Genomic DNA, 287,083 nt, shown 5'->3' on the forward strand with positions numbered 1-287,083 from the left:
CTCAAATAAATAAATAAAATCTTAAAAAAAAAAAAAATCCTCTTTGGGGGGTGCCTGGTTGGCTCAGTGGGTTAAAGCCTCTGCCTTCGGCTCAGGTCATGATCTCAGGGTCCTGGGATCAAGCCCCGCATCAGGCTCTCAGCTCACCGGGGAGCCTGCTCCCCCACCCCACTCCCGCCTGCCTCTCTGCCTACTTGTGATCTCTGTCTGTCAAATAAATAAATAAAGTCTAAAAAAATTTTAATTTAATTTTTAAAAAATCCTTCCCTCACCACCACTCCCACAGGCTTCTTTTGGACGCCCCAGAACTCCTCTCCCTTAGTTTGGCTGGCTGCCCTTCTCTCTCATCACCTTTCTTCTGATCTCGATCCCCAAAGTCTAAAAGGTCTGGGAAGGAAAAGGAACAGAGCAAGTTGGCAGCTTCAGTATATCAATAACGTTCTATCCCAGCACTTATGTGGGACATATATTCGTGAGGCGAATGTTGTTCTGACCACCTTGTAGAAGAGGAAGCCAGCCCACCGAGGCTTGCCAGGAAGGTGGTGCAGGCCGGTCTCCACTGACACGTGTGTTCTATCCATTCTGCTGCGGTGGGCCAGAATCAAGGGCACAGACCCCACATCTGCTTCAGCCAGCCATCTCCCGTGAGGAGCCGACTGCCTGTGTCCCGGGACCCACCAGCAGTCCTTGGCCCCCAGCAGAATGTCCACAAAGGATTTGAGGTAAACTGGACAAGCCAGCCGACTCTCTGGGCTGGGTTTCTGTGGTAACAACACATCATTCAGCTTCTCTTCCCAATGCCTGAGTCCAGGGAAGGAACAAGTGAGACTCATTTTCCCACAATATACAAAATATGTATGTAAAATTTGCAATTGTTTGAACTGCATCTTCTCAGATTGTAAAATTTCAGTCACAATTCTATTTGTTTTCACAAAGTTGTTTGTTTGCTTATCAGGGTTTAGGTGTGAGAGAATCTGTTATCTTTTCTTACTGCTTCCAGATAATCTACCTGCAAACATTTTGCTCACAGTCCACCCCCGGCCTGAAAAATAAGAAAATATTACTAGGTTTCAAGGAGACTGAGGAAGCTTTATTTTCTATCTTCAGTCTTACAAAATTCCAGGATGAGGGGCTCACGTTATGTAAAGTGTGACTTGACTTTTGACTAGAATCATATAGTCTCAATACTTCAGCCCTGGTGATCTTGTGCTGACTAGAAGCCCTCATTGTCAAAAACGTGTTTTCTCTTATTATAAATAATAGCTGTCATTTACCAGGTGCATTAATTTACTTAATCCTCACAAAATCCCTTGAGGCCAGTTTTACAGAGGGAAAAACAAAGGATCAGAGAAGAGAGGTAACTTATTTAAGTAAACAGCATAGCGAGGATTCAAATGCTGTCCTGACTGACTGTTAAGCCTGAAATAAAATTGCAGTCTGTTGGAAAACTTCTCCACATGTGGCTCTAAAGGTGGGGACCAGAAGGAACAGACTCTTGGTGGAAGCTCTGAGAGCTGGCTTTGAGAGGAACTGAGGACTTCCTGTACCCTGGTGGGGCCCTAGGGGGCAGAGTTGGCACTCTGGGCCTCCTTCCCAAAAGCCTTTGCAGCATCCTAGTTAGAGGAGCATTTCCCTGGGTGGAGTTAGGACAAGATGCCTCAGCCCTGGTGAGTGCCCCTGGAGGGGGCGGCCAGACTTCCTGGCCCCTGGGCCCTCACCTGTCTCTGTAACTGGACCTGGGCGGGGGGAGCCCCAGGTTGGCTGTGAGAGGTGCTGCTGTTGGGTGGGAGGCTGAGAAGGGTCTCTGGTGTGGAGCTGAGGATCCCAGAGGAGCTGCTGTTCTACCCTTTCTTCCTTCTGTTCCTGCTCTCCTGTCCTCCCCTTCTTGTCCCCCACCCCCACCTGTTCTGGTTGTGTGCCTCCCTCTGAGCTCCTGTGTCTCTCTGCCTCCTCCAGTAGTTCTGTGTCTCCCTCCTCCTCACGGCCTAGTGTCACAGCAAAACTCATCAATGGAGGTGTGGCAGGGCTTGTTGGGGTCACATGTGTGTTCCCCATCGACTTGGCCAAGACACGGCTGCAGAACCAGCATGGAAAAGACATCTACAAAGGAATGTAGGTATTGGTGAGGGGAATGGAGTGAGTAGGGAAAGGGGGCCTCCTGGGGAGGGATATGGGGACTCATTCCTTCCAGTCTCTTTATTTAGGGAGTTCCGTGCATTGTGGAGTGGAGTGGAGTGGGGGTGTGCCCAGCAGGATTAGGGCACCTTATTAGGGGAAGGGGGCTAACAGAGCAGCTTCTAGCTCCCCACTGACTTCCTTTTCTGGCTTCTGCTTCTAGGATAGACTGCCTGATGAAAACTGCCAGGGCTGACGGCTTCTTGGGGATGTACCGAGGTGGGCTTATCATGCACCCCTGGGGGAGGCCTGGCTTGGGCCAAATGAGAACAGAGTGCACAGCCCAGGGCCCCAGACCCTGTGGCTTTAGAGAACATTTCTGCCCAGCGAGCTCTGGAGGGTGGCGGGGTGGGGGTAGGGGTGGCCTGGGCTGCCAGGTGATCCTAAGCCACATTTGCTTTTCACAAATGTTCCTTGGTGGAGACAGAGGCAGTTATGGTAAGGTTTGGGGCAGGGGTGGGGGTTTACCAGTGAGCACACTGAGGAGCCTAGGAGCCCCAGTTTCCCTCCAGGCACCACTGCTGTCTCACTGTGTGATGCTGGAAGCAAGTGGTCTCCCCGACCCCTCCGCCTCCATTCAGGGCTGTCAGGGCATCAGCTACTGAAAGCAGAAGGGGAAAAGGCTGATGGGGAAGAGATGGAAAGGATTTTGAGTTCCTAATAGGGTGTTACTGGGTACCTTTTCCCTGATACAAGCCCTTGCTGCCCCTGTCCGCTGCAGTGACCCTACCTAGGGCCGCATCACCATGATTAGGGCTTGGAAAATGGATGCAGATTTGGTGTTAAGAAGGTGCTGATATTGTAGTACCCCTAAGAAATAAAATTAAAACTGATGTGACTCAACAAAGGGACTGGGCTAGTAAAGCACACTTTATGGAAAGTGACCCTTGTTCCCTAGAACCTTATTACTGGGGCTTGATTTGGGGAGCTGTTCATTTATCATCGAAATGGGCAGCACTCTCAAGGATGAAAACAACTTCCTAATAACTGCACAGATGAGCCCATAAAGGAAACACATGTATCCAAAAGGGAAATGTGGAGGGAAGAGGGTCAAAGTCAGGAGATAAAAAAAACTGTCATGTTTCTATAAAATAGACAGAGGAACCCTCTTCAACATCCTCCCCAACAAAACCCCAATTGTTCCCAGAAACCTGCCTGGCTAGGTGTGATAGTAGGTTGTCTATACGAGTGACAGACTCAGAGGATTATGACTTTTTTTTTTAAGTAATTTATTTTTAAGTAATCTCTACACGCAACATGGGTCTCGAACTCACAACCCTGAGATCAAGCATCACATGCTCCACTGACTGCGCCAGCCAGGCACCCCAAGATGTCTTCCCTTGGAGATGGCCTTAGCTTGTCCTTATTTTTACTTCCAGGAGCTGCAGTGAACTTAACCTTGGTCACTCCAGAGAAGGCCATCAAGCTGGCTGCCAATGACTTCTTCCGGCAGCTGCTAATGGAGGATGGGTATGGCCAGGTGGGGGGCTGTGGGGTGGAAATCCTTCACTGCATGTTTATATTTTGGGGGGACGGTAACGGAAAGGCACATATCAGTTATCTGTTTGCTTGATGCGAGTACGTGCACACAAATGGCGGAAATTTAGTGTATGTTTTGGCAAGTGGGAAAATTAAAGGAGGGCTTGCCTGGGTGGTTCACTCAGTTCAGTTAGCTGAAGTGTCTGCCTTCAGCTCAGGTCATGATCCCAGGGTCCTGGGATCAAGCCCCACATTGGACTCCCTGCTCCATAATTCCTCTGCTTCTGCCTACTGTTCCCCCTGTGTGCGTTCTCTTTCTCTCTCTCTCTCTCTGTCAAGTAAATAAATAAAATCTTAAAAAAAAAAAAAAAGGAAAGTGAAAGGAGAAAATGAGCTAGTGTAATTCGAAAGTTCTAGATGATAGACCATTGTAGACTATACATATATTCATCAGCTAGTTGATGAACATTTTTTCCTTTTTTATTGAGCTATAACTGCAGTACAACTCTGTAAGTTTGCACCCCATACACTGTATAATCATATACTACATTATAATGTGTATACATTAAATACACTGTATAATGCTTTGATAGACATATACTGTGAAATGTTGACTACAGTAAGTTTGGTTACCATCCATTACTTCCTATAGTTACCAAAAAAAGTTGGTTTTTTCCCTGAAGATGAGAACTTTTAGGATGTGTCCCTTAGCCACTGTCAAGCACACCATAGGGCTGGTTAACTACAGGTCGTCTTGCTGCGTCACATCCCTGTACTTCTTAGCTCGTAACTGCAAGTTTGTGCCTATGGCGCGCCTTCACCTTCCTGTCCTCTGATAGCCACAAATCAGATCTCTTTTTTTTCTGAGTTTGAATTTTTAAAAATGTATTTATTTATTGAAAGAGAGAGAGAGAACAAGTGGGGAGAGGGACAGAGGGAGGACAAGCAGCCTCCCTGCTGAATGGGGAGCCCAATGTGGGGCTTGATCCCAGGACCCTGAAGACATGACCTGAGCCAAAGTCAGAGGCTCAACCAACTTTTTTTAGATTCCACACATCAGAGAGACCACTCAGTGTTTTTCTGTGTCTGACTTATTTCATTTAGCATAATGTCCTTGAAGTCCATCCATGTCTCAAATGGCAGCTTTGCCTTTTAATACTGTATTGTATATACAGTAATTGTATATACAATGGAGTATATACAACACAATATAGTAATACAGTAATACTGTATTGTATATACACTACATTTTCTGTATCCATCTGTCCACAAACACACAGGTTTTTTCCAAATTTTGGCTGTTGTGAACGGTAGTGCAGCGGAAGTGGGAGTGCAGCTAGCTCGCCAATGCAGTGATTCATAGTGATGCATCTACCTGCCAGATGTATACCCAGAAATGAAATCACTGAGCAATTCTTTTTGTAATTTTTTGAGGAACCACCATACTGTTTCCCATAGTGGCTCTACCAGCTTGCATTCCCACTGACAGTGCACAGGCTTCCCCTATGCCATATCCTTGCCAGCAGTTATCTTTTTTTTTTTTTTTAAGCCCTGGTCCGGTATTTTAAAAAAAGGCAGCGGGGCGCCTGGGTGGCTCAGATGGTTAAGAGAGTGAAAGTGAATGATCACACAGGCACCCAGGCGCGCCCCCCCCCCTTTTTTTAAAGATGTGTTTGTTTATTTGAGAGAGAGAGACACAGCAGTGTGTAGGGGAGAGACAGAGAGGGAAAGAGATACTCTTCAGCAGACTCCCAAGTGACCTTGAGATCATGAACTGAGCCGAAATCAAGAATCAGGTACTTCAAAAACTGCGCTACCCAGGTGCCCCTTATCATATGTCTTTTTGATGTTAGCTATTCTAACAGGTGTGAGGTGATACCTCATTGTGGTTTTGATGTGCATTTCCCTGACCATTGGTGATGTTGAGCATCTTTTTATATACCTGTTGGACAGTTGAATATTTTTCTAATTTTTTAACGATTATTTATTTTTATTTTTTTATTATCAAGTTGCATGAGTTCTTTATATATTTGGGTATTATCCCCCTGTCCGATATGTGATGTACAAGTATTTTTTTCCCATTCCATAGGCTGTCTTTTCATTTTGTTGATGGTTTCCTTCACTCTGCATGAGCTCCCAAGGGTTGAAATGGCTGCGCTAGTCTGTTTTTGTTCGTGTTCTTGTGCTTTAGGTGACCCACATTAATGAGCTTTCCCCTGTGTTTTCTTCTAGGAGTTTTATGATTTCAGGTCTTACATTAAGCCTTTAATTCATTTTGAGTTAATTTTGGTGAGTGGTGTAAGAGAGAGGTCCAGTTTCATTCTTTTACGTGAGAGTATCTGATTTTTGTCAACACAATCTATTGAGAATGTCATTTCTCACCGAGTACTCTTGGCTTCCTTGGCCACTGGATATGCAAGACTGTATTTCTGGGGTTTCAGTTCTTTTTTTAATTTAATTTAATTTATTCATTTGACAGACGGAGATCACAAGTAGGCAGAGAAGCAGGCAAAGAGAGAGGAGGAAGCAGACTCCCTGACGAACAGAGAGCCTGATGCAGGGCTCGATCCCAGAACCCTGGGATCATGACCTGAGCCGAAGGAAGAGCCTTTAAACCCACTAAGCCACCCAGGCGCCCCTGGGTTTTCAGTTCCGTTCCATTGATCTATGTGTCTGTTATTATGCTGATGAATTTTTTAAAATGAACCCCCTGGGCTTGGGTGGCTCAGTGGGTTAAAGTCTCTGCCCTCAGCTCAGGTCATGGTCCTGGGGTCTTGGGATCGAGCCCTGCGTCGGGCTCTCTGCTCAGCTGGGAGCCTGCTTCCTCCTCTCTCTCTCTCTGCCTGCCTCTCAGCCTGCTTGTGATCTCTGTCCGTCAAATGAATACATTTTTTTAAAATGTTTTAAAAATCTTTAAAAATGAACCCCCAGGGGCACCTGAGTGGCTCAGTGGGTTAAAGCCTCTGCCTTTGGCTCAGGTCATGATCCCGGGGTCCTGGGATCGAGCCCCGCATCGGGCTCTCTGCTCAGCAAGGAGCCTGCTTCCTCCTCTCTCTCTGCCTGCCTCTCTGCCTACTTGTGATCTCTGTCTGTCAAATAAATAAATAAAATCTTTTTTAAAAAATTAAAAAAAAAAATGAACCCCTAAACACTTTCTAGTACTATCTAGTACTTTCTAGTACTATCACCACTACCCTGATGATATTGTTTCAGGGACTGGGGACAATCACATCCATGCAATGGGTAGTTTCAGTGCACTCATTTTAACCTCTGTGCAGGTGCTACCTCCCTGGCAGCCCGTTTTAAATTTAGTTTCATGTTTTAAGGAGACTGTCTTCAAGGGCCAGGTGATGATTTACCCAGCTGGGTGAGTGGCAGCTGATCAGAACAAGGCTGAGTACCACGCACAGAAAATCTCATCTACCGAGGGCCTCGGGCAGATGGGCCAGGATGGGTGGCCGGGCTGGCCTGTCACTGAAGGAGCCTGACTCATGGTCCCACAGGATGCAGCGGAATCTGAAGATGGAGATGCTAGCTGGATGCGGAGCTGGAATATGCCAGGTGGTGGTTACCTGTCCCATGGAAATGCTCAAGATTCAGCTGCAAGATGCTGGGCGCTTGGGTGAGGCCTATCCCGATTCCACATGGGATTAGCAAAGGGCTGTGATCAGAATAGATTTCCCCACATTCTGCACTCACTGGCTAGACTGTGTGATTCAATCAGCTTTCCAGGTCAGTAGAAGTCCTTTTTTTTTTTTTTTAAGATTTAAAAATTTTTTTAAGTAACATGGAGCTCAACTCATAACACTGAGATCATCAAGAGTTGCGTGCTCTACTAACTGTCCTGCCCAGGTGCCCCTAGAAGTCTTTAGTTAATGGCTACCATTCTAGATTTCAACACTTCTAATTCTAAAGATTTTATTTATTTATCTGACAGAGACCACAAGTAGGCAGAGAGGCAGAGAGAGGGGAAAGCAGGCTCCCTGTTGAGCAGAGAGCCCAATGCGGGACTCGATCCCAGGATCCTGAGATCATGACCTGAGCAGAAGGAAGATGCTTAACCCACTAAGCCACCCAGGTGCCCCTCAACACTTCTAATTCTAAAACAAACACTAGAACTGAGAAACTTGGTTCAGAAGGTAACCTAATACCTCTTATCAGATCACCATGACCTTTAGGCTTGACTTCCTAAAGATTTTAAGAAGGATCAACAGCCTGATCATAAACACTTCAGTCAGTAGTCCTCATGTTTTGCTCTATTATATTATGCTATAGAAGCTGCTCTTTGGTGGGAAGGCATCAGAAGGAACAAGAGAACCATTCCTATTCTTTCGTTTTCTTGGAAGTGAATTTTGTCCCTTTCCAAGATCCTGGTCCCCTCAAAAATACCAAGTGGTGTAAGTAAGTACCAAAGCATAGATTAAGAACCAGGGGTCGCTGTCCAGCAGAGGGAAGGCCATGCACAGTGGGGCAGGACGGAGGGCTTCTCCTCGGGGTGAACCCCCGTGCCTGGATTAAAGAAGGGGGCATGTGAGCTGCACAGTGTAGCACCTGGTAAGGCCCTCAATAAATGTGGGTGCCCTTCCCCTCCTCAAACCCACTGTGCACACATGCTGTGCTGGATCCAACCAGCTTTCTAGGTTGGAGCAGAGTAGCCTGAAGCTCATGAAACTGCAGCAAGAATAAAGTTTGGATGCTGGAAAGCCCATGTTTTGATCTACAAAGAGGAAAAGCTCTGAAACTCTCAGTTTTCAACTTGGATGAGAGTGTCAGTTTTCCCAAACCACTTCAAGAGAAGGGAAGGACAGGCTAGGAGTGAACGGACAACAGGGAACATCAGGCTCACCAATGAACCTCCTCCTTCAGGCTCCTTGTCTGAGCCTGCACCCGGCTTGCTGCCCTGGGAGCTGAAGTGCAGAGAGTGGTGCCTCAGTGTGAGGTGTCACCTGCTGGCTGTCAGACGAAGCTAGGGCCGGAAACCGATTCCTTGGAGCAAGGGCGCAGAGTCTAGACAAAGCTGCTCCAACGGTAGAATTAAGAAAACAAACGGTCACACAATTTCAGCGCATTGAATCCTTGTGGTCACTGGTGGGACTCACCCACGGCTGAAATGCTGTACTTGCAATGCTCAGGAGAAAACCATTTCCCTTCTATTTCTTAGATGTTGAGCTCATCCAGTTATGGGCTCTGAATTATTCAACTAAAACGAAGAATCAAATTTTATAAAATGGCGAAGGGTGTACAGGCCGTGTTCACCTGATCTTGGAGTACTCGAGGGGGGAGGCACCTTTGGAGGCCTGAGGGAGATAGATTTTGGACCAAAAGAATTTGCTGCTTTATACATGAGGCAGAAGGAAGTGGGACTCTGAGGTCCCAAAGCGCCAGCAGGATGATACTATGTAAATAGGCTCAGAGATGGTTTAGAAATGGAAGCCAGATCTAAAGCACAGCTTTGGCAGGAGGATAAAGAATTGGGGCTGGAGCACATGCTGCTCTAATTCCCTACGGAGAAGGCTGGGCGGGCCCTGGCTCTTGTGAAGTGCCCTGTGCAGCAAGGACGACACATGAGATGACACCGATCTTAGAAAGATTTCCTTGGAGCCAAAAAATGAATGTTCTAAAATGAAGGTAATCCAGGGCACTTGACTGTCTTGGTGGTGGAGTGTGTGACTCTCGACCTCGGCGTCATGAGCTCGAGCCTCACGTTAGATGTAGATATTTTCATTAAAAATAAAATTCGGACTATCCTCAAAACTCCAGTAGGGAAGTGAGCCTCACCTCTGAGCTGTCCCAGGGTGAGGAGGCAGGAGGCACACTCCCTGCTGGGGCCTGGCTTGTGATGGGGTCTGTCCTCTCCCTTTCAGCAGCTCATCGTCAGGGCTCGGCCTCAGCACCAGCACCTTCCTCCTCCAGATCCTACAGTACGGGTTCGGCTTCCACCCACAAGCGCCCGTCCGCCACCCTTATCGCCTGGGAGCTACTCCGCACCCAGGGCCTGGCTGGTCTCTACAAGGGTCTGGGTGCCACTCTCCTCAGGTGAGGCTTTCTTCCTGAACTTGGGACCCAGAAGGGACCCAGGGAGGAGGGAGAGGGCACGGAAGGCCAGCGGGACTGCAGCCCCAATCTGTTGCTGCATTCTTCCTGGAAATTCAAAGCCCAGAGAGCAAACTACCTCCAGGCTTCCTATTTGGAAGCCTGCTTCCTATTTGGAATTCTGCTCAGTTCTCAGTTTGAGGCCCCTTCTCCAGTAACCAGACCGCATGAGTATGAGATGTTCTGTGGCCCACAGGCACCTAAGAATGTCCTATGGACAAAGGACTTCGGATCGTTAATAAGTAAATGGACGGAGACCCCTCATTTTACCTTGCTGGTTGACCAAAATCTTTAGAGTTGATCAGAAGTGTGCCAGGAAAAGGACTAGTTTTCTACCACTGGGCAACAGATATATGAACTTCACCTTCTTGCCCACCCCATCCCCTTAACACGTAGCTTACAGAGCTCCTCACCAACCACTCTCTCAGCTCATGCTTACCTCAGCCTGTCCACGCATTCTCCCAGAGCGTGCTCCCAGTCCCTGCATTTGCGGCCCGGTCCTCGCGGAGCCCTGCAGGTGCTGGGAGGGTGGGGCAGGCAGGGTGACCCTTCGTTCCCCTTCCACCCGCCATCGCTCCACATCATCATGGGGGTCAGGGAAGGAAGAGGTAACTGCGGGCTGGTTTCTGGCCGTCAGCCAGGCCCTGGGCTTAGGGAAAGGCTTCTGCCTGAGCAGCAGGCAGCTCACTGCTCTTGCTCTCCGGCAGAGACATCCCCTTCTCCATCATCTACTTTCCACTGTTCGCCAACCTTAACAACCTCGGGTTCAACGAGAGCACGGGGAAGGCTTCCTTTGCGCATTCCTTCGTGTCAGGCTGTGTTGCAGGTTCTGTAGCCGCCGTCACAGTAACACCTCTGGACGGTAAGTGTGTTGGAGATGGGGGTCTTCAAGGGCTGCCCCACTTTACAAGTTAGCCGCACATTCGTCTAGAGGAGAAGTGGTCATCTACTTTTCGTATATAAACAGCTTCAACCTGAGAACTCTTGGATCACAACCTATGGCCGCCAGCGGAAACTCAGCAAGGGTCTCCTGAGATAAAGTGGAGCCAAGGAGACCTTCACTCCCTTATCCCTGACAAATGCACTCATCCTCTAGGTGCTGATTTCATCAGCTTTTCATCCCCCAGTCGAGTTTTCAAAGCGGAGGCTAAAGACAGGAGTTTAACGGTGTCAGAACATACTTCTCCTATCTTCAGGGCTACTCCCGGCTGCTCTACCACACAGGTGGACCTTTCTATAGTATGAGTAACCTGAAGGATCGTGTCATTCTAATTATTTTATTTCATGAGGCACAAAGAGCAGAGGATCTTCTACTACAGATACACAATGGCAGCACTGGCCGTAGGATTCAGTATTGTGTATGCTGGCTCACTTATAAATGGGAAACCGCTTCATGTTGGCAGGAGGGGGCCAAGAGCCAAATGTTCACTACTTATTTTCACTTTTAGTTTTGAAAACGCGAATCCAAACCCTCAGAAAAGGCCTGGGCGAGGACAGCTACAGCGGGATCACTGACTGTGCCAGGTGAGAAGCCTGCAGCCCTGCAGAGGCTGGGGCTGGGAATGTTCCCCCCCCCACACACACACCCGCCTTGCAGTCTACCTACACCCCACCTAGAGGACAATTTCATCACTGGACTAGGCTGAGCTCTGGCTTTGATACGTGTTCTTTCCCTTCACCTCTCAACAAAATAGAATGTACTGGGAGCTTTCTCCTCCTTTGTACTACATTTCTCCCAGAGTCTAGTTAGACTGAGCGGATTTCCCATGGCCTGGACCCAGCTGCTTTGTAACCGAACTGTGCTCACATGGTGGCTGGGACCAGGCTGCTACACCCAGGGGAACCCGCTGTGGAAAATGACACCTACTCTCCAGGAGATGTACAAACATCAGAGGGGGACCATTCGCAGTGCACACCTGCCCATCAGTTCATGGGGCTCTTCTCTCTCTGCAGGAAACTCTGGATTCAGGAGGGACCATCTGCCCTCATGAAGGGAGCAGGCTGCCGGGCCCTTGTCATAGCCCCTCTCTTTGGGATTGCCCAAGGGGTCTACTTCATTGGTATTGGGGAGCGGATCTTAAAGTGTTTCGAGTAGAGATAGCTGGAGCCCAAGTCCCCTGCTAGACTTCAGCTAGATGGGGATGAGCAAGATGGCCCATCCAGGTTGTATTTTGTCCTCTAACTTGTAGTGCTACCTCAATCTCTGAAGAAACACTCTTATTCTAATAAGCAAGCTGGGTACAGTCCCTTTCTCCCTTCACATCTGCCGCCTTTTCTTTGGGGCTACAACTACCAGCGAGCTCCAGCAGCCCCTAACCACCTACTTTTCAATAAGAGAAACAGGACTCGTGTGGGTTGATTAACTGCAGACCCTTAACACATAATAAAGATAGGAGGGTCCTTTCTACATTTTCCTTTTCTACTTCATACTCAAACTCCATACACTTGAGTCAGTTTGAGGATTTAGAGTTAATTCTGAATTAAATAACTTATGGTTAGTTCTAGCACTGATTTTGGGCAAGGGGAGGATCAGAAGTTCAATGGGACCATGAAAGCCCTCAAAGTCAGCACAGAGTTGGAAACCAAGCAGATCTTTTCAAATCGTGATGGCTGCAGGATTAGGCTGACTAACCAAGCCACAGGGGCCAAGGCAGGGCAGCTGCCCCACCCTCACCCCCACCCTGGCAGGTCCTCCCTCTGGGGTACAGCTCTCCCACCCTGTCCATGGAACATGGTTTTAAATAAAATGGATTCAGATCTCAACTTGTCAGTAGTGGGAGAAGCAGACGGGCTGCAGTGAATGGCTTGCCCTCTATTGTCCCTGTCCATTTCAGAAGTGGGCTACATCCCAGTGAGTACTACAGCAGTCCCTCCACGGGCTCTTCAGATGACTGCTTCGGAGGCTGGGGGATAGCAGCTGCGTCACACTGGGTTTTCGGTCTTGATTCCATCACTGCATAACTGCATCGCCTTGCGGAATGGGTTCGCTGTGACAGTCCCCATGTGCCTTCTTTCCCCAGAGGGCTGCTGCAGAGAGATGCTAGCAACACAGGGGCTTCAGGTCCTCAGTAAACAATGCCAGGAGTTGGCACTTACATTAGTCCCCACCTTGTCTCAAAAGTCACTGACATTAATGAAAAACGATCAGGCTCAGTAGCCGAGTTCTCTACTGGGAGGACTATGTGTGAGTGCGGACTGCAGAGACAGAGCCCAGTTAGACCCCCACCTTTACCCCATTGCAAGGCCCCAGGCAGTTCTTAGTAGTCACAGGGGGAAACCAGAGGAGGAGAGAAAGAAAAGGACCTTTGTGAAAGAATTTAAGACTGACACAGAGTAACCCTTCTCCCCCAGTAAGCCCACAGATGCTTTTCCGACTCTGCCAAAGCTAATAAAACGATTTCCTCAATAAAGCTGTCAAACCCTCCAGAGGACAGGTAATAGTGAACACCTGTGTGTGTGGTATGTCTGAAAGATTTTAAATGGCTGGAAGGAACGCTTCTGGATAAGAGCCTGGTAAAAATGAGCAGGAAGTGCCAGAGGACAGAGAGGGTTAACGGTTTCAAGTAGTGACAGCTATCAACCAGCGACTATAGGGATTAGGAGAATGCTTCCTTTCCAGATACTTTGGGAAGAACTTTTCCCCGCAAATCATAAAACTTGTAGCACCTTGCATAATGAGTCACAATGAAATCCATGTAAATATTTTGTTTTAATAAATAAGACCTACTCACGGCTTAGATTTTAAATCACATTTACAGATGAGGAGCACTTCTAGGCCCAAACAGTTTTACAGTGAAGCTACTATTGCAGGTAGGAATGCATGCTCCCCACGCATCTGCAGCTTAAAGAGCAGAGACTGAATGTCAAAGAACACCACACACTTCACCCTCTAGGCTAGAGAACTGATAGCAGAAGACGAGAGAAGAGCAGAGACCCGGTGAAGCTCCAGTAACCACCATCTGATACCCTCACCTTCATGCTACAAAAGCAAATATAAGTCAAAGCTAAGGAGGAGGTTTCCTGATCATAGTAAGTGAAACTTTCTCATATTAACAATTAGGCCAAGGGCATTAGCTACAGAGAGGATCCACTGATAAATACATAATATTAGAAGAGTAAAGAGGAAGCCACACAGATATCTTGTTTCTTCAAATATCAGAAACTTCCACATGACAGGAAAGCAGTGCATGAACTCCACCTTGCCCGAAGGTTTAGTCCAAAAACTTCCTGTTGGCATTTGCACCAAATAAGGCGCCCCGTACTTCTGGCATCATCTGTGAAGAAAGAAGATCTTTGTAAATAGGTGCTGTCAACTGGAAAATTTGGAAAGCACAGCACTTTTTTTTTTTTTTAAAGGATTTTACTTAGTTTTGAGAGAGTGTGCGTATGTGGGTGGGGGGAGGGGCAGAGAGAAGAGAGAATATCTAGCAAACTCCCCACTGTGCAGCTGAATCCCACCACCCTGAGATCACGAGTTAGACACTTAACCCACTGAGCCACCCAGGTGCCCCAGAGAGGCACATCTTAACTGCAAGTGGCAGGTCAGCGACCCCTACGTGGCTAGGAAGGAGACCACAAAGCTAAGCAGCAAGTCTGTACCTTTCCTTCAGAACCCTTGGTGGGAAACTTACCCGATCACAAATTTGTGATTATGACTGACTGACTGCTTAAGGGACAAAGAAAAAAAACTAAAGGCATTATTGTTTAAGGCTTCTGTTAGCTGTGCTGCAGGGGGAAGAGATGATCCCTTACCTTATAATATTCTGGATCATCTACTTTCTTTCTTTCAGCGAACAGTCACTGACTGCCTAGTATGTGCCAGGCAGAAAACACACAATTCAAGTTTGTGCTGAGGCACTCATTCATTACAGCAACTGAAAAATCCTCAGGATTTAATCTCAAACTTCACAGGCTATGCTGTCCAAAGAGAGACCACTAGCCACGTGTGGCTACTATGCGTCTGAATTTTGCCCAGTGCAACCATGGGACTCAGTTTTTAATTTTCCTTAATTTTACTTCATTCATGTGTGGATAGCGGCTATTCTAATGGTGAATACAGCTTTAGGGTTTAAGTTATCACAAGATGATACTCAAGGTCAAAGCGCTCTCCCCTAATATGAGCTAGCAGCCACAGCAGCAGACTACCGCTGCTGAAAAGAGGCCTAGTGTTCTGAGACACCTGAATTCTTGCTCCCTACAGATTATCTGTACCAACCCGGAAACACCTGAAGAGCCAGCAGCCCTCTGGCAAAGTCCTTTAAACAACATTTACTTTAGTTCCTGCCATTCTTACTGGAGAAAGGACCCCAGGCAGCAGTAAAATTGTGTACATCAGAATCCTAAATAAACAAAACCCTCATTCAATCCCAAATCCACTCTCATGTAAATAGTGTCACCTCAGTAAACGTCGCCTGCCTACTGCCCACTCAAGAAAATGCCACAAAATGTAGAAAGAATGAAAAAGCCCAAATACCAGTGAACGCACATATGTTCTCTGCATCACTTCAAAGTAACAACAGACCAACTAATAAGATGTATTCCCACACTCACCTGCTGAGCTATGAGATCCAGCCGGCTTTCTAGAGTATTGGAAACTTTTATTTTACGATCCCCATTATAGATCTCAACTCCACCAGCTCTACAAAGAACACAGGAAGTAACAATTTTTATAGATTTGAGGAAAACAGACACATGGTACATTTACTTTCTTTCCTGAGAAGAAAGGTGTTTTGTTGCATGGAGTGTGTCTAAATACTGTAAGGGGCCAAAAGACACATGCAAAGAGCTTAAAATTAATTCAGAAAGCTTCTGAGGATTTAGGGTATGGAGGTGGATAATAATGGTCATTTACCAAGTGACTGCTATGTGCCAATCTGATTCTATGTTCTAGCCACCTAAGTTAATTCTAACAGCCCTCCCCAACAAAATGAAATGGGGAAGGATTTTGTCTCAGCTTGCAAATCAATCGCATCCTCATCCGAATATTTCCTAAGACCCAATCCTGCTAATTACCAGGGGTACTGGTAAGGCCATATTCTAACTGTACTATGTATCAGATGAAAGGTACCACTGTAATCTTGTGCCGAACTGGCTCTTAGGGAGTCCTGCCTCTAGCCAAACCTAACTTCTGTTGTTCCTTTCTCCAAAGTTTCTAGTACCTAGAGGCTTAAGGCAGATAAGTCAAATTCTATTACAAGGAGTCCCCGGGGAATGAAATTCTTTCATACATTAGATTTTTGTCAAATATTTTTCTTCTTCTTCCTTTTTTTTTTTTTTTTTTTTAAGACATGGAGGGTTTTTTTTGTTTTTTGTCTTTGGTGTTGTTTTTTTAATAAAGATTTTATTTAGGGTCCTGGGTGGCTCAGTCAGTTAACCCGCTGCCTTTGGCTCAGGTCATGATCCTAGAGTCCTGGGATCCAGCCCCACATCAGGCTCCCTGCTCAGCGGGGAGCCTGCTTCTCCCTCTGCCTGCCACTCCCCCTGTTTGTACCCTCTCTCTAGCAACTAAGTAAATAAAATCTTTTTCTTTTTTTTTCTTTTTTTTTTTTTTTTAAGATTTTGTTTATTTGACAGAGAGACACAGCGAGAGAGGGAACACAAGCAAGGGGAGTGGGAGAGAGAGAAGCAGGCTTCCCGCTGAGCAGGGAGCAAGATGCCTGGCTCAATCCCAGGACTCTGGAACCATGACCTGAGCCGAAGGGAGCTGCTTAAAGACTGACCCACCCCGGCCTCCTATAAAACATTTTAACATGTACAATCTCCTCTCTTTTCCTCACTTCATGAAACAAAAAAGTACCATTTCCATTTAACTAATGATGGAATTCAGCCTCCAGATCACATAGCTCACAAAAGGACAACTTGGGACTCAAACCCAGGTCTGGTGCTTTTTCAACTAGGTTTGCATGTCCCAAGGACTTTCTGCAGTGTTAGTCAATGCGTGCCTATGTGGCATTAGACCCACAAGCACAATCAAGGAAAGGACATTGGCTCTGACCTCATCAAGAGCTCCTACAGCCTGGCCCAGCTGCACCAAGCTTATCAGGGATGCTGAAGAAATGTCCTGTCATTGCTGCACAGCACAAGTACAATTGGTATTTGCAATTCTGTACCTGAGGAACCTAACTATCGGGTTCTATCTGTCTATATAGCAGTCACTATCCTACATGACGACCTGTCTTATTTCTTAGAAACTTAGAGGTAGCAATTATCATCCTCAGCATCTAACACGGAGATCTGGACCCAGCTTTGAGTCCTGGGCAGAGAATTAGTGCTTCCTCTCTGCAGAATAAACTAAGTGACCACAGGAAGTTAGTTCCTTTTAGATTTTTAGAGCAAGTCTAGTCAGTCAATAAGAGAGAACAACAAAGTACTGAAAGAAAAAAACAGCAAGACTCACAAGTGGCACATGGCCACACCTTTACTCTTGTGGTAAAGGGTGCCTCAGAGAACACTTTGAACAAGACCCAGCACAAAGGCCATTTTCACAGTGAAAGCAGCTTAGACGTTAAGGGCAGGAACACTCCTTACATTTCCTCAGGCAGGTAGGCCTCCTGATCAATTTGGACATCAACATCTTTTTTGGTGGCAATTTTATACATTGGAATCGCTTTCTGCACTGCAGCCTGGAAAAAAAACAGAAAACAGTGCAAGGTTTTAGCAGAAAACTATGGAGAAAGTATACAAAAAATTGGCCAACTATACAAGCAAGGCATATTCCTATCTATTTATCAAGTAAAAGAATAGATGCATTGTTGATGGAAATGTAAAATGGTACAGTTATTGTGGAAGTGGTATGGCAGTTCCTCAAAAAAAATTAAACCCTGAATTACTATATGATCCAGCAATCCAGGTAGAATTCTACCTCTGGGTATATGCCCAAAAGTGAAACCAGAGACTTGAATGGCTAATAGGACAACCATGTTCACGGCAGCATCATTCACAACAGCCAAAAAGCAGGTAGAAACAACCCAAGTGTCTAACAGATAAGCAAAAATATGCACACAATTCATATGCATACAATTCAGCCTTAAAAAGGAGGAAATTCGGACCACTGCTACACCTACACATGAGGAACCTTGAAGACATCAAGCGAGGTGAAAGAAGCCAGTCACAGAAGGACAGATGCTGTAGGATTCCAGCAGTATGAGGTACCCAGTGCAGGCAAATTCAAAGGGAGAGGAGGTAGGGTGGTGGCTGCCAGGGGTCGAGGGAATGGGGAGTTAGTGTTTAATGGGGACAGAATTTCAGTCCAGGAAAGTGAACATATTCTGGAGAGGGATGGGGTCACAACTGCACAATGTGCATCTACTTAATGCCACTCTACACCTAAAATGATCAAGTTTGTACTCTGTACTATATACAGTTTACAATTTTAAAAACAAATGAGCACACTAGAAAAAAAAATGCTATACTATAATCAGTGTGATAAGATATAATTAGTGGAAAGTCCTATCTAAATAATACTCTGCATAAGTACACATGTAAATAACATTCTTGAAGGAACTTTAGTTGGCAACTCAGACCCGCCTCCACAGAATGCTCATCACCTTGGGGAACCTCAAGTATGTCTAGCTCTCTGTTTCACAAGTTCATAAATGAGGCTGTCAGCACACACATGGATCCAGGTTACTGAAATGGTTCATAAACAAATATCACAATTTATGAATTTCCAGTGCAAGGTGAAGGGAATGAGCATTTGTATTTCCCAGCTGGCATGTTTTCTTTCCTAGATGACAAGTTACTTGGGAGAAAAATTATAGTAAGAGTACGAATACATTATGTATTCTAAGTATATTAATTTATAGTAAGAAATGTAATTGCTAAGGGACTAAGCACCCAATCCTTCTCCAAAAGCAAGCTGCATGGAAGAATTTTATTTCATTATTATTTTTTTAAAGTGATTTTTTGTTTGTTTGTTTGTTTTACAGAGAGAGAGAGAGATCACAAGTAGGCAGAGAGGCAGGCAGAGAGAGAGGGGGAAGCAGGCTCCCTGCTGAGCAGAGAGCCCGATGTGGGGCTCGATCCCAGGACCCTGAGAACATGACCTGAGCCAAAAGAAGAGGCTTAACCCACTGAGCCACCCAGGTGCTCCATATTTTTTTAAAGTTTTTTATTTAAGTATTCTCTACAGCCAACATGGAGCTCAAACTCACAACCCCACAATTAAGAGTCGCATGCTCTCCTGACTGAGCCAGTCAGGCACCCTGCAAGGAAGAATTTTAACCTGAAGAGCGACTGGATGACACAGAATCAGAGCCAGGGAGTTCATTCAGATTCCTGGGTCTTTCATTCTAGAGCACCTGTCTAATTCTACAGCCTGTCTGGACTCTCCAGGGAGCCAACGGCTGTTCCCCAGAAGGGGGGCAGCTTCTCCCTTAGCCAGGACATGAAGGAACACCTCGGCATTTGCCTCTGGGACTGCAGCTGTGTTTTCACTGCTGCAACCCTTTTGTCTTGTATCCCTACTCTTCTCCCAACTATAGGAATACATACTCTGGGAGTAGTCTGTCACTTTCAAATGGCATGGCCTAACTTTGCTCCAATACTGTGTGCTGTCTTCAGTATTCAGAAGATTATGGTGTTACAGAGCTCCCAGAAAGGCGGAGGGTACTAACTCAGAAGGGGCAACTTGATCTTCTTTACGAAAAGAAATCAGGGCTTAGGTACACTTAAGTTACTATCTATAATGTGTTAAGATACCTCTAATTTCTGTGACTGAGCTATCCTATATTAAAGCATGCATTTCATCCCTAACATTTTGATTTTTTTTAAAAAATGGGCTTCTTCTTTAAGCTCTTTACCTTTACCAGAGGGAAATCCTGCTTCCTGCAACGAACAATCATTCGGGGCTCCAACAATTGGTACAAACCCTATAAGACAATCAGATGCAACTGTCAAGAAATGCAATTTATAAAATCCGAAGCAAAATAAAATATTTTTATAATTCTTTCATGTAGTTTGTAAATAGACAGAATATTCAGTATGAGAACATGGAAAGAAGATTTCAATATCACAAACCAGATAAACACACCCAAGGCTACAAAATAACAAAATTGATATGGGAATCTTTTCTCACATCAACTAGGTGGAAGCCAAATGTTATTGTAATTAACTTAAGTAAACTAAGAATTCACAAGCAAGCTGCAAACATTTAAAATGTATATCGTCTTTGGTCTGAACCCCAAATCTAAAGCAAGTATTTTAAAGGTGAAATCAAATTAGGGAGGTTTTGTTCTTAAAGAGGAACACAGTGAGACAGAGAAGGGAGGGAGAGATAGAATCTTAAGTAGGTTCCATGCCCAGTGCAGAAACTGATGTGGGCCTTGATCTCACTACTCTGAGATCATGACCTGAGCCAAAAATCAAAAGTTGGACACTTAACCAACTGAGTCACTCAGGCACCCCTCAAATTAGGGAAGTTTATTATTATTATTATTATTTTAAGATTTTATTTATTTATTTGACAGAGAGAGATACAGTGAGAGAGGGAAATCAAGCAGGCAGAGTAGGAGAGGGAGAAGCAGGCTTCCCTCTGAGCAGGGAGCCTGAGGCACACTGATTGATCCCAGGATCCTGGGATCATGACCTGAGCCAAAGGCAAATGCTTAATGACTTAACCTCCTAGGCACCCCAAATCAGGGAAGTTTAAAGCTGGAGGTTGCAAGCAAATTTGACCACTGAGTTCTAAAGGACTTATAAGACTATATAAAAGGGCAGGAAAGTTGGAAAAGTCTGATCCAACCAGTATTACTGTCCCCTCATGCATGAGAAGGAAGAGAGCAAGGAAGAAAGCTAAGATGACAAAAATAGGAAAACAAAACAAAACAACAACAATAACAAAAAACCAGAGCTGGTTTCTAATACATCTTGTCAATTTTGTAAGAACTCTGGCTACTAGTGGTAGGTCGAACCTATAAATTACCTGGAGGACCAGTCCATCCAGCAGCACTTGGTACCTGGTTGTATCTTTTACCACTTTGCTGAGTCTCTGTTTTGCTTCATTTAGTAGGTCCTACAAAGAGTAGAAAAGAAAAAAGTTATCCACAGGTAGTCAGGGAAGTCAGCTCAGAACTCACCGTGAGGATGGTCCTGGCCCATGCCCATTTGCTTCACATTATATTACTGTTTTCATTCAACACACATTCCAAGATAAATGAAAAACCAGATGCTGTGTTACTCACTATACCCTCTTCCAAGGAAGCAGGAAGCCAGCTCCCAGGAAGTTCATGCTCAAACAGAGTAGCCCAGATTATCAATCAGTTCAGAAAACTACAAAACTGACTAACATGGAAAAAGCTACATGATACAGATTTAATTAATTAATAAGCAAGCTATTAATATTAAGACTATTGTGCAGAGACACCTGGATGGCTCAGCTGGTTAAGCGTCTGCCTTAGCTCATATCAATCTCAGTGTCCTGGGATCAAGCCCCACGTCTAGCTCCATGCTCCTCTGCCCCTCCCCTCACTCATTATTTCTCTTTAAAATAGATAAAATATTTAAAAACAAAGACTTGTGCAAGTTGATTCCATTTTTTTATTAGGAAAAAAACAGTATCTGGATAGAGAGCAAAGTATGTAAAAAAAATCCAGCAGCACTTGGTACCTGGTTGTATGTTCTAGATACAAGGCAAGATTATCAATGATTTCAATTTTCCTTTTAAGTTTTATTTATTTATTTATTTGACAGAGAGAGAGAGAGAGAGAGAGAGAGATCACAAGCAGGCAGGGAGGCAGGCAAAGAGAGGAGGAAGCAGGCCCCCCACAGAGCAGAGAGCCCAATGTGGGGCTCGATCCCAGGATGCCGGGATCCTGACCTGAGCCGAAGGCAGAGGCTTCAACCCACTGAGCCACCCAGGTGCCCCCCTTTTAAGTTTTTTTAAAAGATTCTATTTATTTACTATTCGAGAGAGAGAGCAGGGGGAGTAGAAGAGGGAGACGGATCTGTAGCCTCCTTGCTGAGCGTGAACTTGACATGGGGCTCAAGCCCACATCCCTGAGTCATGACCTGAGCTGAAAACAAGAATCAGATGCCTAACTGACTGAGCTACCCAAGTACCCCTAAAATTTTTCTTTAAATTCCAGTCAGTTAACATATATTAGTTTTGGGCACACAATGTGGTAACTCAACGCTTCCATACATCAGTGCTCATCACAAGCGCACTCCTTAACCTATTTACCCCATCCCCCCACCCATCAATGATTTCAACTTTCTTTTTTTTTTATTTATTTGACAGACAGAGATCACAAGTAGACAGAGAGGCAGGTAGAGAGAGAGGAAGGCAGATGCTTAACTGACTGAGCCACCCCGGTGCCCCTGATTTCAATTTTCTTTATGCTAGTTTGTAGTTTCCAATTTTTCTATAATAAACATTGACCGGGCGCCTAGGTGGCTCAGTGAGTTAATCCGCTGCCTTTGGCTCAGGTCATGATCTCAGGGTCCTGGAATCCAGTCCCGCATCGGGCTTTCTGCTCAGCAGGGAGCCTGCTTCCCTCTCTCTCTCTGCCTGCCTCTGTGCCTACTTGTGATCTCTGTCAAATAAATAAATAAAATCTTTAAAAAATAAATAAATAAACATTGACCTTCTATAATAAAAATACTAGGGTCTCCTGGGTGGCTCAGTGGGTTAAAGCCTCTGCCTTCGGCTCAGGTCATGATCCAGGGTCCTGGGATCGAGCCCCACATCAGGCTCTCCGCTCAGCAGGGAGCCGGTTTCCCTCTCTCTTTCTGCCTGCCTCTCTGCCTACTTGTGACCTCTGTCTGTCAAATAAATAAAATCTTTAAAAGAAAAAAAAACTAAAATAAAAATTTAAAGGGATTACAGGAAACAAATCACTTATGATTGAGAGAACACAGTGGAAATTACACATTAAGTAATAAGCACTTATTGGCTTACCCGTGAAAAGAGAAGTCAAGTCTTTAAAAAGGTGAAGAAAATGCCTCAAATTATTCTACATGGTCTATTCTACTTATTATGATCTCCGGAAGCTGTTTCTTGATACTTTAAGGAGGAAAGAGGGACATATGCTCACCTAGAGGTCAGTCAGAGTTTGGGGAGAGAAGGTGCAGAGGAATAAGTAGCTTTCTATGCTGAAAAGCCCTTTATTTGGTTCTGAGAATTACCCTTGATTCCCAGCCCCTCTGAAACCCACTGCCCTGCAAGACACCTGAAGTGAGCTCTCACTTCACAATTTGTGCAGAGGTGAAGGCACCCGGACTCTCACTCACGCATCTAATGACAAGCAAACATTTATTTCATTTGATGTCTACTAAGTGCAATTAGACCAAGATTTTTTTTTTTTAAGTATTTATTTGACTGACCACAAGCAGGCAGAGAGGCAGGCAGAGAGGAAGGGAAGCAGGCTCCCTGCTGAGCATCATGACCTGAGCCGAAGGCAGAGGCTTTAACCCACTGACCCACCCAGGCGCCCTAGACCAAGATTTTTTTTTTTTTAAATCAGAATTATGGGGCGACTGTCTAATAAATAAATAAAATCTTTTAAAAAAATATAAAAAATCAGAATTACTCACTTTAGGGCCAATTAAAAAAAAAACTTCAAAAAAAGAGAGATTTATTTACTTATTTATTTATTTGAGAGAGAAAAAAGAGAGAAAGAGAAATCACAAGTAGACATAGAGACAAGCGGAAGGTTGGGCGGGGGGAGTAAAGGAGGCTTCCCGCTGAGCAGAGAGCCTGATATGGGGCTCGATCCCAGGACCCTGAGATCATGACCTGAGCCAAAGGCAGAGGCTTACCCCACTGAGCCACCCAGGTGCCCCGAAAAAAAATTTTTGTTTAATAAAAAGTGAAATAGATTCCAAGGCTACAATAGCAGGTATATAAGAATGTTGGCCCTCCACCCCTTTCTGTCAATTCTGACAATAAACAACGAATAAAAGTCCAAACACACACATACTTTCAAACAAAAACTGTTTCTAACATACTAACAAATAAGGTAAGAAAAATTTTAAATAGTATGATTATGTTCTACTTTAGAATATTTCTGATCTGTAGCTGGCCACCCCCAAGAATTACAGGAAGGTGTTCTGAGAATCCATGTCATTAGAGACTGTAATGAAACTAGTTAAAATGCTTTTTAAAAGCAAATAAAATGGTTTAAAAAATATTCTACTTCACGTATTATTATATACCTTAAGATTATCTTCACTGAACTCAACATTTGTCCAAAAAAAAAAATTCCTTACGGGGAGCCTGCGTGGCTCAGTCAATTAAGTACCCAGTGCTGGGCTCTCAGTTTCTGCCCAGGTCGAGCCCCGCCCCACCTCAGGCTCCACACACACCAGGTTTCCATTTCGTTTTACTGATGAAAACCAAATACATTTAAAGTTAACAACAAAGACACCTGGCTGGCTCAGTTGGTAGAGCTTCCGACTTTTGATCTTGGGGTTGTGAGTTAAGCCCCACGTTGGGTGTTGAGATTACTTAAAAAATAAAATCTTAAAAAAAAAAAAGTTAACAAAATGTCCAAAAAGGCGTAATTTTTACTCTTTTAAATGTGTATTTATTAGATGATGGTCACTTTTTTTTTTTTTTTAAACATTTTTCCCATTGTGGGATCATCTCAGGTTGGTTTTATTTCCATTTACTGATCCTCAGTCAGTTTCTACTTTAAAGACCGTAGCTGACAGAGGCATTCCTTTTTTTTTTTTTTTTAAATATTTATTTATTTATTTATTTATTTGACAGAGAGAGAGATCACAAGTAGGCATAGAGGCAGGCAGAGAGAGAGAGAAGAGGAAGCAGGCTCCCTGCCGAGCAGAGAGCCCCATGCGGGACTCGATCCCAGGACCCTGAGATCATGACCTGAGCCGAAGGCAGCGGCTTAACCCACTGAGCCACCCAGGCGCCCTGACAGAGACATTCCTATGATAACCCCTAAAAAAGGAATCTGCTAAAGAAACTGTAGGGTGGGGCACCTGGGTGACTCAGTGGGTTAAAGCCTCTGCCTTAGGCTCAGGTCATGATTCCAGGGTCCTGGGATCGAGCCCCGCATCAGGCTCTCTGCTCACCAGGGAGCCTGCTTCCTCCTCTCTCTCTCTCTGCCTGCCTTTCTGCCTACTTGTGATCTCTGTCTGTCAAATAAATAAATAAAATCTTAAAAAAAAAAAGAAAGAAAAAGAAAAGAACATGATGCCGTGAGAGATTTATTTATTTATTTAGACAGAGTGTGGGCACACCCATGTGAGCAAGGGGGTGGGTAGAGAAGAGGGAGGGGGGAGAGAGAATCTCAAACAGGTTCCATGCTGCGCATGGAGCCCAAGGTGGGGCTAGATCTCAGGACTGTGAGATCATGACCTGACCTGAAACCAAGAGTCCGACGCTTAAAAGACTGAGCCACACTGGGGCCCCAACAGAGCATTTTTAGAAATAAAATTTCTGGGGGTGCCTGGGTGGCTCAGTTGTTAAGCGACTGCCTTCAGTTCAGGTCCTGGGATCAAGCCCCGTACGGAGCTCCCTGCTCAGTGGGGAGCCTGCTTCTCCCTCTCCCATTCCCCCACTCTCGCTGTATCTCTCTCTGTTAAATAAATTAATAAAATCTGAAAGAAAGAGTGGGTTAAGAAAAGAAAAAAGAAAAGAAAAGGAGAGAGAGAGGGAGGGAGGAAGGAAGGAGAGAAGAATGGAAGGAAAGGAGAAAATTTATGGGGGCGCCTGGGTGGCTCAACTGGTTAAGCGTCTTCAGTTCAGGTCATGATCCCAGAGTCCTAGGATCGAGTCCTGGATCTGGCTCCCTGCTCAGCGGGGAGTCTGTTTCTCCCTCTATCCCCTCCTCACTCATGCTTTCTCTCTCAAATAAAAAACATCTTAAAAAAAATAAAGAATAGGGGCGCCTGGGTGGCTCAGTGGGTTGGGCTGCTGCCTTTGGCTCGGGTCATGATCTCAGGGTCCTGGGATCGAGCCCTGCATCGGGCTCTCTGCTCCAGGGAGCCTGCTTCCCTCTCTCTCTCTCTGCCTGCCTCTCTGCCTACTTGTGATCTCTGTCTGTCAAATAAATAGATAAAATCTTTAAAAAATAAAGAATAAAAAAAATAAAATTTCTGTATGGACATAGCGAACAATTAAAAGCCAATTAGGGTTGCTTGGGTGGTTCAGCTGATTCAGCACCCAACTCTTGACTTCAGCTGGGGCGGAGAGCCCAGGGTCGTGGAATTGAGCCCTTGGGCTCCCCACTCAGCAGAAGTCTGCTGCAAATTCTCTCCCTCACCCTCTGCCAATCCCCCACTTGCACACACACACTCTCTCTAAAAATAAATAAATCTTTAAAAAAAAAAAAAAAAAAGATGCTCAAAAATCAACCTCTGATTTTAGGTGTCTATCAGAACAACCTAACCCTTAGAAGTGTTTTTAAATCCTAACAGCCTGGTTAAGAAGTCATTTAAGGTTTTATAATCTGGGAAGTTTATGGGCACAAAGAATTAAAGCATATACTGCATGAGATATTTGGCTGAAAGAAATCTCAGCCCCTCCCCACCAAGGAATCCCTCAGCATTTTTCTCTTCGTGGAGGCGGAATGGACTAATCAAAACAATGGTTAAGCAAAGAGGAGTGGACTACGGGGGCTGGTCTGCTCTAAAAGAATGAAACTAAAGAAAGTCAACTTGTAAAGAGCATTACTAGCCATCTGTAAAAGTAACCCATTGTCAAAATCTGGAAACTGGTAAAGGAGTTTTACCACCACCTACAACTCCAATCAAGGATGTAGGGAAGTCGAAATACACCAAACTCCAGCTAAGAAGGCTGAAAACTGATACAAATTGTACTGTCCCTTAAGTATTCCCATCCCCTTAGTAAGTCATCATAGGCAAAAAAGGTAAATTACAATCAACAATGTCATAAACGACTAATATCTTAGATTCTAAGTTCGACCTCTCTGATTACCATCCAGCTCCCCATGCCGCGTTCCCAGGGAGAGATGCGTGTATTACTGCAGTTCTCGGGTCAGCTCACCTATCAGTATCAGGTTTTGGAAGGGCCTATCTGCCCACCTCAACCTAACTGCCTCTAAGGATTCTGAAAATATTAGGATTCTGGTCCTGGAAAGTAGTAAAACCGAAACCTGATTAAGATGTCCACATCGAGCACCCGGGTGGCTCAGTCATTAAGTGTCTGCCTTCCGCTCAGGTCATGATCCCAGAGTCCTGGGATCAACTGGGATCAACTCCCTGCTCCATGGGAAACCTGCTTGTCCCTCCCCCACTCCCCCGGCTTGTGTTCCCTCTCTCACTGTGTCTCTCTCTGTCAAAAAAAGAAATAAATAAATAAAACAAACAAACAGAAATGCATTAAATAAAATTAAAAAACAAAAACAAAAACAAAAAAAAGATGTCAACATCAAAACCCTGTCTCCATAGTCCTGCCTAATTTGAAGAGTCAGCTGGCCTCCCTCGAAGACAAATATTTCATCTCTCTTTAGCCACAACATCAGAACTCTACTTCAGGATCGATGAATCAGAATTTAAATGTTAGTAACTTTTAAATAAATTGTGAAGTTTGGGAAGTGTTAATAAAGATCTGTTCTGTGTTAGGCATTATACTAAGTCACTTGACCTACATTATCTAATTCTGTATAAACTTCAGGTTTTTTTCCATTTTATAGGAAACAGAAGGTTAGAAGGGGCTAAAAAAAAATCCGCCCACCAAGCAGCTCATACCAGGAAACAGAAATTCAAATTTCACAGGGATTCCAAAGCTTGTGCTCTTAAACCTAGAAAACATCAGGGAAGGCAAGGCAAAAAGATGAATAGCAGAAAAAAGGAACTAGGGGCGCCTAGGTGGCTCAGTGGGTTAAGCCGCTGCCTTCGGCTCAGGTCATGATCTCAGGGTCCTGGGATCGAGTCCCACATCGGGCTCTCTGCTCGGCAGGGGGCCTGCTTCCCCTTCCTCTCTCCTACTGTGATCTCTGTCTGTCAAATAAATAAATAAACTCTTAAAAAAAAAAAAAAAAAGGAAAAAGGAACTAAATTTGGTAGCAAAATAGCCCGCCAATTTCATTTTTACCCTGGTTTTCTTTTTTCCCCTTCCTTCTATCGTTTGTCAATATCCCTTTCTATCCAACTGCTTGACAACTTCCCTAACATAATTTCCTACTCTGTGGATAAAACTAGAAATAAAATGGTTTAAAATAGCAAAACCCTTTAAAGTATGTGTGTGGCCCTGATGTATACATAACCCTGTCTGCTGTGTCAGTCGGCTTCCTCACCCCTCCAGACCTCTTACTGTATCTGCTCCGCTGTAAAGTACTTGATGGCAAGGAGTTAGACTTGGCAAAGGCCTAAGGAAATAAGCATCTTGATGATGCTGAGATCACACAATGTTTATTTTCACACAATTCTCATTATAAATTAAAAAAAATAAAAGCTCGGGGCACCTGGGTGGCTCAGTGGGTTAGGCCTCTGCCTTCGGCTCGGGTCATGATCTCAGGGTCCTGGGATCGAGCCCCACGTTGCGCTCTCTGCTCGGCAGGGAGCCTACTTCCCCCCTCTCTCTGCCTGCCTCTCTGCCTACTTGTGATCTCTGTCAAATAAATAAAAAAAATCTTTAAAATAAAATAAAATAAAAAATAAAAGCTCAGCTGTACACTGAACTCAAGCTGCATGCTCCAGAAGACTTGGGACCTCACATGCGTTCCAGAAAGAGATCAGAATGCTAATGGCTCCACTGCTTAAGAGGCCACGCACCCTGCCTTCGGTTCCTCACACCACATTTCTCATCTTTCAGGCCCTTAAAATCTGGGTATCTGCCTTCATTAATCCAATGAAAGTGTTCTGGCAAAGTCAGAAATGACACCCCAATTGCCGAATCTCTTTGCTCTTCTTATGTTGATTCTTAGAAGCTTTAGATGCTATTTTAGATTATCATTTTAAGTTTTCTGTTTCCTTAGCTACTGCTTCTCCTCTGACATGACTACTTTTCCCTCATGTTTCCTTAGCAATTTCTTGTTTCCTGTCTATTAAATATACTGCATTCTCGGGACACCTGGCTGGCTCCACTGGTAGAGCATGCAACTCTTGATCGTGAGGTTGGGAGTTCAAGCCCCATGCTTACTTAATTTAAATTAATTTAATTAATTAAATTTAAATTAAGCATACTTAATTTAAAAGAAATACCTATGTATGTGTGTGTACACATAGAGACATACATGCTTCTCAGTTTGTTTACTTGGCCCTATAATGTGAAATCCACAACCTTGGTGATCTCAGCCATACCCACAGCTCTACCTGTGACCTGTGTGCTGTCCATATAAGAAGTTCCAACCTTTCTGGGGCATTTGACTGGCTCAGCCGGTGGAGCGTGTGACTCCTGATCTCAAGGTTATGCATTTGAATGCCAGACTGGATGCAGAGATTACTTAAAAATAAATTTTTTTAAAGATTATTTATCTATTTGTGTGTGAGAGAGAGCGAGCACAAGCGGGGAAATAGCAGGTAGAGGCTCCCTGCTGAGCAAAAGCCTGATGTCTCCAGTTCATCTTCTGTAACACAAATCTAAGCCTAAAGCAGTATTTCTTAGTGTGGCTCTCAGACCACCAAATCAAAGTTACTCTGAGCTGCGTATATAAGCTGATTCCTGACTGGAACGTAAAATTCTCTGGAAATAGGGTTGGGAATCCCCATTTTAACAAGGTCTTCCAGGTAATTTTTATGCTCATTACAATTACAGAGCCGGCCAAAGGGTAAGTTCCATATTCTTTTTAAGTTCACGCTCAAGAAGCTATAGCACAGGGGCACCTGGGTGGCTCATTGTGTTACAGCCTCTGCCTTCAGCTCAGGTCATGATTCCAGGGTCCTGGGCTCGAGCCCCTCATTGGGCTCTCTGCTCAGCAGGGAGCCTGCTTCCTTCTCTCTCTCTCTGCCTGCCTCTCTACCTACTTGTGCTGTCAAATAAAAAAAAAAAAAAAACTTAAAAAAAAAAAAAAAAAGAAGCTATAGCACAGATACATCCTCTTATCTCCATCCAGTTAACCGCTATGGAGCCCAGCATGATATAAGCCAAGTGTAAGTGTATTTGAAGTGCAAAAACTTATGAAGGCAACCCAGCTAAATTATAAAATTGTAAAATTATAAATTATAAAATTATAAAATGAAAACAGAACAGTGAAAACTAAAAGATGATGCTAGTACTGAAACAGAATTTTGTGACAATTTCAGAAATAAGCAGACAAACTCTCTGGCTACTGAAGGGTCTACAAAATTTGGGGAATATATGCATGATATGACCTGAAACTGCTGCTTTGTGTTTCAAAGTTATAAAATGTAAACCTCTTCCCCTAGCTCATCTCTTAAAGAAAACAGTGGAAAACTGTGTTTTGGGTTTGGGTTTTTTTTTGTGGGGGCGGGGGGTGGGAGGGAGAGAAGGAGAGGGAGCCCAACATGGGGCTCAACCTCACAATCCCGAGATCATGACCTGAGCTGAAATGAAGAGTGAGACACTTAACTGACTGAGCCATCCAGGTACCCCCTGGTATTATAACTATATTTTAAAAAATGATTTGAAGTTGGATCGTTTCCAATTACAAAATGTGCTCATTCCATACAACTGTGCTTTCTCTCTATATCCTCTCGCTCAAAATTTGAAAATCACTGTGTATGATAAGAGGTTATTCAAGTATAAAATAATCATGTGAATATTCTAGAGGGTGAAAAAGTTAGGAAGGACGAGTACTGAAAAGTAGAAAATACAGAGAAGTAGAAAAAAAAAACAAAATAAACACCCAAATTTTTGTTTGTTTTTTTAACCAGAATTCATACTTAGCCTACTAGGATATTAAGTTTCACAAAGGCAAGGACTCCATTTTATTTTATCTCTAGTAATTAGAATCATGCTTGCCATTAAGTAAATAACTGATCTAAATTTTAGATATTAAGTTTTCTATTCATGACACCTAAAATTTCCTTCTAAAAGCCAAACTTGTAGTTCTTTATATTTAAAAGGATTTAGGGCACCTGAGTGGCTCAGCCAGTTAAGCATCTGCCTTCAGCTCGGTCATGATCCCAGGGTCCTGGGACCGAGCTCCTTATGTGGCTCCCTGGTCTGTAGGGAGTCTGCTTCTCCCTCTGCCTTCCTCCCCCATCCCTGCTCTTGTGTTTTCTCCCTCCCTCTCTCTATCTCCCTTGCAAAATTATATAAATAAAATCTTTGAAAAGTAAAATTCTTATAAAATAAAAAAATTTTAGGGGCGCCTGGGTGGCTCAATGGTTAAAGCCTCTGCCTTCAGCTCAGGTCATGATCTCAGGGTCCTGGGATCGAGCCCCGCATCGGGCTCTCTGCTCAGCGGGGAGCCTGCCTCCTCCTCCTGTCTCTCTCTGCCTACTTGTGATCTGTCAAGTATCTTAAAAAAAAAATTTTTTTTATATATTTTAAAAAGATTTTTATTTATTTTTCAAAGAGAGAGAGAGAGTGTGCATGCCCATAAGCAGGGAGAGCTTCAGGCAGAGGGAAAAGCAGGCTCCCTGTTAAGCAGGGAGCCGGATGTGGGACTCTATCCCAGGGCCCTGGGATCGGGCCCTGCATTGGGCTCTCTGCTCAGCGGGGCGCCTACTTCCCATCCTCTCTCTCTGTCTGCCTTTCTGCCTACTTGTGATCTCTGTCAAATAAATAAATAATTTTTTTTTTTTAAAAGGACATAAAGCAGCTTACAAGAGTACATTTAACAAAAAAAAATTTTTTTTTAAAGATTTTATTTATTTATTTGAGAGAGAGTGCATGTGTGGGTGTGCACAAGCTGGGGGATGGGCAAAGGAGAGGGAGAAGCAAACTCCCTGCTAAGCAGGGAGCCCCATGCAGGGCTAGATCCCAGATACCGGGATTATGACCTGAACTGAAGGCAGATGCTTAACTGACTAGCCACACAGATCACCCCAATAAAAATTTTAAATTAATTTTTTTTAAAGATTTTATTTGACAGACAAATCTCAGAAATCTCGGCCCCCCGCCGAGCAGAACAGAGCAGAGCAGAGCAGAGAGCCCGATGAGGGGCTCGATCCCAGGACCCCGAGATCATGACCTGAGCCGAAGGCAGAGGCTTTAACCCACTGAGCCACCAAGGCGCCCCTAAATTAAATTTTTTAAGAGCTAAAAAAAAAAATAGGGCGCCTGGCAGGCTCAGCCAGTATGAGTATGTGACTCTTAATCTTGGTGTCTTAAGTTCAAGTTCCACATTGGGCATAAATCTTACTTTAAAAAAGTTAGAAAAATAATAAAATATAGGGGCGCCTGGATGAGTCAGTTGGTTAAGCATCTGCACAGGTCATGATCCCAGGGGCCTGGGATCGAGTCCCACATTGGGACTCCTTCTCTCTCTGCTCCTCCCCTCTGCTTGTGCATGCATGCTTTCTTAAATAAAATCTTTTAAAATAATAATAGTAAAATATAATAAAATGAAATATAACTATGTAGGTGAAAAAATCAGGTCAAGGGCACCTGAATGGCTCAGCTGGTAGAGCATGCAACTCGATCTCAGGGTTATACGTCTGGGATCAAGTCCCACATCCTCCTCCCAGCTCCATGGGGAGTCTGCTTCTCCCTCTGACCTTCTCCCCTCTCATGCTCTCTCTCACTCTCAAATAAAGAAAATCTTTAAAAAAACAAAACCTTTTGCCATCTGAGACAAGTATACCATTAGAGAATATAATACCAAAAGCATTTCTATAGTACATTAGAGATGACATTTCTCAAGATCTTTTCCACTTTTAAATAATCACTAATCTTCAAAAAAGGCAGCATAGGGGCGCCTGGGTGGCTCAGTAGGTTAAGCCGCTGCCTTCAGCTCGGGTCATGATCTCAGGGTCCTGGGATCGAGTCCCGCATCGGGCTCTCTGCTCAGCAGGGAGCCTGCTTCCTCCTCTCTCTCTCTGCCTGCCTCTCTGCCTACTTGTGATCTCTCTCTGTCAAATAAATAAATAAAATCTTTAAAAAAAAAAAAAAGGCAGCATAAAAATAAAGCAAATGCAAAACCTATTAACTGGTCAAATGATAACTTTAAACAATATGTACTGTAACCGGTGGGGTTTATCTTGAGAAATGCTGAGATGTTTAAGTTATAGGTCTCTAAACTCTTGAATTGTACAAACATCTACCCCGTAGTTGTCACAGTTGTCATTTTTGACTCTGGGCATTTATCAAAAATGCAGTAGCAACTTATGGTCTAGGGACTTTCTGAGCAAAGGCACCAAGAGGCCAGGAGAGTATTTCAACTATCGAGACCTATTAAAAGAAGGGTTACCACCTGGAGGAGATGAGGTGGGGAAAGAGAAGTAACACTTCTTAAATAAACACCATATGCCAGTGTTAAGCTAGAGGAATTAAATGCATTCTCGCATTCAATCCTCCTAAGAGCTGTGTTTCAATTAGGCCAAGAAACTGACATTTGTTGGCATAAACCTTTAAGGATCTGATTCTTAAAACTGTGCGTATAATACTTGTGTAAAAAAAATTTTTTTAAGTAGGCTCCATGCCAAGCATGAAGCCCAAAAATAAATTTGATTTTTAAATAATTATAACACTATAAAAAAAAGAAACAAAAACCCAGCCCCCTGAACCAAGTATCATAATGAATACATACCAAAGAGGAAACTGAGGGTCAGAAACAATAATTTACTCAAACTAACATGGCAAAGCTGAAAGATTACCGCCCCCCTCCCCGAGAGGGAGGGGGAAGGGGCAAAGGAAAAGGAAGAGAGAATCCCAAGCAGGTTCCATGCCCAGTGCAGAGCCCCACACCGGGCTTAATTTCATGATCCTGACTGAGATCATGACCTGACCTGAAGTTAAGAGTCAGATGCTTAACTGACTGAGCCACCCAGGCACCCCAAAGCTGAAACACTCTTAAGCCCAAGCAAGTTCTTCTACCAGAAAGGTGGTTATTATTCTAAGCGCAACTTATAAACTATGTCAATCAATCAGGTTGCTAAAGAAATCTGAATCCCGTGGAAGGAAATCAACCACTGATTACTGAAACTCAACATTTTAGGAAGACCTAGGTAACAGTCCTGGGATATTTTGTAGTCAACATTTCCACAAAAAGCTGTCCAGTCCTCCTTTTGTATTTTATAAAGGATGAACTACTCATTCCGACGTGGGAAGATAACTTATATTTTTAACTTTTTTTTGAAGATTTTTATTTATAGGACACCTGGATGGCTTAGTTGTTTGAGCGTCTGCCTTCTGCTCAGGTCATGATCTCTGGGTCCTGGGATCAAGTCCCGTACTGGGCTCCCTGTTAAGCAGGGAGTCTGCTTCTCCCTCTGCCTGCCGCTCCCCCTGCTTGTGTGCGCGCTCTCTCTCTCTCTCTGACAAATAAATAAATAATATCTTTAAAAAAAAAAAAAAAAAGATTTTTATTTGAGAGACTCTGCATGCATAAACTGGGGGGGAGGGGGTAGAGAGAGAGAGACAGTCTCACCCCTGAGCAAGGAGCCTAACAGGGATCTCAGCCTTCCAGGATCCTGAGATCAAAGCATTCCAATATGAAGTATTATGAATTATGATAAGCAGTGATCTCTGTTGTCCTGAATTTCAGGCCTTTACTCTCCATCCTGACAGACATTTACAACTGTAGGCCTCTTAAAGGATGTCCAAGTTAGGAGTCTGTCCTCCTAACTTCCCATTTTATTAACAGAACCACCATTCTCCTAGTTCGTCAGGTCCAAAATTCAGTATTTAGCACTGGACTTGGAAGAGGAGAAGTCAATCATTAGTCAATGTGTGGAAAGTCTCCCTGCAAAATGTGTCAACACTGACACACCAAGTTCATTCTCGCTGCTGCCACGCCAGATTCATCTCTTAAGAATTGACAGCTTAGGGGCGCCTGGGTGGCTCAGTGGGTTAAAGCCTCTGCCTTCGGCTCAGGTCATGATCCCGAGGTCCTGGGATGGAGCCCCACGACGTACTTTCTGCTCCATGGAGAGCCTGCTTCCTTCCTCCTTTCTGTCTCTGCCTGCCTCTCTGCCTACTTGTGATCTATTTCCTGTGTCAAGTAAATAAATAAAATCTTTAAAAAAAAAAAAAAAGAATTGACAGCTTATAATACTAGTGTTTCTTTAATCTTCTAAGGAAATGGTATGCTTCTCATTTATTAGTTTTATACTTCTAATTTTATAGCTTTTTCATATAGGTCTTATTTACAAATACTTATTCATAATAATTTAATCATTTTGTAAGCATTATAAAAGATCTATTTTTAATTTTACATGCTATTTGGTTATTATTGGTATCCAGAAAAACTTAATTTCTGTATAGTCTCTTTGTTGCCAGTCACCATTTTGGGTTTTTTTTTCAAAGATTTTATTTATGTATTTGACAGAGAGAGAGAGAGAGAGAGAGAGCGCACGCACAAGCAGGGGGAGCAGCAGGCAGAGGGAAAGGGAGAAGTAGGCTTCCCACTGAGCAAGGAGTCCAATGTGGAGCTCAATCCCAGGATCCTGGGATCATGATCTGAGCCAAAGGCAGATATTTAACCAACTGAGCACACACAAGCATAGCACCAGTCACCATTTTGAACTAATTACTAGTTCTGTTTTTCAGATGTTGGTTCTTATGTGTGGGAAATCGTATCTGCAAAAAATCAAAAAATAATTCTTTATTCCTTTGCAATTTGCATATAATTCTTATTTCTCCATCTTAAAGGAATCTAGGGCCTCCACTGTAACAATGAAGAATGGTGAAAACAGCAGGCATCCTGCTTTTCCTAAAATATAATTCAAATGCCTTTATGTTCTATCCACTAAGCCAGCCAGGCTAAAGTGAATACCTTCAAACTTTCTCAACTAAATGGTATGTTTCTGTAGGTTTCTGTCTTCTTCCTTAGAAGACAACACTTCCCAAATGGTTCTTCTGTGTCTAACCTCTTCCCTCTTAAATTCAGCCTACATACTCATACCATGAACCCTATTTATGGTAATTCTTATAAAATAAAAACTTCAATAGTTTTTACTGAAAACAAGTGAAGCTCTTTAGCCTTGCACTCATGGCCCTATCTTAATTCCATCCTACCTTTCTAATTTTATTAGTCCCTATAACCCTCACAATACTATATTGTCCACCCACCATTTGCTGTTTGAGTTAGAAGAGTCTATGCTCTATTGGATCAGAGGGTCCTTGAAGACATGGCAATAACTTATTTACTTTGTTTTTTGTTTTTTTTAAGATTTTTATTTATTTATTTGACAGACAGAGATCACAAGTAGGCAGAGAGGCAGGCAGAGAGAGAGGAAGGGAAGCAGGCTCCCTGCTGAGCAGAGAGCCCAATGTGGGGCTCGATCCCAGGACCCCAGGATCATGACCTGAGCTGAAGGCAGGGGCTTGAGCCCACCCAGGCGCCCTGTTTTCTTTTTTTTTAAGATTTTATTTATTTATTTGACAGAGGCAGACACAGCAAAAGAGGGAACACAGCAAGGGGAGTGGGAGAGGAAGAAGCAGGCTTCCTGCCAAGCAGGGAGCCTATGTGGGGCTCGATCCCAGGACCCCGGGATCGGGACCTGAGCCGAAGGCAGACGCTTAATGACTGAGTACCCAGGAGCCTTTTTTTTTTAACCTTCTGAACAAAGATTACTTATTAGAGAGAAAAAGAGAGCAAGAGAGCACTCGTGCTCATGCGCATGGTGGTAGGGCAGAGGGAGAGACAGAGAATTCCAAGACTTCTTGCTAAGGGCAGAGCCCAACTTAGGACTCAATCTCATGACCCTGAAAACCATGGACTGAGCCAAAATCAAGAGTTGGACGCTCAAACGACTGAGCCACCCAGATGCCCTTCACTTTGTATTTATTACCATACCTACTATAATGATTTGCCGACCAAATGTTTTCTCTCTAAAAATCATTCAACTCCTTAATTAGTTCACGCTAACTAGTGAATTCTCTGTAATAAGTAAGTGAATAAACATTTTATAATCTTATAATGGGGCAAATTACTCACTGTAATAAGGTCATCTCTTGCTCTGAGGACTTTGAGCCTTGCTTGATTCATCAAATTAGACATCTGACTGCAAAAGGTATGGAAAAATAGTTATCAGTAGAGCATAAGAAAAAAAAAACTGCAGAGAAAGAAATATACAGCTTCCTTTGAATGTACAAATACTTCTCTTTGTATATACCCTAGAGAACCCCCCTGAAATACATGTAGTAGATTCTATCAACTTATTTTCGAAATACTTATTGAGAGCTTACCAAGTGGCAAGCACTTTCATATCAGTTATTGCAACTTTCTTTCAATAATCCTGCGATGCTTCCATTTTCATAAATTAAGAAAAAGAAATTACTCAACTTGCTCAACGTCATACAAGTATGTTAAGTGGTCCAATTAAGACTTGAGCCCAGGGCACCTGGGTGGCTCAGTGGGCTAAGCCTCTGCCTTCAGCTCAGGTCATGATCTCAGGGTCCTGGGATTGAGCCCCATATGGGGTTCCCTGCCCAGCAGGGAGCCTGCTTTCCCCCTATCTCTGTCTGCCTCTCTTCCTAACTGTAATCCCTCCCGCTGTCAAATAAATAAATATATTTTTAAAAAAAAGACTTGAGCCCATACCTGCCTGACTCCAAAGCACCTGCTCTGTCCTCTTGTCCCACTGACTTTTTAAAGCTTCCTTACCTAATACTGTGACCAGGATCTACTTACATTTTCTTCTGCTGCTCAATCTGCTTTTCTTTCTTCTCGTAGTATTCCATAATCTTCAGTCTTTGGGTTTGCACAAGACGACCTTTCTCAATGTTGAACTCTTCCTCAGCCTATCAAGGAAACAATTGTTAATTGTTAATTGTTCCAATCATTACACTGGATTTTTGAGTTTTATTTTAAGCAGCTGGTAACCAGCAGCACTGTGTTCCGTATCAAAAAATAGTAAACTTGGGGCACCTGGGTGGCTCAGTGGGTTAAGCCTCTGCCTTCGGCTCAGGTCATGATCTCAAGGTCCTAGGATCGAGCCCCGCATCAGGCTCTCTGCTCCGCAGGGAGTCTGCTTCCCCTCTCTCTCTGCCTGCCTCCCTGCCTACTTGTGATTCTCTCTGTCAAATAAATAAATAAAACCTTAAAAAAAAAAATAGTAAGCTTGGGGTGCCTGGGTGGCTCAGTGGGTTAAAGACTCTGCCTTTGGCTCAGGTCATGATCTCAGGGTCCTGGGATCGAGCCCCCGCATCAGTCTCTCTGCTCAGCAGGGAGTCTGCTTCCCCCCCTCTCTCTGCCTGCCTCTCTGCCTGCTTGTAAATCTCCATCCTTCAAATAAATAAATAAAATCTTTAAAGAAAAGATTAAAAAAATAGTAAGCTTATTTGACTTGTCTTCAAAATTTCTAATTTACTCAAAATGGGTAATCAGTGATTTTCGTCATAAATGATGAACGAGAAAACCAAAAATCTGACCTAGGATAATAGTACCCGGGGCGCCTGGCTGGCTTAGTTGGTAGAGCATACCACTCTTGATCTCAGGGTCATGAGTTTAAGCCCCAAGCTGGGTGCGGAGCTTACTCAAAAAATAAATAAATAAATAAATAAATAAGCTAATAGTACCCACAGAGTTACAAAGGATATATTCAAATAGAAGATTCTGTATGTGAAAAAAATCATTACAAATCCTAGGGACGCCTGAGTGGATCAGTCATTAAGCATCTGCCTTCTGCTCAGGTTAGGATCCCAGGGTCTTGGGATAGAGCCCCAATGGGGCTCCCTGCTCTGTGGGGAGCCTGCTTCCCCCTCTCCCACTCCCCCCGCTTGTGTTCCCTCTCTTGCCATGTCCCTGTCAAATAAATAAAATCTTAAAAAAAAAAAAAAGAAAGAAAAAAATCATTACGTATTCTAAATTTAATCCATGTGACTACAGAATTTAGAGTTTAGAAGATCTGGGTTACTGCCTTTAAAAAAATGGTCAAGTAATCTCGGTCTTACTGCGCCCTTATGAAGTAAAAGAATTACAATAGTATTCTTCGGGTGCCTGGGTTGGCTAAATGTCTCGCTCTTACTTTCAGCTCAGGTCATGATCTCAGGGTTGTAAGACTGAGTCCCATGTTGGGCTCTAGGCTGGGCGTACAATCAGCTTGGGATTCTGTCTCTCCTTCTGCCTCTCCCACCCTACCTCCCTTTAAAAATATATAAATAAATCAGTATTCTTTCCTCATAGGACAAATAAGTAAGATAAATCTAACAGTCCTTTTAAAAACTTAAGTTATATAAATTAAGTTGTTTGTTTTATGTATATTGAACAGTTACTCTAAATTTTTTAATTTTTAATTTTTTTCCTATTTTACTGGGAATAAAAAGCAACATTACAGTTTCAGTGCATTAAATAAACAAATGTGGTGATAGAGTAAGAAAAAAATACTGACCTGAATACTGAGAGTAAGTGGTTTTCCAGTTTTGAGGGTAGGGGAGAACCACATTACTCAGCTACCAGAGGGTTTGGGCTTTAACTCAATGGCTGGAAGGAGTGCCAGTCCTGGTCAACCATCAATGAATCTTTTTTTTTTTTTTTTAAGTAGCTCTATGTTCAACATGAGGCAGAAACTCATGACCCTGAGATCAACAGTCACAAGCTCTACTGACTGAGCCAGCCAGCCAGGCACCCCCAGTTTGCTTTATCACAGCAAACTGGAATCTCCAATTTTTCAAACTAATTGTAGGAAGAAAGAATAACTCAGGCTGACGTATAAATAATCTGGGTGGCTACTGAAGTGTCCTCCATTCATAAGTTGTCAAAATCTTCAGAGTGACTGTTAGAGCAAGGAGCCTTTCATGTGCTCCCAGTTATACAGTGTGCAGAAGCGAGTAAGCATTAGTCCTGCTAGAGCCCCTCACACTACCCCTCGAACACCACCTGCACATACATACAACATGTCTGTCATGGTGCCAGCTGTTACTGTGTTAAAAAGTCATCTTCTGCAACTCTTGTTTTCTCGATGACGGCACCAAATGTGCTACAGAAAAAAGCCAGAAAACCTAGAGCATTAGCCCAAAGTGCCCCCTGACTAGTCACCATGTTCAAAATCCTTAATACTCCGCCAGAATTCAGTAAGGATGGCTTTTACTTTATATAAATATAAATGAAGGTTACCATCCAACATTTTTGGGCACTCAGTAAGAAAAATTCTAATTATTAAATATATTAAAATCTTATTAAATATTATTAAATATACTAAACATAGACTTTGACAACTAAACATAGACTTTGACTGACAACCTAGAATATACTTTACAAAGAAGTTTACATTAAACAAAATACCATTTTAATAGACAAACTAGCTTACAATGAAGTTTGTTTTTTGTTTTTTTTAAGATTTTACTTATTTGACAGAGAGAGGAGACAGCTAGAGAGGAAACACAAGCAGGGGGAGTGGGAGAGGGAGAAACAGGCTTTCCACAGAGCAAGGAGCTTGATGCGGGGCTTGACCCCAGGCCCCTGGGATCATGACCTGAGCTGAAGGCAGACACTTAACGACTGAGCCACCCAGGCACCCCTAAAACTATTTTTTTTTTTAAGATTTTATTTATTTATCTGAGGGAGAAAGTGAGAGAGAGAGAGAGCATGAGAGGGGAGACGGTCAGAGGGAGAAGCAGACTCATGGAGCTGAGAGCCTGATGTGGGACTCGATCCCGGAACTCCAGGATCATGACCTGAACCTAAGGCAGTCACTTAGCCAGCTAAGCCACTAGGTACTCTAAGTTTTTTGGAGGGAGAATATACTTAGGATAGCAAAGTGTGAAATATTGTAGAATTAAAGGGAAATACTCAAAGAGACGGGAAAAGCCATTTAAGTAGAAGGCACAGAGAAAAGCATACTGTGTCTGCTCTCAGACTAGAACTAAGCAGTCAGAGTGAACACTCAGCACACACTCCGTACAGTTCTGCCTTGCACCAGCAGCAGGCACCACCAGAAGAGTGACCAAAGGCCACTGGAGGAAGACAACAGGACAGCCCTCTGCCAGCAGTGTAACACCATCACAGGAATGGTCTATCTGGACAGCTGACTACTGCTGGAAAGAGTGGTTATTTTTTTTTAAAAAGGTGATCCTACCAGTGTATCAGATGTATATGGTTTTTAAGTAGTATGAAATGATTTTGGAAAGTTAGCTAGAAACTTGAATGTTTAATGGCTGGCACTGGTACTCGAGATTTCAAGTTCTGAAAGAAATGCCTGGGGTGCCTGGGTGGCTCAGTCAGTTAAGCGTATGACTGACTTCGGCTCAGGTCCTGATCTTAGGGTCCTGGAATCAAGCCCCACATTGAGCTCTCTATTCGGCAGGGAGTCTGCTTCTCTCTCTCCCTCTGTATATCCCCCTTTGGTGCTCTCTCTCTCAAATAAATAAATGAAAAGAAACACCTAACAGCTTTTTCTATACCTATTATGGGAAATAAAGATGATTGTGTTATACTAGATAAGACTATTTTTTTTTTTTTTAATTTACTTAGTGGCCAAAAGAGTGAGAGAGAATGAGAAGAGCACAAGCAGGGGGAATGGCAGACAGAGGGAGAAGACTCCCCCCTGGGTAGGGAGCCTGTGCAGGGCTCGATTCCAGGACACTGGGATCATGACCTGAGCCCAAAGCAGACGCTTAACTGACTAAGCCATTCAAGTATCCCAAGATAAAACAATACTCTAACAGCTGTTATATAGTAGTGGTAAACAAAATAGTCTTTTCTTCCTTAAATGACACTTTTTTTGAAGATTTTCTTTTTAAATAATCTTTATGCTGGAGCTCAGGAGCACTGTGAATGGGGGCATGCCGTGCCAGCACCCTCAGAGTTCTTGGGGGCAAATGTAGATAGTACTGACGACAGCGCTCATTTCCACAACCCCGGCAGCCTTTGTCTGAGCTGCTAGAATGCCTTTGACCTGTTCCTGGGGGGGCACCGTGTACCTGATGGCTCCTCTGGATACAACACAAAGAGAGGAGCTTGAAAGCAATGTCACTCCTGCAGCACCTGCCAGGACACAGGACCCTACTCCCACACCTCATTAGACACCAACCTCGTTCTGTCCCACTTGGCACCAGCAGCACCACCTGCTTCCCAGGGCACCATCTTCAAGACAACCGTGGCTTGTCAGCACAGGTTTGGTTTTTTTTTTAATTTACGTATATATTTTTAAGATTTTACTCACTTGAGAGAGTGAGCACACAACAAGCAGGGGGAGAGGAAGAAGCAGGCTTCCCTCTGAGCAGGGAACCCGCCGATGTGGGGCTCGATTCCAGGACCCTGAGACCACAACCCGAGCCAAAAGCAGACACTTAGCCACCCAGATGCCCCCTCAGTGTAGTTTTTTTTTTTTTAAGATTTTATTTATTCATTTGATAGGGATCACAAGTAGGCAGAGAGGCAGGCAGAGAGAGAGGAAGGGAAGCAGGCTTCCTGCTGAGCAGAGAGCCAGATGCAGGGCTCGACCCCAGGACCCTGAGATCATGACCTGAGCCAAAGGCAGGGGCTTAATCCACTGAGCCACCCACGCACCCCTCAGTGTAGGTTTTTAAAAATGACTTTTCTCTCTTTTCCTTGTCTTCTAAGGTCATTGAGGGAACTATGAAGTTCTTGCTTCCCTACTCTCACCTGATGGCCTTCATTTTTATTAAAAAAAAAAAAAGTTAAGCTACAAAGGCTTTTGGATGCCATTAATAGATTATAACTCAGGTATCAGCCTAACTAGGAAGTGCTAGGTTAGGGATCTCTGCAAGTACCAGCTGTATGACCCAGGCCAGTCATTTAGCTTCACAGTTCTTTAGTTAGTTTGTTTTAAAAATAAAAATATTGGGGCGCCTGGGTGGCTCAGTGGGTTAAAGCCTCTGCCTTTGGCTCAGATCATGATCTCGGGGTACTGGGATCGAGCCCCGCATCGAGGCCTTCAGCTCAGGTCATGATCTCGGGGTCCTGGGATTGAGCCCCGCATCGGGCTCTCTGCTCAGCAGGGAGCCTGCTTCCTCCTCTCTCTTTGCCTGCTTCTCTGCCTACTTGTGATCTCTGTCAAATTAATCAATCAATTAATTAATTAATTAATTAAAAAAGTATTTTTCTCTTGAAGGAAAGAGAGGAAGAAAGGAAGGAAGGAGAGGGAGGTTAGGGAGAGAGGAAATCTCTACACCAAACATGGGGCTCAAACTTCCAATCCTGAGATCAAAAGTTGCATACTTTTAGGGGCGCCTGGGTGGCTCAGTGGGTTAAGCCGCTGCCTTTGGCTCGGGTCGTGATCTCGGGGTCCTGGGATCGAGTCCCGCATCGGGCTCTCTGCTCAGCGGAAAGCCTGCTTCCCTCTCTCTCTCTGCCTGCCTCTCTATCTATCTGTGATCTCTCTCTGTCGAATAAATAAATAAAATCTTAAAAAAAAAAAAAAAAGTTGCATACTTTTACCGACGGAGCCAGCCAGGCACCCCCTTAAATGATAAATTACTTAAACAGTTCAAAATCTCACAGAATTTTAGTCCTAGAATACCAAGCACACACAAGGCTGTACTGATAAATAAGAAATGTAACTACAGTAGAATGTATAAAATAATAAAGGGGCGCCTAGGGGCACCTGGGTAGCTCAGTCATTAAGCGTCTGCCTTCGGCTCAGGTCATGATGCCAGGATCCTGGGATCGAGGCCCACATCAGGGTCTATGCTCTGCGGGAGGCCTGCTTTCCCTCTCCCACTCCCCCTGCTTATGGTCCCTCTCTCATGGTCTCTGTCAAATAAATGAAATCTTAAAATAAAATAAAATAAAATAAAATAAAATAAAATAAAATAAAATAAAATAAAATAAAATAAAAAAACAAAGGGGTGCCTGGGTAGCTCAGTCAGTCTGCATTCAGCTGAGTCATGATCTCAGGGCCCTGGGATCAAGTCCCGCAGCAGGCTCCCTGCTTAGCAGGGAGTCTGCTTCTCCCTCCCCATCTGCCTCTCCCCTTGCTCACACTTGTTCTCACTCTCTCAAATAAAGAAATGTTGAAAGGAACAAAGAAAGAAAGAGAGAGAGAGGAAGGAAGGAAGGAAGGAAGGAAGGAACAAAGTTGAGTTAAAAAATACAGATAATGAAAATAATGCATTAAACACTATATTCTGGCCCATTATGATTATACCTAGGGAAAAGAACACTTGATATACTCTGTATAAACAAAGTACAACTGGAAATATATATAAAATTTCAAAATGCAGACCAAGTATCACCTTTGTAATGGACAGGGGCTCTCATTTTATACCTCATACACTTCCAAACTTTTTTTTTTTTTTCAACAAATTAATTAAAAAGAAGAATAACAACATAAAAATACTATAACCTGGGGCGCCTGGGTGGCTCAGGGGTTTGGGCTGCCGCCTTCGGCTCCCGTCATGATCTCAGGGTCCTGGGATCGAGCCCCGCATCGGGCTCCCTGCTCCACAGGAAGCCTGCTTCCCTTTCTCTCTCTCTCTGCCTGCCTCTCTGCCTACTTGTGATCTCTGTCTGTCAAATAAATAAATAAAATCTTTAGGAATAAATAAATAAATGAATAAATAAATAAAAAATACTATAACCTCCCCTAATCAACTATGATAATTAGTCACAAATGCTAAATGTCTGGATTCCACATTCCATGAGAAAATCTGTCCATTACTTTCTACTCCCTACCATAAAATTTCAGGACACTTATTGGCAATCAGAATGTTTAGAAAGGAAAATTTATATATTTCTTTAATTTATTTATTTTCTAAGTTTATTGAGCAATAGTACAAAGTTCCCAAAGAGGGAGGGGACCGAAGAAGGTTGCCCAGGAAAATTTATTTTTAACATTAAAGACATGACACATTCTTAGCAGTCCCATGCTATGTGTTGTTAAGCAATTTTACTAATTACCGCTTAGCAAAGCAAAGTGGTAGTGTCGACCACTACCGCTTAGCAAAGCAAGGCTTTGTGGAATTTTGAGAACTTCCTAAACCTAGAAAATGGAATCTTACCTTCGCATCAATTTCCTCTGCTTTCTCATTGGCTTCTTGTTCAATAAAAGCCATCATATGCTTAATCTAGAAGGAAGAAGGAAAGGTTATTTTATTTCTAACTATAACAAAAAAATACATATATCTTTTCTGATTCATTTAACAATCAATTGCTTATTGAATGCATGTTATGTGCCAGGCACTCTGTACAAAGACAAATGAGATATATAAGGTAATATCCTACAGTACGAATTCACTCTAGCAAATGGACCAGACACAATATTCAATATTACAGAACATTATCCTACTCTCGAGGAATGTGGAGTCTATGGGGAAGGGAGGACTGAATATATATCCTCCTTTACCTCATACTCCTTTCAGTCTGCATCTTCTTTTCCTCTTCTCCATCTATAATTAAACGAATCTATATTTACCTTTTAAACTTTCTTTTAAGATTTTTAAGATTTTAATTTTAAGTAATCTCTACACACAACATGGAGCTCAAACTCACAAGTCCAAGATCAAGAGTCGCATGCTCTACTGAGTCAGCCAGGTGCTCCACACTTTTCAACTTTCTTACCTCCTACTCTCAAAATATTTCAATCTGACTTCTACCCCCTCCACTTCCCTTCCCAATTACTCTCATAAAATGGCAATAAACTCCTAGCCCTTAAACCTTGGCCTTAATCAATCTTTCAGCATCTCTTGATATGCTGGTCAACCCTCCCTTCTTGAACAAGAACAATCTCTTCCCTTTGCTTCCAGGACTTCCTTGTCCTCCTTCCAGACCACCCTCTTCTTCCTCTGCCTCCTGGACTGCTCTTTTTTAGACAGCCTACTCACAGCAACCTAAATCCAACACACTCAGTAATGAACCGCTAGGGGAGCCCGGTGGCTCCGTTGTTAGGCGTCTGCCTTGGGCTCAGGTCAAGATCCTAGGGTCCTGGGATAGAGCACCACACCCGGCTCCCTGCTCGGTGGGAAGCCTGTGTCTCCCTCTCCAACTCCCCCTGCTTGTGTTCTCTTTCTCACATTCTGTCAAATAAATAACATCTTTATAAAAAAAATAAGTAATGAACTGCTAATCACTTCCCCTCTGCCCACTTTGATTTCTACCTTGAGGATTAGTACCAATATCTGACTTTGACCCTTCCTTGTACCTCAGTCCTCCCACCCAATCAACATCCAAGTGCTATCAATTCTCTCTCCTGATAGTTCTTTAATTTGTCTACATTTCTCCACCTTCATAACCACTATCCTAGTCCCCTAGTCTTTGCTACCACCATCTCTCAACAAAATTATTACAACAGCTTCCAAATGTGTCTCCCTGCCCTCAGCCTTGTTTCCTTTCTAATCAACTCTACACTACAACCAGAAAGATCCTTTAAAATGCCTGTTTCAGGGGCGCCTGTGTGGCTCAGTGGATTAAGCCTCTGCCTTCGGCTCAGGTCATGATCCCAGGGTCCTGGGATCGAGCCCCACATTGGGCTCTCTGCTTGGTAGGAAGCTGGCTTCCTTCCCTCTCTCTGCCTGCCTCTCTACTTGTGATCTCTCTCTCTGCCAAATAACTAAAATAAATAAAATCTTAAAAAAAAAAAAGGCCCTGTTGCGAGAGGGGGGGGGGTTGCTCAGTCCGTTTAGTATCTGCCTTTTGCCCAAGTCATGATCCCAAAGTCCTGCAATGGAGTCCTGCATTGGGCTTCCTTCTCAGCAGGTAATCTGTTTCCCCCTCTCCCTCTGCCCCTATCTGCGGCTCATGCGTTCTCTCTCTCTCTCATATAAATCAAATCTTCAAAAAAAACAAAAATAAAAATAAAAATGCCTGTTTCATCATGTTTCACACTCCCCCCCCCCCCCGCCACTTTATGATAAAGCACAAAGATTTTAGAAGGTATGTGTTCTGGTCAATGCTCACCTGGCCAACATCATATGAAACATTATCTTCACCATTTGCCACTCTTCAGACTCTTGGTTCCTGTCCTACTAAACTTATTTCAGTTTTTCTGTTCCTTGAGTTCACCACTCTCTTCCTCATTTCCAAGATTTCAAATATACTGCTCCTTCCACTTGGAATACTCTTCTCCCTCCCTTCACCTGGCTAACTTCTTGGGATTCAGCTTGCTTAACTATCACCTCCTTTGGAAAATCTCTTCTGAACTTCTCACCAATGTGCACCTAGGGTATCCTGCACTTCCTCCTACTAAACTTTTTTTTTTTAAGATTTTATTTATTTTATTTGACTATATGGCAAGATAGTTGTTAAAAGGCTTCTCTGGGGACGCCTGGGTGGCTCAGTTGGTTAAGCGGCTGCCTTCGGCTCAGGTCATGATCCCAGCGTCCTGGGATCGAGTCCCACATCGGGCTCCTTGCTCCGCAGGGAGCCTGCTTCTCCCTCTGACTCTGCCTTCCACTCTGTCTGCCTGTGCTCGCTCTCGCTCGCTTTCTCTCTGACAAATAAAATAAATAAAAAAATCTTAAAAAAAATAAAAAATAAAAAAAATAAAAGGCTTCTCTGGGGGCACCTGGGTGGCTCAGTGGGTTAAAGCCTTTGCCTTTGGCTCAGGTCATGATCCCAGGGTCCTGGGATCGAGCCCCACATCAGGCTCTCTCCTCCATGGGGAGCCTGCTTCCTCCTCTCTCTCTTTCTCCCTGCCTCTCTGTCTACTTGTGATCTCTGTCTAATAAATAAATAAAATCTTAAAAAAAAAAAAAAAAGGCTTCTCTGGCTACAATCAGAGAATAAAGTCCACTGAAGTCTTCTGGGGCCTAAGGACAGTGATCCAATTTGGACTCATAAATGAAGTGGGTATTTTTGTTTGTTTGGTTTGGTTTTTAGACCCGCAAATGAAGTACGACCTTTAGTGGAAGATGTAAAATACACCCATGTGAATACAAATACTACAGCTAATCAAACTCTCTGGTTGTTTCATTTCATAAGGGCTCTATCTGAAAGAAATGATGAATAAAAAAAGGAAGATGATTTTTAAAAATACCAATAATCTCTAGGTTATTCATCACTGTTATTTTTTAAAAAAAGACTTTATTTCAGAAGAAAGAGTGCACATGCAGGGGTAGGGGACAGAGGGAAAGAAGAGAATCTCAAGCTGACTCTGAGCTGAGCTTGGAACCCTAAGCTGGGCTCTATCTCATGACCCTGAGATGATGACTTGAGCCAAAATCAAGAGCCAGATGCTTAACTGACTGAACCACCCAGGAGTCCCTAATTCACTGTGTTTATTAATTCTCCCACTTAAGGTAAGCTTCATGAGTACGGAGATCTTTTTTTTTTTTTTTTTTAAGATTTTATTTATTTGACAGAGAGAGATCCCAAGTAGGCAAAGAGGCGGGGGTGGGGGGAGCAGGCTCCCTGCTGAGCAAAGAGCCCGATGTGGGGCTCCATCCCAGAACCCTGAGATCATGACCCGAGCAGAAGGCAGAGAGGCTTAACTTACTGATCTACCTAGACGCCCCTGAGATCTTATTTTTTAAATCACCATAACACCAGAACATGGAACGACTGCCTCTAAAGGGGGTGTTCAATAAACATTTGTGAATGAATGACAACCTGTTGGTATTTTAAGCCTCCTGAGATAGTCCAAGTACTTTCTAGAGTTTAACAATCTGGAAACAATTCCCACTTCTCCACATACCACAAAGATATAATAAATCTAATGTACACACAGGTGTACAAGAGTGAGTTAGGATTTGTTTTAAAATAATGTGAACAGGGGCGCCTGGGTGGCTCAGTGGGTTGGGCCACTGCTTTCGGCTCGGGTCATGATCTCAGGGTCCTGGGATCGAGCCCCGCATCGGGCTCTCTGCTCTGCAGGGAGCCTGCTTCCCTCTCTCTGCCTACTTGTGATCTCTGTCTGTCAAATAAATAAATAAAATCTTAAAAAAAAAGTGTCAGCCTTTGGGTCAGGTGGGATCAACCCTGCATGGGGGGGAGGGTAGTTTCCTGCTCAGCAGGAGTCTGCTTCTCCCTCTTCCACTCCCCTTGTTTCCATAGTATAGTGGTTATCACGTTTGCCTGACACTCCCCTTGCTTGTGCTATCAAATGAATAAATAAAATCTTTTTTTTTTAAGTTTTTATTTATTTATTTGACAGACAGAGATCACAAGTAGGCAGAGAGGCGGGCAGAGATAGAGGAGGAAGCAGGCTCCCTGCGGAGCAGAGAGCCTGATGTGGGGCTCAATCCCAGGACTCTGGGATCATGACGTGAGCCGAAGTCAGAGGCTTTAACCCACTGAGCCACCCAGGCACCCCATAAATAAAATCTTAAATAAAATAAAAAGGGCATTGATGGGGCGCTCAGTTGGTTAAGTGTCTGCCTTCCACTCAGGTCATAATCCCAAGGTCTTGGCAGGAGCTTTGTTTCTGCTCAGCAGGGAGCCTACTTCTCCCTCTCCCTCTGCCCCCACCCCAACTTGTGCTGTCTCACATGCATACACTAATAAATAAAATTTTTAAAAATAAACACATTAATAATAAAACCTCGTGGCATCAAAGTCTTAAAGAAAAAAACAGTATTGTTTGAAAGAGATTTCTTTTAGTCAAAATTCTTAGCAATTACCCTATGTTTGAGGACCCAAAATAATTATGATAATCAAAATCTATTTCATAGGTAATACAATACTTATGAAATCTCAGGCCTTGAAATATTTGGGGTACCTAATCCAGAGGGATCTTGTATAGAAGATCACTGTGACCTTGCTAAAAGGATTAGCCCCCACCCCCATTTGTGTGTGGGTGTTTATGGTAAGGAACGGTATCTCCAGGAGCACCTGGGTGGCTCAGTTAGTTAAGCAACTGCCTTCGGCTCAGGTCATGATCTCGGAGTCCGGAGATCAAGTCCCCCATCTGCCTCCAGCTCCATGGGGAGTCTGGTTCTCCCTCTAACCTTCTCCCCTCTCATGCACGCGCACATGCTCTTTTCTCTCTCCCTCTAATAAATAAAAAAATTTTTTAAAGTATCTTTGGAACGTTGAAAAAAAAAAAAAGGAATGGTATCTCCACAAGTTCAGTGAGAAGCCTTACTGAACTCAGTTTGGAATTTTAAAAGTAAATACAGTAATCAAAACAGGTGTTTATAAATGCTACAAGGCACACTGGGCCTGTACAGGTGAACACTGATTCAAACCTGCATTATCTGCCTTTATCACTCATGCTGGACCCTCTACTACTGGATTTGACTAGATCAGCACAGCCTAAAGCAAAACAGTCACTTTAACCCAGGTCAGACAAGTCTGTTTACAGCCAACATGATCATATTCCGTCTTCAAGAGTTCCAATAAAAAAAATAGTCAACTCTTCAGGACATTTAACTCCAACCCTAAGGCAGAAAAATCTGGCCTTTAAAAGATACTTTTCAGCTTCCTGCTAACCCTACTGGATTTTAAGGTTTTGAAGTCAGATTCCTTCAAATACTGGATAAAGTAAATACCCATACTCCCCAGACAAAAAGGCAAATATACATAAATAATACAATGGGGAAGAAGTCAAGGAATCCACAATTTATAAGCACTTATTATGTGCTTGTACCTTGACATTCACTGCTGAGTATACAGGGAACAAAAACACACTGCCCTTATGGAGCTTATGTGTAGTGTAGATGGGTAGAGACCACAGATTCCTTCATCTTTCAATTTTATAGAAAGAAAAAATGGTTTTGGTTTAGATTCCAAGGAAATACACCACTTTATATTTTTTCCTGGGGAAACCTTATTCAATATATTGTAACAAAGGGGTAAGAGGGATGATGAAGGAACAAGCGGAAAAAGAGAATCAGCATTTTAACTGTGACTACTAGAAGATGTGGAGGACACTGTACTTTTTCCACTGCACCAAGTTTTTCCTATAGTAAAAATCAGAAGCAGCGGTGATAAACATAAAAGCCCCATTGTTTTGTAAGACTACTGTAAGATTTCTTAATCTTCTCCATAGATGCTATTTTTGTCACACAATTTCCCCTCTGTGATTATTATTAGCACAAGACCACCAATGAACAAACACTCCACTTTTCTTATACACATCAGATTAAGAATAAAATGCCAACTCATTTTCTTTTTCTTATTTTTTTACTTTTTTTGAAGATTTTATTTATTTATTTGACACAGAGAGAGATCACAAGTAGGCAGAGAGGCAGGCAGAGAGAGAGAGAGGAAAGCAGGCTTCCTGCCAAGCAGAGAGCCCGATGTGGGGCTCCATCCCAGGACCCTGAGATCATGACCTGAGCCAAAGGCAGAGGTTTAACTCACTGAGCCACCCAGGCACCCCGCCAACTCATTTTCTTGGAAATAGAAATATCCAAGGAAAAAAATATTTCATTGCTCATTTAAGAAGATTCATAAGCCAGTGAGCGAGCTCTAGTCAGAGAATTTTCCTAGTACTTCCTAGGAATTTTCCTGGTACTTCGAAAAGAAAGACTTAGTTCTCTAAACTAAAAAGATTCCTTCTCTGAAAAATCTATTGGCGGGGCACCTGGGTGGCTCAGTGGGTTAAGCCTCTGCCTTCGGCTCAGGTCATGATCCCAAGGTCCTGGGATCAAGCCCCACGTTGGGCCCTCTGCTCAGCAGGGAGCTTGCTTCCTCCTCTTTCTCTGCCTGCTTCTCTGCCTACTTGTGATCTCTGTTTGTCAAATAAGTAAATTAAATCTTTTAAAAAAAGTCTATTGGCAATATGACTACTAAATTCAAGGACCCTAGTTTGAGTATCTGTGGCAGGGCAAATGGAAACCACTTTTGAATTCTAACTTTATTAATGACTACAACTTGAAGGTATGACACATTAAACAAAACAAAACAAACAAACAAAAACTCCAAAGCTGCCCAGGACTGATACACTTGCAAAAATTATGTAGGTCTCCGTTCTCCGTAATTCCTCCCATTATCCTTGACTTTTTTTATGCCAAACACTGGCGCTGCGGTTCATAAATATAAGAAAGATATTCTAATTACTAATAAACATTAACGTACACACTAGTGAGAGACCAACCATTACAATTCCTTCCAAAATGAAGATTAACAATTCAATGAATGACCTCAAAACAACATTGAAAGCAACTCTCTCCCGTCAGCATTCTCTATCGTACTGTAAAACCTTCCCTCAAGGTTAAAAAAACAGGTGAAAACAAGGTCTCCAATCCTAGCACTCGTTTTGCATCTCAACCCTATTTTCAATTCTCAGCTCTAACAACCACAGCTAGTACCCTGAGAAAATAGGGAACGCCGAGGGGCGCCTGGGTGGCTCAGTGGGTTAAGCCGCTGCCTTCGGCTCAGGTCATGATCTCAGGGTCCTGGGATCGAGTCCCGCATCGGGCTCTCTGCTCGGCAGGGAGCCTGCTTCCTCCTCTCTCTCTCTCTCTGCCTACTTGTGATCTCTCTCTGTCAAATAAATAAATAAAATCTTTAAAAAAAAAAAAAATAGGGAACGCCGAGGTGCGAACCAAAAAGCCAGCACATTCATGGCGGCGGCACACAAAACCCCAGTGAAGACAGAGGAGCTGTGGGTCAAATTCCTCTCCTGCAGAGAGCCCACTAAGCCCCCGAGACTTAGGGGACCCTCCTTGGGTATCTGGGCCGCCCTAGGCCTGCGTCGTCCTCCCTGAGCCGCCGGGTTCCAGTTCGCCATCCCCGGACCCGCGCTACGAGTTCGCCAGACCCAACCCCAAGTCCTCACCTGCTTTTGCACGTCAGCATCGCTGAGGGCCATAACGAAAGCTGGGCTAGGCCGGAGGCCCCACTGGCTCTAGCTAACACTGGAAGGCGGCAGCGCAACCAAGAGGAAGAAAGAAAATGCAGTGGGGCTGTCGGCTTCCTTTGCTTTATAGCTCCGACTTCCGGTTCCTGTCAGGTGACTGCGCAGCCCAGCCATGTGAGCTTTCTCAGCCAGTGGGAAGAGCACGAGTCCGGGGAAGTCCAGCCCTGGACCCTCCCTGGCTCCGGGTGCCGGCGCTGGTTGCTTGTTCTCAGCAGAGTTCAAATCCGTTTCGCAGCTGCCTCGTGACTTCTGAGTTGTTTTCCTCAGTAGGAGTGAAGGTTGGGGAATTCAGGCGTCTGAAATTAGCCGAATTCTGTGTATTTTTCTAGCCTTAGCGCTCTTGCATATTTTTTTAAATTTAATTATTTACTCCCAAATCAGAATTTATTTTTTTTGCTTTCCTGGCCTTAAATTCACCAATATTTTATTTATTAAGAGATTGTATTTTTAAACAGTTACAGATTTACAGAAAAACTTAGCCGATAGAGCAGAGAGTTTTCATGTATCTTTCTCCCTGGCACACACAGATTCCCGTATCATTAATATATTTGTATGGCACATTTGTTAAAATTAATTAAATAATATTGATAATTAAATAAACAATTATGGACTCAAGTCCATAATTAGTCAAATTTCCTTAGTTTTAACCTAATGCTCATTTTCTTTTCCAGGATCCCATCTAGGATACTGCATTTTATTTAATTGTTATGTCCCCTAAATTTCCTGGGTGTGACAGTTACTCAACCTTTCCTTTTTTAAAAATTAATTAGTTAATTAATTTGTCAGAGCGCCCACAAGCAGGGAGAGCAGCAGAGAAAGTAGGCAACAGGCACAGGAAGAAGCAGGCTCCCCGCTGAGCAAGGGCGCCCCAAGCCAGACTGGATCCCAGGACTCTGGGATCAGGACCTAAGCTGAAGGCAGACGCTTAATGGACTGAGCAACCCAGGCGTCAGGGTGCATGTATTTTTATTACCAACTTTTTATTTTGAGGAAATTTCAAATATAATAAGCTGTAAGAATAGTGCAATAAACTACATTCACCTAGATTCACCAATTATTAACATTTTGCTATTTGGCTGTATCACTTTTCATTAATCAAATGCAGGAAATTTAACAAGTTTATAATCAGATTTTGCCATATGCCCTACTGAAAACCTTTGTTGAAATTTTTTTCTCATCCTGAACCCAGTACAAGGTCACCTGTTGTAGTTAATTATCATGTCTTTTCTATAGTCTTCCCCCCCTCCCCACCCCGCCCCCAAGACTTACTTGTTTGAGAGAGCAAGAGCAATCTTGAGGGGGGGGGGAAGCAGAGGGAGAGTCTTTTTTTTTTTTTTTTTTTAAAGATTAGACAGATCATGGGGCGCCTGGGTGGCTCAGTGTGATCTTTGTCTGTCAAATAAATAAATAAAAAAAAAAGACTTCATTTAAAAAAAAATATTTTATTTACTTATTTACTTTTTATTTTTTTTTTAAGATTTTATTTATTTATTTGACAGACAGAGATCACAAGTAGGCAGAGAAGCAGGCAGAGAGAGAAGAGGAAGCAGGCTCCCTGCTGAGCAGAGAGCCCAATGTGGGGCTCGATCCCAGGACCCTGGGATCATGACCTGAGCCAAAGGCAGAGGCTTTAATCCACTGAGCCACCCAGGCACCCCTTTATTTACTCATTTTGACAGGCAGAGATCACAAGCAGGCACCACTGAGCCACCCAGGCGCCCCTTAAGACTTCATTTCTAAAGCAAAATAAATGGTGTTACAGATATAATTAACATTACCTTTTGTGCAGCTGTCCCCTCCCCTAAGTTAACGCTCTTTACAACTGGTTTCTGCAGTTATTTTGCTGATTCACCAAGGAATGGGCCAGGTCCTGTCTGATAAGAATATGATAAACTTCATAGAGACAGTCTCTGGAGAGAAAAACTTATAAGTACAATAAAAGATTAACTAGCTAGCAGTTTTCCAAATCCAATTTCCTCCTATGTTATTTTAGGTCTTGTGAAGAAGCTTTATTAAAACAGTTTTTCAGATAAATTCCAAAATCCCACTCCTAGATACGCCTATTTACTTATGGCTTCACAAAATCACTGTCCTAGATTCCTGTCAGGTTAGTCACAAAGACTGTGTAGATTTTTTCACCTGCTCCCAAGCTGACACTTCAGTCTGTGGCTTCAGAAATTGAATCAGCAGAATAAATTAAGGCTTGAACTTCTTTGCCTGAAGAGGGTAAGGTGGGGTGAGGTGGGGAGTGGGTTGTGATTGGGGGTGGGATGTTGCAGCTGCGGGTGGAGGTTCCTTGGGTGGTTCAGTCAGTTAAACAATCTTAGGGTAGGGAGTTCAAGGCCCTCGGGCTTTATTTTACTAAAAATAAATTTTTAAAAATGTAAATCATCTGTGTCTTTGAATGCTGAAGAATTGGGTGGGTTGTTTTTGTTTTTGTTTAAGATTTTAAGTAATTTCTATACCAAATGTGGGGCTCCAACTCACAATGCTGAGTCCAAGAGTCACATGCTCTACTGACTGAGTCAACCAGGCACCCCTTGAAGAATCTCAAGAAGAAAAACAAATGAGACCAGAAAATAGTGAAACTCTGACTTAGGTGCTTGCTTGCACTTCCTACCCTTTTATAACCAATTTTCCACACAACAGAAAGAGTGGTTTAAAACCTAGCTGGCATCTAGCCGCTTCTCAGTTGGCTTCTGTCTGCTTCTGAACACTTCACACCTCACATGGTCTGTGTGAGTGCTGCCCGATCTGGCCTTAGCTTACTTGTCTGACCTCATTACTCTTCTTCCCTTTGCTCACCACCCTATAGCTTTACTTTTCAATTCCTGGAAAACACCAAGCTCTTTGCCTGAATTCTTTTCATATACTATCACTTAGCTTTTCATTCTTTAAGGTCTCAACTTAAAATATCACCTCCTTAGAGAGTGCTTTTCTTTTCTTTTTTTTTTTTTTCTTTTTACAGGTTTTATTTATTTATTTGACAGACAGAGATCACAAGTAGGCAGAAAGGCAGGCAGAGAGAGAGGAGGAAGCAGGCTCCCTGCCTAGCCCTGATGCGGGGCTTGATCCCAGGACCCCAGGATTATGATCTGAGCTGAAGGCAGAGGCTTTAACCCACTGAGCCACCCAGGCACCCAGAGAGTGCTTTTCATAAGCACTCTTTTGCCTTCCTCTCTCTCCCAGCCAGCCCTCAGGACATGCTATAATGTTTTCTTATTTTGTTTTTTTTCTTTTTGTTTTGGGTTTTTGCCTGGTTTTCCAATGAAAATGTTGTTTTCACAACAGAGACCATGTCTGACCTACTTACCACTTTCTTTTGCTGGCATCTAGCACACTGCCTGGTACATAGTAGGGGTTCAGTAACTAACTGATGAAGAATGAATAAAATGACTTGTGTCTAGAGTTTAGATTTTATTTATAATTTTTTTTTGCTTTAGATTTTATAATCACATCAGGCTTCATGCTAGGATTCTGTATAATTTAGAAGATCTGTCAAAAAAAAAAAAAAAGTCCCCAAACCCATAAACTGCTGTGTGATTAAAGTAAAATAATTTCTGTAAAAGGATTATATTATTTTACACCATTTGCTGGAAAGACTATTCCTTTCCCCATTAAATTGTCTTGACACCTCTGTCAAAAATCAATTGTCCATTCTGGACTTCCTATTCTGCTCCATTGACCTCTGTTTTATCCTTATAGTACGCATAGAAAAATAAAATACAAAAGGAAATATTAAAACTGAAAACAATTAGAAAGAAATTAACTTAATCACATACCTGATTTGTTAACATAACCAGAGAATTTTTTTATGTGACTTTTTAAAAAAATTTACATATGGGACACCTGGGTGTCTCAGTCAGTTGAGTCATAATTCCAGGGTCCTGGGATTGAGACCTTCATTGGGCTACACGCTCCGCAGAGAGCCTGCTTCTCCCTCTGCCTGCTCTCTCTTTCTCTCACAAATATATAAAATCTTAAAATTAGAAGTGCCTGGGTGGCTCAGTCTTTAACCATCTGCCCTTGGCTCAGGTCATGATCCCAGGGTCCTATGATCAAGCTCACATCAGGCTCCCTGCTGGAAGCCTGCTTCTCTCTCTCCCACGCTGCTTGTGTTCCCTCTCTGCTTCTTTCTCTTTCTCTCTGTCAAATAAATAAATAAAATCTTTTTTATTTTTTAAACAAACATTTTATTTATTCATTTGACAGAGAGAGATCACAAGTAGGCAGAGAGGCAGGCAGAGAGAGAGGAGGAAGCAGGCTCTCCACAGAGCAGAGAGCCGGAATCGGGGCTCGATCCCAGGACCCTGGGATCATGACCTGAGCCGAAGGCAGAGGCTTTAACCCACTGAGCCACCCAGGCGCCCCAAATCTTTTTTAAAATCTTAAAATTGACAGAGATGACAAGAGGGCAGAGAGGCAGGCAGAGAGAGAGAGAGAGGGGAAAGCAGGCTCCCTGCTGAGCAGAGAGACTGATGCGGGGCTCGATCCCAGGACCCTGAGATCACGACCCCAGCCGAAGTCAGAGGCTTAAACCAGTGAGCCACCCAGGCGCCCCTTATTTTTATTTTTAATAAAATTTTATTTTTTAAGTAATCTCCCATAGCCCACGAGGAAATGGAAATGACAACCTGGATATCAAGAGAGGCAAGCTCCAACGACTGAGCCAGCCATACCTCAGGAGTCCAATCAATCCTCCACCCACTTCCTATTGGATCTGCAGTTGACTTATTGCTAGGGCATGAGAGCTCCCCCTACTGGCTTCTGACTCCATTTTAGCTGCCTATTTATTTTCAGTTTTTTTCGTCTGTTTTTTTTTGCAATTTCTACACCAACCTGGGGCTCCAACTCATAACCCTGAGATTGAGAGCTGCATGCTCTTCCAACCGAGTCAGCCAGGAACCCAGTGACTCTATTTTAAATGATGTTTCCTTTGATTAATTTTCACAATACCAGTTATTCCTTTTTGTTTTATTGCTGAATAATTTCCATTGTATGAACATGTCGCCCTCGGGCCTGCAAGGATGACAATGAACCTGGTATAGTGTTAATGCTTCATTTCCGTTTATTTAATCAACTTCCTTAGCTTATATACAGCAGGGTGACCAATAAGGGGCCAAGCAATGGGGAGAGCCAATGAGAGTCCTGTTACTATGCTGATTAAATTTGATACAGCCAATAACTATGTCCTCCTTTAGGCGGGCTTCTCCAGAAAGTTCATTGTATACTTGCAGAGTACTTTGCTAGCAGTGAGCCAAGCACCTTCTTGTAATGGCGGGGACTTTCCCGGCCGGAGGCAGTCCCCGACATGAACATACTTGAAAAAGTCAACGTTATTAAAAAAACTAGGAGACTAACAAAAGCTGTAACGACCAAATGCATGATCCTGGTTTAAAAAACAGGCTGTTCAGTCAGCGAAGCAAGCAATTCTTGATCTCAGGGTCCTGAGTTCACACCCCATGTTGTGCATAGAACCTACTTAAACACAACAACAACAACAAAAACTATATGTCACTACTTGGTCAATTGAGGAAATTTAACTATCAACTGGTTATTAGGTACTAGTAGGTAATTAATAGGTTTATTAGCTCACTGAGACTTTGTTTGCAAAATTTCTGTCCGATTTCTCTATTAATGGCACCACTGTTCTCTCAGTAGCTCAGGCTTAATGCTCTTGTAACGCTAACTCCAACCTTTTTGCTTCCACTCCCACCCAACCTCATATCAGTTCAGGTTTTCAACACTTTTCCACAGCTTTATTGAGACAGAGCTCACATACCATACAACTCACTTATTTAAAGCATACATTTAAATGGTTTAAAAGCATATTCACAGGGTGTTCGACTTTTATCAAAATCAATTATAACATTTTCATCACCTCCCCCCCAAATTTTTGTACCCATTAGCAGTCACTCCTTATCAGGTTTTTCTCACTTCTGATCTGGCGTCTTCCAACTCATCACCTTCACCACTCTCCTTTCAGTTTATCTCATGTACATTACAGACAATTCAGTTTTTCTAAAGCATGGTTTAGATACAACTTTTTTTTTTAAAAGATTTTATTTATTTATTTCACAGAGAGAGATCACAAGTAGACAGAGAGGCAGGCAGAGAGAGAGAGAGAGAGAGAAGCAGGGTCCCTGCTGAGCAGAGAGCCAGATGCGGGCCTCGATCCCAGGACCCTGAGATCATGACCTGAGCTGAAGGCAGCGGCTTAACCCACTGAGCCACACAGGCGCCATAGATACAACTTCTTAACAAGATACATTTAGTGACTCTCCCAAAGGACGCTTGGATTCAAGTAAACAAACATCCAGTTCTAGGCATTGTGCTAGGCAGGTGCTGTGAACAAAATGGGTACTACTGAAGACTTCCTTTACCGTTCCAGTGCCTGTGCTCGTTCCGCCTAGAACGAGCTCTTAACCCCCACTTCACCCTCAACTGCTAGAAAATGTTCCCAACTTTCAATAACCTTTTCAAGTCGACAAATGACTACGAACTCGGCAGCTTCCTTGAACTCTCCTGATACTTCCCTACCCCGTTCGCTGGCACACACTTAAATCCCAATATTTGTTCAATACGTCCACAGCACATTTTGTGCAAGCAGCCATGCTCCCTTCCGCGGGAACCACCAGCTTCTCTCCCCACAAGCCTGACTCCTCAGAATCCCATCTCCCTTCCTCCAGTAATCAAATACCTCCGCAACCCACTCCCTCCCTGAGAATCATAGATGTGAGCGACTCCTGGTAAGAGAGGATTAAGAGAGGTCAGCTTTTCCGCGTCATGTCTGCGCGAAGAGACCTCCCGGCCTCTATGATCCGTGCTTCCGCTCAGGAGAACAGAACCACCCCTCTTCCGGCGCTTCTAGGCGCCCCAGGCTCGCCCTGACGCTGGCGGTGACGGAAGCGCGCCGGGGGTGACCTCACCTTCCAACATGGCGGCGGCGGTAGATTAGGGCCGCGGGTCGAAGCAGCCACCGCCGCTGGGGGACCCTGTCGGAAACGACTGCCGCCGCCGCCTCCCCTTCCGTCTCTTCTTGGGCAAGGGGCCAGGGCCAGGTGAGGGGAGTGGGGTTCTGGGCAGGCAGAGTTGGGTCCTTATCCAGCTCCTCAGGCGGTTTTCACTGGGCAGGAAGGTGTCCAGAGACTGTGCCGAACCACCGCCTCCCCAGTGGTTCCGACGACGCGTGAGTGCGTGACAGTGAGTGTGTGTGTGTGTGTGTGTGTGTGTGTATGTATGTATACCGGCGCTCCTTTGCCCGAGGGTTCTCAAAGCTTGAAGGGTTCATTTCTTTGTAACGGGACCTGTGCCGCGTGGTCCCCCCGCGGACGCTTGTTGAGCGGGGCTTCCCGAGAGGGCTGCCAGAGGCTCGGAGGAACTCGGCCCTTGCCCTGCACTGCCGGTCTTTCCCACAGAGACCTTCACGTGGAAAACCCGTGTACATTTTTAGGACCAGGCTGGGATCGTGGACTTTTTGGTCGAGGGAAAGGTTTCATGCGATTCGTTTAAAATGATTAGAGTATCTCTGCTAGTCCTAGTTGCTTTTTTCACTTATTGTTAGACATTTGTTATTTTTTATTCACTGCTCTTCTGACACCCATTATTACTATTATTTATTTTTTCAGAAAAGTCTGCTGCCTTATTCTTGGAGGCAATACAGGTCACACTGAGGAGTTTCTTCGTTTGATTTTTATCCTCTCGCTATTCCAGGGAGATTCCAAGTTTCTTTTCTTCATAACTAGCTATGAAGGGAAACTCCTAGACTTTTTGAGTTGAGGTTTTGACCTGAGTTGAAAATCGGGCGGATCTGCCCAGTTGTTCACACGCTCCCGCTGGGATTTTTGTCTTAACCACTCCCCGCACCAGTATTTATTTGTTTATTTAAAATAGCTATCTCACTGTCTCTATTTAGAAGTTTTAAACTGAACCGACGGTAAACCTCCCCCTTTTTTGCTTTATGATGTGAAACAAAACAAACATAAAGTCGTTTGCGAAATTGTTAAGATATTCTCTGGAGGCTTGGTGTAAACCAGAATGTTGATCTCTGCCCTGACTTCTTGTGACCTTGGATGAGTTGCCACACCCTTCTAGTACTTTCTTTTTTTATCTCCCAGAAAATTGAGCAAACGTTTTTGTAGGTGGTAAACTATTTATACCTCATATACATAGTTGGATAAATGCAGAGTGCGCATTTGCACCTGCAAATTGAAACTAAGCCTTTAGGAGATACTCCTCATTTGATAATAGGCCAATAGGTGTTTGAAAATCCTTTTACTTTGATTGGCCAGGTACTATTTTCAGTATATATATTTCTTTTTTTTTCCTTTTTTTTTTTTTTTAAGATTTTATTTATTTATTTGACAGAGATCACAAGTAGGCAGAGAGGCAGGTAGAGAGAGAGAGGAGGAAGCAGGCTCCCCGCTGAGAAAGGAGCCTGAGGTGGGGCTGGATCCCAGGGCCCTGAGATCATGACCTGAGCTGAAGGCAGTGCCACCCAGGCACCCAATTTTCAGTATATATATATATTTTTTTTCTTTTAAAGATTTTATTTATTTGACAGACAGATATCACAAATAGGCAGAGAAACAGAGAGAGAGAGAGAGAAGCAGGCTCCCCGCTGAGCAGAGAGCCGGATGCGGGGCTAGATCCCAGGACCCTGGGACCATGACCTGAGCCGAAAGCAGAGGCTTTAACCCACTGAGCCACCCAGGCGCCCCCAGTATATATATTTCTTAATGATTCATTTTCTTATGGAGGCTTGAACCCCAGTAGTTGAATTTAGCTGAAGGATGTATAAAGTTGAGTCCAACCAGTTTTGTAAAGAAAAGGTGCTTTCTATCACATCAATTAATCAGTACTAAATATCTCATACACTAAACTTTTAGGACAAGTAATTTACAACCGTAATCATTGCTTTAAAATATATTTCTCTTATAAAATGTTTTAGACATAGAGAACAGAAGTTTTAAACAGTCTTGCTGTCCTACTTTTTACCAGTTTTTCAGTGGCATTTTGATTTATATCTTTTTTTTTTTTAAGATTTTATTTATTCATTTGACAGACAGAAATCACAAGTAGACAGAGCGGCTGGCAGAAAGAGGGGGAAGCAGGCTCCCCACTGAGCAGAGAGCCGGATGCGGGGCTTGATCCTAGGACCCTGAGATCATGACCTGAGCCAAAGGCAGAGGCTTAACCCACTGAGCCACACAGGCACCCTGTTTTGAGTTATATCTTATTCCAAATAAATGCTCACCAAAATTTCTTACTTAATGTATATTACAGCATTGAAGCAAGTGGGCTATTTTCAGAGTAGCTGATTTTTTAAGTCTTGAGATATAACTAACATGCAACTCACCAATTGCAGGATTTAATTTTTTTTTTTAATGGTTCTAGTATATTCACAGAATTCCCAACCACCACCACAGTTTTCATCACCCCCAAAAGAAACCCTACCCTCCTCTACCTAGACTTTCAGTCAGACTACTGACTTTCTATCTCTGTAGATTGACCAGTTCTGGATATTTCATATAAACAGAATTATGCAGTATGTAGTCTTTTGTGACTGGCCTCTTTTACTTTGCATGATGTAGCCGGTATCAATCTTTTTTTTTTATTTTTTTTTAAGATTTTATTTATTTGGCAGAGAGAGGGAACACAAGCAGGGGAAGTGGAAGAGGGAGAAGCAGGCTTCCTGCTGAACAGGGAGCCTGATGTGGGGCTTGATCCCAGAACCCTGGGATCAGGATCTGAGTCAAGGCAGCCGCCTAAGGCACTCCCTCAGTCTTTCTTTTTATGTGGCCACAATATGCCATAGTATGGATATACCAGCTTGCTTTATTCATTAGTTGATGGGTAGTTAGTTATTTCTACTATTTGGCTGTTAAATATTACACTGCTATAACTATTAGTGTGCAAATTTTTGTGTAGACATGTGTTTTCATGTCTCTGGCATATACTTGGGAGTGGGACAAAGCAACTGAATTTTATGTTTTCCTTTTTGTAAAGCTATCTACACATTCGTGGGAAGCTCAATTATTGTGAAAGTAAGACACTGCCTATGGGGAGAGGGTGAAGGTGAGGCATTCCTTTATAAGTACATTATCTTTGAATGCTAGCTGCTGAGCGAAAACATTTTGGGGCAGCTCTTAAAACAAGATTGAACTAGAGTATTTCAATTAAGCATGTTTCAGTATGAAAGGGACTGTCTATACTAGAATATTTTGTGTTTGCTGAGTTTTAAAAATGACACTCTTGCCCAGTTGCATTTTGCAGCTGGGTGGGGTGAATTTAAATTTCACAGTTTTGGTTGAGATTACTTAATTTTACTTCTCTTATTTTAGAGAAAGTCCTAGAATTCTATAGGGACTAATAAAGTATGGATCTTAAAAAAAATGTAAATTACTGGACTTAATGGTAATTTGTGGAACTTGAAACATTCCATACTCAAACCACCAGTGAGTGTTAAGAGTAGCAGCCTGGTAACCCCAAAGCTTTGTTAATGTGTTGAAATTCTAGAACTTTGATTTATGATGGAGTTATCTGTGGATTTTTATTTTTCTTTTTGTAAACTGGGATTATAGATCTGTTCATCTTTATTACAGGAGTATATAACAGTTTTATTACTTTATAATTTTTTTTTAAGATTTTATTTATTTATTTGACAGACAGATCACGAGTAGGCAGAGAGGCAGGCAGAGAGAGAGAGGGAAGCAGGCTCCCTCCCCGCTGAGCAAAGAGCCCGATGCGGGACTCGATCCCAGGACTCTGAGATCATGACCTGAGCCGAAGGCAGCGGCTTAACCCACTGAGCCACCCAGGCGCCCATTACTTTATAATTTTAGTGGATGGAAATGGTCTAAAAACAAAGCTTCCTGAATTATTAAAACATGTTACATTGTAATGTTTTTCTGTTTTGGCTCTGTGGGGTTAAGGAATACAGTATTAGTATGGTATTCTAAATAGCATGGCTGAAGTGGGTACTAGAAGTTTCTGTTTTCCACAAGCATCCAGGGTGAGACAGTTTGGGAAAGATCAGACAAGTTTGGGAAACAACTATAAAAAACTCTTAACATTGCTGCAGAGTTGCTTTGCTTTTTCTTTTTTTTTTTTTTTAAGGTTTTATTTATTTATTTGACAGAGAGAGATTACAAGTCGGCAGAGCGGCAGGCAGAGAGAGAGAGGAGGAAGCAGGCTCCCTGCTGAGCAGAGAGCCCGATGTGGGACTCGATCCCAGGACCCTGAGATCATGACCCGAGCCGAAGGCAGCGGCTTAACCCACTGAGCCACCCAGGCGCCCCAGAGTTGCTTTTCATAAGAATTTAAAGTAGAATTTAATGGTGCTGCCTACCTTCTAGTTATTGTTCATAAAATGTGCTTTAATTCCTATAGTACTATCTGTGCTGGCATCCTGGAATTTCCACTGGTATTCATGATAGAATTCTGGTTAAAAAAAAAATAAAGCAATCTATTTATTGCACATTGTGGATGTTACATTTGTTATTGAAGGATCATGGATGTTTTATTTGTGCCTGGTTTTGGAGATGTCACCAAATGCATGTATAAACATAGGATTAAGTTACCCTAAGCTTCCTCAGGCCGTCCATTTGGCTGACAACTACTTGTAACTTAATAGAGGAGCAACGTAAAGGTAATAAGGTAGTGAAAGAAATGACTGGGTAACACAATTGTATTCAGTGGCTTGTTAGATTTGTGCAAAATACAGTTTTTATATTTATTTATTTATTTATTTTCTAAATTTTTATTATTTTAAAATAAGCTCTATGCCTGACACAGTGTTTGAACTCATGACACCACCATGATCAAGAGTTGCATGTATCACTGACTGAGCCAGCCAGGCACCCCAATAGGTTTTTTTGTTTTGTTTTGTTTTGTTTTAAGGCTTTATTGATTGATCGGTGAGAGACAGAGAGGCAGAGGGAGAGGGAGAAACAGGTTCCCCACAGAGCAGGGAGCCCAATATGGGCCTCCATCCCAGGGCCCCGGGATCATGACCTAAGCTATAGTCATGCTTAACGAACTGAGCCACCCAGTTGTCCCATCCCCAGTTGTTTTATATTTAAAACTATATTTAAGTTTCTGGTTACCAAGGGCACTTATACCTAATTTGAATTCCAAAAGAGTCTACTAGACAAAATTTAGAGTAAAAGTAACTATGTCCTTCTTAACATTTAAAAAGAAGCTTGAGGGGCACCTGGGTGGCTCAGTGGGTTAAAGCCTCTGCTTTCAGCTCAGGTCATGGTCCCAGGGTCCTGGGATCGAGCCCCACATTGGGCTTTCTGCTCAGCAGGGGGCCTGCTTCCTCCTCTCTCTCTGCCTACTTGTGATCTGTCAAATAAATAAAATCTTAAAAAAAAAAAAAAAAAGAAGCTTGAGATGCCTTACATATGAAATGCACTCTGTTGATAAGGGGGGACCTGAGTGTTGTGCCCTGCTTACAGGAAAGCTCTGAGTGGTGATCTCAGGTCATATTTACTGTTCATCTGATTTGTCTTTTCCCTGGACCCATTCTTAAAATTGACAGATTTGCTCCTTTCAGTAGTCTGTTTGTTTTTTTTTTTTTTTTTTTTTTTTTAAAGATTTTATTTATTTATTTGACAGAGAGAAATCACAAATAGGCAGAGAGACAGACAGAGAGAGAGATGAGGAGAAGCAGGCTCCCTGCTCCCTGCTGAGCAGAGAGCCCAATGCGGGACTCGATCCCAGGCCCCTGGGATCATGACCTGAGCCGAAGGCAGAGGCTTAACCCTCTGAGCCACCCAGGCGCCCCTCAGTAGTCTGTTTGAAAAAAACACCTTGTTCGTCTACCATTTCTTCCTCCTGTTATTGTTCATTTTTTCGCCTCTGCATTCTTCTCACCCAGCACATTGCCTGACATAAGCAAATATACATCCAGTGTATGCAGTTAAAGGGTAAGAGTTCAGAACTGAAGACGATGTACCTAACCAAGTGATTGCACTGTTAACTAGTTGTGTGATTTTGTGCAAATAAATTGTCTATTCTTGTTTCTCCATCAATAAAATTGAGACTGTTAACCTTTTCCTTCTAGCATAGAGGATTACTATGACAACACATGAAAGAGTGCTTCAGAAATAGAGGCCTCAGGCAGATGTAATTTATTTATATTTGTTCGAAATGCAAGAGCTCATTGTGCAGTACACTGACTCTGCACTACAGAATGTTGCAAAGGAAATGCATGCCCTCTCTTCCCAGAATACCCTTAAGAGTCCATGACCCTGTAGTCATGCTGTGGAGTTTACATTTTGCATATTTTCAATGCTTTTGTTCTATAATTTAACACACACACACACATACACTAATTGTGTAATAGTGTTCCTAGGGTCTGTCTGCCCCACCACCTAATCACGGGTATGAATGAGCTGCTTTGTTGCACTACACCTGGAAGGAAGCTCAAGCTAAATTAGAAGTTGGATAGATATTTAATACTATAAGTCTATCATATTTAGGTCTGGTATTTTTATAACTAGATTATCCAATGCACATTTGAAGCCTAAAAAAATGTATACTGAAGTTAAATGATTGGAGTGTGTATGATCATCTTCTCCATTAGTGTGAATCATTGAAAAATGTTAAAACAATTGAATAGAATAGAATCATCCACCAAATATATGGTTGTATGGATGTTAACATGTATACTAGAGCTGAGGACTTCACTGCAAATAGTTAAAGTGAGTGTGGAGGATGGAAAATTTATGAAATCCATGATTAAGATTGCATTTATGGTTAGGCAATTGGGATTTGTAAGAAAATCTTAAGAGCACTAGGCTAAAAATCAAATTTGGGAGTTCAGTGAACTATGCTTTTTCTATGGCATCTGGGTTGGAGTATGACTAAAATTGTCTTCCAATTCAGATTTTTTTTTTAAGATTTTATTTATTTATCAGAGAGAGAGGGGGAGAGAGCGAGCACAGGCAGACAGAATGGCAGGCAGAGGCAGAGGGAGAAGCAGGCTCCCTGCTGAGTAAGGAGCCTGATGCGGGACTCCATCCCAGGACGCTGGCATCATGACCTGAGCCGAAGGCAGCTGCTTAACCAACTGAGCCACCCAGGCATCCCCCAATTCAGATTTTTGATAAATACAGGAATTTGAATATAACAGATTTGAGAACATCAATTTTTTATTTAAAGCATTAATTCAAAATATGAGTAATTCTTTATTCGTTACCCCAAAATTCTGAGACTTGGTAAAGCTGAAATTTTGTTACTCATTTGCTCTGTTCTCCCCTCTCTCTGAACTTCACTTCATAATTTATCTCTTGCTTTCTGTACTTATTTACACCTCATTGGCTTCTTCTCCACTGAGTGTAAATATGCTTAAGACTCTTGTTGTGCACAAAAACAAAACAAATGAACTCTCAAACTTATCTCTCTGGGAGGGGTGGGGGGGGGGCTATTGTTTCTTCCCATCCAACCAGGCTGTTTTTTGAAAGAATAGACTAAAACCCTAATCTCTCCCTTTTCACTTAAGCATTCAGCCTTCAACTCCCTGCATTTTTGCTATTGCCCCTGGCCAACAAATAGAACTGTCTGGTCAGGGATCCTTACGCTGACATTTTCATTCTTCTTGGTGTGTCACTGTATTTCAATATTTCTTTACTACCTTCTTGTTGAAATTCCTCCCCTGACTTCTGTAAACACACTATTTCCTGTTTTTCTTCCTTTCTGACTGTCCCAATCCGGACTTGGAGGTCACCTCTGCCAGCTTCTCATTTTTGGACAACCCCTGAAATGTTAGTTTTGCCCTGAATTCTGTTGTTGTTTCTCTTTCAGATGAAACTGGTATTTCTTGACAGATGTTTTTAAAAATGTGTCTCCTTTTGATAAATAAAAAATTATCTGGCTCCTGTTCTGGTGGTGGTGCTTGGGGTAGGGAATGATGGGTGCATTATTCTTCCCTCCCATCCATGCACTGAGTTATTGATACAGAGAAGATTGAAGAAAAAACAAAGAAGATTGAAGATCTGCTGAGCTTTATTTTCTATACTTTGAACTGAAAACAGTAGGTAATGTTTCCCTTTCCAGAGTAAAGTTCTCTATTGTTATCCCCTTTCTTACTCCTACCCCAAATTTTGGTACTTCTATCCATTGGAAGTCACTAACTCTCCCCGTTCAGTCTCCTTAGATCATTTCATTGACTTGTATCTGTGCAAAGCACAGTTTTGTATCTCTAGTTGAGAGTTCTCAGTATAAGAATGTCCAATTACTTGCTGTACATCTTCACCTGAACAGCTCCTAGGTACTAAATTCAGTATGTCCCAAAGTGAACCTGTTATTATCTCCTAAAATAGCTCTTCCTATATTATCTGATTTGAGTACTCTTACTGAGTTAGTTAACAAATCTTTGAGGCTCTTAATATTTTACCTTTTCATCCCCTTCTTTCTGGTGTTCTTGCTCTAATTTATGCTTTCATACGTCTCTTGTTTAGATTTTTCCAATATTTCCCTAACTGTGTCCTTGACTCCAGTCTCTATTCTTATTCTTCCATATCACCTCCAGGATGATTTTTCTGGAATATCTGTTGATACACTTTTCTTGCTTGAAATCTTTCAATAGTTCCTGGTAGTGTTCTATAGTAGTTTTTAGCCTGTTTTACATCGTGATCTAATTTGAGGATTAATGAAAGAAATGGAATGATTTTTCTGACCAGAAAAAAATGCTGATGCACAGAGAATTTGCAGATAGTTTTAGGGGGTTCATTTATGAACATGTTTAAAATAATTCCTTGCATATAGGGTAAAACCTAAGCTTCCCAGAATCTCATGGTGTACAAATCACTCCAAGTGCTGACCGCTGTTCGCTCCTGCTGAGCCTCATCACCCTTATGTCTTAGGATTCAGCCATGTCAAATTCCTTAGTATTTATGTTCCATGCTGTTTCAAAAGTGCTTTTGTACTTTTTCCTGGTCTTCATATCTAAAGTGCATCCCTGTCTCATTCCCCTAAGCTGGCTCAGTTAGTAAATACCTCTTCATGTTCCAGGATTGGTTCAGATTTTACTTTATAAAGTTCTGGTTTCTGCTTTTTCCCTTACCCAGAGAGACTTTCCTGCTTCCTGTTTTGGGTTGCCCTCTCCTACTCTGTGAATAATGACTTGTGTCATAGATCTTTATTGTTCTGATTAATTTGCATATTTTTGTTTGTCTCTACTTGGTCAAAAACTCCAGAAGGCGATTTATCTGATTTCTCTGATTTATCTTAATTATCGTCTTTGTGTCTAATGTTTGTAGTACCTTGTATCTTAAGAAATCTGAGTTGAATGAATGCACAAAATTACCAGAAGGCATTGCCTTCTGTTTTTGTTTTTTTTTTTCAATTTTTATTTATTTATTTGACAGAGAGATCACAAGTAGGTGAGAGGCAGGCAGAGAGGGGGAAGCAGGCTCCCTGCTGAGCAGGGAGTCCCATGTGGGGCTCAATCACAGGATGCTGAGACCATGACCTGAGCTGAAGGCAAAGGCTTAACCCACTGAGCCACCTAGGTTGCCCACCTTCTGTTTCAGTAGATACAATTACTAGGTTGATATGAGGTCTTTAAAGATTTATTTAAACTTACAAATTTAATCTAGTAATCTTCATATGAAAGTAGTGTGTTACAGTTGTTGGGGAGCTGCTTCCCAAGTTTTAAGAAAATTAAGTTCCAGTCTTGGCCCTTGTTCCAGTTAGCTCTTGGTTGCCAACAACAGAAAGTCAGTCTAGAGTATTTAAGCAGAAATGGAACTTACGAAAAGGGCATTGGGTAGCTCACAGAATGGATGGGAAGCTGGAAAATTAGGTTTGGGAAACAGGCAGGAACCAAGGGAAACTTGACTGTAGAAGAGTTAGGACACTGCAGTCTGATCTGCATCTCTGCATCTGCTGACCTAGTACCACAAACTTCTCCATGAATTATCTTTTAAGTGTCTTTCCACATTCTAGATCCTAATAGGAGTCTCTCACTTGGCTACATGCCACAGAACAGGAGAAAAGGAAAGAAAAAGTCTAGCTCAAATTTTAGCTTTTTTATAGTGGGGGTTGGGAGATTTCTGTTTCCTATCAAGATTGACACAATGTTGGATGCTCCCTATGAAGGAAATTGGGTTCAGATGGCAGGCAAAAAAAATAAAAAAGCGAAGGTTCATAACAACGCCACTGCTAGCTAGTACCTGACCAGATAGGCCTCAGAAAACTTATTTTTCCTCTGTGGATATCCTTTTTTATATTTGTAAATGTGAAATTCTGTCATTATTAAATGGTGACTGTAAATGTAACAAATATTGACAGGAGAGAGAGAGAGACAGCACAAGGAGGGGGAGCAGCAGGAGAGAGAAAAGGAGCAGGCTCTCTGCTGAGCAGGGAGCCTGATGTGGGGCTCTATCCCAGGATGCTGGGATCACGACCTGAGCCAAAGGCAGACAGACGCCCAATGACTAAGCAACCCAGGCACCCCTAGTTTGAGCTTTTTAAGAGTAAAGCATCCTGTAGTTATACAGTGGGTGTGCCTTTTATTCCTGCGATGTAAGCTGTGACACATTTTAGTATGTATTAATAATTTTGAAATGCTTTTTGAAGTTGATAAACTTTTAACAGGGCAGTCTTAAGGCCTGCTGTTTGACTTAATGTACGTTTTTTTTTTTAAGATTTAAAAAAAAAATTATTTGAGAGAGAGCATGAGAAGGGGGAGGGTCAGAGGGAGAAGCAGACTCCCTGCCAAGCAGGGAGCCCAATGCCGGACTCGATCCTGGGACTCCAGGATAATGACCTGAGCCGAAGGCAGTTGCTTAACCAACTGAGCCACCCAGGCGCCCTTAATATACGTTTTGATATAATCTGGTAGCATTACTCCTTGAAGATAGGAAACAGTAGGGACTTTTAAATATACTAGTATTTCTTTTGATACCTAAGTAAATACTGATGATAGCAACCATAAATGCATTTTTTAAAAAGACAGTGTCTATTCATGCAAAGCATTTTTTTTTTTTTTAAGATTTTACTTATTTATTTGACAGAGAGATCACAGGTAGGTAGAGAGGCTGGTGCAGAGAGAGAGAGAGAGGGAAGCAGGCTCCCCGCCGAGCAGAGAGCCCGATGTGGGACTCGATCCCAGGACCCTGAGATCATGACCGGAGCCGAAGGCAGCGGCTTAACACACTGGGCCACCCAGGCGCCCCGTGCAAAGCATTTTTTAAAAAGATTTTATGACATAGCAAAAGAGGGAACACAAGCACGGGGGGAAGAGGGGACTGGGTGGCAGCTGGAGATTGGAGAAGCGGGCTTATCAGGGAGCCCGATATGGGACTCGATCCCAGGACGCTGGAATCATGACCTGAGCCAAAGGCAGACACTTAACTACTGATCCACCCTGGCACTCCTCAAAGCATAGTTTTATGTTCCTCTTAATTTCTGTCTCTTTGTATAGCCACTGTTTTCTGTTGTGTATTTTAAATTCTACATGTATTTTTTCATCATTTATCACTTTTAGACATTTCTCTTTGTTTGTAGATCTTAAATTTTGTCAACATTTCTTGTCTCCTTTCGTGTTGCTAGTTATCTGAACCTGTTTTTCTCTTCCTGGATATTTCCTGAGATCTTAAAGCTGTTGGTATCATTGTTGAAGTAAAAAAACTCAGTTATTTGGAAACTCTTTAATAAGAATTTTTTATGTGAAACAACTATTAAGGCACATAATAGGTGAAACAGCTACTCGGTCCATGGGAAGAGGTAAAAGTTGTAGTTATATTAATTAGGGTATAAGTTAGGATGCCTAATGAAGAGATTTGAGAATGAAGTGCCATAAATGTTAGTCCAGAGGTCAAGGCTGGTAGGGCAGCTCTGCTGCACGTGGTCATTCAGGGGCGCAGTACCTTCTCTCTTGTTACCTTACCATCCCTTAGAGTGGTCTTCTTTTTTTTTTTTAAGATTTTATTTATTTATTTATTTGAGAGAGAGAGCGAGCATGAGAGGGGAGGTCAGAGGGAGAAGCAGACTTCCCTCTGAGCTGGGAGTCTGATGCAGGACTCGATCCCAGGACTCCGGGATCATGACCTGAGCTGAAGGCAGCGGCTCAACCAACTGAGCCACCTAGGGACCCTTAAAGTGGTCTTCTTGTTTGCATGTCAGAACTGATTGTCTGCCATATTCACATTTCAAACCATAGAAAGGAGGAAAGAGAAGATCTTTAGGGAGAGATCCACAGATTGCACACATAACTTCTGCTCGTATTCCTCTGACTCAGGCTAATCATTTGGCTCATTAAGCTGCTAAGGAACTGGCAGATATGGTTTGCAGTTGTGTGGCTAATGACCTAGCTAGAATTTAGGAGGTTTTATTTATTTATTTATATTTTATTTTTAAGTAATCTACATACCCAGCATGGGGCTTGAACTCAGCCCCAAGATCAAGAGTCGTATGCTCTACTGACTGAGCCAGTCAGGTGACCTAGGAGTCTTTATTATTAAAAGAAATAAGAGAATATATATTGGGGTAGAGGGAAAGGTGGGGGCATAGCCACTGTTTTTGCCACATAGGTGAAAACAGAGAAACTAGGGAGAGCTAGAAAGGGAAATTTGCTTTTGATCTGAAATCTGAATTAATTCTGACTTGTAAGTTAACTAAAGTTACAATTTTTAAAAATTACTGGGAAGAAAATACAAGTATTTATTTTGGTATTTAGTTGAATAATTGTAGTCAGTGGGGAAATGTACTGGCATGTAACGAACTTTAAACTGAAAATATACTTTTGTTTTTAGGTTTTACACATCTGTAAGTAGACTTTGGGAGCTCTGCCAGCCAACTCAATGGCGTCCTCTACTACTGTGCCTCTAGGATTTCACTATGAAACAAAGTATGTTGTTCTCTGCTACTTGGGACTCCTCTCTCAGGAGAAGATACAAGAGCAACATCTTTCCTCACCCCAAGGTATTGTCTTTGGCTCAGGTGATTATATTAAGTAGTAGTAATTACTTCACATGTAAAAATACATATATCTAGATAATTTGTATCTGTGATCATAAGATCATATAATACTAATAATCTTTTAAAGAATAACCCATCATCCCATTCCGTCCCACCCCCTGATCCATTCCCCAAAAAAACTTTTTTTTTTTTTTTAAGATTTTATTTATTTATTTGTCAGAGAGAGAGAGAGAGAGAGCGCGAGAGCAAGCACAGGCAGACAGAGTGCAAGGCAGAGTCAGAGGGAGAAGCAGGCTCCCTGTGGAGCAAGGATCCCGATGTGGGACTCGATCCCAGGACGCTGGGATCATGACCTGAGCCGAAGGCAGCTGCTTAACCAACTGAGCCACCCAGGCATCCCAAAAAACTTTTAATGCTTTTTAAGAGTGTGGTAATTTGGGGCTCCTGGGTGGCTCAGTCGTTTAGTGTCTGTTCGGCCCAGGTCATGATCCCAGGGTCCTGGGATTGAGCCCCACAATGGGCTCCCTGCTCAGCAGGAAACCTGCTTCTCCCACTCCACGTGCTTGTGTTCCCTCTCTCACTGTGTCTCTCTCTGTCAAATAAATAAAATCTTAAGAAAAATTAAAAAATTGTGGCAAGTTGGGTGGGTCAGTTGGTTAAGCACCTGCCTTAAGCTTCTAGGGTCCTAGCTTTGAGTCCCGCATCGGGCTCCTTGCCCAGTGGGGAGCCTGTTTCTCCCTCTGCCTGCTGTTCCCCCTGCTTAAATAAAATCTTAAAAAGAAAAAAAAGAGTGTGGTAATTTAAATGATTGTTGTTGGTACCTGTAAAAATGTATTAAGTACACATAAATAAACAGAATTCTGTCTTTCTTTAGAAATTTCATCCTTGGGGCTCTTGGGTGGCCCAGTCTGTTAAGTATCTGCCTTTGGCTCAGGTCATGATCTGTGGGTCCTGGGATCAAACTCTGCATTGAGCTCCCTGCTCTGAGGGGAGATTGCTTCTCCCTTTCCCCCTCCCTGCCACTTGTGCACAAGCTCTCTATTTCTCTCAAATAAATAAATAAATAAAATCTTTTTTTTTTTTTTAAGATTTTATTTATTTATTTGACAGATAGAGACCACAAGTAGGCAGAGAAGCTGGCAGGGGAGAGAGAGAGAGAGAGAGAGAGAGAGAGAAGGAAGTAGGGTCCCTGCTGAGGAGAGAGCCTGATGCGGGGCTTGATCCCAGGACCCTGAGATCATGACCTGAGCTGAAGGCAGAGGCTTTAACCACTGAGCCACCCACGTGCCCCACAAATAGAATCTTTTTTAAAAATTTCATGCTTAACAAACAGAGATTCAAATTATGTAATTGTTTTATTTTGTTATTATTTTTTAAAGATTTTATTTATTTGTCAGAGCATAAGCAGGGTGAGCATCAGGCAGAGGGAGAGGCAGACTCCCCGCTGAGCAAGGAGCCTGATTTTGGAGTTTGATCCCAGGACCCAGAGATCATGGCCTGAGCCAAAGGCAGATGCTTAACAGACTGAGCCACCAGGTACCTCTGCAAAATAACTTTAAAAACTCATGAGAGATACTAATTTATTATTATTAATTTATTTATTTTTAAAGATTTTATATGTTTATTTGAAAGAGAGCGAGAGTGAACACAGGCAGGGAGAGTGGCAGGGAGAAGGAGAAGCAGGCTCCCTGCTGAGCAAGGAACCCTGGGCTGGGTGGTGGGCTTGAGGTCCGATCATGACCTGAAGCAAAATCAAGTGCTGCCTTTGGCTTAGGTCATGATCCCAGGGGCCTGGGATTGAGCCCCAAGTTAGGCTCTCTGCTCAGTGGGGAGCCTTCTTCTCCCTTTCCCTCTGCCTCAGCTTGCCACTTAGCGTATTTGTGCTTTCTCTCTGTCAAATAAATAAAATCTTAAAAAAAAAGAAGATAGTCAACTTTATTATTATTTTTTTTAGATACTACTTATTTGATAGAGGGAGAGAGAGAGAGAAAAAGAGAGAGCACAAGCACAGAGAATGGCAAGCAGAGGGAGAAACAGTCTCCCAACTGAGCAGGGAGTCCAATGCGGGAGTCCAATGCGGAGTCCAATGATTCCAATGCGGGACTCCATCCTAGGACCCTGGGATCATGACCTGAGCTGAAGGTGGACACTTAACTGACTGACCCACCCAGGCGCCCTCAGCTTCTATTTCTTTCTTTCTTTATAAAATATATTTTATTTGCGGGGCGCCTGGGTGGCTCAGTGGGTTAGGCCACTGCCTTCAGCTCAGGTCATGGTCTCAGGGTCCTGGGATCGAGCCCCGTGTTGGGCTCTCTGCTCAGTGGGGAGCTTGCTTCCTCCTTCTCTCTCTGCCTGCCTCTCTGCCCGCTGTGATCTCTCTGTGTCAAATAAATAAAACCTTTTAAAAATAAATAAATAAATAAATATTTTATTTACTTATTTGACAGACACAGCGAGAAAGGGAACACAAGCAGGGGAAGTGGGAGCGGGAGAAGCAGGCTTTCCTCTGAGCATGCAGGGCTGAAGCCCAGGACCCTGGGATCATGACCTGAGCCAAAGGCAGAAGCTTAACAACTGAGCCACCCAGGTGCCCTCAGCTTCTATTTCTGACAAAAATTCATGGAACTGACAGTAATTAAGTTCATGACAGCAAATGAAGTTCACTTTTAAAACTCCTGGTTCCTGGGGTATGTGGGTGGCTCAGTTGGTTAAGTGTTTGCCTTCAGCTTAGGTCATGATTGATCCCAAGGTCCTGAGATGGAGTTCCGTGTCAGGCTCCCTATTTAGCAGAGGTGTGCTCTCTCTCCCTCTGCCCCTCCTCCCTCTCTCTCTCAAATAAATAAATAAAATATTAAAAACAAAACAAAACCCAAACTCTTGGTTCCTTATCATGAGATAGATTCAGATATTGAGATACCTGGATCTACATGAGATAGATCCAGAGTATGTACTGATGAATACTTCTGTGAATAACCATAAGTCTTGAATACTTTACATTTTCACAGTCTCTGTGAAACTAATTTTGTCAAAAGAAGAAGGCTTTTTATGCTCTACATGTATTTTGCCATTATTGGTAACACATCTTAGCTGATTCCTCTTTGGGTTATAGTGAATTAGTGCTTTCTCAATTTTTTGGAAAATCTTCTCAACCATAATTACTCTGTGTAGGCATCCGGTTCTTTAGTCACTTCACACTCATCATGGACTCCTTGAATAAACAACAGCTGAGCAGTTTCACACAGCTGTCAGTGCATCAAGAGCCAAAGAAAACCACTCAGAATTATTTGCCTTATATTCAGTTGACTACTGATGTTGTTCCCATTGTCCTCAACTCGTTGAGCAACTATTCTCTCCAAAAGACTAATAATCTGAAACTTTTTTTTTTAATGACACATCTCTTTAGTGGCTTTAGCTGAACACAGTTTAATTAACTTGACATCAGTAAATGGCTTTCCTTACTTGACTGACAGCTGAGCCATGTAGAAACTTCAATTGCAACCTCATTTCCATTTTTTATTTTTATGAAGAAATTCTATGATAAGAAGTTCTATTTTAAATTTTCTAATTTTTCTGACTTGCTTTCCCGTGAGTTGGAAGTACTCTGATGAGTCTGGTAGTATCAGTGTATACTGAGTGCTTCTGGCATAGCTATAATGTCATTGCATAGTAAGTACAATACTTTGTCATCTAATTTGTAAGAGAATAATCCTTAAAAACAGGATATTCAGGGCGCCTGGGTGGCTCAGTGGGTTAAGCCGCTGCCTTCGGCTCAGGTCATGATCTCAGGATCCTGGGATCGAGTCCCGCATCGGGCTCTCTGCTCAGCAGGGAGCCTGCTTCCTTCTCTCTCTCTGCCTGCCTCTCAGTGTACTTGTGATTTCTCTCTGTCAAATAAATAAATAAAATCTTAAAAAAAAACCAAAAAACGGGATATTCAAAGTCCGCTTTTCTCTTGTTTTGACATGATGGGTATATGCAGGTAAATAAAGGTTGTGGTATTGCGATATGGGTGGCAGTTGAAATGCCGTGGGGTTATACTTGTGCCACTGCAGTGAAGCTATGAGAACACCACACACAGACTCTGTCGAACTATGGATTCCTGCCATTCTAGCACAAAGCAACCATAGATAATACATAAGTGAGTGTGGCTATATTCCAGTTACATTTTATTTATGGAGACTGAATTTCCTATTATTTTTATGTCACAAAATAGTAATATCTTAATTTTTTTTCAGTCATTTAAAAATGTAAAAATCATTCTTGGCTCATGGGCTATTAGAAAAACATACAGTGGGCCAGATGTGGCCACGGGTTTTAGTTTGCTGACCCCTGCTATCAGTACAGGCTACTTTATTTTTCTCATTACTATCAAGGAGTACAATCTGTTTATGCATAAAACTAAATGCTGTAATTGTTTATATTAAGCCCTTGGTCTATGTCCTTGTCACTTCTACTCTTTAATCATATTTCTTTTTTTATTATAATGCTTTTAATATATACGAAAGTATTTAGAAAAGTAAAAAAAGAAAGAAGAAAAATTCTGTAATCCAGTAATTAAAATGAAGAAATGTTAACCTTTTTTCCATTTATATAGGAATATAAAATTTGAATTTATGGTTTATAAAAATGAGGTGGTACGTATGCCATTTGGTAACATTTTAAAAATTAACAACATATTTAGGGGTGCCTGGGTGACTCAGTTAGTTAAGCATCTGCCTTCAGCTCAGGTCATGATCTCAGGGTCCTGGGATCCAGCCCCATGTCAGGTTCTCTGCTTGGTGGAGATTTTACTTCTCCCTGTCACTCTCCCCCTGTGCTTTCCCTCATTCTCCTTCTTTCCTAAATAAATAAAATCTTAAATAAATAAATAAAAATTAACAACGTATTTGAACATCTGTCCATGTCAGTAAGTAATTTTTTACTTACTGTAAAAAATTTTTTACTACACCTGTAGTCTCCTGTTAGAACATTTAGGGTATTCATCAGCCTTCTTTGGAATGGGCACATGACAGTCCCTCAGTGAGCTTGTAAATTCCTTAAAACTTTTCCTTTTCAGTTTCCAGTTTCATTTACTTTGCCAAAACCTTCTTCTGGTTAGTTATAGTCTGAGGTTTAGAAAAATATTACGTAATAGAACTTGGTGCGGTGATGAACATGTTCTCTATCTGCTCTGTCCAATATTGCAGTCACGAGTCACAGGAGATAGTTGAATACTTGAAGTATGACTAGTGTGAGTAAGGAACTGAATTTTTAACTTTATTTCTATTTAAACTTTAAAAAGCTGATGTGACTATTGACTAGTGCAGTATTAGACACCCAGGTCTAGAAGTCAGGTATTTATTTTCCCTTCTAAGCCAGCCCATATGTTTATTTATTTTTTTTTAAAGATTTTATTTATTTATTTGACAGAGAGAGATCACAAGTAGGCAGAGAGGCAGGCAGAGAGAAAGAGACAGGAGGAAGCAGGCTCCCTGCTGAGTAGAGAGCCCGATGTGGGACTCGATCCCAGGACCCTGAGATCATGACCTGAGCCGAAGGCAGCGGCTTAACCCACTGAGCCACCCAGGCGCCCCATCAGCCCATATGTTTATAATAATTTGTTCACAATACCACCTGCTACCCAGGCTTGAAACATAGAAGTCATTCTTTAGCTCTTTTCTCTGCTTCCTGCCCTCTTTCTTTTTCTTTTTCTTCTTTTAATTATCTCTACACTTCACCTGGGGCTTGAACTCACAACCCCAAAATTAAGAGTCACATGCTCTACTGACTGAGCCAGCAGGGGCCCCTCTTATTTTCTTTGTCAGCTATTACCAACTGTCCCAATTTTGTGAGGATTCTCCCATTATCCTACAGGTCCTGCCTCAAATTACTGCAAGTGTCTCCTAATTTTTCTCCTTCATTTTATGTCTCCTCCATCCTGCATTTTGCATGCTGCAAGCATATTGAGCATCCTAATTGCATCCTACATTGCCTCTTACATTGGAGGCAGTTTTTCCATTCCGCTAAGGTTGCTTTACAAAACTTTCATTGGTTTCTTTGCTCTGGTCCCAGTAGTTATAGCATCTGATGTCTCTTATTGTTTTGTTTTGTTTTTAAGATTTTATTTATTTATTTGACAGAGAGAGAGTGAGAGAGCACAAGCAGTGGGGAGAGCAGAGGCAGAGGGAGTAGCAGGTTCCCCACTGAGCAGGGAGCCCAATGTGGGACATGATCCCAGGACCCCAGGATCATGACCTGAGCTGAAGGCAGACACTCAACCATGCTCTGAAGGCAGAGCTCAACTATGCTCTGAGCCACCCAGGTGCCCAGACGTCTCTTACTGTTTTGTATTTAATTTTTAATTTTTATCTTTATGTTAATTTTTGGAGAGAGCTTGAGAGTGAAGAGGGGAGGGGCAGAGGGGATCTTAAGCAGGAAGAGAGAATCTTAAGCCGGCTCCATTCCCAGAGCAGCACAGAGCTGACAGAGGTCTCGATCTCATGACCCTGAGATCATGACCTGAGCCGAAATCAAGAGTTAGACACTTAAAACAACTGAACTACCCAGACCCCTCTACTGTCTAGTATTTTATTTTTTTTATTTATTTATTTATTTATTTTTTAAAGATTTTATTTATTTATTTGACAGAGAGAAATCACAAGTAGTCGGAGAGGCAGGCAGAGAGAGAGAGAGGGAAGCAGGCTCCCTGCTGAGCAGAGAGCCCGATGCGGGACTCGATCCCAGGACCCTGAGACCATGACCTGAGCCGAAGGCAGCGGCTTAACCCACTGAGCCACCCAGGCGCCCCAACTGTCTAGTATTTTAAACAAGCCATGCTTATTCCTCAAATGGAGGCACTCTAGAATGGTAGACTCCTGTGATACCAATTACTAATGTTCACCCGTGCCTAATTCTTATCTTCTTGCTGGGAGCATGGGAAAATTGCATTTAGACAGGGCCATGTGACTGGTCCTAGCCAATGAAATAGGAGTGGTGTGATTTGTGTCCCTTCTAGGTTGTGGCATTTAAAAAGAAAGACTAACTTCTTACAGGGAAAAATTAGGTTCTTACTGCTGTCTTTGCTGCTTTGCTATCCCACTTGTTATCTAAAATGTGATGTAGAGCTTATTCTCATGCCATGTTATTATTATTATGTTTTTAAGATTTTATTTATTTGAGAGAGAGAGAGAGAATGAGAGAGAGAGAGAGCTTGAGAAGGGGGAGGGTCAGAGGGAGAAGCAGACTCCCTGCTGAGCAGGGAGCCTGATGCGGGACTTGATCCTGGGACTCCAGGATCATGACCTGAGCTGAAGGCAGTCGCTTAACCAACTGAGCCACCCAGGCTTCCCATCATGCCATGTTATTATAAATAGGATCTGTGGTAGCATCCGTTGGTGTAATGTGGGTAGGGTTTTGTTTCAAGTTCATGAAGCAGTAAGCATGAGAAGGAGAGGTTAAGGGAGGTGACCCGATTCATGACATATGATTTTTGTCACCTTGAATGTTTTTCATTTTTTCCCAAATCATGTGCTGATTATAGACTTTTCCATAGATAGTTAACTCTATACTTTTCCAGAACCAGCCAGCTCTTTCAGACAGTGTTAGTTTGTGCTGAATATAGTAAACCCTGTTCTGGATTACATATTATGACTAGTAAGTCTTGCTGACTTGCATATTTGATGTCAAATAATAACTTCTGTTATGCACAATTTTGCACTTACTAACACAGAGCACCTTAACTGCTGAAGTAATTAATATGGATTTGTTAATAAGACATTTTTTTCTGAAGTTAGAAAGGAGAGTAAGTTCATCTCTTAGGAATGTGACTATCAAATACATGTACCTGTGCTACTGGTTTGTTATTCACTCAGCTTTTTGTTTTTTAAAGATTTTTTTTTTAATGTTTATTTATTTATTTGACAGAGATCACAAGTAGGCAGAGAGGCAGGCAGAGAGAGAGGAGGAAGCAGGCACCCCACTGAGCAGAGAGCCCGATGCGGGGCTCGATCCCAGAACCCTGGGATCACGACCTGAGCTGAAGGCAGCGGCTTTAACCCACTGAGCCACCCAGGTGCCCCATGTTTTTTAAAGATTTTATTTATGTATTTATTTGACAGAGAGAGAGATCGAGAGAGAGAGAGAGAGACAGTGAGAGAGGGAACACAAGTAGGGGGAGTGGAAGAGGGAGAAGCAGGCTTTCCGCTGAGCAGGGAGCCTCCATGTGGGGCTCCATCCTAGGACCCTGGGATCATGATCTGAGCCAAAGGCAGATGCTTCATGACTGAGCTACCCCAGGGCACCTGTGCTATTGGTTTGTTATTCACTCAGCCATTAAGCAGTCACTCCCCACGTTTTTCTCTTCCCTTCAGCCTTAGGCAACCACTATTCTACTTTCTGTCTCTATGAATTTAACTCTCCTAGGCATCTCATTTGAGTGAAGCCAAATAATATTTGTTCTTTTGGGTCTGACTTATTTCACTTAGATACCAGGATTCATCCATGCTTTAGGATGGATGGAATTTCATTCTTTTTTTTTTTTTTTAAAGTAATTTCTGTGCCCAATATGGGGCTTGAATTCATGACCCTGAGATTAAGAGTCACATGCTCTACTAAGTGAGTGAGCCAGGTGCCCCTCATTCCTTTTATAAAACTGAATAATAGTCTAATGTATGCATATCACACATTTGGCTTATCCATTCATCTGCTGATGGACATTTGGGTTATTTCTCCCTTTTGGCTATTGTGAATAACGGCTGCTGTAAACATTGGTGTTACATCTGTTTGAGTCTCTGCTTTCAGTTCTTATGGGTATATACTCGGGTGTAGATTTGCTGGATCACATGGTAATTCTACGTTTAAGTTTTTGAAGAACTGCCTTACTGTTTTCCACAGTAGCTGCATCATTTTATATTCCCGTCAGTAATACACAAGGGTTCCAGCTTCTCTGCATCCTCACCAATATGTGTTCTCTGTTTTTTGGTTTTGTTTTTGTTTTGTAATAGCCATCCAGATGGATGTGAAGTGTGATGTCTCATTGTGACAGCTCATTTCTTTCATTGTTGAGTAATATTCCACTTTATGGATGTACCATAGTTTGTTTCTCCATTTGCCTTTTGAAGAACATCTTTTTTTTTTTTTAAAGATATTTATTTATTTATTTGACAGAGACAGATCACAAGTCGGCAGAGAGGCAGGCAGAGAGAAGAGAGGGAAGCAGGCTCCCTGCTGAGCAGAGAGCCCTATGTGGAACTTGATCCCAGGACCCTGGGATCATGACCTGAGCCAAAGGCAGTGGCTTAACTCACTGAGGCACCCAGGTGCCCCTATTGAAGAACATCATCATTGCTTCCGAGTTCGGCAGTCATGAATAAGGTTGTTTAAAGCATTCATGTGCCATTTTCTGTGTAGATAGAAGTTTTCATCTCATTTGGATAACTACTGAGGAGCATGATTGCTAGATCATATGGTAAGAGTATCTTCAGTTTTGTAACAAACTACCAAGCTGTCTTCCACAGTGGTTGTATCATATTGGGTTTCTACCAGCAATGTATAGGGGTTCTAGTTTCTCTATATCTTTGTCCAACTTGCCATCATTGCTATTTTTGATTATAGCTGCTCTCGGGTGTGTGGTGGTATCTTACTATGGTTTTAATTTGCATTTCCCTGATGGCTAATGATGAACTCCTTTTCATGTGCTTATTGGTCATTTGTATATCTTTGGAGAAATGTCTGTTCTTAGCCTTTGCCCTTTTTTGATTGGGTTTTCTGTCTGTTGTTGAGCTATAAGAATTTTTTATTTTTATATATTTTTAAGATTTTGTTTATTTTATTTGACACAGAGAGAGAGAGTACAAGGTAGGTGGGAGCAGGAAGGAGAGAGAGATTCAGGCTCTATGCTCGGAGCCAGACACCGGGCTACATCCCAGGACTCTGGGATCAGGACCTGAGCCAAAGGCAGATGCTTCACTGACTGAGGCACCCAGGCACCCTTAAGCATTTTTTGTATATTTTAGATACGAGACCTTTATCAGACGCATGATTTCAGATCCTCCCTTCCATTCTGTTGTTTGTGTTGGTAGTGTGCTTTGATGTACAAACATTTTTAATTTTTATGAAGTCCAGTTTATCTCTGTTTTCTTTGATTTCTTATGTTTTTGGTGTCCTATCTAAGAAGCCATTACTTACTTAATCCAGAAGTCATGCATATTTTCACCTAAGAAGCCATTACTTTATCCAGAGTCATGCAGATTTTCACCTATGTTTCCTTTTTAAGAGTTTTATAGTTTTAGCTTTTAAACTTAGATCTGTGTTCGGGGTGCCTGACTGTCTTCGTTGGTGAGTGTGCAACTCTTGATCTTGGGTTGTGGGTTCAAGTCTTGTGTTGGGTATAGAGATTATTTTTTAAAAATCTTAGGTCTTTGATCCATTTGAACTAATTTTTATATATGCTCTGAAGTAGACATATAGAGTCATTATTTTGCATGGGAATATGCACCATTTGTTGAAAAGTTTCTTCATTCCCCTGTTGAAGGGTCTTGGTCCCCTTCTCAAAATTCACTTACCTTAGGGGCACCTGGGTGGCTCATTTTGTTAGGCAACTGCCTTTGGAATCCCAGGATCAAGTTCCACATTGGATCCCTGCTCAGCAGGGAGTCTGCTTCTCCCTCTGACTCTCCCCGTCTCATGTTCTTTCTCTCTCTCTCAAATAAATAAAATCTCTTTAAAAAAATCAGTTGACCTTAAATGTATGGATTTATATCTCGCCTCTCAGTTAGATTCCATTGGTTTATTAGTCTGTCTTTATTCCATAATTATGTTATTATAGTTTTGTAGTAAGTCTTGAAATTAGAAAGTTTGAGTCCTTCTACTTTATTCTTCTTTTTTAAAATTGCTTTGACTATTTTGAGTCTCTTGCAGTTCTGTATGAATTTTAGGATTGTTTTATCCATTTCTGAAAAAAGGTAGTTGGAATTTTTTTTTTAAGATATAATTTTTAAGGAGTGCCTACCTAGATGGCTTAGTCGTTACACATCTGCCTTCAGCTCAGGTCATGATCCCACTGTCTCTCTCTCTCTCTCTGTCAAATAAATAAATAATCTTTAAAAAAAACATAATTTTTAAAAAAAGATATTTTATTTATTTATTTGACAGAGAGAGATCAAAAGTAGGCAGAGAGGCAGGCAGAGAGAGAGAGAGAGAGAGAGAGAGGAGGAAGCAGGCTCCCTGCTGAGCAGAGAGCCCAATGCGGGACTTGATCCCAGGACCCTGAGATCATGACCTGAGCCGAAGGCAGCGGCTTAACCCACTGAGCCACCCAGGTGCCCACAAAACATAATTTTTAAGTAATCTTTCCACTCAAAGTGGGGTTTGAACTCAAAGAGTCAAGAGTCTTATGCTCTGTGGCCTGAGCCAGACAGGCACCCTGCAGTTGGAATTGTAATAGGGATTACATTGAATCTGTAGATCAATTTGGAGGGTATTAATATCTCAAATCAACTGTTTTTTTTTTAAGAATTTATTTATTTATTTGACAGAGAGCTCACAAGTGTGCTGAGAGGCAGGCAGAGAGGGGGGGAAGCAGGTTTCCCGCTGAGTGAGAGCGGATGCGGGGCTCGATCCCAGGACCCCGAGATCATGACCTGAGCCAAAGGCAGAGGCTTAACCCACTGAGCCACCCAGGTACCCCTCAACTCAACCTTTTTTTTTTTTTTTGTTAAATATTTTATTTATTTATTTGACAGAGAGAGATCACAATTAGGCAGAGAGTCAGGCAGAGAGAGAGGGGGAAGCAGGGTCCCTGCTGAGCAGAGAGCCCGATGCGGGACTCGATCCCGGGACGCGAGATCATGACCTGAGCCGAAGGCAGCGGCTTAACCCACTGAGCCACCCAGGTGCCCCTCAAATCAACTTTTTAAGACAGATTCTTATAACCCCATCCCAGATTTTGATCCAGAGCTCATTTTTTCTGGAGATGTGTACTGTTTCATTCTTTTCTCAGCTTTTCTATCAGAAACAGATTTTGAGTGGGTGCATGATGAAATTTCCCTGCATTCTTTTCCTTCAAATCTGTCCTTTCTCAAATCTGTCTCTCCATGTACAGGATACCTTGGGGTGTAGGAGCACTGAGTCTGAAAACTACCATCATAATTGGCTATTTTGTACTATTATTTTTTAAACATTCATAATTGAAGTATTTTTTATGTGCAGTGAGTTAGCATGAAGGTACGTATGTTGGATTTCTGCAGTTAAGGTAGGTCTCTTGGATGACCCATTCAAGGAAATTCACTTAATCCAGCTTAATAAAGCCTCTATCCTTCCCCTACTGATGGAAACACTGGGACACATATTAAGGCCAGATTTCCGGATCAGACCGTGCTGGTTTGGACAGATGCAGCAAGAATGAGAACGCTGGCCAAATTTCCTGGGATGGCGCCAGTAGAGCTGCTGATGACCCATCTTGCTCTCTCAGATGCAATGAGGCAAAAGACTATTTTGTACTTTTAAAAATCTGTCGGGGCACCTGGGTGGCTCAGTGGGTTAAAGCCTCTGCCTTCAGCTCAGGTCATGATCCCAGCATCCTGGGATTGAGCCCCGAATCAGGTTCTCTGCTCAGCGGGGAGTCTGCTTCTTCCTCTTTCTCTGCCTGCCTTTCTGCCTACTTGTGATCTCTGTCTGTCAAAATAAATATATTTAAAAATAAAATAAAATAAAATAAAATAAAAATCTGTCTACTATGGTATCATTTGGGGTTTTTGTTTTTGCTATTGAGTAAATGATTGAACAATGTTGTCTGTATGTTCAGTAGAAGTTTTTAATTTGATTATGACTATTTGGGTTTTCTTTTTTTTAAAAGATTTTATTTATGTATTTGAGAGAGAGAGTGAGAGAGCAAGAGAGAGAGAGCATGAATGTGGGGTTGGTCAGAAGGAGAAGCGGACTCCCCACCAGCTGGAGCCTGTTGCTGGTCTGGATTCCAAGATCCTGAGATCATTACCTGAGCTGAAGGCAGATGCTTAATTGACTAAGCCATTCATGTGCCCCTTATTTGGGTTTTCTAGAGTAGTGTTTGTCAAGACTAACTGCCTGAATAAGCAGGCAGTTAAAATAAAGCAGGCTTTAAAATAAGCCTGAATGCTTATTTTAAAAAGATCATGGGAGGCCACTGGGATGGCTCTGTCAACTGGGCGTCTCGCCCTCAGGTCATGCATGATCATGGGGTCCTGAGATCCACTTCCACATCAGGCTCCCTGCTTGGTGGTGAGTCTGCTTCTCTCTCTCTCTCCCTCTGCCCCTCCCCATGCTCGTGCTTTCTCTCTCAAATGCCATCACTCTCTCTCTCTCAAATAAATAAAATCTTGATAATAAAGTTTTTATTTTATTTTATTTATTTATTTGTCAGAGAGATAGAGAGAGTACAGGCAGGCAGAGTGGCAGAAAGAGAGAAAGGGGGAAGCAGGCTCCCCGCAGAGCAAGGAGCCCGATATGGGACTCAATCCCAGGACGCTGGGATCATGACCTGAGCCGAAGGCAGCCGCTTAACAGACTGAGTCACCCAGGCATCCCCAGTAAATAAAATCTTTAAAAAAAGGAAAAAAAGGATCATGGGTGCACCTGGCTGGCTCAGTTGGTAGAGCATGCTCCATGGTTGGGTATAGAGATTACTTAAAAAGAAAAAAAAAACTTTATTTTTATTTATTTATTTTTTTTAATTTTTAAAATTTTTTTAAAGATTTTGTTTATTTATTTGACAGAGAGAAATCACAAGTAGACGGAGAGTCAGGCAGAGAGAGAGAGAGAGGGAAGCAGGATCCCCGCCGAGCAGAGAGCCCGACGCGGGACTCGATCCCAGGACCCCGAGACCATGACCTGAGCCGAAGGCAGCGGCTTAACCTACTGAGCCACCCAGGCGCCCCCAAAACTTTATTTTTTTAATCTTTAAAAAAAATCATGGAACCCTACCCTAGACCTGTTAAACCAGATGTTCTATGATGGGGTTTGGGAATCTGTATTTTTATATATTTGCTCAGTAATTTTAATGTGTGTTCAGTTTGGAGACCCATAGATTTAGAAAGTTTTGCTCTGCCCAGACAGCTGTTCTTTTTTTCTTTTTTTTTTTTTTTAAGATTTTATTTATTTATTTGACAGAGATCACAAGTAGGCAGAGAGGCAGACAGAGAGAAAGGGGGAAGCAGGCTCCCTGCTGAGCAGAGAGCCCGATGCGGGGCTCAATCCCAAGACCCTGGGATCACGACCTGAGCCGAAGGCAGAAACTTTAACCCACTGACCCACCCAGGTACCCCACAGACAGCTGTTCTAAACTTGTTGATCTGATACTCATTTTGAAAGCCCTGAGTGTATTTCAGACTGGAGTATGATGATTGCTGACTCACCTGAATCTTGGTTTGACACTGAAGTGGGTGGGATTTGGTGTGCTAAAGTCTGTTTATCTTTGAAACATTTTTCTCTGGATTTATAGTGGAGGATTTATGCTGCATTGGTCTACTGCGTAGCTCTTTGCTTTTGAAAGTCTGGGTTCAAGGGGTTGATTAAATGAAAATCACTGAATCTGTCTATGTCATTGGTTAGCTAAATAAATAGCCTTTTGTGTCCTGATAGCAGTAGACTTTTTCTGGTTTAGGTTTTCCACATGGCTTATTATCGAGTATGACAACTTGTCCTGTGTAATCAGCGTCACATTAGTCTCATGAGAATAGACACTCCTTTAATCAGCTGCTTTTCTTTAATCTAGTGGGTGAGGCATATGGTAACCAAGACATTATTGTCATTTACTTTGGGGCATGGTGGTAGTATTTGTGGTGGTGTGTGGGTGTGTATATGTTTCAGGTATGTAGATTTTCCAAAAAGAGACAGATGGCAGGTAAGACATTTGTGTATTCCTTATTTTTCACTGTATATCAAAAATTACTGTGTCTTAGAATTTTCAAAACATCTACTTTCTTAAAGATTTTTAAGTAATTTCTTTATCCAGCATACAACCTCAAGATCAAGAGTCACATGCTCTATGGACCGAGCCAGCCAGGAGCCCCCAGAAGATCTACTTTCTAATCTTGTTTTTCTATAATTTATTTGAGCCTGGCTGAATCATTTCAACTTCTAATCATTTCAAAAGTCCCATATTCTTCATATAACAAGGAGGATGGACTAGATGGCCTTTATTTTACAGATCCTCCCAACTCTAAAATTGAGTGATTCAGGCACTGACTAAAACTCCCATAAGCATAGAGATAATAGTTGAAGTCTTATTCTTTCCATTCCTCTTTTATAATATTCTCTATCACAATTCTATCACAATAAATAGTCTAGTTACTATTCTCTATGTTTTTGGTTTGTACTCTTACTCTCTTATGTAAAATGACTTCTCACTTTTTGTCATTTGACTGAGCCTCAAAATAGACTGATAACTTCTTAAAATTCCGTGATGTATGAATAACTTTAATTTTATTGTTTCCCCCACCTTAAGTGTCCTCTCTCACCAGCAATGTTGTCATCTATACATGTATATCTATACATTGTAGTCATTTGAGTCTTTATCATAGTGACAGCGAGAGCTATCATTTGAATACTTTTTTAGTCCATGCTTGACACAAGTCTAGGACAAAGGGAGTAGCTCCAATAGTTAATAGTATGGTCAGAAAGATAATAAATTATAAAATCCTTGAACAGTATAAGACAGGTTATACTTCAGTGTTAAACTCTGTGGCGCAGAAGGAATGATATGAATGTTCAAAGAGCAGTGATACAGTAGTAGTCAGTGAAGAAGATACTGTGTGGAGTAGTAGAGAGACTTAAATTGGTCCTTGAAGGGATGGAAAGGGATGGACAGAATTTGAATAATCAGGAGAAGAAAGGCAGTCCAGGTTCGGTAAAAATGTAGTTGTAATATGTCCTTTTTATTAGTGAAGAAGTTGGCATTGAGTCCATACAGGGCAAGAATACGAATGAATTTTTTTTTTTTTTAAAGATTTTATTTATTTATTTGACAGAGAGAGAAATCACAAGTAGGCAGAGAGTCAGGCAGAGAGAGAGAGAGAAGCAGGCTCCCGCCGAGCAAAGAGCCCGATGCGGGGCTCGATCCCAGGACACCGAGATCATGACCCAAGCCGAAGGCAGCGGCTTAATCCACTGAGCCACCCAGGCGCCCCACGAATGAATTTTTTTAAAATTCCTTGCCACATATAACTTAATGTGGCTTATAATAATACATAATGGAAAAATCTAAATGAACTGATTAAATAAAAATATTCTAGTAAATAAAATCCGAGTAGGAAAACTATACATTTTCAGTGGGAATAATAGATCCTTAGTCCCTAAGATCCCATATGGTAATACTAGCATTGAGCAGTTTATTTGGTTCTGAGGCAAAAGCCAAAAACAAGTGAAGATATACTTAGTTCTGGGTTTTTTTTTTTTCCCCTTATAACTAGAAGCTATACTAGTTTCTTTTAAGTGGAACATTATTCTTTAAAAGATATTTCTTTCACTTGGAGCTTTATTATGTAGGGCACAGAGAAATGTAGAAGAAGATGTTGTGAATATCAAACATGGTATTAGCTTTCAAAACACTATCTCTTAATGTGATTCTGGCTAAAAGCTAAGGAAATGGCACCAAAGAGCAGCCGAGTTAAAACAACTAATTAACACTATATGGGGTCCTAGGTTATATGTATGCTCTTCTCTGATAATCCAGCTTACTATGAGGATAAAGTCTAGAATGTAGAGGAATGGAGGGATTACCTCTCATGTCAGACTAAAAAACAGATCCGGGGCACCTGGGTGGCTGAGTGGTTGAAGGGCTGAATTCATTTTGGCTCATGTTGTGAGATGGAGCCCTGGGTGGGGCTCTGTGCTCAGTGGGGAATCTGCTTGAGATTCTCTTTCTACCTCTGCTCCTTCCTCTCCAAATAAATAAATAAGTCTCTATTAATAAATAGAGATTTAATATATAATAAATAATAAATAGATAAAAATTAATCTCTATCAGAAGAAAAGATTCAAAAGGTTGTATTCTCTAGCAAGAGTCCAAAACGTTTAGGTGCTCTACATTTCCAGTTAAGGGCAAGTGAAGAACAAACTAGCAGATGTTAAGTTTGAAATGGTTTTATGGAACTTAAAAGGCTAACCAAAACTTCCTCAGCATGGTTGTTATCCTACTTCTGTCTTGGAAGTATGATTGAAGGATTACAAGCAGGTAAAAGAAGGATTTCTGGGACGCCTGGGTGGCTCAGTGGATTAAGCCGCTGCCTTCGGCTCAGGTCATGATCTCAGTGTCCTGGGATCGAGCCCCGCATCGGGCTCTCTGCTCAGCGGGGAGCCTGCTTCCCCTTCTCTCTCTGCCTAGCTCTCTGCCTACTTGTGATCTCTCTCTGTCAAATAAATAAATAAAATCTTTAAAAAAAAAAAAAAAGAAGAAGAAGAAGGATTTCTTTCTCTCTCTCTTGCTCTCTCTCTCTCTTTTTTTTTTTTTTTGTCTTTTCACTGACTATAAGTCAAATTTAAGGGGCCTCAGATTGTTGGTTGTTTTATTTATTTTTTAAAAATTTCATTTATTGGGCGCCTGGGTGGCTCAGTGGGTTAGGCCGCTGCCTTCGGCTCAGGTCATGATCTCAGGGTCCTGGGATCGAGTCCCGCATCGGGCTCTCTGCTCAGCAGGGAGCCTGCTTCCTCCTCTCTCTGCCTGCCTCTCTGCTTACTTGTAATTTCTGTCAAATAAATAAATAAAATCTTTATAAAAAAATTTCATTTATTTATTTGACAAATAAGTAGGTGACAGGCAGGCAGAGAGAGAGGAGGAAGCAGGCTCCCCTCCGAGCAGAGAGTGTGATGCGGGGCTCGATCCCCGAACTCTGGGACCATGAACTGAGCCAAAGGCAGAGGCTTTAACCCACTGAGCCACCCAGGCACCCCCAAAAGAAGGATTTCTCTTAAAAAACACTCTCATTCACTTTAATTCATGACAATGATTGATCAAAATTCTTACATTGTTGAATGTAAGAGATTATTTTAGCTTGGGAAAAGTTTGAAGGCAAGAGACCAGTCACACCCGGAAAACAGAAAACCGTGGAATTTCTTGTATTCAGGAGGGTAACTTCTTAGTAAAACTTACCAGATGAATTTATTGTGAATTGTGCCCTCACATTTGAAAAACTTAACCTTCCTTCTGAAATTTTTTTTTAAGATTTTATTTATTCATTTGAGAGAGAGAGAGAGTATAAGCGGGGGAGAGACAGAGGGAGAGGGAGAAGCAGACCCTCCACTAAGCAGGGAGGCCGATGTGGGACTTGATCCCAGGACCCTGGGATCATGACCTCAGCCGAAGGCAGATGCTTAACAATCTGAGCCACCCAGGCATCCCACCTTCCTTCTGAATTTTTGAATGTAAATTAACTTTGTTGGATATGTGTTCAGGGGAAAAAAGATAACTTTTAGATCAATTGATATTAAGCCATATACAATATAATAACCCTGTGTTTCACATTACTTGGCATTATGTAAACTATCACAAGATTGGTTCTGCTGATTCAAACTCTTATACTGAAAACAGATTCTGCATAAGCATCATTGGTTAGAAGTCTATGATGAGGGCGCCTGGGTGGCTCAGTGGTTAAGCCGCTGCCTTCGGCTCAGGTCATGATCTCAGGGTCCTGGGATCGAGTCCCGCATCGGGCTCTCTGCTCAGCAGGGAGCCTGCTTCCTCCTCTCTCTCTCTCTGCCTGCCTCTCTGCCTACTTGTGATTTCTCTCTGTCAAATAAATAAATAAAATCTTAAAAAAAAAAAAAAAGAAGTCTATGATGAATTGATTCTGTTTACAGAGACAAGATTTGGGGAAAGATCACTGTCAAATAGTAACAACATTTTAGGGAACCAAAAGGACTGGTGAGTGGGAGCTACTGTCTATTGAGCATTTTTGATGTAATGGGGCTTATCTTATTAGCCTTGACAGCATTCTTTGAGGTAGGTTTTATTTTCCCATTTACATAAGAGGAAAAGCTCAAGAAGATTATTTTCCTAAAGTCACATGTAGTGATGAACTGGAATGCTTGAATCCAAAGCTTATCTTCCACTTTATAGATCTTCCTTCCAGGAAGCAAGAAGGGAGAGAGATAATTTCATTGAAAGAAATAAGATTGACCTGAAATTAATTTCCCAGTCTGTGTTTGCCTTGTTTTAATAATGTCACAATATATTCTGGGGCTCACTTTACCTAGTATAGTTATATTAATCAGTGCTGTTGCAGAGCTGTCTGAATGTGTGTGTGTGTGTGTGTGTGTGTGTGTGTGTGTGTTTCTTTTTCTTTTTTTTTTTAAATTCTCTCAGAAAGGAAACCATATTAGGGGCGCCTTAGTGGCACAGTTCTTTGAGTGCATGACTCCTGATTTTTTTTTTTTTAAGATTTTATTTATTTATTTGACAGAGAGACACAGTGAGAGAGGGAACACAAGCAGGGGGAGTGGGAGAGGGAGAAGCAGGTTTCCCACTAAGCAAGGAGCCTGGTGTGGGGCTCGATCCCAGGACCCCAGGAAAATGACCTCAACCGAAGGCGGACAGTTAATGACTGACCCACCCAGACACCCTGACTCTTGATTTTGGATCATCAGGTCATGATCTCAGGGTCGTGGGATTGAGCCCTGTGTCGGGCTGTGCACTCAGCTTAGTCTGCTTGTCCTTCTCCCTCTGCTCCTCCCCTCACTTGTGCTGTGTCTCTTTTTCTCTCAAATAAATAAATAAAATCTTAGAAGAAATAAAAGGAAACCCTGTTACAATTACAAACAGTACTTGAGATTTATTAGAAGTCTGTCTGTAAGCAAAATAAGCCAGTCTCCAAAGACAAATACTGTATAATTCCACTTATATAAAGTACTTAAGAGGAGTCAAATTGGAGAAACAGAAAGTAGAATGGTGGTTGCCAGAAGCTGGGGTGGGGCAGAGGGAAGGAAGAAATGGGGAGTTATTGTTTAATGAGTGTAGAGTTTCAGTGTTTTTTTTTTTTCTTTAAAGATTTTATTTATTTGCCAGAGAGAGTACATACAAGCAGGCAGAGAGGCAGGCAGAGGCAGCGAGAGAAGCAGGCTCCCTGCCGAGCAAGGAGCCCGATGCGGGACACCATCCCAGGACCCCAGGATCATGACAGGAGCCGAAGGCAGCAGCTTAACCAACTGAGCCACCCAGGCGTCCCGAGTTTCAGTTTTTTCAAGATGTAGAAAGTTCTTGGGGTCCCTGGGTGGCTCAGTTGATTAAGTGTCCAACTCTTGGTTTCAGCTTAGCTCATGATCTTAGATAGGATCCTGGGATTGAGCCCTGTGTCAGGCTCAGTGTTTAGTGGGGAATCTGCCTGAGAATTCTACTCCTCTCCCTCTGCTCCTCCCCTGAGCTTGTTCTCTCTCTCTCTCTGCCTCTCTCTCCATCTACTTGTGATCTCTCTCTGTCAAATAAATAAATAAAATCTTAAAAAAAAAAAAAAAGAATTCTCTGCTTTAAATAATTATAAAGAATAAATCCTTAAAAAAGGTGGAGAAAATTCTAGGGATGGATGGTGGTGATGGTAGCACATTATGAATATAAGTAATACAGCTGAACTACACACTTAGATAAGGTGGAAAATTTTTGTGGGGCGCCCGGGTGGCTCAGTGGGTTATAGCCTCTGCCTTAGGCTCTGGTCATGATCCCAGGGTCCAGGGATCGAGCCCTGCATTGGGTTCTCTGCTTGGTGGGGAGCCTGCTTCCTCCTCTCTCTCTCTCTTTCTCTGCCTGCCTCTCTGCCTACTTGTGATCTCTGTCTGTCAAATAAATAAATATATTATCTTAAAAAAAAAGATGGAAAATTTATGTTACATGTAATTTGTTACATGCAGAAATGATAAGTGAAATGTCATTAAGCAAATATATTAATCATGACATTGAAGAGATCCTTTGTGTTACACTTCAACCAGAAATACCTAAGAAACTGGGTGCCTGGGTGGCGCAGTGGGTTAAAGCCTCTGCCTTTGGCTCAGGTCATGCATGATTCCAGGGTCCTGGGATTGAGCCCCACATTGGGCTCTCTGCTCAGCAGGGAGCCTGCTTTCTCCTCTCTCTCTCTGCCTGCCTCTCTGCCTACTTGTGATCTCTGTATGTCAAATAAATAAATAAAATCTTAAAAAAAAAAAAGAAATACCTAAGAAACTACTTTTTTCACAAAAAATTATTTTAAGGTTTATTTTGGTTAGTCTCAGCTCAGAAGTAAAGTGTTTTATGTTACCTAAAGGAAAATTGTTTTTGTCAACTTTAAATTTGAAAACTAATAAAAAAATCTGTGAAATGTTGAAATATTCAGCCTTTTGTTTTTCAGAGGTATTTTTAAAGACATAGGGATGCTATAATAACTTTCTTCATCTAGGGGTGCTGGCTGGCTCAGTTGGTAGAACATGGGACTCGATCTTGCAGTTGTGAATTTGAGCCCCATGTCAGGTGTAGAGATTATTTAAAAATAAAGTCTTAAAAAAATCAAGTTACTTGGTCTAAATTAATAAGCTTATCTTTTAATTCAGCATTTATTTGCTTGCAGAAAATGGAAATACGCAAATGGTAAATCAATCTTTTTCTAAAACTTATCAGTGGTAGAAAACAGTGATATAAACCATTGAAAAAGCACTGGAAATGTGTCTGTAAGTAGATTCTGAATGTGAGAGGTGTAGGGTGTCATATTTGGAGTCAGTATTTTAGGTGAAATGTTGAGGCAGGAGAAATTAGTAGATTTTAAAGCATCTTGTCTCATTTTCTCCTTTGGAGCTGTTCTTCCCATTTGTTCTCCATTCTGTGCCACAGACCAATACCTTCCTTTCCTTTTACTGCATGATAATCGCTTGTGGTCAGTATTTTTGGTATACTCATAGCTCTCTTAAGTTGGAAGATATAAATCTTTCGAGGATAATAGGCCTTCTCTTGAGCTGCATTTTGCATGCAGATGTGAAGATAAGGGACCATGAATATCAATTTTTGAAGACATTTATCACTTATTGAGACAACTTTTCAGGTTTCTTTTTCTATTATTATGTCAAAAATGTTTCTGAGATATTTCCTTCTTAGCTTCCCAACTAGAAGATGAGGACGCAACCTGGATTAATGATTTTTTTTTTAAACATTTTGTTTAGTTATTTGAGAGAGAGAGAGAACATGCATGAGTGGAGGAGAGGGGCAGTGGGAGAGGGAGAAGCAGACTCCCTGCTGAGCAGGGAGCCCAGCTCCAGGCTCAATACCAGGACCCTGGGACCACAACCTGAGCTGAAGGCAGACGGCCAACCAACTGAGCCACCCAGGCACCCCTGGATTAATAATTTGATATTCAGACTCTATATTTTATAAAAATTTCAGATTTTATATTCAGAATCTGAGTTCAATTCACCGCTCCTCCACTGTGGTGGTCTAACCTACCCAAGCTTCAACTTCCTCATCTTTAAGTATCTCTGAGCCGAGTAGCCTTGATAATGAGTTTTGATTTGTATTTTCTGAATTAAATAGTTAAAATACTACCTATATTCTAATGGCTTCTCTCTCTCTCATAGCTTCACAACCTCTGGATCAGGAAGTTTTATTAAAAGTTAAAACCGAAATTGAAGAAGAGCTAGAATCCCTGGACAAAGAAATTTCTGAAGGTCTGTTTATTCTTATTTTCCTAGGTAATTAATGGACTCAGTTTGGTGTAGTTTACTCTTGGTTTGATATTTTACAGTAGAGCATTCTTAACATTGCATAGCTTCATTGGTATAGGATTATAAGGGCGAAACAAGAAGGTATCCTTTTTCTTTCCTGGGCGATAGGTTTATAAACATTTCCAAACCATACCTGACAGCCTTTTCCTGGTGTTAAGTAATAGACCAAACAATCATGTGCAGGTACTTTCCATTTAATGTCATTTGATTTGTGTTGGTGTTTTTTTAAAATTAATAACATTAAAGGGGAAATTGTAAGTAAGTTGTTTACATTTTTGCATGTATTATGCTATAGATAGTTGTAAGAGTAATATACATGTAATTTTGTGGTAGGTGGGTGCTAGCTGCTTGCTTTACTGGGATTCTGTGCCCTGTATCCCATTTGTACCTTGGAACAACAATGATTCTGCCTGTTCTCCCAGTTAGAGCATGGCAGTATAATATGGAGTAAGGAAGCAGATGAGAAGTTGGTAGTTTGAGCTGAGAAGACAGAAGCTGTGATTGCTTCTTTCATGTGCAACATTTTATACTCGCATCACCTTCATAGTTTTAAACTTTATCCATGGGGCGCCTGGCGGCTCAGTCGGTTAAGGGTCTGTCTTCAGCTTGGGTCATGGTTTCTGAGTCCTGGGATCAAGCCCTGTATCAGGCTTCCTGCTTGACAGTCTGCTTTTCTCTCTTTCCCTCTGCCCCTCCCCACCACCTGGGTTCTCTCTCTCTCTCAAATAAATAAATAAAATCTTTAAAAAATAAAAATAAAATAAAATATCCATGCGCAGGAATGTTGAGTGCGAAGTTTCATTTAAAAAAGGGAATGAGGGGCACCTGGTTGGCTCAGTGGTTTAAGCCTCTGACTTCGGATCAGGTCATGATCTCAGGGTTCTGGGATCGAGCCCCACATGGGGTTCTCTGCTCAGCAGGGAGCCTGCTTCCCCCGCCTCTCTCTGCCTACCTCTCTGCCTGTTTGTGATCTCTCTCTGTCAAATAAATAAATAAAATCTTTTAAAAAAATAAAAAATAAAAAAGGGAATGAAAATAAAAAATAAAAAAGGGAATGAGTGGCACCTGGGTGGCTTAGTGGATTAAAGCCTCTGCCTTCAGCTCAGGTCATGATCCCAGGGTCCTGAGAATCGAGCCTCGAATTGGGCTCTCTGCTCAGTGAGAAGCCTGCTTCCCCCTCTCTTTCTCTGCCTGCCTTTCTACCTACTTGTGATTTCTGTCTGTCAAATAAACAAATAAAATCTTAAATAAATAAATAAATAAATAAATTTATTTTTAAAAAAGGGAATGAAAGATACAGAATTGTTGAATCACTATATTGTACATGTGGAACTAATATAACACTGTATGTTAACTATACTGGAATCAAAAACTATTTTTAAAAATATCTATTTATTGGGACGCCTGGGTGGCTCAGTTGGTTAAGCAGCTGCCTTCGTCTCAGGTCATGATCCCAGAGTCCTGGGATCGAGTCCCACATCGGGCTCCTTGCTCTGCAGGGAGCCTGCTTCTCCCTCTGACTCTGCCTGCCACTCTGTCTGCCTGTGCTCGCTTTCTCTCCCTCTCTCTCCCTGACAAATAAATAAATAAAATCTTAAAAAAAAATTTTATTTATTTGAGAGAAAGAGAAAGAGTATGTGCTCATGAACTGGGAGGGGATGGGCAGGCAGAGGGAGAGGGAAATGGAGAAGCCAGACTCCCGCTGTGCAGGGAGCCCAGTGCAGGGCTGGGTTCCAGGACCCTGAGATCATGACCTGAGCTGAAGGCAGGTGTTTAACCAACTGAGCCACCAAGGTGCCCCTTAAATAAAAAGCTTTTTTAAAAAAATAATGAGGGGTGCCTTGGTGGCTCAGTGGGTTAAAGCCTGTGCCTTCAGCTCAGGCATGATCCCAGGGTTCTGGGATTGAGCCCCGCTTCAGGCTCTTTGCTCATCAGAGAGCCTGCTTCATCCTCCCTCTCTGCCTACTGTCCGTCAAATAAATAAATAAAATCTTTAAAAAAAAAAATAATGAGGGACGCCTGGGTGGCTCAGTTGGTTAAGCGGCTGCCTTCGGCTCAGGTCATGATCCCAGAGTCCTGGGATCGAGTCCCACATCGGGCTCCTTGCTTGGCGGGGAGCCTGCTTCTCCCTCTGCCTCTGCCTGCCACTCTGTCTGCCTGTGCTTGCTTTCGCTTCTCTCTCTATGACAAAAAAAAAAAAAAATAATGAGAATAATCAACTCATCCCATCAGGTGGAATAAACTGATTAGAATCCGGCTTAAGAAGTGTCATATTTATAGGGGTGCCTGGGTGGTTCACTGGGTTAAGCCTCTGCCTTCGACTCAGGTCATGATCTCAAGGTCCTGGGATCGAGCCCCGAATTGGGCTCTTTGCTCAGCAGGGAGCCTGCTCCCCCCCCACCCCCGTCTCTCTGCCTGCCTCTCTACCTACTTGTGATCTCTGTCTGTCTAATAAATAAATAAAAATCTTTTTTAAAGTGTCATATTGGGACGCCTGGGTGGCTCAGTTGGTTAAGCAGCTGCCTTCGGCTCAGGTCATGATCCCAGGGTCCTGGGATCGAGTTCCACATCTGGCTCCTTGCTCGGCAGGGAGCCTGCTTCTCCTTCTACCTCTGCCTGCCTCTCTGTCTGCCTGTGCTCACTCGCTTTCTCTCCCTCTGTCTCTGCAAATAAATAAATAACATCTTTAAAAAAAAAAAAGTCATATTTATAAAGGTAAAAATGAAATCTTAAAATACTAAAAAACAAACAAACAAAAAAACCCCCCAAAATACTAAGAGAGTGGGATGATAGAGCTAGAAGTTGCTTTCCATTTATCTTTTTTTTTTTTTTTTTTTTTTTTTAAGATTTTAGTTATTTGACAGAGAGATCACAAGTAGGCAGAGAGGCAGGCAGAGAGAGGAGGGAGAAGCAGACTCCCTGCTGAGCAGAGAGCCCGATGCGGGGCTCGATCCCAGGACCCTGAGATCATGACCTGGGCTGAAGGAAGAGAACTACCCTGAACTACCAGAACTACCCAGGTGCCCTGCACTTAACATTCTTGCATGAAACTGGTATGTAATAACATACTAAATTGACTTGTGTAATTTTTAGAAAATTATTTATTTATTTGATAGAGAGTGTGGGGGGAGTGGCAGAGGAAAGGGAGAAGCAGACTCCCCACTGAGCAGGGAGCCTGTATTAGGCTCAACCCCAGGACCCTGGGATCATGAACTGAAGGTAGATGCCCAACCAACTGAGCCACCCAGGTGCTCCTATGTATTTTTTTTTTTTTTAAGATTCAATTTATTTGAGAGGGAGAGAGCATGGGCACACGAAAGTGGGTATTGGGGCAGAGGGAGGCAGAGAGAGAGAGTCTTAAGCATATTCCTCCCTGAGATTAGAGCCTGTCATGGGGCTGGAATTCACACCCCTGAGATTATGACCTGAACTGAAATTAAGAGTTGGACATTTGGGGTGCCTGGGTGGCTCAGTGGGTTAAGCCGCTGCCTTCAGCTCAGGTCATGATCTCAGGGTCCTGGGATCGAGTCCCGCATCGGGCTCTCTGCTCAGCAGGGAGCCTGCTTCCCTCTCTCTCTCTGCCTGCCTCTCTGTCTACTTGTGATCTCTCTCTGTCAAATAAATAAATAAAATCTTAAAAAAAAAAAAAAAAGAGTTGGACATTTAACTGACTGAGCCACCCAGGTGCTCCTTGGCTTCTGTGTTTTAGCAGTCAGTTTAGTCTTTTTTCTTGTAAAACTAAGAATTTCCATAAAAATCTTTCCTTTAAAAAAAATCTCTAAATATTAAGCCTTGTGTTCTGGAATGATTAATATCGCGTAATGATTGACCTTTTTAAGTGGCTTTTAGCCATTAGCTTGTTTCTAGTAGTAGACGTCTTAAAGAGGTTTATTTTTTTTTTTTTTAAGATTTTATTTATTTATTTGACAGAGAGAGAGCTCACTGTAGGCAGAGAGGGGAAAGCAGGCTCCCTGCTGAGTAGAGAGCCCGATATAGGGCTTGAACCTAGGACCTGAGACCATGACCTGAGCTGAAGGCAGAGGCTTTAACCCTGAGCCACACAGGTGCCCCAGTTCCTTGAGTTTTTATAGCACAACGTTTTTTTCCTCAAATTTTAAATTTTGGGGTTTTTAGGTTTTGTTTGTTTGTTTGTTTGTTTAATAGTAATTTCTGCACCCAATGTGGGGCTCGAACTCCTGACCCCAAGCTCTTCCAACTGAGCCAACCAAGCATGCCTGCAGCACAACTTTGGTATTATATATTAAAATAGGGTTTTGTTTTGTTTTTTTGTTTTTTGTTTTTACCCTGTCTTCAGCATTCACCAGCACAGGCTTTGACCGTCATACTTCTCCTGTGTTCAGCCCTGCTAACCCAGAAAGCTCCGTGGAAGACTGCTTGGCTCATCTTGGGGAAAAGGTCTTACAGGAACTGAAAGAGCCTCTACAAAAGGCGTTGCAAATGCTCCTCAGCCAGTGAGTTACCATTGCTGAGGGGAATGTGCTTCTCTAAAGTAGTCTCTGGATCTCTCATGCAGCATTGGATTGGTTAAGGCTTTGTTTTAGGTGAACGGTGTTACTTCTTTTCTCACTTCCCTTTTTCTGTCTTTGCTTTCCTGAGGCATCTGTTTGTGTATTGAGTGACAACTTTTACATCAAAGGGGCGACTTAACTTTTCTGACATGGATTTGATCATTTATGTTTACTTGTTGAACTGTCAGGTTTCAGCAGATGCTTTCACTGCTTTGTAAGTATAAATATGAGCTATTTCACTTGTCCTGACCACTTTTTACTACGATTCTATCTGGGGGCCAACATAAATATAATGGTTAGGGTTTTATGCATTGTAATGTAGGGTTAACATCATATCAGTATTTTAGGTATCCCAAATGTTGCTAAACTTTGCGGTTGTACCTCTGTCCATGACACTGTTGCCACATTCTTATAGTGGGAGCTTCTCTGCTAACTATGGTTTTGACTGTTAAAGCTCAAGGCAAGACGCTTGCAGTGAAAGTACTTTAAAATAGAACCAAGTCATTTGCTGTACATCTTAAACATTTTTTCCTTTAATTCTTTGTTGAGAATCATTAAAGAATTGATACGAATTAGAAAAAAATTGTTCTAATGAAGAATGACACCTGAAACAGGATGAAGACTGTTTCTTCACTAAATGGGTCAAAATTGAGATGCCAGATTACTGATGTAGTAAGGTAATTTCTTACTTTCACATAACCAAAGATTGTATGTTGCCATTTATTAGAAGGAAGCATTTGGGAGTTTAAGCAGAATTCATTTTGTTTCTGCCAATAGCAAATGTAAAAAATCCAAGTTATGTATAAGACACTGAAATGAAATATTTGGACTTTCTTAACTTTATATATAGAAAAATTTAAAAAGAAAATGTGAACAGAAGATTATGGTGTCAGAAAATAAAACTTAAATAGGAAATTTGGTTGTGCAGTGGTGACTTTAAGAGTGTTCTCTCGAGTTCAGGGGCCCTGAGAATGTGAGGGACAGGGTGAGTGGGTGGGGTTTGTTAGGCCTTTGCTAACCCTTCTTAAACCAGAATAGCTATATTTTCATATATTTTTTAAATTGAGGTTTCATGTAAGATTTAAAGAAACCTACTGTTTTGCCAAAACGAAAAAAAGCTTGTAAAAGCTATTGGGATTGGGAGTAAAATAACTGAGAAGTAGAAGACAAAAAATACTGTCTGTAACTTTGATAAAAACTATTTGTGGCTAACCATTTCATTCTATATCGAAATTTCCCCATCTATTAACTTTAACTTTACTAGGGTATTATAAGCTCTCCGAAGAACAGTATCATATAGGTAAAATACTTTTCATAATCTACAGGAAAAATTGATAGCTTCTCACTGTAAAGTAAATTACATTACATTAAATTAATTAATTACACTAAAAAATATATAGTTAGGTGAATACTTGGTGTTTTTAACCCCCCAAACTCTGAATACTGACTATTTATTTTTATTTTTATGTATTAACTTAAAGATTTTATTTTTAAGTAATTTCTACACCCAGGGTGGGGCTCAAACTCACAAACTTGAAATCAAGAGTCACACATGCCACGGACTGAAACAGCCAGGCACTCCTGACATTATTTTTTAAACTGGTACCTCTGGTTGTATGTCAGAGTCAGACCTCTTTATGAATAAATTTTTTTTCAGTAATCTACTTTTGAAAGTTAAGCTTTATTACTAATACCTTAGAAGTATCTAACTGATGATGAACTAGAAGTATTATATACAGGTTAATAGGAATAATTTGTAAGGTGGAAAATACCACTTACTCTTTCAGTTTTGTTCAGGTGGGAAATTAGTCCTGAACTCATTGGAGAGCCAAGCACCAGCAGTGTGAAAAGGTTCCCTCTGCCCCTTTTTCTTCTTTGCTCTGTTCAGATAGCTCATTAGATAGAACCAATTTTTCAGCTAGTTGCTTTTCTATGTTTTAGATTTCCTTTGAATGTTTTATTTTAGTCTGCTGGATCTTTTATGTGCATGTATGTGTGTACATATAATGATTCAAATCATGTTTCATTCTGAAGGATGCTAACGTACTTTAGCCTGATAGACAGACTACCAATAAGGACTACTGTGACCCACAGCAGCATCAAACAGTTCAGGAAAGGAAGTGAAGGGACTGATAGACGCAAGTAAACTTCAGGGAGAATATAGGTAGGTAGATTATATAGTATCTGAAGTTCAAGTTTTATAACTATGTACTACTTAAGCCCAAGGCTTTTAAAAAATTCTAAACTTACTTTAATGGTAATATAATATCAGGAAGGTAGTACACAACATCTTCCTAAAAAGGTCATCCATATATCTTAACCTCCTTTCAGCATCACTGTGGTATTGATTTTATATTGACTTGTGTGAAAGAATGATACCTGTGTCAACAGAACTGGTTTCTGAAGTATGTGGACCAGCACTGTACAACAGATAAAATGCAAGTCATGAAAAGCAATTTAAAATGTCCTAGCAACCATATTTTTAATCTATTTTATTCTACCCAGTATATTCAAAATATTAGTTTTAACAGGTATTCAATATAAAGATATCAATGAGCTATTTTACATTTTTTTCCCTTACTAAGTCTTAGAAATCTAGTGTGTATATTGTGCTTTCAGCATATCACTAGCCACATTTCAGATGACCATTAACCACATGTGGCATTGAGACATTATTGTGACATGTTTCAAATCCTAATTTAAAATAGGACTAGTGTGGCCTTTGGACCCAGATCTAGTTGGGTGTGAATTCCTGCATTGCTGCTTGCCAGCTGTGCGCATTTGGGATAGTTTCTTAGCTTTCCTGAACTTCAGTTTCCTAATGTATAAAATGATAGTATGTAATGTAAAATATAAATATATAATAATATAAAACTGAACAGTAGGCTACTGATAAGTGGTAGCTGTCTTCCATTATTAAATTTCATAGGCTTAGGAAATCACAGACCAGAATCAGATGAGAACATGCCTTTGGAAAGGATTTTAAAATCCTATAAAAGCAAGAATTCTTTCCTTTATTTTGTATATGTGATTAGTTTGCCAACAGAAGTGAGGGGTAAATTTTATTAAATGTGATATGCTACTTGGTACAAAGTATTTTTTTTTGTTGGTGGTTGTTAATTTGTAAATGAAACCAAGTCTTATACATAGTACCTAAAGTCCATCAGTAAATTACTGAGTGTTGTCATCACTGTGATTTCAGTTCTGGTATGACTAGAACTTAACGTGGAAATAATCAGAAAGGCTTATCTCTGCTCTCCAGGATTTCATGTCATAAGACGCCAAGTTAAAAATAGAGCTCTGTTTACTGGCCTTGTTTAGTATAACTCCTTATATCCTCAGTTTGAGAAGTCTTTCAGTGACATGTTTAATTTTGAGGTGTTTGAGGTTTTTTGCCTTTTAAAAAGTTAAAATTGTACTTTCACTAATGAGATCATTTTTGTTACTGTTTTATCTTACTTTAATAACCCAAATGTGTGCTTATCTGCAACATGGATATCCTCTTGGAGAAGTATCAAACAATTATTTTTAAAGTGTTATTATTTATCTTGTTATGTTATTAGCTGTTTTCCCAAGCTGATAGCATGCCTCCTCCAATAGGGAATGCTTAAAGTAAATGCATACCAAATGCTAAAAGCCATGTCTCATACAAAACAGTACACTGAATATTTTTTGGTACTTTAGAGAAAGTTCAACACAGAATAGTGACTGTATATTTATTCATCTGGAAATCTAGAATTTTCCTTCTTTGTGACCCAGACTTTTAAAAAAAAATCTCTACAGGCCAGTGACATATCAGGCATATCGGGAATGTACACTGGAGACCACAGTTCATGCCAGCGGCTGGAATAAGGTATTAACCAAATTATCTTTTCTCTTACAAGATTTTAGTGTGTTGATTAAAGTGTAGGAGAAATTGTTAAAATCATATAAGAGAAAACTGTTAGAGCTCATTATTTAATGCATAAATCCAATTGTGTTAATGGGTGTTTTTGAGTAAAGCGTTTTTTTGATTAACACTGTGAGGCTCTGGTTGGCCCAAAAATATGTGTCCCATAGTATGCTATTCTTCCTTCCTATCTATTCTTGAATTTTCTATCATTTCTTCACTTCTCCATATCAGACATGACACTTATCTCCAGATGGTTTTTTGTTACCCTGTGTGTATGTCTTGGGGTGAAAAAGAATAAGAGCTTCATTTGCGAGACTGCTTCTTCTTGTCCCTCCCCCTTTTTTTTGTTCTTCTAGTTCTTTTAAATGATTAATACCATTTGTGTTTTATAGTTTACAAGGTATCTGAATGTCACATCTCATTGGATCATTACAACCATCCTTTTCAGAAGACAGAATGGATTTTATTAGCTTTTGTTTTGTTATATATTTAGTTATATCAGGTGAATAATCAGAGAAAAAAAAGTTAAGTGATTTCTCCAGGACCCTTTGACTAGGAAATATTGGAACCAACACTAGAGCTGAGATCCCAGATCTTCTGATTCCAGCTTTAGTGTTTTTTTCTACTATACCATACCGCTTAGCCATGATCTCGGACTGTGTTATCCATTTATCACCTTGAAAAGGCAGAAAGTCTAAGGAAATGCAGTATAGTGGGGCTCCCCTCAATATGAGGAAGAAGTGTGGCCCTTAGCGATCTTGTGCTAGAAATGAGAAAAATTCAGTAGAATCATTTTTATAAATAGCCACCTCTACTCTGAATTGATTTTTTTAAAAGTTTTCATTTTATCCAACAATTTCACACATCACTCAGTACTCATCACAAGTGTATTTCCTAATCCGCGTCACCTATTTAAACCATCCCTCCACCCCCTGCCCTCTATTCAGAACTGTTAATAGTGTGAGCCAGACCATGTGATTTACGTACCTAAGTGATGTATATTGTTTTTAGTCACTTTATAATACAGGCCTTGGAAGCATTATAGGATAATAATTAGCATCACAGGTTTTGTAATTGGACTTGTTTCAAGTATCAGCTTTGCTACAGACTAGATGCATATCTTTGGACAGTTTATTAAGCTCTCCAAATCTAAATTTTCTTTTCTTTTCTTTTTTAAGTTTTGTTTAAGTAATCTCTACACCCAACATGGGGCTCTAACTCATGATCCCAAGATCAGAAGTAGCACACTCTTCCAACTGAGCCAGCCAGGTGCCCTTCTAAATCTTCATTTTCACATATATGAAATGGATCTAATACTAACCTAAAAAATTTTACTAGATTTAAATGATATAATGTAGGTTAAATGCTTATTTAGCACATTGCCTGGCATCATAATAAACATTCAGTAAATAGTGGCTATTAAGTTAGATTTAAGGTCTGAGAATTTGTTCCAAAATAGTCACTGTTACGGGGTTTTACTATGTTATTTAGCTGCAAATAACTTATTTTAAAAGTTTGTTTAATTTCCTTTTTTTGGAATTAAAAAAAGCCCTTAGTATTTAAAATACACTTATTTATTTTATAAATAAAAATGAGCGTGGTTATGATATATTTCTTAGTATGTGAAACAACACATGTTTAAGTACCTAATACTGCTCGCCTTCTTCCCATATTTTATGTTTTCTTCCTTTCACTTTGTCCAGTGACTGTTAATAATCAACTTCAACTCTTGTATGTTCTCCTCCCCTCGATCCTAGGGTTGTCCTAAAAAAAATCCGAGTAAACCCCAGACTTCACTATCTCTCTTCACCTATCTGATTTTTCCATTGTCTGCTTCATTTTAGTCCCTCAACTGAACCAAAGGCCAAGGCTGTGGCTTAAGTAAATTCCTCATATAAATGAGGCCTGCCAGTTAGAGTATTACTTGCTCTGTTGAATCCAGTATTACTTTCCTACTGAGTCCTCTAGGGCTGAAAATAATATGGCTGAGTGGTCGGTAAATGAGGCTTAAATGAAACACACATCAGAGAGAAGAGGAAGAAAAATGTCCACAGAGCATGCCATGTTAGGGATAAACTGAGTATCTGTTTATTTGTATAGGGATTCTGAAAGCATCTTGGTAGAATACTCCATATCAAAAGAAGTGGGGGAAAAATCTGGTCACAATCCTGTATTAATAGTATGATCCTTTAAAAAAAGAAGTTAAAAAAAAAAAAGTCCATGTATAAATGTAGGTATGTATATGCCTAGAAAAATAATTGAAATATGTGCCAAAACATATTTCAAATACATATTACAAATACATAGTAATTATCTCTAAATTACAGGGTCTTTTCCTTCTTCCCCCACCCCCACATGGGTATTTTCTTTTCCTATGTAACTCTCTCCGGAGAAGAAAAGTAGAAAATAATGATCAAAGAGAAGAAGCCATGAAATGCTCAACTTTGCCTTTTCTTGGGGATGTAGACCCTACCAGAAATATAATTATGCTTAAATACACGAATAGAAGGCACTGTGCGTGCCGTTGGACTGCTGACTATAACTACATTATCTGCAAAGTTCCATGACTGCTCATGACACATTAATGATCACTGTCTTTTTTTGACCCTGATAGAAACAATTATTTTGATGGTGTCCTGGTACTGTAAATGGTGTGCAGAGACACACCACGCTTACATCTTACTGTCTTCTTTTTCTCACCTTCTTTATATCCTTTTTGTTAAAATAAACACTGTAGGGGTGCCTGGCTGGCTCAGTCAGTAGAACCTGTGACTTGTTCTCAGGGTTGTGGGTTCGGGCCCCATGTTGGGTAGAGACTACCTAAAATAAAATCTTTTTAAAAATAATAATAAAGTAGGGACACCTGGGTGGCTCAGTCGGTTAAGCTGCTGCCTTCGGCTCAGGTCATGATCCTGGGGTCTTGGGATCGAGTCCCGCATCAGGCTCCTTGCTCAGCAGGGAGCCTGCTTCTCTCTCTGCCTCTGCCTGCTTGTGTTCCCTCTCTCTCTCTCTGACAAATAAATAATAAATAAAATCTTTACAAAATAATAATAATAAACATTGTAACTATAAAAAGAGAGCCAGCTGTAGTGTTAATACATGCTGTTCATAGTGTAACAAATAAACTTTAGAAAAATAATAGCAAAAATAAATGAATTATTTGCCTTGGTTAATTTTTAGTGACATACTAAATCACTAATATTTTAAAATCTTTATTGAAATTTCAAGCATACATAAAAGCACAGCGGATAGCATAGCAAATCTCATGTATCTTGTCATTCAGCTTCAGTAATGATCAATATTTGGCTTAGTCTTCTTTCATCTGTTTCCCGCTGTCCCCCAGATTATTTTGAAGTAGGCCCTAGACATCATTTGATTCATAAATGGATTAGTGTGTATTTCCAAGGATGATATAAGCCCTTTTTTTTGAAGTATCCTTTTTAACCAACTGATAATACCACTATTATACCTCAGAATGTTAACAGTAATTCTGTCATCGCATAATCTGTTTAGTATTCAGATTTTTCTCACAAAGGTATTTTGCTAAGATGATTTGTTTAAACCATGATCCAGACAAGGTCTGTGCATTGCATTTGGCTAAGTCTCGTCTTTACTTAAAAAAAAAAAAAAATTGAAATATAATCCATACCATAAAATTTATATTTACTTCCCTAAAGCATACATTTCAGTGGTTTTTTAGTACAGTCACATAGTTATGCAGACATTTCCCTTGTCTAATTCCAGAACATTTTTATCTTCCCATAAAGAAACCCCACAATTTTTAGTAATCACTCTCCATTTCCTGTCCCTCCCAGCCCCTAGTGACATTACTCAGGCTCTTTAAATTTCCCTATTCTGGACATTTCATATAAATGCAATCATGTAATATGTGTCTAAAGCTCTTTTAATATGTAGGCTTTCTTTCTCTCTCTCTTGTTTTTTCCTTGCTTACAAGTTATTTCTTCTGTAAAATTTCCTGCTTTCTGATTTTATTGACTGTATCACTGAGATGTCATATAACATATTCCTCTGTATCTATATTTCCTTTCCATTGGTAGATAAATCCAGAAGCCTAATCATACTCAGGTTTAATCTTTTTGGCAAGAGTACTTATTGGTGATGTTTCTTATTTCCTCTTGCATCACACTGGGTGTTACATAATGCCTGGTTGTCACTTAAATTTTGTTTTGAAGCAGATAAGTCAAACATTCAAACCTAATCAATCAATACAGGTAAAGTTTGTGGGATATGATATTTACTAGAGTTGTTAAGTTATAAATTGGTTGCTAAATAGTAAATTGATGGGTCAAAATATGTTTTTTATCATTAGAAATACCTATTGGAAGAGACCCTTGGAGCTATAAATTAATATACCTCATTTCTGTACCCAATAAGCTATACTTTCTTTAATTATAAGATAATATTGTTAGCATGGTACCTGTGGTGAGACAGTGAATGGTATTCCTTTTTGATGGCCAAAATTACCTTAGCATTCCTTTTTGGAAGTTATTGGAGAGAAAAATAATTTATATGTGTTGTGGAGATTACTATTATCCAGTAAGGAAATGACTTACAGGAATCCAAATAGTAAGATTTGATTCCTTCTTAGCCTTAGAGATATGAATAGTGGAACCTTCTTGGGGATCCAGATTTTTTGTTTTTTGGGGTTTTTTTTTTAGTACTGTGGGAGGGGGAGTGCAAAAAAAAATATCAGGTATAAGGTGATAGTTTCTTGTGGGTAGTACACTACTAAGTTGATGGACTCGGTTGTAGAAATAACTTATGGGGTTTTTTGTGTGATCACAAAAATCAGAGGGCAAGTGGTTTTTTTTTTTTTTAAACTATATTAAGACAGTCTAAATTATACTTAAAAGATAGTGAGCCTGGAAATCATCATCTAGGTCCCTGAAGATAGGATGGCAAGTAGGTAAAAGAGAGCACATATCATCAAGAATATTACAGTTAGAATTTGTTAGTCTTGTACAGTGAAGTTTCTGTACTCTGGTTACTGCATTTCAAGAAAAAAAAAATTAGGATGGAGATCTGGGAAGGGGTAATCTCAATGATCAAAGCAGTGAAGGAATTGCCAGATGAAGAACAGACTAAAAGATTAGTAAATTTCAGCCTAAAGAGTAGAGTGAATGAGAGGGAATATGATTAAGGACTCAAGACAGTAGTGAAAGAGGATTACAGATTTATCTCTAGATGATTATATAGTAAAACTAGGGCATCTACTTTTTTGATACATGAAAGATAAATTTGGAACAAATAAAAATAAGTATTATTTTATATAGCAAGTGTAAAGTGTTTGCAACTCCTTTCCCTAAGACCTTAAACATGAATAATTTTAAAATATTACATATTAGTACATTATTATAGAAAATTAGAATGTTTTGAAGTACAGAATGTTTCAGGCCTTTGAAGTTACTATGATCTGAGTCAGCAGGACTGATCAACAAGCTGTACCTGACTGTTCCTGCTAAGACTCAGTATTGGAGCTAGATGAACAATAGGCTTTGGGGGTGGGGTTTTGTTTTGTTTTGTTTTTAATAGTATGACAGGTTTTCTAATTGAGAAGAAAACCTAATTCTTCTTTATAGCCCTAGACCCTTCCATTAGTGTTAGGAAGGGGGTTTTAAATAAATTTTGGGCTGGAGTTCTTTTACAATATCAAAAAAGGAAGATGTGATTGTTGCATTCTTTCAGACTTTGATGTAGATTCCCTCAGGACTGCTTTAAAAGCCAAAGAATATTAGTAAGACTCTCCATTGTCTTTTCTGTTTGTCCTCTTCTGCAGAAATATTTTGTAATCCCTTTGTTATTACTTTGGCAATTCAGTAACCATTCATTTCCTTTTGCATTCCTTTTCCAGGCATGTGGAGCCCTCTTGATGTTTTAGACTAAAGAGATTGCATGCAGATGGTTAATTGAAAATGCTTAGCTCTTTCCAATGTGCATTTGTTTTTGGAAGGCAAGGGACTCTCATATGCCTGTCATAAATTTTGACAGTTTTTAAATATTAAGCCACAAGATTATTAGGAATGATAATAATACCTCACTAGGGTTTTTGTTTTGTTTTGTTTTTAGATTTTATTTATTTATTTGAGAGAAAGAGCACAAGCAGGGGAGGAACAGAGGGAGAGGGAGAGGGACAAGCAGGCTCCCTGCAGGGAGCCCAAGAGGAGCTCCATCAGAGGACCTGAGATCATGACCTGAGAGGAAGTCAGAAACTTAACAACTGAGCCAGCCAGGTGCTCCCCCCATTTAGGTTTTTGATAAATTTTATAAGATAGCTGATAATTTTGAAAGTTCTTATTTTCAAATAGATAATAAAAGCACATGGTAGGGTGGTTGGGTTATGGACATTGAGGAGGGTATCTGCTATGGTGAGTGCTGTGAAATGTGCAAGCCTGATGATTCACAGACCTGTACCCCTGGGGCAAGTAATATATGTTAATAAAAATAATTAATTAAAAAAATTAAAAAAACATATGGTACAAAATACAGTAAGTACAGAAATGTATACATTGAAAACTGTTTTCCCCACCCTATCACCATTACTTCATTCTCTTCTTAGGCTACCACTATTACCAGTTTCTTGTATGTTTTTCCAGAGATAGTATAGGGATTATACAAATATTTATATATGTATATGTATATGTATATGTGTATTTGAAGCACAATTGTGCCATTATTATATACACTGTCCTGTCACTTTTCTCACTGAAAATAAGTCTTGGTGATTGGGCAATGAACAATCTATTTCTTTTTAACAACTACATGATATTTTGCCAACATTTATTTAACCAGTCCCTGGTGGGTTGTTTGTAGTCTTTTGCTATTATAAATAATACTTCAGTGAATCTTCTCTGCATATTTCATATACACACATACAAATGAGCCTGATTATTTTCATAAAATAATTATTTCTACCACCCCCTGGTATAAAATCTACAGGCATCATTCACAGACATTCTAGTAAGGGGTCAGTGTTTTATTTCTTTATTATAGTAAAAATGAGATTCCATAATGATGCATCTGATTCATAATTTTCTAGTAGTTGAACATAAAAAATGAATTATAAGAATTTCAGTTTGTTTTTTACTCTGTCATCTTTGTATTGAAGATTTTGGTGCCTCTGATTTTGCTACAACAAATGCTTTTGGAGTTGACAAGACGTGGTCAAGAGCCTCTGAGTGCATTGCTACAGTTTGGTGTGACATATCTGGAGGACTATGCAGCAGAGTACATCATTCAGCAAGGTGGCTGGGTATGAGCTGTTACATGGTTTTTTTTTAAATCTTTAAAAAAAAGGTCAGGCTTCTCATTGTGGTTGTTTTTAGTAACATAGGTTTAATGTGAATATTATAATTTAATATTTAACATTGCGTGATGATCAGTGGCAAACTATTCATATGGTTTCGCTATTAAGATGTTACTTATAGTAAATTGATAGGTGATGTTTTAAATAGTTTTTTAAGTACTTATAATTATGAAACATTTTAAACTAACAAATAATATTTAAATAATAAGGGATGAGGAATAATAAAATGAGTGCCTATGTATTTGCCATCCCAGTTGAAGAAAAGAACACATACAATACCTTTTGAATTTTTTATATGCCCCTCCTAGATTCCAGCATGCTCTTTTCTACTTCACAAGGATAACTCCTATTCTGAATTTTTTTAAATCATAGTTAATCATATATACATATGTATCTCTAGACAAGTATATTATTTTGTATGTTTTGAACTTTATGTAAATAATATATTGTATGTATTTTTCTAAACTTGCTTTCTTACACTCAGTGTTGTATTCTTGAGACTGTTCTTAGTCATTGTTTCTCAATTTTTAAAAAAATTATCAGTTCCCTAAGGATCCCTTTTATTTATTTATTTTTTAGGATCCTTTTTAGACATTTTTATCCTAATTATCTCCTTCCTCCCCCATGAAATTTTGATACTACAGATAGAAGTCTGTTTATGTACTGTTGCCTTTTGAAGGGCCACAAGTGATTATAATATCTCAGATTTTCCCCATCTTTCCAAACCCATTTTTACCCTCTAAATCATCCAGTGATTTGGTTTAATGTATGGTTGGTGTTTGATATTCTGTTATATCGATAAATAACAATTTATTTCTCTATAATCTTATCAGTAGACATTTTCAGCTTTTTGCTATTACAAACATTGGTGTTATGAACAGTTTTATACAGATATGTATAAGTTTCTCTGGTTATATACTTGGGAGTAGAATTTCTGGGTCCAAGATAATGCCAAAATATTTTCCAAAGTGGTTTTTTCTGACTTATACTCTTTCAGCAGTATGTAAAAATTTTTGTTGCTCTTCATCTTCTCCAGTACTTAATATTATCAGACTTCTTAATTTTTTTAATCATTTATTAAAATTATTTTTAATAAGTTTAGATTTATAAAAATGTCATAAAGTGTTCCTGCATACTGTTCACCCAGTTTTGCCTGGTGTTAACATCTTACACAACTATGGTACCCTCATCAAATTGACTTCTCCATATTGATTTCATATCCAGCAAATTTGTTAAACCCTCTTATTGTCTGGTTATTTATCTCTGTTTTTTAAATTATTATTTTTTAAATTTTATTTACTGGGGCGCCTGGGTGGCTCAGTGGGTTAAACCTCTGCCTTCGGCTCAGGTCATGATCTCAGGGTCCTAGGATTGAGCCCCACATTGGACTCTCCGCTCAGAGGGGAGCCTGCTTCCTCTTCTCTCTCTCTCTGCTTGCCTTTAAAGATTTAAAGATCTCTACTTGTGATCTCTGTCAAGTGAATAAATTAAATCTTTAAAAAAAAAAGGTTTACTGGGACGCCTGGGTGGCTCAGTTGGTTAAGCAGCTGCCTTCGGCTCAAGTCATGATCCCAGCGTCCTGGGATCGAGTCCCACATTGGGCTCCTTGCTCAGCAGGGAGCCTGCTTCTCCCTCTACCTCTGCCTGCCATTCTGTCTGCCTGTGCTTGCTCTCTCCCCTTCTCTCTCTGATAAATAAATAAAATCTTAAAAAAAAAAAAAAAGGTTTACTAATTTATTTATTTGAGAGAGAGAGAAAGAACGTGATCCCGAAAGAAGGTGGGCCTCAGAGACAGAGACTCTCAAGCAGACTCCGTACCAACGAGGGCCTGGTTGGGGGTTGATCTTACAATCATGACTTGAGCCAAAACCAAGAGTTGGGTGCTTAACTGACTGAGCCACCCAAGTGCTCCCCATCTTTAAAGATTTTTTTTTCTTATGTATTAGAGAGAGAGAAATGCGCACACATATGAGTGAGGGGAGGAGCAGAGGGAGATAATATTCCAGAAGACTACCCCCTGAGTGCTGAGCCTGACAGCACTCAGGGGGTAGTGAGAATTTTAAACATACACAAATATAGATAAGATAGCATAATGACTAACATCACTTAGCCCTAATAATCACTAACTCATGAGATTATGACCTGAGATGAAACCAGGAGTTGGTTGCTCAACCGACTGAGCCATCCAGGTGCCCCTGCTTTGGGTTTTCTACATAGAAAATCATACTGTCTATGAATAATGTAAAATTTTTCCTCAGTAACTACCTTTTCAACACATTTATTCACTAATCAGGATCTTCCGGTACAATATTAGTAGAAGGCATCCATTAGAAGGCATCCTTGTCTTTTTCCTAATGTTAAAATGAATTTCCTTAATTAGAGCATTTAGTTGTATCATTTAGTTGTATCAGTGAGTGAGGTTGGCCTGTAATTTTTCTTGTTTGGTTTCAATTTTAAGGGTATGCTGGCTTCATAAAAGAATCCAGAGTGGGAAGAGTGTTTCCTTTTTTTATACTCTGGAATAATTTATATGAAGTTTAAATTAGTGTGTTTTGCTTTCTATAACATGCATGTAAAATAACCTGGCGTTTTCTCTGAGGGAAGTTTTCTGATTTTCCTGTCAACTTTATTATTATTATTTTAAAGGTTTTTTAAAAGATTTTTTATTTATTTACTTGACAGACAGAGATCACAAGTAGGCAGAGAGGCAGGCAGAGAGAGGGGAAAGCAGGCTTCTTGCTGAGCAGAGAGCCTGATGCGGGAACCTGAGATCATGACCTGAGCTGAAGGCAGAGGCTTTAACCCACTGAGCCACCCAGGCGCCCCTATTATTTTTTTAAGAAGGCTTCATGCCCAGTGTGGGGCCCAACATGGGGCTTCAGCTCACCACCCTAAGTTTGAGACCTGAGCTGAAATCAAGAGTTGGGCACTTAACTAACTGATCTACCCAGTCACCCTTTCCTTGTCAACTTTTGATAATTTTCCTGGATATTATCCCTGAATTTTTGGAGTTGTTGGTATAAGAGATACTCATGATACCCTTTTATTTTTACTCTTTTGGAGGAGAGTGCAATGGATTTTGGTATCTTAATTCTCTCCTACTACTTACTTTTAAACATTTTTATTTATTTATTTGTTTATTTGTTTAAGATTTTATTTATTTGACGGAGAGAGAGAGAGATCACAAGTAGGCAGAGAGGCAGGCAGAGAGCTGGGGTGGGGGAAGAAGCAGGCTCCCTGCGGAGCAGAGAGCCCGATGTAGGGCTCAATCCCCGGGATCATGACCTGAGCTGAAGTCAGAGGCTTTAACCCACTGAGCCACCCACGCGCCCCCGTTTAAACCTTTTTTTACAAAGATTTTATTTATTTATTTGAGAGAGAGAATGAGGAGAAGAGTGTGAGAGGGGAGAGGTCAGAGGGAGAAGCAGACTCCCTGCTGAGTAGGGTGCCCAATATGGGACTCGATCCCGGGACTCCAGGATCATGACCTGACCCAAAGGCAGTTGCTTAACCAGGCATCCATTTTTAAGCATTTTATTTTGGAGAATTTTAAACATACACAAATATAGATAAGATAGCATAATGACTAACATCACTTAGCCCTAATAATCACTAACTCATTACCACTTATGCTTTATTCACACCCTAGTCGTGTCCCTTCTTAATATTATTTTGAAACAAAATCCAGTCATTATTTGATTTTATCTATAAAAATTTTAGTATGGGGGCATCGGGGTGACTCAGTAGTCTGGGTGTCTGCCTTTGGCTCAGATCATGATCCCAGGGTCCTGAGATCAAGTCCCACATTGGGTTCTTGCTCACCAGGGAGCCTGCTTCTCCTTCTGCCCCTCCCCCTGCTCATGCTAGCTCACACTCTCTCTCTTGCTCTCTCACAAATAAATAAAGTCTTTTAAAAAATTTCAGTATGGGGGGAGGGGCGTTAAAAAGGGGAATAGGGGGGCACCTGGGTGGCTCAGTGGGTTAAGCCGCTGCCTTCGGCTCAGGTCATGATCCCAGGGTCCTGGGATCGAGTCCCGCGTCGGGCTCTCTGCTCAGCAGGGATCCTGCTTCCTCCTCTCTCTCTCTCTCTCTCTGCCTGCCTCTCTGCCTACTTGTGATCTCTCTCTGTCAAATAAATTAAAAAAAAAGGGGGGGGGAAGAGGATTAAGAGTACACTTATGAGTACTGAGTACTATATAAAATTAAATCACTATATTGTACATCTTAAACTAATATAACACTATATGTTAAATATACTGGAATTTTAAAAATTTTTCAGGGGCGCCTCGGTGGCTCAGTTGGTTGAATGTCTGACTTGAATTGGGCTTGGGTGTTGATCTTGGGGTTGTGTGTTTAGGCCCTGCATCAGCCTCCATGCTGGACATGAAGCCTACTTAAAAGTTTAAAAAAATTTTTTTCAGTATGTATCTTTAAAAAATAAAGGTTTTCTTTATTTTTATATTTAAGCATTTTTTAAAAGATTTTATTTATTTGTCAGAGAGAGAGAGCACAAGCAGGGGGAGCGCAGGCAGAGGGAGAAGCAGGCTCCCCATTGAGCAAGGAGTCCCATGTTGGACTTCATCCCAGGACCCTGGGATCATGACCTGACCTGAAGGCAGACACTTAACTGACTGAGTTACCCAGGCATACCGGTTTTCTTTATTTTTAATCAAACTGTCGTTACCACATCAAAAAAATTAAAAATGATTTTTTCATATCCTCAAATATGCTGTTAGCATTCAAATTTCTAAATGTCTCAAAAATATCCTCTCTTTTGAATGTGAGGGTAATCTGTCTGTGACAGCTGTCACCCCACTTATCTCTAGGTTTGATTTGACTGATCTGGCTGCCTGGTGGGTATCTCTTCCTCTCTCACCACTCTATGTGTGTCCCTCCTGAGGCTGTTCGCCTGGTGGAAGAGGACAATCTTCCCCAATAGAGGAGGAACATTCTTCTGTGAAGTGTAGAGGAGTATAACTTTGCTCCCCTGCTAAAATCTCGAAACAGGTTCTCAGGGTCCATTTATAGAAGAATGTAGGCTAGTCAAACTTCCAAGACTCCGGACACATCCAAATGAGGCACTGTATGTGACAGTCTTTCTTTCTTCCAGCCTTTCCTTCCTTCCTTCCCTCCATCCTCCCTTCCTTTTCTTCTCCCTCCCTCCTTTCTTTTATTTATTTATTTATTTTATTTGAGAGAGAGAGTACACAGCAGGGGGAGCAGCAGGCAGAGAGAGAAGTGGGCTCTCTGCTGAGCAGGGAGCCTGATGTGGGATCAATCCCAGGACCCTGGGATCATGACCTGAGCTGAAGGCAGAGGCTTAACCAACTGAGCCATCCAGATGCCCCCAGTCTGCCTTGAAAAATACTAACAACAACAACAAAACCTCTTTTAAACTTTACAGGATATGAAGTTGTATCTTTTCATTTTTATTGTTATTTCTTAATTTCTTCTTAGTTATTGGTTTATAATAGTTTTTTATTGCCTGGATATTTGTGTGTCTTGTGTTTTTGTTTTTGATTTTAAAGTAGGCTCTAGGCTCAGTGTGGGGCTTGAACTCATGACCCCAACATCAAGAGTTGTATGCTTGGGGCACCTGTGTGGCTCAGTCAGTTAAGGGCCTACCTTTGGCACAGGTCATGATCATGCCCTGGGTTAGGCTCTCTGCTACTACCCCTCCCGTTCCCAGTGCAGAGTCTGCTTCTCCCTCTACCCTTTCTCCTGTTTGTGATCTCTCTCTATATATAATCAATGAAATCTTTTTTAAAAAAAGAGTCCTATGCTCTACTGACTGAGCCAGCTAGGTTCCTCTCTTTTCTTTTTTAAATAAGTATAAATTCAAACCTAGGGAAGCTTTCCTTTGTTTTGAAGAATAAAACAAAATAACAAAGCTTTTGTATCATTTGCTAACCTGATTCCATTCTCTAAAATTATTTATTTATTTAAATTATTTATTTATATTTTTTTATGAGACAGGGAGAGCAGGGGAGGGGCAAAAGGAAAGGGAGAGAGAGAATCCCAAGCAGGCTCGTAGCTGGGCATGGAGTGGGGCTCAGCCTCCCGATCTGAGATCATGACCTGAATTGAAATCAAGAGTCAGAAGCTTAGCTGAATGAGCCACCCAGGCATCCCTTAGTTTGTTGTGGGTTTTTTTTGTTTTTGTTTTTATTTTTTGTAAGATTTACTTATTTGAGAGAGGGGGAGTTAGAGAGAGAGCATGAGCAGGGGGAGGGGCAGTGGGAAAGGGAGAGAATCTCAAGCAGACTCTGTGCTTAGCTCAGAGCCCTGCTCAGGGCTGGATCCTATGACCCTAGATCATGATCTGAGCCAAACTCAAGAATTGGACGCCTTACCCACTGAGCCTCCCAGGTGCCCCTGATTTCTCTTTAAGGAAGAAGTGGTAGTTATATTGCAAAAGTAAAATTTCTACCATGAATGATGCAGTTCTAAGTCTGGTGGCACTAAAAGGAGACAATAGCATTGTTGCCAACATTATAACTGTTGGTGGCGTTTGTGGGAAAAGAAGCCCTTGCAAGTTCCTACCCAACAGTCAACTGCTAGGAAATTCTGAAGTGTCTTACAGGCCAAAGAGAGAATGAGGTTAGTAAAATGCCTCAAGAGAGCTTGAATAAAGTACTGGATTTGAGAGTTCCTGAAACTTGGATATGTAAAAATAGGGTGGTAAGTTGGGTCATGCTTACAGTGGTCTCAAGTTCAAGTAAACTGCTGTAATAATACACCACTTCACATATCTCATACTTTTTAAGGGGCTTTTCTTTCCCTCAGTAGGTACTGGCAGAGGGTATGCTCAGTCATTTTCAATATAGATGCCTAGGCCCAAAGCCAAGCATAAGAAAGGAGGAGATATAGAATGAAGAGAGTCTGCAGGGGGAAAAAAGCCCCTTTCTTCCTGGTTTCACTTTTCCTCATGCTCAGAGAAACAGAATGAAAACTGAAGTGGAGGGCGCCTGGGTGGCTCAGTGGTTGAGCCGCTGCCTTCGGCTCAGGTCATGATCTCAGGGTCCTGGGATCAAGTCCCGCATCGGGCTCTCTGCTCAGCGGGGAGCCTGCTTCCTCCTCTCTCTCTGCCTGCCTCTCTGCCTACTTGTGATTTCTCTCTGTCAAATAAATAAATAAAATCTTTAAAAAAAAAAAAAAAAAAGACACTGGTCTTAAAAAAAAAAAAAAAAAAAAGAAAAAGAAAACTGAAGTGGAATGCCCTGGGGGATTGGTTTCAGGCCTTATGGACCAGTCAGACATATAGGCTGTACTTTCCTTCAGAGCATCAGCTTTTCTAACTTCTGACTGAGACCTATGGTCTTTGCTGCTGTACATTTCTTCATTAGATATATAATCTCCCCATCTTTCTGTGGGGAAGGACTGTCACGTAAGGACTTCCCCTTGAACTACTACTCTGTCCTGATTCATGTTTGCACTCAAAAGAATCTCTTCATGTCTCCAGTGTAGATAGAGGGCAAGGAAGGCACTTGGGCCAGCCCCCCATTTTCCCTACTGCCATTATCATTGCCATTGCTGCTGTTCTTGGTAGCTCCACCCAGGAATCTTGCTCACCTAAATGGTGCTTTCCAACAAGGGAAGAATTAAATACAGAGAATGTAATTCATTCCTTTCTTGATTTTCAGTTTTATTATGACACAGTATGTTGATGTTTGTTGGTTATTATACTTTGTTACAGAGAAAGTAGTTCTTTTATTCAACTTAAATGTGTTTGCTAAAGAAAAGAGCAGTAATAATGGATAACTAGATAATTGATATTTAAATTTTTTAATGTGTTTTTAATCTCTAATTTTGAATGCCCAATCTGTATTTCACATTGTTAGGTTTAAGCCCTGTGTTTTTTTGTGTGTTTAAAACCAAGAGATTCCTTTTTTGACTAATTGGTGAAAGTGTCTCCTATGATGCAAAGCGTCAACATGAAACATCTTTAAGGCACTTCGTGTTAAACATTCCATTGACAGGTCTTAAAACCATTTTGGTCATTCTTCCAGAGGAGAATGATTGGGCTGCATGATGGTGCATGTCTGTTACATAAAGTCTGTAGTATGACTTCTGGGGTAAAGTGTTTGTCTTCAGCCGCCTGAACACAAGGTCAGGGTGAAGCAAACTGCCTACCTGTCAAAGTGGAGCTAGTTTTGAAAACCTACTGTTAAGGAGGAGGGATGACAATAATAATCTGTTGGAGGAAGAGTTTGGACATATAGATTTGCAGAGACGAAAATAATATTTTGTTCTCTGAATTAGAAAAAGAAATGGCTGGGATAAGTGCCTTTTGGATTTCTGCAGATAGTTTTTTTTGTTTTATTTTGTGATCATTTTTCCCTTACTATATTTGAGATGATTTTTCCACTGTACTGGTATTGAGAAAAGCACTTTATTGAGGCTTATAAGTACTGTGACTGGTGTGGATTTTCTAATAGACTGTAGAGCAGTTTTACGTTCACAGAAATGTTGAAGAAAGGTACAGAGATTTCTCATATACTACCTGCCTGCACACATGCATGGCCTTCCCCATTATCAGCATCTCCCATCAGATCTGTACATTTGTTTTGTTTTGTTTTGTTTTTTTAAGATTTTATTTATTTATTTGACAGACAGAGATCACAAGCAGGCAGAGAGGCAGGCAGAGAGAGAGAGGGAAGCAGGCTCCCTGCTGAGCAGAGAGCCCGATGTGGGACTCGATCCCAGGACCCTGAGATCATGACCTGAGCCGAAGGCAGCAGCTTAACCCACTGAGCCACCCAGGCGCCCAGATCTGTACATTTGTTACAACCAATGAACCTTTGTGGATACATCATTGTCACCCAAAGACCATAGTTGCAGTTTACTTTTGGTGTATATTCTGTAATTTGGGCAAATTTATGATGGCATATATCCATCACTATAGTATTACACAGAGTAGTTTCACTTTCCTAAAAATCTTGTGTTCCACGTGTTTGATCCTCTGTCCTGTCTCACTCCTGGCAATCACTGATCGTTTTACTATCTCCATGGTTTTTCCTTTTCCAGAATGTCATATTTATATGTTGGGATATATACATATATAGTTGGGCAGTGCGATATATAGCCTTTTCATATTGACTTCTTTCTCTTAGTAATATGCATTTAAGTTTCCTCTATGTCTTTTTATGGCTTGATAGCTTATCTCTTTTTTAGCACTAAAATTTTAGCACTCCTTTGTCTGGATGTACCACCGTTTATTTACCCATTCACCTATGGAGGGAGATCTCAGTTACTTCCAAGTTTTGACAATTAGGAGTAAATCTGATACAATCATCCATGTGCAGGTTTTTGTGTGAACATGAGCTTTAAACTTCTTTGTGTAAAAACCAAGGAGTGGGGTCTGGTAAGAGTATGCTTAGTTTTTTAAGACATTTCCAAGCTGTCTTCCAAAGTGGCTGTACCATTTTGCATCCCCACCGGCAATGAATAAGAGTTCCTTTTGCTCCTTAGACTTCCAGCATTTGGTGGTGGTTGTGTTAGATTTTGGCTATTTTACTAGCTGTATAGTGGTAGCTCATTGTTTTAATTTGCATTTCTCTGATGACATATGATGTGGAATATCTTTGTATACTAATTTGCCATCTGTACTTTTTGGTGAGGTATCTTGTTAAGGTGTTTGGTCCATTTTTAAAATCAGATTGATTGTTTTCTTATTTAAGAGTTCTTTGTATATTTTGGATAATAATCCTTTATTAGATGTGTCTTTTGAAATTGTTTTCTCCCAGTCTGCGGCTTGTCTTTGCATTCTTTCAATATTGTCATAGACAGACATTTATAATCTTAAATTCCAGCTAATCAGCCATTTCTTTTATTGACTGTGTCTTTTTTTTTTTTTTTAAGATTTTATTTATTTTATTTGACAAAGATTACAAGTAGGCAGAGAGGCAGGCAGAGAGAGAGGGGAGGAAGCAGGCTCCCTGCTGAGCAAAGAGCTCAATGCGGGGCTCAATCCCAGGACCCTGGGATCATGACCTGAGCAGAAGGCAGAGGCTTTAACCCACTGAGCCACCCAGGTGCCCCTATTGACTGTGTCTTAATGTTATATCTAAAAAGTCATCACCAAGGCCAAGGTCATCTAGGTTTTCTCGTTGGTTATTTTCTAGGAGTTTTATAGTTTGTATTTTACACTCAGGTCTATGATCCATTTTGGGTTAACTTATTTAAGGTGTAAGGTCTATGTCTAGATTTGGTTTTGTGTGTGTGCCTGTCCAGTTGTCCCAGTACCATTGTTTGAAAAAACATTTTATCCATTGTTTGCCTTTGCTCCTTTCTTAAAGATAAATTGACTATATTTATATGCGTCTGTTTCTGGGCTCTCTCTTATATTCCACTGATCTATTTTTTCTTTCACCAAAACCACACTGTCTTGAATACTCTAGCTTTATAGTAAGTCTTGAAGTCAGGTAGTATCAGTCCTCCAGCTTTGTTGTTCAGTATTGTATTGGCTATTTTTGGTCTTTTGCTTCTCCATATAAATTTCAGAATTAGTTTGTTAATATTTGCTGAGATTTTGATTGGGATTTCACTGAATCATAGATGAAGTTGGGAAGAATTTACATCTTAACCTTATTGAGTCTTTATATCCATGAACATGGAATATCTCCATTTATTTAGTTCTTTTTTTTATTTCATCAGAGTTTTATAATTTCCCTCATATAGATCTTGTACCTATTTTGTTATATTCATGCCTAAGCGTTTTATTTTTGGGGATGCTTATGTAAATAATATTAGATCTTTAATTTCAAGCTCCACTTGTTTATTTCTAGTATATAGGAAAACGATTGACTTTGTGTATTAACCTTGTATTCTGCAATCTTGCTATCATTCTTTTAATTTTAGGAGTATTTTTGTGGATTCTTTTCAGATTTTCATAGCGTAGATGATCATGTCATCTGTGAACAAGACAGTTTTATTTCTTAAGTAAAATAACAAAAATTCAACAGAGTAAATTCAAGGATCTATTGGCTTTGTTCAGTGATTCATGAGTCATGCATCATCCCATCTAGCAAATAGAAAGGAGCTCCAAATTGCTGCAGAAAAGAAGTTTTTAAAGGTAGAAAGAAGTGGGACAAGGAAATCATAAACAAAAGAAAGGATTATTTCAGGCAAGGTCACCTCTTTTAGGGGGATGAAAGGAATCTATTGCGTGAATATCCTTACCAGTGTTGACTAGGAAATTCCAGACTAACTGGTTAGGATCACATTCCTGAAGGAGGTTGAAATTGCAGTTAGGTTAGCCAGTAAGTCTTGGTTGGTGACATGGGTTTAGCTCAAGTGAATCCATTTGGGGCCTGTTGCCTTCTTTTTAACAATTCCTTACCAGTCTGTATACATTTTATTTCCTTGTCTGACTGCATTAGCCAGGACTTCCAGGACATTTTTGAAAAGTGGTGATGAGAAATGACATCCTGGCCTTGTTCCTTATCTTAATGGGACCTTATAGTTCTAACCATTAAACTTGTTAGCTGTATTTTTTTTGTAGATAACTCTTTGTCAAGTTGAGTTCCCTTTCAGTCCTAATTTACTGAAAGTTTTTATCATGATTGGATGTTAAATTTTGTCAGAGCTTTTCTGCATCTGTTGATAATGATCTTGTGATTTTTTTTTTTTCTGTAGACTGTTGATGTGGGGGATTACATTAATTGGGGTTTTAAAAAATATTTTATTTATTTATTAGACAGAGAGAGAGATCACAAGTAGGCAGAGAGGCAGGCGGGGGGGGGGGGATGCAGGCCCCCTGCTGAGCAGAGACCCCCCGATGTGGGGCTCGATCCCAGGACCCTGAGAACATGACCTGAGCCAAAGGCAGAGAGGGCTTAACCCACTGAGCCACCCAGGTGCCCCCCCCTTTTTTTCTTTTTTCTTTTTTCTTTTTTTTTACAGACAGCAAGAGAGGGAATGCAAACGGGGAGTGGGAGGGGGAGAACAGCTTACCACCAAGCAGGGAGCCCAATGTGGGGCTCAATCCCAGGACCCTGGGATCATGACCTGAGCAGAAGGCAGACACTTAATAACTGAGCCACCCAGGCCCCTGCCCCTCTTTATTTCTGATAACTTTTCTTGCTCTGAAGTCTGCCCTGTTTGAAATTTATAGAGCTACTCCCACTTTTTTTTTTTTTTAAAGATTTTATTTATTTATTTGACAGAGAGAGATCACAGTAGACAGAGAGGCAGAGAGAGAGAGAGGGAAGCAGGCTCCCTGCTGAGCAGAGAGCCCGACGTGGGACTCAATCCCAGGACCCCGAGATCATGACCTGAGCCGAAGGCAGCGGCCCAATCCACCGAGCCACCCAGGCGCCCCATACTCCCACTTTTTTTTTTAAGATTTTATTTCTTAAGTAATCTCTCCACCCAGTGTGGGGCTCAAATTTAACAACCCTGAGATCAAGAATTGCATACTCTGCCTACTGAGCCAGCCAGGGGTCCTACTTTCTTTTGATTAGTGTTATCGTGGTGTATTTTTCTCCAGCCATTTATTTTAATATGTTTGTGTCTTTGTATTTGGAGTTTCTTATAAACAACATATAGTTGAGTCTTGTTTTTTGATCCAGTCTGCTAAATTCTGTCTTTTAATTGGTGCTTTTAGATTATCAAAGGGATTATTAATAATTGAATTAATATCTACCATATTTGTTAAAACTGTTTTCTGCTTATTGCCCATATTCTTTGTTCCTCTTTTTGTCTTCCACTCTTTTCCTGCCTTTTGTGGTTTTAATTAAGCATGTTGCATTCCATTTTTTCTACTTTCTTAACATATCCATTACATTTCTCTTTTTACTTTTTTTAGTGCTTGCCCCAGAGTTTGCAATATACATTTACAGCTAGTCCAAGTTCACTTTCAAATAACACTGTGCTGCTTCATGAGTAATGTGAGTACCGTATTCTAACAAAATAATCTTAAGTCCTTCTCATCTCTGTATCACTGCTGTCATTTATTTCCCTAATCTAAGCATGCATGTGTGTCTGTATGTATATGCATATATATGCTATATATGTAAGTATACATGATTGAGTTGCTATTTTTTTTGAACAAACTGTTACCAATTGATGATTGATAATTCTTATCAATTAAGAATAAGAAAAATAAACATTTTTACCTTATCTTCACTTACTCTTCTGATGCTCTTCCTCTCCTAATGGAGATCCAAGTTTCTGACTTACATTGTTTTCCTTCTCTCTAATGAGCCTCTTTTAACATTTCAAGCAAAAACAAGTTTACTAACAACATATTTCCTCAGTTTTTGCTTATCTGAGATTTTTACGTGTCCTTCATTTCGGAGGGATAATTTCACATGCACAGAATGCTAAGTTGGTGGGTTTTTTTCTCTTAACACTTGAAATATTTGAGTTCATTCTGTTATTGCTTGTGTGGTTTCTGAGGAAAAGTTCAATATAATTCTTTTCTTTGTATTTCTATAGGGAAAATGTTTTTAACTCTGGCTTGTCTTAAAATTTTCTATCTTTGACTTTCTATAGTTTGAAAATGATATGCCTAGGTGTAGGGTTTTTGTTTTGTTTTGTTTTTACATTTTTTTCTACTTGACATTCTCTGAGCTTCCTGAAACTGTTTTTGGTGTCTGATATTAACTTGAGGAGACCCTCAGTCATTATTGTTTTAAATATTTCTTCTGTTCCTATCTCTTTTCCTTTTTGTATTCCAGTTACGTATATGTTACACTTTCTGTAGTTGTTCCACGGTCCTTGGATATCCTGTTCTTTTTTTTCCTGTCTTTGTTGTCTTTGCTTTTATATACCCAAGCTCAGAGATTCTTCCCTTACCCATGTCTAGTTTAATATTATATAGGCCCATCAAAGGTATTCTTCATTTCTGTTATAGATCTTTTCGATCTTATGGTTCTTTTCCAGTGTTTCTCTCTCTGCTTACATTGCCCATCTGTTCTTGCATGCTTTCTGCTTTATCCATGAGAGTCCTTTGCTTATTAATCATAATTGATTTAAATTCTTGTCATGATAATTTCAACATCTGCAGTGTCTGGTTCTGATGCTTGCTCCATCTCTTCAAATTTGTTTTTTGCCTCTTGGCATGCCTTGTAATTTTTTCTTGATAGCCGGACATGGTGCACTGGGTCAAAGGAACTGCTGTAAAGAAGCCTTGGAGGAAAGGGAGTGATTTTATAGCCCTATGATTAGGTCAGTCTTTTAACTGAACTATGGCCTCTGCACTGTGAAGTGTTTCTCAGTTTTTCCTTTCCCTGTTAGGTGGGATGAGATGGCTTGAGTGGGCTGAGTTGGGTATTTCTCTACCCTTGTGTTGTTAGGCTCTGGTTAGGTAGTTTCTCTTACGGGCAGTCCTTGTTAAGAAAAACGGAGTGGCCTATTATATTTCAAATATAGTTCATCCTCCCCCTGCCAGAAGCATGAGGGGAATTTTCTTTGGTATTTATTAAGAGCACCTGGTTGAGCTCCTAGAGGTAAATCTCACAGAATTGTAGGGGTCTTCTTATGACTGAGTCCCCCTGGAGTTTAACTTTGCATTGGCCATGCTGAGCCTCCAGCTGTCCATCAGTGCTCGTCCCCAGCGTGATTTCCACTCAGGTAAGCTGTGACTTTCCATGTTCACCTGTCTTTCTCTCCAGTCTTGGGGGCAGTAGTTTGCCCTGGGCCATTACCTCTCTATCTTACAGAACCTAGAGTAGTTGTGGATTTTTCAGTTTGTTTAGCTTTTTACTTGTTAGGGTATCGTGGTGACTTCCAAGCTCCGTACGTGTGGCAGTCACTCTCAGGTTTTCTCTTTCAGTTTTGTCCACACTGAGGCTCCAGCAGTTCATCAGTTTCAGTTCCAGTTCTCTCCCTGGGCACGGGTGCCTGGGGAGGTGACTGCTGAGGAGTTTCTGCTCCAGTAAGTAAGTTATGATCCCCTCTATTGCCTGTTGGTCACTTCAGTCTTGGGGGCAGCATTTGGCCCTGTGACCTCAGTTCTCTTAGCGATCTAAGAAGTTACCGATTTTTCAGTTTGTTCAGCCTTATTGCTTGTTGTTAGGATGGAATGGCACCTTCCAACCTTCTTTTTTTTTTTTTTTTTTTTAAGATTTTATTTATTTATTTGACAGAGGGAGCACAAGCAGGGGGTGTGGGAGAAGGAGAAGCAAGCTTCCCTCCGAGCAGAGAGCCTGATTCAGGGCTCAGTCCCAGGACCCTGGGATCATAACCTGAGCTGAAGGCAGACACTTAATGACTGAGCCACCCAGGTGCCCCAGTCTTCCAAGCTTCTTAAGTGCTTCCCAGAAACCAGAAGTTAAAATGACTTCAAGCTGAGACTTTACAAGGATCTCATTTTGGTTTTAGTTACTTTATCCACAGGCATTATTCCCCAGACTTGAATATAAGTCATATGGTTACAATTTCCATACCTTAGACGTGAAGGAGTCTCAGTCTACTTCTGATCATTCCTTCTTACTGACACTCACCATCACGTGAAGGTGAAACGTATTTCTATAATTCCTGTGAAATGTCTGTATGGAATCTATAAGCTGGGGCTCCTTTCCGTGGTGCAGTTCTCAATAGGCATCACCAATTCATGTTCTTTCTCTTGGTTTTTCTTGAAAAGGAGAATGGCCTAGAAATGTTTATTACTGTCTAATTGCATGGCCTTAGATGAATCATTTTCCTGAATATTCTTCAGATTATTTATAAACTCTAGTTTTTTTTTTAATCATTTTCTAAAAGATTTTATTTATTTATTTGACAGACAGAGATTACAAGCAGTCAGAGAGGCAGGCGGGGGGGTGGGAATCAGGCTTCTCACTGAGCAGAGAGCCTGATATGGGGCTCGATTCCAGGACCCCGAGATCATGACCCGAGCCAAAGGCAAAGGCTTAACCCCTGAGCCACCCAGGCGCCCCTAAACTCCAGTTTCTAAGGAAGTCATTAATAGTGTCTGCCCATTTTACAAGGAGTTTGTGAAGATTAATTAATTTCTGTAATGTTTAAGGCCTTCAGGGATTAATTTTTAATGTGCAGTGAACCTTGCTTGTTTGCATATGTTATGGTAGGCACCATGCTAGATTTTAAGTATACAAAAGTTAAATAAAATATAGGCCCTACTTCAGAGCTCAGAACTGGTTGAGGAGATAGAAATGTAAAACATTAATAACCATGTGTAACATGTTATATGTTGTGGGGTAGGCATTTTCAAAGTGTAGTAGGAAGACAAAGGAGGGAGTGATTAATTGGGGTGCAGTTAGAAATAAAAGTTCAATGAGGAACACATCTTTTTTTTTTTTTTTAAGATTTTATTTATTTATTTATTTGACAGAGAGAGAGAGACAGTGAGAGAAGGAATACAAACAAGGGGAGTGGGAGAGGGAGAAGCAGGACTCCCACCAAGCAGGGAGCCCAACTTGGGGCTCCATCCGAAGTCCCTGGAATCATGACCTGAGCTGAAGGCAGACCCTTAACGACTGAGCCACGCGGGTGCCCTGGATTATAATTTTTTATTTTTGTTTATGTGGCATTAGAATTAAAAAATAAGGCTTTTGGATTTTTTCTCTTTTTACCTTATTTTTTTAACCCTGCCAGAGAGAGGCAAGTTAATAAAGATTGGAAATCACAGGGTTAATTTGTGGCCCCCAGCTCTGCCAAATATTAGCCTTGTGTTTGGGAGAAATTCATTTAACTTCTCTGAGCCTTAGTTTTATCAACTACAAAATGGGAAGAATAGTTCTGTCTCACAAAAATAATGATATAAAAGTATTTTGTGAAAATGCTACATTTTTACAAATGTCAGGTTTTTAGATATGTCTTTAAGAGTGTATATTTTTTTCCTCTTCCTGAGTCTGAAGATTCCTTTGTGTTTTGATTCTGATTTTTCATTGCCCTGCAGCACACTTAGGGCACAGACTAGTTGGCATATTATGATTTTCCCTGACTCATCCTTGTTCCCTCTCTCCGCTTTCTCACTGTCTTTCATTTCCTGGGATTGTGTTCCTACATTAGAAGTAAGTCTGTCTCCTGAAAAGGGCAGTAGAAGTCCAGCGTGGTAAGGCTTCTCTTTTATTTTCTCCTATGTCATGTACTAAAAAGATTTAGTTTTAAATTACATAAAAGCTTACTGGTAAAAATGTAATCTGATGTCTACCATAGTATTTAATATTTAAGTAGTTTGAATAAAAGTAATTTTTGCTTTTTTTCTCTTTGACTTAAAGCTCCTTATTTCTATTTTAGGAATAGAAAGACAGAGAAAGTATTTTTGTTTATAATCAAGGATATTTGGAGACTGTTCTAATAGTTTCTTACCTAAAAGTTCCCAAAAGACAGAGTTTTTATACTCTGGGAGGTAACACATAATTTGTGATCTAAAAATCACTAAGTGGGTTTTGTAACTGAAATAATTTTAGTGTAATGAGGTTAAGTACTGTTTCATCAAACCCATGTATTTTACTTGCAGGTGTGAGTATTTACTGCACTGTATTTCCAAAATATATTTTTTGTGGGTCTTGCTCATTAGAATAGATGGAAAATTACTGGGAATATCTTTCCCACTTTGCATTTTCTCATTTTAATTTAATAGTGATCTGAGAGGCATATGGCATACTGCTTGACTGAATGTAAAAGAATAATTACTGTTTCTATTTTTTAAGGGGACTACTTGAGGGATAGATACTGCCAGAAAGTAACCGTTAATGGTTTGTTGGTACATCTTAGGGCAGGTGAGTCCCTAGATGAGTTTACCAGGGAATATGTCTATGGAGTTCTGCCAAAGCCTCTTCAGATGGAAAAGTTAAGTCTGTAGGGAGCTCAGTTTGTCAGCAGCTATGACCCTGTAGGTAAAATACTGCTTGAAGTGGCGGAATAATTTGTAACAATGTGAACCCAAAAAAAGGAAGCAAAATGCAGTCAATACAGGCAGAATAAAGCAGACACTGCACATTTTTGAAATGGTTTTTTATAATGATCTGCAAGCTCTTTTTACTTTGTTCTACCACCAAAACCAATGTTACATTTATATTTTATCTTACATTTATTTAAAAATACTCCCCTTGCCGCCTGGGTGGCTCAGTGGGTTAAGCCGCTGCCTTCGGCTCAGGTCATGATCTCAGGGTCCTGGGATCGAGTCCCACATCGGGCCCTCTGCTCAGCAGGGAGCCTGCTTCCTCCTCTCTCTCTCTTTCTGCCTGCCTCTCTGCCTACTTGTAATCTCTGTCTGTCAAATAAAATAAATAAAATCTTTAAAAAAAAAAAAATACTCCCTGTATCTCCATATTTCAGTTTCTTCTCTCTTTCCCTTTTTATTAGAAAGGTTTCATGCACATATCTTTGTGTACTTGCTTCAAGAAAACACCAAGAATAACCTTTTCTATTTACTTCTTGCTGTAAACTCAGGAGAAAACATCTGTAAGGTAATCAGGACTACAGCCTAAGAGTTAGTTTCATGTAGTTGATAAAAACATGGTCCTGGGAGGTAAACTGCCTGAGCTTAAATCCAGTTCAGTGACTTTGAACGATAATCCTCTTCGGTTGATTCAGTTTCCTGGTCTGTAAAATGGAAATAATAATAAGGCTTACTCCATAGCCTTGTGAGGTTTAAGTAGGTCAGTATCAGTAAAATCTTCAGAAGGACACATGGTAGGAGTGCGTACAAGTTACTGCATGTTACTGACAAGCAGTTCTTTTTTTTTTTTTTTCTTAGTAGTTTATTCTTTTTTGTTGTTGTTTGCATACTTCTCTCTTTTTTTTATAAACTTTTTTTTCTTAAAGTTTTTATTTATTTATTTGACAGACAGAGATCACAAGTAGGCAGAGAGGCAGGCAGATATAGAGGGAAGCAGGCTCCCTGCAGAGCAGAGAGCCTGATGTGGGGCTCGATCCCAGGACTCCGGGATCATGACCTGAGCCGAAGGCAGAGGCTTTAACCCACTGAGCCACCCAGGCGCCCCCCTCTCTCTCTTTTTTTTAAATTGTGTTCAGTTAGCCACTGTTTCTGATATAGTGTTCCGTGATTCTAGTTACGTATAACACCCTGAGCTCATCATACAAGCCAGTTCTCAAAACAGGCTCAGAGACCTTGGGACAAGTTACTTAATCTCTCTGAGCTTTCTCTGGTTTTGTTTTTATTTTTGTTTTCAAAGAAAGATACAGTTCTCTGGTTGTTCATGCATACTTAAACTCTGATAGTTGGTCCAAATTAGTTTTATGTTTTTTTATACTTAAACTCTGATAGTTGGTCCAAATTAGTTTTATGGTTTTTTGAGTCCTGGAAATTACTCCTTTGTGTTTTTTATATCAGTGGGACTACAAAGAAATTTCCAACAACAAATATTTTGTGCTAAAAATGATTTTAGATTGTTGGACCAGCTCTAATACTACTTGTAGATGTTATTCCCAAGGTACTAAATTTTTTTTTTTTTTTAGATTTTATTTATCCATTTGACAAAGAGAGCAAAAGCAGAGGGAGAAGCAGGCAAAGAGAAAGGGAGAAGCAGACTTCTGCTGAGCAAGGAGCCTGATGTGGAACTTGTTTCAGGACCCTGGGACCATGACCTGAGCTGAGGCAAACACCTAACCAACAGAGCTACCCACACACCCCTAATGTGCTAAATCCCAAGATTTAGCACAAATCCCAAATACCCAAGATATTATCTAAAAAAGCTCTTTATCTTTTAGTGAAAGCCTGCTCTTCACTAATAGCAGTAATTGTTGAGAGAGAGACCTCTCTTTTTATATTTTTGCTTTATATGAATTGGTCCCAGGATTAAAAGTCTCAGTGGTCATCTATTCTTTCTTTAATGCTTCTTACATAAGAGCACAAAATTTCTGGTGTATCTTCATTAAAATGTGATGTTCCAAGTAAGAAATAATAAGTTGTAAGGCAGGGAAGGCCATGACAGCAAGGAAAAAAGTAATTAAATCTGAATTGACTTCTGAGCCATTTATTATTCCAAAGTTGTAATTTGGCAAACTTGAGAAAGGGAACAAAGAGTGTTCTTAACCCTTTTGTTAGCTTTAAGCTGTTAAAATTAAAGCAAAATGTCATTTTACGGCTAATTCTATTTCAGTTTGTTAAGTTTTCTCTTATTTCTTCATGATGGAATTTTTGAAATTTCTGTTTCATTTGTTTTGGTTTGCAGCCCTAAAGAAAAAGCAGCAAAGATCTCCTTTCTGAGAATTAAAATTTTTACCTTTTGTTTTATGGTTCTTTTGTTTTGTTGTTGCTTTTTAAAATCAGTTCTTGCTATTAGAGTTTCTGTTTTTAGAAGTGCAGATAAGTAACTTGTTGAGAATTCTTATCAGTGAGCACTTCAGACTGCTCTGACCCTTGGATAACCCTTCTGTTCGAAGAGCTCTGTAGTTGTGAGGTGACTCTGTGAGTCCAGCTGTACTGTACGTTTCTTGAAGTGGCATGGAAACAGATTATAAAACTTGTAGAGTGTGAAAAGAGTGAGAGCAGATGTGATTCTAAGACTAAGAATAAACAGTGTGAGAAGTTAAATTCCTTACCTCTTAATGACTCAGTTGGGAGGTGAGGGTATTTAGGAGCACTGTTTGTTTTTTATATGAAAATTTGACAGTATTGGGGGAAGGCTAACAAAAACACACTGTTTGAAGTTACTTGTAATGCAGTAACTGACGTTCTTTGACTATTTTGCATAACTCTGAAATACACTTTCTTTGAGAAAATAGGTTAGTTTTACTTGCTTCTTGGGGGTCAGAGACCGTGATCGGTTCATTCAATGGCATAATTCTGTTAACACTTTTCCAGCTTCTTCCTCTTCACTTAACAAAAAGAATCTAGTTTTTACATGTTGACTTTCAATGTAATCTTAAGCAGGGCCTCATTACCCTTTTTTCTTTTTTTTAAAGATTTATTTATTTATTTGACACGGAGAGATTACAAGTAGGCAGAGAGGCAGGCAGAGAGAGAGAGGAGGAAGCAGGCTCCCTGCTGAGCAGAGAGCCCGATGCGGGACTCGATCCCAGGACCCTGAGATCATGACCTGAGCCGAAGGCAGAGGCTTAACCCACTGAGCCACCCAGGCGCCCCTCATTACCCTTTTTTTTACCCTTTTTTTTTTTTTAAGCTATTTTGCAAGGTTTGAAGATAGAGGATTATAAAGTTGCTGAGCCATATTTAGTTTCTCATGTGGATATTTTGAGAAAGCAAATAAATGAAACAAGTGTACTAAAGTCCAGTCAGTAAGGGACAATTATGTACATTGTGCTATCTTATACTATCACTACTCTTCTTTCACTGCCTTTTTCCCTCCCTGTAAAATTATTCTGTATATGAGCCACTATTTCTGTCTTCACAATGAAACTCCTTGAAGAGATGCAGATAAACTCTTGAATCTATAAATGACGTGGCAAAGAGAAATCCCTTTATAACAAGGTGTTAGAGGATTTATGTAACTAATTAGAATTGTGTTCTGGCAAAGATCTAGCTAAGTACAACTTCACAGGAAAACTGAGTTTAAGCTGTTGATCTGGCTTTGGTGATTGGTCTTCCTTACTCTTGGACCTCCAGGTATACTCCTCCAAAAAGGTTACAGAAATGGTTCCCTCGGTAGCTATTTTCATCGTGTTAGCTACTGTCACTCTCTGTTATTGGTGGTTCATCAAGAATCAGCAAACTCAGAATGTCCCTATAGTCACTCGGTAGCCTTAATCATCTTACTTCTTCCTTTTCATTGTACTAGAGTATGATTGGGCTTTGGGTAGGATATTGAGGGAGCCAAATTGATTACAGCCATTATACCCATTTATGTTTCACAAGATACAATAACTGGGTCTCGGGGCACCTGGGTGGCTCAGTGGGTTAAGCTCCTCCTTTTGCTCGGGTCATGGTCTCAGGGTTCTGGGATTGAGCCCTGCATCAGGCTCTCTGCTCAGTAGGGAGCCTGCTTCCCCTCTCTCTGCCTGCCTCTCTGCCTACTTACTTGTGATCTCCGTCTGACAAATAAATAAATAAATCTTTTTAAAAAACAACAACAATACCTGGGTCCCACCTTCAAAGATTCTAATTTGATTGTCATGGGTTATAACTTTAGCATAGGTAGACTTAAAATTTTCACAGGTGTCTAATTAGGCAGCAGAGTTTGAGGGCTGCTGTGTTACCTAATCTCCCCAACTAGATTTTAGACCCCTTGAAACAAATTTTAATCTTAAAATTCTTAAACTTTATTAGATAGCTGATTATATGTTTATTAGTTAAACACAACTATAAACATAAAGAAGCCAGTTGTTTAAGTGTTTGAAATAAATATCAAGAAAGCCATGGTGAAATAGAAATTTTTTAGTGAGTAGGGTAGGATACCAAGAAAGGGAATGATGGTTGTAGAGCTCAATCAGGAAATGCTTCTTGAAGGAGTATAGTCACACCTTGAAGAAGTGTGAGAGACTTATGTTGGAAAAGCAGCAGGGCGTTAGTTGGATGTGTCTTGGGATCCGGCTTATGTGATTTGGACTGACCGTGACTAAGAAAGGCAAGACTTTGTTTATTTATTATGTTCCAATCTTTTGCATTTGAGCCATTTGTGATACATCCTTTTTTTTATTTTAAGATTGATTTTTATTTATTTGACAGACAGAGATCACAAGTAGGCAGAGAGGCAGGCAGAGAGAGAGGAAGAAGCAGGCTCCCTGCTGAGCAGAGAGCCCGACACAGGGCTCGATCCCAGGACCCCGAGATCATGACCTGAGCCGAAGGCAGAGGCTTTAACCCACTGAACCACCCAGACGCTCCCATTTGTGATAAATCCTAAACTGAGTTTTGGTTATTTAAAAAACAGTCAAAAAACAGTCCTGGGGCGCCTGGGTGGCTCAGTGGGTTAAGCCGCTGCCTTCGGCTCAGGTCATGATCTCAGGGTCCTGGGATCGAGTCCCACATCGGGCTCTCTGCTTGGCTGGGAGCCTGCTTCCTCCTCTCTCTCTCTGCCTACTTGTGATCTCTCTCTGTCAAATAAATAAAATCTTTAAAAAAAAAAAAAAAAAAAACAGTCCTGAACTTGTTCGATCTTGCTCAGACCTCCACTGGGTGTCTGTTTTCTCTGTCTTTAGTAGAAAAAGTTGGCTAACAGATTTGTTTCCTCTTCAGAGAGGCTTGCAGGTCTAGAACAGTAGGTTATGAGACATGTTATGTTCTGTCTTTGTGATTCCAAGGCAGCAGTCCTGCACAAAGAGAAATGACAGCTGTTCTTCTGTGGAAAAGATCTCAGATTCATGACCTGGATCGGCTTGTCTAAGTTCCCCCCAAATTAATATTAATCTATCAATATAATATATATAATTCTATTAATATAATATGTGTGGGATTCTATAAGGCACTTGGCATAGGGCTGAGAATAAAACCAGTACAATGAAGATGTTTAAAAACATACTTTAATCTCTAGGGACTTAGGGACATAAGACAGATATACACAATTTACTATATACTTTTTTTTTTAAGATTTTATTTATTTATTTCACAGACAGAGATCACAAGTAGGCAGAGAGGGAGGCAGAGAAAGAAAGGGAAGCAGGCTCCCTGCTGAGCAGAGAGCCCTATGCGGGGCTCGATCCCAGAACCCTGGGATCATGACCTGAGCCGAAGGCAGGGGCTTTAACCCACTGAGCCACCCAGGCACCCCTACTATATACTTTTTAAATTTTATTTCATTTTTTAAAAAAGATTTTATTTAATTATTTGACAGAGTGCATGAGTAGGCAGAGCAGCAGACAGAGGGAGAGGGAGAAGCAGGTTCCCCGCTGAGCAGAGAGCCCGATGCAGGACTTGATCCCAGGACCCTGAGATCGTGACCTGAGCCAAAGGCAGATGCTTAACTGTCTTCTGAGCCACCCAGGTGCCTCTACTATATATTTTTAAAGCAAGAGAACAGATAAATCATTTAAGGTTTTAAAGGTAATGAAAAGGATTCAGAAGGGCAGAACTGAGGAGGAGGGCATTCTGGGTAGCTAGAACATGGTAATTTGAGTCAGAGAGAGAACTTTTAATTCTCTTCAGCACCAGCAGTATGTGACCTTGGACAGCAAACACTGAGGTATAGTCCATGTGCATAGAAATCTAGAAATGAATAAAGAACAGTTCCTATCAGTGTCTGAGAAAAATCAAAATAGCTAGTGTTCAGCACTACGTTTGTATCCAAAGATGGGACCAGCTTTCTTGTTAAGCATTTGCTGACCATCACTGTGTAGTCGGCTTATGTTAGGCATTACAAGGGGGATAGCAAAGACGTTTAAAGCATGTTTTCTTCCCTTGAGGTGTTTATAATCTATCTAGTTGGGGAATGACCAATAATTGTGAAAAACTTAGTGAGAAGTATGGTAAAAAATGTATAATTATGGTATTTTGTGTAGCCTAGACTCAGAGCTCTGAATTAGGAGAAATAAGAGAGGGGAATTGGATTCAGTCCAGAGGGGTTAGAATTTAAGCTGGATCTAAATGAGGAGCTAAATGAGGAGTCTTTAGTTGGAAACCATGGATAAGTTTCAGGGACTGTGAATTTTCCCTAAAATGGTGTGTATGCTTTGTATGAATGCATGGTTTTAAAGGAAAAGTCTCACATCTTTTGTTGCATTATGAAATGTTTTCCGCTTATCAAAATGTCCGCGCCACTATCTACATGAGTAAGAAGACAGGGCTTGGGGATGGCTGGATTTATTTATTTATTTATTTTTAGGGCTTGGGAATTTAGTACAGTGTTTGTAGGTAACAGTGAGCAACTTTGCTAAGATAAGTCTTCCCTCTTACATGGTCACCTAATTTGTGATTAACACAAATTTGGGCTAATGGCTCTAGGAATAGAAGAGAGAAAACCCAGTAACTGCACTACTAGGTATTTATCCAAAGGATACAAAGATAGTTATTCAAAGGAACATATGCACCCCAATGTTTATAGCAGCAATGTCTACAGCAGCCAAACTATGGAAAGAGCCCAGGTGTCCATTGACAGATGAATTGATAAAGATGTGGTGTATGTATCTGTATCACACACACACACACACACACACACACACACAGGAATATTAGCCATCAAAAAGAATGAAATCTTGGGACGCCTGGGTGGCTCAGTTGGTTGGACGACTGCCTTCGGCTCAGGTCATGATCCTGGAGTCCCGGGATCGAGTCCCACATCGGGCCCCCAGCTGCATGGGGAGTCTGCTTTTCCCTCTGACCTTCTCCTCGTTCATGCTCTCTCTCACTGTCTCTCTCTCAAGTAAATAAATAAAATCTAAAAAAAAAAAAAAGAATGAAATCTTGCCATTTGAAACTATGTGGATAGTACTAGAGGGTAATACGCTAAGCAAAATAAGTCGGAGAAAGACAAATATATGATTTCACTTGTGTGGAATTTAAGAAATAGAACAGATTAACATCAGGGAAGGGAAGGGAAAATAAAATAAGATGAAAATCAGAGAAGAAGACAAACCATAAGAGACACTTAACCATAGAAAACAAGCTGAGAGTTCCTGGGGGGTAGGTGATGGTGTAACTCACTGATGGACATTAAGGAGGGCACTTGATGCAGTGAACACTGGGCCTTATATGCAATTGATGAATCACTGAATTCTACCTCTGAAACAAATAATACACTATACGTTAATTAAATTGAATTTAAATAAAATTTTTTTAAAAAACAAGAAAGAAAATTTGATCTTACCTTTTCCCTGTACTGTAGCCTTATATTTGGTTTCCTGGGAAGCATTTAATGTGCCCAAGAAGAAATAATATATTATTCTAAATATTGTGTGACGTTGCCCTCTTGCTTTTTATCTGGAGGAGACAGATAATTAGAAATAGATTTGAAATGGACCACTACTTACTCTGTTTTATAAAATTCAAACAGCTTTTATCTAAAGGTTGATGCTACCTTAGGTTCATCTTTTCTGTTCTGAGTTAGTGATGCCATAATAGGGGGTTGGGGGAAGTTGAATTCATTTTTCAGTAAAACGAGGATCTTTGTCAAACTCGGGAAGAGTGCAGGGAAAATACTCCCCTTCTATGACATAGAGACATATACTTATTTTATATTCAGAAAGACAGTGGTAGTTTGCTCTCCATGAATTAACATTTAAGTATCAGCAAGGCCTCATTACCCTTCTTTTTAACTACTTTGCAGAGCTTGAGGGTAGAGGATTGAAAGCTGCTGGGCCGTATTTAATTTCTTATTTGGAGATTTTGAGAAAGCAAATAAATAAAACATGTACCAAAATCAATAAAGGAAAATTATAGACCTCATGCTACCTTATACTATTTCTACTCTACTACCTTTTTCCCTCCTTGTAAAATTATTCCTTATATGAGCCTTTATTTCTGGTTTTCACAGTGGAGCTCCTTGAAGAGGTGATTTAATAAACATATATGTATATCTGTTTATAAATATAAATATATATGTATATATATATATTTTTAAAGATTTTATTTATTTGTCAGAGAGAGAGAGAGCGAGCACAGGCAGACAGAGTGGAAGGCAGAGTCAGAGGGAGAAGCAGGCTCCCCGCGGAGCAAGGAGCCCGATGTGGGACTCGATCTCAGGACACTGGGATCATGACCTGAGCCGAAGGCAGCTGCTTAACCAACTGAGCCACCCAGGCGTCCCAAATATAAATATATATATTATGTGGCAAAGAGAACTCCCTTTGTAACGAGTGTTAGAGGATTTGCATGACTAATTAGAATTATGTTCTGTCAAAGAGGTAGGTAAATACAACTTCATAGGAATTTATTTTTTTTTAATTTTTTTTGTAGTCTCTACATCCAACATGGGATGACCCCAGACTCATAACTCCAAAATCAACAGTTTCTTACTCTTTCAACTGAGCCAGCCAGGAGCCCCAACCTTCATCTTTTTTAATTCCTCCTCATCTCATGCTTTGGAATACTGAAGAGCTAGTATTGGCCTGAATATACAATGATATTTCTCAGTGCTGTGTTTTTGTTTATACTTTTCTGCTTCATGGAGGATCTTTCTCATCTCTTTCATCTTTTAGTTCTAAATCTTTAAGATCCAACTCTTGTTCTCTCTTCTTTTTTTTTTTTTTAAGATTTTAGTTTATCTTTATTTTATTTTATTTTATTTTATTTATTTTAAAGATGTTATTTATTTATTTGACAGAGAGAGACACAGTGAGAAAGGGAACACAGCAGGTGGAATGGGAGAGGGAGAAGTAGGCTTCCCACAGAGCAAGGAGCTTGATCTCAGGACCCTGGGACCATGCCCTGAGCTGAAGGCAGGCGCTTAACAACTAAGCCATCCAGGCGCCCCTAAAGATTTTATTTTTAACTAATCTCTACACCCAGTGTGGGGCTCAAACTTAGAACCCCAAGATCAAGGGTCACATTATCCACTGACCATGTCAACTAGGTACCCCTCCTTCTCTACGTTTTAAACTGTATTTTAAACTCCTGGCAGGAGGCAGAGATTTTAGTGTTTTATCAGCAATAAGAAGCCAACTACTTTCAGGAATAGGAGAAATCCAGTACGACTCCCAGGGTCTTGGCTTAACTGACCGGTGAAATATTTTCTGGTCTCCAAATTGGATTGTAACATCAAGGAGACAGGAGTCTTTGGCATTAGTTTTGGTGAAAGATAATGATTGCTTATTTTAGAGTAATAGCAGAAAATGTTGAGAGGAGGGGAAAACTTTATTTTGCTATATTAAGATATACTAAGAATATTTTGAGATATATTTAGTATTTCCTGATGAAACAGAAGGAGAGGATGATGATGAGGTAGATGCTTAGCTAAAATAAAAACTTAAAATTGGGATAAGAGAGAAATGATGGAGAAGTGCTGTTTGTAGTTTGTATTCTTCAGTAGAATAAGTGTTATCTTCTGGCTATCTGTAATTAATGATTTCAGCCGTTGATGGGTATGCAGTCCTTATACACTGTGTTTGGTTGTGAAGTGACTCTATAATCATGCATTAGTGACCAAGTCCCAGAACTGTTGAGTGGTCTTATATTACCATTGTAACTGATGGAAAGATGAGAGTTTAAGAGATCAAATCCCATAATATTATAGCCGTGAAGGTCTCATTTATGTGCGATTTGAAGCCTGGGAGAGGAGCCCATTTGAGGAAATAATACTAATGGCAGATTTTCTTTTCTTTTCTTTTCTTTTTTTTTTTTTTAAGATTTTATTTATTTATTTGACAGACAGAGATCACAAGTAGGCAGAGAGGCAGGCAGGGAGAGAGGAAGGGAAGCAGGCTCCCTGCTTAGTAGAGAGCCCGATGCGGGGCTCAATCTCAGGACCCTGAGACCATGACCTGAGCTGAAGGCAGAGGCTTAACCCACTGAGCCACCCAGCGCCCCATGGCAGATCTTTTTAAAAACAAAAAATAAGGGGCGCCTGGTGGCTCAGTCAGCTGATGTCTGACTCTTGATTTTGGCTCAGGTCATGATGTCAGGATGGTGAGATCAAGCCCTGCATTGGGTAGGCTGGGCGTGGAGCCTGCTTAAGATTCTCTCTCTCCCTCTTCCCCGTCCGCACTCCACCTACACAAGCTTGCTCTCTCTCCCCGCAAAAAATAAATAAATAAAATCTTAAAAATACAAAATGAAATAAAAAATAAGATTATTAACTGGCATAGACTCTAGCTACTTTAGTACTTTACGCCCTCTGTTTCCTTTAACCTCAGTCTTTTTTACAAGTATCTTTGCCCCCCAAAATTGGTTATTTTAATATCCAACTAAGTAGTAGTCTTGTTTTTTGTTTTTTTAAAGATTAAAAAAAATTTTTTTTAAGATTTATTTATTTATTTTACAGAGATCAAAAGTAGGCAGAGAGGCAGGCAGAGAGAGAGAGAGAGAGGAGGAGACAGGCACCCTGCTGAGCATAGAGCCTGATGCCAGGCTCAATCCCAGGACCCGGGATCATGACCTGAGCTGAAGGGAGAGGCTTTAACCCACTGAGCCACCAGGTGCCCCCCCCTTTTTAAAAGATTTTATTTATTTATTTATTTATTTATTTACTTTTTTCAAAGATTTTATTTATTTATTTGACAGAGATCACAAGTAGGCAGAGAGGCAGGCAGAGAGAGAGAGAGAGAGAGAAGCAGGCTTCCTGCGGAGCAGAGAGCCCGATGCGGGGCTCGATCCCAGGACCCTGAGATCATGACCTGAGCCGAAGGCAGCAGCCCAAACCACTGAGCCACCCAGGCGCCCCAAAAGATTTTATTTATTTATTGACACAGAGAAACACAGCAAGAGAGGGAACAGAAGCAAAGGGAGAAGGGGAAGCAGGCTTCCTGCCAAGCAGGGAGCCTGATGCGGGGCTCGATCCCAGGACCCTGAGATCATGACCTAAGCTGAAGGCAGATGGTTAACGGCAGAAGCCACCCAGGTGCCCCAGTAGTAGTCTTGTTTAAGAATAAAGGTCCTGGGCGCCTGGGTGTCTCAGTGGGTTAAGCCGCTGCCTTCGGCTCAGGTCATGTACTCAGGGTCCTGGGATCGAGTCCCGCATCGGGCTCTCTGCTCAGCAGGGAGTCTGCTTCCCTCTCTCTCTTTCTGCCTGCATCTCCGTCTACTTGTGATTTCTCTCTGTCAAATAAATAAATAAAATCTTAAAAAAAAAAAAGAAGAATAAAGGTCCTGGGGGCGCCAGGCTCTCTGCTCAGCAGGGAGCCTGCTTCCCCTCTCTCTCTGCCTGTCTCTCTCTGCCTACTTGTGATCTCTGTCAAATAAATAAACAAAATCTAAAAAAAAATGCTGAAAAATATTTTTAAAAAAGAATAAAAGTCTTAATAGTCAATAATAAAAAGATAATAGAATTTTTATTTCTAAAAAATTCTTTTAAAGATTTTTATTTTATTTCTTTGATGGACAGAGTTACAAGTAGGCAGAGAGGCAGGCAGGAAGAGAGAGGGAAGCAGGCTCCCTGCTGAGCTGAGAACCTGATGCAGGGCTGGATCCCAGGACCCTGAGATTATGACCTGAGCTGAAGGCAGAGGCTTAACCCACTGAACCTCCCAGGTGCCCCGAATTTTTATTTTTTTTTAAGATTTTATTTATTAATTTAGGTAGAGAGCAAGGAAAGGAGCAAAAGGAGAGGGAAGGGGAGTGGGAAAGAATCTCAAGCCGACTCCACATGAAGCACAGGGGCTGATCCCACAACCCTGAGTTCGTGACCTGAGCCGAAACCAGGAGTCATATGATTAACCAAATGAGCCACCCACGTGCCCCAACAATAAAATTTTTAAATGGGCAAAAGATTTAAATAGACATTGTTCCAAAGAAGATAAATGGCTAATAAGGTCATGAAAAGATGTTCAGTACCATTGATCATTAGTGAAATGCAAATCAATACCAAAATGAGATATCGCTTCCCATCCCCGTTGGATGGTCCTAATAAAAAAATAAAACAGACAGTAACAGGTGTTAGGATGTGGAGAAATTGGAATTCTTCTACATTCCTGGGAGGAACATAAAATGGTACAGTTGCTTTGGGAAATAGTTTGGCAGGTCCTTAATAAATTAAACATAGAATTATGTGACCCAGCAATTTCACTTCTAGCTCTATCCTCAAAAGAACTGAAAGTATATGGTCAAACAAAAACTTTTATGTGGATATTCAGTCACCAGGACATTTGAGAAACAACCCAAATGTCAACCAACTGATGAATTAATAAGCAAAATGTGGTCTATCCCTACAACAAAATACTGCAAAGTCTTAGAAAGAAAGAAGTGCTGATATACACTACCATGTGGACGATCCTTGAAAACATTACCTGCAGAGAAAGAACCGAGACACAAAGGGCCATGTACTGTGTGATTGCATTTATACGAACTTCCCAGGGGAAGGAGGAATTGCTTGGGAGTCGGGGGGCGGGGGCAGAATCTTACTCTTTGAGATGATGGAAATGTTCAGGAATTAAAGAGTGGTGGTGTTCGCATACATTGTGAATTGTGCGCCTAAAAATGGTCAGTGTTAGGTTATATAAGTTTTATGAATGTAAGTATCAATACTAAAAAAAGAGTATAAAATTTTAAAAAAAATAACACCAATTTCTTATTTATTTATTTATTTATTTATTTATTTTATTGTTGTGGTGGTGCCAAAGTGGAAGCCCAAGATGTGGGAGTATCTTTTTAAAAAAAAATTTTTAAAGATTTTATTTATTTATTTGACAGACAGAGGTTCCAAGTAGGCAGGGAGGGAGGTCGAGAGAGAGAAAGAGAGAGAGAGAGAGAAGCAGGCTCCCTGCTGAGCAGAGAGCCCGATGTGGGGCTCAATCCCAGAACCCTGGGACCATGACCTGAGCCGAAGGCAGAGGCTTAACCCACTGAGCCACCAAGGCGCCCCTATGCAAGAAGTTTTTAGTTTTGATTGACTAATGAAATTATTCTACTTCATATGAATAGCAGCTGTAATCGAAATAAAATAGGAATTAACTTGCTTTACATAATCCTATTCAGACTCTCTGTAGCATATCTGTCATCCAGACATTCTGTGAAGCTTTCATCAGGTGTTTATGAAAGTCGAAGTCCATTGGTTCTCTTCCTGCCTTATTTATTTATTTATTTATTTATTTATTTATTTATTTATTTTACTTGTTTTTTTTTAACATAGTTTCCACACCCAGCATGGGGCTTGAACTCATGACCTCAGGATCAAGATTCGCATGCTTTACTGACTCTTCATGCCTTCCTGATCACATTGTAACCTCTGGGTTCCCCTACCATCCTGTGCATATACCTGTCTTAAAGCTTTCTGTATCCTATTGAAATTAGTTATTCATACGTCAGTTTTCAAATCTAGACAGTGAGTTTTTTACGAACAAAAATCGAGTCTCATCTCATTCTTGTAATGCTGGTGCCTAACCTGGTGCCAATAACAGGCAATAAGCACATACTGGGTCCTATTAAACTAAACTGCTAAATGTGAAAACCAGGACTGGCATTATTTATCTTTATTACTTTGGCATGAAGTGTCTTCCTAGAGAGAGAAGGACGAGTCCTGCATTTCTGGCTTCCCTCTGGCCACTGCTCTCACATAATTTTAAAGTGGAGCTGTCCTTGTGGAGCTGAAAGACTCCATCAACTAACCATTTCCTATGAAATCGAGTCCATATTTCTTACCTCTCTGTCAGGTTTCCCAGAATCCCTTTCCCAACTGAACTTTCTATTCTTCATGTGCACTGTGCACTACTCAAACTGGGTTACTTACTGTTCCCCTCTTTTATATTTCTGTGCTTTTGCTGGTGGTGTGTTTTGTACATGGGCTTTCACCATGGAACCTGACCCATCCTTCAGATACCTAAAATGTTCCAGGAAGCTCTGTCATTTCCCTGCCTGCTGCAGTCCTCACCGAAAGAAGTCAGCACCTTTCCATCTCAACTCTTTTTTCCCCTCATCTCAACTCTTATTAGCACTTGTACCGTAGGATAGCATTGCCTAAATGATCAGTTCCTTGAAAGCAAGGTGCTTGCCTTTGTTTTCTCTGCTGTTTTGCATTACCACTTCAAATATAAATACATTGAGTTAAATATAAAAATCAAATTTTGGTTTTTTAGCTTCAAGGAAACTGGTCCAAGGACCGTGTTGTTAAAAATTCTTCCATTCTTCAATGGTCTACAGGTAAATGCTTCAATCAGAAACTTTTTTATTTATTTCTAGAACTTCAGTTTAGGAAAGAATTTTTTTCCAGATTTATATTTGTTTTATTTTTTAAAATGTTTATTTATTTGAGAGAGAGAGAGAGTGCACACACAAGCAGGAGGGCCCAAGGGAGAAGGACAGAATCTCAAGCATACTCTGTGCTGAGTGTGGAGCCTGATGCCCAGTGGGACCAAGCCCACCACCATGAGATCATGACCTGAACTGAAACCAAGAGTCAGACACTTATATATATGCATTTATCAGTCAGAGAGAGAGAGCACAAGCAGGGGGAGCAACAGAGGGAAAAGCAGGCTCCCACTGAGCAGGGAGCCTGACGTGGAACTTGATCACAGAACCCCGGGATCATGACCTTGGCCGAAGGCAGCTGCTTAACGGACTGAGCCACCCAGGCATGTCAGATTTACATTTATTTAAATGTATTTACCATTCTTTATATTGACTCTCCTCCTTCTTTTCTAGGGCACTGTCTTTAACCTTGAATCAGAGGAGGAGGAGTACCCTGGAATTGTTGCAGAAGATAGCAATGACATTTATATCCTTCCCAGTGACAACTCTGGACAAGTCAGTCCTCCAGAGTCTCCTACTGTGACCACTTCCTGGCAGTCAGAGAGCTTACCTGTTTCACTGTCAGCCAGCCAGAGTTGGCACACAGAAAGCCTCCCAGTGTCCCTAGGTCCTGAGTCCTGGCAGCAGATTGCAATGGATCCTGAAGAAGTCAAAAGCTTAGATAGCAACGGAGCTGGAGAGAAGAGTGAGAACAACTCTTCTAATTCTGACATTGTGCATGTGGAGAAAGAAGAAATTCCTGAAGGCGTGGAAGAGGCTGCCGTGGCACCCATCATCTTGCCAACCAAGGAGCTGCGGGAGGTGCTCCCCGAAGCACCAGCTCCCTTGCTTCCACATATCACTGCCACTTCCTTGCTGGAGATGAGGGAGCCTGACACAGAAGGGATGACAGTGGAGAAAGTCAGCCCTGCTACGTCTTTGTTCGTGGAACTTGAAGAAGAGAGCTTAATGAAGACAAAAGCAGCAATGGTTGAATCTGTTGAACGGGAAGCTGAGGTGATCCCCACCCTGGAACCTACAGCAACACTGCTGAGTGAAGAGGAGAAGCGTGTGAGGAGAGAGGGTCTTCAAGAAGGCCCCTCCCCTGCTGAAGAGAAGGCCAGCCCCCTGTTTGAGGGCAAGTCTATACTGCTGTTTGGAGGGGCCGCCGCCATTGCCATCCTGGCTGTAGCAGTGGGGGTAGCACTGGCTCTGAGAAAGAAATAGATTTTTCAGAAAAGAAAGAAGACATAAAAGATGTAAGATTTTTGCTATACTGACTGAATTTGAACCACCAACAGCTGATTTGGACATTTGTGGAACATTCTGGGGTAATGGGGGACTTCTGCTCAACAAGGCAGTGATGGATCCGCACAGTAGGGCTTCAGGTGGAGGGCAATCACGTTTGTCTGACTGTAAGCTCCAAGGGCCTTGACTTCTGCGAAATTCGGCATCTTATGTGTCAAGCACTCCCTCTAGAACAGGGTTTCTCAGCCTTGGCATTAATGACATCGTGATTAATTCCTTGTTGTAGGAGGCTGTCCTGTGCGCTGTAGGATTGTTTAGCAGCCTCCCTAGCCTCTAACCACTAAATGCAAGTAGCACCCTTCCGCCAGTTGTGATAACCAGAAATGTTTCCTGACATTGCCAAATGTCCCCTGGGGGCAAAATTGTTCCCGTGAAGAGCCATAGCTCTACAGGGAAATGGTTAAGTTTGGAGAATCTGGGATAGAAGTTCCCAGGCAAGAGGGCTTGGCTGTGGGCTCTTCAGCTGCTGATTTGTTCCTGCCCTTGGAATTTCATCTTTCCTGATGAACATGCTGTGGTTTTGCAGCCATTCCTTTGTGGCTCTTCTTTTCTTCCCTACCTTCTTAGTCCTGTAGTGGGAGGGTGCTCTCCCCTTATGTCTCAGCTGCCTCTCAGGTACTGCACTGCTCCTCTTCACCCCCAGGTTCTTTATAAGGCCCCATGGGAGAGTGCTTGCTCCGGGCCCACTAAGTCCCTGATGCTTCCTACAGCTCCACCTTGTAAAGATTTTGCCTTTAGTCATCTTAAAAAAACACAAATATAAAAGAGACCTAGGGTTCCCTGCCTGTGAATGCAAGGGCAAGTAACTGGTTAGAGAGCAGTATTTGTCTGATTTACAAGCAGGATGACTTAGATGGCCTATCCGAGGTCTCTTCTGGCCCTTTTATATATGGCCACCCTGTGGAGCTTATGGTTACTTGCTGGCAGCATCTCTGTTGCTAGATGGTTACAGTCTATACTCTGGGCTCTGTGTTTTCCCTTTATCTGGCCTGTCTTCTTACTGGTCAGCTAGCTTCTCTGCGGTCTCTTGCTGTGTGATAAAGATTTTGTACTTGGTCTTACAGACCAATTGAATGATAACTCTTATTAAATACAGAAAGTCTCCCTAAATACTACTGAAATAAAAAGTAGCAAAAGAGAAGCTTGAATTTCTTGAGGCTACTCTTGAGATTCTAGTTTGGCTTTCACAGTTCAAGAATAAGACTTCTTCCCTGAACTCTTTACGGTCCAAATGCCAGAGTGATAAACCAAAATGATTCTAATCAGTATGTGTTAGTTGAGAATCAGCATAACTTTCTTGCATCTGGCCAATCCCATCCCTAAAGGAGGGTGGGACTGTGTCTTTCATGTGGGAGGATCAGTGTCACTATGCAGGACACACACACTTGGTACAGGTCATCTCAGATTTATCTTAGTAAATGTAACAAATTACTTTTTAGATCCTGAAATTTGTAATAAAATTACTTTACTATCCTGATCACCAAAACTTACGTTTTAAATGTGCTTTCTTTTTAAAATTTATATTCTAAAATGAAATCTCCTTAAAGCAATATTATGTCAAAGTTGGTTGAGGAAAGGTCTGAAGTATGTTTGTCTGTTCAGCTTTATTATGCAGTGTGTCTTTTTTTTTTTTTTTTTTTTTTTTAAGATTTTACTGGTTTATTTGACACACAGAAAGAGAGATCACAAGTAGGCAAAGAGGCAGGCAGAGAGAGGGGGGCGGAAGCAGGCTCCCTGCTGAGCAGAGAGCCCGTTGTAGAGCTCTATCCCAGGACCCTGGGATCATGTCCCCAGCCGAAGGCAGAGGCTTTAACCCACTGAGCCACCCAGGCACCCCTGCAGTATGTCTTTATGTTCTGAGTTTTCATGTCTTAGAGAGTGATATTCTTAAGGGTTTTGGTGCACTTTGATTAGAGTAGCTAGAGTGGGGAGGAATGCAATTAATTTAGGAAAAGATGGTTTTCCTTGGACTCTGACAGTTGGCTCTGACATTGGGTTACTCTGTATTCTAATTGCTACTTTTGTGTTTGCATAGGGTAAGAGCAAACTGGTGAGTTACCTTGATTTTTTTTTTTTTCTCTTTCATAATAAAATGTTTTCCTTCCAGTGTTCACACTTTTAAACTCTGGACCCTCAAACCCATCCTCAAACCCTCAGACACATTAAAGTACTAGTAGAAGCCAGGTTTATTTTGGAGCGACTAAAAGGTGATCTGTGGCTAAGGATGTTTGAGTGTGTGTTCTCCACAAAAGGAGCCTAAGATGTGTGACAGGATGCTGCCACGCCCCGATTGTCTCCCCATCTGTTGAATATTAACCCAAAGTGATCTGGCCCATTGTATCTTCCTGACTACTAGTTAATATTCTTTTCCAGTGGCTTTCTCTAGAGTAGATCAATGTCATTTCCTGAGTAAAAGGACACATCAGTGTCCCCATTCCTTCTTCACTTCCTTACCCTCTGCCTCTGGCAGTGTAAGGGAAATACCCTGATAAGGACTGCTTCTTACAGCAGCTCCCATTTTTTGCTATGAAAAAAAAAAAATTCTCAACCTCCCATTTCCCTCTTTTTGGTGGGGTTGGTCGTAGGCCATTTCTTCTCCCCCTCCTAACTTATATTACATCTGAATCTAAGGTAAAAGGCAGATTCAGAATAAATCCAACTTGTTTATTTACAGAGCTCAAAGGTGGAATTAAAAAATCATTTATCATTCCTCATTCTTTTTTTTTTTTAAAGATTTTATTTATCCATTTGACAGAGAGAGAGATCACAAGTAGGCAGAGAGAGAGGGGGAAGCAGGCTCCCCGCCGAGCAGAGAGCCCGATGTGGGGCTCGATCCCAGGACCCTGGGCTCATGACCCGAGCTGAAGGCAGCGGCTTAATCCACTGAGCCACCCAGGCGCCCCTCATTCCTCATTCTTTGAACTATTCAGAAAAAGTTTGTGTAAGTCCTCTAGAATTCTTCTTAATTGCTTTATTGAATGTAATGACTTCTGAATACTTGGCAAAAAGCCAGTGAAGATTTTTTGAGAAAAAATACCAGAATTAAATAATTCTATTTTATTCTCTCTGTATTAAAATAATAATTCTGGGCCCAAAGAAATCAGTATCTACAGTGTGCCTTAGGGGGACTCTTGCAATCATCACTGTTCTCTAGCAAGCTTTCTAGAAACCAAAAAGCAACTGAAATGGAAAAGCCATCTAGTTCATACACTGACCACTTGATACCTTCTGTTGCTTGCATTTCTGTACCATCTCTGCTGTCAAATGCAGCTGCTCCCTGGGTTTGTCCTGGGGGAATTAACAGCCCAGAGATGGGGTTTTTTGAACTACAGCTACCATTAATTTCTTGTGGAAATTAATGTCCACAGCCTTTGTGCTAATTCTCTCTAATAATAATACAAAGTAATGTTCCTTGCTTTTTTTCCCTAAAGGCATGATGTGGACAAGTGTCATACAGCATTTTGAAATTATTTTAAGAGATGCTTTACAGAAATAAAAAGGTATTCTAGGTAACATTTCGTCCTTTCTTTTAATTTCTGAGGTCTTTTTGCACAAATTTATCAAAGAACTTGAGGTGGTGATCATGTTTCATAGGGAGCCTATTGACTGGTTACTTATAGAAACAGTTTCTGGCCTCTGACCCAATTTCTTCACAGGCCTGACAGTAGTCCCCTTGTCTGCAGCTTCATTTCTCGTGGCTCGGTTACGCGCGGGCGCTATGGTCCGGAAGCAAACGATCCTCTTTCTGATGTATCCTCAGGTCAGTAGTAGTATAATGCCTCGTCACAGTGCCTGATCATTCACCTCCCTTCATCTCATTGCATAGGCCCGTTAGCATCTTACGCCAGGACAAGAGTGAGTATCAGTGCAGTAAGATACTGAGGGAGAGACCACATTCGCATAACTCATTACAGTATATTATTATAATTGTTCTATTTTATTGTTGTTTTACTCTCTACTGTGCCTAATTTATAAATTAAACTTTACCACAGGGATGGACATATAGGAAAAATCATATATAGGGCTCAGGACGACCTGCAGTTTCAGGCATCCACCACCGATGATAGCAGGGTGCTACCCTGCTCAGCAACACGGTACGGCAAGTTTTCTTAAAGGAGGAATGAGATCTGCCGTTAGTGATCACCTCCTCCTGCTTTACCATTCATCACTTAGGAGGTTCAACTGTGAGTTGGGTTTGAGTTTAGGATACCTATTTTTTCTGTATTATCCTTTTCCTTAAAAAGTGTGGGTCATTTTAACAAATAGTTGAACACTTAGTTTGCCAGAGATTGCTCTAGAGCGCCCTCACATACCTTAGTCTATCTTCACAGTTGGAATTCTATTCATATTCCTTCTCCCCAGTTTACAGAGTGAGGAAACCTCAGAGTTTAATGACTTTTCAAAGGTCTTCTAGCATAGGAGAGGCAAAGGCGAGGGTATGAATTATTTCTGACTCCAAGTCTAGTGCTTTTCTTGGTTTTTACCATTTTTGTGACCCTGTCAAGCAGGGCTGCTAGGCTTCTAACAAATGGTTGTGCCAGTCATACACTGCACTAGGGCAGCCAACTGCATCAGACTGAAGGGAGACTTTTCTTGATTTGTACAATGGTATGGCATAGTCCTAAGTAGTGAGCATGTTCGAAGTTTATGTCCAGGGTTATACCCAACTTCTGATTATACCAGGTATTTTCCCCTTAAATACTGAAGGAGATGCCTTCTGGCTACAGAATTAGCAGTTACTGCTGATACAGATCTTTTGTTAGCTTTTTCAGCTAACATGTCAGATAGTACATCTTTCTGCTAATCAACAAGGGTAAACCAGTCTGACACGGGAATCTTCCAGTGAATTTGAAGGCAGCACCTTGACACTTTCTCTCCCTTCATCTGTTCCTTCTTTTCCTTTTCTCCTGCCTATGCCAGGAATTGTGAAGTGGGGGATACCTCTGAGCATTGCTTGGCCTATCAAGACCCAAGAGGTCAGCAGCTTGAGAGAGCTGGCCAGGCACATCTTGCTCAGAAGCTGACAGTAGGGGACTTTCCAGTGAAAAATCTTCTGTTCTATTCCACAGCACACTAGGGAATGTAAAGTTAATAATAGCCTTGGCTATAGAACACACATTTCTTAAAATTTAGCCACTATTTCTTAGTTACCTCATATACACAGCTCCATAGAGTGGAAATGGTCAGTCATTTAACTAAAGTAATATAGCGTGTCTTCCTTTTATTTACAGAAGACTATTTAGCCTCTGCCTGGCTTGCCATGTTCCTGTGAATTGAAACCAATAGGGTTCTCTACATGTTTATGTTTACATTGCAATAGCTCTAGCCAGGCAGTTGCTCCAGTCGTAAGCTCAGGTTGGAAATGTTCTCAGGGATATTTGCAAGGCCTTGTAATAAGTTAAAAAGCAACAGCTGGCTTAAGGTGATCCCTGCCCCCTTCTCAGCTTCTTAAGGGAAATTTTGTAGTAATCTTGCTCAGTGAGTGCTCTTTGCACCACTAGGAGAAATTGGCTAATCGGTGTATTATTATAAACAAGTGTTCTGACATTTTCCTATGTTCCAGGAATAAAAGGAAGTTGCAGTACAATCTTTCCTATTTCAGAGTCCAGAATAACCTGGTTCCTGATTTCTAGGTATCCTATTACATAGATTGGTCCTTGGCCAGCACCAAAGGAAAAGATAGAATTTTTTTTTTCCTAGACCTGTGTTTTTCCTGCTATCCTACCTAGTCTTCCATTTCTCTTTTTCTTCATATTAAAAGTGCCTCTTCCTACCTCGTTCCTTGACTGAGTTCAATGTATTATTGGTTCCAATGCTCTCATCTCCTCAAAATTACTGGAATTAAATGGTAATTTTGGTAACTTACCTAAGCATTTCACATAATTGCACGTATTTTCTTTTTCTGTATGAATTTCCATTAGCTCTCCTCATTCACAGCTCTGGTTTGCTCCATTTATGTGGGTTATTCTGGCTCCTTTTCCCTCCTGGCCTTTTGGCCAGTCAACTCTTCATCAGGGGAAAGGAACAAAATTCCTATCTATGAATTGTGCTTTGTTAGGCACAGTGTGTTGGGGAGAACACATTGGAAGTTAAAATAAAGTGAGATCTGAAGATAATTGATGGACTCCTCTTTCTATTCATATGGTAACCTTATGCCCTGACTTCAGAGGGATCATTTCAGAAAATCTTGTGGTCTTCGTAAGTACCCACTTACTTGCTTTGCCCTCGGGTTCTGAAAACATGATCGTAACATCCAAAGGACACTCCCTTTTCAGTTTCCCAGTGAGCAATGAAATTGCGGAAATAATAGCAGGCTTTGGCGCTGTGACCCTTTAAGGCAGCCCTGAGCATCTCCGCAGTTCTGGATCCTGTCTGGTGAGATCAGGAATGATTGGACCTTCTGATCAGATGAATAGTCCCATCTGATTTTCAGATACGCCAAGCATCTCCTGGAGAAGAAAGTTGTTTCTCTTTAACCAAGGAATTTCCATCACTTAATTCAAATATTTAAAAGACAGGATGAAACATCTCAATTAAAATTTTCTATCCAAGAGGATTATTTTCCCAGTGTAAAATCCACCAACTTCCAGGATATGCCTGAGTCATTGTGGCTGAGATGTGCCCAAGACTGGACCACTTGTTTTTGATACAATGGACTCTTCATAATGCCAGCTTGGGGACAAAAGGTGATAATTTTGCTTTATGGGCTGAAAAACTCTAACTTGGCCTGGAAAAAAAAAAAAAAAAGTACACCAAGAAGTGTGTATAAACTGAATTAAAATGGTGGCCTGTTAATTTAAGCAAAAACAATGGCAGGTGAAAGTGTTATGAAAAGTTGTACTACAACAGAGTCTGGGATGATTTGTTTTAGAGCCCTTTTCTCTTAGCATTGACTCTTGGTATTTAAGTTATTTCTTTTGGAAGAAAGTATCTCTCCCTAGTGAGAATCTGAACACTTTGATACATGTATGGATGAGTATGTATGTGTGATTTGATTTGTTTCCCTCATACATCCTTAAAAAATTTTTTTTCACTCCAAAACATTCGTAACAGCGTTATTAGAAGATTGATTTCCAAATGGTGGCCTTCATACTGTGCAGCTTTTAGTATTTGCTACACATTGTAGATAACCAGGTTGCAACCCAGCCCTGGTGTGGTATGCATTTAATGCTGAACAGTGCAGTCATTTTCTTTTCTTTTTTTTTTTTTTCTTTTTTTAAGATTTTATTTATTTGAGAGAACAGAGGGAGAGGGAGGACTTGATCCCAGGACCCCAAGATCATGACCTGAGCCAAAGGCAGCCACTTCACCGACTAAGCCACCCCCGTGCCCCTCATTTTCCCCTCTGATTAAACTCTCAAGGAACAGAAAAGTGTTTTTGGTAACAAGAAAGTTATTTTTCCGTACCTAATTACTCTTGTCCATATGCTTCCCCAAAGGGTCATATGCACGGTAACAACAGTGGTTGGTTTTTAAATGGGAAGATTGTTATTTCCTTAGTATCACAATGTTCCCTACTTTGAGAAGAATTTTTCATTCGTGAGGCTATATGCATCCGTCTCCAGTCCTTGCTCTCCTCAAACCCGATCTTGCCTGCTATAAGACCATGCCGCAAGGTTCCACTTTAACAAACAGTAAAGTTTTTTTTTTTAACAACAACAAAAAAACATTGTGGTTTTTTCTGTCTTACAATCTGTTCTTAAATTTAATTTTCAAGTGAAGAACAGTACAACTGAAATGAGATAAATGCACAATGTGTAGTGGTTTAGAAGATGGTATGAAACTCATTCAACAATGTGCAATATTTTCATTCAAGTATGTTAATGTAAAGATGTCTAAATGGATCACAAGCTTAAAACATCTTTAAAATAGAAATAAATAGCTATTATCTCATGAGTATCTTCTCTAAGAACTTTAAGTGGCTATAGCTCCATCTCGGCTAGAGGCAACTGCTTTGTTGTCATCATATCAAGTTTTAACCAGTCTTGCTTCGGCAGAGGTGTCCACTCAGTCCATCTCCTACAGCAAGAAAGGAAAAAAAGCCGGAATTAAGCAGTCTAATTCACAAACCAAGATTCAGTTCTTAAGGACTCTGGAGCCACAATCAACAGAAGTGAAGCTAAGTTTTGTACACACTCTGGAGTCTCTGGAGTCCTGTCATCCTTTGAGCCCTGTATCCTCCTAGATGGGAGCAACCACAGAAACAGGCTTCCCAGGTGCTGAGATCTAGATCTTCACATCTGTTGAGTCACTTACAGTACCAAGAAGCACCTTAGTGGGTCTGAGGAATGGAGATTCTGTTTCATTCCCTCAGTACTTTTTTTTAATGATTTTATTTATTTTTTTGAGAGAGAACGAGTTGGGGGAGGGGCAGAGGACTCCCCGCTGAGCAGGAAGCCTGATGTGGGGCTCTATCCCAGGACCCCGGGATCATGACCAGAGCTGAAGGCAGGCACTTAACTGACTGAATCACCCAGGGGCCCCTCATCCCTTCAGTATTTAGTAAGCTGTTAATAAAGATTGCCATGACATCTTGCTCACTTTTCCCCCTTTAGATGGTTGTTGTTGAAAGCTGTCCAGGAACATTCTCAGGCTTACCTTCTTCTTAATAACTCAGCTTGACTTAATATACTTGAGTGAAGATTTATATTCATTTTCCTGTTTTAAAATGCTGGCATAGGGGTACCTGGGTGGCTTAGTCCATTGTTCCAACTCTTGATTTTGGCTCAGGTCATGAGATTGAGCCCTGCATCAGGCTCTGCACTGGGTATGGAGCCTACTTACTAGTCTTCTTCTCCCTCCACTCCTCCCCCCAACTTGCGTGCAGTCTCTCTCTCAAGAAAAAAAAAAAAAAAAGCTTAGAAAAATGCTGGCGTGTATGAAGGCCATGGCAGATACAAAAAAGGTGTTGAGACTTACCAGTAAATATTAACAGGGTTAGATGCCTGGGTTATATCTCTGACACACAAAATCCCAAACATTTGCTATTATTTTCAAATTTACAGTAAGATACATCTACTTAATTTCCAGTTAAAGTGAAGCAACAAACTTTAAGAATTGGCCCTTCTTGGGCAGCATCATAAAGAACTTATTTTTAATATCTTGGACAGGTTTTATGGAGAAGATTTTAGTTTTTCTCCCCTTTGACTGTTTTGGTCTCTCCTCAGCATCCTGTTTGGTAATGTAAATTATGGGCACCTGGTGGCTCAGGTCAAAATCCCAGGGTCCTGGGATCAAGCCTCAGGCTCCCTGCTCATCGGGGAGCCTGCTTCTCTCTCTGCCCCTCCCTCCCAGCTTGTGCTCTCTCTCTCTCAAATAAATAAAATCTTTTAAAAAAAAGTAAATTATACTTCATGTTTGTAACAAGGTGAGAGCAGATGGAAGCAGCTCAGCTGAGGATACACCTTCTTTCATGCTCCACTCCCACCTACACCATCCTATTCTGATTCGAGCAATAGTATACTATAGTATAGTATACCTATGAAGTATGTTCTGATAGTAGCTCGTCTTAAAAATAACGTTGATGGAGCTCAAAAGGTCATTAGGTGCTCATTACCACCCTCTACAATACAATTTTCTCACAGAAGCAAAACCAAGCCTTTCTACCTAAGCAAGAAGATCCCAAAGCCTTTCTTGTGGTTTGGTCACTAGAACAGAGGGAGAAAGGATGACAGAAGCCCTGTAGCAGAGTTCTGTTGGGTTTCCAAACCTTAAAGGGAACAGGCAGAAACCAAGAGGATTTAGTGAAATGCCAACGAGCTGACATCATTGGTTCTTACATTTCTGACTAAGTTCCTCACGTAGGTGAACAGGTTCTGGTTAATAAAGTTCACTGTTGTGCGAAAGACTTCACGGAGCAAGGATGGTGTGTGATCGGCCACCTTTTTGGCCAAGAACATGGCCAATATCAGCATGGTCTTCTCATCTTCCATGTCTGTAGGGTAAGTTTGCATGACCCGCTCCAGCGCAGCAGCGAGGCACTGCCTTCTGTCCTGCAGGGGTGAAAACAGGGTCACACAGCACCAAGTTTACTAATATCTGCCTATGAGAGGAAAACAGTCCTCCAATGTTAAGTAGAAGGAAGCATGCTTTCATTTCACAGGAAGGAACGTATTAAGCAGCTGAGGAGGTTGGAGAAGAGAATGAGAAATGATTTAATTTTGAGAGACAATGAAAAAGGGAGACTGGGCACATTCCCCGCAACTGGACACTCATTCACCAAATCCATTTTTGTGGGGCATGTGTGTAAAATTTAGACAATGGAACTGAAGAAGCCCAAGTCCTTCCCTGCCTCTAAGGCACTTACTTGAAGTCAAGAATTAGTTAACTACCCAAGATGTCTTAGACCTATCTTACTGGTGCAGACCTAGCTCCAGGGAAGGGGATGAAGGGGCCTAAATGTGCCATTCTCACCTAGCCTAGGTGGCAGGGGCAGCCCATAGACCATTAGACCCGAAAGGACCTTCAAGCTCATCAACTCAGATGCAAAGTTCAGTTAACACTGTGGGAGAGGGCCTAAGGCAGAACACATTACCAAGTCTATGACAGCTGCTGGAGAACTCCAGAGGAGAGATCCCTGGAGTAAAGACCTGCTTGCAGGTAGAGGCTGACCTGGCTGACTGAAACTTGGAGGACAAATACATTTCTGTGTAGTGAGGAGCATTTGCATTTTCATCTGGTAGTCAAAGGATGGAACCCTTCTCTCCTCTGAACTCCTATAGACATAGATTTAATAGCCTTGGGACAGTTCTCTCTCCCACTATGTTTCTTCAGGAAGGGCAGAGTACCTTATAAGGTACCAGTAAGGGTTGGAAGCTCTGTTAGTATATGGGTATTGATTATAAACATCAAGTTAAGAGTAGCAGGCTAAATAAAATGTCACTTTTCTTGTGTCTTGACATTCTCTACTTACATTGTTATTCAACTCTCTGAAACTGAACAAAGAATAAGTTATTTGTGGAAGAGTCATATACATTTTGTTAATCTGCTTAGATTTGTTAATCTGCTTGACTCTGACTTAAGGTTCAAGTTTCCTAAATGTCAAGTAAGTTGATTCTTCTGAAAGACAATTAACCATGCTATGATTCTATTTCCAGTTGTTTTGTAGGGAGTCATGAATTGAGGCACCTCACTGGACACTGGTCTGTCTGAGAGGAGAGAGAGGACAGACCTCGATGGTTTAATTAACAACTGAACATTAAAAGACAACCTACTGAATGGGAGAAGATATTTGTAAATGAGATATCTGATAAAGGATTATTATCCAAAATATATAAAGAACTTATACAACCCTACAAAACAAAGAATCCAATTCAAAAAGGGCAGAAGACATAAACAGACATTTTTCCAAAGAAGACCTACAGATGGCCAACAGACACATGAAAAGATGCTCAACATCACTTATCATCAGGGAAATGCAAATCAAAACTACAATGAGGGTGCCTGGGTGGCTCAGTGGGTTAAGCCACTGCCTTCAGCTCAGGTCATGATCTCAGGGTCCTGGGATCGAGTCCCGCATCAGGCTCTCTGCTCAGCAGGGAGCCTGCTTCCCTCTCTCTCTCTTTCTGCCTGCCTCTCCATCTACTTGTGATTTCTCTCTGTCAAATAAATAAATAAAATCTTAAAAAAAAAAATCTTAAAAAAAAACTACAATGAGATATCACCTCACACCTGCCAGAATGACTAAAATCAGCAACAAAGGAAACAACAGATGTTGGTGAAGATACAGAGAAAAAGGAACTCTTGTGCACAGCTGGTGGGAACGCAAACTGGTGCAGCCACTCTGGATAATGTATGGAGGTTCCTCAAAAAATTAAAAATAGTGCTACCCTGTGCCCCAGTAATTGCACTACTGGACACTTACCCAAAGAATACAAAAACACTAATTGAAGGGATTTTTATAGCAGCATTATCTACAATAGCCAGATTATGGAAGCAGCCCAAGTGTCGATCAATTGATAAATGGATAAAGAAGATGTGGTATACAGTGAGATACCACCTCACACCAGTCAGAATGGCTAAAATTAACCAGTAAGGAAACAACAGGTATTGGTGAGGATGCGGAGAAAGAGGAACCCTCCTATGCTGTTGGTGGGAATGCAATCTGGTGCAGCCACTCTGGAAAACAGGATGGAGGTTCCTCAAAAAGTTGAAAATAGAGCTACCCTACGGCCCAGCAATTGCACTACTGGGTATTTACCCTAAAAATACAAATGTAGAGATCCGAAGGGACACGTGTACACGAAAGTTTATAGCAGCAATGTCCACAATAGCCAAACTATGGAAAGAACCTAGATGTCCATCAACAGATGAATGGATAAAGAAGATGTGGTATATATATACAGTGGAATACTATGTAGCCATCAAAAAACCCCCAAATCTTGACATGTACAACGATGTGGATGGAACTAGGGGTTATTATGCTAAGCAAAGTAAGTCAACCAGAGAAAGACAATTATATGTTCTCTCCGATATGAGGAATTTGAGAGGCAGGGCAGGGGATCGTGGGGGTAGGGAGAGAAAAAGTAAGACAAGAAGTGATGGGGAAGGGAGACAAACCATGAGACTCAATCTCAGGAGACAAACTGAGGGGTGCTGGGGGGTGGGAAAGTAGGGATAGGGTGGCTGAGTGATGGACATTGCGGAGGGTATGTGCTATGGTGAGTGCTATGAATTGTGTAGACCGATGATTCACAGACCTGTACTCCTGAAGCAAATAATACATTATATGTTAATAAAATTTTTTTAAAAAGATATGGTATATATACCATGGAATATTATTCAGCCATAAAAAAGAATGAATGCTTGTCATTTGCAAAAACATAGATGGAGCTACAGAATATTACGCTGTGAAGTAACCCAGTCAAGAAAAACAAATAAGATACGGCTTATATGTAGAAGCCATAAATCAAACAAGTATGATTTGGCTTATATGTAGAATTGAAGAAACAAAACAAACAAAGGGGAAAAAGAGACAAACTAAAAAACAGATTCTTACTATAGAGAACAAACCACTGGTTACCAGGGGAGGTGGGTGGGGGATGGGTGAAATAGGTGAAGGAGATTAAGAGCACCCTTATCTTGATGTTCACTGAGTCATATATAGAACTATCGAATCACTATATTGTATACCTGAAACTAATAGAAGTCGACGTTAACTACACTGGAATTAAAATTTTAAAAAACCTGACCACTGAAAAAAGTTCTCATACTTCCTGACTAACCCAGAAAAGGCAGTGGTGGATTTTCTCACTTACTTCTTCCGACAGTCTCCTATTCATGAACTGTGTTGCCAGGTTATTCACCAGTCCTGGGTGGATGCTGCGATCCATATCGTCCCCTATTTTGGCGAGCTGCCTGGCGATATCCTGAATGATTTCCTCTTGACCCTGAGAATCTAAATGTTCAGGCAGGGGCACAGAGACACAGCGGATTCAGACAACGGCCCTGTCTGACCCCTCCCACTCCACCCCGTACCAGAAATAGAAAGGGATTCTGCTTTGGAAGACAGTGAGCCCATTCGTACAGCTCACCGCAGTGGGCTTGCTGAGCATGTGGTCTATTCTAGAAGAGCTGCAGTGTGAAGACCTGAAACCTGCAGCTGAGGGCAGCGGGGGCAGGGTACTGGGGCCAGGAAAGGGTATAAGTGAGCAGAAAGACTGGAGAAGCAGGTCCCTCCCTGCACACAGAGTCAACATTTGCTTGTGAAAAGGACAGTGACACCAGGGCATCTGTGACCATGGGCGGCTGAGGCATGAATCTGACGGCACCCTTCCTGGCTGCCAGTTCTCTGCCCCATCACATAACAGGTGTCAGCCTCCATAAGGGCCGAGGCTCTGCCGCCAGGCCGAGTTACAGCCGCTCATCTGCCAGAAAGGGCAGCTCCTTCTCTCTGTCTGAGACCAACCCTGCTTGCCCTGCCATCTGCCCTCCACCCTCTTTTTCCTCCCTCAGCACTCACTACTACACCATTTATCTATGTTCTTGGTCTGAGTCCCTTGCCAGAAGGTAAGCTTCCTAAGAGCTCGGATTCTTTTTTGTTGTTTGTTTTTTAAGATTTTATTTATTTATTTGACAGAGATGACAGGTAGGCAGAGAGGCAGGCAGAGAGAGAGGAAGGGAAGCAGGCTCCCCGCAGAGCAGAGAGCCCCATGCATGGCTCGATCCCAGGACTCTGGGATCATGACTTGAGCCGAAGGCAGAAGCTTTAACCCACTGAGCCACCCAGGCGCCCCAAGAGCTCTGATTCTTAAATGTTTTGTTTACTGAAATACACAGCACTGAAAACAGGCAAGGCACACAGGAGGTGCTCAATAAACTGCACAAATTAATGAGTCAATGATCGTATCCTGTACCAAGCTCCTAGTAAGTTCTCAATAAATGCCAGTTGTGGTTATTTCCCCCATGAAATCTATTTATTTCTGTGTCTGCACCTTCGCTCTGGCTTCTTATTTACCCAGGATTGACATCTCAACCTCTGCAGTGCTTGCAGCTATCACATCATGTGATGCAAGTAGGCATCCCGTCTTATCTCAGAGCACAGACACCCCTGTCCGTCCTACTGTCACCAGCGCCCCCACCCAGGTATGGGTTCTCTGCCAGCTCTCACCTGGGTCATGATGGCAAGCTCCAAGCCTCCTCTCACTGCCTGCCAGGCCCTTGCCCACTCTCCATGATATGCTGTGGCAAGCTGGGCATGGAGGTGCAAGAGTGAAAGAGGCTCTGAGGGGGTCGGGGGCACTAGTTGGGACACTGTGCCCTCAGCATTTCACCTGCCCCTCACTGGTCTTCACCATGACCCGTGGAGCATGGCTAGGATGTCACTTCTCCTCTCCTTCATGGGCTCACAGCTGCTGAAGTGACAAGCTGAAGCCCAGCCTCAAAACACCTTGGACCTTAACTTGTACTATTCCCTCCAAACACACTAGCCAAACCCAACTATTCACACGACCTTTCAACAGTCTTTCCGCCTGCAAGTGTCTGCTGATGCTGTTACCATCGCCTCTTACCAGTTTCCAAAGAACCAAAATGTACCCCTTCCTCCACAAGCCAGCTCAACTGCAGTTCCAGCCAACCAGACTCTCCTGACTCCCCAGAGCTCCCGCTGCACTCATGGCCTCACTGACCTCTCTGGGCCTTTCTGCTTTGTTCCAGCAAACTTCAGGAGTCCTGGCAGATTCAATCAGTATTCAGCTGAGTAAATTAATTCACCAATGGAACTGTGGTAAACAGAGCCTCTATTCTGCCTTTTGCTTCCAAATCTTGTCAGGTACTTAACCCACAGGCCAGTTTTCTACCAGAGGTGAGAGATGGTATACAGCCCCATAATCACTTTTACAAATGCCCTTTGAGTGAAGCCAGGCTTTGCAGTCTAAGGGCAAGGAATGGTACGGAAGAGCAAAGGACAGCTCAGGCGGGAGCCTCTGGTTGCAGTTACCCCTGCAGCCGCTTCTGAGAACCAAGCCATTCCTGCCCCCATGCCCTCCCTAAGCCTTTCCAGAGAGGACCAGTTGCTCTAACTTAAGTCTAGGGCCACCCCTAAACTTGCCTGGGTTCTAAACCACAGAAAGTCTTTGGCACACCCTGGCTCGTGGGTAACTCTGGCCATATTCCATCCACCTAAGTTAAGATAGAGCTGGAGGTCCAAAGGCTGGATCAGCTGTCGGTCTGCCCCATGGCCACCAGAGGGCAGTGCAATATCCAATGCTGGGAGATTGCTGGGCCACAGGAGGAAGGATTTGACTCGGCTCTCTGCTAGGTTGGGAGGCCTGGGTCCAGGTCTTCACGAGTCACCTTAGGCTTTTAGGGCAGTGATTCTCACCAGGGCATATACCTCATAGACACCTGGGAGTCTTACCACCCTAGAGCACACTGGTTCGGGCAGCTGGAGTCGGGCCCAAGGACTACGCATTATGAAAATGTTCCTCATGGAATTCTAATGTGCTCAGAATCCAGGAGAGGCTGATTCTGAACATGCTTCCCAGCCCTGCTCCCTCAGCCTTCACCTCAGGATAGCCTCCATCTGTGGAGGCTGCACCAATGGCAGAGAAGGGTAAAAAGTGCACTTGGAAGGGATAGCACAGGGATGAGGGTGAGGAGAGGTGCAGTCTGGAAATCAACTAAGTGGAAACTCAATCAGGCCTGTGTCACTGGCGTCGTCAGGTCCAGATCAAGCCACCATATGACACAAACATCTATGATGGACTGACACAAGGTGGGAGACAGCCCCAAGCTCCCTTCCAGAACTTGGGTTCTCTACAGGTTTCTGGAGACAGCAAGCCCAGATCTGGGGCAGAGGCTGCTGCACCAGATGCCTACCTCTCTCCTCACTCGCCAGGAAGTGGCCACAGCGGTTGCCGTCTGTCTGCAGCCCATCGTCTTGCTCCTCCTGCAGGTGAGCTGGAACGGGCAGTTCCCGGCCCAGGACCTCCAACTCTTTGTGGAAATTAGAGTCGGAGTAACTTTGGAGGAAGCCAAACACCAGCAAGTTCGTGATGCGCTCATCCTGGAGGCCTGAACCATTGCTGACCTAAGATAAAAAGGGAGTCAGAGAGACATGTAGGAACCCAGGCCAGGCCCAGAGGCCCTGCCTGCAGCTGAGCTTGGCAGGAGCTCTGGGGACAGCTGGGCCTCAAATAGCTTACTGGGCCAAGATGTCCGAATGACCCTGTGGGCCCGACAGACAGTCAGATCCAGTGGGCAGAGGCCAAGTCTGCAGTCAGTGCCTGCTTTAAGCAGTGCCCCCCCGTAGGTGCCAAAGAAAAAGTTCTAAGTCTGCAGACATTTGCATGACATCCTGAAAACACTGACCTGGGGTGAGCTTGCTTTTGGAGGAAGAAGGTCCAAAGGCTGTTTTAGGGAAGTCAGCAAATATCAACTGGATGCCATCCTTACCCTGCATGCTTTGGCTAACTCCCATGTCTCTTTTAGCACCTTCAGCCCACCTGATCAGCTATGCAACCAGCAGTTAGAAGCTCTTTATTCTTCACAGTCTCCTTTGTGGGCTAAGATGCATTGTATGACAGCCCATTTTCCATAAATCCTGGGCAGTAATGACCACAGATAATGCCTCCCTTTGGGCAGGCTTGGTTTGCTTCAGGAGGATATGGACCTTCACCACAATATAGATGTATGGGGATGGCTCCTGCTCTCACACAAGGGGCTCAGCCCCTCATTTGCCAGCACCACTTGCTGTGGGAGCTCAGCTCAGCATCTGCTCTCTGGGAGCCAGGAGGGTTGTTTCTGGGGTACTGACTGTCCTGGGACAGTGTTCTTGGCAAACAAAGGTGAGTGCTTCTACCCCAGCAGCCAGCTGTGCTTGGAGCAAGCAAAGACCTAGGATGAGCGAGGGAATCATCCAGAAGGCTGGGGATACTGAGATCACCCAGGAAAATGTAACAGGCACATACTTGGCTATTAGAGAAGCTCAGCAGAAGAAGATGAAGGTGCTGGTAACATTTATTTGTCTTCTAAGTTCTGAAAATTTTCATTAAAAAATTTCAAAAAACTTTAAGGACAGTTTGTAGAGGGCAGATTGTTTTAAATAAATGAAATGCAAAAACCAAGATGCTTATGTATTGTGATTCAGCCTTTCCTTCTCCAGAATTATTTCTTAAAAGGGGGGAAATACCATATAAAAGCTCTACTATATCAGATTCTTACAATTCGGTATGTTGAGGCCAGGAGGCACAAGACAGCTCAGAAACTCAAGAACACCCTTCATTTCTACCTGAAGGAGATGTCTTGGCCTGGAGAGAAGAAAGGAGGGCTGGGGCTGGATTGTGGATGCTCAGTCCCCCCTGAAAAGCAGCTGGATAGACACTGATAGATAGGCACAAGTCAAGAACAGGCTATACTAAACCTGGTGGGCTTAGAACTAATAGTATTTAATTCCAAAAACAAACAGAGCTTGTGAGAAATCAAGTTTGAAACTGGGACCTTAAAAAAAAAAAGATTTACATATTCATTTAAGAGAGAGAAAGAGAGAATGAATGAACAAATGAGCAGGAGGGCCAGAGGAAGAGAGAATCTCAAGCAGACTCCAAACTGAGACTGGGGCCTGATATGAGGTTGGATCTCCCCACCTGAGCTGAGTCGGACGCTCAACTTACTATGCTACTCAGGTGCCCATCTGTGACTCTTTCTGATCTTCCAGTGATAAAAGTTGAAATGGATGTCTGGAAAGACATATGATTTGACAGCAATCTATCCTACTAAATCACAGGAAAAAGCATATTAAGAGAAATGATAAAGGGACACCGAGGTGGCTCAGTTAAGCAACCGGCTTTTGGTTCCATCTCAAATCATGAACCTCAGGGTCATGGGATGAAGCCCCACGTTGGGCTCCACACTCAGTGGGGAGGTCTGCTTGAGAGTCTCTCCCTCTTCTGCCCATTCCCACTCATGCTCTCAAATAAATAAATTAAAAAAAAAAAAAAGGGAGATATGTAAAAGTAAATCTCATGCTATAAAATCAGTTTCAGAGTAGAGAAAAAAAAAGGAAAGCTATCCAATGTGGTTTTTTTTTTGTTTTTTTTTTTTATTAAAGATTTTTATTTATTTATTTGACAGAGAGAAGTCACAAGTAGATGGAGAGGCAGGCAGAGAGAGAGGGAAGCAGGCTCTCCGCTGAGCAGAGAGCCCGACGTGGGACTCGATCCCAGGACTCTGAGATCATGACCTGAGCCGAAGGCAGCGGCTTAACCCACCGAGCCACCCAGGCGCCCTATCCAATGTGTTTTAATGAACTAGAACAATCCAGGTGCCTAAACCTGGCAAAAACAGCACCATACAGTTAGAAACAACAACAACAACAACAACAAACCTAAACCAATTGCACTTATTTTGTTTCTCTAAATATAAAGAAAAAAAATCAAAGAATGCTAAAATAGGGGCGCCTGGTTGAGTGTCCACCTTCGGCTCAGGTCATGATCCCAGGGTCCTGAGATCGAGCCCCATGTCAGGCTCCCTGCTCAGTAGGGAGCCTATTTCTCCCTCTCCCTCTGCTGCTCCCCCTGCTTGTGCTCTCTCCTCTCTGTCAAATAAATAAATAAAATATTTTCAAAATTTAAAAAAAATTTTTAAAAAGTGCTAAAATGTGCATGAACGGTACAGTAGCAGTTTAAAAAAAAAATGAAAAACCAAAACCAACACAAAGACATGGTGTTCAGTGCAATAAGTCAGACACACAATAGGACAAATATTGCTTGACTCCACTTCTCTGAGGGACCGAGAGTAGTCAGATTCAGAGACAGAGAGTGGAGGGAGCTGCCACAAACGGGAACAGCAGGATGGGAGTTACTATTTAAAAGGGACAGAGTTTCAGCTGAACAGGTGAAAAGTTCTGGAGGTAGATGGTGGTGATGGTGTCACCACAACATGAATGTGCTTCATGCTGGTGAACTGTGTTCTTAAAAAAGGTTAAAATGGTAAAATTTATGCTATGTATTCTGCCACAAATTTTTAAAAACTGGAAAAGCCTCCAAAGAAAAAAAGTTAGAAAAATCTACAACAGGATGAAAACTGTAATGGGGGCCAAACTCTGAAATGTAAGAGGAAATTGTTCAGGGTTTCACTGTGAACCCCAGCTCTATGGGACACTGGGCAACTTGTGCATCTTTGTTTTCTCACCTTGAAAAAGAGAAAACACTGGGAGTAATTCTATCCCCCTTCCTCCACTGGAAGGTTTTCAGGAGATGGACAAGGTGGACAAAAGCACTCGTGGAAGTTCAAGAGCCACACAGCATGACATAGCAATGCTGTTCTAAGGCAGACATCTCCACAATACAGGAAAGGACACAACAGTTGCCAAGTTAAAAGGGACAAGAATGGGGGCACCCAGCTAACTCAGTAGGTTGAGCATGCAGCTCTTTATCTCAGCATCCTGAGTTCGAGCCCCACTTAGGCGTAGGATTTACTTAAAAGAAATAAATAAATAGGGGCACGTGGTGACTGACTCTTGATCTCAGCTCAGGTCTTGATCTCAGGGTTCAAGCCCTGTGAGGCCTACTTACAAAAAATTAAATAAGTAAGATCAACCACAGTACAGCAGTAGACCTGCCCTACAAGCAAAACTAAAGGAAACCTTATACTAATACATACACGGAGAAGACCAGAATGGACAGGAAAGGTGCCGAACGGAAGGGAATTCTGGATACCGAAATAGACCTTTATCCAGACAAAAGGAGCTGCTGAAATCTTTTGGCCAAGCAGCTACCATCTCTGCTGAGCCTGCCATGTCTCGGACACTCTGGATACCCAGCTGAGAAGCCTCACGGTCTCCGCTCTTCAAGAGAGCATCCAACTACACCTCAAGCACCTGCCAGGGGCTAGGCGTTGCTATGAATTCGGAAACGGTGGGCCACCAAGTTTACCATCCTTAGACTTTTTGCAGATACCTCCCCCAATAGCGGGTGAGGACAAAGGCTGCTGCACACAGCGTGGACACAGAGGAGCCTCTGGGGCTGGGGGCCTCTACAGAAGTTGGCAAAGAAGGGAAATAAAAAACTATATAGGAAGTAGATGAATAGAGAGCTTTTGACTGGATAAGCCATGATTTTCTCATCCAGCTAGTTAAAAGGGGAGTACAGAGAACGCATTTAGGTACCATCCTGCTGAAGCCAGGAGAATGGCCAATATGACCTTGGGAGGATTGCTTCCAAGAACTCTAGAGCTTCCAAATGGTCCTGAATCAGAAAGTTGCCTTGCCCTTCCTGTGAGAAACCAGGCACAAGGTAGAGGGAAGAGGACGAGGAGGCAAGGTCTTTCTTCTTTACTGTGCTCCAGTAAGCTGTGAATGTGAGGCTTCTCCCCACAGCACTGTCAGAGAAGGGGTCAGCAGGGTCCACACCGACAGCACACACACGACAAACAAGCTGGCCCCGGTCACATTCGCTCCCACACTCACTTCCCCTCCCAAAGCATTTCTCCAGGAGAAGCCCAAGAGCTGACCTTAGAATCCATAGTACAGGTGGTCTGGCAGGCTCCGACTTGCTTCTGGCTTTGTGGGTGTCCCAAGTCAGCAGCCTGGAAGAGAACACACATACACACAGAGTAGGCAGCTGTTTTCTGCAGGGACACCCCCTCCGGGATCCTCAGGAGAGAATTAAGGGTGCCATCCTGGGCCCTGGCTCTAAGGCGTGCTCCAGCCACAGAAGTCAAGCTCACACCTTGCCCATCCCAGCCACACTCACCCAGGATACTCCTTTCTCAGCATGGAACCTGGGCAGCAACCAAGTGAGCAGACTGTGAAATTTTCCTCAACATGGAGACTTACCAAGGCACTGAGAGCTCCCCAGGGTCAGTCCTCCAACCTCAGAGTTCAGCGTTCCCACTCAGAGCTCAGTGATCACAAGACCTCATTGATCAGGCAAATAGGGCAGTCATTCATGAATTCTTTCTAAGCAAATACTTACACTAGCGCTTTTCCTACAAGAATAAAGTTAGCTGGGGCACCTGGGTGGCATAGTTGTTTAAGTGACTGACTCTTGTTTTCAGCTCAGGTTGTGATTTCAGGGTCGTGAGGTTGAACCCCAAGTTGGCTCTGACTCAGTGCAGCGTCTGCTTAGGTTTCCCTCCGCCCCTCCCTACTGCCCCTCCACTGCACACTTTTGCAAATAAATAAATAAAATCTTTTTAAAAGGAGAGAAGAGGGGGGCCTGGGTGGCTCAGTGGGTTAAAGCCTCTCCCTTCGGTTCAGGTCATGATCCCAGGGTCCTGAGATCAGCCCCAAATCGGGCTCTCTGCTCGGCAGGGAGCCTGCTTCCCCCTCCCTCTCTCTCTGCCTGCCTCTCTGCCTACCTTTGATCTCTATCAAATAAATAAATAAATAAATCTTAAAAAAAATAAAAGGAGAGAAGAAAGTTAGCTAATAAAGTATACCTAGAAGCTTTCAGGGACTCTCTTGTGATTACTATGACCACTGATACAACTACTACACAAGCCTTCCTTCAGCATACAACCATTCTCAGAGCCTTCGCATTATCTCTTCTGTTCCACATAACTATGCTGAGAAGCAGGTAGTGTACTGGGTTGATCCTGGCTTATCTGGATGGAAGAATAAGGTGTGAGGAGTAAGAGACAGCCAGGCAGACCACTTGTAGCCACAGGCCACATGGTTTCAGTGGCATTCATACAGAAAGAACTCTTATAAAATGCAAAGAAAAAGAAGCTTTGAAAATAAAATGTTTTCTTAGCATTTGGTGGCCAAGAAAGAAAGAATGAAAGAGAATATATATTTGACAATTATACAAAAGATTAAATCTCTTCTATGGCATTTATTCCAACCACAATAACCCTCATAAACAACTGACTGGACAAAAGGCAACTGGGGATTGAGTTCAAAGAGATTATGCCCAAGAAGTGGAATATATATAACTTCAGGAGAGATCCTGAACAACGGTTTCTAAAGAACAGTATCAACAATATAATACTACCTTAAAATGTATCTCCCTGTGTATATGTGTGTTTACACATATTAGGTTGAACCAAATCAAACGGTCATTTTGTGCAGTAAAAAACAGCCAAATCTGGCAATTTTATCTTGGTTCTTAAATGTAGAGGAGATTAAAAAAAAAAAAAGGACAGACAACCAACTCCTCTGTAGGAGGCAACGTTGAGGCTCCCACATGCAAGTGAAAAGGAGGCCAAGACCAGCATCGATGGAAGTCATGCCTTTCCATACCAGGTAGCCACACACATTTGTAGAAAACAATTATTCTCAGATGTGCCCATCTCCCAGTCCCAGGTGCTCCTGTCGGCCTTTGGGGGTCAGTCATGCAAAGCTAGAGGCTGCACCCCAACCCTCACACTGTGAAATCTAGAAGAGCCCACCCCCATGGCTGGGTATGGCCTGGGGGTGTCAAGAGCAAAGGACTCACATGTATTTGAACTGGGAACCAACAAGGACGCTACGTTATGGGCCATCTACAGGCCCTCCATAGGGCAAGAGCTGAAGCCATTATCAGAATCAGGACAAAGAATAAAACAGAACACGCCCCCAGGAAAAGGGCCACAGAAGCCAAACCATGTCCACAAGTCACTGCCAATACAAAGGTGCAGTGAACAGAACCCTGGCCTCAAGCTTGTTCTCTCAAGAACTAATTCATACATGGGGCTCCTGGTTGGCTCCGTCAGTTAAGTGTCCAACTCGGGGCTTCTCCTGAGGTCATGATTTCAGGGTTGTGAGATGGAGCCCCTGCAGCTAGCTTCCGGTTCAAAAGGGAATCCGCTTGAAGATTTTCTCCCTTTGCCCTCCTCTCATTCAAGCCCACGCTTGCTCTCTCTAAAATGAATAATCTTTTTTTTTTTAAGAAAAGGGAAATAATTCACATAAACCTTTGATTTCCTCCAGACTTTGATACAATGAGAATAAAAGGAAACTTTGCTTAGAATGGAGTCGTGGCCAGCAGGGGGCGCTCTCCTGCCCTACGCCTGCTCATGAATTTCGGACCCAACAGGAAGAACTATACCCTACAAGCCTGACAGTACTTCACTACCTCATGACCCCAGCAGGAGCAAAAAAGGTTTTCCTCCCGCCCCAGCAACAACCCAGCCAATGACATACTCTTAAAGTCAGCCAATGAGAGGCCACTATACTCAGTTTACTGCAATGGGCTTCTTTTAACCGCCCAGCAGTCCTTGTTCTGTGAACTTCCTACGGTTTTGCCTAACTTCCTTGTCCTGAATTACAATTCTCTGCTATTCGGGAAGAAAAGCCCACTACTGCTGGTGAAATCAGTGGCAGTTTTATTTCTCAGGTTAACAGTATTTGGTGATCAGAAGTGGGACCCCCAACAGCTGCAAGGCTGGGCAGTGAGCAGGTGCTGGGACCCAGAGTCAGTCGGGCTTGCTGGTTTCTGACCCTGTCTTTGGGGGGTAAGTTTCCCCCTTTAAACTGTTAAAGGACTTCCATCCTTTAAACTTTAAACTGTTTTAAGGGACCTGTTTTAAGGTCTTGTCCTTTCTGAGAGTACTTGTTTGGCCTTTTGTCTGACTCCATTTTTAGGAATCTACTGTTCTGTTGGAATTGTGATGGCCTTCAGTCTGACTGCTTTGGGACCAGGCTATTCCTATTGAAACTCTGCTGTTGAGGAACTTTTCTTTTGGCTCTAGAGAAACAAAAAACACCTAAGAAATGAGATTCCAGTCATACAAATGACCTTCCTCTGAGACCCTGGCCAGGTTTTTCTGCTTAAAAACTACATTCCCCTCTAAAAATAAAATAAAAAATAAAAAATACATTCCCTTCTCATGTACATTTCTAACTAAGTGGACCAACTTAACTAACAGTAATTTAGAATGTCAATGACCATGAGGAAGTTTTTCTCCCCAAACTAGTTTTACTCTAAATTAGGAAGCTGTAGCCCCTAAAAAGGGTAAAAAACTGAAGGGGATGTCTATTTTTTTTTTTTAAGATTCTATTTATTTATTTGACAGACAGATCACAGTATGCAGAGAGGCAGGCAGAGAGAGAGAGGAGGAGGAAGCAGGCTCCCAACTGAGCAGAGAGCCTGATGCAGGGCTCTATCCCAGGACCCTGGGATCATGACCTGAGCCGAAGGGAAAGGCTTTAACCCACTGAGCCACCCAGATGCCCCGGATGTCTATTTTTTTTTTTTAAGATTTTATTTATTTATTTGACGGACAGACATTACAAGTAGAGAGGCAGGCAGAGAGAGAAAGAGAGAGAGAGAGAAGCAGGCTCCCTGCTGAGCCAAGAGCCTGATGCGGGGCTCGATCCCAGGACCCTGAGATCACGACCTGAGCCGGAGGCAGAGGCTTTAACCCACTGAGCCACCCAGGCGCCCCTCAGATGTCTATTTTAATTGGTACCTTGAGGCTCCCAAATGTCAGGATTCTAGATTTGCCTCTTTGCAAAATACTACTTTGAAATTAACTGAGGCAAACAGTTGAAAGAAGTCAAAACTGCTTCTGGAGCCCCCACCCACCCCGACCCTTATTTCCAGACAAGAGGCCCCTGTCCTCAGGCCCCAGCTCACATGCCATTTTCCTCTATTCTTTCTGCCAGACTTCACTTACTTTAGCTCCAAACCTCTCCTCTCTTAAGCCTATTAAACCTTGCCCCTTTAAAGATTAATCTTATTAGGATCTCAATAAACCCCAAGTTTCTTATGTTTCTTGGACTAAGGCCAAACTGGCAACCATAGTTAAAGAGTTTCCTAAAGTAACTGAGGGCCCAGTAGGTTGCTAAAGAATTTAACATACTCAAACTTACCAACCTGGTTTCTCAAATTTTTATCAATTAGTCCACATGCTCCTTGGTGAGGGCCAGGCTAAACACTGGAAGAAACTAGCTCAATGGAACATCCTGAAGGGGATTTAGATAACCAAACCCCTAATTTTGGGCAAGGTACTAGAACACTCATTGGGAAATGTTCATGGGCAATTACAGTAACTTTTCCTAATCTTGCTGATTGGAATAAAATTCAGGTTTGCAAACAAAGCCTGATGAACCTGCTCATGACTATTAACAATCAACTCCAAAATGTTTTTAAACAAGGTTCTTGTCTTTCTTTAGCTGTGATCCACCTGGGTAGCATTTATTTCTGTTTGTTAATGGGCTAGTTTTCCTCCTTTAAGTTAAAAGGGACCAGGATGGAATGCGAAACTATGTCCACTCCAGATTTAGTTCATCTGCCACAGCAGCTGGCTCGCATCCAGGTAAGTCACCTAAAAAAAACGCTAAATTCTTAATTTTCAACTTCAGCAAATGAAGGCTCCTAAAGAAACCCAAAACCTCCTAGTCTCTGCTATTATTATTGCACAGAGCCAGGGCACTGGAATAAAGAACGTTACAAACTTGAGCACTTCAGGAGCCTTTAACCCCACAGCCAGCCTTTCCACGATGGCACTTCCCAATGATGAGGCTCCAAGAAAGTATAGGGGCTCTTCCCCATCCTCCCTCTGAATTGACTTGCAGAAACCTCTCTCCAGATCAGGACTTAATCTGTGTGTCCATAATGACACCAGAGCCATACTCTTTGGTGCTCAGCCTCCCTGCTATGATGCGGCCCCCTGCTGCAGAGCACTAAACAGCTCAAATAGTAGGGGTCTCTCATAAACCTCAACACGTTCCTGTCTCTGAACCTAATCCCTTTGTCTAGACCCCTTCAGAGATACACCACCTTTTCTCCGTTCTTACACCACTATTCATTTGCTGGGGTGAGATTTTTTTTTAGAAAAGTATCCAGTATCCAGTAAAAGTTGGAATTTCTTTCTCCCAAAAGGGGTAAATAATTCTAGAATTTCTTAGTAGTAATCAAAACAGCCAACCAGAAAAATCAGATGAGCCTTTGACATCTTTCATTTGTTCCTTCTCTGATGGCACTATAGCTGAGTATGGAGACACTGATCATTTACTCCTGTCGGATCAGTTGCTTTTCTCTTTATAGGCAAAATCTTCAGTTGATCATTGGCAGATTCCACAGTGCACCCCCATCAAGATTCAAAGAGATTCCTCAAAACTTCTCCTTAGCATTAATCAACAACACACAAACAAAGACACCCAAGCTTCCAGGTATTAAGCCCAAAACAGAAGAGTATGTAATGTGAGCCTCATTGCTTCCTACACTAGTCCCTGGAATGCCCCAGTTTTACCTGTGAGAAAACCCAGTGGCCAAGGATGGAAGTTAGTCCAGGACCTCTGAGCAATGAAATAACACTGTTAACCCAGGGCATCCTGCTGTCCCTAACTCCCATATACTACTGACATCCATTTCCACTAAAAGCAGATTTCTTTTCCCACTGGAATTGATTTATCCAGGGCATTCTTAGTATTCCTGTTGATAAAGAGGAAATGGTAAATACCATTCGGGGTATGCTACCGCATGCAACTCCTTCTGAAGGCACCGAGCGGCACTATCATTCCCACCCCCCCTACCATGGCAGCCCCACAGGCTGAGTTACATGCCTTTACTCAAGCGTACCTTAGCCCAGGGGAAAACTGCAAACGTTTATACCAACAGTCTGGATGCTTTTGGTGTAGCTTACGACCTTGGAGGATTATGAAAACAACGATGTGTCTGTCCTTGCCCCCATTTGGGACACAATTTTTTTTTTTAAAGATTTTATTTATTTATTTGACAGAGAGAGATCACAAGTATATGGAGAGTCAGGTAGAGAGAGAGAGGGAAGCAGGCTCCCTGCTGAGCAGAGAGCCCAATGTGGGACTCGATCCCAGGACCCTGAGATCATGACCTGAGCCGAAGGCAGCGGCTTAACCCACTGAGCCACCCAGGTGCCCTGGGACACAATTTTTAAAGGCTCCTATGTCCATAATTTACTGGATGCCCTACTTTGTTACTGGCTCCTCTGGCTATTAAGATTCCGGGGCATTCCAGACTAAACTCCCTAGAATTCAAAGGAAGTCACCCTGCCAACAGTTTCTCTTTCTCTCTCTCTCTCTCACACACACACCATGCTTTCAAGGGAACCAGTAGCCAAACCTCTGTCATGTTCCAAAGGGATATTCTCACCAATGATAACTTGGAAAAACTGACCAGAGATACCCAACTGACCCCAGAGAGGAGAAAACAATATTGGAAATAGAATAATTGTTCAGTGGTTTGATAAAAAGAGAACTCTGGTTTGGACCAAATAACAACCCAGCCTTATTAGAAGTTCTAAAATTCCTGCTGTTTATCCTGTTCATGCATTACACTGTTGATCTACTGACAAAATGACAGCATTCATGAAGCATTACTAGTGCGGAAATATTAATAAGGCCACAAAAACTGTCCACCTCACCTGTCCCACCCATCCAAAGTACAATCCAGGGAAAGCTGTTCAGATAAATGGACTTTATATAGTTTCCCCATAACATGGGTGTTGAGGATAAAAAGTTAGTCATAACTTGGTATGTTTTCTCTCTGACCAAAGCTTTCCCTTTTACAGTGGCAAATGCTTCTCCTGTGGCTAAAATTCTGTTAGAAAAGATTATCCCTGATGCCTCGGCGGTGCAGTCCGTTAAATGTCTGATTTTTGGTTTCTGCTCAGATCGTGATCTCAGGGTCATGGGATTGAGCCCCACAATAGGCTCCACCCTCAGCATGGAGCCTGCTTGAGATTCTCGCCCTCTGCCCGTCCCCCTGCTAGTGCTCTTTCTCTAAAAAAATAAAATAAATCTTAAAAAAAAAAAAAAAAAAAGAACAAGATTATCCCTATCTGAGGAACCCTTTCAAACTTCAGAGTGAACAGGGAACCCATTTATTGATCAAACTTGGACAAGTCTGTGCTGTTTGATTGGTTTTGTTCTTTCATTGTCCATACCTCCCTTAATCCTCAGGGTTAGTCAGATACACTAGCAGCAGTATTAGAACTCAGCTGGCAAAATGCATAAAGACCCTCCAAATACCTTGGCTGAAAGCACTGCCACCAGTCCTTCCAAATCTGACATCTATCTTATGGGAAATCCCAAGACTGGCACCCTTTGAGATACTCACAGGACATCCAGTGCACTTGGCACCTGCCTCCTCTGACCCACAATTGATAAAAGGAGACCTACTTCAAAATTGTTAAGGCCTAATAGTGGCTGGGTGAGGGATATTGGGGAGGGTATGTGTTATGGTGAGGACTGTGAAATGTGTAAGCCTGATGATTCATAGACCTGTACCCCTAGGGCAAATAATACATTATATGTTAATAAATTATAAAGGCCTAATTGCTTCTATTAAAAATAAGCACACTTTGGTAGAGCAGTCTTCTCACAGTGCACTCCCAGGAGACAACAACCTTAAGCATCACATCCTGCAACATGGGAGATTTTGTCTTTTGGAAAAGACACCTCCAGAAAGACTCGACCTTATCAGAGACTGCTAGTCAACTCTTAAGCCATCAAACTCCAGGAAAAGACTCCTGGATTCACATAACACACCTACAGAAAGCACCAGACCCTGGCTGAACCTGCGCACCGCCTGCTGACCTGGACAGAAAGGCCTGGAACTGAAGCAGACACCACTGGGTGAGACAGCTTTCCAGGAGGTCTGGAGCAGGCCTATACAGTCTTTTTCTCACTACTGCTTCTCTCTTTCATGGATAGATGATGTCCTTATCTCCATCTCCCAAGCCCCTGCAAAAGGAGGAAACCTCTTCTTTTGATTATGGCCTTTTGGAAAAAAAACTCCTCATGATTCTGGGACTCATTTCTCACTTGCTTTTTCTGAAGGATTGAGAAGACTCAGAATTCACAAAAGCCTTTTTCTTTTTTTAAGATGTATTTATTTATTTGACAGAGAGAGAGATATCACAAGTATGCTGAGGCAGGCAGAGAGAGAGGGGGAAGCAGTCTCCCTGCTGAGCAGAGAGCCTGATGCAGAGCTCCATCCTAGGACCCTGAGATCAAGACCCAAGCTGAAGGCAGAGGCTTAACCTACTGAGCCACCCAGGCGCCCCACAAAAGCCTTCTTTCATCTAACCTATTAACTGATTCTGGATTCCTATGCAAATTTATGGTCTCTGAACTTGCAACTTCACAGGCTATATCATCAATGAAACATTTGATTACAAACAGCTCTTTGAGATATAACAAGCTATTTTCAGAGTTAGAGTCCTGGCTTAGAACCATCATACAATTTGGAATTCATGTTACTTCTTCAAACAGAAATTAAAATTGAATTATTTTAGGTTTTGTATTTTGTTTTCTGTCAAACTTTCTGAAAACAATGTACCCAATCACACAATGCTGGCTCAGTGCTTCAAGATGATCTCCAATGCTCACATTTTTATAAATAGGCTATAGGTGGGAAGTGCCAGAGAGTTCTCCCTCCTAACCCTCCTTGCTATCAAACGCTGCCTTAAGTGGTTTCCAACTGCTATGCACTTTCCCTCCCAAGAAGGACATGACAACCAGGGAAGGTCCTTCTTGGCACATGAGGAACAAAACCACTACATATGGAAAACCCTGACTCTTGACCAGCAATGCTTTCAAAAAAAGATCTTGATCAAAAGGGGGAAAATGTGAAAATTAATAAAAGGAAACCTTGGTTAGAATGGAGTCGGGGAGGGTGCTTGGGTGGCTCAGTTGGTTAAGCGACTGCCTTCAGCTCAGGTCATGATCCCAGAGACCTGGGATCGAGTCCCACATCGGGCTCCCTGCTCCGTGGAGAGTCTGCTTCTCCCTCTGACTTTCTCCCCTCACACACTCTCTCTCAAATAAATAAAATCTTAAAAAAAAAAAAAAAAAAAAAAAAAAAAGAGTTGGGGAGCCAGCAGGGGGCGCTCTTGCACCTTGCCAGCAGACACTACTTAACTACCGCAGCAGGAGGAAGGTTAGGCTCCCCCCACAGCCCAACCAATGAAAGTAACTATACTTCAAACTCCAAGTTTCATCCAATGAAATTTTGTTTCTAACAGCCCTCCCAGCTTTGCCCTTTCCTCCAGAAGAGTGTTCCTCTGCTTTGCGCTGGGGAGTTGCTTATGGTTTTGGTGTGGCTAGCTTGTCCCAAATTGCAATTCTTTGCTATTGATGAATAAACCTATTTTAAAAAAAAATGTTATTCACTTATTTGACATAGACAAAGCGAGAGAGGGAACACAAGCAGGGGAGTGGGAGAGGGAGAAGCATGAGGCTTCCCATGAGCAGAGAGCTGGATGCCAATGCTGGGCTCGATCCCAGAACCCTGGATCATGACCTGAGCCAAAGGTGGGTGCTTAACGACTGAGCCACCCAGGAGCCCCAATAAACCTATTTTTTTTTTTTTGCCCGTAAAAATAACTGACAGTTTTGTTTTTAAGGGTAAAAATACACACATCCACATCTTCAGGTAGACTGTCTTCTTCGTTCAAATTGTGATTATATTTCCACTTCACTAGTTATTTTTCAAAACGTGTTTTATTTTGCAGAGGTTTATTCTCAACCAGTTATGACTTCGCCTCCCTAAGGAACGTGTGGCAGTGTCTGGAGACATCTCTGGTTGTCTGGGGAGTGTGCTACTGGTATCCAGTGGGATGCCGCTCAATATCCTACAGAGCAATGGGGCAGGCCCCAGAACGAAGAATTCTCTAACCCAAAGTGTCAGCAGTGCTGAGGCTGAAAACCCTGTTCTACTGCACAAACACTCTCAAATACAATTAATGCCTTGTTATTGAACATTTATAGTTTCTAATTTTCACCATTAAAAACAGGATGAGGGGCGCCTGGGTGGCTCAGTGGATTAAGCCACTGCCTTCAGCTCAGGTCATGATCTCAGTGTTCTGGGATCGAGCCCCGCATCGGGCTCTTTGCTCAGCGGGAGCCTGCTTCCTCCTCTCTCTCTGCCTGACTCTCCGCCTACTTGTGATCTTTCTCTCTGTCAAATAAATTAATAAAATCTTAAAAAAAAAAAATAAAAAAATAAAAACAGGATGAATACCCAGATGTAGTGTTTTCCTACTAAGTCCAGAATCAAAGGAGATAGATGTGAAAATTGAGCATGTGCACAGGCACCACAGTGGTCATGAACAACAGGGACTTGTAGCTCAGCTGGGCTGTGACACAGTACCCCAGGGACGTATGGCCCAATGGAGGTCTTTAGGAAAAGGGGTAGCACTCCCACGCCTGGCTAAGCAGAGCTGGGGAGATGCATAAACCTTCAGGGCAGAGTATCCGCCTGCATCTGGTCTACCTCTGGCTTCACTGCTTGGTTTCTCAATGAGTCAACCGCCAGCTGTGAGCAGGATCAGGCATACAGGAGTGAAGACCCAGGGAAAACCTCAATGGCTCCATGGCAACAATGGCTCTATCCACGAACCCCAATTCCTAGCCAAAGTTGCCAGCAAGAAGGAAAACTCAAGCAGACAAGAACCGATGTCCTCGGGATGCCTGGGTGGCTCAGTGGGTTAAGCCGCTGCCTTCGGCTCAGGTCATGATCTCAGGGTCCTGGGATCGAGTCCCGCATCGGGCTCTCTGCTCGGCGGGGAGCCTGCTTCCCTCTCTCTCTCTCTCTCTCTCTGCCTGCCTCTCCATCTACTTGTGACTTCTCTCTGTCAAATAAATAAATAAAATCTTTAAAAAAAAAAAAAAAAAAAAAAAAGAACCGATGTCCTCTCCTTTCTGAGATTCAGTTGGAAAATGGTGAGGTAGATGGGAATGGGAAGCAGTAAGCCACTGGCTTCCCTCTGAACGAGGCTTCCCAGTTACCTAGCATGTTCACAGCCAGGATTTCACCAGTCCCGAGACACCTGTGATGGACGCAGCCTGGGACTTGAGATTCTGCACGGCTGGTTTACCCTCTCCCCCCAACCCTTATCAGTCTAGGATCCTGAGGTGCAGGGAAGGCAGATATTATTCCTCATAACAAGACCCTGACAACCACCATGTATTGACAACATCCAAATAAACCAGCCACAGGGCCAGGCTCACCTCTGCTTGTGGTTTCTCTCTATTCTTCATGACATCCCAGTGGGAAGGCGCCACTTCTACCCTAATTTTCAGAGTCAAGGCTGAGACTGGAGGGTGCCCAGTGAGGGCAGGGAACACCTCAGCACCTGCAGAGCTGCTCAAGCTGGGGATGTGAGGCAAGCTGGTGCCCACCTCTGGGCCTGTGTTCCATGAGTAACATAAGCAGACTGTGGATACCTCGTATGTGTCTACTCAGACTCCAATCTCCTTTCCTGAGGCCCAAGAGCCTCACCCTGGATGCCAAATGTCCCTGTAATAACTGAAAACCCCAAAGTTCACCAAAAACAGCCTAACACCATCCCATAAAGTCAGTCAACTTGGGAGGCCTGGGCCAAAGTGATGCAGGAGCAAGTATACACAAACACCCCGAAAGGACAAAGGTGTTTATGAGCACAAAATCTTGGCAGGGCAGGCCTCTCCTTCCCAACACAGATTCACCTATGTCCGCCCCGCCACACTGAACTCCTCACCAACCACCAAGCAGACGTCAAGGTCACTCAACGTTGCACAGGGGGGATGCTACAATTATGCTGGAAGAACCCAACTCTGCATGACCCCAGCTCATCACATGACCAGCTGTGTGACTGTGAATATGGCTCTCATCGGTCAGCAACCCAGGTTGAGCTCGTTCAGTGGGCAGGCATGGTGCATGCAGCTGGAGGAACAATGGTAAAAATGAACCATGGTGGGGGGCACCTGGATGGCTCAGTCAGTTAAGTGTCTGCCTTTGGTCTCAGGGTCCTGGGACTGAGCCCCACGTTAGGCTCCCTGCTCGATGAGCAGCCTGCTTCTCCCTCTCCACCACTTGTGCTTTCTCTCACACACTCTCTCTCTCAAATAAATAAAATGTTAAAAGAAAAAAAAAAAGATGCATGGGAAAAGATCTCTTTATACTGTAGACCCTTGAAAATGGGTTTAAACTTTGTGGTCCACTTGCACGCAGATTTTTTACAGTACAGTACTGTAAGTGTATTTTCTCTTATTTTCTCAATAACATTTCTCTTTCTCTAGCTTACTTTATTTTTTTTAATATTTTATTTATTTGAGAGACAGAGAGAGAGCACAAGCAGAAGGGAGAGGCAGAGGGAGAAGCAGACTCCCTGCTAAGGCAGGAGCTGACCAACTGACCAACCTACTGACTGACCGGGGGGCTTGATCCCAGGACCTGGAGATCCTGACCTGAGCCGAAGGCAGATGCCTAACCATCTGAGCGAGCCACCCAGGCACCCCATTCTAGCTTACTTTATTATAAGAATACAACGTATAGGAGCGCCTGGGTGGCTCAGTCATTAAGTGTCTGCCTTCAGCTCAGGACATGATCCCAGTGTCCTGGGATCGAGTCCCGTATTGGTTCCCTGCTCAGCAGGAACCTCTCCCTCTTATACTCCACTTCCCCTGCCTGTGTTCTCTCTCACTGTGTCTCTGTCAAATAAATAAAATCTTAAAAATATATATATACAATAAATAATACATAGAATACACAAAGATATCTGTTAATTGACCGTGTTATCAGGAAGGCTTCTTGTCAACAGTAGGCTATTAGCAGTTAAGTTTCTGAGGTGTCAAAAGTGATATGTAGGAGCGCCAGGGTGGTTCAGTGGGTTGAGTATCTGTCTTCAGCTCAGGTCATGATCCCAGAGTCCTGGGATTGAGCCCCATATTGGGCTCCCTGGCTGGCAGGGAGCCTGGTGCTCCCTCTCCCCCTGCTTGTGTTCCTTCTCTCGCTGTATGTCTGCCAAATAAACAATCTTTTTTTAAAAAAGTGGTATGTTGGGGTGCCTGGGTGGCTCAGTCGCTAAGCATCTGCCTTCAGCTCAGGTCATGATCCCAGGTTCCTGGGGTTGAGCCCCGCATCCGGGCTCCCTGCTCCGCAGGGTGCCTGCGTCTCCCTCTCCCACTCCCTCTGCTGTGTTCCTTCTCTAGCTGTGTCTCTCTCTGTCAAATAAATAAATAAAAATAATTCTTTTAAAAGTAGTATGTGGATTTCTGACCATGGGGCTAGAAGTGAGGGAATCAGCGCCTCTAACCCCATGTTGTTCAAAGGTCAACTGTGTGTGTGAGATGGTTACCTTAAAAAAAATTAAACTGCTAAGGCAAAACTATAGGAAAGTCCTTAGCAAGGAAAACACTTGGAGAGGGAAGGGGGAAACCTGGAGGGCTGCTATAAACAAAAAGTCCACTGAGGTAAACTGGGGCTCCAAGTATAGTGGTTTCTCACTGGCTGAATTAGGACAGGCTCTTTGGCTGGGCTCCTTTGTCCTCTCATTGGATTTCCCGCTGGGGCAGTACAGCAGTGGGGGCTCACAAGGTACCGTTCTCTTCCTGCTAGGTCTGTGCTTGAGGAGGAGTGGTAGGGCACGAGAGCGCCCCCTGCTGGCCCCGACTCCATGTTAGTGAGGTTGTCCTTTATTTATATAGATATATTTATATCTATATATATCCATATATATCTTACAGCTTAATATTTAGGAAGATATATTTATATCTATTTTTATAGATAGACCAAGCTCTATATACAGTTGACCCTTGAACAACGTGGGGATTAGGGGCACTGATGCATGTGTAGTCAAAAGTGCATGTGTAACTTTTAACTTCCCTAAAACTCAACTACTAAAGTTGACTGGAAGCCTGATAACATAAACAAGTGATTAACATACACTTTGCATGTTAAATGTAGGATATGTTGTATTCCTATAATAAAGTAAGCTAGAGGTGCGCCTGGGTGGCTCAGTGGATTAAGTGTCCAACTCTTGATTTTCAGCTCAAGTCACGATCTCAGGGTTGAGACTGAGCTCCACATCAGGCTTTGTGCTGAGCATGGAGTCTGCCTGAGATTCTCTCCTCTCCCTCTGCTCCTTGCCCTGCTCTCTCACTCTCTAAAATTAATAAATAAAACCTTTTTAAAAATTTAAACATTAAGCTAGAAAATAAATGTCATTAAGAAAATCATCAGGAAGATACAGTACTGCACTCTATTTATCAATGTCCAAGTTTGTATTTGGAAAAAAAATCTGCATATTTAAGGGAACCTGAATTCAAACCCAAGTTGTTCAAAGGTCAGTTGTATATCTACGAAAATGTTTTTATATTTTCCCCATAAAATATAAATATCTATAAAAATATAGATATTTTTATATTTTCTCCAGACTGGGGATTCAGAAGAGAAAGTGCTATCTGGAAAAGATGGGGGAAGGGAAGGAAGTTCACTTTTCTGGGCCTTGGTGTGTCTTCCTCAGAAAAATGGGTTTAGAGAAGGTGGATTTCCTTTTTCTTTTCTTTCTTAAATGAGCACATATTAAAGATTTTATTTAACTTACTTAATGGGGTAAACAGTAAAATGTTAAAACCACTCAGTGTGCCTGGGTGGCTCAGTTGGTTAAGCGACTGACTTGCCTTCAGCTGGGGTCATGACCCCAGAGTCCCAGGATAGAGTCCCCCTGCCCTGCACCTCCCCCTGCTTCCTTGCTCAGCAGGAAGTCTGCTTCTCACTCTCCCTCTCCCCTTGCTCTTTGTCTCTTCTCCCCCTCCCTCTCTCAAATAAATAAATAAATAAAACCTAAAAAAAAAAAAGAAGTTAAAACCACTCAAAGGAATCAAAGATCCATAGCCACAGGCAATGGGAAAGCTGAGATGAATTTACAAAACACACCCTAAGCTACTCAATATCCAGAAGGTACTCCAGGGGACAGCTCATTTGCATTTCTATGAACAATCATTTGCACTAGTATCAGTTTTCTTTAACTTACAAAGATGTAAAATAACTCAAAGACAATAAAAGGCAAAGAAAATAAAAAGATGTACTAGTCAGAACATCCGGGTTGGGTTTTTTTATTTCGCATTTCAAAGTCCTTCAAAATTTTTCCTGACGGTCTTCCTGACTATGACAATCATCTCAAAGATGATCTCAAAGATCAGCCTAGTAATTTACATCAGTGCAGCAAGAGTGTTCATTAACCAGTTTAAACCTCTAAGTTTCTTTTGCAAATTTAGAGTCATGCAATATTGAACTACTAAGGCCACAAAATCAACTTCGGACTGGAGACTTTCAATAAGGAATAGGGAATCTTGGACTGGACTTTTAAACACATTATTATTTGAGACCTGAGGGCAGGAAACCAAGCCTAAGCAATTGCAGCAGGTTTCATGGCAGTTCCTATTAATGTGAGTGAATTCTTCTAAGGAAATAAAGGAAGCCCAACCACCTGGGAACAAAGGCTTTTCATCCCGACATTTGAATTTGGCAGACTCTCAAAGGCAGGCAGAGGATTGGGAAAGATTTACTGTAAGAAAAGGAGGGGGCTTCAGGTGTGTCCCAACTGGAGGCTGGTGGCACTGTATATGACTGGTTAGGGGTACATATGTGGCTTCTTCTGCATGTCCTAAGCTGGAAGCAGGGACAAAGAATAGGAAACCAGGTTTTTTTTCCCCAAAGATTTTTATCTATTTATTTGATAGAGAGAGATCACAAGTAGGCAGAAGGCAGGCAGAGAGAGAGGGGGAAGCAGGCTCCCCGCTGAGCAGAGAGCCCAATGTGAGGCTCGATTCCAGGACCCTGAGATCATGACCTGAGCTGAAGGCAGAGGCTTAAACCAGTGAGCCACCCAGGTGCCCCAGGAAACCAGTTATTAATGAAGGCCAGCAGGGGCCAATTATTACAGAAGTCATTTTTAGCTTTCTAGACTGTCAGCCAGAGACAGACCTGATTTCTAGCAGGCTGCCTTCCTGAGTTGGTCATTATATAAGGAGGGGTTAGTTTCCCGGGTAGGTTGCTGCAGGTGGTGGATTCTGCTTTTATGTTTGGTCTGGCCACAGTCCATTTGTATAGTCAGTCTCCTGCCTCTTTTATTCAAGTCCACCAAGTATCTTAAATTCCCTGGCCTGTCAAGAAGTGACCTTCCTGGGGCGCCTGGGTGGCTCAGTGGGTTAAAGCCTCTGCTTTCGGCTCGGGTCATGATCCCAGAGTCCTGGGATCGAGCCCCGCGTGGGGCTCTCTGCTCAGCGGGGAGCCTGCTTCCTCCTCTCTCTGAATGCCTCTCTGCCTACTTGTGATCTCTGTCAAATAAATAAATAAAATCTTAAAAAAAAAAAAAGAAGTGACCTTCCTAACAGCCCCCCCTCTCCCCACCACCACCCACCCCCCTCACCCCCATACAGCTAGGGCTGTAAGAGGCAGAGGCCGGGCAGCGTTCCTGGCAAGGCTTTGCGGGCACTGGTTCCATAAAGTGAAAAGTGGTTGGTCATAGCAGACTGCATGCATATCCTGCAGAAATATGACATTCCAAGTAAGGACCTGGTTACACTTATCAGCTTGTCCAATTACATCCTGGTTTTTAAAAAAAGGACAGCATGACAGTTTTGAGGCCAGATGCTTGGTTTCTGGACCTCTTTTTTTTTTTTAAAGATATTTATTGGGATGCCTGGGTGGTTCAGTTGGTTGGACGACTGCCTTTGGCTCAGGTCATGACCCTGGGCTCTCTGCTCAGCGGGGAGCCTGCTTCCCTTCCTCTCTCTCTGCCTGCCTCTCTGACTACTTGTGATCTCTGTCTGTCAAATAAATAAATAAAATCTTTAAAAAAAAAAAAGTCTGATTTGGCTTAGGTCATGACCCCAGGATCCTGGGATTGAGTCTGCGCAAACATGCTCGTGCTCTTTCTGACAAATAAAAGAATAAAATAAAAATAAACCTAATAGGGACCAGATGGTAACATCTGACTTGATGTACCAGGTCCCAAATAGTGCCCCATTGTTCTGAAGAATGCTTACCTCCAGGTTGTTGAGCCCCACCCTCTTATGGTTTCAAGAAATCCCTTCCTTTTCTTTCAAATATATAAGTGGTCCCTAGGCTCAACAGGGTCACTCCACTTTGGAAATGATCCCCTGATTTCTCCTTGGATTGCCTGTCTGATGATAAAACTTTCTTTGCTTCAAATCCAGTATCTCAGACATTAGGAACTGTGTATCCTATCAGAGTTTGGTTAACAGTTTCTCAAGAAATTTATACACAGAGTTACCATAAGGTTTTATTTAAATTATTCTGCTTCTGGCTATATACACCAAAAAAGTGAAAACAGCGATTCAAACAGGTATATGCACCCATGTTCTAGTAGCACTATTCACAAAAGCCATGCAAATGTCCGTAGACGAGTGAATGGACAAACAAAACACGGTTCTACCCATAAAGTAGAATATTAATTCAGCTTCAAAAAGGAAGAACAGGGGCGCCTGGGTGGCTCAGTGGGTTAAAGCCTCTGCCTTCGGCTCAGGTCATGGTCCCAGGGTCCTGGGATCGAGCCCCGCATCGGGCTCTCTGCTCAGCGGGGAGCCTGTTTCCCCTCTCTCTGCCTGTCTCTCTGCCTACTTGTGATCTCTGTCTGTCAAATAAATAAATAAAATCTTAAAATAAATAAATAAATAAATAAAATAAAAAAAGGAAGAACAAGGGGGTGTCTGGGTCCCTTTTGGTTAAGCGTCTGCCTTCAGCTCAGGTCATGATCCCAGAGTGCTGGGATCCAGCCCCACACTGGGCTCCCTGCTCAGTGGAGAGTCTGCTTCTTCCACCTGCTCTGTCCCTCCCTTGTGCTCATGCTCAGTCTCTCTCTGACACATGACATAACATGGATGAACCTTGAGGACATTATGCTAAGTGAAATAAGCCAGATACAAAAGGGTGGATACTGTATAATTTCACTTACATGAGGTGCCTAGAGTAGTCAAATTCACAGACAGAAAGTAGAACGGTGGTTGCCAAGGGCTAGGAGGAGGAAGTAGGGAGTCACTATTTAAGGGCTATAGAATTTCAGCTGGAAAGATGAAAAAATTCTGGACATGGGTGGTAGTGATGTTTGCACAATATAAAAGTACTTAACACCACTGAACTACACATTTGAAAATGGTTAAAATGGGGGATGCCTGGGTGGCTCACTCAGTTGAGCATCTGCCTTCGGCTCAGGTCATGATCCCAGAGTCCTGGGATTGAGTCCCGCACTGGGCTCCTTGCTCAGGGGGGAGCCTGCTTCTCCCTCTCCCTCTGCTTGCCGCTCCCAATGCTTGTGCGTGCGCTCTGACAAATAAATAAATAAAATCTTTAAAAAAAAGAAAATGGTTAAAATTGTAAATTTTTTTTTTTAAGATTTTATTCATTTATTTGACAGACAGAGATCACAAACAGGCAGAGAGGCAGGCAGAGAGAGGAAGGGAAGGCTCCCCGCCAAGCAGAGAGCCCAACGCGGGACTCGATCCCAGGACCCCAGGACCATGACCCGAGCCGAAAGCAGAGGCTTTAACCCACTGAGCCACCCAGGGGCCCCAAAATTGTAAATTTTTTAAAAAAGATTTTATTTATTTATTTGACAGAGAGAGACACGGGGAGAGAGGGAACTGAAACAGGGGGAATGGGAGAGGGAGAAGCAGGCTTCCTGCTAAGCAGGGAGTCCGATGCAGGGTTCCATCCCAGGACTCTGGGATCATGACCTGAGCCCAAGGCAGATGCTTAAGGACTGAGCCACCCAGGCGCCCCTAAAATTGTAAATTTTATGTTATGTGTATTTTACCATGCACCAAAAAAAGAATTAGATTCTGGCACAGGCTCCCACATTGATTAACTCTGAAGACATTACTCGAATAAAATAAACCAGACACAAAAGCCAAATACACTGTACAATTAATTCCACTTACCTGAGGAATTACTCCTGTTGTTTTAGACAATTATTAATTCCTCATCAATGCCACTGAACTGTCTATTTAAAATGGTTCAAATGGTAAATTTTATGAAATATCTATTTTACTATAAATTTTTTTAAAGATTTTAAGTCATCTCTACACCCAGTGTGGGACTTGAACTTATAGTCCCAAGACCAAGAGTTGCATGGTCTACTGACTGAGCCCACCAGACACCCCACCACAGATTTTTAAAAATGGACAGATTCTTCATAGTGAATCTATGCAGATATCATCACATAAAACAGGGAGACTTCACAGGAATTCCCGGGTGGGGGAGAGGGGTAGGTGGGTGAGGTGGGGGGGGGGGGTGATAGGAGGGCAGCAGAGAACTAGGTAACATTTTTAAATGTTTCATGTCAGTTTCCCAAAACAGAGTCTACTAAGTTGTTACAGGTTACAGACTGGTATGGACAGCTTAAGGAGTTTCCTCATGTACCTAGAAAATGGAAATGAAACCTCAGCAGTATTCCAAGCAAATCCCCATAGCACTGTTTCCCGCATGGGTTTGCTATGTCCCATAGACATCATGCTCAGCAGCATCTGAGGTCAGCAGACCACTTCCACAGAGCTGTCACTCAGTATCCAGAGGAAAAAGCGGCCCGAAAATCCTGACTCCATGCACTGGTGTCACCTGGAAGTTGCTGAGGCCGTGCTAGCTCAAAAGCCTGTTTTTTAAAGTATTACTATTTTAAGGTACTTGGTATAATCCTTTTCCACAAGGCTGATTCTGTCCTTTGTTGGAGATACACATACATACACAACACACACAGAAACCCCAGATTATCTATATTACCATTTCTCCGAGTGGTAATATAAGAATGGAGGAGAGAAAGATTCTCTTTTGGGGTATGGCACATAACTATTTTATAACAAACTTCATCACTTTCTCCTGAGAATAAAAAAATATTTTAGGCAGAAAGGCATTTCCCATAAAGCAAACATTTTCTGAAATATCTGCATTCATAACATTTTATCTGTACAAACGTATCCAAGGAAAGCCCGAGCAAGCCCTTACTCTGATCTGACAGCTACTTTTCTCACACAGCCCTCATAGGAGTGATGCTTCAAACAAATCTAATTAATTTTATAGTATTTCTTTTTAGAAGGTGAATGACCTTTGTGGCTTTCCAGGGGCACTCTGAGAAATCTCATTACTGCTGAGAATAACAGATATTCAGAAAAAAAAATTTTGTCTACATTTAGGGTCCAATTTCTGGAGGGCAACACCAAAATGGTTGTCAGAGGCCACCTGGCATTTAAACTAGGATCAGTGGACACTTGAGAAACCAGAGCTGGTTTGTCTATTAGTGAAACTAACAAAATCTTAGTTCTTTCATAAGTCATGAGCCTTTGGTCTTTGTGGGTTTTTTTTCCTTCAAGTAATCAATAAAACCATAAAGTATCAAAAATTATTGTTTTACAGAATCTGTGTAATCAAGTTGGATTACACAGAAAGTAAAGAATAATCTTTCATTTTGGCAGTAAAGCCATAAATGAGTAAACCAAGAAAGCAAAACCATCAAAATAAGCAAACTTTGCCAAAGCTATGACATATTTCATAGCTTCTTTGCAAACTCAGTCATTTAACGGATTTGCAAAACATGAAACAATGTTCTCATGAAAAGTGGGGTTTTATAAACTACAGTATTTTTAATTTTTTTAAACTATAGTATTTTTTAAAAGATTTTATTTATTTATTTGACAGACAGAGATCACAAGTAGGCAGAGAAGCAGGCAGAGAGAGAGGAGGAAGCAGGCCCCCTGCAGAGCAGAGAACCCAATGTGGGGCTCGATCCCAGGACCCTGGGATCATGACCCGAGCCAAAGGCAGAGGCTTTAACCCACTGAGCCACACAGGCGCCCCTAAACTACAGTATTTTTAAAAGTTCATGTTAACAAGCAATAAGCACTGGGATTTTCTTATTTTAAGGTTTTATTTATTTTTATTCATTTTATTTATTTGACAGAGACAAAGCAAGAAAGGGAACACAAGCAGGGGGAGTGGGAGAAGGAGAAGCTGGTTTCCTGATAAGCAGGGAGCCTGATGTGGGACTCAAACCCAGGACCCTGGGACCATGACCTGAGCTGCCCAGTTGCCCCAGACCTGATAAATTTTCAAATGAATAAATACTTTTAAATTTTTTCAGTTTTAATTTCAAACATAGAAAATATAATAGAGAAAACCCACTTAATCAAAAGCTTTTGGGGGTCCTCAATAATTTTTATGTGTAAAAGAGCAAAAGAACAAAAGGTCTGAGAAATGCTGCTTTGAGGGGGGAAAAAAAACACCTTTGCTTAAAAATTAAAAGCATATACACAAAGTGTTCATCTGCCATTCATATTCATGTGCCATTCATATTAAATAGAACTTTTACTTAATACTTCCCAGAGAACTGGGAGGTTGAAAGCTGTCATATACAAATATTTTAGAACATTTTAGCAGATGACAACTGAACACAATACACAACACAACTTTCTATAGCCACACACACACAACTTTATACTTTCTCACACATTCATTAATACTAACCAAAGTAAAGCTTTTCAGTATATTAAAAAAAAACTTAAAATTATAGCTAGTAATCAATGTTTCAGTATTCTATATATATAATTACTACCCACTAACTAAGCCAATTTAATATTATCCCAGGTTTTAGGTTAAGTTTTATCTTTGAATACTGTACTGTTAAAATAAAAACACTGTCAGAATTTAACTGAATTTAGTTGAAAACAAATTTACATTTTTTATAACCTTAAATATTACATAAGAGTAATGGTCTACCTGTAGAAGTTTGGGCATGGGGGGAAGGTAGAATAAAATTTACTGTATTTATTATATTGATTTATTGTATATTGTTACTAAATACAATCAGTATTATATCTAATACTAATAAATCAGAGAAAAGACAGTTTTACACCAAATTATTACTTCATTCTCATTTGTCAAAGACTTATCTTAATATAAATCTGCATTCTTTTTTTTTTTTTTAAAGATTTTATTTATTTGAGAGAGAGACAGTGAGAGCATGAGCGAGGAGAAGGTCAGAGGGAGAAGCAGACTCCCCATGGAGCTGGGAGCCTGATGCGGGACTCGATCCTGGGATTCCGGGATCATGACCTGAGCCGAAGGCAGTCGTCCAACCAACTGAGCCACCCAGGCGTCCCTATAAATCTGCATTCTTAAAAAAACATTTGTTCTCTAAAAAAAAAATTAAAAAAAAAATTTGTTCTGTAAGAATTTTTCTTAAGTCGAGTGCATTTCAATCACTTGGAGTGCAATTTCCTTGGGGCACCTGACTAGCTCAGTCAGTGGAGCACGAGACTCTTGATCTTGGGATTGTAGGGTAGGAGACTGGGGGTAGAGATTACCTAAAAAAATAAAAAAATAAAAAATCTTTTTAAAAAAGTGCAATTTCTGTATTTTCTGGAAATTTTAAGAAATACTTGATTTATGTAGACGTTTACGTCCACAAGTTGATCCAACTTAAGACACTTTACAGCCTAACTCCCCAATAATTAAAGAAATTTGTTTCACAATTACACAATGAGAGGCAAAGGCCTTTCTGAACTATAGACATAGAGAACTTGTGGCATCAATTCTACATCAGCTCCAGGCTGAAAGTAAACATGGAAACACAAAGACATACTGCCTCAGATGTCAGAGTTGTTCTTCCTGGTGGACACAAAATTCTGAACCAAACTGAACACGAGAGACTAAGGACACAGTAAGGTCCAACAACCCAGCCTCTGCGCCATCCCTCATTCAACAGAGAACCCATCTGTCCGTAAAGATCAGCACATGGTGAGACCACAAAGCCAAATTTTTGATCGCTGATGCCACCTGTCAGTGATGGGAATAATTGATCTGCATGTGCAAACCAAAAATCAAAACAAAACATAAAGTCAGGGGAGAGAGAGAGTAAGAGAGACACACACACAGTTGGCAAAGTCAAGAAACAAGTTCTTAGCTAGTGCCTCTGGTAGTTAAGAATAGACCATGTGAATCCACTGGGCATGCTTTTCAGTGGATGACATCCCAAACCACTAATATGTAATTAAAAGAAAAAGAAGTGAAACCATGACTTTCATACAAATATAAAATGGTAGCATGGACACATAACCAAGATTTTATTTAGCTAATTTTTTTTTTTAAGATTTTATTTATTTATTTGACAGAGAGGGAGACAGTGAGAAAGTAAACACAAGCCAGGGAGAGGGAGAAGCAGGCTTCCCACTGAGCAGGGAGCCAGACACAGGGTTCGATCCCAGTGGGATCATGACCTGAGCTGAAGGCAGACACTTAACAACTGAGCCACCCAGGTGCCCCTAGCTTTCTAATTAATGAAGGGACTAGTAAGAGGATACAAACAGTTTCTAGACAATGTGGATTTCTAAGGTGTCTGCCAGTTCTCACATCCAATTTTATGAAAATAAAACCAAGTCTAGAGCTGTAAGGAAAACGTCCTTCCCCTCCAGCGGGGTGAAGTTCAGTTTGCTGGGGTGGATAGGATCAAGGCAGAGCCAGAAAGACAGTCCTGACAACCCTGGGTGGCTCTAGCCACCCAGACTTCCTCCTTTCCACAGTCCCCAACAGGACCTCACCAGCTTCCCTAAGCCACTGACTTTTTTTTTTTTTAAGATTTTATTTATTTGTCAGAGAGAGGGAGAGAGAGCGAGCACAGGCAGACAGAATGGCAGGCAGAGGCAGAGGGAGAAGCAGGCCCCCTGCCAAGCAAGGAGCCCGATGCGGGACTCGATCCCAGGACGCTGGGATCATGACCTGAGCCGAAGGCAGCTGCTCAACCAACTGAGCCACCCAGGCGTCCCAAGCCACTGACTTCTTCCTTTGGGTTTTAACTCTCACCAGTTTTCACACTGCCTCTTTCTGACAACTCACAGCAGGGAGGGTGTTACCACTTACACCAAGGACACATTTCTGTAAAATGCACACTTTCACTCACCCAGCCCAAATGAGCTTACCAGGAATGGAGGAAGCTGGAGTGGAGAAGACTGGTTCCTCTGCCTCTGTGCTTAGGTTGAGTCTAAGCTCCCAGCCCCTCATTCTTTCCACAGGCACAGAGGAAAATTCCTTAGAAATTCAAGTGCTCTGATTCTGTTTCTCAACCTCTCCAATCCAAAGGCATGGGGACCACTGATCTAACCCAATGATTTTCAACCCTGTCACACCAAAATCAACAAAAAGCTTTAAAACACACTGAGCCAACATCCATTAAAACAAAAACAAAACCAAAAAAACCTACTGGGGGACGCCTGGGTGGCTCAGTTGGTTAAGCTGCTGCCTTTGGTTCAGGTCATGATCCCAGGGTCCTGGGATCGAGTCCCACATCGGGCTCCTTGCTCGGCAGGGAGCCTGCTTCTCTTGCTGCTTCTGCCTGCCACTCTGCCTGCTTGTGTGTACTCTCTCTCTCTGACAAATAAATAAATAAAATCTTAAAAAAAAAAAAAAAACTACTGGAACTAATAAGTGAGTTCAGCAAGGCTGCAGGACAGAAGTATTGCAAGATCAATTGCACTTCTACAGATTAGCAATCAAGAATCCAACAATGAGGGACGCCTGGGTGGCTCAGTTGGTTGGACAACTGCCTTCGGCTCAGGTCATGATATCGGAGTCCCGGGATCAAGTCCCGCATTGGGCTCCCAGCTCCACGGGGAGTCTGCTTCTCTCTCTGCCCTTCTCCTCACTCACGCTCTCTCCCCCTGTCTCTCTCTCAAATAAATAAATAAAATCTTTAAAAAAAAAAAAAAAGAATCCAACAATGAAATTAAGAAAACAATTACCTTTATAACAGCATCAAGAAAAAGAGAACACTTAGGAATAGTTAACAAAAGTAGCATAAGATCTGTACGCTGAAAACTACAAATACTGTTGAAAGAAAGTAAAGAGCTAAATAAATGAAAATTCACACAATGCTTACAGATTGGGAGAATTATTAAGGTTAAGATGGCAATACCCACCCCCCCAATTCACCTATAGATTCCTCTCTGACTCCCAGCTGGATTTTTTTGCAGAAAGTTACAGATGGCTCCTATAATACATATGGAAATATAAGGGGCACAGAACAGGCAATCTTGAAGAACAATTTCAAATTGTTACTTCCCAATTTCAAAACTTTCTAAGCTAGAGTAATCAAGACAGTGTCGTAGGATGGGATCATACAAAATGTTTGCAAAGGATAAACATAAGATTAGTGGAACAGCAATGTCAGTTTGCAAAGGATAAACATAAGATTAGTGGAACAGCAATGTCAGTTTGGACCTGTGGTTAATTGACAGTTGACAAAGGGGGCAAGTCCAGGGTAAAAAGTTGTCTTTTCAACAAACGGTGCTAGGCCAACTGAGTATCCACAAGCCCCTACCCTCACGTCATATACAAAAACTAACTCAAAATAGATCATGGAAATAATGCATGAGTTAAACTATAAAATTCTTAGAATACAGGAATAAAACTTCATGACCTTGAGTCAGGCAATGATTTCTAAGACATGACACCAAAAAAAAATAAATAAATAAATAAGTAAAACAAGAAAAAAACAGATAAACTGGACTTCTTGAAAATTAACTCTTAGGAACTGGTTGGCTCAGTCGGTAGAGCATGCAACTCTTGACCCTTGACCTCGGAGTTATATGTCCAAGCCCCATGTTAGGTGTAGAGACTACTTAAAAATAAAATCTTTAAAAAAAAAAAGGAAAAGAAAATGAACTCTTGTGCTTAAAAAGATACCATCAAGAAAGACAGCCCATGGAGTAGGGGAAAATATTTGCAAATGATTAATCTGACAATAAAGAACTCTTAAAATAATGAAAAGACAATCTGATTAAAAATTAGGCAAAAGATTTGAATAGGATCCAGAGAAAATACACAAATGGCCAATGAGCTCATGAAAAAATGCTCAACATGATTAGCCATTACAAAAATACTAATCAAAACCACAATGAGGGGCGACTGGGTGGCTCAGTAGGTTAGAGCCTCTGTCTTTGGCTTGGGTCACCATCCCAGGTTCCTGGGATACGGCCCCGCATCAGACTCTCTGCTCGGCAGGGAGCCTGCTTCCTTCTCTCTCGTTGCCTGCCTCTCTGCCTACTTGTGGTCTCTGTCTGTCAAATAAATAAATAAAAATCTTAAAAAAAAAAAAACCCACAGTGAACCCACTAGAATGGCTAGACCAAAAGAGGGATAAAAGCAAGTGGTAACAAAAATGTGGAGAGAAACTGGAAGCCTCATGCATTGCTGGTGGGAATGTAAAATGAGGCAGCTTCTCTCAGAAAGTTTGGCAGCTCCTCAAACAATTAAAACACAGTTACCAAGCAATTCCACTCCTAGGCATATACCTAAGAGAAATGAAAACATAAGCCCACAGACAAACTTGTACATAAATGTTCATAGCAGCATTATCCATAATTGTTAGAAAGTAGAAATAACCCAAATGATCCATGACTCCATAAACAAAACATGGTACTTGTAAGACAGTGGAATATTATCTGACTGTGAAAAGGAGTGAAGGTCTGATTCATGTTAAAACATGCATGGACTGTGAAAACATGCAAAGTGAAAGAGACGGGCACAAAAGGCCACATTTTGTATGATCCCATTTATGGGAACCTCTCAGAATGCACAGATCCATATAGCCAGAGAGTGAATTAGGTACCAAGAGCATCGGAGACAGTGGGATTTGGGTGGGATTAATAATGTGTAGGGAGCTTCTTTTGGGGCTCTTTAAATGTTCTAAAATTAGATTGTGGGGGCACCTGAGTGGCTCGGTGGTTAAGGCCTCTGCCTTCGGCTCAGGTCATGATCCCGGGGTCCTGGAATCGAGCCCCACATCGGGCTCTCTGCTCGGCAGGGAGCCGGCTTCCCCCTCTATGCCTGCCTCTATGCCTACTTGTGATCTCTGTCTGACTTGTGATCTCGGCTGTGATATAAATACAATCTTTAAAAAATAAAATAAAATTAGATCGTGGGGATGGTTAAAACAACTCTGTGAATATAATAAAAACTACTTTAAATGGGTGACTATGGGGGTGCCTGAGTGGCTCAGTGGGTTAAAGCCTCTGCCTTCGGCTCAGGTCATGATCCCAGAGTCCTGGGATCGAGCTCCGCATCAGGCTCTCTGCTCAACAGGGAGCCTGCTTCCTCCTCTTTCCCCATCTGCCTCTCTGCCTACTTGTGATCTCTCTCTGTGTCAAATAAATAAGTAAAATCTTTAAAAATAAATAAATAAATAAATAAATAGGTGACTATGATAGTATGTGAAATATCTCAATAAAGTGGTTAAAAGAAAAACAAAAAAGGCAGCCTGAGGAAGGATGTTCTAAAAAGGAAGCAGCCTCTTTCCCAGGTACCTGAGGCCATCTCCTCACACAGGTCCACTGCTCTACCCAGGTCTGCAAAAGTCCACCATCCTGCTAAAAGCCTCCATCCTACTGTCTCCTGTAGGAGCTTGCCTTCCTCTGCCTAGGCCCGGGCTTCTGAAAGATCTGTGCACACTCGGTGGGGCAAGACAGGCATCCTAGAAGCTATTCTAAAATGTTTAGCTCAGCCTTTGTCATATACCTGTCCCCTCTACACTCCTAACTGCCTTCTTATGAGAGCTTAGTCTTGGGGAAGAAAAGGGATGTTACCAAGGCCATGTCAGACCCCAAATCATGCAGCCCTTCACAGCCAGAGCTGGCAGGCGGGGCAGCTGAACAGAGCAGGAAGGGACTATGGGCCAGCAAGTATGTGCAGCAGGGACTCACAACAACCCTCCCACCTCCCAAGTTCTAGCAGGTTCTGTTTCCTCATCTAGGCAAAGGGATGATATCCTGTATTTGGAATGGTGCAGGGCGTGAAAATAGTCAATACAATCATTTTACACACAGATAAGCACTACCCCAATGAGATGTCATGACCAGCAATGGCTCTGGACTCAGCTTCCCAGGCAGCCAGGAAAGAGTCTGGGAGGTTGGATGTTACCAAGATTCCTAGGAGATACCCAGGGAGAAACTGGGCTTTTTGAGAAGCGATGGACACCTGGGGGCCAGCTGGTCTAACGGTGGGGAATTTGGGGGACAACGAAAGTATGATGGGCTAGAGAGGCATTCTCCTCAAGGCCTGCTGTCATCCAGACCCAGGGGCCTCCCAGCCCACCAACCCAATGGCCTCACAACCCTAACCCTACCCTCTCTCCAGGACACGGGGCGGGGGGGGGGGGGGACACCTGCTGGAAAGTTTGGAAGAGGTTCCAGTCAAGGGTCCTTTACCCCTCCTCTATAATAGCAGGGCCTGCATTGATTACATGGTCCCTGGGGGGTGCTGAGCCTCACCTTGGTCTTCTGCTCCCTCCCCACCCCCACTACCATACATACAGAGGAGGCTGGGCCCAGAAGGTTGTGAAGAGGCAGTTCCAAACACAGTGCCCACCCTCACCAGAAGTCAGCACCCACAGCTAACGATTCCCCAGAGGTGGCTTCCTCCTTTCTATCTCCAAGGAGCTGCCTTGCAGAAGCCCCTCCCAGCTCTTCCCATCAGGATCGGACTTCCCAGATGGTGACCCATTATAAATAACACCCCCCCTAGTGCTGAGAGGGGCTGCTGGTGCTGTGACTCATTTACCCAGCTGGCCTTCTCCCAAACTGAGGCACACATATGCCTGTGACCTCAGGCCTGGTTTACCGCTCACAGGACCAGAGTTACTGAGCTCCGTGTCACTCTCCAGCACTTACTCCACCCAAGTGGGATACCCACACCATGTTGCACAGGCCTTCCTGACTCAGGCCCTCTCCCCCACCCACCCCCCATCTATTACCTCTTCCTCTGCTCCCTTATTCCTGTCATATCTCCCAAGCCCTAATTGAACACTAGTCCCCCAGACTTCAGCTGGCTCTCCCTGGAAAGACAGATGAAAAGCCCAGAAAAGTCCCAAACTCCCTAAGTCCCTAGGACCCGGCAGCATTTAAGAGGCTCATGCATTCCCAGACCACAGAGGGATCCTCTCTAGTGACCTCTGTGCATGACCCGGGTCACAGCTGGCTTTCAACCTGCCATGTGACCTCACTTTCCCTTTTGTAAAAAGCGCACTCCGAGCCTAGTGACATTCTTACCCTTCACTCTAGCTTGGTGGGGGAGTGGGTGTGTGTTTGGGGGGGTGCTGTTCATGAGGGTGTGGAGATCCAAGCCCAAGCTCCTGGGACATGGCCCAGCCCTAGACCCAGGGCCATGACCACCTGAACATTTGTCTAAATATGAGCATATACGTGAGAAACACCCCATCACTGATGTTTCACGACTGCAGCATTTCCCAGAATTCCGGTGAGAATTGAAATAGTTACGCAAAGGAAACCAACTACAGACACACAGATGCCCACTGACAGAAAAACAGCATCACCATTGCTGGCCTCAGATAAAAGCTCAGACCCCCCCACCCACCACACTAGGCTACATTCACATTCCAAAGACTGGCCCGTACCAGACCAGAACACAGTACTCACTTTCCTAAATCTGAAGAAAGGCACTTTGTTAAGCACAGGAGCATATAAGGCAACTGCTGACCCGCCCTGCTGGTCTTCACAGCCAGCCGCTTGGCGGGAGCTTATTAAGCACGGACTTGGGAGCCCGTTCAGACCAGGCAGAAGCTCAGGCTCGAAGCCTTGCCAGGATCTCCATGGTGATCCTGACACCCTGGACCCAGGAGGCATGCCTCTCTTCACATGGTGGCAGCCCCACATCCTTCCACAAGGGCAGTCTACCAGGCCCCACAGGGCAGTTTCAGTCCCACCACTCTGGGTGTCTGAACGCAACCACCCCCTTTTAAACCTGGTCTATGACTCAGAGGGGCTCAAAAACTCCACCACCTAGCACCTGTCTCCAACATCCAACACCAACAGATAGGATTACCAAGAGGAGAGGTTAGTTTAAAACAAACCACTTCCTCATTTTCTAAATTGGTGGCTTCTAGGACTCTGGACACAAAAAGCCAACTACAATTTCCATTCCATGGTTGCTTTATGGTTCATCCGGATCATGGAGTCAACCTTTCATCTGAAACTCTCCCATTTTGACCTCTGCAGGCAGGAAGAGAAGAGCGAGGGAAGGCGAGGAAAGGACTGGGCCACAGTGTTGGGAGGCTGGGGAACCTGTGGGCCTAAATCCCACCCGGCAGGTCCATGGCCCTGCTCCCTGAAGCTTCATCCTGTCCCACACACATCACTAGCTGCCTGCAGGGGAGGGAAGTCGACAGAAAGGCCACAGCCATTCTCTCTGCTCCTTGCCCCTTCACGTCTAACCAGTGTAGAGGGGCAGAGATGGATGGGCTGAATTTGGAAAATGGGCTAGTGAAAATCCAGGCAGTGCAATGTAACACTTGGAGCTGGGACTCTGGGGTCTGACTTCCTCGGCTGTGACCCTGGGCGAGTTACTTAATCACTTCATGCCTCAGTTTCCCCAAATGAAGAGTAAGGATGATACTCTTGCTTCTGATTACTGTGATGTCCAAATGAGCTAACTAATACACCTGAAGTTATTCATGTGTGTATCAGGCCCACAGTGAGCTCTATCTATATGTTATCACCATCCTCAATTAGCTGTCTTTTTCAGACCCCTCAGTGGCTTTGGGCAAGAACATGGATAACCTAGGGGTGACCAGCCAGGTGTGGCAGCCAAGGTACTGCTAATGGGATCCTATGCATAGGAGTCCCAGTAGGGTGGGTAGCTAGCCTCAGGGGGCATCCAGAGCAGCACTGCCCTCCAAAACCCCAGACTGACAAATGGTCAGCAGAGGTACAAGCACAGAAAGGACTTCCAATAGCCACAGCTCTAGAGTGAGTCTTCTCAGGAGCTGAGAATCCAGAGCCAGCATGCTGGGTACTACCCACCAAGGAACACACAGTCCTTGATCATGATGGCAACATCCTATCACAGTCCCTTACACTAGAGAAGAAGAGAACAGCCCAACTGTCATTCACTGACCTTCTACAGGCCAACACTCCTGCCCTGGAAAGCTCCATCATCCAACGACTTGCTCCTCCATATAGCCTCAGCACTCCTGACAGGCCGTTCTCATTTGCAATGAGTAAAACCGGCAGTTCCTCCAATGAGTCTCCCCAGGTTGGCTAAGGCTGTGAGCTTCCCTGCACAAGGCCTCAGAGGAGGGCATGCAATGCCCCTTCCCACCTAGGCACCTCTACCCCAGCATTCCTGCACTGCCCTGAGTGCACTTTCCCACCTTATTCAACTAGCAAGATCCTATTTATTCTTCAGAGTCCCCTTCAGATGGCCCAACCTCTTCAGACAAAGCTAACAGCAACCCACTCCATGTTACCAAAGCTCTTTGCAACAAATATACCAAAGCCTGCATCCTGATGTAGGACAGTAGCCAGTTTATGTCTCCATTCCCATGAGACAGCACCTTGTCCCTCACGAACCACACCGCCCCCATGCCCAGCACAGCATGGGCACTGGGCACCTCAGTGCTCAAGGAAGCCCGTGAGAAGGCTTCCTTTAAACCCCACCTGTGAAGTCCTCCACCAGGCCTCCTGAGGGTGCCGACCCTGCACCTCTTCTCTCGCTGGGCGGGAGGGACAGAACACACACAATGCCCTGCAGCATACCCTACCCCCTTCCCAACAAGGCCTTCCTAGAGCTCTGTCCACCTAAACTCTTTTTTTTTTTTACAATTTTTTAAATTTATTTATTTGACACACAGAGAAAGCACTAGCAGGGGGAGCAGCAGGCAGAGGGGGAGGGAGAAGCAGGCTCCCAGCTGAGCAAGGAGCCGGATGTGGGACTCGATCCCAGGACTCTGGGATCATGACTCGAGCCGAAGGCAGCAGCTTAACCAACTGAGCCACCCATGCGTCCCCCACCTAAACTTTTAAAACCAGAAGTCCCCCTCCTACTTTCCTTCTAGCTCCAAAACCAGGAACAGTCACTGAAGACTTCTAGTGGCCTCTCAGGGTTCTCTCAGGTTCAAGGTCTGGGTCAAGATGGCACAGACCAGGGGTGCCTAAGTGGCTCAGTCCTTTGAGTGTCTGTTCAGGTCATGGGATTGAGCCCCACATCACTGAGCCCCACATTAGGCTCCCTGCTTTGTGGGGAGCCCGCTTCTCCTTCTCCCTCTGTCGCTCCCCCTGGTTGTGCTTGCACACATGCAGTCACGAGCTCTCTGTCAAATAAATAAATAAAATCTTAAAAAAAAAAAAAAAAGATGGCACAGACTAAGTCCTAGGACAGCCTTCCCCAACTCAGAGCCTGCCACTTGCCCCAGATGGGTGGAGATGGAATGTGGACAAACCACATCCTTCAGCACCTTCCCCCAGCTCCCTTCTATAGAAAGAGACCAGCTGAGATGCCAAGTGAGACTTTGGCAGCCAGATAAGATTTGCAGGAAGGGCAGGCAGGCTTGGCAGTGGAATTAGGCAGTCGCCTGAGAAGTTGGGTGCACTCTGTGCTGGGTTTCCCATCCTGCTCCTCAATCCTTTCCAGACCAATCCAATCCCAAAAGGCGCCTTACCTGTGTTCCTCAAACTCATCCTCACTGTCACCACCACTGTCCCTCCTCGACCCCAGAAAAACCCCTGCCAGACCAGCCACTTGGTAGCTGAGGGCTTTAGGGCTCTCCCAGGGTCCCCTGGGGTTACAAAGTCATTCAACAAACAAACTTCTACCACCAGCCAGTACATGCATGTAATTTCTAACAGTTCTAAGACAGGCTCTTTGGCCACACTGAGGCAGGGGTAAAACAGAGAAAAGTGCCCGAGACCAGAGCCCAAGGTCTGCGTCTGGATTTAGGTTCCGGATCTGGTGCTGAACAAACAGATGTGGGACCTGAACCCGATCGTTCCCGTCGGGTTTCTCATCTCAGAGGTTGGACCTGGCAGCCGCAAATCGCACTGCAAACCGCCCACCCACCCGGGGGCGGGGGATGTCTTCAGTCCTCACCCACCAGCCCCTCCACCGCACCCCGGCCGAGGCCCCACAAGCCGCCGGCCAAACCCGAAGACTCGCTCAGAGAGGGGACGATAAAGCCTTCTCTAGCCTACCCAAGAGAATCCGGGAGCCCTGCGCCGGCCAGCTCCCGCTCCCCGGGGTCCCCAAGTGTCCTTCCTCCGAGGGGGGAGCCCTTCCGGCGGTGTGTGGGCCGCGCGGACCGAAGGAGGGGTCCAGGCGGACGGGGGGGCAGGGTGAAAGGCTGTCTCGACGCCGGGAACCGAGGGACGGCAGGCTCCAAGCGTGGGGTCGCGGGCTGCCGGCCTTGGGGGCCCACGGGGCGCTCCGGGCCGGGTGGCACCTGGCAGCGGCGCCTCCCCGCCCGCCGTCCGGCCCCACAGGAATAGGCGGTCCGGGGCTGTGTTTGGGACGGTGGGGCCGGCAGCGAGCGCTGAGCCAGCCCCGCGCCGGGCAGACAGGGGCTCCTGAACTTGCAGCTCAGCGCAGACGGCCGCGCGGGCAGCTGGGGGCTACTCACCGACCCAGCGGCCGAGGCAGCAAGCCGAGAGACCGGCAGCGAGGGGCGCTGGGCGCCGGGAGCCGGGCGCCGGGAGCTGGCAGCCGGGAACCGAGAGCCGGGCTAGGCGGACTGGAGGCAAAGTCCCCGAGGCGCGCGAAGTACGCAGCCGCCGCGCTCGTACTTCCTTTATTTCCCGCCCGCCGGGGCCGGCCCCGCCCCCGGCCCGTCAGTCGCCGGCGCCTACCGGGAAACTCCCGGCTCAGCACAGCAGGCTGCTCCTGGGGATGGGCCCCGCCCCCAAAAGCAGCCTAGCGGCCGCGACACCCCCACCCCCACCTGCCGGAGCAGCGGAGGATACAGCGGACTTCCACCCACGAACCGTGGTCCCTATCAAGGTGGCCATCTGGGGAGGTTGGTCGCGCATTCCCGCGACGCAGGGAATTGTTCAAAATGTTCCTTGCTTGGAAGGGCTTTCAGAATCCTCACGAGCTGTTCTTGGAACAACCTGGGGTGGTGATTCCCAGGAATAATCTTCCGAAGCCATTCGCCAGTGCATGTGCCCAGAGAGCCCCGCAACTGCACAGCCAGAGGAGAAACACGTGACTCCAACAAAAGAGAAACAATCAGGAAAACAACTTTATGGAAATCAAGAGAAAACAAATAGGACCATGGAAGTTGCTACACCCGAACAGAGTAGTATAAATTGAATTTTATTTTTTAAGATTTAATTATTTGAGAGAGAGAGAGAGAGAGAGAGCATGTGAGAGAAAAAGAAAAGCACGGGGAGGGGGAGGGGAGAGGAAGAAGCAGGTTCTCAGCTGAGCCGGGAGGGAGCCCCATATGGAGCTCAAACCCAGGACCCTGGGATAACGACCAGAACTGAAGCCAGGTGCTTAACCGATTGAGCCACCCACGTGTCCCTAGAAACAATTTTAAAGAAGGAAAAGATTAGAAGTAAATACAACCAAAAATCATCACAAGCTTACATTAAAATAATAAAAATCACAATGGTTTTGGGTTTGTTTTTTTGTTTATTTGACAGACAGAGATCACAAGTAGGCAGAGAGAGAAAGAGAGCGAAGCAGGCTCCCTGCTGAGCAGAGAGTCCAATGCGGGACTCGATCCTAGGACCCTGAGATCATGACCTGAGCCGAAGGCAGCGGCTTAACCCACTGAGCCACCCAGGCACCCCGGGTTTGTTTTTGGTTTTGTTTTACTTTTCATTTTTTTGTATTTTCCAATTTTTCTAGAAGGAAGGCGGCATTAATTTTACAATGACTAAAAACGATTTAATGAAAATCACATCATGGGATGGTTTGTTAAATTTAAGCAACAGTATCTGTATTTCAAGTTTATTTCTTTATCAGAGCTGCATCTCCAAGTGATTAGAGTATAAACAGCAAATATTTTGCAAAGGGGTTGTCTGGGAGGTTTCTGGCAGCCAAAGCAAGATAGGTTAATTTCACAATTCTTCAAAGTAAGGATGAAACATACCAATTCCTACTTCAAGAATGTCCAACCTTAACTTGCACCTACCTGTAAATGAAATTTCTGGGTTTTGTGTGCAGCTTAACCAGACTGTGAGGAGGTGTCAAAGTAGACAATCGAGAAATTTTGAGCAAGAACGGGTTCACTCCAATAAATATATTTCCTCCCACGATGACCTCTTTGAAGAGGGCACAGGATGCCTGAGATCAGAGTACAAAAGACATGAGGTGGTAGATACAGTGCCTTCTGGGGTCAGAAGGGGCAAAGGCTGTGTGCTGCGCCCAGGACAGACACTCTTCATTAAGGCAGCAGAGGCAGGGCAACCCAAGCTATAAGTCACATCTGGCACCAATACATTTCTAGGGCTGTAAATGTGTTTCTGGTACTGTATATGGACCAACCAGGCTAGCTAATGCTCCCCAAGGAACAGTTCCCAGGCTCAAATGTCTTCTTGAGGTACTCAAACAACTCCTAGAGTTGTTTAACTTCTAACAGATGCAAATAACTAGTAATCCTTCCCATCTCAACACTACTCAACACTCTTGATTGCTCAGCACTTCTAAAATAATGGATGACATTATTTTTGAATAATGGATGACACATTTCTCTGTTTCCCTCAACAGACTCTAAACATGATTTCATTTTTTCCATGCCCCCAGTCACCTTCCCAAGCATATGCTGTGAGACCCCCACTCTGGCTCTGGGCAGCACTCCTGTGTTCCCTCTCCAGAAGATGTCTCCTCACTGATCCATGCATCCCCAAATATGGTGGCCATAGCAGTGCTGCTATTGATGAAGTTCTTTGTCCTCAGCCAGCCTCCTGCTCCCTCATCACTATGAACATTCTTCTTCAAATCTTTTTGTGTACATATGTTTTCACTTCTCTTGAGTATAATACTCAGGGGCGGCACTGCTGGGTCACAGGGTGAGGACTCTTCAACTTTACTACCAACAGCCAGTTTTTCGAAGTGGATGTACCATGTTGCACTTCCACCAGCAGCCTGTGAACATCCCCGCAGCTCCACGAACCCCTGTGGCTCACCCCTGCACCACAAGCCCCCTGGTCCGTGCCACCCTCTCCCCCTATTATTGCAATAGCCTCCTAATAGGGGCTCCCTATATTCATCCTCCTCTTATAAAAGGTCAGATGGTGTCCCTCTGCTCTTTAAAGTCCTTGATGGTTTCCCAAAGCCTTTTCAATAGCCTACAAAGTCCTATATGACCTGCACCCTCTTTAAGCTCAAATCCTACCACTGTCCCCTTATTATTCTGCCTCAGCCCCAATGGCCTCTGTGTTTTCCCTGGACCTGGCTTCCTTTCCTCCACAACGCCTATCACGACCTGAAATATTCTATAATTCTTTGTTTGTGTTGGACTGTCTCCCCTCACTGGGAAATAATCTCCACAAGGAGGACAGAGACTTGTTTTATTCATGCTCTTGTCTTGGTCCCTAAAACAGTGCTTGGTACTCATGGGTCCTCAACAATGGAATAACTATGTTGACAAGATAAATCTCAGGTGGTGTTAGGTGTTGTGCAGAAGACTATACAGGACGAGGGCAGGTGAGTGATGGGTGGCTCATGAGCTAGGTCCTCTGATGCCTGAGTGTCAAAAAAAGGGGAGCAGATGTGACAGAAGAAGGCACAGCACTGCGCACATGGGAAGCATCTACAGCAGGTGTGCCACCGTGGGAAGGAGCCCCACGTAGCTGGTGCACGGCAGGGACAGGGTGACAGCAGGGAGACTTGGGAGCAGGCTGGGTGAGGTGTTGGGGGTCTTACCCTAAACACTGTGGGGGTCACTGACTTTGTCCTGCAGGGGAATCTATGCCAATTGGCCCCCAAATTCTTTGTGTCTCCTTTTTAGCTTCTTGCAATCAGGCTTGCTTCTATTTCAATCCCCCAGTTCTAATTTGCTGCTTCTGTTATGTTTTGGGCTTTAAAATCTGTCATCATTGGGGCACCTGGGTGGCTCAGTTGTTCGATGTCTGCCTTCGGTTCTGGTTATGATCCCAAGTTCCTGGGATCGAGCCCCCCTTCTCGGCAGGAAGCCTGCTTCATCCTCTCCCACTCCCCCTGCTTGTGTTCCCTCTCTCGCTGTGTCTCTCTCTGTCAAATAAATAAATAAAGTCTTTTTAAAAAAAATAAAGTCTGTCAGCATTGTTTAGTAATTAAGAGAATATGATGCTTCTCACAAAGATAAGTCTATAGGGTCAGAAAACAGCAGTGGCTGCCAGACACTGGAAGGGGAGGGACTCTAAGGGAAGACAGGAATGATGGACTATTTCTATGTCCTCATTGTGGTGGTTGTTACACGACTGTATACTTTTGTCAAAATTCATAGAATTCCACACTAACAGGTGAATTTCACCATACAAAAAATGATACCTTAATTAAAAATGAAACTGTAAATTCACAAATAAACAAGAGAGAATGATGCTCCCCCTGTTTTTGCCTTTCCTTCCCTCTCTTTGCCCCTCCCCCTGCTTGTGCTCTCTCCTTCGCTCTCAAATAAATAAATAAAACTTAAAACAAACAAAACCCAGTGAGGTTTTGACTGAAAGCGTGTAGGAAGCTAAGCAGTCTGACTTCAGTTTCGTTTTCCCTGAGGTTTCTCACTGTTGCTTCCGGCTGCTGGGCCGTTCCTTCTATGAACCCCCAACCCCCTTCCTAAGTTCCCTTTATTGCACAGAAAGAGGATGACATTTTCAAAGATGTCTTGAAGGAATGCTGTTTGAAATGGTTATTTCTGAAACCCATTGTTATGGGCTAATTGTATCCTCAAATTCCCATGTTGAAGCTCTAATCTCCTAGTCCCTCATAGTATGAGTGTTTTTGGAGACAAGCTCTTTAAAAAGGTAGTTAGGGTTAAACAAGGCCAGTGGTATAGGCCCTAATCCAATATGACTGATATCCTTATGGGAAGAAATTAGGACATGGACGCCCACAGAGGGGGTACCATATGGAGACACAGAGAGACGGCAGCTGTCTACAAACCAAGGAGAGAGGGCTCAGAAGAACCAACCCAGCCAATACCTTGATCTTAGACTTCCGGCCTCCAGAATTGGGAGAAAGCTGGTTTCTGTTAAGCCCCCAGGTCTGCAGAGCCTTGTTATGGCAGCCCCAGTGAACTCATACACCCACTTCCAGCTATGAGTCACTTGTACCAGTCAGAAAGAGCTGGGTTTCTTTCCCTTTCACTGCCTGTGCTCCTTACCGGGTGATCTTCCTCTTCTGGTCCTGGGAAGGTCTTAAACCTGTCTTACTGATGAAGGAACAGAAGGCAAGCTAAGGACAAAGCCCAAGCTGACACCCTGCAACCCTCCCCCACCCCCACAGGCAGGTGGGACAGGTGTGATTCCTCAGGCACCTCTGGCTGCCCTAAAGCGAAGGGAAGGGCAAACAAATGGTTAACTAATAGAGATCACAGTCCTGCAGGACAAAGTCTCCCTCAGTTTATAAATGTCTTAGTTATTTACAAGGAAAAAGCATTCTTATCAATAACCTAACTTCCAGAATTGAATGTAGATCAAATTAAATGTCCTTATAACCCACAGTCCCCTGACAAATACTTGAGGCAGGCAGAGTATAAAGTTCCTCCAGGAAGCCGCCAACCATCTTAATGTCAATGCCTCACTAGAGAGAAAAACAAGGCCTCTGGTATCTTCTATCCTTCATATCCTCTTTAGCATGAAAGTTCTTTTGAAAACCTCCATTTTTCCTTACCCCTACATTCAAAACTACATCATTATCCTGCTCTAAGGTCAAGGGCAAAGCTTACCCTTTTTTAGAAAAATCCAACTCTTTCCCTCCTTCTCAGGCCCGGTTCCCTTCATACCCACCTCACAAGCTGTTTCTGACACGCTGAGGTAATAGCCGCCTAGGGCAGAGCACTGTTGGGCCCTGAACTCCTGCTGTGACCTGACCTTCCCAGACTCTGGCCCTGGCCCAAGTCATATGTCTAGGTCCAGACTCACAGAAAAACACAGGCCTGGACCCCTCCAACTTCAGACACCCGCAGGAGCCTGTGTGCCGCCACAACCCTGGGAGGGAGGGCCTCGGTGACAGCTCCTTTTAGAGCCCGCTTCACACTCTTTCATGCTCAAAGCTGAGTTTGGAAAATAGAGGTTATTGGTTATCTGACATCCTGATGCTTGAGGTATTTGTTGTGTGAAGCCAACTTGGGACTGACAATTGCTTTGGGGAAGATGAACCAAATAACATCTGCTCCATCTCATGTGGAATCAGTAAGGGAGACAAACTACTCTCCCTATGGCACAACTTGGAAAGCCCTGTTGCCTTCCCCTCCCCCAGCCCAGGCCCGCCTGGCCCCCACTACCCCCCAGCTCTGATTAATGCTAAAATCCTGATCTCCAGCAGGGACTGACTGGCTCAGTAGCAAGTGACTCTTGATCTTGGGGTCATGAGTTCAAGCCCCAAGTTCCCTCCTTGGGTGTAGAGATTACTTAAACAAACAAACAAACAAACAAAGCAGATCTCCAGATGATGAAATACCAACTATGTAAGCTTGAAAGACAAATACCATACGCTCTCACTCACGTGTGGAATTTAAGAAAGAAAACAGAAGAGCATAGGGGAAGGGAAGGAAAAATAAAATAAGACAGAGAGGGAGACAAACCATAAGAGACTCTTAACTCTAGAAAACAAATGGAGGGCTGCTGGAAGGGAAGGGAGTGGGGCACAGGGTAACTGGGTGATGGGCAGGAAGGAGGGCACGTGATGGAAGGAGCACTGGATGTCATATGCAACTGATGAGTCACTACATTCTACCTCTGACACTAATAATACAGTACGTGTTAATGACATTGAATTTAAATTTTTAAAAACACTTATTTATAAAGGATATTTTTTATGCTTCTTTTAAGAAAAACCTCCAATGCACTGCCTGGGATGAATCATGCTGCCTCATTCTTAGCACATGGTCATCATCAGTCCCCTCTCCTGTGTTGTTTCTCATTTATTTCTTCTCTCTTTTTTTGCCTTTCCCATCTCTATCACCTGCCTTTCAGAGGCAGCTTTTAGCATATATGTATTATATTATCATCTATTTGTATAAAGTCTCATAAAAAAGAGTATACTGTTATTCTGTACATATTACGGTAGTTCTCATTTTATTTTGTTCCTCACTCAGTACTGTATTTGCAGGATTCTCTGTGTTGCTATGTGTATTACTTCCAAGTGCCATGGAGTACTCCACTGGGGCATCCCTCATATTTTGCCCATCTGTTCCCCCATGTATAAAAACTCCCAAGTTGCTGTCATAACGAATAACACTCCAGTGAACATCCTCACATATGGTCCCTCTGAGACAACTACCTGGGAACAGAGTTACTGGTCATAGGGTGGGTGTACGGGTAAATTGACCAAGTACTAGCAGTCATTCTCCCCAGTGTTTGCTCTTCTCTACATTCCCACCAGGAGGACCCATTGCTGCTGTTTCCCTCCATCCTCACCAACACTTAGCATGATCTAGGTTGCTAACTTTGCCAATCTAATAGATATAAAATTATACCTCATTGTTACCATGTTTTTGCATGTCCATGAGAAACAATGAGTTTGAGCATCCTTGCTCAGGATAGAATTATCAATCTGCCTCCTCTACTGAGCAGACACTGAAATGGGGCAGCAAGAAGGTTTTCTGGGGAGTTCATGTCTGTGAGGATAAGAGGAAGAAGCAAGGTTGAGCAGAGGCAGGTCTGAGCCCTGTAGAAGGAAACAGGAGAGGAAAGAGAACAAGACGGACCATGAAACAGATCTGAGAGAGTTGCGGCCATGCCAGTAGCTACCATCCAGATCAAAGGATGCCTGTTAGAGGAGAAATGGATAGAACCCCCTGTCCCACCATATTCATTCCTGCTTAGGAAGCTCCTGGCCTCCGTGGCAGCATCTAAAGGCCATGCAGCTGGAGGTTGTGAGCTAATGGCTGTCCCCACAGCTAAGGAGCAGCGAGTTCTAGGGTGAGGACTTCTCCATGACAGCCACAGTGTGCAGGAGACCTCAAGAGCTTAAGATCACAAAGGTGTATTTCATGCTCAGTCTGACAGGGGTCAGGTGGCTCTCCTTGGAGACTCTCCTCAGAGGTGATGCTGGGAGCCAAGCAGCTTTCCAGCGAGGGTCTGTGCTTCGCTGTGTAGATGCAGAAGCCCAGTGTGCAGAGCTCACTGCTAATGGACTCAGAGCGGAGGCCACATGGCCTTTCCCCTCACGTCCCCTGTGGGAGTGTCTGTCATGATCTCAACAGAGCTACAGAGGCCGAAGCCAGGAAGCATAGCTGTGGGCCCAGGAAGAGGAGAGGCAATGGGGGCATGGGAACAGACACCACTGTCTCTGCCACACTCCTTGGTCATTTACCTGGTTAGCTCCTTAGCCCATGTAGCCATTGTGGTTCCTGTCCTCTTCTTATTAGTTTGCAGGAGTTCCTCAGATATTCTAGACCTTTACTGGTTTTATTATTTTTATTTTTTAAAAAAGGTTTTGTTTATTTGAGGGACACCTGTGTGGCTCAGTTGGTTGGACATCTGCCTTCGGGTCAGGTCATGATCCCAGGGTCCTGGGATCAATCCCGTGTCTGGCTCTCTGCTCTGCAGGGAGCCTGCTTCTCCCTCTGCCTACTGCTCTGCCTGCTTGTGCTCTCTCTCTCCCTGTTAAATAAATAAATAAAATCTTTAAAAAAATAGTTTAAAAAATATTTTATTTGAGACAGAGAGAGCACAAGCAGGGGAGCAGCAGGCAGAGAGAGGGAGGGAGAAGGCTCCCTGCAGAGCAGAGAGCCCGACATGGGGCTTGATCTCAGGACCCTGGGATCAAAGGCAGATGCCCAAATCACTGAGCAACCCAGGGGCTCTCAGACCTTTATTGGTCTTAGACATTATAAATATTTTCTTCCAATCTGATCTTGGCCTGTTAACTTTGTCTATAGTATCCTGCACTAACTGCACTTCTCAAATTCATCCATTTGTTCCCTTATAATCTGTGCTCTTGAAGTATAATTTAAGAAATCCTTTTCTCCACAGGTCACAAAGACAGTCTCCTATATTTTTTCTATTTTATAAATTTGTAGTTTTGTCTTTTACATTTTGAGAATGTAAAAACATGGGATAAAACACCTAGGAATAAATTTAACCAAGGAGGTAGAAGATTGATATACTGGAAACTACAGAACATTGAAGAAGGCACAAATAAATGAAAAGATAGTCTATGGTCATGGATTAGAAAAATTAGTATTGTAAAAATGGCCGTACTACCCAAAAGCAATCTACAAATTCAATGCAATCTCTATCAAAATTCCAATGGCATTTTTCATAGAAATAGAAAAAACAATTCTAAAATCTGTATGGAACTACAAAAGACCCAATTTAGCCAAAGCAATCTTGAGAAAGAAGAACAAGGCTGGAGGCATCATGTGTAATGATTTCAAACTATATTACAAAGCTACAATAATCAAAACAGTATGGTATTTGTATAAATACAGATACATACATCACTGGAACAGAATAGTGAGCCCAGAAATAAATACACACATAAATGATCAACTAATTTTCAACAAAGGACCTAAAAATACTCAATGTGGAAAAGATAATTAAGAAGTGTGGGGAAAAAGAGCACCTGGGTGGTTCAGTCAGTTGAGCGTCTGCCTTTAGTTCAGATAGTGATCTCAGGGTCCTGGCTTCAAGTCTGGCATCAGGCTCCCTGCTCAATGGGGAGTCTGCTTCTCCCTCTGCCACCCCCCTGCTCATGTTTTCTCTCTCTCTCTCAATAAATAAATAAAATCTTTTTTTAAAAAGTGTAGGGAATAAAAAATATAAGGAAAACTGGATTTCCACGTACAAGAGAATTAAAATGGACCTCTCCCTTCCCCATGCACAAAAATCAACTCAAAATGGATTAAAGACTTGAAGGTAAGACTTGAAACCATAAAATTATTGGAAGAAAACATAGAGAATAAGCTCCTTCACATTGATCCTGGCAATGGCTTTCTGTGTCTGACACCAAAAACAAAGGCAACAAAAGCAAAAAATATGCAACTGGGACTACATCGAACTGAAAAGCTTCTGCGCAGCAAAGGAAATCATCAACACAATGAAAAGGCAACCTACAGAATGAGAGAAAATATTTGCAAATCATATATCTGATAAGGGGTTAATATCCAAATATATAAAGAATTCATACAACTCAATAGCAAAGCAAACAAATAAACAAAAACAAACCTATAAAGAATACATTTTTTAAAAGGATTTTATTTATTTGTCAGAGAGAGAGAGGGAGTGCACAGACAGGCAGAGTGGCAGGCAAAGGCAGAGGGAGAAGCAGGCTCCCTGCCTAGCAAGGAGCCTGATGTGGGACTCGATCTTAGGACACTGGGATCATGACCTGAGCAGAAGGCAGCCACTTAACTGACTGAGCCACCCAGGCGTCCCAAAGAATACAATTTAAAAATAGGCAGAGGAAGTTATTAGCCATTTTCCCAAAGAAGTTATGCAAATGGCCAAGAGATAGATTAAAAGGTGCTCAACATTGCCAATCATCAGGGAAATACAAATAAAAACTACGGTGAAATATCACCTCCCACCTGTTAGAATGGCTATCATCAAAAAAACAAGAGATAAATGTTGTTGAGAACGTGGAAAAAGGGAACCCTTGCGCACTGTTGCTGGGAATATGGAACAGTATGGAGGTTCCTCGAAAAAATTAAAAATAGAGCTATCGTATGATCCAGCAATCCCAATTCTGGGTATTTATTTGAAGGAAATGAAATCACTATCACAAAGAGATATCTGCACCCCTGGTTCACTGCAGCATCATATGCGATAGCCAGGACATGAAAACTCTGAAGCATCCATGGGCATATGAATGGATTAAGAAAATGTCTCTCACACACACACACACACACACACACACACACACACACACACACACACAACTATTAGCCATAAAAAAGAAGAAAATGTTACTGTTTCCAACAACGTGGATGGACCTGGAGGATATTATGCTAAGTGAGATAAGTCAGACAGAGAAAAAGAAATACCATATGATCTCACAAGTGGAATCTTAAAAAACTCCAAAGCTGAATTCACAGAAACAGAGCAGATGGTGGCCTCCAGGGGCAGGGGGTCAGTGTTGGGTCAAGTGGGCAAAGAATATCAAAAGGTACAACTTCTAGTTACAAGATAAATAAGTTCTGGGGATGTCAGGTACAGCATGAGGACTTGAGCTAAGAACATTGTATTGTATATTTTGAAGTTGCTAGGGGAATAAATCTAGTCCTCATCATAACAAAAAAATTGTAACTGGGTGCCTAGGTGGCTCAGTCGCTGAAGTGTCTGCCTTCGGCTCAGGTCATGATCCTGGAGTCCTGGGACTGAGTCCCGCATTGGGCTCCATGCTCAGCGGGGAGTCTGATTCTCCCTCTGACCCTCCCCCTCTCATGCTTGCTCTGTCTCTCAAATAAATAAATAAAATCTTTTTAAAAAGTTGTAACTATGGGGGTGCCTGGGTGCTCAGTGGGTTAAAGCCTCTGCCTTCAGCTCGGGTTATGATCCCAGGATCCTGGGATCAAGCTCCATGTTGGGCTCTTTGCTCAGCAGGGAGCCTGTTTCCCTTCTCTCTCTGCCTGCCTCTCTGACTACTTGTGATCTCTGTCAAATGAATAACAAATAAAATCTTTAAAAAAAAAAGTTGTAACTATGTGAGGTGATGGATGTTAACTAAATTTAGTGTAGTGATCATTGCACAATATATGCATATGTGAATATATTCACATACTTCAAGTGTGAAACCGCCACAATGTTATATTGTGGCACCACAATTATATCTCAATAAAACTGTGGGAAAAAAAGAAGTCCTTTCTCTATAGGTCAAAGATTTCTTCTACATTTTTTTCTAGCTTATAAATTTGCAGTTTTATGTCTTTGATTCATCCCAATTTATATTTATATGTAGTGTTACACAGGAGACTGTTTTCATTTTCTCTATATTGTAAGTCAATTTTCTTTTCAAACACCCTTCGCAAAACATTTCATGTTTCCTATTAATTCAGGGGGCCTCCTTATTCACAACCCAAGTTTCCATGGTCCCTCTGAGTGCTCCTTTTGGGATGCCATCAGTCTTCTGGTCCTTCTAGCCACACTCCATGGTTTTTACTATTATGGCTTCGCATTAGGTCATACTATAGTTAAGGCAATCCTCCATGCTTCTTTCTCAAGATTGTTTTCACTATTCATATTTTTTTATTCTTTTTTTTTAAAGATTTTTTTTCTATTTATTTGACACAGAGAGAGAACAAACAGGGAGCAGCAGGCAGAGGGAGAGGGAGAAGCAGACTACTGATGGAGCAGGGAGCCTTGCTTGGGGCTCAATGCCAGGACCTTGGGACCATGACCCAAGCTGAAGGCAGACGCCCAACAGACAGAGCCCCCCAGGCGCCCTGTTTTTATTCTTTTTTTTTTTTTTAAGAAGATTTTATTTATTTGAGAAAGTACGAGCCAGTGAGAGAGAAACAGCACACAAGCAGAGGGGAGGGGCTGAGGGAGAGGGAGAAGCAGATTTCCAGCTGAGCCAGAGCCAGATTTAGGACTTGACCCCAGGACCCCGAGATCATGACCTGAGCCGAAGGCAGACACTTAACAGACTGAGCCATCCAAGTGCCCGTTTTTTTGTTTTAAAGGTTTTATTTATTTATTTTTAAAGATTTTATTTATTTATTTGACAGACCGAGATCACAAGTAGGCAAAGAGGCAGGCGACGGGTGGGGGGGAAGCAAGCTCCCTGCTCAGCATGCTTAGCGAAATAAGTCTAGCTCAGCAGGGAGCCTGAAGAGGGGCTTGATCCCAGGACCTTGAGATCATGACCTGAACCAAAGGCAGAAGCTTAACCCACTGAGCCCACCCAGGTGCCCCTTATTTTTTTGTTATTTTTTAAAAGATTAATTTATTCATTTGTAAGAGAGAGAGCATGAACGAGTCAGCAAGCTAATTCAGGCGAGGGGCAGAGGGAGAGGGAGAGGGAGAATACTTAAGTAGATTCTCCACTGAGTGTGGGGCCAACTCGGGGCTCAATCTCACAAGCCTGAGATTCATGACCTGAACTAAAACCAAGAGTTAGCTTCTCAACCAACTGAGCCACCCAGGTGCCCCAAATATATTTTTTTTAATTTTTTATTTTTTATAAACATATATTTTTATCCCCAGGGGTACAGGTTTACACACTTCACAGCACTCACCAAAGCACAAACCCTCCCCAATGTCCATAATCCCACCCCCTTCTCCCAACCCCCCTCCCCCCAGCAACCCTCAGTTTGTTTTATGAGATTAAGAGTCACTTATGGTTTGTCTCCCTCCCAATTCCATCTTGTTTCATTGATTCTTCTTCTACCCACTTAAGCCCCCATGTTGCATCACCACTTCCTCATATCAGGGAGATCATATGATAGTTGTCTTTCTCTGCTTGACTTATTTCGCTAAGCATGATACACTCTAGTTCCATCCATGTTGTCGCAAATGGCAAGATTTCATTTCTTTTGATGGCTGCATAGTATTCCATTGTGTATATATACCACATCTTTTTGATCCATTCATCTGTTGATGGACATCTAGGTTCTTTCCATAGTTTGGCTATTGTGGACATTGCTGCTAAAAACATTTGGGTGCACGTGCCCCTTTGGATCACTACATTTGTATCTTTAGGGTAAATACCCAATAGTGCAATTGCTGGGTCATAGGGCAGTTCTATTTTCAATATTTTGAGGAACCTCCATGCTGTTTTCCAGAGTGGCTGCACCAGCTTGCATTCCCACCAACAGTGGAGGAGGGTTCCCCTTTCTCCGCATCCTCACCAGCATCTGTCATTTCCTGACTTGTTGCTTTTAGCCATTCTGACTGGTGTGAGGTGATATCTCATTGTGGTTTTGATTTGTAGTTCCCTGATGTTGAGTGATATGGAGCACTTTTTCATGTGTCTGTTGGCCATCTGGATGTCTTCTTTGCAGAAATGTCTGTTCATGTCCTCTGCCCATTTCTTGATTGGATTATTTGTTCTTTGGGTGTTGAGTTTGCTAAGTTCTTTATAGATTTTGGACACTAGTCCTTTATCTGATATGTCGTTTGCAAATATCTTCTCCCATTCTGTCAGTTGTCTTTTGATTTTGTTAACTGTTTCCTTTGCTGTGCAAAAGCTTTTGATCTTGATGAAATCCCAATCGTTCATTTTTGCCCTTGCTTCCCTTGCCTTTGGCGATGTTCCTAGGAAGATGTTGCTGTGGCTGAGGTCGAAGAGGTTGCTGCCTGTGTTCTCCTCAAGGATTTTGATGGATTCCTTTTGTACATTGAGGTCCTTCATCCATTTTGAGTCTATTTTTATGTGTGGTGTAAGGAAATGGTCCAATTTCATTTTTCTGCATGTGGCTGTCCAATTTTCCCAGCACCATTTATTGAAGAGGCTTTCTTTTTTCCATTGGACATTCTTTCCCGCTTTGTCGAAGATTAGTTGACCATAGAGTTGAGGGTCTATTTCTGGGCTCTCTATTCTGTTCCATTGATCTATGTGTCTGTTTTTGTGCCAGTACCATGCTGTCTTGATGATGACAGCTTTGTAATAGAGCTTGAAGTCCGGAATTGTGATGCCACCAACGTTGGCTTTCTTTTTCAATATCCCTTTGGCTATTAGAGGTCTTTTCTGGTTCCATATAAATTTAGGAATTATTTGTTCCATTTCTTTGAAAAAGATGGATGGTACTTTGATAGGAATTGCATTAAATGTGTAGATTGCTTTAGGTAGCATAGACATTTTCACAATATTTATTCTTCCAATTCAGGAGCATGGAACATTTTCCCATTTCTTTGTGTCTTCCTCAATTTCTTTCATGAGTACTTTATAGTTTTCTGAGTATAGATTCTGTGCCTCTTTGGTTAGGTTTATTCCTAGGTATCTTATGGTTTTGGGTGCACTTGTAAATGGGATTGACTCCTTAATTTCTCTTTCTTCTGTCTTGTTGTTGGTGTAGAGAAATGCAACTGATTTCTGTGCATTGATTTTATATCCTGACACTTTACTGAATTCCTGTACAAGTTCTAGCAGTTTTGGAGTGGAGTCTTTTGGGTTTTCCACATATAGTATCATATCATCTGCGAAGAGTGATAATTTGACTTCTTCTTTGCCGATTTGGATGCCTTTAATTTCCTTTTGTTGTCTGATTGCTGAGGCTAGGACCTCTAGTACTATGTTGAATAGCAGTGGTGATAATGGACATCCCTGCCGTGTTCCTGACCTTAGCGGAAAAGCTTTCAGTTTTTCTCCATTGAGAATGGTATTTGGGGGTGCCTGGGTGGCTAAGTGGGTTAAGCCTCTGCCTTTGGCTCAGGTCATGATCTCAGGGTCCTGGGATCAAGCCCCGCATTGGACTCTCTGCTCAGCAGGGAGCTTCCTCCTCTCTCTCTCTGCCTGCCTCTATGCCTACTTGTGATCTCTGTCAAATAAATAAATAAAAATCTTAAAAAAAAAAAAGAATGGTATTTGCGGTGGGTTTTTCATAGATGGCTTTGATGATATTGAGGTATGTGCCCTCTATCCCTACACTTTGAAGAGTTTTGATCAGGAAGGGATGCTGTACTTTGTCAAATGCTTTTTCAGCATCTATTGAGAGTATCATATGGTTCTTGTTCTTTCTTTTATTGATGTGTTGTATCACATTGACTGATTTGCGGATGTTGAACCAACCTTGCAGCCCTGGAATAAATCCCACGTGGTCGTGGTGAATAATCCTTTTAATGTACTGTTGAATCCTATTGGCTAGTATTTTGGTGAGAATTTTCGCATCTGTGTTCATCAAGGATATTGGTCTATAGCTCTCTTTTTTGATGGGGTCCTTGTCTGGTTTTGGGATCAAGGTGATGCTGGCCTCGTAAAATGAGTTTGGAAGTTTTCCTTCCATTTCTATTTTTTGGAACAGTTTTAGGAGAATAGGAATTAGTTCTTCTTTAAATGTTTGGTAGAATTCCCCCGGGAAGCCGTCTGGCCCTGGGCTTTTGTTTGTTTGGAGATTTTTAATGACTGTTTCAATCTCCTTACTGGTTATGGGTCTGTTCAGGCTTTCTATTTCTTCCTGGTTCAGTTGTGGTAGTTTATATGTTTCTAGGAATGCATCCATTTCTTCCAGATTGTCAAATTTGTTGGCGTAGAGTTGCTCATAGTATGTTCTTATAATAGTTTGTATTTCTTTGGTGTTAGTTGTGATCTCTCCTCTTTCATTCATGATTTTATTTATTTGGGTCCTTTATCTTTTCTTTTTGATAAGTCAGGCCAGGGGTTTATCAATTTTATTAATTCTTTTAAAGAACCAGCTCCTAGTTTCGTTGATTTGTTCTATTGTTTTTTTGGTTTCTATTTCATTGATTTCTGCTCTGATCTTTATGATTTCTCTTCTCCTGCTGGGCTTAGGGTTTCTTTCTTGTTCTTTCTCTAGCTCCTTTAGGTGTAGGGTTAGGTTGTGTACCTGAGACCTTTCTTGTTTCTTGAGAAAGGCTTGTACCGCTATATATTTTCCTCTCAGGACTGCCTTTGTTGTGTCCCACAGATTTTGAACCGTTGTATTTTCATTGTCATTTGTTTCCATGATTTTTTTCAATTCTTCTTTAATTTCCTGGTTGACCCATTCATTCTTTAGAAGGATGCTGTTTAGTCTCCATGTGTTTGGGTTCATTTCAAACTTCCTTGTGGTTGAGTTCTAGCTTTAGAGCATTGTGGTCTGAAAATATGCAGGGAATGATCCCAATCTTTTGATACCAATAGAGTCCTGATTTAGGACCGAGGATGTGATCTATTCTGGAGAATGTTCCATGTGCACTAGAGAAGAATGTGTATTCTGTTGCTTTGGGATGACATGTTCTGAATATATCTGTGATGTCCATCTGGTCCAGTGTGTCGTTTAAGGCCTTTATTTCCTTGCTGATCTTTTGCTTGGATGACCTGTCCATTTTAGTGAGGGGAGTGTTAAATTCCCCTACTATTATTGTATTATTGTTGATGTGTTTCTTTGATTTTGTTATTAATTGGTTTATATAGTTGGCTGCTCCCATGTTGGGGGCATAGATATTTAAAATTGTTAGATCTTCTTGTTGGACAGACCCTTTGAGTATGATATAGTGTCCTTCCTCATCTCTTATTATAGTCTTTGGCTTAAAATCTAATTGATCTGATATAAGGATTGCCACTCCTGCTTTCTTCTGATGTCCATTAGCATAGTAAATTCTTTTCCACCCCCTCACTTTAAATCTGGAGGTGTCTTCGGGCTTAAAATGAGTTTCTTGGAGGCAACATATAGATGGGTTTTGTTTTTTTATCCATTCTGATACCCTGTGTCTTTTGACAGGGGCATTTAGCCCATTAACATTCAGGGTAACTATTGAGAGATATGAATTTAGTGCCATTGTATTGCCTGTAAGGTGACTGTTACTGTATATGGTCTCTGTTCCTTTCTGATCTACCACTTGTAGGCTCTCTCTTTGCTTAGAGGACCCCTTTCAATATTTCCTGTAGAGCTGGTTTGGTGTTTGCAAATTCTTTCAGTTTTTGTTTGTCCTGGAAGCTTTTAATCTCTCCTTCTATTTTCAATGATAGCCTAGCTGGATATAGTATTCTTGGCTGCATGTTTTTCTCGTTTAATGCTTTGAAAATATCATGCCAGCTCTTTCTGGCCTGCCAGGTCTCTGTGGATAAGTCAGCTGCCAATCTAATATTTTTACCATTGTATGTTACAGACTTCTTTTCCAGGGCTGCTTTCAGGATTTTCTCTTTGTCACTGAGACTTGTAAATTTTACTATTAGGTGACGGGGTGTGGGCCTATTCTTATTGATTTTGAGGGGTGTTCTCTGAACCTCCTGAATTTTGATGCTCGTTCCCTTTGCCATATTGGGGAAATTCTCCCCAATAATTCTCTCTTCTTCTGGAATCCCAATTATTCTAATGTTGTTTCATCTTATGGTGTCACTTATCTCTCGAATTCTCCCCTTGTGGTCCAGTAGCTGTTTATCCCTCTTTTGCTTAGCTTCTTTATTCTCTGTCATTTGGTCTTCTATATCACTAATTCTTTCTTCTGCCTCATTTATCCTAGCAGTGAGAGCCTCCATTTTTATTGCACCTCATTAATAGATTTTTTAATTTCAACTTGGTTAGATTTTAGTTCTTTTATTTCTCCAGAAAGGGCTTTTATATCTCTCGAGAGGGTTTCTCTAATATCTTCCATGCCTTTTTCGAGCCCGGCTAGAACCTTGAGAATTGTCATTCTGAACTCTAGATCTGACATATTACCAATGTCTGTATTGATTAGGTCCCTAGCCTTCGGTACTGCCTTTTGTTCTTTTTTTTGTGGTGAATTTTTCCGTCTTGTCATTTTGTCCAGATACGAGTATATGAAGGAGCAAGTAAAATACTAAAAGGGTGGCAACAACCCCAGGAAAATATGCTTTAACCAAATCAGAAGAGATCCCAAATCGTGAGGGGGGAGAAAGGGGATAAAAAGAAGTTTAAAAAGGAAGAAAGAAAAAAGAAGAAAAGTAAAGAAAAGAATTAAAAAAAAGAAAACAAATAAAGAAAAATATAAAAAAGAAAAAATATATATTAGATAAACTAGTTAAAAAACGTTAAAAAAGAAAAGGGTAAAAGTTAAAAAAAATTTTACCACAAGGCGAGAAAAAAAAAACAAAAAATGAAAAAGAAAAAAATTAAATTAACTGCAAGACTAAAAAAAATCACAGGGAGAAAGCCATGAGTTCCGTGCTTTGCTTTCTCCTCCTCTGGAATTCTGCTGCTCTCCTTGGTATTGAAACCGCACTCCTTGGTAGGTGAACTTGGTCTCGGCTGGATTTCTTGTTGATCTTCTTGGGGAGGGGCCTGTTGTAGTGATTCTCAAGTGTCTTTGCCCCAGGCGGAATTGCCCGGCCCTTATCAGGGGCTGGGGTGAGTAATCCGCTTGGGTTTGCTTTCAGGAGCTTTTGTTCCCTGAGCGCTTTCCGTAGAGTTCCGGAGGACAGGAATACAAATGGCGGCCTCCTGGTGGAGCCGAGAGCCCGGGGTCCCACTCCTCAGTGTGCCCTCAGAGAACAGCGCCCAATTACTCCCGTCTGCCTGACCTCCGGCCATGCTCCCAGCTCACCGAGCCTGCGACCGGTTCAAGGTAACACCGAGCTGCGAGCTCACTGTCGGCTCTGTCTCTGTAGCCGGCTTTCCCGTTCCAATACCCGCAAGCTCTGCGACACTCAGACACCCCCGATCCTTCTGTGACCCTGCGGGACCTGAGGCCACGCTGACCCCACGTGGGCTTCGTCCAGGTTTAGTCTCTGTAGCGATGTCCCTCAGCGGAACAGACTTTTAAAAGTCCTGATTTTGTGCGCCGTTGCTCCGCTGCTTGCCGGGAGCCGGCCCCTCCCCCCGGGGTCTGTCTTCCCGTTGCTTTGGATTCACGTCTCCGCCAGTCCTACCTTTCAGAAAGTGGTTGTTTTTCTGTTTCCAGAATTGCTGTTCTTCTCTTCGATCTGCCGATGGATCTGCAGGTGTTTGCAATCTTTAGATAAGCTATCTAGCTGATCTCCGGCTAGCTGAAGTAGTCTCAGCCTGCTACTTCTCCGCCATCTTGACTCCTCCTCCCCCAAATATTTTATTTTTAAGCAACATCTACACCCAATGTGGGGCTCGAACTCATGACCCTAAAATCAAGAGTCGCACACTCTATACCCAGGGAGCCAACTAGGCGCCCGTGTGTTTTTATCCTTTGTAAACATGTGAAAGAGTTTCTGAGCCATCCTAGAGGATAGGTTTAGATGGGGAGGGTGCTGGAGAGAGGAAAGTGAGAAGAGGCAAAGTTGTGAAGTTGGAAGGGACCATAGCTTAGCTTAGTAATCAGCTTAATAATCAGCTTTGCTGGGCAGGGGACAGCAGAGAACTCTGCAAGACACATGGATGCATTGAGGAGTCAGCATGTGGCCCAGACCAGAGGTGTTGGGGCATTTAGAGGGTAGAGGCAGTGTGTGGACTGGAGGGATCTGGGCAGACTGCCCAGGGAGGGTCAGAGGGAGGCTGGCAAGTCTTTTGCATAGTGGTTAAGAGCTCAGCCTTTGGGGCGCCTGGGTGGCTCAGTGGGTTAAGCCACTGCCTTCGGGTCGGGTCATGATCTCAGGGTCCTGGGATCGGGTCCTGCATCAGGCTCTCTGCTCAGTGGGGAGCTTGCTTCCCTCTCTCTCGCTGAGAGCCTCTCTGTTTACTTGTGATCTCTCTCTGTCAAATAAATAAATAAAATCTTAAAAAAAAAAAAAGGAGCTTAGCCTTTGCAGTTTGCTTTCTCAGCTCTGTTCTTTACTAGCTCTGGGGCCCTAGCATGATACCTAATTGCTCTGAGGCTCAACAACAAAATACAGTGACTGGTACTGTGTTTATGCTCTCATTACTGCCTGTCAAATGGCAAGGAAGGGGAAGAGCTATGTGTTAGGCATTAAGTCAGAATGAGCAGGGCAAGGTCTCAGAACACACAGAAATTTGGTGTGAAGTCGTTGGCATTCCTGGGTTTGCAAACAAGGAGGCCAGCAGCTACTCCCAAGAAAGCTGAGGCCCCAGGACAAGTTTCTTGATTTCCTATTTCCTAAGCATCAAAGAAAATGACAGCACATATTTCAAAGTTGCATTTTAAATATATGAAATATGAAAAAGTCTCAGGCATGGTGTCTGGCACAATAGGAAGGTCTCAGTAAATGGCTGCCATTGCCATTATTACTTGGCGTCCATCCATTCAGAGGCTCCGGAGCATGTCTGTGCAGGTGAAGTCTCCTGGCTGGGAGTCCGAGGCCAGGGAGCAGGGATGTGATTCAGGGAGTAGGAGCTCTGTTGCTGGGGTTTCTGAAGGGGCACGAAGAGGAAGGAAGGAGAGTAGAGGGACTGCCTGCTTGTACCCCTGTCCCCTTCCTTCCTCTGTCACCTTCCGAGCTGCCTCCACAGCCTCTCCCTCACTGGTTTGCCCTGTACACACCTGGACTTGATGACAAACTTTTTCTCTAGGTGTCTCTCATTTCCCTCATTTCCCAGCAGGGTTGGTGTCCAGTATTGCCTCTCGGCTCTCAATAGACCTCAGGTGCCTCGCCCTGGAAACTAAAGGGATGAAGGAGGGTAGTAGGCCAGTGCCCCTGGGCCTTGTCAACTGAGATCTGAGAGCACTCGCCCGTGGTTGCCTTGTTGCATTTGATTTCTGGTGTCTGGCATATTGCACGTGCATGTTGACTGAATCATTTCTTGTGCCTGCTTTGATGGGATCTTGTCCCCTCAAACTGCAGGAGGCAGAACCTTTGACATCCCCCAGAGACAAGTCCACATGGGGTTGGGGATCTGGATGGCAAGATGGGCTCATGCTCTACCTTCTGGTGCCTACTTCCCACGAGCAACCCCAAGCCTAGCCTCTCCAGAGGTGCCAATTTTAGGGTCAGGGTTTCCACAAGCCCACAAATACCACTTCCTCCTCTTTTCCCAGTGCTCATGAAAGCCCACAGCTGTGATGCATCCAGCAGACTCTGAAGCCGTGAAGTCAAGGCTCTTCTCATCCCAGACACCCCCATCGCCCTCACCTCAGGAATGGAATCTGACAGTTGAGGTCTGGAGTGGTGAACAAGAGGCGAGGGTGTGACCTCAGGGATGGGGGAGGTGCCCTGGCACTGCTCAGCATACCACGAACACAGTTAGTTGTCCATTAGTCCCCACTCTGGGATAGGACTAGAGGCTGAGTGCACCTGAGCCCTCCGGGGCTTTCTAAACCAACAGTCAGCTAATGGAGGCAAGAAGAACATGACGGGTGGCTTATTTCCTTATTTCTAGACCCAAGTGAGTAAGTAGCTCAGAGCTTCTGCTCTGTGCCCGACTCAGGACTCCACCATAGCTCAGGCCAGGGGCTTACCACCCACGCTGGATCCTGGGCCGACATGTGGGGACAGAGAGTGGGGTTAAGGTGCTGTAAGAGAGGCCAACGTGGGAGGCCCGGGGGAGCTGAAGGAAAGTGCCAGGCGGCAGGGAACAGTGGTTTCCATGGAGGCATGACTCCCCTGTGCTGGGACGTGTGTATACAGGGGGCAGGAGCTGCATACACGTGCCTGGTGGGAAAGTGTCCAAGTGCTTTCTCACCAACACAGAGTCTAGGCTCTAAAGGATATGGGGCTTGGAAGGCAGGAGGGTCTAGAGGGAGGAACACCAAACAACTCCTGCTGGAGGAGAGGGGAAAGGTGACTACCTCCAGGACCCTGGCCTGTGAGGCCAAGTTTGTGTTCATACCCACAGTCTAGTACACGTGGACTGTCAGCACTGGAAAATGTCAGGCGCTTCCTCCACCCACCCCAGCCCTGCCTGGTATATGTTGGCAGAGACGGCCCAGGGGAAGCTGTGAGATGCTGGCTCTGACCCAGCTTCGACTCAGTGCCTGCAATGAGCTTAACAACCAGTCTGGGATTTCCAGTATTACCTTAGCACTCTGGACCTTTCTCTTGAGTCAACAACCAACCGTTGCCACTGAGGCTCCCAGTTAGGGACTCATAGCAGGCTTTCAGGGGGCTGACTTAGGCCCTTAGGCCCAAGGGGCTAGAGAACCCAGAATGTCCCATTCCAGAGTCTGGATTTGGTCAGAATGGGGTCCAGGGGCAGGAAGCAGACAGGAGTTTCCTGGGGAAGGTGGGCTGACTCTGCCAAAGAGCTGGGTCCTCCATTGTTTAACGCCAGGGCTGGCCAGGTCATGTGCTCCTTGCAATCTCCTTTGCCTTGTGGCTGCTCTTCCTGAAGTTAGCTCACTGACTGTTGGCTGAATCCCACCAAGCCAAGGGAAGGGCGTGGGGGCCCCAGAGTGGAGTAGGGGCCTGGCCATGATTGGTCTGAATGTTTTACATGGCAGTTTGTCAGAGGGAGGGATATTGAGGAAGAGGGAAGATCAGTGTTCAGAATTCTGTTCAAAAACGCAGGTGAAGAGTGCCATGTGGCAGAGCGTATATGAAATTGGGTGTTGTCTGAGGGGAGGGCCGTGACTCTCACTGCGATGGATCCAGGTACACCGGAGCTGGAGCTGGGCTTGGAATCACGAAGGCAAGAGATACCTGCCTCACGTCACAAGAAGTTTCTGGTTCTTTGTTCCTACGCTGGCTTTCTGGCATCCAACCCAACCCCGTGATGTCCTTTCCTGCCAATGCCACACTCAGCTTCAGATGTCATCACTCACTTCCGGGACAGCAGACTTAGAGCAGCTGCTGCCGGGCCAGCTCCTGTCACGGGCACAAGGCTAGGAGCACCTCCCCCACCTCCCGGGTCACCAGCACATCTGCTTGTGGGTGGGGGCCCGGGTTACACGTGGAGGGGAGCGCTTCCGTGTGGCTCTGGTGAATGGTGTGCCACTGTGACTCAGCAGCCACAGAGGGACAGGCACAGGGCCCACTAAAACTCTGAGCACTCGGCATCTCCGATTTCTTTGCAGCCCCACAAACACTTCACGGGGCAGAGAGTGAAGGTGACTTTCTCATTTCAAGTGTAGATAATAGGTTTGGGGAGCCACATCCAAGTTCAGCCAGCCAGGCAGTGGCCATGTTCAGCCAGACACCAGAACTGACTCCTGGTCCAGTGCTTGTTTCACACAGCCACGTGGCCTCCAATCAAGAACTTTCTCCTGGTTGGAGGTGGGGGAAAAAAGGGGTTAAGACTCTTGGGATCACCTTTAGAGGAGCGTAAGGGAAAAGGGAGGGGGCTAGGGAAGACCACTGTATTGGCTTGGTGGGAAAAATGGATGGGAAATGTTTTCAACAGCAGACCTCTCCAAATCCAAGGGACCAAGAATATTCATAGCGCTGCTGTAGACACCATTTGCTGTGATGAAAACTACAGCAGACTCTCCCCGGCTGAACTTAGTTATGGGCTCTCAAAGCCAAGATCAGTTCCTAGGCCCGTGAAGGCCCAAACACATTTGTTAATGTTTAAGCCCTTCTCAGTTGCCAGGTCCAGGGGCACAGCCTCACCTCAGCTGAAGGAGACTTGTTAGCATTCTTGTCAGCCACCACCCCCTGGAGACAAGCAGGCAGCTGCTCCTGCTATCATGGCCCAATCCACAGAGAGTCTCTGTTCTCCCCCAGGGTCCTTGGAGAATTCCTCTCCAGGGAAAAGGAAGTACGGAGTTTGGGGTAGGAGGCCTGAAAATCCCGTTGCTTCCACTTGCTTTATACAAGAAGTTCTTCACTGACTTCAACTTTTTTTGGTTTTTTTTTAGTTTAATATTTTATTTTTAAGTAATCCCTATATCCAATGTGGGGCTTGAACTTACAACCTCAGGATCAAGAGCTGCATGCTCCACTGAGTCAGCCAGGTGCCCCTGGCCTAGGTAGGAGCAGAATGTACGTACTCCCCAGGCTGGGTGGGCAAGGGGGCCAGGCTGCCAGGCTGCCCACCCTGGAGAGGCCAATAGGCCCCCCTCCCCATTCAGTGCCATCCAATTCATTCTGCTGATTAAGGCCTCCTCCAGGGTCAACCCACCGATGCCCTTCTCCTTCATCAGGTTCCTAGTTTCCTGATCATGGAGCTAGGTTTTGAAGCCATGTCTTCTTTTTATTGCCCTTAAGACCCCTCCCATCCTACCTTCTCCAACAGCAAAGGTACCCTTTCTCCATTAGGCACCCCCCCACCACTGTGCTGCAGCAAAACTTCCCATGCTCACCCAGAGATGAGAAAGCAGATGTTGGGGGGCGGGGCGGGGCAAGTGCGATCCTCAGCTAGGGCAGAAAGACAATTTTTCTGTTTGCTCTTTTCTTTCAAGATACATAGTAAGATAAAGGGAAAGAGAGGCAGGAATATTCTCCTGTTTTTTTTTTCCAATCCAAACAAAATTGTGGGGGGCAGGTAGAAAGACTGGAGCGGGATGGGGTGGGGTGGAAGGTGGGGATGAGTGGGAGGAGATAGGAGGAACAAGCAGCAACACAGCTCACCGCCCTCCCTCCACCCCACCCCCATAAATACGAGCCCCGCCAAAGGACAGGCTAGGAGGGGGGCACCTCAAGGAGGGAAGAAATGATCCTCTTCCACACAAAAGAAAAAAACAATGACTGACTTTATTTTGGTTGTTGGCCACAGGAGTGCAAATAGCTGGAGGGTAAATGTGCACTCCCCTACACAAAACTGAAGAAAAGTTACTACTTGTTTCCCTCGTTCCTTCCCACTCAAGACTCTAAACTTCATGAACAGGGTGGGCATGGCTCTTCACACACAGAGGCCTGAACTCAGTGTACACATCGACGTCAAGCCCTGCAATCAGCGCGGCGGGCACACCCCTCTCCCCACTTTCCTCCGGCAGGGTGTTGCAGAAGACTTGTCTTTTCTTGATGCTTCTTCCAAGTATCTTCCCATAGGAAAACTTGGCAGGGTCCTGGGTCTGCTCTCTGCATCTTCCAGGAACAGGGGCCCAGGCCATGGTGGGGTGATTCACTCAGAAGAGACACTCACTCTGGGGTGAGTTAAGGCTCTACCAACTCTGATCCCCTGGGCTGTAGATGAGGCATTAGGGAAAAGAGGGTGTCTCCCCAAGTTGAGTGCTGGTTTTTTCCCACGGGTATAAGGCACCAAATGCTGACCCAAGGCCAGCATCCTTCAGCCTCAGGCATGGCCTTCCCCACCCAGATTTTTATAGGTGACCTTAACAGGTGATGAAGACTTGAGACAGAAACAGTATTCTGTCCGAATAGGGAGGATGGCACCAAGTAAGTCTGGCCCTGGTTACATTTTAAAAATGGTACTTAATTCTTTAAATACAGATTTTAAAAAACTGTTAAATAAAATGCAGCTAGGGAAAGGGGACTGTTGGCTGTTAGGTGCTGCTTGTGTTTTTTTCCCACAGGTAAGACCTGGCATTCAAGCTCTTGGGGAGACAACCTGAAGGCCACAGTGCCTAAACTTGAGTATTCTGCCGGGCCTTTTTGCTAAGAAACATTCACTTTCTCATTGCTTGGTGTGCCAGCTGCCTCTGGTCATGTATGAATGAACCCTTGTTCTTTTGGCTTGGCTCTCAATCAACATTGTAACACTAACATAACCTAGCCTTTACCTGGATGAATTCCTTATCCTTGATAATGACTCTGGAAGACCAGGGACCCACGACATGTCCCCTGGAGCCCTTGCGGGAAGAGTAGGTTTGGTGGAGCTACCTTAAGATGAAGGTGGAGGTGGAGGTGGCTGGTGGCTGTAGGAGGCAGGAGGGAAAAGGCAGGGTGTCCCCCTGAGCTGAGAGTGCTGGTTTGTTCCCAGTAAGGCACTGAGTGCTGACTCAGGCTCAGCATTGTCCAGCCTCAGGCGAGCACCCCTCAGTGGCCCAGCTGAAGGTTCTGTGAACATTGCCTGTCTATGGCAACTGTACTGTGTAAGATAAGTTCCTGAGAGCAAACAGAAGGTTCAGCCCAGCATTCTAAGTAACTAAAAATAAACGCACAACTCTGTTGGCTCACCAGATAGATGTGAGATGAACTTGGGTAGGAAGGAGACAGCCCCTAGAGGAGCTGGGACTGCCTTCCTTCAATATTAGTTACTATCAAGAAAGGCGTCTGTCCATCTACAAAAGCCCTGATTCAAGAATCTCAAACCCTTCAATGTTTTGCCCTCCCATGGATCCTGTGGGCTGGTTAACAAGGAGGGAGGACCCACTAGTTAAATGATAAGCCTCAGGCTTCCTCTGAAGTCAGAGAAGAGACAGGAACGAGTCTCATGTCTGAATGCTAACCTTAATCTTGTCTTACTCCCTTTCCTTACCGCGCTTTCACGTGTGGACAGACACCAGCAACCTCCTTCTCATCTCACAAGCTGTGTGAGGCAGCGCCACACCTGCACTGGGGACTCCAAATGCCCCTTCCCCTGGGTCTGGTGGAATGCTCCACCTGCCTACTTCAGAGACTGGCCCATGAAACCGAGGTCTTTCATGCTCCAGGCTAGTCCTTTCTGGGTTCAAAGGCTTAAATCCAGCCTTCTTTAGAGCCAGATGTCCACTCTGGTTCAGAAAGGCCATGCTGACCATGAAAAGGAAGGTGCTCGTGTGTGTGCACGTGCGTGTGAATCGTGCGTGTACTGTGGGACGCGGTCTCCTCTTCCACTTAGGTCTCGGTAACAGGTGGCTTCCCAGGCAGAGGCAGCTGGCACACAGGGCCTACCCACAGAAGTGAGGACTCCAGGCTCCCTGTTTGAGCCCCACCTGCAAGAAGACCTCAGGGCGGGGAACACAAGGAGTGGGACTGTCACAAAATGCTACCTGGTGAAGCTCGGCAGCAACAGGAGATCCATCTGGGAGTGTCCATGAAAGGCCTGTGTGACCCTGGGCACCTGGTTTAACAGGCTCTTTGTTTTAGCATCTGAGGTGCAGCTCTGGCCCCCGGGCTGATGTCTCAGCTAAGAGGATTTTCTTACCCTCTTCACTGAGCAATGCTGGTGGGGGGGGAGGGCGGAGAATCTTCCGAGCAGGTAACCCAACAGGAGAAGGTGATTCTCCGTAAGAGGGCCAGTCTGGCCAGCTCATCAAATAAAATGGCACATTCTCTCCGTTTGCCATTTTTCACTCTGATTCCTAAGAAGGGACCAGGAAGATTCAGGGTTCAGGAGGGATTGCGGAGCAATAAGACCTGGTTGTTTCTTGGAAGAAAAGAGAGGATGTGCTTCTGCGGTGGCACTTGCGTGGAGGCTTGGGCAGTCTCCTTTCTGGTTACCTGCCTAAAACTAGCAATCATCATCTCCTGCCACCTGGGGCTGCTGTGAACTGTGGCCAAATCCTGCCTGTTTCCAGCTCTAATCAAAGCCCCTCTGAGAAACAAAAAGTGACTGAAATCAGCACAGGTGATGACTACTGAACTCCAGCCTTCCCCAAGGCATAGGGCTATGGCATGTACCATAGCCACACAATGTTCACTTGAGCTAGTTCTGTCTTTTCTGCCTGAGATGTCCACGTCTGTGTCAGAGAGAGATAGCTGGCAATAAAGCTGAAAGGCTCTGGGAACCAGCTTCCATGGCAGTTGGCTCTAGGCTGGACAACCCTCACCTCCACCCATTTATTGCCATTTTGTCTCTCCCTGCTGCCGTTACTGCGCCAGAGGGAGACATGTGCCTTTGGGATTAGCTGTTGGGCGATGACAAAGTCATCACACCAAGGGAGGGGAAGAGCTGGAATGTGTCTCCATTTGGAGACAAACCCAAGAGGCTTCTTGTAGCCAAGAGAGAAGAGCTGGCCAGGATTGTTCCCTTTAATCTCTTGGGGATGATTCCAGTCCAAAGAAGGGTGATAGCATCTCTCCAAGACCCTATGCTGAATGTTCTCGTAGACACTGACACATCTAAATGATTAAGGCCCAGAGGCTGCTGACCCCATGCCACTGGGCTCCCTGGTCAGCTGTGTCAAAGGACAGAGGCCAGGGTGGCAGCAGGACTGGCAAGGAATGCTGCCAGGGGCACAGGACCACACCAACTTGAAGACTCTTGCTTTCACAGAACATGCTGCTTCTCTTTTAGAGGGTAACGGGGGCCTGGTTCTGAAGAACAGCGTCTATGACACTAAGTTGTTTTATGCATTTTCTCAAATGACAGCAGTTGATGGCTGAGCCACGATACTATGGAGTTGTGTTCTTTAAACAAGCTTGTACACACACTCATACATGTGCCAGACATCTAAATGACTTGAGTGGATACCATCTACCTGCAAAAGGCAGGTGCTGGAATGTGGAACTACATCCTGGCTCATGGCCAAGTCTGGTAAAATGACTTAAGAAATACACTCTGTATTTCTTTGAAAAACTTTTATTGCGCAGAAAATGGCCCATTCCCCTTTGCAGCTTGGTTATTACCACCTTTCAAATGTTTTCCTTTGAACTCTAACTCCTGCCCCACTGAAAAATTTCTTCTCTTCTGAAATGAAAAAGAATAACCTATCATTGCTGGTCAAAAGCAACTGGAAGATGGTTTCTGGGGGCAAAAGCCCAAAGACATCACTCAAACAGGGTGAGAACCCCACACAGAGGCCCGCAGACTCAGGAATGGAGATGCCTGCTGCTTTCCCTCTGGTGATGGGGAGCTGGTTGCCCATCATATCGGCCTTGTGTTTGGGCTCACTCAAACTCTGGCATTTCATTTCCTGCATCCCCTGCCTTGAAGGGGACTTCAGTCTGGGGAAGAACAGTTGCCTGGAGCTGCATGCGTTTCCAGAGTTGGAAAACATTTCATGCAGCATGTCACCAGGGTTCTAAAATAAACTGCAAACTAGTGGTTATAAAACGGGAGCTTTAAAGGAAAGGTGCGCTGCAAGAGCTGGAAGGAACACTGTGGAGAGCGGAGAACTAGGGCACATGTTGGAGGCTTGTGGATTTTAGAAGCTTATCTGGAAGGTCTTCAGTCCCCTTTCTAGTAATCGCAGGTCACTGGGTGTGCTTCACAGGAATGCAGTAGTGTTAAGAGGCTAACCGGCTGGCAGTGGGGCGCACGGTCCCATGTGGCATTCCCACCACATGAGGCCACTAACAGCATCTCCCTGCGGCCCCATCCTGTAGCCGCCACTTGGCACAGCACTGCCTTGTTCTGGGGTTTGCAAAAGCCTCGAGGGATGGAGGCGGCTCTTTGGGGGGCTGGTCCAGTTCTGGTGGCATTCAGGAGACGAAGAGGGTTAGGGACAAGGCCACACAGGCGATGAAAGTCCTGTCTCAAGTTCAATTTTACCAGAAGGCTGAGGTTTAAAGGAAGAATCTAGAACACCCTCCTCTTGCCTCCTCTTCCTCAAGGCGAGAGGAAGGAACAGGAAGCGAAGGAGTCAGAGCTGTGACGGTTGCTAGCAGCACCCCTCCTGCGTTTCCACAGGAGAGCCATGGCAGCTTTTGGACAAAGTGAAGAGTGAGACAGGTTCTCTGCTCCTTTGTACTAGGAATGAAGGTTCAAGTTGAGGCATGGTGGGGCTCCCATGGAAGTGCCAAGGTTGGTGCAGACACCTGATCTAGGCTGCCCTGAAGAGCTGCCAGGCCTCTGTTCGCCCTCCACCAGCCCCTCTCCACCAGAAGTCCACCAGAGGCCCCTTCCACACTGGCCCCGCCCAGGCAGGAACCCTCCCCGGGCTGACTGCCTGTCAGTCACCAGGTCTTCCCCACTGTGGCTCTGTGAGCTAGCCGGATGATGTCGGTCTCTGGCTCAACTATGAGAAATGAGCAGTTTGACTCAAGGAGCCAGTTCCATGGTGTTCATTATCCCTGGCCTTCCATGAAGATAGGGTTACACAGGAGGTTTGGGGTGGAGTCAACTATGAGAGACCAACCTCAATTCCAACATCTGCATCTCTGTCTGGTTGGCTATGAGGCTGGGCTGAGGGAATTCTCAGCAGCCAGATGGATTACAAGGTCCTGGCACACACTGCCAGCCTGGAAAAGGGCTCACCTTTCATAATAAATGTGCTGAGGGGAGGTGAAACCCTGGCACTAAAACGGAGAAAAAAAAGTGGGTTCTTCAGAGCCAGGGTCAACAGGAAGAGGCGAGTGGCATCTGTGCCCTTTGGCCTGGCCTCCAACAGTGCTGAAATGTACCCTTAGACAAATGAGTGGTGCAGACACGAAGTTTGGTACCACAGTGAGGGTGGGCTGGGTGGAGGAGGAGGGGCGGACACCCAGTACAGGAGGGGACAGGAGAGCTAGGAGCAAGAACCCACGCAGGGGTCTCAGCTGCTCCCTGATGCCAACTGGGTCAGTGACACTCTGAAGAAGGCTAATAAATAGACGGCTGGGACAGTGTTCAGTTAGGTCGGGATGGGACCGTGTAGGTGGACGCGGCACACACACCCGTCACTCCCACACCGGGTGCCAAGTGATCAGTGTCTCTAGTAAAGATATAAAAAGGAAGTTACTTCTTTTCAAGTATTAAAAAAATAAGTTAATTGACAAAAAGGGTCCGAAGCGGCTGAGCATCTTGCTAGGCTGACAGCTTCATCTCAATGTGCAAACACAGGAAAAATGTCAGGGAAAAAGATAATCTCCTACCCCGACGTGAGGCGCTGAACGGTAATGACGCCTGTCTGTCAACTGGGGGCTAGAAATGCAGGGCCTCATCCTGTCCCCCAAAATCAGTATTTTCCAGTGTGAAAATTGTTGTGAATTCAAAGCAGAATGCAGCAGTCCACAGGCCTCTCAGGTCAAAGCCAGAGAGAGGCCTGGGGCGTCTGGCCATGAGGGGTCCAGTGTGCGGTGCAGGGGCCCGGGGGGCAGACCCCTCCTGGGTCCTCCTTACTTGCAACATGAATTCCGGAGCCAGCCCATCTCCAGCTTCCCCTGTGATGCTGGGGTAGGTGGTCACCTGCGGGCCACTGCCCCCCTCGCCGGGCTTGCTTCCCATCTTGTCCCCGTCACCGGGGTGTCCTCTTCATTTCTTTGGTGGTGCTTCAGGAAGCATGAAGAAGATTGCCGTCCCTTCCGCTCCGTGGAGGTGTACTCTGGTGGCTGTGGTTTTGACAGGCAGTGAGCAGATTTCTTCTCTTGTCTCCTCTTGTAGAAGGAGGAGCACCAGCCACTGTGGAGCCTCGGGGAGCAGGCAGGTTTTCTTTATTCCCACTTCACGTGTCAAATATTCCTCTCTCTCACTGGAGCAGGGAGTCAGGGTGGGCCCCTTCCAAGGAGGCTGAGTCACCTCAGATAATCATCTTCAACTGGGGTTCCCCAGAGCATAGACCTTGACCCACTTTTCAAGAGGCACATAGACATTTGCATGTAAACTCCCAGGAGGTGCCAGGCCTTCTGAGAGATCTTTCATCTGGGTGGTTTGGAAGAACCCAGCCTGGGTCAGGTGGATGCCACAGACCAGCCAGCCGGTGCACAGCTGGAGCTCAGGACCAGTTCAGGCTGAAGCCCTTGGACAACATGACGGCCTCCAGGTCCTTGTCCTCTTCTTTTTCCCGGAGTCGCTGCTCCTCGAGCAGGGCCACGAGGGCATCTCTCTGTTCCACCACCTCCAGCATCTCGTTCAAGATCTTCTTCTCCTCTGACAACTCCTCCTCAGTTTTCAGGTGATCTGGGCAGTGGCCAAAGACATTAGGTCTCTAGGGCCAGGAGGCAGCAGGCCCACACCCAGGTTTCCCCGGTGGTCCCGAGTCCTGCTCCCCGCTTACCTTCCACTGCCATCCGCTCCCGTAGTTCCTGCTGCAGTCGGCTCTGCCGGTCTTCCAGTTCCAGCTCCCGGGCACTGGCATTGGGGAAGGGAGGGGGGCGGGAGAGGGGAGGAGGAGAGGAGAGAAGGAGATAAGCACGGTGACTTGGGGGCCATAGCTCCTCATCCCCTAAATTAGGAAGAAGCTGCACTCCTGCTGTGACAGGGGCTGAGCTGATGGCCCCCCGTGGCTGGGTCCCCACCCAAAGGCTACTCACAAGATCATCAACTCCGACTCGTAGCGCACCATGGCATTTTTCTCTTGCACCAACTTGAACCACTCCTGCATCAGCTTGGGGTCATCTTTCTTGCCCATGCCTGCCAAGAGAGAGGGCGCGTCAGGTGCAGCAAGCGTCTGCCATCTTCCCCGGCCGGCAGGAGTCATCACACAGGGGCAAATGTGCAAAGAGAGCCGAGCAGGATGCTGCCGGAACACTCCCAAGCCAGGTCCAAAGTTTGCCTACAGCCATGGAAGGGGGGCGCGGTGCCCCAGAGTCTAATAGAGTCTGTGCTCTCCACCTCTCCTTCCCAGGCCCAGCCCACACCCCCCAGGAACCTGATTCCAGCCTGTCTGGACCCCTCCTGCTCAATGGATTGCTCTTGGTAGGTCTGAAGTGCTTTGTCCTCTCTTTACCCTTTTTCCCCACTCATTTCCTATCTGTATGGTACTAGCTGGGTACTAGATCTGCTTTAAGAAAAGCAGTCTCGTGAAACAGGCAAATGCAAGTTTATAAACTGCACTTACCCCTCCTTTGAAAGTACCCTCACTGACCCAGCTCCTGCCCCTGTCTGGGCCACTGGTACTGATGTCTGCCTGTTTCTTTAGTTCCTGGTCAGGGAGATGGCTTTTCTCAAATTGTGGCTTTATTGGGCTTCCTGACAAACGCTCCCCTGAGGAATCCTGCATGGTAAATGCAGTAGTACCTCCCAGGATGGCTGTCAGGCTTTTCACCAAGGGCAGAGAGAACGGTCACTAGGAAATCAGGCAGTGCCCTCTGCTCTGACCCAGCAGTTTCTGGGGCTAGTGCTCTGCACTAACACATAGCTGAAAACTCCATCTCCATCAGTGGCAGCCTGACCCTGTGGGGCTTAACTGAGGCAGCAGGAAGAACTTTCCAAGGAATCAGACCACCCAAGGAGAGAACAAACTCCTTTTCCTTGGAGCACAAAGAAACTCACGGCAATAGTGTGGTCCTGCCTAAAGCAAAAGACAGACTCTATCAGTGGTCTTCAATATTTTTGGATTTCAAACCATTCTGGGAATCTCAGGAAATCCAGGGATACTCTTCCTAGAAAAATACATGTCTACATGTCCAACAATTTTATACAGAACTTCAGGGTGTTCGTGGGCTCCCTGAAGTTCCCCTGTGGGTCCCAGGTTAAGAGGCACTGGACTGGGAGATCTTTCCAAGTGCCTTCCGTTTTATGACTCACTTGGGTGGATGTCCTATCCTGTTAAGACCAGACCCAGAAACATATGGAATACACCTTCAGGTGGGACAACGCTCCTCTGTCAAGCTCCTTACTCACTGTTTTCCTATATTCTTCCCACCTGACTTCCTTGCACACTGTTCAAAGACAACTCTCTGCTGTGTTGTTTGCTTGACACGCAGGAGGCCCAAGCCAGTTAGTCTTTCAATGGGGCCACACTCTGGAGAGGCAGAAACGAATAGCACTCACACAAGCGGGGGTTAGTGTATGCAGAGCCCAGGTACACGTGCGGCTGTGCTCCCAAGGTGGAGGCCTGTCCCTGAGTCCTACTCTGCAAGGCAGAAACTCCCTCCTGACCAGCCGAGCCTGCCTCTGTGGAGTGCTGGAGTGTCTGGGGACGAAAGTTCTCCTTACCCGACCCAATAGACTTGGTCCTTTGGCTTTCAGAGCAGCCCACAGCTCAGTTCCATGCATTCCTTTCTGAGCGTCTCTGCACAGTGTGCCCACATGGCATGGAAGATGGAGCCCTGAGGCATGCAAGCTGTCCAGTGCGGCAAGCTGGGAATGCACTGGGAAGTCTCTCCCTCCTTCCCGCCTCCCCATGAGCAGGGACAAAAATTCCACTGGGAGACATCTGAACACTGCTCATGAGCTATGGTAGAGACTGTTCACAGCTGATGAGCAAAGGTATATGGCGGGGTGGGTGAAAGTCAAATGTGAGCGCCATGAAGAGCAGGGTTAAGAGGTTAGCAAGGGTTAGTCACGACCACACTCCCCTTTCCCCTTCCCACATGCCTTTTCAACAACAATCTTATCACCACAACAGACTTTAAATCAGACAAACTTAAAAAGAAAATACACACACACACTCAGCAAGACACAGGGTAGAAAAGTTTGCATTTAGTGGTTTTGTTTGTTTGTTTTTGTTGTTTTTGGGAAAAGAACTTGGGGGCATTTGTAGACCAGTCTTTGTAAGGACAGTATTCCTCGACTCCACCGATACAAATCTCTGCCACACAGGTAGGAGGTTCCTCACCCGTGTGTCCCCTCTATCTGCTCGATTTGAGTCTGAGAAGTCCCACCATGAATGGTGGCACAACATCATGGGATGCTTCAGCTATAGCCTGAAAGGCCAGTACCTGGAGGCTCTCTGGTTTCCCTCTGTACCCCAGTCCTCCCCAAGACAGTCAAAGGGATACTGTACCTTGTAAGAAACTGCCACATACTCATGGAATTTTGTAACAAGGCTATCGAGTGTCAGAGAAAAAGAGAAATAGCTGGGTTTTGGGTCCCTGTTTGGCTAGTGTTGCTATGACCGCTGAGAGGCAGTGGGGATGAGGTTGGGGGAGTTACGTTACCTTCCTGGACACAGCAAGGGCAGAAGGAGAGAGGTCTACGCCGTGGAGTCCCGCCACTGGGCTCAACTTCAAAAAGGACCAAACAAGGAAAAGGAGGAGAAGGAGACGAAGAAAGACAAAAAGGAAGAGGAGGAAAAGGAGGAGGAAGAGGAGTTTGGAAGTGGAGAGGGACAGGGAGAAGGTGAAATAAAAAACAAGCAGAGGACAAAAAGCATAAGAAGTGAGAAAGGAACAACAGGAGGAAAAGAAAAAAATACAAGAAATGGAAAAGCAGAAACAAGGGAAACAAAGTCTACAAATGAATTAAGTCCTTTTTTCAGCATGGAAACTGAACAAGGGCAGACCCAGGCATCAGGTGTGTGGCTTAAAAAAAGAATGCATGTGCTTCCTGGCAATGGTGGGAGGCTCTGGGGTTGAGTGGGTTACTCCTTCTTCCTCTGTTCCTTACTGTGAGGGTGGAGACATTGGGATACCATCATATGGTAGCCTTTGGGTTTTGGGTGTTGGGTTCCCTCCTCAAAAATGCCCAAAGCCCCTGGGACTGGTCAGCCTACCTCTGTGGAAGAGTCCATGATTAAATCTGTGCCCAACACTACTCCTAGGTTTGCCGGTGATAATTTCATGTCACCAACCAAACCTGTGTGAAACATTCTACGATGTCACCATAGACGCATGCGCTCCACATACAACTGGCCTTGGAGAATGTAACAGGTGAGGAGGGGTCTGCCACCACTAGATTACCAGGCCCCCAGAAAGCAGCTCTGAGTCTATGGAGGTAGTGCCTCATCTGGGGAAGGCTTCCAGGGCCCACTCTACAGTGCTGTGAATTCTGAGCCAGGACAAATTGAGGGAAACATATCCACACAGAAACGACTTCCCCTGGTCCGCATCATATCCCCCCACCATGTACCAGGGAGAGCCAACCACCCCCTTTTCTTCTGCCCCTCCATCTCCAGAATCTCCAGAAATCTCCAATAGCACAGCTGGGGGAAGGCTGTCACACTTTGGACTGGAAGACCAAAGGGGGTGAGCTGACAGGACATATCGAAAACTCACAGTAACAATGCTGGTAAGAGTCATGGACGGGGCAACTGAGAGAAGACAGGGCGCAGAGAGACATGCCTGGACCGAGGGAGACCTGACAGTTACTCAGGGAGAGGGAGAAGGGGAGGAGCCCAGCAAGGGACCATCACAGAACCACCAGGGCACACAGGAGACACAGGCTCAGAGAAATGGCCTCAGGACTGTAGGGAGCAGGGGTGGTTTTAGGATTGAAGCAGAGTTTAAGAAATAGCTCTGTTTCAGTCAACAGGAAGGCCCAATAGACAACCTACTGGCCAAGGAGCCCTTCTGCTTTGCAAACGCAGGTACCACATTTTCCCTTTCTTTTTAACCCTTCCTCATAGTGCTTTGTGCACAGTGAATCTGGTGTCGGGTAAAACTTCAAAACTAAAGCCAGAGACTTGTTTGTGGGTGTGCATGCGTGTCTACAATGTTGATCACATCCAGGGTTCTAAACAAATGTGGCTAGGGGAAGGGAGAAGGGCTCCTTTCTCTGCTCAGGGCTGATCCATATCCAACCTTCCTTGTTTCAAAGTGTAGACTCTATGGCGCTCAGAACACCTGGACAACTAAGACAATGGCGATAAACAATGTCTGCGGCTTCCCGGTACTAGTGTTATGCAGACAGACCGGTGTGGGGTGGAATGGTGTCCACAGCTGTTAGCAAGGGATGGGGACATGATGCACAGCCAGCATAGTGGAGCCCATGTACTTGCACATATGTACTTTCTGGATATCACAAAATGTAACTTTTAGTTCCTTTTATGTAGACCACATCCTCATACACCCTTTCCAATACAGAAGACAATACGAGATAACAGGATATTCAGAACAGAAATTTGAAAATGAAATTAGTAAGGGGGACATCAGGGAAAGGAAGTGTTAAAAAAAGTATAAAAAAGGAGAAGGCATTGTCATAGTAATAGACAGAACGCAGAATGGGAGTGGGCCACCCCTCTGAGAGGAGCTGGGCTGAGCAGACAGGATGCACGGTTAGGACTATCTTCTCCAGACTTTCCTCTGTGCTCCAAAGTCCAAGTAGTAATGTACACTACTTTTATAATCAGAAAAAAATACCCAATAAATATTGTTTTAAAAATAAGAAATCAAGGAGAAAAAATCATTTAAATGAGGGGAGTTCTGCTAGGACTTGAATCTGAAATGAGCGCACCAGGGAAACACAGAGGTGCTGATTTTGAGTGTATTTTTTTTGCCTTTTTTGGAGATGTGAGAAATAGATGATTTGGTCCACTAGTTCTAAGAACAAAGATGTTGTCAAGCTTGTGGCAAACACAAGTCTTTAAAACTTTTGTTATGATTATTTTAAGATGCCAGGGCAGTAGGTTTCTGTGTCTTTGCAATGGGCACCACAGTGATCACTTCTCCAGATATCCCTGTGTTCCCTGGACCTCAAGTCAGACCATCTGAGCAAACCCAGAATCTGGTCCTGGTTGGAGGCTTCTCACCATCAGTTCTACACTCTCATCCTCGACTGCTCTGCCTGCCCTCTAGATGCTGCAAGCTAGCCTGCCCCACCTTCTATCTTGGCAGCAAACTGAACACCACAGGTTTCCTTTTGGCACGTTCTTTAGTGCCACTCATCTTGACGTGGGGGCAGTGCAGATGGGCCACTGACAGCATAACGTAGAGTCAGTGTGCTGCATGTGATACACATGAATCCTGCTATCATTTCAAAACATGCTCACAAGTGCTACTTTGTCTGAGCCTTACCCTGCTCCCGGGTGGCTACCTGGCCAGGTGTACCAGCTCTATTTCCAAAAGAGGGCTCTGAGGCTCTGAGCAGTTAAATGTGGCACTGCCTGACTAAAGCCCACACCCTCCTTTCCCATTCTGAACCAAGAGTCTGTCTGCCCTCTGGAAATGGCCCACAAAGGCTCGAGGCAAAGCTAACAAATGGTAGCTCCTGGAAGCAACCAGGAGATGGAGGAGTCCCATGTAGACCCTACTCAGAAGGCCAGGCCTGGGAAGGCGGCAGCATCAGCCTTTCCTTCCGTTATTCTGCAGAGGCTCAGAGAGATAAGTGACCTTGCTGGGCACGCGGTGAAGCTAGGACCTGAATCCTAGGTTGGGGGTGTTCCCCATACTATCACTTGGCCCTGACCTGCCAGGACACCTCACTCTAGGCCCTGCCTCTCATGTGGTCCAGGGCTGGTCTGGGAGCAAGCTGGTGGGTCAGTCTCAAGGATTCCTGGACAAAAATAAAGGGGATGTTTAGGTCTGTTCTGGAGCTCAGGAACAGCTGTGGGCATCTGCCTCAACCCAGGTACTTATCTCCTCCTACCATACAGGCTCCCAGTTCCTATTGTTGGACAAAGGAGCCCTCACCCCAGGGTTAAAGCTTGAGTCTCTACTGACAGCACTTGGTAGACGAGGATGAGGGTCTAGACAAATGGGATAGGGACAAATCTACATTCCAGAAGTACCAGCATGGACTGCTGTATTTCCCCATGGGATCATGGTTATAGTCTAGAAAGTGATAGCCTTGTACTGTGCACTAGAGACATTATGAGGAAAATGGGCTTTTTATAAGCTGAGCCATCACTTACAACTGCATTTTCACAGGAAAAGGCAGAATTCCAAACAATTACCTCACAAACACCATAGAAATATCATCCTCTCATAGACTCAAAATAGTCTCCCCATTCCAACACCTTTTGATACACTTTTTGATAGCTTTTTCATGTATGAAAATCTATAAAGTAGCCCTGGGTTAGACTACCTCCTTTCAGCTACATTTTTTGGAAAATCCCACATAAAGGAAGAGATCCTTTTCCACTTCCTTTTGGCCTTTGAACAAGCTCCAAGGTGTCCTGGATAGGACACAGGAATGCTTATTTCTTGGTCCTATTTCGTGGTTCCATTCTCCTGCTATAGTAGCCCTGGGCCTGTCTCTGTGGGCCAGGCTGTGCGGCCGTCATCTTGCCTGGGTGGGGCTCTCATTTCTCAGCCTGGTTTTTGACAGTAATGCCACTCTATCTGTGGATAGCTTCCCTAGCACTGTAGGATAACTTTTTTTTTTTTTATAATTCATGCTTACAGATACAACCAGAATGTTTTTTATCTTTTGGTAAGGATCATCAGGGGCATCATCTTTCATGTCCAAGCTCAATCTACCAGATTAAACTTCTAGAGAGTCCAAGACTGGGAGAATTTCTTGGTGATTCAGGTATAAGGAATGAGGCTTTCATTAATGTTCTTTTCTGTGTAGTTGAGGTTATGTAGCCTGAAGCAAGGTAAGACTGACCAGATGTTTGGTTGCCTGTTCTAACTCCTCAGTATCAATGCCACGCTCCTGACTTGAGGCAGGCAGCTTTTGCACAGCAAGGATGATGCGGCCAATTCCAAACCCAGAGGGAATCAAGTTGGCTAGTTTGCAATGCTGCTGAGTTGTAAGCACGCAACATAATAGGGTGGAAGCCTTCTGGTCTAGTAGCCCCAGTCTACATACATAGCCAGGCCTAAGATGTGCCTTGTGTTATAAAAACTCAGTGTAGAATGAATCTCTAGGTTGGGGAATAACTGAAGCCCCCCACCAAAGAAAAGGAAATGGAGATCTAATATGTACACTTAGAAACACACACACACACACACACACACACACACACACACACACACACACATACACACACACGCGCTAAAATGCTGGATTTGAAATCTTAAGAATTTTAAAGTTCCTAAGCAAAAACAGCAAGGCTAATAATGAGCAGACCAAACATACAAATAAAAAAATGTACCAACATCAAATTAAGGAAAGCAAATAAAACAGGAAGGGAGGGAAGTGAGTAGGCCTGGGCTAGGCCTCCCTGTGCCTCTCATCAGCAACAATGAAAGACCTTCAGGCCTTTCTGTTACATTTCTAAACTGTTCCTATTCTTTCAATTTCCCTTTGACATATACAGGTGGGGAAATCTTCAAAAATGAGAAATTAGGTATACATTTTAAATTGAAAGTTCTTTTGGAGAGAGGCCATTTTTATCTAAGGATTTCCAGTCATCTATCTGTCCTAGTGCAACAAAACGTGGTGGGTGGACCAGTTAGGGAGAGCCTGCTCAGTGTCTGGAGAAGAAAAGGGAAGGGGAGTGAGGTCACTTGGGGTCACCTCTCTGGTCCAGGGTTCACTATGTGTTTTTCTAATGGTGTCTTTTGAAATCACCAAGATTCAACTATGTGAAGAAGATATCTTTATTTTCTATACTCTGTGGCTCAAAAAGTGATTTTTTTTGTTCGTTTGGAAAAGAGAGAGTGCACGTGCATGCGAGGGTAGGAAAGGGCAGAGGGCAAGGGGGAGAAGCTTAAGCAGGCTCTAGGCCTAGCATAGAGCCCAATGTGGGGCTTGACCTCACGACCCTGAGATCATGACCTAAGCTGAAATCAGGAGTTGGACACTTAACTGACTGAGCCACGCACGTGCCCCCAAAAGACTTTTAATATAGGTCTGGAACCTTAAAATAGTTAGCTGAGAGCCACTGAAAGATCCTACTACAGCGACAGAGTTTACTGGGCAGAATGTAGGGCAGGGATCAGTAGTCTGGTCTCCTCTGGGCAGGGTATGGAATTTTCAACACCTGGACACTGCCTGGAGCTTTGTCTCATTCAACTTGAGAACTAAGATTGGTGCTGGGTCCAGCAATAGGTTGCCCTGTGGCCTTGTGGGGATGTAAGAGGAGAGAAGCAATCAGGCTCTACAATTCAGGCACCAGATTTCAAAAGGGCAACCCTCCATCCCCCCAACAACGAATATTACCAAGTATTTTAAGAATAAAGCATCAGCAGAAACCAAAAAGGGACCTAACTCTGGCATCTGTTTTCCTCTTGGAGCTGGGCAGGAACAGGGGCCAGAGGGTCCTTGATCTGTGCCTAGGGTATAAAGGACTACCTTCAGAATGGACGGTTCTTTCCTGCTTCATTGGCTGGATAGTAACAGCCTCTGTGTGGTGAGTGGAACCACAGAGAAGTCTAAATTTAACTCTGAAATCATACTGAGCTGGCAAAAGAGGAAGTACTGAGTTGATGAGAACCAAGTAGCAGGGGCTAGAAGGCATTTGATGGTGACATATTTTATAACTCAGAAGATACCCCAGGGTTTCTTTTTTCTACTTATTTCCTTTTCCCCTGAAATCTGTTGGAATTATAAATCTGAGAGGCTAGTAGCTATCAAGGCAGATAACTGAAAACAGCCAAGTACATTTCCTCCCTCAAGCATGGGGTAAAGAAAACAAAACTTTAGGCACATGAGGTGGTCAGTGTGGCAACAGATCTTGAGCTGGAGGGAAGATGAATATAATTGTAAAGAAATGGGTTTTGAAAGTTTTTTCCAGGAGATTCTGAATTAATGAGACTCTCTTTCAGACACAGGAGATTCCTTTTGGATTGACATGAACACTGCCCCCCAACCCCAGGGCATGTTAGGAGGAGATGGGAAAGGGAGTCAAGGCTATTAGACAGGAAACAGGATTTGTTAAGTGGAATGCAAGCAGCGGCCCTTTTACAACATCAGTGGCCACGAGTATGAAGTCTCTGAACACACCAGAAGCCCTGGGTACTGAGGGGGTTTGCAGAGGGGTGGGAATCTGTGGCAACCTGGGGATGGAAAACAGAGAGCAGAGATGAGCAACCCAACCTACCTGAGGCCAAGAGCCTGTTCCCTTAGTGCTTGAGGTTCTCTAAGAATATGGCACTGTCATACAGTAGGGATCACAGAATTAGGCCCTTTGCTTGTAAATGAAAGTGACTCTTAAAAGGATGGGATTATGGCAAAAAATGGCAGAGAATAATCTTTGCTGGTTCTTCTGTTTTAAGACCACTTCTAGGCAAGGAGCCTGTAAGGGGAGGTGAAGAGGTCGGGCCGCTCATCCCAGGAGCCCGCAGCTCCCCTGGCTAACCTCAGGAGCAGCGGCATGGCTCTCCTCTTGACAAAACTGCCCAAAGTCTAGAAATGAGACTCATGGCTTCATTACCACTCTAATCTAAAACAAGTGGTGAGCTCTGTACAGCCAAGACTTCAAAAATGGTGAATTCCTTTAAGGTAGTGGTTCTCCTGCTTTAGGGGGCATGAGAATCACCTGGAAGGTCTGTTAAAACACAGAGAACCAGGCCTCACCTCTAGAGTTTCTGATTCAGAAGATCTGGGGTAGGGCTGGGGAATTTGCCTTTCTAGTAAGCTACCAAGTAATGTTGCTGATGCTGCTGGCCCAGAGCCCACACTTTGTGTTACTGTCAGATGACTAAACAGTATCAGAGGGACCGGGATGCAGATGAGACACAGAGGGGTAAGGGCAGGTGAACTTCCATGATAAAAAACTAAAATACTGTGGGGAAGCAAAGGCACTCTCAAATCTCCCTCTGGACAATGCGGAAGATCCAGCATGCTGCTCTAAATGAGCTGGAAAAGGGCCTGTGCTTTTGCCAGTTGGTTATCGGGTTGATTTCTTCTTGTTGTTTGTGAGCAGGGACCGGGGACCGCGGGTGGGAAGGGGGTCAGCTGGGTTAGTGCCAGCAACAGACGCCGCTATACATACCACCCAGATGCAAGTCGATGAGGTCACTGTAATAAGACTCTCCCCAATAGTCTACAACAAGGAATTGGTGAAGAGAGAGTTACTGGATCAGATAACCCTCTTGTGCCCCCAGACCCAAAGCAATCAATGACATGAGGCATAGAAAACACGGAGATGCAGCAAGAGGGCGAGGAGAGACAGCTGGAAAGCATGCATCTCTCTGGCAGTGCACTACACACACACACACACACACGTGCTGCGGTTGTAAACTCTCTGGTGGTGGAACAGAGAGCTGGCTAAACCCATAGGTGATATAGTAAACCACCAATTAACCACGTGGCTGCTGTCCGTACCTCTGAGCAGTTAGGACAGGACAGAGGCCTTGGCTTTGCTGGGAGTCCTGGCCTGCTGGAAGTCAACTGTATCTAACGAAGACTTTTTAAAAATTCAAGGGCACATCAGGGGCTACTTACTACTTTTGAATATTAGCAGCCCCAGGCTGAAGGGCCGAAGGCGAGATGTGAACACTGTAGGAAAGCTCTGCAAGGTCACCAAGCCTTAGGTTTAAAAGCAGTCAGAGCTCCCCCAAGAATTCACCAGGGACCCCACGGCTCAGCTGTCAAACTCCTTGCAGAACCGCTTTTATTGGACAGGTTTGAGATGAAGGAGATCCTGTTTCTTCTGAGGTTAGGCTCCAAATTCAGTCAGCTTCTTTTTAAAAGCAGAAGTCACTAGTTGCCCTAAGGCTCTTGGAGGTCTGCCGGCCTCAGGCTCTCCTTGCCTTTCAGCTCCACGGGGCTGCTCAGCAAGGAGGCTGCCTTCTTCACATGCTTGAGATGCAGAGCTTGGGCACTGCTGAGGGGCTGGGCTTGGTTGGGCAGTCCTCGTCCTCCCAGAATCATAAGCAAATGCAGAGTACAACAAAAGGCAGCTGCACCTCATTACCCTTTGCCTCCAGATCTCTCAGTGTGCATGCTGATTCTGACAGCTTTCTGTTCCACATGAGGGATCCCCCTTTAAGAATGGCCATACCACAGAGTAGAATGTAATTCTGGAATGGTTTTTCAACTGGTGCTCAAGGCTGATGCAGTAGATAAAACTTGCAACGTGGTTCCAGAAATAAAAAGGGCTTCTCCGGTACTCTAGCCCAGAAATCCCTGCTGCCCTAGGCTTGCAGGCTCTGAACCTAACCATTATGGTCCAGATACACATGAGCTTTAGACAGATTGAGAGCAATCTCTCAATGGATGGCAGGTCTGCATCAGATCTCTCGTCTGGAAGGGCAGCCTGGCCAAACAGCCTGGCCCCTCAGAGAGCTACGGAAACTGGGGTGCCTTGAGCGAGGCAGGATGGCAGGCTCAGTCAACTGTGCAACCTCAGGAAAGGGGCCAGCCAGCATGGCTGGAGACTCCAAACTGCCATGCTCAGCTGAGATTATCTCCTTAAGGACTCAGCCAGGAGCAACCAGACTAAGAAGAGGAACAGAATGCAGAAGCAGGAGAGAAAGGACAGCCAGTGGTCACAGTTCATCCTCAAAGATGAACTTGGCCAAGTAGGAAAGGGCCACTGGGACTACTGACAAGAGGCAAATCTTACAAGGGAGGTACTTAGAATAAGAAAAGGAAAAAAGTATGTCTGGAAATACATTCTTATGGTAAGAGCTGCTATATCCTGAGAATTTCCCAAATGCCTCATGGGGAAATTTAACGGAGCCAACAAAGTCTGTCTTAAAAACAGGACAAATCTGTATCTGGATGTTTTGTTTTTTTACCCCTGAGGGGATGCACCATTCCTGGAAATATGGCAATACCAGGTCAATGAGTAGAGTGGATGGAGCAAGCTCCTATTCCATCTCCCTGCTCTAAAAATCCATTTAATACATTGTCCTCGGATAGAGGATGTATCAGATACTAAACTGATAAGAACAGATACAACACTTGATCTTAGCCAAAAGGCAGAGAAGCAATGGATGAAGGTGTTTTGATATAGCTTTGCTTATAAGAATTCGGACTAGAACAGTGGTTTTCAAACTGTTCTGCGAGACCTTTGGGCTCTTTGAGTGCTACTCCAGTGATCTCCCAACTACCTGACTTGCAAATACATTGAACTCCTTTAATTCTTACATAAGACACATCACATTCAGAAGTCTGCTATGCCGATGTTAACCCACTAAAGACCATCAACATGTCCATCTGTGCTATCAGGGAAACTCGCTTTTCTGAGGCTCTCAGGACCAAGTTTCCTCTGCCCTGCACATGCAAGGATCTGTACTCCCTGAAAATGTGTTAGGGAAGAGGCTATCGTTATGTATTTATTTAAGTTCTGCCTTGCAAGGAGCAAACAGCTGTACGGGGCAGCACCCTGGGGAACCATTGTGCAGGGAAACCCAGCCTGTCGGAGCAGCTCCTGTCACATTGCGGTCCTGGAGGAGGGTAACATCCAGGCCGTGATAGCACAGCAGAGCTGGCATTTGGGTTTACTGCACGCTTGGGAGACTTTCTCTAGATCTACTCTTTATAAGGAATATGAACTGCTGCTTGATTTAGTAGTGAGTCAACTGTGTAAACAATTCCTACTGCTCCCACCTTCGGCTTCTGAGATGGAGGCGACTTAAACCACATGTATCCTGAGATCTCCGAGTGAACTGTTCAAACACTGTTGCCATTTCCGGCAACTCCCTGTGTCAGGATGTTCTCTACACTGGCCCTGGGGATGGACCAGAGGCTGAGGCCCATTATCACATGCAGTTCTCTACTCTAACCTGTGTTTCCAGATTGGTGCTCATCAACATTCCAGAGTGGTTCTTTTTGATTTAAACTTAAACTCACAATTTGAAACAAGTTGGAAAACCACTGACTTAAATGAAATCCTGGTTGTTTATTTTTATGGCAAGGTAATTATCTAAACAACTAGAAAGGGGAATTTTGGCAAGCTCGCATACCAGTCTTCAAAGGAAGTTTCTATGACCCCCTGGCAGTCAGCAGCTTGAGTAACATGGCCTGTTCTAGACACACTGAAGCAAGGCCACAGTCTCGAACCGCACAGCAGTTCTCCGGCATCAGGTAAGGCACAAAACCAAGAACATCACATCCTCATCTTTCTCCCCATGCCATCTCTTCACCTGAAGGTTATCACTGAGTCAACTGTTCAGCTGCAATACCTAGGCCTTGAAGGGCCCGGAAAGATCTTCTTCTATGCCCGCACCTTTGCTCCCACCCATCCATAGAACTCTACGAATTCATCTGGACATCTGGCACTTCCTGTGAGGTCAGCTCAGTAAGATCCGAGATGGGGCAGCAACTGGCCCCATTCCTGCTGCCTCCTACTGGTTCTTCAGTTTACAGAGAGCCTGCCTGCCAGGAGATGTAGCGCCCTGTCCCTCTGCCACGCTAGGTTAAGGGATAAGGGGTTACTTGCAAAGTCAGGTCACCTCCTTTCTTTACCCCCAGCCTCACAAATTGATTGCTGACCCTGGAGGCCTGTGCTTTCTACAAAGACAGGGAGGTTTCCCCATCCTGAGGTTGGACCAAGACTCATGAACTCTTGAGAAAGCAGAGATCAGTCACTCCGTGCCTGAGTTGGGCCTGTAGTTGGGGTTGGCCCACTGGTTTGAAGGTCCTGAACTAACAGGGCTTCTTCCTGACCCTTGGGACCAGGGATGACTCAGGTACTTCTTGCTTCTGTGGGCCCCACTGTGCTGAACCCACCTCACAGGCTTCTTGGATGAACAGTGCTTCACCACAGAGCACTACATTCGCAGCTCTTCCCTGGGCACGGAAGCCACTGAGTGTGTGACCCTCAAAGCCATTCCCGTGTCTACCTTGTGCTGGCTCTCCACCATCCCCCGAGCCTGTCCCTTGCTCCGAGTGACCAGCTTCTGGGAGATACAGAGCCCGGATTCACACTGGAGGAGGTGGTGAGGGCTCTGCGGGGCATGAGTCCTCCCATTCTCTGAGTCTGAGTGGGAGAGGGAGCCCACAAAGCTAAACACAGGAGGTGGTATGGGAAGCCGGCTGGGGGACCCACTCATGCAGTTCTGTGATGGCTCCTTGTGGTACAGCGTCCCTCATACCCAGCTCTTTTCTTCTAGAGGAAACGAAGGCAGGGAGGGGGAAAGGAGGAAGAAGAGAGGAGGCGGCCCAGTGCTTGCCATCAACATGTGAAGCGGACTGAGAGTTGGTTCTACAGATAAACAGCAAACCCTCCAAGAGGGCAGAAGAACAAGTCCAGGCCTTGGGGCAGTCCCAAACGGAGAGGCTTTCCTTTTCTTTTGCTTAATAGGAAGCCCCAGTCTCAGTGATGAAGGGCCCCAGAGAACCCTGCTGAACCCAGCTGAATTCTACACAGGTGACAAAAGAGTAGCCTACCATGGGTGGGTGGGGGCAGGGCCTTTCCTTTAGGAACAAACCCCCTCACAAAGGAGACCCAGACAATACCTGCTTCACCACGGAGCGCCTTCTCCACGGCAACCCCTCTTTCCTCCAGCTGCCTCTGCTTCTCCTCCACCTGCTCCAGCTGCCGCTGGATAATCTACAGGAAAACAGAACAGTGTGAGCGCCCCACTCTCTCTCATCTCCTAGCTTTCAGGAGGACAACTAAACTGTACAAACACAAACAGGACGAGAAACAAATTAGGTCTGAAAGCTGGAAAGGCTTTGGTCCACAGGCATTAAGCCCGGAGTGGGGAGGGAAGCCCCCCTTCGTCGAATCCCCCAGGGCCTGTCGTTAGTAAGCACACAGCGTGTGGTGTCCGTGTCTCGGCAGGCAGCTCAGACCCTGGAGGTGATGTCAGCCCCTGCAGCAGGGACTGAGGTACTGCATCCTAAGTACTGCCAATAGTGAGGTTGCTAAAGCACTTGTAGGGGTTCCTAGAGCACACTGCAAGATTAAAAAGATTAAAAAAAAAAAAAAAAGGTTAAAAAAATCTAGAAGATTAAAAGAAAAATCCAGAATGGAGCAGTGTGCTAGAATCTGTGGGGAACCATACAGTGAGAAGTTTCCCTGTGCTATGGGGGAACTAATCATGGATACTAGAAGGACATTCAACCCCCAAAGCAGCAGCCCATGACATATATCTGGAAAATGGCACACACAAAATGAAGTAAAATCCAAGGATCCAATCAGTGCAGAGAATGTGGATACAGAAGAATGTTCAAGAAAAGGACTAAAAGACTTGCTAAACATGAAAATTCAGAGAAATACCTTGGTATTTGGGTTTGCTGTTAATGTTTTTCGTTGTTTATAGCTTTTGATTAGTGTACTGATATGAATACAACTATATATACACAAACTTATTACAAAACCTTATTGTAATATTCTTTTTTTTTTTTAAGATTTTATTTATTTATTTGACAGACAGAGATCACAAGTAGTCAGAGAGGAGGAAGCAGGCTCCCTGCTGAGCAGAGAGCCCGATGCGGGGCTCGATCCCAGGACCCTGAGATCATGACCTGAGCTGAAGGCAGAGACTTAGCCCACTGAGCCACCCAGGCACCCCTGTAATGCTCTTTAATACTTTATAAAAGGAATTATTTTTTGTTTCAGAAAGAAAATCTGGAATGGTCTAGGTTCTGTGAGGCCTGAAGACAGAGGCTGAGGCCTGGAGGACAGCTCTGACCTGGAAATCCCAGGCCCAGCAGAGGCTGACAGGTCATAGATGGCCTCTCAAGGACAATCCTCACAACTGAACTAGTTGACTTCACAAGGATGACAACAGAGCAAGGAATTTAGGAAGAAACTCAAAGCCCAGCTCTTCCTTTTCTATCAAGAACTTCATAAAAACAAGGCTTCTGTAGTTTCATCAAGCCAGAGGCTTGTGACCTGACACATTGGGGCTGTCCTCTCAGATATCAGGGACACCCCGTCTATCTCTGTTCTGTCCTCTTTACCCTCCCAAGTCATGGGCAAAGACAAGCATGTTGGAGAGAAGGCTCTTTCCCACTCAGGAGCTGTGGCCCCTCCAGTGATCTTACTTGGGCTCGGTGTAGCCGCTTCAGCTCCTCTTGCTTGGCTTGTCTCCGAGCTGCCTTCTGCACACGCCGGGTCAGCTTGGCGTTCAGTTCCTCCTCTGTGTAAGTTCTTGGCTGGAGAGAATGAGAGAGATTTCCTCAGTGATATGCAGCAGGCCTGGGCATGGAGAGCTTTCTGGAGGTAAAAATATAATTAGTTCCCACAAGCCTCCTGCTTCTTGAAGGCATTCAGGGAAAGGAAAAAGAAAAATCAGGATCCTTTTATTTTCTTGTTTAGCATCAAATGCCAATTCCTTCAGACGAGTGATATTTATAAGGTTCTCTAGGAAGTAACATTTAAAAAAGTAGAGAAAATGGGGATGCTTCTATTTTTAAGTCTGAGTGCACCCCAAGCTAACTAAGGGGTCTGAAGAAGGGATATCCGGAGGTGAACTAGGACGGCCCCCAGGGTCTGCCCAGGGGCAGCAGTCAGCTGCTGAGAGAAGGGAGGAGGTGGTCTGGCAGGGCAATTTCAGCCCCTGCTAATGAGCCCTCAGGAGGCAACAGGCCAAACCCAGGGCCAATTCACGGACACAACCGCCTGAGCAGCTCCACCTGCAAATGTGGGCACTGAGGGTGCAAGGCAGGGTCAGATGCCTTGTGTTAACACTGAGCAACCACCAAGAGGCAAATGCTGAGGGGTTGCCTCTATTCCTAACATCTTCATTTCCTCCGAGGAAAAAAAAGAGAGAGACTTTGATAGATTTGAAAAGAGACTTCCAAATTCAACTCAGGAGTGTAGTCTACTAATCTTTATTTTAAGAGCTCAAGGTCAGTGGAGGGCCAACTGAGCAGCTAAGTCCTCAAGGAACATTGTGCTCTTCTAGTGCCCTAAGCACTTCCCCTTGCAGTTCATGGAGCTGAGGGCTCACGAACTCCCCAACCCTGTGGTTCCCAGTCCCCAAGGGGGCAGCCCTGGAGTGAAATGACCACATGCACTCCAGCCAGTCAAGAGTAGGGCATCTTCCCTTCCTCTGCCATGACACAGCTAAAGAAAGTTCTGCTGCCAGTGTTGGCTACTGCTCCATGCATGTGTGAACAGTTAGTGAGGATGTGGCCGGAGGGCCAGGGCTGGGCGCAGCTCCAGGTGGTTAATCACAGACACGCATGCAACAATGACCAGCCATGGCCATGAGATACTACCTTTGATGCATAGGATCTCCTGAATGCCAAGGCGAGTGGTACATAAATCGACTTTTAAGGGGATGGCAACGGAAAACAAAACAGAATAGTAATAATAACAATTAAAAAATTAAAAATAGAACACAGAAATGGAGCAAAATCAGTTAGAAGTTTAAAACAAACAGGCGAGACTAAAGACTAAAACATGTGATTATTTTTCACAATGTCACACAGGACTGCGTAAGTGAGGGACCTGGGGATACAGATCCTGCAGCAGAGTCTCTGTGAACCCTGGTTTTGAGAAAAGGATTGGGTTCACTTTTCTATTGAGAAGACAGCTTCATCCTCACTATGCCCTAAACTTCTCTTCTCTCTTCCCTCTCCCTTGTACAGCATAAACTAAAGCTGTATAAATGTATGGTTACAGATGCCATTTCTCCTTCAGTAACCCATCTGCCTGTGGAAATTCAGACGACTTCTTTCAGCCCAGTGGGAGGGTGGGGCACTGGTGATGGGAAATTCCGTTGCTGGGCACACAGAGACAAAGATACAAAGCAAACCTGATGTTCTCTTCCAAAAGGCTCTCTCCCGGCAGTGTGGGCCAGGTGGGTTCCTAGTGGGCCCCCCAGAAATCCTGGGTAGGGGTGGGGACCATTTCTTGATTATGCCCAGTGAAAGGGCACTGATAATAGCCAAAAATATCTCAGGCACATATGTCTGCCTCAGACTGACTCATGTCTCCCACAAACAGAGTGAGAGGATGAATCTCATTATTAGAACAAATCAGCTAAATGAACAGAAGACGGATGAGTTCCCCAAACCACATGTGAATCACTCCATAGGAACTATGTAACCATGACCTAAGGAGTAGCACCTGCGGCTGTTGTAAAAAGTAAAGGGAGTGGGGGCAGTCCCTGACTGGCCTCTGGGAGAGGAGGGCAGGTACCAACTCAGCAGAGGCAGCGACTCGAGGAGAAATCATGACACATCTGTGGTGTGCTGAGAGAAGCTGCTGCTTCTGCTGCGACACAGGGACTAGGGCCTGTCCCAGAGCAAAGGCACATGCCTGTGGCTGTGCCACAGATGTTAAGACGCATGCATCACTTATATTTAAAGTTAGCCTCAGGCAAAGAAAAGAGGCAAATGTGAATGATCTTTTGTTGGTAGTGTAACAGGTGATATATAGATTTTGTCTGTATTATCTTAATTTTTCTAAGTTAACATTTTAAATAAAAGTAAGTTATTTTCAATTTTAGGTGTTTTTTTGTTGTTTGTATTTTATTTTATGTTATTATTATTTTTGTTGTTGTGTTATGTTAGTCACCACACGTGTTATAATGAGCATTGGGTGTTACACGGAAATAATGAATCACTGAACACTACATCAGAAACTAATGATGTACTGTGAAACAAAACTCAGGCATTTGTTTCCCAGATGCCTGACTCAGAGATGGGTCTGTGAGGCAAGGGGAACCACTTCCCGCAGATGCTCCCTCCTGACCCCGTGGTCCCTTTAGGGGTCCCCACTCCCTTCACTTCCTGCTCTGAAAATTTTCAAACCTAGGAAAAGTTGGAAGAGAACAATGAACACCTTTGCTTAGATTTGCTAAACTTGACCATTTTGCTACATACTTGATATTATACATATCTTTTTGTATATATTTATATATAATCTTTTTATGGGGGCAGTCATTTGTAGGCATTTTTTGTGCCTACAAATTTTAGCATGTACTTCTTGAGAACAGAGACATTTTCCTACATGACTACAGTACCTTAATGTCTTACAAGCAACTTAGCACGGATGTGGTAACACTGCATATCTACACATACTATACCATCTGTGACCAAATTCACTTAATTATTCCAAAGTGTCCAGCATGGCTATTTTTGTTTTCCTGTTTTAGTGTCCATCCTTGAGAATACAGTGTCCACTCTCCCCCAGGCCGACCCCACACTTTGGTAGGATTCAAGTCAACACGTCCTAGGCTCAGCTTTGTCTTTAGTATTCCTTGCTCAGCCTCCAGCAAAAGGTCCTGTAGGGGCACACACGCAATGTGAAGCCCCCATGCCTCTGATTCTGGGAGTCTAGGAGTGGGGGCCATGACTTGTTGGTCACATAGAAGGGAAGAGCTCCCTGAGTGCCTCAGGTCAGCAGGGCCCCAAGGGGAGGCTGTCCTCAGTGACACATATCACCAGGAAGAAAGCCTGGGCATGGCCAGCTTGGGCAGCCTGCCATTCTGCGTTCTGCTGGGATGTTTCATTTAACTGAGAAACAGTGGAGAAACTGACCACAAAAGCAACCATGGATGGGAGTTTCTGACCAGTAGGTAGCACCAGTCTCCAGTATTGGCACATGTTGGGGGACCCATGTACATATCCAAAAGCAGTTCTTAGTCCCAATGTCATAGTAATGCTGCTGCCTGGGAAAGTACAATGGGGAGCACTTGATAGGAGACCCACGAAGCTAGGCTCCTGGGAGAGAGCCAGCATACAGGGTCCCTACCCTAACTCAGTGCTGGCCTGGCAGGGACAGGTGGGATCGGAGGCCTGACTGTTCAGGTGTCCTAAGGGAGTGGACAGCTAAATAGCTGGCATGGCCAGGGAGGCCAACAGACCAAGTATGAGAGGAGATCTAAAAGATGGGTTTCCTCCAGTGTGCCAAGTTGTTGAAGGTGAAGCGGGATGGGGGGAGGGGACTAGCTAAAGCCATCTTTACTGACCAGACATGTGTGAGGCTCAGATCTGCTGTGGCAACTCCTTGGAAGCCAACAGAGAGGCAGACTCAAATTCAAGTCCTGGAAAGCCTTATAAAGAAGGCTATATAACACTCTGGGGACACCTGTCATTCAGGAAAGGGAGCTGAAGATAGCTGGGCTGTCGCCTGGGACAGGAGGCTGAGTGTCCCAGACTGGACAGTGGAGACGGTGCAGTGTCAACTGCCCCTCTGTGCTGCCCAGGCCTTTCTAGACTGTCCTCCCCACCCCATCACTGCCTCCGTGATGCTGATGCCCTGCTAGAACTTTCTCTAATCCCACTCCCTCCTCCAACTTCATGGATCTACAACAGAGCTACAAGAGCCCTTGGAAATCAGAAGATTGGATAAATATCCAAGAGGCCTCCACCTTGCAGGTTCGCTCTGAGGAGAGCTGAGCAGCCACCTCAGCTCCCATTCCTGGGGCAGTAAGAGGAACCAAGTCAAATCCAGAGTGTCCTATTCAGCACAGAATCCAGGTCAGTTTCCTGGACTGGTTCTTTAATAGCAAAAATTCATCTCTAACCCACAAATGTACAAAGCAGGCAGGATGACAGGGTGCACTCCTTAGTGACTCAGCCTCCATCTACTGCCTAAACCCATCGTCCGTGTCCCAACCTCCACCAGATCTAGGCAGAAAACCCTTCTGCTGTCACTCTGGACACTGGCGGATGCTACTCCCCATGGGAATTCTGAGGACAAAAGAACAAATGGATGACACCAGCAGCTTGCTAAAAATCGAGTGAATCTTTGAGCATGAATGTCTCTGTCTTCTTCCCAAGAAAGAAACACAGGAGCTCTTGCCATTGAAACAAATAAGCCCCAGCTGTTAAAAGAAGCCCAAGAGAAGCACTCCCTTTATGAGCATTCAGCCCGGGGTCCACTGGGCAATCAGAGGAGGCCACTGGGTTCCACCCTGGGCTGGAATGCCCACCAAGACTACCCAGAGGTTTGGGCTGAGCTTGACCCTACATACCTCTCGCCTGGACTTCTGGGAGGACCTCTCGAGGATGTCGTCACTGGAGAGGTCTGAGTCCTCCGAGAAGCTCAGCTGGCGCCGCAGCTGCAGCTCTAAGGGGATGGAGAGAAGAGGCAAACCAAGGACACCACGGTGCTTTCCCAAACTCTGCATGCACATGCGTCGCCCAGAGGAATCAGGGAGAGGGTGGACTTCTTCCCAGTTTGAGGGGCTCTTAACCTAGGCTAGGGAGCCAGGAGCTTGGAAGCTGACCCCTGTGCCGGCAGGGGCAGTGCGACCACTGAATACACAGTGTCTGGAGGACAGCCCACCTGGAGCCTCCCTGCAGTGCCACGCTCCACTGTGCTCAGAATCAGGCCCTGCTCTGGGACCGGGTGACGGGTGCACACACTGCCCAAATCTCCCTTACTCAGTGCCAAGATTCCATCACGTGGAATATGCCCTGTGAGCCCATGGTTCGGCTTCCTTCTTATTTACCCCGTTAGCATCACTCCTAAGAACCCTCAGGCAAGCAGCAGGAGAAATGGATCTTCTGAGAAGAACTGGTGATGGAGGACACACCCCTTACTTCCTGTCCCAGGAGGGGTCCCCTGGTGCTGACATACCTGCTTTCACGATGGGAGACATCCTATGCTTGCCCGAGTCCACAGTGGCACCACTGGAAGGGGTGCTGGAACAGGACTTGTCATCGCCCTTCTTTTTCTTGTCCTTTTTGTACCCAGAAAAGACTGACTTCCACAAGGACCTGGGCTTGGTAGTGGCTTCCTCGAGGAGGTTTGGGCTGGGCTTCTCTGGGGGCCGGCCCTCACCTTTGGACTTCTTCTCTTTCTTGTTTCTGCGGGGGGAGAAGAGTGACGATCTCTTCTTGCTCTTCCCACTGGAGCCCTCGGATGAGGTGACCGAACCATCGGGACCCCCTGAGTCCGATGGCGGGGAGAGGACCTCCTCACAAGTGGCTTCGTGCTTCAGGGTGGGCTCCCTGGGACCTTTGAGAACTGGGCGTTTAGGGGACTCGGGGCGGAGATCTTTTCCTTTGGAGGGAACTGAGGAAGCTTTGCGGGAGGTGCCTCCTGGGGGCCTGGAGGTCCCAGCTGCCATCTCCATCTCCTTCATCCTACTCAGCTGCTTGGCCATAGCGTCTCTCAACGCCTGGCTCTTCACAGACTTCTCCCTGGCTCGCATGCGCTCCTCAGCCAGTTCCTTGGCTTCTGGAGAGACTACGGGCAGGCCCCTCTTCTGTGGTTGGATCCCACTTTCCAGAGTAGGCAACCTACCATTCTCCTTGGCTAAGGGTGGGTGGAGGGGCCTCTCCGTGCGGGGCCAGTAGGAAGGGGGTGTGAAGAACTTCTCCTGTAGACTCGAGTCCTCTGTTTTGTCATCATAGGTATCCTCCACATCATCGGCAAAGGGGATCTCGTCCACACTCTCCACAAACGACTTCCGCACCTCCTCTCGAGGGGGCTGGGCAGGCTCTCGGGGGGTCCGCATAAAGGAGGCAGGTGGTGGGGGTGGGATCACTGAGGCCTTGGGCTTGGTCTCCTTATGCTCATAAGTCTGATATAGCTTCCTTCGAAGAGTTGCAGGCTCCTCATCCTGGGGTGGGGGTGGGGGTGGGCTTGAAGGTGGAGTGAGCATGGTGGAGTCTGAGGTGTTGAAGCTCTGGCTGCCCAAGGTTTTCATGTTGGAGGAGCTCCCATGAAGGCCCAGCCCAGAGCTGCTTGACAGATCTCTTTTCTCTTCATGGGAGCTTTTCAGCTCTCTGTCAGATGGGGACTTGGGGGTTGGTAGGGAGTGCTGGTCACCATCAGGCTTCGGCAGGCCTAGCCTCTTAGGAACAGGTGGAGGTTTTAGAAGCTGGAGCCCCTCACTCTGAGGAGACTTCTCAACTGAATAGGATTTTAGGGACACTGGTTTAAAGGTAGGTGAGGGGAAGCTGGACTCAGACACCTTGCTCCGATCTATAGGGGTAAGCCCGAGGCTGCGGCGGATCTCAGCGCTCTTCATCCAGAACTCTGCCACCAGGTCATTCCGTTTCAGGGCCTCATCCACAGCTAGAGGGCTACCCAGTCTATCTTTGGTGTCCCCTTGGTTCTTCAAGGGGAGGGAAGCCACAGGGATGGCTGTTTTGGCTGGAACAGGCTGGAAACATATGGGGGACTTGGTGGGGGATGGGACAGTGGCCTCAGAGGAAGGCTGAGGCTGGGAGCAAATGGGGAGCTGGGTGGTGGTGGGGGTGGAGGTGGCTAATGGTGACAGGCGCTGTGTGCTAACTGGGGAGGTAGGTGTCCTGGCTTCCGGCAGAGCCACCGGCTGCAATCGGATAGGAGAGCGCATAGCCCTCTGGTCAGTGGGCAATTCCGCTTTGGGCTTCACTTTGGGGAGCAAAGGTTCAGGGAAAAGGCTGTCCTCAGGCAATTTCACCTTGGTAGCAACAGAGACAGGTGGGATTTGGGCCCCCTACAGAAAAGGAAGATAGAAGCTGCTTAGAAGGAAGGGTTCAATGGTCAGAAGAAACCCACTGGCAAGTTCTCTCTCAAAGGGCCTGTGTTTATGAAGTAAATTCCTCTCCCTCTCCTTTAGGCTGTCATTGAAATGGCTCCAGGACACACTCTCTCACTCTCCGCTCTATTTGTTCAATCTTTAAAGCCACTCTACTTTGCTCAACAGACTCAGCTTTCAGGGTTTGGTTCATCTCAAACACATCCTACATTCCTTGTGCACTGAAATGGACACTGCCCAAAGCACACTGAAGGAGCCAGCTCTCCTGACTATGGACCCCAAGAACTCTGATGTATGAAGACAGAGGCCCACATGGTAAGATTTAAAACAGCTATATATATATTTTTTTATAGTCTATACTACAAATTGTCCTTCCCAGGAAACTCAAAGATCCATATATTCCAGTACAAATTCTTCTATCCCACCCGTTAGTCTCAGCAAAGCTCCCCCAATTTCATGAATGAAATCACCAAATTCACCCTGCTTTTTAGAATCTCAAAGACCAAATCAGGCCAACCCAGGTCTTGAGTTTGGCCTCCTTCCCAAATCTGTCCTCCAGATAGCATTTCCCAAAACCTATTCCACAGGACATTGTGGCAATCCTTTTACGTACCATTCTCCACTGTGTGGTTCATGTACCACTGGTAATCTGGGTGGATGTTTTCAATTTTAAAACTCAGTCAGACATTCATTTTATACTAAGAAACAAACACATCTGTCCTATCAAACTGATGATTCCACCCAAATTACTGTGTTAACCTAAAAATAAATTTACTTTTGAAATGGTATGGTATGACAGAAGACTGACACAATGGTGGGATGACTCAGATCTGGGACTGGTATAGGGCTGGGTTAGGGAGATGCTGCCTAGACTGCCTTGTCCTCATGGTGAGAACTAAGCTGGATCCCCAAGGCCACTCCTGTTTTTAGCAGCTCCACTAAGCACAAGAAGCCAAAAAATGGGTTCACAGCAAGGGCCCTAAAACGAAGACTTACTATATCCACTCAGGGTCCCAATCAGTTCTGTCCCCGACAATGAGCCCTGAGCCCTTACCTCTGCCACAGGGCTGTGGCCTGGGGAGAGCAGACCAGCTTGCTCCTCTGGGGACGGGGCAGGGCTGGGGACCTGGGCAGGACCTGAACAGAACAGACAGAGGGTTAAACAGGAAGTACTCCCCGCCTCCCCTGAGGGTTCCTCTCCCAGCCAGCTCTGTGGAGCGGGGGGTGGGGTGGGGGACGACACTGTCTGCCAGCAGCAGGAAAGTGCATTCCCACAGAGTCCCTGGATGCCACCTCTGCTCACGCTGGAAGTGTGGACTTTTGTTCCTGTGTGTGTGATCTGTGTCCAGCTTGGAGGTGTACCTCCTACCCTTTCCCGGCTCCACAGCACACATAGAAAGGCCAAAGCTACATGCAGGGTCCACGCATGGGGCAGGAGGACAGCAAACAGAGCTGTTTGCCATTTGCAGGCTCTGCTCCAGGTCTGCTCTGGCTCTACTCTGGTGACCTGTGTCCTGGGGGCTGTTCTCATCCTTGCAGTGGGAATTCTGGAAGCAGCTTTTCCTGAGACAGGGACTTACTTCTCTCCTGGTACCCTGGTGTGGGGGCAGGTTGTTCGTCCTCGTTTTCTGATACTCTCAGCTCCAGCTCTGCCTCCAAGGCTGCCCGGTGTTGCATGCGAAGCTCCGTTTCAGCATCCGATGGGATCTCATCAGACCAGTGCTGATCTGCCGGAGGGAAGGGAGAGCATAGCCCACCTGAGTGAGGTTCTGCTTCTTTCTGAGTCTCCTATCATCCCCAGAAAGCAGCCAAACCAACATCTCGGCTTAAGGTCTAGTCCTGGCTCTGTGCCCTGGCTGGGCCCTGCCTGCTGGTCCCTGCCAAGCTTCTGAGAGACTCGGCCCAAAGTCTCTGCAACATGGAGCTCTCATCAAAGCCTGCGGTGCTCCATTTTCTTTTTAATTGCCCAAGATGGCATCTGATGGACCAGAACAGAAAGAAACATAGGGCACGTGCCTGTGAAGGGCAGGCCTTGCTTTGTGGACTCACCAATGGTCTGTGTTTCCCCCAACACCACTGCAATGACCATGTTCCTTCACAGTCTTGCCTGGATTCACCTCATTTCTCCCAGGCTAGTCCCTGCCTCTTCTTCCCCAACCAACCAGACTATAATTCTTAAAACACCATCCTCTTGAAGCTACCTTTCAGAGGACATCCACTGAATTGGAGGCCCTTGTCTAAAGCACCTAGTCTGTTCAGCTTCTCAACCACAACTTACTGATGCAGGCTCTGCTGGCTGCTGGCTTAGGGGCGGAATGACACACATCCCAGTTACTGCCAGAACAAAGAACGTGACCAGGAGACTGACTGCCTTGCTATTGCTTTAACGTATATTATCCTTCCTGAGTTGCAATCACACAGTGGGGAAGAGGGTGGTCAGCACAGTGGAGAGGGGAGGCTCTGGGGTCCTCCGTACCATCATCCAGCTCAGCACCAGTGTCCCCTGTGTCCCCATTCTCCGCTGCCTCCCCTTCTATCTCTGCCGGCTCCGAGTCCACATCTTCCTCCAGGTCATTCTCATCAAATGGGACTGTAAAGCAGAAACGTTCAAAGGAAGGAAGAAAAGGACAGACAGATGGACAGAGAAACTGCCTATGCTGGTGTAAATGAGTGCTGGTCTTCCCAGGGCTGCAATGCAAAGACCTCAAGAAGCGAGGAGATGGATTCTCAAGTGTCTGGATTTGAACCCCACAGCAGACATCAGCCAGACTTGGGGGAGCTAAAAGCAGTTTGGGTGCTGGCGAGGCCCCGGAGCCCTTCCTGAACACCTGGGACTAGCACCGCCAGGTCTGGGCATCAATCCTCCTCCCCAGGGCTGCTGTAAGCTCCTCGGTGTGAGGTCAGGGGGGAGACACTGCTTTTCCAGGCCCAGCAGATACCCGGCTGCAGATCCAGCAGCAACAGCACTCTCTGGACTGCATTACATGGCACAAGGCACTGAGTCCTCACACTGATACTCTAGAGGGACTGGGGGAAACGGAGACTACCTGCTCATGGCCACATGGCCCCATCTAACAGCCGCAGTGCTGTCAGGTGAAATCCCGAGTGACCACCAAGTCCTCTGAGGACACCTACTTTCCCTCTCCAACAGCAGAGGTTGCAGCTCTGGGATCATTCAGAGAAATGATTTTTTTTTTTTTAAAGCATGAGGGAGAGGTTGAGGGGATATGTAAAGTTCATTTTCTAGACTCAAGAGTAGCCTTTCGGTGCTGCAGAATGAGGCAAAGCACTCGTTGACTTCATTTTCCTTAGGAGGAACCAGCCCCTAAATACACACACACACACAAACTCTGCACACTTGGAACTCACACTAACAGTCTGGAGTAAGAAAAGCAATTAAGAAAGCAACATGGGCTCCTTTAAAGGGTGCCCTGAGATCCCCATGGTCCCCGAGACTGACACTGCCCATCCAGCAGGGGTCCTAAGGCCTTCTTCTAGGGTCTGAAGCACAGCCACTCTCCAAACAATCCTAATGGTTCTTGCTTCAGAAACAGGGGTTATGCTTAGATCTGCAAATCCAAGAGCTGGAGATCTAATCCCAAGGGGGTTGGGTGGGCAGCAGGGACACTGGCTGTGGCTGGGGAGATTTCTTCAAAGGTGGTGCCACGAGAGGCTGTGCAAGGACCAGGTCCTCTCAAGTCACTGGTCTCCTCACTGTCCAGCCTCATGAATCTGTACCCCTGCTATGGCATGTGCACGGTGAGTGCAGACACCAAGGTCTCAGTGTGATAAAAATCAAGAGACTATCTGGAGGTGGCATGGGGAAGACAAGGAAAGGGGCACTCTAAAGATGATGCTGACTTGCCCTAGTCATAGGAGTTTTTGTTAAAGATATTATATACATAATTCTTTGGGGCACCTGGGTGGCTTAGTCAGTTGAATGTCTGACTCTTGATTTCGGCTCAGGTATGATCTCAGGGTGGTGAGATCGAGCCCCACATTTTGCTCCACACTGGGCATGGAGCCTGTTCAAGATTCTCTCTCCCCGTCTTGCAAGTGCCCCCCACCTTCGCTTGCTGGCACAGTTGCAGACACACACTTTCTCAAAAAACAACAATGAAAAGAATTCCTTAAGCTATATAAGAGCTTTTGTACACTTATTAAAAATAAGGTGTGACTTCCATCTAATTCCGGAGAACCATTTAGAATGGACTATGGGGAAAGATGAGAGAGTTCCAGAATAAGTTCTAAGCTAGCAAATAGTTAATGTTACGTTCCTAGTTTGAGATACCAGGGCAGCCGGTAGAGCTGGTAATCCCACGATGCTTTCCTGTGACGGTGGTATTTGTTGGGAAAAATACTGGGGGTAAAACTACTCAGTTATTTCCACAGGTTGAAAAGCTTTGTGGGGTAACATTGCTGTTTCAGTTCATCAAACACTAAGAAGTGGGATTTCTGAGGATCACAAAAGTCTATGCCTCCTCAAACCTGAGCTTCCTGCGTGGATAACGAGCTCATGGTTTCATGACCCCATTTCTGAAAAGGTGGGGACACAGACACCTCTCTTCACCCAGCCTTTTTCTCCTTTGGCTGTCACCCAACCCAGTGGAAATGGAACTGGGGCTCATCTCATTAGGGCCCAATGTGCCCAACATGCATGCTCAAACGAATCTATGAGTGCTGGGACCTCAAGATGGTAATTTATACTTCTGTCGGCAAGTGCACCAGATGTGAGCACAAAGGAGACCACGATAGGACTCCAGTCACACTGCCCCATGTTAGCCTGACTCCAGCCCCAGTGGTTCTCCGACTCAGAGCTGCTACTAAGAAATGTCTGTTGTAGAGTCAGAAAGTTACTAAGTCTACAGTCCTTGGGAGCACCTTGAAAGGAACAATTGTCACATATATTAAAAAACAAACAAGTGAGAAATATCAACGCAGCAGCAGAAGATACTGGAGAAATGCAGCTGGAGGGATGGAATTGGGAGATTAAACCCAGGTTAAGATGGAGAGCAGAGTGCTAGAAGCTGCCACACACTATGGAAGCTGAGAATCATAGACATATGTAGCTTTTGCTTTATTTCAGCTGCTAGGGAGGAAGTCCTGACACCTCGGCCTTCTCCGAGCATCCTGGGAGACCTGACTGACTAACTAGGAGGGACGTGCAGCAGCTCTGTGCACAGGCCCAGCTCTCCCTGTGGCTCTGTGACTTGTGTGCCTGTGTCCACTTCTCCTGCTGAGAGTGAGGACAATGGGCTGGGCTGCTGGTAGATATCCATGAGCACCAATCCTACCCACCCCAGAAGCAACCACCAGGACCCGAGTTCTCAACCGGGGGGCCATGCTGCCCTTCTTCAAGTGGAATTTGAGAGTGTGTAGGGCTTTTTTTTGTTGTTGTCTGGATGGCTGGGGCTGCACGGCTGACGTTTTGAGAGCCAAGACCAAGGAAGTTAAATGTCCCACAATGAGAGAGAACAGTCCTGCCCTCGCTGAACACTGGTATCGTCTGTGTTGAGAAACACCTCTCCAGCAAAGGTCAGGAGGGACAACTGAGGTTTCTGAGCTATCTCTTGGTCTAAGTATTTAAAGAGACCCCACATCTCAGTAGGCAGACCCAGGGGGCACTACGTCTAGTTATACCCAGCTTGTCCCTCTACTTTGAGCTGGATAATACCCACCAATCCTCTGTTCCCCACCCCCCCCAACCCTGACTACTGACTGTCTCCTTCTCTGGACTTCTGTGGGTTTGTGGAATATTAACTGATTCCTCCACTTTCATACCCAATTGCTACATAACTTAATTCCTACAGACTTTAAAAATCACTGCTAAAAATGTTCCCTCGGATGTGGCCTTTACTCAACCTTTATTAATAGTAATAACAATGAAAGTTTAGTTAGTTCTGTCTATGCTATCGCTCTCCTCCAGATCTTCCTTGAAGGGTGTGGGGTGCGCATCTGGTCCATGCAAGGACGGGCTTCCTGAGTGAGGCATGCATGTGCCCCCCCCACCCCCCAACCTTGGCATGCACGAGCAGCAGGACCAGAATTCTAGTGTTAAGGTACCAGCAGAGCTGCCAAGAGAGAGTGGTTATGTTGAGTGGAGAGTGAACAAACATCACCAGACTACCTCCGGAGACTGTCTCCAGCCAGGCCTGCACGGCTGCGCGGCGTATGGAGGGAAGGTCAGGCACTGAATTTAAAACAGACGATAGATACAAAGTTACACAGGAATGTGTGGTCCCCGTGAGGAGAACTGAGGTCATCCTAGAGCCCCCAAACAGAAGAGAAACTGAGAGACATTACAAGCCAGAGGCCTGTCAGCCAACGACGAGGGGTCAGAGTCCTGTTGTAAGCCTACAAGATGGGTGTTTGGGATGAGAAAAGGAGAGAAAACACAGGGAGGGTCAACGGTGGTTCAAGGCTGCAGAGCCCATGGCTGCAGGCCAGTCTGATGTCTCTGGTCAGCAGGGTCTCTCTCGTCACTCCCGCTGAGTATTTATGCTGCTGCAGAGTAGTTAACAGAGGTTGGTCTTGTCTATAGGTGAAGACTTGGGGCTGGGGAGGATCACATGTCCCAAAGGGCTAAACTTCAGGAAGGCAGGGAGCACCCGTTTTATCTATTCAGCCTTACAGGGTGTGTGGCCCCGTCAGGCGCTGAATGGAAGCATGAAGACAAGTGAGTGAGAGACAGAGGTTGATGACACCAAGGTTCCATATTTGGACAGTGGGTATGCTGAGGTGGGAAGGTGTGGAGAATGACATGGCAGCTGACACAGCTCTCACCAGTCTCCATGTTCCCCTTTTATTGCTTGCTATTTCTTGAAGAAGTCAGGTTAAAGTTCGTCTTCACCCTACTGTAGAACACAGACCATCTCACCTGAGACCTAGAGCTGGACATTATACTATCTACTCTAAAGTCCTCCTGGATCTAAATCTCTTCTTAAAACTTCATTTCAGTTCAAAATATACTGCCCCACCCTGTCCTACCAATGTACATTCACACTCAGACACACACCACACAAGGAAAGCACCAGAACATTTTACCAAGGGGACAGAGTAATCCTGTCTGGTCATACGGGGACAGAAAGCAGTCTTGGTTTTCCCAAGGTCAAGTTCATTTTACTATTTTGCAACCATGAAGAAAGAGCTCATAACCTCTTAACCTACAGAGAACTTTACATATCCTCAAACAATAGCTAAGGGTAGTGGTCACAATTAACATCAGGAAAATAAAATGGTTCATTGGCTCTTACGTTTTTATCAAACTGAAGGCTTTGGTCCTGACAGAAGAGTCCTCTACAACAATGAGAGGGGAAGGTGCTCTGAGGGGCATTGGGACCTTGGATTTTGAAACAGTTACCTCTAGAAGTGGAGGACTCAGAGGTTGGTACCATTCGCTCCTCCTCCTCTTTCTCTCGAATATGTGTCCAGTGCACATCAGCCTGGATCTCCAAGGGGTCGGCCGGATTTATGATCTGCTGTAGCCTCTGGCTCCCGACTAGTATACCAGGGTCAGAAGTGGGAGAAATGAGGAAGGGAGAGATGATGGAGGAAGGAAGCAGAAAATAAACAATCAAGGAAAGGAGGGGATGGAACACCACAGGAAAGGAAACAGAAAGAAAAAGTTACTGTATTTGCCAGGATCAGTTTGAATCAGAAAGAGGCAAAAACTGAGAACACATGTGCGTGTACACACACACACACACACACACACACACGATTTCCACTTGTTCAACTTGATTTAGTTGTTTTAAGCTTCACTTATACTGTAATTTCAATAAAGAGAACCATACATTACAACTCCAAAAAGAACTCTCCTTTCTGATGCTCTTTTCATCTTCTCTGCATTTGAGAGACCCAAATGCCAAGTCAGAAAAAAAGGAAGGTTACAACTGCCCTCCGAAGGGCCATCCCTCCAGGTCCTGAGTACTCAGCTCTGTTACCCAGCACAGTGTGAGATCCTAGAGAATGCACCATTCATGTCCCTTCTGTGTCACACAGCGTGGTGCTTACCGCCACCTGTCATGCTGACAGCTTCTCCTTTGAGATTCAAGCCAAGTGACAAGAGAAAAGTGGGATGGGACAGTATCGTTCTGTTAGGAACCAGCTAACTCACGCAGGACAGAAACTTACTTTGTTGGTCCTTTAGTGTTTATCTTTTGCAGTTAGAGAGAGAGAGAAAAAAAATCCCCCTTCCATAATAGGTCTCATGCTGCATGCTGGTCTGTGACACGGCTATAGGGAAGAAATGGAGTTTGGGGAGGCAATGGCTGGGAGACGAAGCAGAGCTCTATCCTGTAAATCCCCAAAGCTTTGGGAGCTCGTGGGCAGGAATAAAACAATACCTCTTTGCTTTTTCTGAGGTCAAGGCCCTTTTCTTTAAAACTCCATTTGGTGCCCCACTGCTCCTCTCTGGACATAAGACCTGCCTTTTCAGCTAAAGGAGAATTGACCAGCAGCCCTTCCACTGATTCTTGCTGCCAGAGCCCAAGGACTATACATGCAGCCCCTGCCCTGTAAACTGCCTGTCTTCAGAGCTTGGACCATGCCATACAGCAGGGTGAGAATAAAGGGATAGCCAGCAACTTGGAGAGGGGATGCTTCAGGAGGGAGGGTGGCTATTCAGGCAGCAAGAGCAGGTGCCACCTGATCTGAAGGACTCTGGGACTCCTGATGGGAGCCCACTCTCAACAGTCTACCTGGACAGTTTGGCTTTGGCTTCCCTACCACACAACCTCTTCATTTTTAAACAATGGAGAATGTGGTCTAGACAGGAAGTAACACTAAGAGCAGCGAATGTGGTGCAAGCAGTGTGCTATGTTAAATGTGGGGTGGTAGGCCTGCATGCATGCTCCCTTTGAACCTGCTGGTCTCCACAGATTTGTTTCCTCAGGTCAACCGGCCTTTACGGTGTTGGATGGCGCTGAATCACAGCAAAATCACCCAACAGCTCGAATGGCAGACGACTAAGGAAGGTCAGTCAGAGAAAAACGTGGACCCCGTCTTCATCTTCTAAGCAACAAAGAGAAGACAGTGAGTCTTCTCCCCAGATAGTGTGCTGCTTCCTGTCATAAATGTAGCCTTGGGGACACAGGAGCCGGTTTTTCGGGGAAATGTGACAAGGCACAATGGCGGGAGGTTCTGGGCCCCTCTGCTGTGCTGGCTCCGCCACTTACGGCCACTATGACTGCAACGGGAGGTTCTCTACGTTAGAAGGTGTTCGCTAAAGCAGAGGGCTTATAGCAAAGCATACGAGGGGCACAAACGGGGCCACATTCAATAAGGATATTCTGGAATCTTCTCCTCTGACTGCCCCTTGCTTCTCCTCTGTCTTACATGCTATTGTGCAGGTGACCATCCATGAAGGCTGGGCCCAGGGACAGGTGCCAAGCTAGGCATATGCCAAAGTCTGTCAGCACAGCTTTATAAAGCACAGATCTTTTCATGTGGGACCTGCTCTTGAAGGCAGATTCTGGATGGCTGTTAGGGAGCCAGGGTAGAAGGTGGGCAACGGGCAGAGCGGGTACCTTTACGTGTACCCGTAGCTTCTTCCTTTGACAGCTGCTGGAGCCACTGGCCTTGCAGGAGTTCTCTGTCCCAGGGGCAGTACTCCCCTTCTACAGCAGGGGGAGCCAGACACCCACAAACACAGCATCAAGAACCCCGCATGGGGATAAACAGAGAAGAGAGCATGGAAGGGAGGAAAGAAGAGTAGAGAAGAGTTATCTTCAGGTGCAAGGCAAGACCATTCTGTTACTGTCTACACAGCCATCGAAGTCCACTGCTCAGAAGATACAAACACCATGGGCTAGGAACACAGGCCCCAGGGTTGGGGTGAATTTGTCGGTAGGTATTTCTCCAGTTAAAATCACATCCCTGCAGGCTGGGTCTTGATGCTAGTTCCAGATGCAGGAAATTAAGTCTGCAGGGACGAAAGCACAGCTAAACTCTCCTGCAAAGGGTACAGACTTTGACCTAAGCTGTGTCTGGGGCTAAAGCCACTAAGCATATGAATCACCAGCTGAAGAGAATGATGTCTGAAATGATACAAACAAAATATCTTTTTCCCGGATGCCCTGTGAGCCTGATGGCCCCCGTGATGAACAGGGACGAGGGGACAGCCCTGAGACTGAGCCAACCATGGTTCTGCAGACATGGCAGACTGGAGAACTCAAGACACTGGCTTCCTGGCCCAGGGCCTGCCTCCTTCTTCCACAGATCTTATTCATTTCTCATCAGAAGGAGGGAGAGAGGGTCAGGCCACCAAGGGCCTCTGTGGGCCTCCCCCAGCCTCTGTCTTTGGAGGGAAGAGTGCAGGAGAACTAGGTCTAGAGAAGCCCCTCAGGGACCTGAGGAAGTACCTGGCCTCTGACCATTCCCACTGGCATCAGGCAGCTTGGGGGCAGGAGGAGGCTGTCTTTCCTCTTGCCTGCTCTGCCTCACTAGGGTCTCGAAGTTACACAGCTCTCAGGACCATCTCAGTACCATGCACCCTATCTGGGAAGGGCTCTGCATCTGGTTAGCACTCGGACCTTCCCTGGGCCAGACTGGGGGATGGGGTCTGGGCCGCGAAGGACATTAATTCCAGGAGGAGCAGAGGTAAGCAGAAGAGCGGCAGAGAAATCTATTGCCAACTCGAAGAGGCCCAGAGCTGTCCCAAATTAATGCGCTCCTCTAACAATGGCTGGGAGGGATGCGTGCTTTAAAGGCCCATGTCCTTCCCTTCCCCCATGTGCTCTGGAGAGAGCACAGCTGTGAGATGATAGGCACTGCTGTCAGGGGAGCTCAGGTCTCTATCTGCCCTAGTTTCTTCCTCACCACCCACCAGACTTCTGGGCAGCCAAGGAAGGGAAAGAATGAGCCTCTCTCTTACAGAGGCAAGAAAAGGAGGCCCACCAAGTTCTTCCTCATCACTCAAGGACACACACAGCCAGAGATGGGGGCAGAATTGAAACATTTCAAGTTCAAGGCAAGAGAACATTTCAGAGCCAACCAGACCAAGTGCTGGAACAGATGCTCCTTCTCAGGACACTGATCCAAACACGTTACTACCTGCTATGAACTGAACCCTGTCTAGTGGGCTCCTAGCCCCTCCTCAGTGACAACAGCTCCGAGCAGAGTGAGAGTCAATGCTCTGCAGCCTCCAGTGTCCTGGACTCTGAGTCCAGGAAACCTCTCGAAAGCAAATTCCTTTTCTTTATTAAAATAAATTTCTTTTAGCAGAAACTAAAGGGAAAAAAAGAGCGAAAATGAGGACAGGAGAATGAGTAACCTATTTTGGACGAAGTCCATCTGCTGACCCTCTGCCTTCCACTTCCAATTTCTCCCCAGAATGTGCACAATGGACATTATTTCCACTGTCAATGGCCTCCTCTGCCCCCCGAAACTAAGGTCAGAGAGAGGCAGGAAGGATGATCTCTGGGGCTGGGGGAGGCAGATCTGTGTGTCAGACTCCAGTCTGTGTGCAACAGAAACCTTACTCAAGAACAGAACAGGCTGCCTCAGGGGTGGGACAGGGTCAGAGTTAGGAGAAGAGATTTTTTTTTCTGACCTTCACTAGATTCTTCCTCTTCCTCCTCATATTCTTCCTCCTCCTCCTCCTCCTCCTCTTCATATTCCTCTTCCTCCTCCTCCTCTTCATTCCCAGGGCCGTAGCTCTTTGAGGCCTCTAGTTCCTCTTCACTCTTTCCTTTCAGAAGAGCATGGATCCTCACAGCCTCCTTCCAAGGAACACCGCCCAGATCTGAGGGGGGCAGAGGGGGCTCCTCTTCCTCCTCCTCCTCTTCCTCCATCTCGGACTCAGAACTGCTGTAGGGGAAACAACCACACAACCAAAGTGAGTAGACAGTTAAAAGTCACAACCAGGGGCGCCTGGGTGGCTCAGTGGGTTGAGCCGCTGCCTTCGGCTCAGGTCATGATCTCAGGGTCCTGGGATCGAGTCCCGCATCGGGCTCTCTGCTCAGCGGGGGCCTGCTTCCTTCCCTTCCCCTCTCTCTGCCTGCCTCTCTACCTACTGTGATCTCTCTCTGTCAAATAAATAAATAAAATCTTAAAAAAAAAAAAAAGTCACAACCAGAGGCAAACTGTCCCAGCAAAGCAACTGCTGGGCAGGAAGGGGGAGAGGACAGGCACGGAGGGGTGCAGCGTGCTTCCCCGCCCAGGTAAGACACATGAGGGGAAGGAGAGTGAGTAGAGGGCCAGAGAAAACACACACGTATGGGTAACCCTGACATAAAGCCACATGAGCCAACAGCCCAGTCTGGCGGTGCGCTCTGTTCAGTGAATAGCAACTCCAACAAGTTTAGTCTTAGAGGCCCTCAGAGATAGTAGGGGCATGGGCTCATTTTGATATGAACCCATGACCCAAGGGAATCAAGAATGGAGAGAAAGTGTACTTTCATCATGACCTACTTTTTGGTTTAAATAAATTTTTATTTATTGAGGACCTCAATTCTACTTGACTCAGGGTTGGAAGGCTCTCGTGGGAACCACGGTGAGAAAGAGCTGCTTCCAAGAGGCGTGAACTGAAGTCTTAGCCACAGACAGGTTAGCCATCAAGGTGTGTGTGCTGGAGTGAAGGCTGGGATTCAGTTCCACAGTGTTCCTGACATGCCATGCCCAGAGTACGATACCATGGTGAACACGCAGTTAACAAGGCAGCATAACAAGGCAGCAAAGGCACTGTCTGCTGAAGTTACAGAACAGGGAGTATGGGGAGGGCATGGAAAAAAACATCACATCCCTGGGGTCATCACCCTTGACCACCAGCCATTCTCCCTTGATGGCACGCAGTCTAGAGCTCAGCTGGAAAAGGGAAGGAGCACTAAATGCTGCGAGACACTAGCTGTGACTTATGCAAGCCCAAATCCTGGACCACTGCCCTCAGAGCCATGGCCCCGGAGCATCTGTACCCTCTTCCCTGGCCGGCAGAGTGAGCTGTCAACAGGTGGTACAAGAATAAAATTCAATGCCCTACCACGGGGCTGCAGAGCAGGAGAAAAACCCAATCATCACCACACAAATGAAGATCCTCAGACCTATTTCACGGTCCGATAATTCCCCAAGTCTTTTTCAGGAGAGGCTCTGCCCTCAGTGAGAAATGTGTAGTTGACTGGGCTGGGAAAAATGTGGCATGTGCCAACCTCTGGCACGAGAAAGCCAAACCCCAGAGGCATTGCACATGAGGCTGAGGTCTGGTCCCGTCTTCCTGTGACAGTGGGCTGCTCTCTCCCTGCCTGGAGCGGGGCATCAGTGAATATAGTGCGATAAAGTCCATAATACCCCACCCCCAGCACTAGTCGTACCTGTGCAGTAAAGAATTTCACCTTGCTTAAACAGATGGTCTGGCCTTTGTCTTGGGGCCTGGGAGGTCAACTCTAAGCCCCTGGGAGGTCCTGCCTGATGGGAATGTATTTATTTCCCTGGAATCCTTGGGTCATGGTGGACAGTCTAATAATGTGATTTAGGGGGAGGGCTGACCACATCCGAAAGACGTATGATTTAGGGTGGAGGTTTGAGTCATGCGGTACTAGTTGGCCTGGAGACTGAAATCAATCATACCACGTAGAAAATCAGTCCATCAATGCCTAGGTAATGGAGCCCCAATAAATCTCTGAATATCGAGGCTTGGGTGAGTAATACTACATGGGATTTGTCACACATTAATACCAAGAAAGTAACACAGCCCTGACTCCACAGGGAGAGGCTGATGGGAGCTCCATGTCCATACTTTCTCGGACTCTGCTCTGTGCACTTCTTCACCTGGCTGACTTCAATCAGTATCCTTCCCTGTAATTAAATCATAACCATGAGTATAAGCCTTTTGGCAGGTTCTGGGCATCCTTCTAACAAGTTAATGAACTCGAGGGTGGTTTTGGGAATGCCCATACTTCGGCCGGGTCAGAAGGGAGGTCAGTCCAGGAGGCTGTGTGCCTATGACTTCTCAGGTGGCTGATTCTCACAGGCCTACACTGGCTCTGCTCCTCACCAGCTGTATGACCTTGAGCTGACTATAGCTGAGCTTCAGCATCCTTGTCAGTAAGGCGGGAATGTTAATACCTGCCTCAGAGAAATGTTGTGAAGGTCAGGCACTTTCCTGATTTTCATGTTTGTGTTACACTCTGGGATTCTGGCTATTCACGTATCTGTATCTGTTTACTCGTTTACTCTGTTTACTCGTTCCTTCATTCATTCAATGAACATTTTTGAGTGCCTATTAAAGTTCACCTATTAAAGTTAGGTACAAAAATAAAGGGAGTCTGTTCCTTACTGCAAGCAGCTCCCTTTAGTGAATGCTACTTTGTTCACTCATTCATTCAGCCCCCTTGAAAACTTACTGAGCATCTTCTACTTGTAATGTACTTCCTAGACATTGCAGAGGATACAAGGGTGACATAGAAAAGAGCCTCAGGGACGCCTGGGTGGCTCAGTTGGTTAAGCGGCTGCCTTCGGCTCAGGTCATGATCCCGGCATCCTGGGATCGAGTCCTGCATCGGGCTCCTTGCTCGGCAGGGAGCCTGCTTCTCCCTCTGACTCTGCCTGCCACTCTGTCTGCCTGTGCTCTCTCTCTCTCTGACAAATAAATTAAAAAAAAAAAAAAAAGAAAGAAAGAAAAACAAAGAAAAGAGCCTCATTCTTCAGGGGAGATAAGATGCAAACACGGCAATGATAAAAGAAGGTACAACATTACTGTAGGGGATGGAGGGTTGAGAGGAGGTAGTTCAAGGTGAGTAAATGTAAGAATTTGGGCCATAGAAAGCTTGGCATCTGGACTTTGACTCTTTTTCACGACTTACTTAAGTATTATTTTTGCCTTACTTTTGTGTCCTCACTTGTTTACTTTCTTACTACTTAACAACGTACAACCCGACATCTTTCCAACATGAAATAAAGATAAGAATGCCTCCTATGCTCATCTTAAATCTTATGTAAATGTATTAAAACTTCACTTGGGCAGAAGGCAGGCCAGCTTGCCCTTCCTTCACAGTCAGGCACACAAGGTTACCCCAGGAGTCAGCAGACTCAACGGGCCCTCACTGCAGCTTCCCGGCTCCTTGTACTGTGCCCTGTCATGAGGGTGGTGGCACTGGGCTCCATGATGAGACAATGGGGCCCCAAATACAGCTCTGAGTGCCACACTGGCTAGTTTTATGATAGCTCAAAGACCACAGGAAAATAGTGAGTGAGGCACAGAGCATAAAAAATCAGGTGGGAAGGCCAACACTTGTCTCTCTTCAAAAGCTACCAGCTCTCAGTCCATTTCTGAGAGGCCTGGCTACATTGCTTCTGGAAATCTGAGATAGGCAAACCAGACTTGCTCCCTTTGTGAAGATGGACAGGTGTTGCCAAATGTTCCTTCCTAGGCCATCATCTCCCTGGGGCCCTGGAGCCGTTCTCTGAGTCTTAATAGGCTCCTTAAGTCATGCAAGATTCATAGCGCAAATTCAGTAGGCCCAGTCTCATTTTCTGGCTGTCTCCAGTGCCTGAATTTCTGGGTCTGGACTTTGAAAAGGCTAGGAGAAAGGGGGAAGAGAAGGAATGTGTAGTGAGGTAGACCACCCCCGACCACCTGGAGTCAGCCTAGAAACTTTTTAAGTGTGGAGAACTGCTGCTACACACCAGAACAAAATACAACACAGTCAACCAACTTCTCTGTCCTTTTGGGAAGAGGGGGCGACCTCTCAATTTATAGTTTCCTAGGAGAGATGAGGGCCAGAAAATGCAGTCCTCAAGATCAGCATTCCATCATGACAGGTGTCTGTTTCTGCATTTGAAACAGTCAATTGCTTTGTGTGACTATTCGATGTGGGTGGGTCCCCCTGGACTGCATGCTCTCTGAGAGCAGGGACAGGTCTGCTTGGCTCGCTGCAGGGCTTACCACATGGCCTTGCACAGTCCAAAGAGGCAAAGCCAGGGCAAGCTGCTGCCTAAATTCACAGGTGTCATGGAGATGAGACCTCTGAAGTCCATCAAAAGGAGTAGACCCTTTCAGTTAGAAGAACATCTTGCAAAAATCCTCCCTGCTATGGTACTTCCAATCCCTGATCTTAAAGCACTTTCCCTGAGTTTCTTCTCATTGAGGCTATGATGGAGCCTGGAAGGAGGAGGCCAGACCAGCAGGCATGTGGACAAGATTCTAAAAAAACAAGATTTGCTCCACACTTAAATGTGCTGAATAGAGAGTCTGCCATGCCAGGAGGGAAGGGCCAAGGATAGTAACAGTGATGGTGAATGCCCCCTGAGCTCTAAAAAGTGCCATGTGGCACAAAACACTTCACATGAATTAGGTCATTTAATTACCCATTAACCCTAGGACACGATAACTCTAGGACTCTAGGACATATTAACATCCCCACTGTCACAAATGAGGCCAGTGAACCTTAAAGAGGTTGGGTGAAAGGTCAAGATTCCCACCAGTGTCCACACCCTTGTCACACTGCGCCCTCTTGGATGGTTCGCCAAGAACCCAAGAGTTCTTCAGCCACTGGCAGCTGTCAGGATGCCAAACCCCAGAAAAAGACCATAACCATCTCCTGCTTGCCTGGGTCCAACTTCAGAAAGTGGAGTCTGGAAATCTGGGCAGGCCCTACGGTGACTGAGGCAGACTGCTGTGCGAAATACCACTTGAAGTTCTTGGGTGGTTTTCAAGGGAAAATAGGAAATCGTGGTTTTTCATTTTTAAATGAATCCACTCTAGATATCCGAGTACCCACTCCTAGATCTCATCCGCTCTGACAACTGTATACACACTCCACCGCTTGGCACACTGCTTGAGAAGATGGATGTTGTCCAGCTATCGTGGCACGATGGAAACTTAATCCGTGCTGAAAGCAGCATCCTGCTCAGTGACGGCTCCCATTACTGCCTCGGCTGGAGAAGCAGTGAGGGAGAGAGAAGACCACTGGGAAGGGTGAGGGAGAGAGAGGACCAGTCAGGAATTTCCACTTATTTATGTCAACCTTGAAGAAGGGGCTTCTCCTTATCGCGTTACTCCAATGGAGGGCCAAGCCTCTTCCACCACAACTAGCCGTCACAAAACTAGCACTTGCCTGTCATGGACTTTCAGGGAGTCCTCTGTGATCTGGCTGCCCCATCTGTAAAGGGCACCTGTTTGCTCTAGCCCTGACTTGAGGCTCTCGCCAGATGGGTACCGCCCAAGCCATCTTCATCGCCTGGGATGAAGTTGCCCAGCAACTAAAATCATAAAGCTAGTTTTCCAGGCACCTGGGTGGCCTAGACCATTAGGCATCTGCCTTCAGCTCAGGTCATGATCTCAGGGTCCTAGGATTGAGCCCCGCATTGGGCTCTCTGCTCAGCAGGGAGTCTATTTCTTCCTCTGTCTCTCCTTCTGTACTCTCCCCTTCTCTCTCTCTCAAATAAATAATATCTTATAAAAAACAAAGAAAACCCCTAGTTTTCTTTTGTCTTTAGGCACCTGTTCTCTCCCAGAGAAAATAAAAGTACTATTTCTAGGGTGTCCTTTGGAAGATGTTCCTCCCTCCCCTACTCCAAGGAAGGGTCATGGAGCTAATCAGGTCTGGGCCAGTAGTGCCTGCTTAGGTAAACTAAATCAGGACACCCATAAGACTCACGCAGTGTGTGTGTTCAAAACAGGTACTCCTGGTCCCTACCTCAAGCCCACCGACTCAGTTACTCCAGGGGAGGGTCCAGGATTTACTTTGGTACCAAGTGTCCCAGGTGGCCCTTATCATCAGGGAAATTTGGGAGATTTAGAGCAGTGGTTTGAAAATTGTGGTCCCTAGACAATAACATCACCTGGGAACTTTTTAGGAATGCAAATCTTGGCTATACATTACCCAGTGTGTGTCTCAGTGTTAATGGAAAGCCTCCACCAGTCTGGGAGACACCATGGGTGCTCTCATCCCAGAAGCCCTGCAGGACAGTCTGACTGATAGTGATTTTACACCATCTTTCATCTTGTTCTCTATTGGTGGCCCTGATCATCTTCCACGGAGCACTCTGAATCCTGTACTGACTCTGGCAGACCTGGGTAGTAATGAACGTGAGGCCCTGGGCAAAGACAGTGGACTCAGGAGGCCTGTGGGGGCTGCAGGGCGCATGTTCCCTTCAGGTATCACTCACTGAGACATCACGAAAACACTGGCATGGCCACGCCAAAAAACCACTGGCTGTGTCTACGGCCTTGGGACACAGGCTCTCTGCTCTACTCTTTACCTCTTTACCTTACTTACCTTCCATCTCAGCTAGAGGAGGAAGGAAGAAGCCTGGAGAGGTGAGGTGGCTTCCCTAAGATTGCCGGGCGACCTGGGGTCATAGCAGGAGCCCCTCATTCCAACCCTGACACCCCTGCCACTGACCCAGCGCACTGCTTCAGGCCTCTGGTTGTTCCTCTGCGCATGGTTTGTCCCTCCAGTGAACCTGTCAACAGCCCGAGGGCAGGAGCGGGGACTGTCATTTTTGTTCTGTTACCTTCTCAATGAATGGCAAAGTGTTAAGCCCATGGTAGGTGTCCAAGAAATACTTACTGAAATCTCTGAATTACGTCCCATGGGTTGTGATTCTTACTGGCTAATGAGATAAAGAGACAGGGGACTGCATGGAAAGGGGGAGATCAGCAGGCAGTAGGGAAAACAGGAAGAATCCTGAACTTGGATCCAGGAAACCTGAGTCTGAGTCTTAGTCAACCCTCGATCCTAGTATTAGTCACCAGCAGTCTCCGTAATTATGGAGTGGTAAGATGTATGCTCTGGCCTACTTCACAGGACTTTGGCAAGGATGACCAAGGGAGGTGATGACCAAGTGAGATAATGGATACAGAAGTCCTCTGGAAATGGTCCGGTGCCATGCAAAGGGGTAATAAAGGCAACTGCCATCAAAAGGCATGCCACATACTGTTTCCAACGCTTCTTACTATTTAACCCTCACAGCAACTGTGTGAGGCAAGTCCTAGCACTGCCTTCATTTCACAGATGAAGAAATGGAGGCACAGAGAGGTTATATGACTTGCCTAGTGTCACATAGCTGGTAGGTGGCACCCAGGTCCCCTGCCGAGGATACAGTGCTGCCTCACCCCGTGGGTACATTCATCTGGGGAAGGGGATGCCAGGACAAACCACAGGTATGAAGCAACACACAAGAAAATGGGCTGCAGCCCCCAGGCACAGGCTGACCTGCTGGCCACGTCTTCCTCTGCGCCTTTGTCCAGCGCGCTGCTCAGGTTGTGCTCGGCCTGTGTCTCCTCGGGCACCTCCTCCAGCTCCACGGCCTGTTTCACAGACAGGCGGTAGTTCTCCAGCTCGATCCGTTCAGGAGTACCCCTGAGTCTCTTGGCAATGCTAGGCTCTTCCAGACCATTCACACTTGAACCTATAAGACAAGCAAAGTGGGAAATGACCACAAGTGGTGAGGGATGGAGGGGGTATGCGGGGAAGGAGGAGGCGCCAACAGAAGGATATCTAAGGCATCCATGGCAGTTACCGCTCATTTCAGTGAAAGGAGGGATGGGGGCCAGACAAGGGGAGTCCATGAGGTCACACAGGCCAGGAAAGGACTGCAGGGTGAGAGTGGCAACACTTCCCTGAGCAGGAGAAACAGGAAGACAGCACATCTGCCCTGAGATGACTGCCCCAGTCATGCTCCGAGATGGCTGCCCCAGGCTGACTCTTCTCCATCAGCCCTGAATCCATGTACAGCGGAGGGAAGAGGTGATGGTGACTGGGGAGGAGGAGGAAAGGGGACTTGGGTTGGACCCTAAGGAGGAGCTTCTCACTGACCACGCCCACCTCAGCTTCCACTGAGAAGGGGGGGTCCTGCCAGCTGCCCACCCCCTGCTATGTGTGTCCAAGCAGTCACAGAATAAAGTCTTAGCATATCTGTCAGATTTACCTGGATCTTCCACCAAATAGCATCTTTCAAATTTACTAGACAGCCTTTACTATAAAGTAAGACCCAGGGCACATTTATCTACGAAACTTCTAATGATGGGGTCATGGCATGAATCCTTGGGCTCCCTAGGGCCCTGTGCAATGCCCACCTGTCCTAGTTTTTATAAACCCCATTGGGACATTTTATACATCCCTGGTCCATTCTTCAATGCAGACCTCAGGGCCCCTGAAGTATAAGCTATGATGCAGGATCAGGGCATCTGGAAGAATAGGTAGGGAGGCAAGGGAGCAGAGCAGGTGGAGGCCCCTATAGCATTCCCCACATCTGGCCCCCAGCTCTACCCGAATCAGCTCATCGTTTCCAAATAGCCGTCTCCCTGTTGTCTTTTGCTCCTTCCCCTCAGCAAAACCCAGCATGACAAACACGAGAAGGCTAAGGATTCCCTGACTAGAGTATCATTTGATATTTTCCTTCCCATCATGTATTTTTGACAAATGCCCTTAAACAGAAAGCAAATAATAAAGTGAAATAAATGTGAAGCCACTACCCAAGTATAAAATTTTGGGGAACTTCACAGATAAAGAGTAAAAACCAGTATTTCTTTTACCTAGGGAAAGAAGAATAGAACAAGAATGATCACTTCAGAGTAACAAACAACTAACACTCATCAACTCAGATACAAGCGATATCAAGGTGGACTGAACAAATATACTCACGGAAAGAAACACTCCAGAAGTGACGCCTGTTTTTAGCAGGTAAAAACCATACCGTTTGCCAGAAATTCAACTAGAACCTTGGGAAACAAAGCAGATTTAAAACACTCTCTACTCTTAAAGAGCTGTAGGCTAGTCACAGAAGAGACAGTCTCGCTCAGGGGTCTTGGCAGTATGCTGTATCCCATACCACAGCTCATGCCGCATGGTGGAACTACGGGAGCGCCTAAAAGGGCAGCTCCACCCCCCAGGGGAGTCAAGAAAGACTTTGTGGAGGAATAAGATGTTAGCCTAACCAGCTTTAAAGAAAATCCGAGGAGCTAGGTAGTAGTTTGCAAATGAGGTAACTGAAATTCAGAGACATTAACCAACCTGCCCAAGGTCACAAAGCTAGTGGGCAGTGGAGCCAAGATCTGAATCCAAGGAGGGCAGCGTTAATCCACACAGTCCTGTTCTGCTTTCCCCTTTGGGACTCCTCACCGTTATCTGTTCCCCACTATAATTTTCAACATGAGGGACACAGAACTATATGAAAGCATCTTAGAGCACAGGATCTGGCATTTGCAATGACATTCTGTCCTCCTTCCAAAGTTATTTCTCTGGGGTTTCTATAAGCTCTGTGGACTAATCATCAAGTAACAGAACTTGGCAGACCAAACGCAGAGTCTGGGGCTTTAGGGAGGGGAAATGTTGACTTAATTCTGGACTTGGTCACAATCAACAAAAACGAAACGAGAGGCTCTCAGAACTATTCAGATCATTCATACATCAGTCCTACAGAGAAAAAATGCTTTTTCATGAAAACTGTTAGAAGGGTCCCACTGGAGAATTGGTAAGAACTGAGGTGGAAGGAAGAGAGTCGCCTCATTGTTCCAGTCTTCCTATGCCCACTGGGTCCACGTCCACATGGAGCTAGACACACCCAGAGCTTTGAGCAACATGAGCATGGCATTACATCTCCCTGAGGGCCGAGGCTCCAGGGAGGTTCTGTTTTCCCAAAGGGAATGTGGCACCTCAGAGGATACTCGGCAAGTATCCAAAATTCACCAACTGCCAAAATATGCTTAACATTCCTAGCCCATAACCTCAAAACGCCATAGGGATTAAAAAAAAAAAAAATCAACAAAAGCAGCATGTTTGGTTCTCTGTGATATGCAAGGGGCTATGTGCTGCATTAACCAGGTGGCGATGATAACTACAGTATCAAAGGAAGGAAGAGTGGAGGGGGCCCAGGCAGTGGCTATAACAGTGACAGACACAGGACCTCCCCCTCTCTATGAAGGGCACGTGGAAGCAAAGGCTATCGGAGCGCAGCTGTAAAAATAGCTGACAGATGTGGGTTTGGCAAGTGAGAGGCAAAGCAGTGGGGTCAGGCTCCCTGGCCAGGGCCCACCTGGCCTCCACTTCACACGCTTCAGCGCAACAGCAACTACACGGGGACTTTCCAGCTCAACACGGGTGAAAGTTTTGAAATGATTTCCAAGGCCGCGTCCTCACTAAGTCAGATCTCAGGTCATGGGAGGCCAATTCCAGCTTCACACATACCAGAAGGAAACGGCTCCCAGGATCTGGGTCGTCTCCTAAATAGGAAAAAGGCTCTGGGTCTGACCCCAGGACTCTCTGTTTTGGAACAGTCACCGCCGGCACGAGGTCCATACATCATCCTGAAAGAAATATTTTTCCTAACAGAACAACCTGCTCTCAGCTGATGTGCAAGAGCCGCCAAAAGCAGTTGTTTGTGTCTGTGCGATTCCTGAAGGGATGAGAGGGACACGATGACACCGAAGAGGCGAGCCCTCCCAATCCTCCCCGGGAGGCTCTTCTTCCCCCTTTCCCTCCTGCGGTGGTGGCCAGCAGCCCAGCACACTGAAGGACTTCAGGTGATTGTGAAGGATGTCAGCTAAGAGACTGGAACATCTGAGGGCTTCTCGCCCTGCACCATGTTCATGTCTGGCCTGCTTCCCGTTCTTTTTTCCTTTCCTTCTCTATAAGCTTGGGAAAGCTTGAATGGAATCTGAAAGTCTAAAAAGGACTTTAGGAAAAGGCACAGTGAACTGAGATTCAGGATGGATTTTTATCATATTTCCCACACCCGTAAGCTGAATGGATGCTCGGATTCATTTACTCAACTGTACATTAAACAATTATTTATGGAATAGCTATTTCCAGCCAGGCACCGTGCTAGGCACTTGGGCGTACATCAGGCAACATAGGCAAGATTTCTGCCTTTGAAGAGCCTGTACTCTGATGGACTATGGGTGTCACCTACCTATCTGCTGGGAGAGACCAATGACCCAGGGTATCAAAAGGTGTCAACTGTGGCCATGTTCTAATAAGAGATGGCCCTGTGATTTGAAATGATTGGTACCATTTGAGAAGAAAAGCACCCTTTGCCATTTTGGAATATAGAGATTCTCCCTTAAGGTTGCTCATTTTTACTTCTGTTTCCCTGAACAAGTTACTGGATATTTTTGTTGCGATTTCTTTTTTAAGAAGGATGAATGAAAATCATTTCAGATGGCCTCCTCACACATCCGTGCAAAGCCTGGCCTGTCCATGATCTGGCATAAAAGAAAGCACCAGACCATGAACTAGGTCTGAGCTACAAGGTCTCAAGGAGGTGTTAAGGAAGATGAAGCCTCCTGAAGAAAGAATTACCAGGCTGGCAGTATAAATCAAAATTCCTGGACCCACTGCAAAACTGGTCAAAGTGACTTTTATGTTGCCTTGTTCACTGGTCTCAGAAACATTCACAAAATCACCCTGGGAAATTAGCATACCCCTCCTCACACAGAACCCTAATCCTTACAAGGCTATGAGGGGGAATTTGTGTCCTAATTATGTTTTCTCTCTGCTCTTGTTAGAAACGATACTGAAACTATATTCTCCCATGCTTCTTCATCCACTGGGAAAGGAGGATGAAGCCATCTGAAGTGGTGGCTAGTCTAAAACAGAACCACCACCGTCCAGCCCAGACACGTTTTCCTATGTGGGACAAAGCCTGGGGCCTGGGCCCTGCTTCCTTTTGGAATGTATTAGGCTGCAGTTGGACCCTGGTAACTTGAGCCAGGCTGGTCCTAATTAGAAGTCACCGTGGATATTAACCCACTCCGTCCATCTTGTTTTGAGCTATAGTTCCTCTATGCGTTTTTGCTTAGTGGCCTGAAAGGCAGGCAGAGCACGCACCACGCCAATTCAGTGTCATCCTGGCTTAGAAACAAAATAACGGAATAGGTCACCTGCCTCAGAGACCTCCTTAACTGCTCGATCTGGTACCTCTGAGAGGATCAGGAGGTCACTCCCAGCCTAGAACCCCATTTAGGGAGTAAAGATTTACTAGGGCTGATAAAAGGCCTTTCTTTGCATGTTTGTTGGTGCTTGGAACTACCCGTTTGGGCTCTCTCCCTCTTTAGCCCCTCAGGTCATTTGTCTTATCAGACCCTGCTTGACTGGGCTCACGGTTTTTTATACCTTTTGCAGAGATTTCTCATTCTGAGGGGGCACTAACCATTCTACAAGCACCGCAGCTGTCTGTGGAAAGGGATCCCCTTGCTTTGGAGACCAAAGAAAGGAGGGCTTCTACCCATAAACACTCACCCTCCGATAGATTCTTCTCTGGCTTCCTGCTGGCAGGGAAGAGGAGTTTACAGAATCTGCCTGTGGAGCAGGGGTGATGGAGGAATAAAGAGAGCTGCCTGTGTCAATCACCGCGACAGCTATGCTGCACACGCTGGCAGTGCCTGTCACATCATGCTAGCCAGTCACGGTTGTTACCACTATGACACCTGAGTCTCTGTGATGGTGAGTAACATGCTCAAAGGTTCAAAGGAGGCAGACCCAAGACTAAACCCAGGGCTCTATTACGCCAAAGCTTGAGCTCGTTCCACTAAACCATGTGGGACGGAATTGTTAATTGCCCTTTACTCATGAACAATTTATTCTTCATGGGGTAACTGTATTTTTATGTGGGGTACAGAGAAAAGTAGATTATGTGAATTCAAGGGGAAGCTCAATTGCTTTGGAGATATTTAATGACCAAGAGTTGGGAAATTCTGTGCTAAATATTACACGACAAAAACCAGTAAGGGAAAAACCCAACAAGGAACAAATCAGAACAGCACCAGAGATAACCATCCACATGAGAATGGGGACTCCTGCAGACTGGGACAGTCTCTCAGGAATGCTAAGGGCACTTTCCTCCCTTTAGCAGGCTACTGAGTGGCCCTTTCTCCACCGTCCATAGCCTCTGCTCTTGATCTGTGTGATCCCATGAAACTTTTACCCTTAAGTTCATTTACTAATGTTAAATTGTTTTTCCTGCTACTATTATGATATGTTCCAAAGGCACCTTTTTGGCAGATGGAAATCCTGGTACATCTGGCCAAGGCAAAGGGGTTTATCTTAAAGTATATACCCTAGTTTTTATTACAAAAGTTCTTACCAGTGTATCATGTAGCTCTCTTGACAATGTATTTCTCATTTGTTGTACTATCTCACAGATGAAACTCGACTTGCTCCTTCATAATCAGTGGGGTCAGCCTACTAACTGGTGACCTCTTGGGTGTTGGGAAGTGGTGGGCATGTCCAAAGCACAGAGCTCTGGCTGTCTTTTCTCTTAAGTCTCAGGAGAGCTGTGCTCTAGCAATATTCTACCTTCCTTCTCTGGCTGCCCACCTTCACATTCCTGAGGGTAAAATCTCAGAGGGGTTAACTGTTGTGCAATGGGCCTTGAGCAGAATATTTTAACCTATTAGTTTATATATGTGCCTCATAACCCATGAGATTCTGTATAATTAAGTATATATAAGCTGTGAAATCAATCCAGCTGTGGGGCTGACCTCTGAAATCCTGAGGCAGGTAAAGAGAAGGATGGTTCAACAAGGTAAGCTAAGACCATCCCTTCTCTCCTACTTCTGCCTATTGCTTCCCAATTCTGCCTATAGGCTCTACTTCTGTCCTCCTGAAGGACTCTTTCATGTATCTATCTCCTGTTCACTGGTCTGAATGCACCCAGAAACCAGAGGCTCTGCTACGGACGGGAATTATTCCAGTCATCTTTGTGTTTCTGATGCCTGTGGGTATGTCAATAACATGTTTTGAATAAATGACCAGCATAAAAGGCCTAAACTAGAATATCACAATATAATTTAGGAAGTTAGTTGAATATATTATGTACGGTCTGTTTCCTCAACCTAATGCAGAAACTTTAAGGCCTCTGGCTCCCAAGCAGCTGGATGCTGTGCAAGGCCCCATGAACAAACGAGAGATAGAACCAGTGAAAGGGGTAAACGTGTAAAACAGCAACTCTTCCCTTAGCACCAGAGAAAAAGAGAAATTCCTACAAGGTTGCCAGCGTTTTAGAAGACCATGCGTTAAGGGTCTACCTCAAAGAATCTGATGTCCAAAAGTGATGGCTGTACTTCCCAGTAGAGAGTAGTCTAGTTAGAGGCAGCAGCTTGCTTACCAGAAGAGCAGACCTAAGAACAAGAGGCAGAGAGGAAAGGTGGAAGGCAGAGAAGGACCATGAGTTTGCAGGCGAGGCATTCCAAACTGGGTGTGCTTTTTCCAAGATGCCAGGTTGAAATTCCAGTCCTTCCTCCTCTCCGGAGCACAGTGCCAGAGCCCTTCAGTCAAGACTGTGTCCAAAGCTGGCTCCGAGGTGGCCTACACATGGCCAGCTGCTCAGCCAGGAAAGTGATTTTCAACTTCCGGGGGCTCTATCATCAGACTATCAGTAAGGACAAAGCCACATCCCCACAAAAGCCTCTCTCAAATAGGTTCCTCCATAAGGACACAAAACCTCATACACAGCATTCTCTTAGCTGAAGATACATTTTTGGAAAGTAATTAAAATCTCCTCCAGCAATGCCTGCAACTACCACTTGATACTCATATCTACAACAGTTACACTTTTCTTTTCATCTGTTTGAAGGTCACAGAGACCTGGCCTGGAAAACCTTCATGCCTGGGGACAGGGCCATAAAAGGCTGATGGAATAGGGGCACTGAGCACTGAGTCAGTGCTCAGTGAGGGTCAGATAGCCCCTACTAATGACCAGTGCTCTCTGGTCACCCATAAAATGCCCTTCCATGCACTGATTCCTAGAAGAAATCAGACGCCCTCTTCTCATATCTTCTGCAAAAGGGTCACAACGTAAGCACTGAGGCCTGTGGTGGGGGGGTGGGGGCAGGGGCTGTGGGTCAAAGCAACACAGAGGCAGACATGCCTAGGACCATGTATAACCCTAGTTCTGCCCAAGATAAGGCTAACTGACTCCTGGTCAGTCCTGACTTTTGGGTTAGATGTTCAAAATTTAGTTCAAAATGTAAACCCTATCTAGGATTGTTTTTACTTTCGTTACTATAGTGAAGAGCCCCCAGGGTATCATGGAATTAGTAGGTGACTTCACATCCCATCCATGCAGGCTAAGAAAAAAAGCAATGCCAAATTTAGCCAAGCACTTGTAGAGTCTTAACAATACTTCAAAAAACCTGGCATTCAGTGCAGGTCAACTCCCCCCAGATCATTCTGCTGAAGACTATAGAGAGCCAAGCCCTTCTTACTGTTCCGTTCCCCTAAGCCTCTGCCAGTTAGAATACAACCCAGTGGAGCTTCTTGTGCTAATCCCAAAGGATGCACAGACCAGAGCAGGAGACCCTTAGTCAGTCAGAGAATAGAGAACAGTCCTAACTCACTTTCTCACTCTGATTACTCCAGAATTTTCTGGGATCCCTACCAATGGTAATAATACTTGATGTTCCTCTAATGCTTTTGAATAAACAAATTTCTATATATTTTAGCTTATTTGAGATTCACAACAATCTTATGGAGTAGAAAGAAAAAGGTTGCATTTTTTTCATTTTATAATTTCGTTAAGTTAGGGAAATGGAGGCTCAGAGAAGTTAATGACCAAAGATGACAAGGACAACAGGCTGCAGAGCTGGAACTCAAATTAGCATCTTCTGTTATTAAGAACTCTGTTTGTTCCACTTAGACCCAGGCCAATGCTCTGAGGCTATGATCTCCACAGAAGGATGAGTATATTCTGAGGGTACAGGGACAATTAATTCATTGGGGTAGAGAAGAGAAACACTAGATCTTCATTCTTAATTTTTTACCCTGCTTTCTAAAATGTCTTGTAAATGTCCAATAGCACATGCAGTATTAGTGGGGTACCCTCATGTAAATAAGTACACTGTTGGGACATAGGTGCTCATGATTTTCACAGGGGGAGGCAGTAAGGTTTAGAGGCACTCCTGTAAGGCTCCAACATGGTTCTGTATCACTTTCATTATTCTCGCTCACCCTCTTTCCTGATCTCCTACTGGAAACAATAAATTTGACGTTAATTGCATGTCAGTGTCACGCCCTTTTTTCCTCCGTGATGATTTAGCAATGGCTGGAGACAGCTTTGGTCATCACACCCTCGGGAGGTGGTGTGTTCTGACATCTAATGGGAAGAGGCCAGATATATTGCCAAATATCCCACAATACACATGCCAGCCCTCCATATAAAAAGAGTTATCCAGACCCAAATGTCAACACTGATGAGCCTGAAAAGCACTGGCCTAGAAGTTAGATCAAACTCTCCCTAATCTCTTACCAACAGGTCAACCAATCCACCAAATATTCTGACCGTGGCTTGATTTGGATGGGGTGCATGTAGAACACAGACTAGTGAGCTCATGAATCTTCATGTCTCTTGCCAAGGTAAGACATCTTTACCAATAGAAGTGTAATACATGAAGGACCAATTGAGAACTGCCATGGTGAACAGACAGCTCTTGGCATGCTGCCTACAGAAAGGGAACCGCGGGAAGATGTTCAGATGCTGAGTGAGGAGCTTGTTCCAATGGCCCACACTGAGCAGAAGTACCATAAGTCATTGCACGAGACTTCTGGACTTTTCATCTTATGGTACAACTCCACTTACAAGCTGACCCTGCTCACCCTTGGCAATGCCCCTCAAAGAGAACCTACACATATCCACCGCCCCCCCAAACCATCCACACTTGTCTTGGGTGTGAATCCTACTATCAGGCTGAAGTAGGAATTTAAGGAGACCAAAAAAATGCATTTGATTAAGTCCTCCTTTCTCTCACTTTCTCCAGCTGGATACAGTAGCCTGCTGATAGCTGGAATAGCCCTGTGACACATGATGGGCAGACCTCTCACTAAACCCAGGGAAAAACTAGACTTGAAGACACATGTGGAAAAACTCACCTTTTTTTTCTTTTTTCCCACTTACCCAAAACATCCTATCTATGAGTTCTAAAAGCTCCCTGTCCTGGCATCCCTTTCCAAAGCTACGTCTACACATGCTCAGGAGACTTCTTGAAATAATTTATGTGCCTAAATCAAATTTTATCTAACAGGGCAAAACCAAAACTGCTTGCCCAGAATGATATGCACATTTAGCCCAAAGACTTAAAAGTCAAGTCATTTTACATGTGAGTTGAGACCAAAGTAGCCCAAACTTGGATAGGTAAGAACTTCTATGTTTCTCTCTGATGTCACAGATGACTCTGCTCAAACTCTCAGTACAAAAGGAGGCATAAGATCACGTCTCTTTTCCCTCATACCTTAACTCCACCCAGGGCCAGGCAGGCGTTTTCCTATGGGGACAATGAATGACAATTATAATAAACATGTCAGGCAGCTCAAACATCATGAGGCCTTTTTAAAAAGGACAATCAAACGAGCCAGCAGAGACAGAGGATAAGCTGAAAGATTTATAAGTTAGAAGCAGTTACACTGGGGCCCAGAGAACAAGAAACATCCCCCCTGAACAGAATCCCATCTCCTCTAGGCTGTTGGCAGGGTACGTTCCATTTGGAGGGACACATTCCAGTTCTGGGCTTACTCTTAATAATCAGCTTTAGGCTTGATTCTATTTGTGACGAGCAATGAGAGCTGACATGGGGAAAACGAAGAGGGAGTCCATTTTGTATTACTTATAGTTGATTCAGTGATTATTATTCTCTTCCTCAATTTCTTTTGATGACTTTCTCTCCTTACACATCAGTGATGAAACAACTTTCTCTTTAGTATCTTTTTTATTTTTTAGATTGTATATATTTATTTAAGAGAAAGAGAAAGTGCATGCACAGGTTGGGATGGGGGAGCAGGACAAGCAGACTCCATACTGAGCACAGAGCCCCATGAGGGGCCTGATCCCATGACCCTGAGATCACAGCCCAAGCAGAAATCAAGAGTCAGACACTCAACTGAATGAGCCATGAGGTGCCCCCAACATATATTTCCAAAGACACATTCCTAGCCCTGGGATTACTGCCCAGGAAACTGGGGGCAGGGGGCATGTTTTTCAGAAATAATCAAATGCATACACTGATTTATACAGGGAATTCACCTTTTTTTTTTTTTTTTAATCTTATTTGTGTAGCTAAACAGTGTTTTTGCCTCTTACCAAGTACTGACAGGAGAGGTTCGAGAGCAGAAGAAGGGCAGCTGTAGGGCACAGTGCATGAACAATGCTCTCATATCTTTCGTATGATTCTATCCTGACTTTGTACTGATTAGCTATGCAGCCTTGACCAAGTTTGCTTGACTTCTGTCTGCCTGTTTCCTCATCTGTAAAATGACACTTCCCTCACAAGCTCCTGTGCAGATTACATGAGGGCTACACAGAAAGCTCCTGGACAGTGCCCAGGACACAGGGGAGGTGCTGTGTTATTACATCACGACTATGTGTCTTCCCACATTATTTTCTATGAGTTAGTATATAACAAACACTATGATGGTAAACTGGCTGGTAGTAATCACAGGGAGGAAATGACAGGAGTTAGCATACTATGAGTTTTAATTTCTATTTTTATTTGAGGAAAAGACTTCGGAGACAAGGGGGCTCCCTTGACTATAAATATAGACGACCCTTTGGCACTGTATTTCCAGCAGCATGGAGGATGGTTCCAGAACTGGATGGTTGCCAGCTCTCAGCAGTATGGCAAAGCCCTTAAGACTTCAGCTGTTAACTCCTGCAGGCCATCAATTCCCTGTTACCATAGTTACCCCAGATATCCAGTGCCACCTACTTCTCTGAGGTTACAAAACCCTTCACTGAGATTTGGACAGCCCTGGAGCTATCTTCCCTGCACTCTGTGTCCCCATGTTCCTAGGCTTCTCTACCAACATTAATTCCCAAGAAAGGTGAAACAGGTAAAAGACAAGCAAAGAGCTGGTTTAGAATAACTCACTTTAGACTAAACTCTAGGAGAGAATATGTACTTTTTTTTTTTTTTAAGATTTTATTTATTTATTTGACAGAGAGAAATCACAAGTAGGCAGAGAGGCAGGCAGAGAGAGAGAGAGAGGAGGAAGCAGGCTCCCTGCTGAGCAGAGAGCCCGATGCGGGACTCGATCCCAGGACCCTGAGATCATGACCTGAGCCGAAGGCAGCGGCTTAACCACTGAGCCACCCAGGCGCCCCAAGTACTTTTTTTTTTTAAATAAAGATTTACTTATTTGAGAGGGAACAAGAAGAAAGAGAGCAAGAAAGTGAGCATGAGCACAGCAGGGGGCAGGGGGAGAGGGAGAGAGCATCTCAAGCAGCCTCAGCGCTAAGCGCAGAGCCCAACATAGGGCTCGATCTCACAACCATGAGATCATGACATGACCTGAGCTGAAACCAAGAGTTGGAAGCTTAACTAACTGAGCCGCCTAGGTGCCCTGAGAATATTTACTTCTAAAAGAAGAACCTACTAACTCAAATATGTCTCTTGTTGGTAAACTGTTTGGAGGGATTTTATAGCTGGTCCCTCTCTAATCTGATCTTTCTAGATCCTGACTTATTTCTAGAAAACAGGGAAACATGAATAAATAAGCTGTTATAATCCTATTACAGTCAATATCAGCTATTCTTTGGTTAAGGGGTTGAACTCAGTCTAAGAAACACACTGTGGGGGCGCCTGGGTGGCTCAGTGGGTTAAGCCGCTGCCTTCGGCTTGGGTCATGATCTCAGGGTCCTGGGATCGAGTCCCGCATCGGGCTCTCTGCTCAGCAGGGAGCCTGCTTCCCTCTCTCTCTCTCTGCCTGCCTCTCTGCCTACTTGTGATCTCTGTCAAATAAATAAATAAAATCTTAAAAAAAAAAAAAAAAAAAAGAAACACACTGTGGTTTAGCTTTTTGGAGACAAACTCTTCTCCCTAAGGTTGCCTAATCCCACTTTTTAGTGTCAGGTCTGATCTCTGAGCAGCTACTTAATGTCAAGAGGATTACCCTCCCTGGAATTTATTTTCATAGTATTCCTGGTTTTATTAATCTTGAAAGAACATGAGGACGGAAGGAAAACATATTTATTTAGGTCTCACCAGTGAAACAGCTCTGATTTTGTCCTATTTGTTGAGGAAACCAAAACTCATCGAGGTCCTGAGTTGCTCTGGTACCTGTAGGACCTTGCCTGGTAGTGGTGGTCTTTAGTAACTGAACTTGGGGTCCTTACCCTTTTAACTGGGTTCATCTTTTTTCAGGGAGGTGTCTTTGGTAGAGGCCCAGGAACACTAGGACACAGGGTACAGGGAAGACAGCTCTTGAACCTTAAGAGAAGCAGGTGGCCCCGGGTATAAAGTTCTTCTGGTAACAGGGTGACTTACTATGAAATAATTACGAAAGACCTATAATGTCAGGCAAGGACCTAAACAAAATAAGGCTAAACTACGAAATAAGTGATAAAATGGCAATAACCCTGATATTTTACAAAAGTACAGAATAAGGAATTCAATCACTTAATAGGCACACTTGGAACAGTTTCATGTGATTAATGCATAATCACACAAGCTGGGTAAATAAGCAAGAAGAGGTGAAGGAAACCTAAGAGGCC

At 43.9% G+C, this 287,083-nt stretch overlaps 5 protein-coding genes and 2 long non-coding RNA genes across 29 annotated transcripts in view; 2 read left to right on the top strand and 5 right to left on the bottom strand.

The window, feature by feature from the left end:
* The first annotated feature begins 558 nt into the window (after positions 1-558).
* SLC25A18 (solute carrier family 25 member 18) lies at positions 559-13,953 on the top strand. 4 transcript variants are annotated; one of them, XM_082738202.1, is made up of 9 exons: positions 559-722; positions 1,957-2,112; positions 2,339-2,394; positions 3,555-3,645; positions 7,158-7,276; positions 9,519-9,690; positions 10,455-10,609; positions 11,196-11,271; positions 12,582-13,953. In XM_082738202.1, the coding sequence occupies exons 1-9, from the start codon at positions 703-705 to the stop codon at positions 12,706-12,708; spliced, it is 972 nt and encodes a 323-aa protein (XP_082594328.1). In that variant the 5' UTR covers positions 559-702; the 3' UTR covers positions 12,709-13,953. The 4 variants fall into 4 exon arrangements, with proteins under 4 accessions (XP_082594328.1, XP_082594327.1, XP_082594326.1 ...); XM_082738201.1 differs by having other exon boundaries at positions 561-722; positions 9,522-9,690; positions 11,701-13,953; XM_082738200.1 differs by having other exon boundaries at positions 561-722; positions 1,960-2,112; positions 11,701-13,953.
* On the bottom strand, positions 13,438-54,209 carry ATP6V1E1 (ATPase H+ transporting V1 subunit E1). The gene is made up of 10 exons (XM_082738211.1): positions 54,162-54,209; positions 52,303-52,679; positions 44,645-44,710; positions 37,374-37,483; positions 36,678-36,744; positions 20,669-20,758; positions 19,548-19,616; positions 17,275-17,369; positions 15,298-15,385; positions 13,438-14,021 (listed from the first exon to the last, which is right to left on the bottom strand). The coding sequence occupies exons 2-10, from the start codon at positions 52,333-52,335 to the stop codon at positions 13,959-13,961; spliced, it is 681 nt and encodes a 226-aa protein (XP_082594337.1). The 5' UTR covers positions 52,336-52,679; positions 54,162-54,209; the 3' UTR covers positions 13,438-13,958.
* LOC309868365 lies at positions 45,029-48,166 on the bottom strand. The gene is made up of 2 exons (XR_014313657.1): positions 47,146-48,166; positions 45,029-46,905 (listed from the first exon to the last, which is right to left on the bottom strand). It is a non-coding gene; the product is annotated as an uncharacterized lncRNA (long non-coding RNA).
* Positions 54,210-59,218: 5,009 nt separating the features above from the next.
* BCL2L13 (BCL2 like 13) lies at positions 59,219-146,181 on the top strand. 14 transcript variants are annotated; one of them, XR_014313648.1, is made up of 9 exons: positions 59,276-59,444; positions 72,150-72,336; positions 94,855-94,944; positions 99,317-99,473; positions 100,145-100,207; positions 101,565-101,694; positions 103,314-103,383; positions 110,549-110,692; positions 143,802-146,181. XR_014313648.1 is itself a non-coding variant. In XM_082738168.1 (8 exons), exons 2-7 carry the CDS (start codon positions 72,198-72,200, stop codon positions 123,633-123,635), a joined length of 681 nt encoding a protein of 226 aa, XP_082594294.1. In that variant the 5' UTR covers positions 59,276-59,444; positions 72,150-72,197; the 3' UTR covers position 123,636; positions 143,802-146,181. The 14 variants fall into 14 exon arrangements, 12 of the variants coding, with proteins under 12 accessions (XP_082594298.1, XP_082594297.1, XP_082594294.1 ...); XM_082738168.1 differs by lacking the exons at positions 100,145-100,207; positions 101,565-101,694 and adding an exon at positions 123,555-123,636; XM_082738171.1 differs by lacking the exons at positions 100,145-100,207; positions 101,565-101,694 and having other exon boundaries at positions 59,247-59,444; positions 72,150-72,318.
* A 6,189-nt stretch (positions 146,182-152,370) lies between these two features.
* Positions 152,371-199,528, bottom strand: BID (BH3 interacting domain death agonist). 2 transcript variants are annotated; one of them, XM_082738213.1, is made up of 7 exons: positions 199,272-199,457; positions 190,786-190,856; positions 165,645-165,719; positions 161,013-161,223; positions 157,952-158,091; positions 154,475-154,687; positions 152,371-152,714 (listed from the first exon to the last, which is right to left on the bottom strand). In XM_082738213.1, exons 3-7 carry the CDS (start codon positions 165,654-165,656, stop codon positions 152,703-152,705), a joined length of 588 nt encoding a protein of 195 aa, XP_082594339.1. In that variant the 5' UTR covers positions 165,657-165,719; positions 190,786-190,856; positions 199,272-199,457; the 3' UTR covers positions 152,371-152,702. The 2 variants fall into 2 exon arrangements, with proteins under 2 accessions (XP_082594339.1, XP_082594338.1); XM_082738212.1 differs by lacking the exon at positions 190,786-190,856 and having other exon boundaries at positions 199,272-199,528.
* Positions 199,529-199,947: 419 nt separating this feature from the next.
* On the bottom strand, positions 199,948-204,638 carry LOC309868363. Of its 4 annotated transcripts, XR_014313653.1 has the most exons (4): positions 204,583-204,609; positions 203,958-204,121; positions 200,790-200,941; positions 199,948-200,173 (listed from the first exon to the last, which is right to left on the bottom strand). It is a non-coding gene; the product is annotated as an uncharacterized lncRNA (long non-coding RNA). The 4 variants fall into 4 exon arrangements; XR_014313652.1 differs by lacking the exon at positions 203,958-204,121 and having other exon boundaries at positions 204,583-204,638; XR_014313654.1 differs by lacking the exons at positions 203,958-204,121; positions 204,583-204,609 and adding an exon at positions 204,522-204,580.
* Positions 204,639-223,836: 19,198 nt separating this feature from the next.
* The window catches only part of MICAL3 (microtubule associated monooxygenase, calponin and LIM domain containing 3), a 198,362-nt gene continuing 135,115 nt past the window's right edge, over positions 223,837-287,083 (bottom strand). For 2 of the 3 annotated variants that reach the window (XM_082738147.1, XM_082738146.1), the window contains 12 exons: positions 273,820-274,015; positions 266,220-266,476; positions 257,145-257,258; positions 256,249-256,395; positions 255,723-255,805; positions 252,775-254,626; positions 252,167-252,261; positions 247,281-247,391; positions 245,745-245,838; positions 231,158-231,257; positions 230,902-230,975; positions 223,837-230,804 (listed from right to left, as the gene is read on the bottom strand). In XM_082738147.1, the coding sequence (XP_082594273.1) occupies positions 230,620-230,804; positions 230,902-230,975; positions 231,158-231,257; positions 245,745-245,838; positions 247,281-247,391; positions 252,167-252,261; positions 252,775-254,626; positions 255,723-255,805; positions 256,249-256,395; positions 257,145-257,258; positions 266,220-266,476; positions 273,820-274,015 (3,308 nt within the window). In that variant the 3' untranslated portion in view covers positions 223,837-230,619. Of the gene's footprint in view, positions 230,805-230,901; positions 230,976-231,157; positions 231,258-233,728; positions 233,795-241,329; positions 241,381-245,744; positions 245,839-247,280; positions 247,392-248,459; positions 248,511-252,166; positions 252,262-252,774; positions 254,627-255,722; positions 255,806-256,248; positions 256,396-257,144; positions 257,259-260,795; positions 260,859-262,028; positions 262,167-264,195; positions 264,286-266,219; positions 266,477-273,819; positions 274,016-287,083 lie in introns of all 3 variants that reach the window. The other variant, XM_082738145.1, reaches the window with a different exon arrangement.

The sequence above is a fragment of the Mustela nivalis genome, assembly GCF_964662115.1.
Source record: "Mustela nivalis genome assembly, chromosome: 7".
NCBI classification, from domain to species: Eukaryota; Metazoa; Chordata; class Mammalia; order Carnivora; family Mustelidae; genus Mustela; species Mustela nivalis.

Coding starts and splice junctions, on each gene's coding strand:
- SLC25A18 (XM_082738199.1), top strand. CDS start 703: ATGTCCACAAAGGATTTGAG. Junction 2,113..2,338: donor AAAGACATCTACAAAGGAAT/GTAGGTATTGGT, acceptor TTCTGCTTCTAG/GATAGACTGCCTGATGAAAA. Junction 11,272..11,700: donor GGGATCACTGACTGTGCCAG/GTGAGAAGCCTG, acceptor CTCTCTCTGCAG/GAAACTCTGGATTCAGGAGG.
- ATP6V1E1 (XM_082738211.1), bottom strand. CDS start 52,335: ATGGCCCTCAGCGATGCTGACGTGCAAAAGCAG. Junction 19,617..20,668: donor TGGATGGACTGGTCCTCCAG/GTAATTTATAGG, acceptor ATTGTCTTATAG/GGTTTGTACCAATTGTTGGA. Junction 15,386..17,274: donor GCCTACCTGCCTGAGGAAAT/GTAAGGAGTGTT, acceptor TGTTCTTTGTAG/AGCTGGTGGAGTTGAGATCT.
- BCL2L13 (XM_082738167.1), top strand. CDS start 72,198: ATGGCGTCCTCTACTACTGTGCCTCTAGGATTTCACTATGAAACAAAG. Junction 72,337..94,854: donor AGGTATTGTCTTTGGCTCAG/GTGATTATATTA, acceptor TCTCTCTCATAG/CTTCACAACCTCTGGATCAG. Junction 94,945..99,316: donor GGACAAAGAAATTTCTGAAG/GTCTGTTTATTC, acceptor CCCTGTCTTCAG/CATTCACCAGCACAGGCTTT.
- BID (XM_082738212.1), bottom strand. Junction 158,092..161,012: donor CCTGGCGAGTGAGGAGAGAG/GTAGGCATCTGG, acceptor CTGAACATTTAG/ATTCTCAGGGTCAAGAGGAA. Junction 154,688..157,951: donor ATAGGAGACTGTCGGAAGAA/GTAAGTGAGAAA, acceptor TCACCCCTGCAG/GACAGAAGGCAGTGCCTCGC.